Genomic DNA, 288,358 nt, shown 5'->3' with positions numbered 1-288,358 from the left:
AACAAGTAAAATCACAGACCAATAGCCAATATTTACAATGATACAAAATTCTTAACAAAATTCTAGCAAACTGAATTCAGCAACATATTTTAATCTTTTTCACCATGATCAAGTGGGATTGATTCCTTGAATGAAAATAAGGTTCAATGTAAGAAAATCTACCAATGTAGTCTACCACATTGACATAATAAAGAGGAAATAAATATAATCATTAAAAGGACATGATACAAGGAAAGGATTTTTAAAAAGTCAACACTGATGACATAAGAATTATAAAAGTAGGAATAGAAGAGAACTATTTCAACATCATAAAGGCTACGTATGACAAACCTTTATGTAATATCATACTCCATGGTGAAAGTTGAAGTGTAAGACAAGGATTCCCTCTCTCACCACTTATATTCAACATAGTATTTGAGCAATTAGGCAATAAAGGGAAATAAAAGGCATCCAAATTGGAAAGTATGAAGGAAAGTAATCTCTCTTCATATATTATGCAAATAGACCAAATGGCGAAGGACTGGCAGAATGACTGGTTGCTATGACATGCATTGACCACCAGGGTGCAGATACTCAATACAGGAGCTGCCACCAGCCCATAGGCCTCAGGCCAGCCAAGGTGGGTGCCATCAGGCCCCGCGACCCCCGATTGCCCTGCTGGTCGCTCCATTGATAGGCCTGATCACCAGTCAGGCATGGATTTCATGCACCAGGCCTCTAGTAAAAATATAAATGACAACAAAAAAGTACCTATCAATAATAACCTTAAATGTAAGTGCTCCAACCAAAAGACATAGGGTAGATTAATGGATAAGAAAACATGACCCATATATATGCTCTCTATAAGGACCCACCTCAGAACAAGGACTCACACAGGATGAAAGTGAAGAGATAGAAAAAATATTTTCCAAACAAATCAAATTGGGGGAAAAAAAGATGGGGAGCAATATCCATATCTGACAAAATAGACTTCAAAATAAAGGCCATAAAAAGAGACAATGAAGGCCACTTCCTAATACTAAAAGGAATGATTCAACAAGAGGATATAACCCTGGAAAACATATAAGCACCCATTATAGTAGCAGCCAATTTATGAAAAAAAAAAGAAGAGAAAACTTGTGAAGGATTTAAAAGGAGAGTGTCAACAGCAATACAATCATAGTAGGGGACTTTAATTCTCCACTGACAACACTAGATAGATCTTCTAGACCAGTGGTTCTCAACCTTTGGGTCACGACCACTTTGGGGGTCAAATGACCCTTTTACAGGGGTCGCCTAAGACCATCAGAAAACACATAACATAATTACATATTGTTTTTGTGATTAATCACTATGCTTTAATTATGTTCAATTTGTAACAATGAAAATACATCCTGCATATCAGATATTTACATTAAGATTCATAACAGTAGCAAAATTACAGTTATGAAGTAGCAAAGAAAATAATTTTATGGGGAGAAGAAAATGGCAGAGGTATAGACGGACATGTCCTGTGCCTTGTCCTGGAGCAGATAAGGGTGAGCAGCTGAAACGGGTCACATACAGCCCTAATAAGCAGAAGATATTCAGCTGAGAGACAGTTTGCGGCTGGGAAAGGCGGAGGACTCCCGGAGAAAGGGGAAAGTTGGAGACTGCGGCTGAAATCTCTCCCGGAGCACTGGCTCAGCTGCTGGAGACCATGCCATCTTGAGTGGCTGTTATTGGAAGCATATCCATCAAAAGACCAGGCATCCACAGCATCCAGATATCGGCTACTAACCCAGAAACAACGGATCCCAAGCATCGAGACTACATGAACTTAGAGGATCCCTGCTTCTCTCTATGGAAAGGTCAAATTTCCCCTAAAGGTGTGGTTTGCAATTCAGGTTGGAGAGAGGAACATGCATACGCGCAGGGGAAATCTGAGCCCCACAAAGTCCACGGCCGTTGGGGCCAGCGTGATCTGTGAGTGTGGGAGGGCTCCCGCAGGGCTGCTGGCAGAAGGGAAAGCTAAAAATAAGTCCATAGCTGGACTGGATGCAAAAAAGCAGCCTTGGATTTTGCCAGTGTGCCGGCTACTTTGCACTGGGGAAGAGAGGGTGCACGGAAGGGACTGCGCACAGAGCTGAAAGGTGGGGGGTTGTGAATTCGCGCAACTTCTCAGGCTCTTGTTCTCTCTCTTCCCCTTAAATCTTTGCGTTTGATTATTAAACCCAGTACATGGGATTGCCCAGTCAGGGTCACTCACACAGACTGCAGGGGAAAGTTGTTTTTGTGGAACCTGGGAAACAGAGTGGGAGTAACAATTAAAGAACAGGATCTAGGACAGTCGACGCTCCCAAACCAGTTTTAAGTGTGATCGGGAAAATAAACCCTAACTGCTGGACAGAGAGGACTTATAGCCTCGGAGGTCTATCCAGAAACACTGCCACCCAGGTGCTGATCCAGAACTGACTCTTCTGTAAATACAAATAAAGGCAATCTGGGAAACAAATACAGCCTGCCTTAAAATCAGGACTGTGGTTTACAACACAGAGGAACAGTGTATCGCAGGGAAATTCAGCACCCTCCTGAAAACCTGGCAGGACTAAAGCATGCCAGAAAGAAGAGTAGAGGACCTGAAGCACCTTCACTACTGTACATTTTTATTTTTAGTTCTTTTTTCACCTTTTAATTAAGAAACTATTTTTTTTTCTTTTTTCATCACCTGATTTTACCTCTTTAATTACTACATTTTTATTTTAAACCAGTATTATTACTACTACCACTTTACCATTTTTTAAAGTGTCATTTTATTTTCTCTTTATTTTATTTTCATCGTTCTTTTAGCATCATTTTTCTCTACCTCAACTTTACTGTTATGCCAAAACTCTTTTCCTCACTTTTCCCCTTTGTTGTCCTGTTACTCTTACCCTATTCCTGATTTAGATTTTCCCTATTCCTTTTTCACCCCCTGTCTAAATTTCACCCTACTTATATATCTAATTTCCAATCCCCTGCTCTAAATCCATATATACCTCTCTCTTATCTTTCTTCACTATCCAAATTTTTTTCTTCTCTCTGTTGTTTAGTTTTGTTTGCTTGATTGTTGAGTATATTGGGTTTTTTTATGCTTGTTTGTGAGATTGTTTTGCTTTTGCTTTTTCTTTTCCTGTTGGTATTTTTTTCTCCGGTTATTTTTTTGCTTATGTTTTTCCTTGCCTCCCTTGATATTAGTGGTTGTTTTTAGTTTGCATTCATCTCCAGGGATCTGTTGCTGGAATTGGTTGGGATGAGTGGTGGTTCTATTGGAGTTTTATCTCTATATAAATACTCTCTTCCCCTCTTCTATTTCATTCTCTGTCTTTTCTCTCTTACTTTTTTTTCTCCCTTTTCCCAATTCCATTTTTGCACTCCTTTTTTTCCCTTTTCTCTTTTACCTTTTCCTCTTCTTTCTTCCTTATCCCTTAATTCTCTTTGCTCAGTGACCACCTTTATTAGGGGTTATTAATATTGTAAATACATTTGTGTTCAGTTCCTTGTATGTTGTGCCTTGTTGTGTTGTATTTTGTGTCTTTAATTCAACACAACACAGAGAGAACTACATAACCAAACATCTGGAGAAGAGGGATCATGGTGAAACAAAGAAGCAGCCCACATATGAAAGAAAAACAGGCATCACCAGAAAAGGAAGTAAACGAAATGGAGGCAATGGAGGCAAGCAACCTGCCAGAGAAAGAATTCAGAGAAATGGCCATACGGTGGATGAAAGAATGGAAGACAAATTCAACAATATGTGTAATAATCAAGAGGAAATGAATGAAAACCAAGAAGAATTGAAAAATGACATCACTGCTATAAGGAACTCAATAGAAAGCATCAAAAGTAGACTAGAAGAAGCAGAGTACCGCATCAGTGAGCTAGAAGACAAGGTAGAAAAAAATACCCAAGCAGAGTAGCTTCTAGAAAAAATAAATAAAAAAAGGAAGAGAGCCTAAGAGAACCCTGGGACAACACAAAACGAAAGAACATCCGAATAATAAGGGTGCCAGAGGGAGGGGAAACTGAGCAAGGAGTAGAAAACCTGTTTGAAAAAATAATGACAGAAAACTTCCCTGACATAGGGAAGAAAAAACTCACAAATCCATGAAGCTCACAGAGTCTGAAACAAAATGAACCCCAAAAGACCGACTCCTAGGCACATTATAATTAAATTGGCAAACACCAATGACAAAGCAAGAATCTTAAAAGCAGCCAGAGACAGAAAGTTAACTACAAAGGACCCTCCATCAGACTAGTGACTGATTTCTCACCAGAAACACATCAGGCAAGAAGGGAATGGAATGAAATATACAAAGTCATGCAAATGAAGGGTCTGAATCCAAGAATACTGTACCCAGCAAGGCTATCAATCAAAATTGAGAGTCAAATCAGGAGCTTCACAGACATAAAAGGTCTACGGGAGTTTATTACCACCAAACCAGCAATGCAAGAAATGCTAAAGGGTCTGCTGTAAAAAGAAAAAATAGGAAACAAAGAAGTAACACAGGGGTAAAGAACAAAAAGGTGACAAACAAGTGTCTATCAATAATAACTTTAAATGTAAATGGATTAAATGCCCCGATCAAAAGACATAGGGTAACTGAGTGGATAAGAAAACATGACCCATATATCTGCTGTCTACAGGAAACCCACCTCAGAAAAAAAAGATGAACACAGACTGAGGGTAAAGGGATGGAAAAGGTTTCTCAGGTGAATGGAAATGAAAATAAAACCAAAAGCTGGGGTAGCAATACTTATATCTGACAAATTAGATCTCAAAGTGAAGGACATAAAAAGAGATAAGGAAGGCCACTTCATAATACTAAAGGGAGCAATCCAACAAGAAGAAATAGCTCTGGTAAACACATACACACCCAATATAGGAGCACCCAAAAATGTAAGAAAACTTCTGGAGGAGATCAAGGGAGAGATTGATCATAGTAGGGGACTTTAACACCCCACTATCACCATTGGACAAATCCTCTAAACAAAAAATCAGCAAAGAAATATCAATCCTAAATGACTCACTAGATCAGATGGAATTAATTGACATCTTCAAAACATTTCACCCAAAGCCACAGAATATACATTCTTCTCAAGTGCTCATTAGTCATTTGCAAAGATAGACCATATATTGGGTAACAGGCAAAGTCTCCTCAAATTCAAGAAGATTGAAATAATATCAAGCATCTTCTCAGACCACACTGGCATAAAACTAGAAATCAACTACAACAAAAACAATCCAAAAAAAATCAACACATGGAGAATAAATAGCACGCTATTAAACAAGGACTGGGTTACCTGAGAGATCAAAGAAGAAATAGAAAACATCATGGCAACAAATGACAATGAAAACACAACAATCCAAAATGTATGGGACACAGCGAAAGCAGTCTTCAGAGGGAAGTTCGTAGCTCTACAAGCCTACTGCAAGAAACAAGAAACAATGAGAATAAATTACTTAACCCCACAACTAAAAGATTTAGAAAGAGAGCAAGAAGAATATCCCAGTGTAAGCAGAAGGAAGAAAATAATAAAGATCAGAGCGGAGATAAAAGACAAAAAAAAAAAAAAACAATACAAAAGATCAACAAAACCAAGAGCTGGTTCTTTGAAAGAATAAACAAGATTGATACACTTCTATCCAGGCTACCAAGAAACAAAAAGAGAGAACCCAAATAAACAAAATCATAACTGAAAGAGGAGAAATAACTACAGACCTCACAGAAATACAAAGGATTGTTAGAAAATACTATGAACAACTCTACTCCAACAAACTAGACAACCTGGAGAAAATGGACATATTCCTAGAAAAATACAACATTCCAAAACTCAATCAGGAAGAATCTAAAAATCTCAACAGGCCAATTACTATGGAAGAAATTGAAGCAGTCATCAAAAAGCTCCCAGCAAGCAAAAGCCCAGGGCCAGACGGCTTCACAGAGGAGTTTTACCAAATATTCAAGAAAGAAATAAGTTATCCTCCTCACACTATTCAAAAAAATTCAAGAGGAAGAAACACTTCCATGCTCGTTCTATGAAGCCAGCATCACCCTAATACCAAAACCAGATAAAGACAACACAATGAAAGAGAATTGCAGGCCAATATCCCTCATGAACATAGATGCCAAAATCCTCAACAAAAATCTTAGCAAATCGTGTCCAGCAATACATAAGAAAGATTATACACCATGACCAAGTAGGTTTTATCCCAGGGATGCAAGGAAGGTATAATCTCCGCAAATCAATAAACGTAATACATCACATAAACAAATTGAGAGAAAAAAAACCACAGTCATATCAATTGATGCAGAAAAAGCATTTGACAAAATTCAACACCCTTTCTTGATAAAAACTCTCAGCAAGGTAAGAATAGAAAAATCACATCCCAACATAATAAAAGCCATATATGACAAACCGAAAGCCAACATCATAATCAATGGACAAAAACTAAAACCATTCCACCTAAGAACAGGAATGAGACAGGGATGCCCCTCTCACCACTTCTGTTCAACATAGTAATGGAAGTACTAGCATTTGCGATCAGACAAGAAGAAGAAATAAAAGGTATCCAAATTGGAAAAGAAGTAAGACTGTCATTTTAGCAGATGACATGATACTGTACATAGAGAACTCTAAAGACTCCATCAAAAATTTATTAGACTTAATAAATGAATTGGCAATGTAGCAGGATACAAAATTAATACCAAGAAATCTATGGCATTTCTATACACCAATAGTGAACTTATAGAAAGTGAGATTAAAAAAGCAATACCATTTACCATCGCACCAAAAAAATTAAGATACCAAGGAATAAACTTAACTAAGGAGGTAAAAAACCTATGTGCGAAAATACGGGGCACTGAAAATAGAGATAGAGAAAAACATAAACAGAAGGAAGAACATACCATCTTCATGGATTGGTAGAATCAACATCATCAGAATGTCCATACTACCCAAGGCAATCTATACATTCAATGCAATCCCCATTAAATTACCAATGGCATATTTCACAAACTAGAGCAAATGTTCCAAAAATTCAACTGGAATAAAAAAAGACCTCGAATAGCTGCAGCAATCCTGAGAAAGAAGAACAAAGTAGGTGGGATCTCAATACCAGATAATAACTTGTATTACAAAGTCACCATTCTTAAACAGCTTGGTACTGGCACAAGAACAGACATCTAGATCAATGGAATAGATTAGAGAACCCAGAAATCGACCCAAACTACTATGCCCAATTAATATTGGACAAAGGAGGCAAGAGAATACAATGGAGTCAAGACGGTGTTGGGGAAATTGGACAGATACATGCAAAAAGATGAAACTAGACCACCAACTTACATCATAGACAAAAATAAACTTAAAATGGATAAAAGACTTAAACGTAAGATGGGAAACCATAAAAATACTAGAGGAATCCACAGGCAGCAAAATCGCAAACATATGCTGAAGGAATTTCGTCTCTAATAATGCTCCTAGGGCAATGGAAACTAAAGAGAAAATAAACAAATGGAACTACATCAAAATAAAAAGCTTTTGCAAGGCACAGGAAACCATCAACAAAACAACAAGAAGAATCAATGGAATAGAATATAGAGCCCAGAAATTGACCCGAACCAATATGCAAAATTAATATTTGATAAAGGAGGCAAGAACATACAATGAAGTCAAGATAGTCTCCTCAATAAATGGTGTTGGGAAAATTGGACAGATACAGGCAAAACAATGAAACTAGACGACCAACTTACACCATGCACAAAAATAAACTCAAAATAGATAAAGGACTTAAATGTACGAAGGGAAACCATAAAAATACTAGAAGAATCCAAAGGCAACAAAATCTCAGACATATGCTGCAACAATTTCTTCACTGATACAGCTCCTAGGGCATTGGAAACTAAAGAGAAAATAAACTAATGGGACTACATCAAAATAAAAAGCTTTTGCACAGCAAAGAAAACCATCAATAAAACTACAAGAAAGCCCACCATATTGGAGAACATATTTGTCAATGTTATCTCCGATAAGGGTTTAATCTTCAACATTTACAGGGAACTCCTACAAATTAACAAAAGGAAGATAAACAATTCAATCAAAATGGACAAATGATCAAAATAGACACCTTCCAAAAGAGTACATTCAGAAAGCCAAGAGACATATGAAAACATGCTCAAAGTCACTAATCATCAGAGAAATGCAAATCAAAACAGTAATGATGTACCATCTCACACCTGTCAGAATGGCTATCATCAACAAATCAAAAAATGACAAGTGCTGTAGAGGATGTGGAGAAGAAGGAACTCTCGTGCACTACTGGTGAGAATGCAGACTGGTGCAGCCACTATGGAAGACAGTATGGAGTTTCCTCAAAAAACTAAAAGTGGAACTCCCATTTGACCCCATGATGCCACTTCTAGGCATATATCCCAAGAAAACAGAAACAACAATCAGAAAGGATATATGCACCCATATGTTCTTAGCAGTGCAATTCACCATAGCTAAGATCTGGAAACAGCCTAAGTGCCCATAAGTAGAAAAATGGATTAGAAAACTGTGGTACATCTACACGATGGAATACTATGCTGGTGTAAAAAAGAAGGAACTCTTACCATTTGCAACAGCATGGATGGAACTGGAGAATATTATGCTAAGTGAAATAAGCCGGTCAATGAAGGAAAAATACCACATGATCTCACTCATTTATGGATAATTAAGACCATTATAAACTTATGAACAAAAATAGATATGGAGGCAGAGCAGCCTCGAACAGATTGTCAAACTACAGTGGGAAGACCGGGGAGGGTTGTGGGGCAGAAGGGGTTGGAGTAAGAGATCAACCGAAGGACTTGAATATAAGTATAACCAATGGACATAAGACAGTGGGGGGTACAGGAGGCCAGGGGATTGTTAAGGGCAGGAAAAAAGGAGACATATGTAATACTCTTTGTAATACTTTAAGCGATAAAACAACTTAAAAAAATAAAAAAAGAAAAGCAGAGAAATAAAAGAAACAACAAGAAGACCCACTGCATGGGAGAAGATATTTGGCAATGATATCACGGATAAGTGTTTAATCTCCAACATTTACAGAGAACTCATGAAACTTAACAATAGGAAGATAAACAATCCAATCAAAAAATGGACAACAGACCTAAAGAGACACTTTTCGAAAGAGGACATACAAAAGGCCAAAGACATATGAAAACATGCTCAAAGTCGCTAATTATATGAGAGATGCAAATCAAAACGACAATGTGGTACCATCTCACACCTGTCAGAATGGCTATCATCAACAAATCAACAAACAACAAGTGCTGGAGAGGATGTGGAGAAAAAGGAACTCTCGTGCACTGCTGGTGGGAATGCAGACTGGTGAGCCACTGTGGAGAGCAGTATGGAGCTTCCACAAAAAACTAAAAATGGAACTCCCATTTGACCCCGTGATCCCACTTCTAGGAATATATCCCAAGAAGCCAGAAACACCAATCAGAAAGGATATATGCACTCCTATCTTCATAGCAGCACATTTTACTATAGCTAAGATTTGGAAACAGTGTAAGTGCCCATCAACAGATGAGTGGATCAAAAAACTGTGGTCGATTTACAGAATGGAATACTATGCTGCGGCAAAAAAGAAGGAACTCTTGCCTTTTGTAACAGAATGGATGGAACTGGAGAGCAGTGTGCTAAGTGAAATAAGCCAGTCAGAGAAAGATAAATACCTCATGATTTCACTCATTTGTGGAATATAGAGAACAACAGAGACTGATGAACAGGGACAGATCCAAAGACTGAGAAACAGCGATCAGGCTATTAATCCCCAGAGGGAAAGTAGGCAAGGGAGGGGGCAAGACTTGTATGCATGCATATAAGCCAGACCAATGGACACGGACAACAGGGGGATGAGAGCATGAGTGGGGGGAGGGGGAGGAGAAAAGGGGTTTAATGGGGGGGACGAAGACACATTTGTAATACCTTAAGTAATAAAGAATTTTTTTAAAAATGAAATCAACTACAATAAAAACAATCAAAAAAATTCAAACACTTGGAAGCTGAATAGCATGCTATTAAATAATGATTGGGTTGCCAAAGAGATCAAAGAGAAGTTAAAAACATCCTTGAAACAAATGACAATCCATTGTTGTGAAAACACAACAATCCAAAATCTATGGGACACAGTGAAAGCAGTTCTGAGAGGGAAGTTTATAGCTCTACAGGCCTACCTCAAAATAAACAAGGAAAAATGTTAATAAATTATCTAACTCTACAACATAAAGAATTAGAGAGTAGCAAGGAAAGCCCAGAGTGAACAGAAGGAAAGAGATAATAGAGACCAAAACAAAAATAAATGACTTAGAGACCAAATATATATGGCCAATGAAACCAAGAGCTGGTTCTTTGAAAGAATAAACAAAATTGATGAAAATCTAGGCGGCTCACCAAGGAACAAAGAGATAGGACCTAGATAAACAAAATCAGAAATGAAAGAGGCAAAATAACAACAGACCCCACAGAAATACAAAGGATTGTTAAAAAAATACTATGAAAAACTAGACAACCTAGAGGAAATGGACATATTTCTAGAAAAATAAGACCTTCCAAAACTCAACCAAGAAGAATCAAAAAATCTCAACAGGCTGATAACTAAGGAGGAAATTGACCTGTACTCAGAAAACTATAGAACATTGAAAAAATAGATAAAGACATAAATAGATAGAAGAACACACTTTGTTCATGGATTGGTAGAATCAACACCATTAAAATGTCCATACTATTCAAAGCAATCTATAGATTCAATGCAATCCCCATTAAAATACCAACAGCATATTTTGCAACCTAGAGAAAACAACAATTCATATAGAATTAAGAAAACTCCAAATAGCCACAGCGATCCTGAGAAAGAAGAGCAAAGTGGGTGGGATCTCAATACCAGATATCAAGCTACATTACAAAGCCACTGTTCTCAGAGCTGCCCAGTACTGGCAGAAGAACAGACATATAGAACAATGGAATAGAATAGAGAACCCAGAATTCTACCCAAGCCAGTATGCTCAATTAATATTTGACAAAAGATGCAAGAGCATACAATGGAATCAATACAGTCTCTTCAATAAATGGTGTTGGGAAAATTGAACTGATACATGTAAAAAAATGAAACTAGACCACCAACGTACACCGTACCCAAAAATAAACTGAAAATGGATAAAGGACTGAAATGTAAGATGGGAAACCATAAAAATCTTAGAGGAATCTACAGGCAGCAAGATCTCAGACATATGCCGTGATTTTTGATAAAAACCATCAGCAAAGTGGGAATAGAGGAATCATAGCTCAACATAATAAAAGCAGTGTCTTCACCAATACAGATCCTAGGGCAATGGAAACTAATAAGGGAATAAACAAATGGGACTACATCAATATAAAAACCTTCTGCACATCAAATGAAACCATCAACAAAACAATAAAAATGCCCACTGCATGGGAGAATATAGTTGCCAATGTTATTTCAGATAAGGGTTTAATCTCCAAAGTTTACAGGAAGTCATGCAACTTAACAAAAGGAAGATAAACAATCCAATCAAAAAATGGGGAACGGACCTAAATACAGTCAATCCTTGGGTTATGTAGGTCTCGACTTACCGTTTTGTGGTTAGTCTTCATCTCCCATTTATTTATAAAAAAATGTTTCGTCATTTCGATGTATGTACATATGTGCTTTATGTTTTTTATTATTTATTTACCACAAGTAAAGGTCAGGATTTGCCGGGCTGAGGTAACCCTCCCACCCAAATACATGAATTTTTGTGCACTAGGCCTCTAGTCCTATATAATATAAGCCTAATATACAAATTGTTTCCTCGACTAGAGTTTGGCTGGGAGTTTGACAGCTTAACCAGTCTCTATGACATGCACTGACCACCAATGGGCAGACGCTCAGACCAGTAACTTAGCTTGCTGCAGGCGCTGGTGGGTTGGACTGGAAAGTGAGGTGTGAGGAGAGAGCTGTCAGGAAGCTCCCAGGGTTTGGCCGCTGGATGCATGAGGATGGCAGTGGGAGCCAGGAGGGATGGAGTGGGAGGGGAGGCTGCTACACTTGATTCAAGAGCCCTCTGCAGCCTGTGGCATTCTCAGTGCACGATTTATAATATTCAGAGATGCTTATTTTTATTTGTTAAGTTTCACTAACTACTCCAGGAGAGTGGGTAGCACCATTACAGGGGGCAGGCCAGGCATACCTGCCCAAAGCCAAGGTGCAGCTTCGGGCCCCTGGAATGCAACAGAGAGAGGGGTGGGGCTGTCAGAGAAACTGAGTCCAAAACTTGAAGTGGAGGCATCAAGGGGTGGAGGGTGATAGTTGTGCAGGGGTCTAGAAAAGCTAATGGGTGGGGGCAGCTGAGGAGCTCAATGCCTCTCTCATGGGACAAGCACCACATCTCTCCCTCCTCCTCCCGGTGACTTGTCACCCCAGCTCTTCTCCAAAGCTTGGGCTTGCCCCACACAGCTCTCCACCACTGCACACCCCACACTGCTTTGCCTGCCCCACGCCACTCTACACAACCCCCCTCAATTCCCACACAGCCTTTGGAGAGCTCCACTCCCAGAGGAGAAAGTGGGAGGCTGTAGACAGGAGGTCACATGAGGAGGGGTCAGAGCAGGGCCCACCAAGTTAGATGGAGGGGAAGGAGAGAAACCCCACAGGACTGGGGGCAGAGACAGGCGGGGAAGGAGGGCCATGTGGAAGCTTTGCCCTTGGTTGAAGTAGAAATCCTGACCCCATTTTACAGACCCTAGCAGAGTGTGTGTGTGGGGAGGGTCAAAGACAAAAGAGGGTTTGAGGGGACTGGATGGAGAGCAGCAACATTTGATTAATGGCCTATTTATTATTTTTGTTAATATATTTTTTTTGATTTCAGAGAGGAAGGCAGAGAGAGAGAGAGAGAGAGAGAGAGAGAGAGAGAGAGAGAGAGAGAGAGAAACATCAATGATGAGAGAGAATCGATCTGCCTCCCACACACCACCTCCTGGGGATTAAGCCTGCAACCCAGGAATGTGCTCTTGACTGGAATCAAACCCAGGACCCTTCAGTCCACAGGATGTGGTTCTATTCACTGAGGCAAACCATCTAGGGAAACTCATGGCCTATTTAAAACCACTGAAGTAGGCTGAGGAGGAGTCTTACCATGATGGTGTTACCTGATAATGAGGGTGTCTCTCCTTATGTTGGAGTAATTGGAACTGCAGCTAAGTTAAGACACATTCATGGAGCCTGCAAAGGGTTTACACACACACAATTCAATTTACTTCATGTGGCAGCTGATGATGGTGAGCAGAGCCTTGGAAAGACATGCGGTCTCCAAGACCAGGGGCAGGAGAAAGTGCATGCGGGGCATTCCGCACCTTGAGTTACTATCTATTCCTATATAATAAAGATGTAATATGCAAATTAACCCTCACACCCTCACAAGACCAGGCCAGCAGGGGGGATAGTGAGGGACAACCAAACAACTGAACAAGCAGTCGCATGGTGTGACCAGGTCGGCAGGGGGGTTAGTGAGGGATGACCAAATAAATAAACAGCAGGCTGCGTTGGGCGACAAGGCCAGTGGGGGAGGAGGCATCAGTGGTGACCAGGCTGGCAGGGGGCACAGTTGGGGGCAACCAGGCCAGCATGGGGGCAGTTGGGGGTGGCCAGGCCGGCAGTAGGAGGCATTTAGGGGCAACCAGGCAGGCAGGCATATGAGCGATTAGGAGCCAGAGGTCCAAGATTGTGAAAGGGATCCCAGATTGGAGAGGGTGCAGGCTGGGCTGAGGGGACCCCCCCTCCCTTGCATGAATTTTGTGCACTGGGATTCCAGTCTTATCTAATAATAGAGAAACATGGTAATTAACAGTAACTTCGCTACCCTTCCCATTGGCTAATCAGCAAGATATGCAAATTAACTGCCAACCAATATGGCAGCCGGCAGCCTGACAGCTGAAGCAAACAGGAGGCTTGCTTCAGTGAAGGAGGAAGCCAACGTTCCCCGCCTGCTGCTGCCAGCCTCTGAGCTTGCACTCTAAGAAACAATGTTGCAATTATAGAAGCTAAAAAATCCCCAGAAACCTGATTTCAGGTGTCAGAGCTGGAGCGAGCAGGACCGCAAAAGTGTTACAATTATAGAACCCAAACAAACCCAGATAAATGCTTTCAGCAGCCAAGGTCTCAGAGCTGGAGCCAAGCCTCCGAGCTAAAGCCGGCTCTCAGCTCCAGTGACAGCCATAGCAGGTAAATAAATCCCAGAATTAAAAAAAGAAAAGAAAAAAAGGAGAGGTTTGGAGCTTCAGTCACCTGCCAGTCTGAAAATGGCCCTCAGCCCCTCACCCAGACTGGCCAGGCACCCCATTGGGGACCCCCACCCTGAACGGGGTGTGACCAGCTGAAAACAGCCATCATCTGCTCATCCAGGCTGACCAGGCACCCAAGCAGGACCCTCACCCTGATCCAGGACACCCTTCAGGACAAACCAGCTGGCCCCCACCCATGTACCAGGCCTCTATCCTATATAGTAAAAGGGTAATATGCCTCCCAGCACCAGGATCAGCGGAGCCACGAGGCCTCCTGGCACCGGGATCAGCGTGACAGGGGGCAGCGCCCAAACCCCCTGATTGCTGTGTGGCTCTGTGTGTGACAGGAGGCGGGACCACAACCTCCCTATCCGCCCTGCTCTGTTTGTGACAGGGGAAGGCGCCCCAACCTCCTGATCAACCCTGCTCTGTGCCTGATTGGGGGAGCTCCCCAAACCCCTGATCGCCCTGCAGCTCTGTGTGTGACAGGGTGCGGCACCCCAACCCTCTGATCGGCCCTGCTCTGTGTGTGACAGGGTGTGGCGCCCCAACCTCCTGATCGGTCCTGCCCTGAGTGTAACAGAGTGTGGCGCCCCAACTCCCCTATCAGCCCTACTCTGTGTGTGACAGAAGAGAGCTCTCCAAACCCCTGATCGACCCTGCTCTGTGCGTGACAGGTTACGGAGCCCCAACCCCCTGATGGGCCTGCTCTGTGCGTGACAGGGGGGAGCTCCCCAACCCCATGACTGGCCCTGCTCTGTGCATGACAGGGGGTGGCGCCGCAACCTCCCCATTGACCCTGCCTTGAGTGTGACAGGAGGCGGTGCCCCAACCCCCCAATCATACCTACCCTGAGCGTGACTGAGGGTGGCATTGCAACCTCCTGATTCGCCCTGCTCTGTGCATGACAGGGGACAGCAACCCAACTCCCTAATCAGCCCTGCTCTGAGCCTGACCAGGGGCTGCACCTAGGGATTGGGCCTGCCCTCTGCCACCTGGGAGCAGGCCTAAGCCAGCAGGTTGTTATCTCCCGAGGGGTCCCAGATTGCGAGAGGGCACAGGCCGGGCTGAGGGACCCCCCTCCCCCCCAAGTGCACAAATTTTTGTGCACAGGGCCTCTAGTATATATATAAAGCCTAATATGCTAAGTGTCGGACTGTGCAGTTGGCCGACTAGTCACTATGACATGTGCTGACCACCAGGGGGCAGATGCTTGGACCACTAGGTTAATTTGCAGCTTGAGTCCCGCCAATTAGGACTGGGTGAGATTAGGCCAGACAGGCCCTGGAGCCCTCCCTTGGTCTCTCTCCAGCTACTGGCCCCAATCAGAAGTGGGTGAGAGAGCCCTGATCAGCCCCAATCATTGGACAGGCAGAGGGACCCCAACCATGCATGGATTCATGCAGTGTTGAGTAAGCGTGGTGAAAGTGGACATCCTTTTCTTATTCCTCTTGTTAAGGGAAACACTTTTAGTTTTTGTCCATTCAGTATTATGTTGTGTGTAGTTTTGTTATATATGGCCTATATTATGTTGAGATATGATCTCTCTATTTCCACTCTTTTGAGAGTTTTTATCAAAAAAGAGTGCTTGATTTTATCAAATCCTTTTTCTGCATCTATTGATATGATCATGTGGTATTTATTTTTCAATTTATTTATGTGATGTATCACACTTATTGATTTGCAAATATTGTGCCAGCCTTATAACCTTGGAATAAATCCCACTTTATCATGGTATATGATCTCTAATAATAAAAGCATAATGTGCTAATTGGACTGGACAGCTGAACAACCTTCCTCGCATCCTTCTAGATGGCCTTCTGGACGAAGCCAGGACTGTGAGGCCTAGGCAAGCCAAGGCAGCTGCAAGGGCCAAGCCCCTTGCACAAATTTTGTGCTTGGGTCTCTAGCCTTTTCAAAATATTGTTGGATCTGATATGCTAATATTTTGCTGAGGATTTATTTTTTATTTATTTCATTTATTAATACTTATTGTTGAGATTATTACAGATGCCCATCTTTTTTCCCCCCATAGTTTACCTCCACCCAGTTCCCACCCTACTCCAGGCCCTCGCCATCCTATTGTCTGTGTCCATAGGTAATGCATATAAGATCTTTGTCTAATCTCTTCCCACCATCCCTCCAAATCCCCTTGCCTATAAGAATTGTCAGTCTGTCCCATTTCCATGCCTCTAATTCTATGCCATTCACCAGTTTAATTTGTTCAGCAGATTTTTTATTCATTTGATTTTTAGATTCAATTGTTGATAGATGTATCTTTGTTGTCACTTTGATGCTCATATTTTTTATCTTTACCCTTTCCTTCTTCTTCCTCTTCTTTTTTTTTTTAAATACATTTTATTGATTTTTTACAGAGAGGAAGGGAGAGAGATAGAGAGTTAGAAACATCGATGAGAGAGAAACATCGATCAGCTGCCTCCTGCCCACAACCCAGGCACATGCCCTTGACCGGAATCGAACCTGGGACCCTCCAGTCCGCAGGCCGACGCTATCCACTGAGCCAAACCGGTTTTGGCTTCTTCCTCTTCTTAAAGAATACCCTTCAGCATTTCATATAATACTAGTTTGGTGGTGATAAACTCTTTTAGCTTATTCTTGACTGAAGCTCTTTATCTGACCTTCAATTCGAAATGATAGCTTTGCTGGGTAAACTTGGTCATAGGTTCTTGCTATTCATCACTTTAAATATTTCTTGCTTCTCCCTCTGGCCTGCATAGTTTCTGTTGAGAAATCAGCTGAGTCATATGGGCACCCCTTGTAGGTAATTAACTTGCTGCTTTTAAGATTATCTCTTAATCTATAGCCTTGGCATTTTAATTATCATGTATCTTGATGTGGTCTTCTTTGGATTCCTCTTCTTTTGGGTTCTCTGAGCTTCCTGGACTTGAAAGTCTGCTTCTTTCACCAGGTAGGGGAAGTTTTCTGCCATTATTTCTTCAAATAAGTTTTCAATATCTTGCTCTCCCTTTCATCTTCTGGCACCCCCATAATTTGGATATTGGTGCACTTAAAGTTGTCCCAGAGGCTCCTTACTCTATCTTCATATTTTTTAATTCTTTTTTCTACAGCCACTTGGCCTGGAGGTCAAACCCTCCCTGGTATTAGCTACAACAATCAAGGCTTAACTACAAGACTGCGCACAAAGACCACTAGGGGGTGCACCAAGAAAGCATAACAAAATGCGGAGACAAAGAAACAGGACAAAATTGTCAATGGAAGCTATAGAGTTCAGAACCACACTTTTAAGGTCTCTCAAGAACTGTTTAGAAGCCGCCGATAAACTTAATGAGATCTACAAGAAAACTAATGAGACCCTCGTTGTTATGATGGGGAACCAACTAGAAATTAAGCATACATGGACTGAAATAACGAATATTATACAGACTCCCGACAGCAGACCAGAGGAGCGCAAGAATCAAGTCAATGATTTGAAATGCGAGGAAGCAAAATACACCCAACCGGAGGGGCGGAATGAAAAAAGAATCCAAAAATGCGAGGATAGTGTAAGGAGCCTCTGGGACAGCTTCAAGCGTACCAACATCAGAATTATAGGGGTGCCAGAAGATGAGAGAGACCAAGATATTGAAAACCTATTTGAAGAAATAATGACAGAAAACTACCCCCACCTGGTGAAAGAAATGGACTTACAGGTCCAAGAAGCGTGGAGAACCCCAAACAAAAGGAATCCAAAGAGGACCAAGACACATCATAATTAAAATGCCAAGAGCAAAAGACAAAGAGATAATCTTAAAAGCAGCAAGAGAAAGAAACTCAGTTACCTACAAGGGAATACCCATACGACTGTCAGCTCATTTCTCAACAGAAACTTTGCAGGCCAGAAGGGAGTGGCAAGAAATATTCAAAGTGATGAATACCAAGAACCTACAACCAAGATTACTTTATCCAGCAAAGCTATCATTCAGAACTGAAGGTCAGATAAAGAGCTTCACAGATAAGGAAAAGCTAAAGGAGTTCATCACCACCAAACCAGGATTATATGAAATGCTGAAAGGTATCCTTTAAGAAGAGGAAGAGGAAGAAAAAGGTAAAGATACAAATTATGAACAACAAATATGCATCTATCAACAAGTGAATCTAAGAATCAAGTGAATAAATATTCTGATGAACAGAATGAACTGGTGATTATAATAGAATCAGGGACATAGAAAGGGAATGGACTGACCATTCTTGGGAGGGAAAGGGGTGTGGGAGATGCGGGAAGAGACTGGACAGAAATCGTGCACCTATAGATGAGGACAGTGGGTGGGGAGTGAGGGAGGAGGGTGGGGCGGGAACTGGGAGGAGGGGAGTTATGGGGGAAAAAAGCGGAACAAATGTAATAATCTGAACAATAAAGATTTAATAAATAAATAAATAAATAAATAAATAATTCTTTTTTTTTTTTTTTTTTTTTGCTCTTCTGGTTGGGTGTTTTTTGTTTCCTCATGTTTCAAATCATTGATTTGATTCTTCGGATTCACTAGTCTACTGTTGAATACCTGTATATTATTTTTTATTTCAGTGTATGGTCCTTTTCAATTTTCTTGGCATTCTCCCTAAGATCCCTGTAAGTATCACCAAGTTCTGCTGGGATCCAACCCCAGCAGGTCCAGGGGTTCTCAAAGGCGTAGACGAAGTCGGCGAAGAAGGAAGGACACAGAGACAGTGTTCAGTTGATCAGCAGCCTAGCCAGGATCTCCAGCCAGGATCTACAGCCAACTTCTGGTCTGGATCTCCAGAGAGGTTCTGCTGTTTATTGTCTTGTTACATCCGTATTTATACCAGTTGATTTTAATCCTGTCAATTTCTATTACAAAGGTTAGGGTGTTTCTTATCTCCATTCCAGGGAGTAAAGATTATGTAGCTTAAGCATGATTGTTTGTAGTTAAAGTGATTAACTACCCGCCCGGCACTTAGTTGAGGAGTTTCATCCCCTCCCTAACTTCAGGGAAAAATCCCTACCTGGGGAAACAACCTGTCTTGGAGAGGTGACCTTGGTTAAAACACACAGCGCTAAGGGGAGCAAACATATTAAGAACAGTATGCTATGTACGCCAGGTCCCTTGAAACATATGCTGTGCAGATGTTTCTATCCTGTAGCGACTGTGTCAAGCAGCAAGGATGGACCGGCTTCCGGCAAATTCCCCCTTTCTTGTTTTTCAAATGATAGCACATGCAAATCACTGGCCACCTCTCAGATTGGGCCATTTAAAACTCGGAAGAAGACTGGCAAGCAATGACAGTGAGCATAACTATAAACATAGTGGATGGAGTGCACAAGGAGCCCCATTCCTGTAGAAGGTTGCCGGCCTCTTCAGTCAAGGGATTTCAGCTGTCTTCAAGTTGTTGTTTTGATTGTCTTTGTTGGTCTGGCTAGCGGGCGGCGTCACTGGCGACGGGCTTCCCGAAGCATCAGCGAGTTGAAGGGCTGCATCAAAGCGTCCATCAGGGCCGTGGTTGATGGTGGTGTCGGTGTCCGAGGAGGAGTAAGCTGTGCCCTCTGGGTCAGCTGATATGGAAGATGGAGGGCAATAGAGAGAAAAAGAAGAGAAAGCAAAAGAACTACAAGGCATGGAAGTGTTTAGAAAAAAGAGGGAGAAGACAGGGAAGAAGGCAGCATCCTGACACAGCCCTTTCCTTCAGCTGACCCTTTCCCCGTGGTCCAAGGTAGAAATGGGAAACAAGTCCTGTTGCAGTGAGAGGGCAGCTGCTGTCAGCCAGTCTCTGTCTTTACCTGGGTCCCGATCTGAGCTGGGTGTGGGAAGCAGGAAGCAGCCATGGCGACAGGAGACCTTCCTCAGAAGGGGCGAGTGTTCAAGCCCCTGAACCATTGGGGGGGTGAGGATCTGTGCCCCACCTCTGTTGAACCCCAAGTTCTCTCCTACTGGCCCTCCGAACTGTGCCTGTCTTAGGTTGCCTCACCCCATGGGGTCTTACCCGTCTTTGACTACCAGCCATCTCTGGGCCAAGTAAGGTGATGTGAGGTTCAGTTCTGTCTCCTTGGTAGCCTATGTCCCTCTGGCCTCCATGCCCAGCAACTGCCTTGGGATCCCCTTGCCTGCTGGTGGGGCCCCGACATTGATCACATATCTTGGGGAACCCGGGTTTCTTCTCCAGGGAGGGCCCAGCTCACGCTATTGGGTGAGAGACAGATCCACGGTACCAGCCACCATGAGGCTTCAACCTCAGCATGAACAGAGAGCTCAGGCAATAGCTATGGGCAATTGGATTATAAGAAGAGGGTCCCTCTTGGCACAAGGGTAAGAGAGGCCAATACAGGACAAAGGAGAGTCCAGGAACAGGGCTTTCTCAGCCCAGGATGTCAGGCTCTTGGCACAAGGCAACTCCATGTATGGGACATATACCAAACACCCCTAGTCACGGCGTAAAAGAGAGGTGCCCTTCCTGGAACAGTAGGGTAGGGCGATTCTAGAAAAGGCTGTGTTCAGGAAAGAAGGAGAAAGGCCAAAGAACCATCAAACAAGTAGTTAGATTTTAAAAGAAGGAAAAAAGGAAAGGAGATGTGGGGCAAAGCTGGGACATGTGGAAAGACAAAAAGGAGGCACATGTGATCCTCCCAACAGACAGATTGTTCCAGCTCAGGGCTGCACATCTGCTGCAGACGGGCACTGGTCAGGTGTGCTATGGTGAGGCAGAGATGGAGGGCGGTGAGACATAAGGTTGGACTAGACGGTCTGGAATCCACACAGGTGAGTCTGCGTCCTGTGGAAATATATAAGCATATCCTCTCCCCCAGGTTAAAAGTACATCAGGTCCCTTCCAGGTTCCTGTAAGCAAGTCTCTCCATTTGACGAGGGCTTTAGGTTTAGTTAAATCAGGGTTCCAATGCCTGTACATCGGGGAATTTCCCTCAGAATCTACATTTAGTATATTAATTACAAATAGAGTATGTTGTAGAACATGATGAGGAGAGGAATATTTAAACTCATTTTCTTGTAATATTTTGTAACAGGAGTAAATCAAACACCGCTGGGGCTATATAATAGAACTCCCATTTGAGATAAGATATCTCTTCCCCATAATGTAAACGGGATAGTCGTAATTACATAGGGACAGAATGTTCCTGAATGTTGATCTTCATCAGCCCAAGTTAAAATCTGAGAACTCTTTTTTACATTAGATGCCTTGCCTAGGCCTACTAGGGAAGTGGAGGTGGTGTGCGTGGGCCATGAAGAGGGCCAATCCTTCCCTGCTATGCAGGACACATCTGCTCCTGTATCCAATAGACCTTCAATTGGTTTTCCCTGAATTTGTAAAATTTTTGTAGATCTAGTAGCATGGATTTCTTGTATCCAAAATGCTGCATCACTAGATCCAAAGCCTCTGGCCCCTCTAGCTTTCTGGGTAACAGCTGTCCCTATTTTATGTATTGGTAACAGGAGTAATTGGGCAATTCTCTGGTTGGGCTGAATCTGTATAGCTGTGGTGGGTGGGGAAAGTAAAATCTGTATTTCTCCTGTGTAGTCTGCATCAACAACTCCTGGGATGACTAAGATCCCCTGTAACGAGGTGGAGCTCCGTCCTAATAATAAACCTACAGTTCCCTCACGCAGCGGCCCAGACACTCCTGTAGGAATGGCTGCTACTGGTGAGTCTGGGGTTAGTATTGCATGGGTGGTTGAGTGCAGGTCCAATCCTGCACTGCCTGGGGTTGCCCTGAAGAGGTCACTGACTGATCGAAATTTGCAGAGGGGTTGAAGGTTGATGCCCCTTTTATTGCAGGGGCCTGGGGCTGGCCCCTTCTCAAGTTTCCCAATTGAGGTGATGGGATATAACCTCCTTGGGAGCTATTTGTAGAGTTTAAAGGCCGACCATTTTTTTTTTAAATATATTTTATTGATTTTTTTACAGAGAGGAAGGGAGAGAGATAGAGAGTTAGAAACATCGATGAGAGAGAAACATCGATCAGCTGCCTCCTGCACATCTCCCACTGGGGATGTGCTCGCAACCCAGGTACATGCCCTCGACCGGAATCGAACCTGGGACCTTTCAGTCCGCAGGCCGACGCTCTATCCACTGAGCCAAACCGGTTTCGGCTGGCCAACCATTTTTATGGTATTTTGATCTACATTCCTTTGCCCAATGGAATCCTTTCTGACATCGGGGACAAACGGTTTTTGGAGGGTTAATATTATTCCCAAATGTATTTCCAGGCTGTCGAGGAGCTTGCCATCTGGCCTGAGTATTATTATTTTTATTTGGGCATTCTCTGCTAAAGTGCCCAGATAAGCCACAAGAGTAGCAGTTCATATTTCTTTTATTACCTGTAGTATTGCTGGCTTGTCCTATACCCTGTACATATTGAGGGTATGTCTCCCCTTTGAGAGCTGCAGCTATAGCTACACCCTGTATAAATGCTGGACTTACATCAGCACACTGTTTTATAAAATCATTTATAGTTCCTGTTCTGCGAATCGGCCTTAATAAAGCCTGACAGGTATTATTAGCATTTTCAAAAGCCAGTTGTTTGATTAGGATATCGGCTGCCTCTTTGTTATTGATTACTCTCTTGACTGCCTGTATGAGGTGAGAAAGGAAATCCTGATATGGTTCCTCGACCTTCTGTTTAACCTCTGTAAGGGTGGTTGTTTTTCCTGCTGTATAAGGTAGGGATTTCCAGGCATTTCCTGCACAACTGGTTACTTTGGTAAGTGCCCCTGTGGGCATATTCATTCGCTCCTGAGCCATGTTAAAATCACCTTCTCCTAATATCATGTCTAGGGTTATTCTTTTTCTTTTTGCTAGTGGCTACAGCTTTCTTAGAAAGATCATCATGTTCAGTTTTCCATAATAAGTAATCGCCTCCTGAGAGACAGGCTTTACAAACCTGTGACCAATCATAAGGAGTCATCCATTTACTGGCTAGGGTTTCTACCAAGGTTTGTGTGTAAGGAGCTAGAGGTCCATATTCAGAGCAGGCCAATTTTAATTCTTTAAGTACTATGTAAGGTATAGGCTCCCAGGTGGGGTTTCCGTCCCCACCAGACTCATTCTCATATGCAACTGGGAAGCAGAGTGAGAATTCAAGATCCCCATTAGCTTCAGCTTCTCTTATCGCCCTTTGAAATTTAGACATGGAGCTCCTAGGAGCCACAGTCTTCCTTTCTAATTTGGGGAGCCTGTTTTGAATGGGAGGGCCTCTCTCCTCTCTACTGACTGGAAAGGACCAATGGTCATGTTTATGATATTTATTCTCCTCCCGATCAGTAGGCATAGCTAAATTGCTTTTAGATTGAGCTGAAGACAATGATGATGTGTCCTCTCTGGGTGGAGCCGAGGGACTATTTAAAATTTGAGAAAGTTCAACCGTTTTTGCCTCTGGTGCCAAGGTGTCACAGATTGAATTCCAGAGGGAAAAGACATTTGGCAGGACTTTCTCAGATCCATGGTAGCTGTAATAGTTCTTTAATTGCTTTCCTGCTTTAGTCCAAGTTTCTAAATTAACAGTTCCATCCTCAGGAAGCCATTGACATACGTCTTCTATAAAACTTTCTGTCTGACTGGGAGTAACCTTAACTCCTCTGCTAGCAAGCATATGCATTAAAAGATTAATAAAGAGTCTTTTTTCTTTAGACTCAGTATGACCCATCCTGTCAATCTAAGTTCTGTACTAACTACCCACTTACCCTACTTATCCTCTGGGGGGTGGGGGGTCTGCAGCACCCTAAGGTGCAGTCCTATCCGTCCCAAGTATAGGGGGAATTACCTAAGGGTTCCTGTTCGGGCGCCAGATGCCGAGGTCCATCCCCAGCAGGTCCAGGGGTTCCCAAAGGCATAGACGGAGTCGGCGAAGACGGAGTCGGCGAACACGGAAGGACACAGCGACGGTGTTCAGTTGATCAGCAGCCTAGCCATGATCTCCAGCCAGGATCTCCAGCCAGGATCTCCAGCCAACTTCTGGTCTGGATCTCCAGAGAGGTTCTGCTGTTTATTGTCTTGTTACATCCGTATTTATACCAGTTGATTTTAATCCTGTCAATTTCTATTACAAAGGTTAGGGTGTTTCTTATCTCCATTCCAGGGAGTAAAGATTATGTAGCTTAAGCATGATTGTTTGTAGTTAAAGTGATTAACTACCCGCCCGGCACTTAGTTAAGGAGTTTCATCCCCTCCCTAACTTCAGGGAAAAATCCCTACCTGGGGAAACAACCTGTCTTGGAGAGGTGACCTTGGTTAAAACACACAGCGCTAAGGGGAGCAAACATATTAAGAACAGTATGCTATGTACGCCAGGTCCCTTGAAACATATGCTGTGCAGATGTTTCTATCCTGTAGCGACTGTGTCAAGCAGCAAGGATGGACCGGCTTCCGGCAAATTCCCCCTTTCTTGTTTTTCAAATGATAGCACATGCAAATCACTGGCCACCTCTCAGATTGGGCCATTTAAAACTCGGAAGAAGACTGGCAAGCAATGACAGTGAGCATAACTATAAACATAGTGGATGGAGTGCACAAGGAGCCCCATTCCTGTAGAAGGTTGCCGGCCTCTTCAGTCAAGGGATTTCAGCTGTCTTCAAGTTGTTGTTTTGATTGTCTTTGTTGGTCTGGCTAGCGGGCGGCGTCACTGGCGACGGGCTTCCCGAAGCATCAGTGAGTTGAAGGGCTGCATCAAAGCGTCCATCAGGGCCGTGGTTGATGGTGGTGTCGGTGTCCGAGGAGGAGTAAGCTGTGCCCTCTGGGTCAGCTGATATGGAAGATGGAGGGCAATAGAGAGAAAAAGAAGAGAAAGCAAAAGAACTACAAGGCATGGAAGTGTTTAGAAAAAAGAGGGAGAAGACAGGGAAGAAGGCAGCATCCTGACACAGCCCTTTCCTTCAGCTGACCCTTTCCCCGTGGTCCAAGGTAGAAATGGGAAACAAGTCCTGTTGCAGTGAGAGGGCAGCTGCTGTCAGCCAGTCTCTGTCTTTACCTGGGTCCCGATCTGAGCTGGGTGTGGGAAGCAGGAAGCAGCCATGGCGACAGGAGACCTTCCTCAGAAGGGGCGAGTGTTCAAGCCCCTGAACCATTGGGGGGGTGAGGATCTGTGCCCCACCTCTGTTGAACCCCAAGTTCTCTCCTACTGGCCCTCCGAACTGTGCCTGTCTTAGGTTGCCTCACCCCTTGGTGTCTTACCCGTCTTTGACTACCAGCCATCTCTGGGCCAAGTAAGGTGATGTGAGGTTCAGTTCTGTCTCCTTGGTAGCCTATGTCCCTCTGGCCTCCATGCCCAGCAACTGCCTTGGGATCCCCTTGCCTGCTGGTGGGGCCCCGACATTGATCACATATCTTGGGGAACCCGGGTTACTTCTCCAGGGAGGGCCCAGCTCACGCTATTGGGTGAGAGACAGATCCACGGTACCAGCCACCATGAGGCTTCAACCTCAGCATGAACAGAGAGCTCAGGCAATAGCTATGGGCAATTGGATTATAAGAAGAGGGTCCCTCTTGGCACAAGGGTAAGAGAGGCCAATACAGGACAAAGGAGAGTCCAGGAACAGGGCTTTCTCAGCCCAGGATGTCAGGCTCTTGGCACAAGGCAACTCCATGTATGGGACATATACCAAACACCCCTAGTCACGGCGTAAAAGAGAGGTGCCCTTCCTGGAACAGTAGGGTAGGGCGATTCTAGAAAAGGCTGTGTTCAGGAAAGAAGGAGAAAGGCCAAAGAACCATCAAACAAGTAGTTAGATTTTAAAAGAAGGAAAAAAGGAAAGGAGATGTGGGGCAAAGCTGGGACATGTGGAAAGACAAAAAGGAGGCACATGTGATCCTCCCAACAGACAGATTGTTCCAGCTCAGGGCTGCACATCTGCTGCAGACGGGCACTGGTCAGGTGTGCTATGGTGAGGCAGAGATGGAGGGCGGTGAGACATAAGGTTGGACTAGACGGTCTGGAATCCACACAGGTGAGTCTGCGTCCTGTGGAAATATATAAGCATATCCTCTCCCCCAGGTTAAAAGTACATCAGGTCCCTTCCAGGTTCCTGTAAGCAAGTCTCTCCATTTGACGAGGGCTTTAGGTTTAGTTAAATCAGGGTTCCAATGCCTGTACATCGGGGAATTTCCCTCAGAATCTACATTTAGTATATTAATTACAAATAGAGTATGTTGTAGAACATGATGAGGAGAGGAATATTTAAACTCATTTTCTTGTAATATTTTGTAACAGGAGTAAATCAAACACCGCTGGGGCTATATAATAGAACTCCCATTTGAGATAAGATATCTCTTCCCCATAATGTAAACGGGATAGTCGTAATTACATAGGGACAGAATGTTCCTGAATGTTGATCTTCATCAGCCCAAGTTAAAATCTGAGAACTCTTTTTTACATTAGATGCCTTGCCTAGGCCTACTAGGGAAGTGGAGGTGGTGTGCGTGGGCCATGAAGAGGGCCAATCCTTCCCTGCTATGCAGGACACATCTGCTCCTGTATCCAATAGACCTTCAATTGGTTTTCCCTGAATTTGTAAAATTTTTGTAGATCTAGTAGCATGGATTTCTTGTATCCAAAATGCTGCATCACTAGATCCAAAGCCTCTGGCCCCTCTAGCTTTCTGGGTAACAGCTGTCCCTATTTTATGTATTGGTAACAGGAGTAATTGGGCAATTCTCTGGTTGGGCTGAATCTGTATAGCTGTGGTGGGTGGGGAAAGTAAAATCTGTATTTCTCCTGTGTAGTCTGCATCAACAACTCCTGGGATGACTAAGATCCCCTGTAACGAGGTGGAGCTCCGTCCTAATAATAAACCTACAGTTCCCTCACGCAGCGGCCCAGACACTCCTGTAGGAATGGCTGCTACTGGTGAGTCTGGGGTTAGTATTGCATGGGTGGTTGAGTGCAGGTCCAATCCTGCACTGCCTGGGGTTGCCCTGAAGAGGTCACTGACTGATCGAAATTTGCAGAGGGGTTGAAGGTTGATGCCCCTTTTATTGCAGGGGCCTGGGGCTGGCCCCTTCTCAAGTTTCCCAATTGAGGTGATGGGATATAACCTCCTTGGGAGCTATTTGTAGAGTTTAAAGGCCGACCATTTTTTTTTTAAATATATTTTATTGATTTTTTTACAGAGAGGAAGGGAGAGAGATAGAGAGTTAGAAACATCGATGAGAGAGAAACATCGATCAGCTGCCTCCTGCACATCTCCCACTGGGGATGTGCTCGCAACCCAGGTACATGCCCTCGACCGGAATCGAACCTGGGACCTTTCAGTCCGCAGGCCGACGCTCTATCCACTGAGCCAAACCGGTTTCGGCTGGCCAACCATTTTTATGGTATTTTGATCTACATTCCTTTGCCCAATGGAATCCTTTCTGACATCGGGGACAAACGGTTTTTGGAGGGTTAATATTATTCCCAAATGTATTTCCAGGCTGTCGAGGAGCTTGCCATCTGGCCTGAGTATTATTATTTTTATTTGGGCATTCTCTGCTAAAGTGCCCAGATAAGCCACAAGAGTAGCAGTTCATATTTCTTTTATTACCTGTAGTATTGCTGGCTTGTCCTATACCCTGTACATATTGAGGGTATGTCTCCCCTTTGAGAGCTGCAGCTATAGCTACACCCTGTATAAATGCTGGACTTACATCAGCACACTGTTTTATAAAATCATTTATAGTTCCTGTTCTGCGAATCGGCCTTAATAAAGCCTGACAGGTATTATTAGCATTTTCAAAAGCCAGTTGTTTGATTAGGATATCGGCTGCCTCTTTGTTATTGATTACTCTCTTGACTGCCTGTATGAGGTGAGAAAGGAAATCCTGATATGGTTCCTCGACCTTCTGTTTAACCTCTGTAAGGGTGGTTGTTTTTCCTGCTGTATAAGGTAGGGATTTCCAGGCATTTCCTGCACAACTGGTTACTTTGGTAAGTGCCCCTGTGGGCATATTCATTCGCTCCTGAGCCATGTTAAAATCACCTTCTCCTAATATCATGTCTAGGGTTATTCTTTTTCTTTTTGCTAGTGGCTACAGCTTTCTTAGAAAGATCTTCATGTTCAGTTTTCCATAATAAGTAATCGCCTCCTGAGAGACAGGCTTTACAAACCTGTGACCAATCATAAGGAGTCATCCATTTACTGGCTAGGGTTTCTACCAAGGTTTGTGTGTAAGGAGCTAGAGGTCCATATTCAGAGCAGGCCAATTTTAATTCTTTAAGTACTATGTAAGGTATAGGCTCCCAGGTGGGGTTTCCGTCCCCACCAGACTCATTCTCATATGCAACTGGGAAGCAGAGTGAGAATTCAAGATCCCCATTAGCTTCAGCTTCTCTTATCGCCCTTTGAAATTTAGACATGGAGCTCCTAGGAGCCACAGTCTTCCTTTCTAATTTGGGGAGCCTGTTTTGAATGGGAGGGCCTCTCTCCTCTCTACTGACTGGAAAGGACCAATGGTCATGTTTATGATATTTATTCTCCTCCCGATCAGTAGGCATAGCTAAATTGCTTTTAGATTGAGCTGAAGACAATGATGATGTGTCCTCTCTGGGTGGAGCCGAGGGACTATTTAAAATTTGAGAAAGTTCAACCGTTTTTGCCTCTGGTGCCAAGGTGTCACAGATTGAATTCCAGAGGGAAAAGACATTTGGCAGGACTTTCTCAGATCCATGGTAGCTGTAATAGTTCTTTAATTGCTTTCCTGCTTTAGTCCAAGTTTCTAAATTAACAGTTCCATCCTCAGGAAGCCATTGACATACGTCTTCTATAAAACTTTCTGTCTGACTGGGAGTAACCTTAACTCCTCTGCTAGCAAGCATATGCATTAAAAGATTAATAAAGAGTCTTTTTTCTTTAGACTCAGTATGACCCATCCTGTCAATCTAAGTTCTGTACTAACTACCCACTTACCCTACTTATCCTCTGGGGGGTGGGGGGTCTGCAGCACCCTAAGGTGCAGTCCTATCCGTCCCAAGTATAGGGGGAATTACCTAAGGGTTCCTGTTCGGGCGCCAGATGCCGAGGTCCATCCCCAGCAGGTCCAGGGGTTCCCAAAGGCATAGACGGAGTCGGCGAAGACGGAGTCGGCGAACACGGAAGGACACAGCGACGGTGTTCAGTTGATCAGCAGCCTAGCCATGATCTCCAGCCAGGATCTCCAGCCAGGATCTCCAGCCAACTTCTGGTCTGGATCTCCAGAGAGGTTCTGCTGTTTATTGTCTTGTTACATCCGTATTTATACCAGTTGATTTTAATCCTGTCAATTTCTATTACAAAGGTTAGGGTGTTTCTTATCTCCATTCCAGGGAGTAAAGATTATGTAGCTTAAGCATGATTGTTTGTAGTTAAAGTGATTAACTACCCGCCCGGCACTTAGTTAAGGAGTTTCATCCCCTCCCTAACTTCAGGGAAAAATCCCTACCTGGGGAAACAACCTGTCTTGGAGAGGTGACCTTGGTTAAAACACACAGCGCTAAGGGGAGCAAACATATTAAGAACAGTATGCTATGTACGCCAGGTCCCTTGAAACATATGCTGTGCAGATGTTTCTATCCTGTAGCGACTGTGTCAAGCAGCAAGGATGGACCGGCTTCCGGCAAATTCCCCCTTTCTTGTTTTTCAAATGATAGCACATGCAAATCACTGGCCACCTCTCAGATTGGGCCATTTAAAACTCGGAAGAAGACTGGCAAGCAATGACAGTGAGCATAACTATAAACATAGTGGATGGAGTGCACAAGGAGCCCCATTCCTGTAGAAGGTTGCCGGCCTCTTCAGTCAAGGGATTTCAGCTGTCTTCAAGTTGTTGTTTTGATTGTCTTTGTTGGTCTGGCTAGCGGGCGGCGTCACTGGCGACGGGCTTCCCGAAGCATCAGCGAGTTGAAGGGCTGCATCAAAGCGTCCATCAGGGCCGTGGTTGATGGTGGTGTCGGTGTCCGAGGAGGAGTAAGCTGTGCCCTCTGGGTCAGCTGATATGGAAGATGGAGGGCAATAGAGAGAAAAAGAAGAGAAAGCAAAAGAACTACAAGGCATGGAAGTGTTTAGAAAAAAGAGGGAGAAGACAGGGAAGAAGGCAGCATCCTGACACAGCCCTTTCCTTCAGCTGACCCTTTCCCCGTGGTCCAAGGTAGAAATGGGAAACAAGTCCTGTTGCAGTGAGAGGGCAGCTGCTGTCAGCCAGTCTCTGTCTTTACCTGGGTCCCGATCTGAGCTGGGTGTGGGAAGCAGGAAGCAGCCATGGCGACAGGAGACCTTCCTCAGAAGGGGCGAGTGTTCAAGCCCCTGAACCATTGGGGGGGTGAGGATCTGTGCCCCACCTCTGTTGAACCCCAAGTTCTCTCCTACTGGCCCTCCGAACTGTGCCTGTCTTAGGTTGCCTCACCCCTTGGTGTCTTACCCGTCTTTGACTACCAGCCATCTCTGGGCCAAGTAAGGTGATGTGAGGTTCAGTTCTGTCTCCTTGGTAGCCTATGTCCCTCTGGCCTCCATGCCCAGCAACTGCCTTGGGATCCCCTTGCCTGCTGGTGGGGCCCCGACATTGATCACATATCTTGGGGAACCCGGGTTACTTCTCCAGGGAGGGCCCAGCTCACGCTATTGGGTGAGAGACAGATCCACGGTACCAGCCACCATGAGGCTTCAACCTCAGCATGAACAGAGAGCTCAGGCAATAGCTATGGGCAATTGGATTATAAGAAGAGGGTCCCTCTTGGCACAAGGGTAAGAGAGGCCAATACAGGACAAAGGAGAGTCCAGGAACAGGGCTTTCTCAGCCCAGGATGTCAGGCTCTTGGCACAAGGCAACTCCATGTATGGGACATATACCAAACACCCCTAGTCACGGCGTAAAAGAGAGGTGCCCTTCCTGGAACAGTAGGGTAGGGCGATTCTAGAAAAGGCTGTGTTCAGGAAAGAAGGAGAAAGGCCAAAGAACCATCAAACAAGTAGTTAGATTTTAAAAGAAGGAAAAAAGGAAAGGAGATGTGGGGCAAAGCTGGGACATGTGGAAAGACAAAAAGGAGGCACATGTGATCCTCCCAACAGACAGATTGTTCCAGCTCAGGGCTGCACATCTGCTGCAGACGGGCACTGGTCAGGTGTGCTATGGTGAGGCAGAGATGGAGGGCGGTGAGACATAAGGTTGGACTAGACGGTCTGGAATCCACACAGGTGAGTCTGCGTCCTGTGGAAATATATAAGCATATCCTCTCCCCCAGGTTAAAAGTACATCAGGTCCCTTCCAGGTTCCTGTAAGCAAGTCTCTCCATTTGACGAGGGCTTTAGGTTTAGTTAAATCAGGGTTCCAATGCCTGTACATCGGGGAATTTCCCTCAGAATCTACATTTAGTATATTAATTACAAATAGAGTATGTTGTAGAACATGATGAGGAGAGGAATATTTAAACTCATTTTCTTGTAATATTTTGTAACAGGAGTAAATCAAACACCGCTGGGGCTATATAATAGAACTCCCATTTGAGATAAGATATCTCTTCCCCATAATGTAAACGGGATAGTCGTAATTACATAGGGACAGAATGTTCCTGAATGTTGATCTTCATCAGCCCAAGTTAAAATCTGAGAACTCTTTTTTACATTAGATGCCTTGCCTAGGCCTACTAGGGAAGTGGAGGTGGTGTGCGTGGGCCATGAAGAGGGCCAATCCTTCCCTGCTATGCAGGACACATCTGCTCCTGTATCCAATAGACCTTCAATTGGTTTTCCCTGAATTTGTAAAATTTTTGTAGATCTAGTAGCATGGATTTCTTGTATCCAAAATGCTGCATCACTAGATCCAAAGCCTCTGGCCCCTCTAGCTTTCTGGGTAACAGCTGTCCCTATTTTATGTATTGGTAACAGGAGTAATTGGGCAATTCTCTGGTTGGGCTGAATCTGTATAGCTGTGGTGGGTGGGGAAAGTAAAATCTGTATTTCTCCTGTGTAGTCTGCATCAACAACTCCTGGGATGACTAAGATCCCCTGTAACGAGGTGGAGCTCCGTCCTAATAATAAACCTACAGTTCCCTCACGCAGCGGCCCAGACACTCCTGTAGGAATGGCTGCTACTGGTGAGTCTGGGGTTAGTATTGCATGGGTGGTTGAGTGCAGGTCCAATCCTGCACTGCCTGGGGTTGCCCTGAAGAGGTCACTGACTGATCGAAATTTGCAGAGGGGTTGAAGGTTGATGCCCCTTTTATTGCAGGGGCCTGGGGCTGGCCCCTTCTCAAGTTTCCCAATTGAGGTGATGGGATATAACCTCCTTGGGAGCTATTTGTAGAGTTTAAAGGCCGACCATTTTTTTTTTAAATATATTTTATTGATTTTTTTACAGAGAGGAAGGGAGAGAGATAGAGAGTTAGAAACATCGATGAGAGAGAAACATCGATCAGCTGCCTCCTGCACATCTCCCACTGGGGATGTGCTCGCAACCCAGGTACATGCCCTCGACCGGAATCGAACCTGGGACCTTTCAGTCCGCAGGCCGACGCTCTATCCACTGAGCCAAACCGGTTTCGGCTGGCCAACCATTTTTATGGTATTTTGATCTACATTCCTTTGCCCAATGGAATCCTTTCTGACATCGGGGACAAACGGTTTTTGGAGGGTTAATATTATTCCCAAATGTATTTCCAGGCTGTCGAGGAGCTTGCCATCTGGCCTGAGTATTATTATTTTTATTTGGGCATTCTCTGCTAAAGTGCCCAGATAAGCCACAAGAGTAGCAGTTCATATTTCTTTTATTACCTGTAGTATTGCTGGCTTGTCCTATACCCTGTACATATTGAGGGTATGTCTCCCCTTTGAGAGCTGCAGCTATAGCTACACCCTGTATAAATGCTGGACTTACATCAGCACACTGTTTTATAAAATCATTTATAGTTCCTGTTCTGCGAATCGGCCTTAATAAAGCCTGACAGGTATTATTAGCATTTTCAAAAGCCAGTTGTTTGATTAGGATATCGGCTGCCTCTTTGTTATTGATTACTCTCTTGACTGCCTGTATGAGGTGAGAAAGGAAATCCTGATATGGTTCCTCGACCTTCTGTTTAACCTCTGTAAGGGTGGTTGTTTTTCCTGCTGTATAAGGTAGGGATTTCCAGGCATTTCCTGCACAACTGGTTACTTTGGTAAGTGCCCCTGTGGGCATATTCATTCGCTCCTGAGCCATGTTAAAATCACCTTCTCCTAATATCATGTCTAGGGTTATTCTTTTTCTTTTTGCTAGTGGCTACAGCTTTCTTAGAAAGATCTTCATGTTCAGTTTTCCATAATAAGTAATCGCCTCCTGAGAGACAGGCTTTACAAACCTGTGACCAATCATAAGGAGTCATCCATTTACTGGCTAGGGTTTCTACCAAGGTTTGTGTGTAAGGAGCTAGAGGTCCATATTCAGAGCAGGCCAATTTTAATTCTTTAAGTACTATGTAAGGTATAGGCTCCCAGGTGGGGTTTCCGTCCCCACCAGACTCATTCTCATATGCAACTGGGAAGCAGAGTGAGAATTCAAGATCCCCATTAGCTTCAGCTTCTCTTATCGCCCTTTGAAATTTAGACATGGAGCTCCTAGGAGCCACAGTCTTCCTTTCTAATTTGGGGAGCCTGTTTTGAATGGGAGGGCCTCTCTCCTCTCTACTGACTGGAAAGGACCAATGGTCATGTTTATGATATTTATTCTCCTCCCGATCAGTAGGCATAGCTAAATTGCTTTTAGATTGAGCTGAAGACAATGATGATGTGTCCTCTCTGGGTGGAGCCGAGGGACTATTTAAAATTTGAGAAAGTTCAACCGTTTTTGCCTCTGGTGCCAAGGTGTCACAGATTGAATTCCAGAGGGAAAAGACATTTGGCAGGACTTTCTCAGATCCATGGTAGCTGTAATAGTTCTTTAATTGCTTTCCTGCTTTAGTCCAAGTTTCTAAATTAACAGTTCCATCCTCAGGAAGCCATTGACATACGTCTTCTATAAAACTTTCTGTCTGACTGGGAGTAACCTTAACTCCTCTGCTAGCAAGCATATGCATTAAAAGATTAATAAAGAGTCTTTTTTCTTTAGACTCAGTATGACCCATCCTGTCAATCTAAGTTCTGTACTAACTACCCACTTACCCTACTTATCCTCTGGGGGGTGGGGGGTCTGCAGCACCCTAAGGTGCAGTCCTATCCGTCCCAAGTATAGGGGGAATTACCTAAGGGTTCCTGTTCGGGCGCCAGATGCCGAGGTCCATCCCCAGCAGGTCCAGGGGTTCCCAAAGGCATAGACGGAGTCGGCGAAGACGGAGTCGGCGAACACGGAAGGACACAGCGACGGTGTTCAGTTGATCAGCAGCCTAGCCATGATCTCCAGCCAGGATCTCCAGCCAGGATCTCCAGCCAACTTCTGGTCTGGATCTCCAGAGAGGTTCTGCTGTTTATTGTCTTGTTACATCCGTATTTATACCAGTTGATTTTAATCCTGTCAATTTCTATTACAAAGGTTAGGGTGTTTCTTATCTCCATTCCAGGGAGTAAAGATTATGTAGCTTAAGCATGATTGTTTGTAGTTAAAGTGATTAACTACCCGCCCGGCACTTAGTTAAGGAGTTTCATCCCCTCCCTAACTTCAGGGAAAAATCCCTACCTGGGGAAACAACCTGTCTTGGAGAGGTGACCTTGGTTAAAACACACAGCGCTAAGGGGAGCAAACATATTAAGAACAGTATGCTATGTACGCCAGGTCCCTTGAAACATATGCTGTGCAGATGTTTCTATCCTGTAGCGACTGTGTCAAGCAGCAAGGATGGACCGGCTTCCGGCAAATTCCCCCTTTCTTGTTTTTCAAATGATAGCACATGCAAATCACTGGCCACCTCTCAGATTGGGCCATTTAAAACTCGGAAGAAGACTGGCAAGCAATGACAGTGAGCATAACTATAAACATAGTGGATGGAGTGCACAAGGAGCCCCATTCCTGTAGAAGGTTGCCGGCCTCTTCAGTCAAGGGATTTCAGCTGTCTTCAAGTTGTTGTTTTGATTGTCTTTGTTGGTCTGGCTAGCGGGCGGCGTCACTGGCGACGGGCTTCCCGAAGCATCAGCGAGTTGAAGGGCTGCATCAAAGCGTCCATCAGGGCCGTGGTTGATGGTGGTGTCGGTGTCCGAGGAGGAGTAAGCTGTGCCCTCTGGGTCAGCTGATATGGAAGATGGAGGGCAATAGAGAGAAAAAGAAGAGAAAGCAAAAGAACTACAAGGCATGGAAGTGTTTAGAAAAAAGAGGGAGAAGACAGGGAAGAAGGCAGCATCCTGACACAGCCCTTTCCTTCAGCTGACCCTTTCCCCGTGGTCCAAGGTAGAAATGGGAAACAAGTCCTGTTGCAGTGAGAGGGCAGCTGCTGTCAGCCAGTCTCTGTCTTTACCTGGGTCCCGATCTGAGCTGGGTGTGGGAAGCAGGAAGCAGCCATGGCGACAGGAGACCTTCCTCAGAAGGGGCGAGTGTTCAAGCCCCTGAACCATTGGGGGGGTGAGGATCTGTGCCCCACCTCTGTTGAACCCCAAGTTCTCTCCTACTGGCCCTCCGAACTGTGCCTGTCTTAGGTTGCCTCACCCCTTGGTGTCTTACCCGTCTTTGACTACCAGCCATCTCTGGGCCAAGTAAGGTGATGTGAGGTTCAGTTCTGTCTCCTTGGTAGCCTATGTCCCTCTGGCCTCCATGCCCAGCAACTGCCTTGGGATCCCCTTGCCTGCTGGTGGGGCCCCGACATTGATCACATATCTTGGGGAACCCGGGTTACTTCTCCAGGGAGGGCCCAGCTCACGCTATTGGGTGAGAGACAGATCCACGGTACCAGCCACCATGAGGCTTCAACCTCAGCATGAACAGAGAGCTCAGGCAATAGCTATGGGCAATTGGATTATAAGAAGAGGGTCCCTCTTGGCACAAGGGTAAGAGAGGCCAATACAGGACAAAGGAGAGTCCAGGAACAGGGCTTTCTCAGCCCAGGATGTCAGGCTCTTGGCACAAGGCAACTCCATGTATGGGACATATACCAAACACCCCTAGTCACGGCGTAAAAGAGAGGTGCCCTTCCTGGAACAGTAGGGTAGGGCGATTCTAGAAAAGGCTGTGTTCAGGAAAGAAGGAGAAAGGCCAAAGAACCATCAAACAAGTAGTTAGATTTTAAAAGAAGGAAAAAAGGAAAGGAGATGTGGGGCAAAGCTGGGACATGTGGAAAGACAAAAAGGAGGCACATGTGATCCTCCCAACAGACAGATTGTTCCAGCTCAGGGCTGCACATCTGCTGCAGACGGGCACTGGTCAGGTGTGCTATGGTGAGGCAGAGATGGAGGGCGGTGAGACATAAGGTTGGACTAGACGGTCTGGAATCCACACAGGTGAGTCTGCGTCCTGTGGAAATATATAAGCATATCCTCTCCCCCAGGTTAAAAGTACATCAGGTCCCTTCCAGGTTCCTGTAAGCAAGTCTCTCCATTTGACGAGGGCTTTAGGTTTAGTTAAATCAGGGTTCCAATGCCTGTACATCGGGGAATTTCCCTCAGAATCTACATTTAGTATATTAATTACAAATAGAGTATGTTGTAGAACATGATGAGGAGAGGAATATTTAAACTCATTTTCTTGTAATATTTTGTAACAGGAGTAAATCAAACACCGCTGGGGCTATATAATAGAACTCCCATTTGAGATAAGATATCTCTTCCCCATAATGTAAACGGGATAGTCGTAATTACATAGGGACAGAATGTTCCTGAATGTTGATCTTCATCAGCCCAAGTTAAAATCTGAGAACTCTTTTTTACATTAGATGCCTTGCCTAGGCCTACTAGGGAAGTGGAGGTGGTGTGCGTGGGCCATGAAGAGGGCCAATCCTTCCCTGCTATGCAGGACACATCTGCTCCTGTATCCAATAGACCTTCAATTGGTTTTCCCTGAATTTGTAAAATTTTTGTAGATCTAGTAGCATGGATTTCTTGTATCCAAAATGCTGCATCACTAGATCCAAAGCCTCTGGCCCCTCTAGCTTTCTGGGTAACAGCTGTCCCTATTTTATGTATTGGTAACAGGAGTAATTGGGCAATTCTCTGGTTGGGCTGAATCTGTATAGCTGTGGTGGGTGGGGAAAGTAAAATCTGTATTTCTCCTGTGTAGTCTGCATCAACAACTCCTGGGATGACTAAGATCCCCTGTAACGAGGTGGAGCTCCGTCCTAATAATAAACCTACAGTTCCCTCACGCAGCGGCCCAGACACTCCTGTAGGAATGGCTGCTACTGGTGAGTCTGGGGTTAGTATTGCATGGGTGGTTGAGTGCAGGTCCAATCCTGCACTGCCTGGGGTTGCCCTGAAGAGGTCACTGACTGATCGAAATTTGCAGAGGGGTTGAAGGTTGATGCCCCTTTTATTGCAGGGGCCTGGGGCTGGCCCCTTCTCAAGTTTCCCAATTGAGGTGATGGGATATAACCTCCTTGGGAGCTATTTGTAGAGTTTAAAGGCCGACCATTTTTTTTTTAAATATATTTTATTGATTTTTTTACAGAGAGGAAGGGAGAGAGATAGAGAGTTAGAAACATCGATGAGAGAGAAACATCGATCAGCTGCCTCCTGCACATCTCCCACTGGGGATGTGCTCGCAACCCAGGTACATGCCCTCGACCGGAATCGAACCTGGGACCTTTCAGTCCGCAGGCCGACGCTCTATCCACTGAGCCAAACCGGTTTCGGCTGGCCAACCATTTTTATGGTATTTTGATCTACATTCCTTTGCCCAATGGAATCCTTTCTGACATCGGGGACAAACGGTTTTTGGAGGGTTAATATTATTCCCAAATGTATTTCCAGGCTGTCGAGGAGCTTGCCATCTGGCCTGAGTATTATTATTTTTATTTGGGCATTCTCTGCTAAAGTGCCCAGATAAGCCACAAGAGTAGCAGTTCATATTTCTTTTATTACCTGTAGTATTGCTGGCTTGTCCTATACCCTGTACATATTGAGGGTATGTCTCCCCTTTGAGAGCTGCAGCTATAGCTACACCCTGTATAAATGCTGGACTTACATCAGCACACTGTTTTATAAAATCATTTATAGTTCCTGTTCTGCGAATCGGCCTTAATAAAGCCTGACAGGTATTATTAGCATTTTCAAAAGCCAGTTGTTTGATTAGGATATCGGCTGCCTCTTTGTTATTGATTACTCTCTTGACTGCCTGTATGAGGTGAGAAAGGAAATCCTGATATGGTTCCTCGACCTTCTGTTTAACCTCTGTAAGGGTGGTTGTTTTTCCTGCTGTATAAGGTAGGGATTTCCAGGCATTTCCTGCACAACTGGTTACTTTGGTAAGTGCCCCTGTGGGCATATTCATTCGCTCCTGAGCCATGTTAAAATCACCTTCTCCTAATATCATGTCTAGGGTTATTCTTTTTCTTTTTGCTAGTGGCTACAGCTTTCTTAGAAAGATCTTCATGTTCAGTTTTCCATAATAAGTAATCGCCTCCTGAGAGACAGGCTTTACAAACCTGTGACCAATCATAAGGAGTCATCCATTTACTGGCTAGGGTTTCTACCAAGGTTTGTGTGTAAGGAGCTAGAGGTCCATATTCAGAGCAGGCCAATTTTAATTCTTTAAGTACTATGTAAGGTATAGGCTCCCAGGTGGGGTTTCCGTCCCCACCAGACTCATTCTCATATGCAACTGGGAAGCAGAGTGAGAATTCAAGATCCCCATTAGCTTCAGCTTCTCTTATCGCCCTTTGAAATTTAGACATGGAGCTCCTAGGAGCCACAGTCTTCCTTTCTAATTTGGGGAGCCTGTTTTGAATGGGAGGGCCTCTCTCCTCTCTACTGACTGGAAAGGACCAATGGTCATGTTTATGATATTTATTCTCCTCCCGATCAGTAGGCATAGCTAAATTGCTTTTAGATTGAGCTGAAGACAATGATGATGTGTCCTCTCTGGGTGGAGCCGAGGGACTATTTAAAATTTGAGAAAGTTCAACCGTTTTTGCCTCTGGTGCCAAGGTGTCACAGATTGAATTCCAGAGGGAAAAGACATTTGGCAGGACTTTCTCAGATCCATGGTAGCTGTAATAGTTCTTTAATTGCTTTCCTGCTTTAGTCCAAGTTTCTAAATTAACAGTTCCATCCTCAGGAAGCCATTGACATACGTCTTCTATAAAACTTTCTGTCTGACTGGGAGTAACCTTAACTCCTCTGCTAGCAAGCATATGCATTAAAAGATTAATAAAGAGTCTTTTTTCTTTAGACTCAGTATGACCCATCCTGTCAATCTAAGTTCTGTACTAACTACCCACTTACCCTACTTATCCTCTGGGGGGTGGGGGGTCTGCAGCACCCTAAGGTGCAGTCCTATCCGTCCCAAGTATAGGGGGAATTACCTAAGGGTTCCTGTTCGGGCGCCAGATGCCGAGGTCCATCCCCAGCAGGTCCAGGGGTTCCCAAAGGCATAGACGGAGTCGGCGAAGACGGAGTCGGCGAACACGGAAGGACACAGCGACGGTGTTCAGTTGATCAGCAGCCTAGCCATGATCTCCAGCCAGGATCTCCAGCCAGGATCTCCAGCCAACTTCTGGTCTGGATCTCCAGAGAGGTTCTGCTGTTTATTGTCTTGTTACATCCGTATTTATACCAGTTGATTTTAATCCTGTCAATTTCTATTACAAAGGTTAGGGTGTTTCTTATCTCCATTCCAGGGAGTAAAGATTATGTAGCTTAAGCATGATTGTTTGTAGTTAAAGTGATTAACTACCCGCCCGGCACTTAGTTAAGGAGTTTCATCCCCTCCCTAACTTCAGGGAAAAATCCCTACCTGGGGAAACAACCTGTCTTGGAGAGGTGACCTTGGTTAAAACACACAGCGCTAAGGGGAGCAAACATATTAAGAACAGTATGCTATGTACGCCAGGTCCCTTGAAACATATGCTGTGCAGATGTTTCTATCCTGTAGCGACTGTGTCAAGCAGCAAGGATGGACCGGCTTCTGGCAAAGTTCCTCAGAGGTTTCTAGAAGATTCTTGAGTCATCTTATAACTGTGGTTTTGAACTCTATATCTAGTAGTTTGTTTTCTTCCATTTCTTTCATGTGTGACATGTTTCCTTGTCTCCGCATTTTGGCTGCTTTCCTGTGTTTGTTTCTATGTATTAGGTTGCTGCTAAGTCTCCTTGAGTTAGTAGAGTGGCCTTGTGTAGTAGGTGTCCTATAGGGCCCAGTGGCTCAGCCTACCCAATCACCTGATATGGACATCCTTTGTAGGCTGTGCGCACAGTTTTGTTGCAGTTAAGCCTTAATTGCTGTTGGTGTTATTTAGAGGAATTGACCTCCAGGCCAATTGGCTGTAGGGACCAGCTGTGACTAGAGTGGGAGAGCTGGTGTGCAGGAGACACCCTTATGGAGCAGGACTTGCTTTAGTGGGACTTTGGTGCTCACTGAGTCTGCCCCTTGAGTGTATCTCTTATGGATGTGAAACGTTGTAATCTGGTATGGTCTCACACTGACTACTGGGTACACTGGTTCTTGGGTCTCCAGGGCGGTGCAAAGACAGCCTCTGCCTGGAGCCATCCAGCAGGAGCTACAGAGACATATGCAGATTCCTCCTCTTTGAGTCAGGTTTGGAAGTGTCCAGAGGAGGCCCAGCTGTGAAGCAAGGCAGGATGGTTCTGATGCCAGTTTTGATGCCTTTTATTTATAAGTTTGGGACTCCCTGACCCAGCTGCAGCTTGTTTGACAGGTTTTAGCCTGAGAAAGAACAGGCCATTCATATGCAAAAGCTGCTGCACAGAGCTTGGGTGGTGTTATAAATTGGGTGGGGTGGGGTCTTAGGTATTCACCTTGGTGGAGCAAAGAGAAATGGCTGCCAGTCAGCTCTGCACCAGGGAGGTCTCAGCTTGGGAACAATGACCACTGAGAGCTCCTCCATCTGGAAGAAAGCCACCTCTGAGTTCCTGCCCTGCTGCTAAACAGTCCCATTTCTCTCCGTATATGTCTGGGACCACGACAGCCTCATCCAGCAGAGGAGCTCAGAGCTTATAAATTCAGTTTGTGGTGTCAGCCTTTTAAGAGGAGCAGCTAGGTCTCCAGCAACCTGTATGTTACTCAGCCCCAATCCACACTGGTTTTTACAGCCCATATTTCTTACTTCCTGTAGGGACCTCTTTCCCCAGCTCTGGAACCCTGAGCTGGGTGTCTGATATGGGGCTGGGACCTCTTGCTCCTTCAGGTGGCCTCTGCAGAGGCAATCTCCCTCCTGATTAACAAAGTGGCACACCTAGGTGCCAGACCAGCCCGTTCCATGCCTCTGAACCTCCTATCAGTCTCAATGCACTTTCTTCTTTACCTCTCTAGTTGTAGTATTTCCACTCAGCCAGTTTTCTCATGGTCTGGAGGATGGTTGTTCTGTATTTTAGCTGTAATTTTGATTTGGTTGTGGGAGGCAGCAAGTACAGGCATTTACCTAACCTGCCATCTTGATTCTCCTCTTGCTGAGGATATTAGCATCCGTGTTCATTAGGGATATTGTCCTATAATTCTCTTTTTTTGTAGTTTCTGGTTTTGGAATTGATATAATGCTGGCTTTGTAAAACGAGCTTAGAAGTGTTCCTTCTTCTTGAATTTTTTTTGAATAGTTTGAGGAGGATATGTGTTTGTTCTTTGCACATTTGGGAAAATTCTTCTGTAAATCCATCTGGCCTAGGACTTTTGTTTGCTGGAAGTGTTTTTATTATTATTACTGCTTCTATTTCATCAATAGTTATTGGCCTACTCAGCTTTTCTGGCTCTTCTTGATTGAATTTTATAAGACTGTATGTTTCTAGGGATTTGTCCATTTTGTTGGCATATAATTGTTCGTAGTATTTGTTTACCATTCATTGTATATCTGTGGTGTCTGTTATTATACCACCACTTTCAGTTCTGATTTTATTTATTTGGATCCTCTCTCTTTGATTCTTGATGAGTTTGACTAAGGATTTTCATCAACTTTGTTTATCTTGTAAAAAAAAAAAAAAAAAAAACACCAACCACCCAGCTCTTATATTCATTAATCTTTTGTACTGTTTTTTTTTTTTTTTTATTCTCTACATAATTTAGTTCCATTCTGGTCTTTATTATTTCCTTCCTTCTACTTCCACTGGGCTTTTCTTTTTCAAATATATTTTATTGATATTTTACAGAGAGGAAGAGAGAGGGATAGAGAGTTAGAAACATTGTTGAGAGAGAAACATCAGTCAGCTGCCTCCTGCACACCTCAAACTGGGGATGTGCCTGCAACCAAAGTACATGCCCTTGACAGGATTCAAACCTGGAACCCTTCAGTCTGCAGGCCGGCACTCTATCCACTGAGCCAAACCGGTCAGGGCACTGGGTTTTCTTGCTGTTCTCTTTCTAATTATGTATTGCGGGTTAAAGAGTTTATTAGTGTTTTTTCTTGTTTCTTGAGGTAGGCCTATAGCATCTATCTTTTTGTGTTTTTTAGTTTTCATGTTGTGATTAATGTCAAGTTTCATAGCATTACGGTCAGAGAAGATGCTTGATATGCTTCAATCTTCTTAAATTTATTGAGGCTTATTTTGTGTCCTAACATGTGTCTGACCTATAAAATATTTCAAGTGCACTTGAAAATAATGTATATTGTACTGCTTTGGGTGAAATTTTCTGAAGATATCAATTAAATCCATCTGATCTGGTGTGTCATTTAAAGCCACCATATCCTTACTGATTTTCTGATTGGAATATCTATCCATTGATATCTATGAGGTGTTTAAATCCCCTACTGTGACTGTATTGCTGGTAACCTCCTGCCTTATGTTCATCAAGATTTGCTTTACATATTTTAGTGCTCCTATGTTTGGTACATAAATATTTACAAGGATTATATCCTCTTGTTGGATTGTTATTGTTATCATTTTATAGTGTTTTAGTTGTATTAACTATAACTTTTGCTTTAAAATATATTTTATCAGATATAAGTTTTGCCACCCAGCAATTTTTTCTATTTGTGTGAAATATCTTAATTTTTTTTTTTTTGCTTTTAGTGTATGTATCTTTTGTAGACAACATATGTATACTTTTCCTCTTCTTATCTATTCAGCTGTCTTATGTCTTATGTTTGAAACTTTTAAGCTATTTACATTTAAAGTAAATACTATGTTTCATGTATATTGCCATTTTAGTCTTTTAACTATGTTCCTTTGTTTTTCTTCTTTACCTCTTCCTCTTCCCTTTCTCCCCTCCTTCTTAATGCAGCCCCTTTAACATTTCTTGTAATACTTAGTGGTAATAAACTCCTTTTGATTTTCCTTGCCTGGGAAGCTCTTTTTCCTTTAATCCTATCTAATAAAAGAGAAACATGCAAATTAACCATCACTCCATTCCACCCACAAGCCACGCCTAGCAGCCAATCAAGAGCAAGTATGCAAATTAACCCAACCAAGATGGTGGCAGCCATGGAGCTGGAATGAGCAGGAGGCTTGGGTTACCCCTGGTGATGGAGGAAGCCAAACTTCTGGCCTGCCCTGACAGTCCCTGGCCTCCCTCAAGGCTACAAAGTTTCAATTATAGAAGATAAATAAATCCCAGATACCTGCTTCCAGCCGGCAAGAAGGGGCTAGGAGCTTGGGTCACTGGGGCCATGGCCATCCTGCAAACAGCCATCAGGCCCTCACCCAGGCTGGCCAGGCACCCCAGTGAGGACGCCCACCCTGAAGGGGATGTGGCCAGCTTTAAAAAAGCCTTCAGCCCCTCACCCAGGCTGGCCACACTCCCCCAGCAGGGATCCTCACTCCATGAGGGCATGACCGGCCTGCAAACCACCACAGGCCACTTACCTAGGCTGCCCCATGCACGAAGAAAACCCCTACCCTGATCCAGGGCACCCTTCAGGGCAAACCAGAAGGCCCCCACCCATGCACCAGGGCTCTAGCTAATCTAATAAAAGAGAAACATGCAAATTGACTGTATCTCTGCTACACCCACAAGCCACGCCCATCAGCCAATCAGGAGCAAATATGCAAATTAACCCGACTCAGATGGCAGCGGCCACGGAGCTGGGGCAAGCAGGTGACTTGGGTTGGCCCCGGCAATGGAGGAAGCCAAGCTTCCAGCCTGCCCTGCCGGCCCTGAGCTCTGCTCAAGCCTACAAAGTTTCCATTCTAGAAGATAAATAAATCCCAGATACCTGCTTCCAGCCATGGCCGTGGCCAGCCTGGAAACAGCCATCAGTCCCTCACCCAGGCTGGCCAAACCCCCATGGGGTGAAGGTCCCCACTGGGGGGCTTGACTAGCCTGCAAACAGCCATCAGCCCCTCACCCAGGCTGCCCAGGCATCCCAGTGGGGACCCCCACCCTGAAGGGGGTGTGGCTAGCCTAAAAACGGCTCTCAGCCCCTGACCCAGGCTGGCAGGCATCCCATAGGGACCCCCACCCTGACCTAGGACACCCTTTAGAGCAAACCAGACAACCCCTACCCATGCACCAGGCCTCTATCCTATATAATAAAGGGGTAATATGCAAATTGACCCTAACAGCAGAATGACTGGGAATGACTGGTCACTATGACACACACTGACCACCAGGAGGCAGATGCTCAATGCAGGAGCTGTCCCCTGGTGGTCAGTGCACTCCCACAGGGGGAGCTCTGTTCAGCCACAAGCCAGGCTGATGGCTGCCAGTACAGCGGTGGTGGTGGGAGCCTCTCCCACCTCTTCAACAGCGCTAAGGATGTCCAACTGCAGTTTAGGCCTGCTCCCCACTGGCAAATGGACATCCCCTTAGGGCTCCCGGGTTGCCAGCGGGATGTCTGACTGCCAGCTTAGGCCTGATCCTCTGGGGATTGGGCCTAAGCCAGCAGGTGGACATCCCCCAAGGGGTTCCAGACTACAAGAGGGCACAGGCCAGGCTGAGGGACCTCCCCCCACAAGGTCACAAATTTTTGTCACCGGGCCTCTAGTCTATACTAATAAAAGGGTACTATGCTAATTAGACTGGGAGACCTTCCAGGAGACCTCTGGACATTCTCCCGGACAAAGCCATGGTGGCAAGGCTGAGGTAGAGGTGGTTAGAGGCCAAGAGGGGAGGGCATTTGTGGGTGATCAGGCTGGTGGGGGGCAGGGATATTGGGAGTAACAGACCAGCAGGGGGACCAGTTGTGGCAAGCAGGCCATCAGTGGGGGTCAGTTGGAGGTGATCAGGACAGTGCGGGGGGAGGGGGAATGCAGTTTGGAGTGAGCAGACCAGCAGGGGCACAGTTGGGGGCAAGCATGCTAGTGGGGAGGGAAGTTGGGGACAAGCAGGCCCGCAGAGGGGGAAGTTGAGAGTGAGCAGGCTGGCAGGGCAGGAAGTTGGGGGCAAGCACACTGGCACAGAGGGTAGTTGGGGGTAACTAGGCTGGCAGAGGGGGCAGTTGGGGGCAATCAGGCAGGCAGGCAGGTGAGCAGTTAGGGGTCAGCAGTCCTGGATTGTGAGAAGGATGTCCGACTGCCATTTTAGGCCCAATCCCTTCGAGCGGTCCCAGATTGGAGAGGGTGCAGCCTGGGATGAGGAACACCCCCTACTCATTGCACGAATTTCGTGCACCAGGCCACTAGTTTTAAATAATTGCATTTCTTGATAATGTAGCCTTGTTTGTAGGTCCTTTATCTTCATCTCTTTGACTATTTCATGCCAATCCCATCTGACCTGGTGTTTCAGCTGATAGTCCTACGAGACCCTCCTTTTAGGTAACTATCTTTATCTTGGAGCTTTTAAGATATTCTATTTGTCCTTAACCTTTGCAGTTTTAATTACTATATGTCTTGGTGTGGGCTTCTTTAGTTCCTCTTGTTTGGGACTGTGCTTCATGACTGTGCTGTTTTTCTTCACCAGGCTAGTATAGTTTTTGTTCATTATTTCTGAAAATAGGTTCTCATTCCCTTACTCAATCCCTTCTCTTTCTGGTTCCCCTGTGATGCAGATGTTGGTACATTCTATATTGTCCCTAAGTTCCCTTGAATTATCCTCTTCCTCCTTCTCTCTCTCTCTCTCTCTCTCTCTCTCTCTCTCTCTCTCTCTCTCTCCCTCCCTCCCTCCCTCCCTCCCTCCCTCCCTCCCTCCCTCCCTCCCTTCCTCTCTGTGTTAATCCTCACCTAATAGTATTCTTCCCATTGCTTTTCAGAGCATGGAAAAGAGAGAGATCAATGTCAGACATATCAACTGATTGCTCCTGCATGCATTCTAAACAGGGGCAGGGACAAACCCTCAACCGAGGCCCATGTCCTCAACCAGGAACATGGTGTGCAGGTTGATGCTCTAACCAATGAGATAACCAGCCTGGGCTAATTATCATTTTTTCTGTTCATCTGATTGTGTTTTTTTATACCCCATCTTCCAAATTGGTGAATCAAACCTATGCTTCATTTAACCTACCATTTATTCCTTTCAGTGTATTCCTCATTTCAAATATCATACTAGTATTCTTTTTTTTTAATGAGCAGTTAAAAGTGAGGTATTTTTAAATGTATTTTCAGGAGAGAGAAATGTCAGTGTGAAAGAAAAATAATTGATTTCCTTCAAATGTACCGACTGGAGATTGAACCCACTTTTAGTTTATGAGACAATATTCCAACTAATTTAGCCACTGGCCAGGTTCAGATATTGTATCCTTTATTTCTGACTGGTTATTTCTTATGGTTTCTATATTCTCTTTCATGTGGTTGTAGTTTTCATTAAGTACCTTGTAGTTCTAAGTTCTTTGAGCATCCTTATAACCTTTTCCTGAACTGTCAGATAAGTTGTTTGCCTCAATATTACTTAGCTCTTTGATTACATGGATCACTACCAAATAAATGCCCCTTGAATAAATCAGATAAAGATTTGAAGTAAAATAAAGACCACCCATTTATTTTCTGTGATAAAGGACTTTTATGGGCGGGCCTGTTTTTCCCCCAACACAGTCTTTCCTTGCAGAGCCCACAAAATTGGTAACTGTAAATTCTTTTTGAGTAGTAGCTGATTTATCAAAGCCAGTTCTCAAATTACATGTAAGATTTTTATGGGAAGAAAAACTGTTCCTGGATCTGAAAGTGTTAAATATGTTGAAATATAAGGAACTTGAAATGTAGATTTTGTAGGAAAGATGAGGGAAATAAATGTGAAAAAGTGTTGCCACATCAACTGTAAAAATTCCCAATCAGAATTTTTACTTTTTTGGAATGAAATAGTTATAAAATGAAAAATGTATTTTTACTACTAGAAATTAGTTAACACAGACTGCATGCTTTGCTTGTAATTTTTAAGTTTGATTTTGAAATTCACTTAATTATTTTATGTTAATTATGTAGTTATTATTTACCCAAAATAAACATTGTTTACATTTTTTAGGTCTTTCGTGTAATTGATTTTTATTGTGTAAAAGACCTTTCATAGGAAAGATATTTGCTCTACAGTTACTTGAAAATAACCACAATGTTTCTTAATTTCTGCATTAGTTTATGAAATTACTCTATGGTAAAAGCACCCTCTTGTTTTATATTTGCCTTTTAATAACTTTGGCCATTTTTCCAAGTGCATTATATCTGTATAACTTTTCTTCTGCCTTTTAATATTGACTCTACTAGAACATGCTTTCAGTATCTGATGCCTCTGATTGCAGAATGAGTATTGAACTTGGGTGGAGCAGCAGAGCCTAATCCCAGGTCCCTGCCACAGCCCACTTGGGCGGAGCCAAGACTGACAGGCAGAGCTGCGGGGACTCTGGGGCCCATCACAGGAGGAGATATATAGGTCAGAGCCTCCCCACTAGTTCAGTTCCGGCTTTGAATCTGGAATTACTTGGACTAGCAGATCTGTGAAATAAAGGTTAAACTTTCCTCCCTCAGAGTGTTAACTGATTGTTCTCCCATGATTTCTGCCACATTTTTGCTGTACAGAAGCTTTTTGCTCTTAGGTAGTCTCATTTGTCTCTTTTTCCTTTGTTTCTCTTTCCTTGGAGACAAATAAGAAAATATATTGCTTCAAGAGATGTCTGAAATTTTACTACTTGTAATCTTTTAAGATTTTTATTATTTTACAACTTATATTTGTCTTTAATCCATTTTGAGTTTATTCTTGTGATTGGCTTAAGATGGTGGTCTAGTTTCATTTTTTTTTTTTTTTGCATGTATCTGTCCAGTTTTCCCAATATTTACTGAAGAGACTGTCTTTACTCCCTTCTATGCTCTTGCCCCCTTTGTCAAATATTTATTGGCTATAAAGGCGTGGATTGAATTCTGGGCTCTCTATTCTATTCCACTGATCTATGCCTGTTTTTGTGCCAATACCAGTTTGTTGAGACACAACAATGGCTATATATGACAAATCCACAACTAACATCATACTCAACAGTGAAAAGCCGGAAGCTTTTCCTCTAAAATCAGAAGGATGTTTACTCTTGTAACTTTTATGCAACACAGGATGAAAGACCCAGCCAAAACAATTAGGAAATAAATAACCCACCTATCCAAATCAGAAAGAAGTAAAAGTGTCTCTATTTGCAAATGACATGGTATCATATATAGAAATCCCTAAGTACCCTACTACTGTTGGAACCAATAAGAAAAATCTGTAAACAATGAAAAACCAATATATAAAATTCAATGCACTAACAAGGAAAAATCAGAAAGAAAAATTAAGAGAACTATCATTTACAACAGTATCTACACCAATAAAAGAGAAACATGCAAATTGGTGTTACTAAGCTACACCTACCAGCCAATCAAGGAGAGTATGCAAATTAACCCAACAAAGATGCCAGCAGCCATGGAGCAGGAGGCTTGAGTTGCCCCCGGTGATGGAGGAAGCCAAGCTTCCCCCCTACCCTGGCCACGCTCAAGGGAGGAAACAACACGCAGCCGCGGCCAGGAGCCTGAGAGATCAACACAGAGGGGTGCCTGCTCCAATCCTCAGCAGTGTGGCTGGGGGCAGGCCCCCAGCGTACACACAAACACACACACACACACACACACACACACACACACACAGAGGGCCTGCTCCGAGCCTCTGCTGCCAGACTGTGGCTTAGGCTCACTCCCTGTCAGTAGGACATCCACTAGGGCTCCCGGACTATAAGAAGGGGCAGGCTGGGCTGTGGGTCTCCCGACCCTCAGTGCAAGAATTTCGTGCACTGGGCCTCTAGTAAAAATAAGAAAATACTTAGGAGTATATTTAACAAAGATAAAACATCTATACATTGAAAACTGTAAGACACTGATAAAAGAAACTATAGACACAAATACATGGAAAATATTCCATGCTCAACTGGAAGAATGCTGGTAAGATGTTCATATTACCCAAAGAGATCTAAAAAGTCAATGTAACACTTATCAAAATTACAAAGTCATTTTTTTTCATAGCAATAGAAAAAAAATCCTAAAATTTGTATAAAATCACAAAACAACAAAAATCTGAATAGCTAAAATGATGTTAAGAACATAATTGGAAGCATCACACTTCTGATTTCAAAATATGTTACAAAGATATAGTAATCAATAGTATGGTATTGGCATAAAAATATACATAGATCAATGAAACAAAATGGAGATCCTAGAAATAAATCCACGCTTATATGGTCAATTAAGTTATGACAAAGCAGCCAACAATGTACAATAAGGAAAGAAGTCTCTTCAACAAATTTTATCGGGAAAGTTGGGTAGGCACATGCAAAAGAATAAAAATTGGACCGCTATCTTACACCCTATACAGAAATCAACTCCAAATGGAATACAGACTTGAATGTAAGACCTGAAACAGTAAAATTCCTAGAACAAAACATAAGCAAGCTCCTTAACAGATTTGGCAATTATTATTTTTTTTTTGGGGGGGGGGGGGGTTAAGACCAAAAGCAAAGCTAACAAAGCCAAAACAGATAAGTGGGACTACATCAAAGTAAGCTTCTGCACAGCAAAGAAAATCATCAACAAAATAAAAAGGCAAACTAGATAGGATGGGAGGAAGTATTCACAATTCATCTACTATTATATGATAAGAGGTTAATATCCAAAGTATATATTCTGTCCCTTTCATACAACTCAACAGCAAAACACATTAAAAACAATTAATCCAGGCACTAGGAGCTACAGCTGGCATGGACCCTGCAGGGCTGGATGGCGGTGGCGGTGGCGGCAGCCATGGTGAGGAGGACAGACCCCACTCCCAGTGGCCATTCAGGACCTTTACCTGACGGGCCCATCACTCGGGATCCAGCTGCCATTTTGCTCAAGACAGGAAGGCGTCCCAGGACTGCAGGTACTTCAGCGAGGATTCTGCTTCCATGGAGACTGCTGCAGCTATCAGCACCCGCAGCCCCCGGGCCACTTGCAGTGGGGGCCGCCGCCATTCCTAGCCGCTTGTCACCCAGCCAGGACTCCCGCTGGGGCTGACCCGCAGGGGCTCCGAGCCCACCTACTTGCCCACAGTGGCTGTGAGTTGGGGAGGGGCTGAGGCCGAGGCTGAGGCCATCTGGGACACGGAGCCTGGCCTCGAGGGGCTGGCCAGCCGGAATGAGGAGCTTGGTGGCTGACATCACCTGATGGAGATCACGGCTACTCCCAGAAGTCTCGGCCTAAGTCAGACCCTGCCCAGGGGCTCTGGCCCCACTTCAGAGCACGGACCTTGCGAGGGAGCAAGACAGCCGCGATGTCGTGTGTGGCATCTGCATGGACAAGGTGTGGGACAAGCCGGAGGGCAAGCGGATCTTCGGCATCCTGCCCAACTGCACACAAGCCCACTGCCTGGGCTGCCTGAGCACCTGGCGGATGAGCCGCCAGCACTTCCCGCTGAATGTCATCAAGGCCTGTCCCCAGTGCCGTGTCTATTCCAGCTACATCATCCCCCACAAATTCTGGGTGAGTGAGGGGGGCAGAGAAGGTGCAAATCATCAGGAACTTCAAGGCTCGGACCAGCCAGATCCGATGCTGGTACTTTGCGCGGGGGAATGACCGCTGCCCCTTCAAGTCTGACTGCATTTACCTGCACCAGCTCCCGGACACGGCCCCATCCTCGGCTTCTCCCTGCCCATCCTCGGCTTCTCCCTGGCCCAGATTGCACATAGCCGGCCTCCGGGAGTGAGATGGTGCTGGGCTCCGCAGTGCTGCTGGAGGACGGATGTTCCTGGATTATAACCTGGCCGCGGCCTTCTTGGGGTTAGAACTCCTGCTGGATGGCACCAGTTCTTAACGACAGGCTCCTGCAGCCAGGACCAACGTGTGAGGGGTGGGGTTGAGGGGCAGGGTGAGTTAGGGGGAAGGTCTTTCCCCTTTTGGGGTTTCTAACACGTCTGTGACAAATGTAAAACTTGTATGTTACCTATGACGTTAACGGAGCCCACTAAGTGGGATGGAATTAGCCCCCTCTCCACCTCCATGAACATGAGAAGGGTGGAGGGCTCTGGGTAAAGGGGAGGGTTCTCACTGCCTTATTAGGGACTTGGATTTTAACTTTGCCCTTTTGTAGAAGGATTCTGACAGAAAACCAATAAAATGCACCTAAGCCAAAACAAACAAAAAACAATTAATTCAAAAAATAGGCAGAATTGAAGACGTTTTTCCAATGAAAACATACAAATCGCTAACAGGTACATGAAAATGTGTTCAAAATCACTCATCAGGGAAATGCAAAATCAAAACCACAATGAGCTATAACCTCACACATTTAGGTTGGCTATCATAAAGAAGACAAATGTTGGTGATAATATGGAGAAAAGGGGAACCCTTGTGCACTCTTGGTAAGAATGTAAATTGGTCCAACCACTATGAAAAACAATATGGAGGTCCCTCAAAATATTTAAAATAGAACTACCATATGATCAGCAATTCCACCTCTGGGTATTATCAAAAGAAAATGAGAACAGAATACTGAAGACTCTGCACTCCAATGTTAGCAGATATAATGCAGCATTAATCACAATAGCCAAGATATAGAAACAACCTAAGTGCCTAGTGTCTATAAGGGATGAATGGAGAAAAATATGTGTGGGTGTGTGTAAGAGACTACTATGAACAATTATAGGCCAACAATTGAACATCCTGGATAAATTCCTAGAAACACAGCCATGAGAAGACATGGAAATCCTCGCATATGCAACAACACGGATGATTCGTATGCTAAGTGAATAAATTACAGAGACAAATGCTAAATCTCTATATGTGGAATCTTAAAAAGAACTCATATAAACAGAGACTAAAGTAAGGGTTTACCAGAGGCTGAGTAGTGGGCAAAAAGAGATGTTGGCCAAAAAGCATATACTCCCTGTTAGGGAATGAGTAAGATTGGGAAATCTATTATGTGTTATAGTAACTATAGTTATAATGCTATGTTGTATAATTGAATATTGATGAGAGTAGGTCTTAAATGTTCTCACCACAAATATTTGATAATTATATGACATGATGCAGGTGTCATTGAATTCCATGGTGGCAAACATTCTGCAGTAGTGTGCCAAATGAACACATTATATACCTTACCTTAAACTCACAATCTTCTGTCAATTTTATCTCAATAAAGCTGGAAGAAAAATAATGTTATCTAAGAGCTGTTGCAAGAGATGTCAAATTCTTGGTGGCAACATGAGTAAATGTTTTGCTTATGCTAATTGTGACAAAAAAAATAGTGCTTAAATTCTTTCAATTACTTTCCAAAATATTTTTCAATAGCCCTGGCTGGTGTGGCTCACTTGGTTGGAGTGCACCAAAAGGTCACAGGTTTGATTTCTTGTCAGGGCACATACCCAGGTTGCAGATTTGATCCCTGGTCAGGCACGTAGGGGAGGCAACCAAACTGATGTCTCTCTCTGTCCCCGTCTCTAAAATTAAAAAAACTAAGAAATGAAAAACATATTGTCAAGGATTAAAAATACTTCAAAGATAAATTTCTTAAAACCTAAAGAATAACACTAAAAAGCCTTATCATTTTGTTGTAGAACTCAAGGGCTAGACAAGTATTAATGGCAAAAACAATTCAGCTTAGCTTGTATTTGTAAAGGAAGATGATCCACTCCAGGATTTTCATGGAAGGACTGACCAGATAAATCCTTCCTGTGTTAGGCTGGATTTGGGTGAAGTGCATTTTCTAAAGGCCATTCTGGAAGAGCTTCTAGGGGCTGAGCCATTCCCAGTCCTGGGATGTATTCCATAGAAGCAGCTCCAGCACAGCCCAGGCTAGAGGCAGCGATGCTGGTCTAGACACCTGGGTCCTGGCTGCACAACTGGATGGTCACAAGACCTTGGTCAAGTCTCTAACCTCTGTGTCCCACGTTCCCTAATCTATAAAATGCAGGCAGTCACACTTCATATGGCTGATATGAGCATTAAGTGAGTTAATACAGGTACAAGTTTAAAGAATACCTGACACACAGTAAGTGCTCAGTAACTGTTACCTTTTCTTCTCAGGGTTTGGGTTCATTCTCAAGACAAAGATGTCAGAAATAAAGCCCAGTGTACTACGCTGTTTCTGGCACCTAGAATGAAAAACCTTTGTCTTTATTTTGAGGGACAAATCAGAAGGATGGTGCTGGGGAAGATGGCCTCTGGTTTGACAGGCAATAGCCCAACTCTGGAGAGCAAGGAACACAGAAGAAACGACCAAAATGCAGTCCGGAAATTTGACCAATAACATGATTTTCAAAGAAATATCTAACACAAAGATGAGGAAAAAAACACGTAACAGCTCATTCTAGTGTAATGAAAGGTCTAAGTATGAGGAATTCTGATTATTTTTAATTTTATACACTAGAGTACCAAATTAAATGATGAAAAAGAAACCACCCTGTATTAAACAAACATTTTTTATTGAGAATTGTATTTATTACATTGTGTTACATGAGAAAAAAGCTGGGCAACACAGGTGGTTACCAGAAGTCATCTGGTTCTTCATGAGACAGCCCTGTGAAACTAAATTAGAGAAAGACAAAAATTTTAAAAATTTGTTAAATTCTTGTCAGTTCATTAGGGGACCTTTCTATTGTTCTCATTCCTTTCCTAATCAGTAGCCATATCATAACTTCAAAATGTAAAAGATTCTTTTGGCAGTCAGTAATTTTGATTAATTCAATAGTTTCTTAGAGGCAGACCTCAACATATGAACAATGCTCTTGGGCTAACAAAGTCAGCAATGTGATGAATGATTTGCATAAGAACACAATGTTGGGGAAAGCATACCTTTAATCTTTATCACTAGGGAGCAGCTTGTCCACTTGTGAGTCTTCTCTGACACTCTTTATTGAGCTCTGAAAAGAGGAGAAAGAATAATTTTGAAATTAGAGGTGTATTAATGTATTAATTTTATTAAACAACTAGGGGCCCGGTGCATGAAATTCGTGCACCGGGTGTGTGTGTGGGGGTAGTGTCCCTCAGCCCAGCCTGCCCCCTCTCACATACTGGGAGCCCTCAGGCGTTGACCCCCATCACCCTCCAATCGCAGGATCGGCCCCTTGCCCAGGCCTGACGCCTCTGACAGAGGCGTCAGGCCTGGGCAGGGGACCCACATTTCCCCCCATCACTGGTTCTGCCCCCAGCCCAGGCCTGATGCCTCTGGCCCAGGCGTCAGGCCTGGGCAGGGGACCCCCAGACCCCTCCGATTGCTGGCTCTGCCCCTTGCCCAGGCCTGATGCCTCGGCCAGAGGTGTAGACTCCCATCACCCTCCGATCGCCTGATCAGCCCCTTGCCCAGGCCTGACGCCTCCGCCAGAGGTGTCAGGCTTGGACAAGGGACCCCCATCTCCCCACGATCACTGGCTCTGACCCCCGCCCAGGCCTGAGGCCTCTGGCCCAGGAATCATGCCTGGGCAGGGGACCCCCATCTCCCTCTGATCGCTTGCTCCACCCCTCGCCCAAGCCTGACACCTCTGACCCAGGCTTCAGGCCTGGGCAAGGGGACCATCATATCCCCCCAATCCCCGGCTCCGCCCCCCACCCAGGCCTGATGCCTCTGGCCGAGGCGTCCGGCCTGGGCACCGGGGACCTGCATCGGCAGCAGCGCCGTGATCCCCCGCTCTACCCCTGCCCAGGCCTAACACCTCTGGCCGAAGCATTAGGCCTGGGCAGGGGACCCCCAGCTCCCAGTGGTTGCAGGCTCTGCCCCTGCCCAGGCCTAACGCCCCTGGCCTAGCCGTCCGGCCCGGGCAGCGGGGACCCGCAGTGGCAGCGGGGGGCGCCGCCATCGCGCGGGCTCCGCCCCTGCCCCTGCAGGACGCCTCTGGCTGAGGCATCCGGCTCGGGTAGCAGGGACCCGCAGCTGCAGCGGCCCCGCGATCATGGGCTCCGCTTTAGGCACAGGCAAGGGACCCCTAGCTCTCGGGACTGCCAGTTTCGACCGTGCCCAGCTCCCATCGCTGGCTCCACCCCTACTTCCTGCTATCACTGGCCAGGGTGGCAAAGGCGCCTGATTTTCAGATCATGGCTGGGGGGCAGGGCAAAGGTGGCCCCAGGGCCGCCTTTGAACTGCCCCCCACCTCTTAGCTACCCCCTGGGTTTCCCATCACTGTCAGTGGCAGGGAGCTTCTTCCTGCTTTCCCTTTCGCCTCCCTGCATGTGCCTACATATGCAAATTAGCCGCCATCTTGTTGGCAGTTAACTGCCATCTCAGTTGGCAGTTAATTTGCATATAGCCCTGATTACCCAATGAAAAGGGTAGTGCCGTACGCCAATTACCATTTTTCTCTTTTATTAGTGTAGATTTTGATTTCTCTGAAACTCTTAAAAAAATGATTTTGAAAATATCAGAAGATCACAGACATTCCAGAAAACTGGGATCTTAACCCAGCCAAAGGAATGACATTTCAATTTTTCAATTTTATTTATTATTTTGTTAGCTTTTGTTTTTCTTTTTTGTTCCCCCCCCCTTTTTTTTGTTTGTTGCTTTTATTCTTTCTTCTTTCTTTGTTCTCCTTTTTTTGTTGTTTGTTCCTTTATTTCCTACTTCTGTACACATTATTTTTTCAACCACGTGAGCAAAAGACATGTGAGCGGTGCACTCTTGTCCAGGGAGCATTAGCCCCGTGAGCAGCCTGCGTCGAGCCAAAGAGAGGCAGCCTCATGTGGCCTGCCCCTATCCAAGGAGCAGCAGCTGTGTGAGCAGCCCGCTTCCCCAGCCGAAGAGCAGCAACCACATGAGCAGTCTGACCTGTCCGAGGAGCAGCAGCTGAACAAGCATCTTGCCCTTGTCCAAGCAGCAGCAGCCGCACAAGCAGCCTGCCCAATCCAAGGAACAGCAGCTGTGTGCCCATCCGAGGAGCAGCAGTTCTGCAAGTGGCCTGGCCCCATTCGAGGAGCAGCGGCAGCCGAACCCGGTCCAAGAAACAGCAACCACATGAGCAGACCGGCCACATCTGGTGAGTGGCAGCTCTACACAGCATGCACCGGAGGAGCAGAGCCACAACAGCCTGCACCTGTCTGATGAGCAGCAGCCGATACTAGGAGCAGTAGCCCCACAAGCAGCCCACCACAGAGGAACAACAGCAGCATGCAGCCAGCCCCCAATCAAGGTTCAGCAGCCACGTGAGCAGTCCGCCCCAGGTCAAGGAGTAGCAGCTGCGTGCGTAGCCAGCCCCAACCAAGGAACAGCAGCTTCGTGATCAGCACATCCTCTGTCTCAGGAACAGATTGTGTGTGTGAAGCCTCCCCCCACCAGCCAGAGGAGCCACCACAACTGTGAACAGCACCCACCAGAGGAGCTGCTGCCAACTGAGGAGCAGCTGCTACAATAACCGCCAGAGGAGCAACCACAGCCCGAGGAGCCACTGCCACCCAAGGAGCAGTCGCTGAATGACTCAACATCTAGATATGTCGGTGAGATCAAACATGGGTACACAAAGAAACCCCCGAAAGAAAGAGAAGGAGGACTCGCCAGAAAAGCAGCTAAGTGAAACCGAGGCATGCATGACAGAAAAAGAATTCAGATTAAGGGTCCTAGAGTGCATAAACCGGATGAAGGAAAAACTCAACAACTTATGCAAGAAGCAAGAAGAAACAGATAAAAAAATCAATAAATTATGTAAGAACCAAGAAGAAATGAAGAGTGATATAGCTGCAATAAAAAACACCATTGAAAGTTTCAACAGTAGACTAGGAGAAGCGGAGGACCAAATTAGCGAATTAGAAGACAGGGAAGCAAAACTCCCAAACTGAATTGCAATTGGCGAAAAAAAATTAAAAGACAGGAGGAGAGCCTAAGGGAGCTATGGAACAACATGAAACGAAACAACATGCGAATAATAGGGGTGCCAGAACAACAGAAAGAGGAACAAGACTTAGAAAACCTATTGGAAGAACTAATATCAGAAAACTTCCCTGAGGTGGGGAAGAAAAAAGAGTCACACAAGCACAGAGAGTCCCAAACAAGGTGACCTTAAAAGACCCACATCAACACACATCATAATTACCATGGCAAATGTTCAGGACAAAGAGAGAATCTTAAAGGCTGCAAGAGAGAGACGGAAAATTACATACAAGGGATCTCCCATTAGATTATCATATGATTTCTCAACTAAACACATCAGGCCAGAAAAGAATGGACGGAAATTTACACAGTGATGCAAAGCAAAGCAATGAATCCAAGAATACACTATCCAGCAAGACTATCATTCAAAATTGAAGGGGAAATAAGAAGCTTCACAGACAAAATAAGGCTAAGGGAGTTTATCAATACCAAGCCAGCAATGCAAGAAATGCTAAAGGGATCAGTGTAAAAAGAAGAAATAAAAAGCTCAGAAAGAAAACACACAGAAAAAATAGAAATGGCTACAAACAAGTACCTTTCAATAATAACTTCAAAGGTAAATGGACTAAATGCTCCAACCAAAAGACATCGAGTGGCTGAATGGATAAAAAAAACAACAAAACAAACAAACAAAAAAAAAACATGACCCATACATTTGCTGTCCACAAGAGACTGACCTCAGAATCAGGGACTCACACAGACTGAAAGTGAAGGGATGGAAAAATATCTTTCAGGCAATTGGAAATGAAAATATAGCTGGGGTAGCAATACTTATATCTGACAAAATAGACCTCAAAGTGAAGGCCATAATAAGAGATAAGGGAGGCCACTTCATAATACTAAAGGATTGAATATACAGAGGATTTAACCCTGATAAACATATATGCACTCAATACAGAAGCACCCAAATACATAAAAAAAAAAAACTCCTGGAAGATATCAAGGGAGAGACTGACAACAATACAATCATAGTAGGGGACTTTAATACACCACTGACATCACTGGATAAATCCTCTAGACAAAAATAAATAAATAAATAAATAAATAAAATGGTAAAGAAACAGCAATCCTAAATGACTCACTAGATCAGATGGACTTAATTGACATCTTCAGAACATTTCACCCCAAAGCCACGGAATATACGTTCTTCTCAAGTGCTCATCGGACATATTCAAAAACAGACCACATACTGGGTCACAAACAAAGTCTCCCCAAATTCAAGAAGATTGAAATCATACCAAGCATTTCCTCAGACCACAAGGGCATAATACTAGAAATAAACTAGAATAAAAACAACTCAACATTTTCAAACACTTAGAAATAAAAACACTTAGGAGCTGAATAGCATGTTATTAAATATTGATTGGGTTACCAATGAGATCAAAGAAGAAATTAAAAACATCCTGGAAACTACTGACAATGAAAACACCACAATCCAAAACCTATGGCACACAATGAAAGCAGTCCTGAGAGGGAACTTTATAGCTCTACAGGTCTATCTCAACAAACAAGAAAAAATGGTAGTAAATCATCTAAAACTACCTCTCAAAGAATAAGAAAGAGAGCAACAAGGAAAGCCCAGAAGGAGCAAAAGGAAGGAGATAATAAAGATTAGAGCAGAAATACATGACATAGAGACAAAAAAAAAAACAATACAGAAAATCAATGAAACCAAGAGCTTGTTCTTTGAAAGGATAAACAAGATTGTTGAACCTCTAGTCAGGCTCACCAAGAAATAAAGAGAGAGGACCCAAATAAACAAAATCAGAAATGATAATGGCGAAATAACAACAGACCCCAGAGAAATACAAATGATTGTTAAAAAATACTATGGACAACTCCACTCCAACAAACTAGACAACCTGGAGGAAAAGGACATATTCCTAGAAACATACAACATTCCAAAACTCAATCAGGAAGAATCTAAACATCTCAACAGGCCAATAACTATGGAAGAAATTGAAGAGTCATCAAAAAGCTTCCAGCTAACAAAAGCCCAGGACCACACGGCTTCACAGGGGAGTTTTACCAAACATTCAAGGAAGAACTAAAACCTATCCTCCTCAGACTACTACAAAAAATTAAAGAGGAAGGAACACTTCCAAGCTCATTTTATGAAGCCAGCATCACCCTAATTCCAAAACCAGGTAAAGACAACACAATGAAAGAGAATTACAGGCCAATATCCCTCATGAACATAGATGCCAAAATCCTCAACAAAATCTTGGCAAATCAGATCCAGCAGTACACAAGAGAGATCATACACCATGAACAAGTAGGATTTATCCCAGGGATGCAAGGATGGTACAATATCCGCAAATCAATAAACATGATATACCACATAAACAAATTGAAAGAAAAAAAACACACAGTCATATCAACTGATACAGAAAAAGCATTTGACAAAATTCAACACCCATTTTTGATAAAACCTCTCAGCAAGGTAGGAATAGAAGGATCATACCTCAACATAATAGAAGCCATATATGACAAACCCACAGCCAACAGCATACTCAATGGGCAAAAACTAAAACCATTTCCCCTAAGAACAGGAACAAGACCGGGATGCCCACTCTCACCACTCCTGTTTGACAGTGTACTGGAAGTATTAGCCACTGCAATTAGACAAGAAGAAGAAGAAATAAAAGGCATCCAAATTGGAAAAGAAGAAGTAAAACTGTCTTTATTTGCAGATGATATGATATTATACATAAAAAAACCTAAATACTCCATCAAAAAACTATTAGACTTAATAAATGAATCTGGCAATGTAGCAGGATACAAAATTACTGCCAAGAAGTCTATGGCATTTCTATGCACCAATAGTGAACTTATCGAAAGAGAGACTTAAAAAGCAATCCCATTTACCATCGCACCAAAAAATACTAAGCTACCTAGAAATAAACTTAACTAAAGAGGTAAAAGACCTCTATTCAGAAAATATTCATGTTCTTGGATTGGTAGAATCAACATCATTAAAATGTCCATAATACCCAAAGAAATGTATAAATTCAAGGCACTTTCCATTAAAATACCAATGGCATATTTCACAGACCTAAAACGAACTCTCAAAAAATTCATCTGGAATAAAAAAAGACCCCAAATAGCTGCAGCGATCCTGAGAAAGAACAATGTAGGTGGGATCTCAATACCAGGTATCAAGTTGTATTACAAAGCCACTGTTCTCAAAACTGCCTGGTACTGGCACAAGAACAGACATATAGATCAATGGAATAGGACAGACAGCCCAGAAACGGGCCCGAACCAATATTCTCAATTAATATTTGACAAAGGAGGCAAGAACATACAATGGAGTCCAGATAGTCCCTTCAATAAATGGTGTTGGGACAATTGGGCAGATACATGCAAGAAAATGAAACTAGACCGCCAACTTACACCACACACAAAAATAAACTCAACATGGATAAAGGACTTAAATATACGACCAGAAACCATTAGAATATTAGAAGAATCCAAAGGCAACAAAATCTCAGACATATGCCAAAGCAATTTCTTCACCGATACAGTTCCTATGGCATTGGAAACTAAACAGAAAATAAACAAATGGGACTACATCAAAATAAAAAGCTTCTGCACAGCAAAGAAACTATCAACAAAACAACAAGAAAACCCACTGCATGGGAGAACATATTTGCCAATGTTATCACCGATAAGTTTTTAATCTCCAACTAGGGAACTCATACAACTTAATAAAAGGGAGATAATCCAATCAAAAAATTGGCAAAGGACCTAAATAGACACCTTTCAAAAGAGGACATTCAGAAAGCGAAGAGACATATGAAAACATGCTCAAAGTCACTGAAATCATCCGAGTGATGCCAATCAAAACAACAATGAGGTACCATCTCACACCTGTCAGAATGGCTATCATCAACAAATCCACAAAACACAAGTGCTGGAGTGGATGTGGAGAAAAAGGAACACTCGTGCACTGCTGGTGAGAATGCAGACTGGGGCAGCCACTATGGAAGACAGTATGGAGTTTCTCAAAAAACTACAAATGGAACTCCCATTTGACCCTGTGATCCCACTTCTAGGAATATATCCCAAGAAACCAGAAACACCAATCAGAAAGGATATATGCACTCCTATGTTCATAGCAGCACAATTCACCATAGGTAAGATCTGGAAACAGCCTAAGTGCCCATCAGTAGATGAATGGGTTAAAAAACTGTGGTACATCTACACGATGGAATACTATGCTGCTGTAAAAAAGAAGGAACTCTTACCATTTGCAACAGAATGGATGGAACTGTAGAGCATTATGCTAAGTGAAATAAGCCGGTCAATGAAAGGAAAATACCACATGATCTCACTCATTTATGGATAATAAAGACCATTATAAACTTATGATCAAAAATAGATACAGAGGCAGAGTTGCCTCAAACAAACTGTCAAACTACAGCGGGAAAGCCGGGGAGGGCTGGGTGGCTGGAGAGGGGTGACAAGAGATCAACTGAAGGATTTGTATGCATGCATATAAGCATAACCAATGGACATAAGACACTGGGGGTAAGCGAGGCCAGGGGATTGTCAAGGGCGGGAAAAAACATATGTAATACTCTTTATAATACTTTAAGCAATAAAACAATAAAAAATACTAAAATAAAAAATAAAATAAAATAAAATATCAGAGAGGAATGGAGAGGGAGAGATAGAAACATCAACAATGAGAATCATTGATTGGCTGCCTCCTGTACGTCCCTCACTGGGGATCGAGCCAGCAACCTGGGTTATGTGTCCAGACCAGGAATCAAACTGTGACCTTCTGACTCATAGGTCAACACTCAATCACTGACCATGCTGGTTGGGCTGAAAACTTTTTGAAATATACAGTAGGTCCTCGGGTTATATCGCGACATAACGCGATTTTCCCCGTTAAGTCGGAACCCACCTATAGAATCACCTACATCACTCACATGGAGCACATACACAGCAGTAATGAAGTGAAAGAGTAAAAAAAAAAAAAAAATTAAAGCAAGATAACAATTCCTGACCTTTACTTGTGGCAGATAATAAAAAACAAAGCACATATGTACATATGTCGAAATGACGGAACTTTTTTTTATTAACACTGTAAATGGGAGATAGTGATGTAACCGCAAAACAACATACATCGAGTTCAACGTAACCCGAGGACTGCCTAAATATAATTTGAGTCCAAAACGTTGACTTTTAGATGTGAAATTTAGCAAGCACTCTAACTGTCCTGTGCGCATTCTCAATAGCCATAGTATTCTAGACTTATGTAATATATTAGAGGCCCAGTGCATGAAATTCGTGCACTCAGGGGGTCCCTCAGCCCGGCCAGAACCCTCTCACATTCTGGGAGCCCTCGGGGGATGTCCCACTGATCCCTTCGCGATGCTACAGAGGTGGGAGAGGCTCCCACCACCACCGCTGCGCTCGCCAGCCATGAGCCCTATGGGAGCGCACTGATCACCAGGATGCAGCTTCTGTATTGAGCATCTGTCCCTGGTGGTCAGTGCCCATCATAATGACTGGTCATTCTGCGGTTCAACCATTTGCATATTAGGATTTTATTATATAGAATTCATGTCTCAGATAGTACCAATCCATTTGTTTTTCATTGATAGCACTTTCATTCTTGTTCTGAAAATAATGAGATAGCTCCAATTTTACAAACCTTACCAATCAAGATCTGTTCACTCTTTGGCCCAAGCAAAGGAGATAACATTTTGTCAGAAGTGTAATATACATACGACTTGAGGCTCCATTTGAATTTTGGATTTCCTCTGCTGTTACCTTTTGTCTCCAACTCCTGTCCCAAGGTTTTCTAACAAACCACAGAAGCCCTCACATCCTCACATACAGACCACTGGTCCATAGCATCAGTACCTTATCCACCTTCTTCAGGTCTTGGTCCTTTTGGGTGATATGCATGTATTTCTTTAAAGCATATTCACCACAAACAGATTTGTCTTTCATTTCCTGAGCACTCACTTCTAATTCTTTCTCCATTTCTGTCTTGAAAGACTCTTCAATAATCTGCTGTAAATAGATGACCAGCAAAATAGGAGATACACATATACATTTTAAAAACACATAGTACTATAACTCTGTTTCTTTATGTGACATGTGCATGACAGAAAACTGTTTCATTCGTTGCTACTATCAAAGTGGCACAAATATATCATGTAATGAAGAATAGGAATTACTGTGCCTAAAGTGTCTGTGTTCCAGATCAAATGAGCCAGGAATTCAAGGAACATGATACAGAAGATTAATCTACGTAAGGTCCAGCAGGCATGAGAAGTAGCAGGGTAATCCATCTGCCTGGGACCAGAATCAGGACATAGAAAGTCAAAGACAATGAGGAGGGAGGAGGGCAGGGCAGCCTGAGGAAGCCACCAGATTGGCAGCCACCTCCCCCAGTTTCTTCTGGTCCTAGCCAGCTGACCTTGAAACCCCTTACACAGGGAAGTTCTACAGCAAAGCAGAGTCCATCTCCTTTCCGAGTGTGTTTTCAGGAACATGAGAATGCATGCTCACAGACTTGCAAAGCTCCCTTTTCCTATGAGACTCCTATTATGCCCATGTACAGCCCTTTTCAGTGGGCTTAAGCACAGGAGAGGATTGGGATGCCTGCAGCAAGCTTTTTAAAAGTTACCTACTAGCATGGAGAACTGAGCTATGCTTATTATACCTTTTCTCGATCCAGTTTTTCTAGTTTTCTCCGTTCTCTTTCCAAAGCTTTCTGTTCATTCTGCCTTCTTTCTTCTCTCAGCTTCTGTTCTTTCAGCAGGTTCCATATTCTTTCTTCTTCACTCTCTTCTCTAACTTCTTTCTCATCTGCACCTAAAGAGACAGAAAATAAAGAGCAGAGGCCCAGGGAGACAGCTCAACTCTCAGTTGATTGTGTTGGCCTGCTGATCCATCTTCATGGTCTCGCAGCCTCCAGCCCCACACCTGGCACAGCATCTGCCTTTTACTTTACTTAGATGAAAACAAGTCACCCTTGCCATGAACAACTTCAACTGTCCTCCTGCCACAACACATTTCCTTATCTTCCTCACCCCTTCTTCTGTACTCTGCCCTTCGCAAGCCTTGCATTTCTGCCTCTATCCTCAGTTGTAACTCTCTATTTAGGATTCTAACTTAAACATTAGTCTGTATTTATACAGCAGTTGTATAACTCTTCCCCTAATTCCCACAAAAGCAATCGAGCCTCTCCCGCCCAGAACAGTACAAAATTAGTACAAAACCAGCACCCCGCCCCTGAACCCCCCTAGTCATCTTACCAACATTTCCCACTTGCCCTGGAGTTTTAGCTATTACCTCTGCCCTGATCATTCTCACATCTTTTTCTCTAGCACAGATCTCTCCCCGAGTCTCATCCGCATTTCTGGCCAGTTCCCTACCATCAACACTTGGAAATCCCACAGCATCAGCTTCAGACCTGAAGTTATCATTCCTGTCCCTTTTTATCATGCCTTTCTACACTACATTCACTCATCCACCAGGGCTTACAGGCTCTAACTCCCCCAGATACTGCAATAAGACTACCTCTCACCTTTTACCTGGACAGCTGAGCTGAAATAACCTAATCAATGTGCTCACCCTGACATCAGTCTCTCTGCCTTCAAGCAACCACCATCAGCAGCACCCTTCATTTCCTGAAAAGAAGACCTGGATTTCTGTTGCTGTCTCTGCTCTGGTGGTGTCCACACCTTCTTTCCGGACTGACCTGAAATAGTACACTACTTCTGCACTGGGAACACTGCACCTCCAGCAGCAGACTCATGCTACCTGGGTATATTTGTGCCTCCCTTGCTCTGTGCTTTGCTTTCAATCTCTCCCTAACCTAATACTCACTTCCTCCCACCTCTCCCACACAACCCCACCACTGAGCAAGTGCCCAGGACCCTGAAAAAAGAGATAAACGAACAGAAGAATATACCATGTTCATGGACTGGTAGAATTAATATCATTAAAATGTGCCTACTATCCAAAGCAATCCTTAGATTCAATGCAATCACTATTAAAATGCCAAGTGCATATTTCACAGATCTAGAAATATGCAAAAAATTTATATTTGCATATAAATTTGAATGTTCTGAACATTCAAATGAGATACAGAACACTGAAAAAGACCCCAAAATAGCCACAACATTCGTTTTTGTTTTTGTGTTTTTTTTTCTTCGGTATAGCAAAGGCGGAGATTTGTTAAAGAACAAGTACAGACTCCAAAGTAGGGAGGGGGAAAGAGTACCACAGAACAGACTCCCACATAGGGAGGGGGGTAGGGTCCCCTAGCCTCAACATTCTTGAGAAACAGGAACAAATGAGACTACATTGAACTAAAAAAACTTCTGCAAAGCAAAAAAAAATCAGCATCAAAATGAAAAGGGAATCCACTGTATTGGAGCACATATTTGCCAATAATACATATGGTAAGGGGTTAATTTCCAAAACACATAAAGTACTCCGATAATCCACCAAAAGAAAAACAACCCCATTAAATGTGGACAGAAAATCTAAATAGATACTTCTCCAAAGACAACATACAAATGGCAAGAGACATGAAGATAGGCTCAATGTCACTAATTATTAGAGAGATGCAAATTAAAATGACAATGAGGTGCCACTGCAAACCAGCCAGAATAGCAACCATTAATAAGTCATACAATAAGTGCTGGTGAGGTTGTGGATAAGAAGGAACCTTAGCACACTTCTGGCTAAGGAATACAAGATACAGCCACTAAGAAAAACAGTATTCCTAAAGTGACACCTCTCCACCACCACATTTACACAGTATTTTGTACCTGCCTTCTCACAACCACATGAATCTGTTTGTTCTACATCTATTGTTCCAGGCTTTATTTGTCTATTCCCTGTAGCTCAAAGCAAAAGTCCTCACCTGTCACAGGTTTAACTCAATGTCAATCCCACAGATGGCTATGCTTGCCTTTCTCCTCTGGCTCTGGAAGAGCCTAAACTTTTGTAGGCTACACTTTCCCCCCAGCAATGCTAAGAGACAAATTCATAGGTTCACCAAAGGATTTTGAAGGTTTTTGCTAACAGGACAGAAACAACACAGTCATTTCGGACTCATACTCCTGGTCATGAAATTCAAATACCAGAGGAGGCAGTTGATCATTTTCACAGGCAGAAATGCAATCTTCTTCTTGCTTGCAGACCTAAATGCCATCACTTTATCACATGGAATAGCAATCTCAAAATAGAAATGCTGTTTGGTTGCTGACTTTAAACAATAAAGAAGAAAAAAGGACTATATCTTTGCTGTAAATTGCATAACAACATTTCGTTCAACAGACCACATATATGACAGTGGTCCCATCTTCTCTCTATATAAAAGTCCAAGCAACGGTTAAGACTGGCCGGTAGCTATGATGTGCACTGACCACCAGAGGGCAGATGCTCAAGGCAGAATCTGCTCCCTGGTGGTCAGTGTGCTCCCATAGCCAAGCTCCCATGACCAGACAACTTCCCATGGTTGCTCCCGCGACCCCACCCCTGCCAGTAGGCCCCGATCAGGAGTGGACAAGATGGCCCTGTTCACCAGCCAGGCCAAGGGACCCCCCAAAATCATGCACCAGGCCTCTGGTAAGATTATAATGGAGCTGAAAAATCACTACTGTCTAAGTGGTGTGGCTATCACCACATGGTAATGTAATACAATGCATTACTCCCGTGTCTATGGAGATGCTAATGTAAACCAACCCACTGTGCTGCCAGTCATATAAAAGTACAGCACATACAACTACGTCTAGTACCTAATACTTAATAAATATAATAAAGGACCATGTCACTGGTTTATGTATTTACTACACTACCCTTTTAATCACTGTTTTATAGTGGTTTTTTTTTTTCTAATGATAAAGAAAAGTGTGCTGTGAAACAGCATCCCATGTTATATGGGCAGCAACTTCATATACCTCATGTTTATTACATCTCTCGATGGCGTCATTTTCTCCTGTGCTTGATTTAATCTTTGTTTGTACAGTAACATGCTGTATGTGCTTGCACCGGAGGGGCAATAGGCTACCTGGATGTACAGGAGGCTGTACCACCTAGATTTACAAAAGTGCACTCTGATGTTCACACAACAATGAATTCCCGAAGGACACATTTCTTAGAATATATACCTGCTATTAAATGGTGCATGACTGTACTTTGTAGCTACCTAATTAGTATTTCCACTGGACATCTCAAAGATATCAAGTTTTGGATTTTTTCACTTCCCTTTGTATCCAAACGAAGAGGGGAAATGATGATTATAAGAGAATTTTTCAATGATCAATGTAAACATTACTTAAGAATAATTTTAAAAGCCATTGTTATAATTTTCATTCTATCTCTGAGATAGAACACCTATGAACTCAGTTGGTTTCCTTTATTGTATTATTTTTATTTCCTACTCACCCAGGTCTCTGCGAAACAACCTATCACAGCCACTCTTGGGTGGCCACTGCCCCTACTCAGTATCTATCCCATCAGAGGTCTTGGTGATGGCTAGCTGACTGCTGACTTTCCCACTAGGAGCTCCATGAAGAAAGGGCTTGGGTTGTCCCACTGCAGTATGCCCAGCACCCAGCACACAGGAGGTGTTTGTTTTTCTTTTTTCACAATTAAATCAATGAGGTGATATTGGGTGATAGAGTTTTCATATATGAAGTGAAGGTTCTCAATGAAGTCTCGCTGAATGAGTGCTTTACAGGATGGTGTACCCTGGAATCAGTGAGAACAATCCTTTCAAAGTCTTCTTTCCTTTGGCAATTCCTCATCTCCCTGAGTATGCTGACTTGAACCAAGAAACTACTTACAAGAGGCGTTGAACATGATAGTCCCATCCAAACACTGGAAAAACAAGAGGTGGTTTTACTTAAGAAATCTCCTTTCAAGCTTGAGGCTTAAACTCTTTAGTTCAAGGAGAAAAAGATCTGGCTGGAGTATGAGACAAAGCTCTAATCTCCCCCTAGAGCTTTCCTCCCTGATTCCACACAGGGGAGGGAAGTGTGTAAATTAGAGACAGTAAGAAGAAAGAGAAAGTGGGCCAGACAAGTTTGATGACGAGTTTTCCTCCAATGTCATCAGCTCTTCTGAAAACTGAAATATAAAGGTTCTTCTGTCCTTATTTTTTTTTAAAGACATGAAGGAAACAAAGAATTATTAACATACTACAATCACATTGAAGATGTATATGGGTATTAACCGCCATTTCAATTTTATACTATGATTTCCCAAAATGGAATAGTTTCTGAAGAACTGTCTTAAGCAAAAAGGTAACTGCTTTGTCAGACTATGGACAAATAAGAAAAATACAATCTTCCAAAACTCAATCAGGAAAAATCAGAAAACCTGAATAAGCCAGTAAGTACTGATGGAATTGAAGCAGTAATTAGATAACTTCCAGCAAACAGAAGTCCTGGTCCAGATGGCTTCATAGGGAAGTTTTATCAAACATTCAAAGAAAAACTAATACCTAATCTCCTCAACTATTCCAAATATCCAAGGGAAAGGAACACTTTCTATGAGGACAGCATTACCCTAATCCCAAATCCAGATAAAGCCACTACAAAGAAAGAGAATTATCCCCGATGAATACAGACCCTAAAATCTTCAACATAATTTTAGCAAATGAGATCCAGCAATACATTAAAAAGACCATACATCATGACCAAATGGCATTTATTCTAGGAATGCAAGGCTGGTACAATATCCACAAATCAATAAATGTGATATATCACATTAACAGACTGCAACACTCAAAAATCACATGATCATTTCAATCAATGCAGAAAAAGCATGACAAAATCCAACACCCTTTTTTGATAAAAACTTTCAGTAAAGTAGAAATAGATCATATCTCAACATATTAAAAAGCCATATATTACAAACCTACAGCCAATATCATACTCAATGGCTAAAAACTAAAACCATTTTCCCTAAGAATAGGAAGACAGGGATGCAACATAACAGGATATAAAATTAACACCCAGTAAACTATGGCATTTTTATATACCAATATTGAACGCTCAGAAAGAGAAATAAAAGAACAATCCCAATTAGCACTGCAACAACAACAAAAAATTGAGACTTATGAATAAACTTAACCAAAGTGGTAAAATACCTATACTCAGAAAACCATAGCACATTGAAAAAAGAGGTAGAAGAAGATATAAACTAGAGGAAGAATATACCATGTTCATAGATTGGCAGAAATAAATACCATCAAAATGTCCATACTACCCAAAGCAATCTTTAGGTTCAATGCACACCTATTAAAATACCAATGGCATATTTCACAGACTTAGAAAAATACTCTAAAAATTATACCAATAAAGACCTCAAAAGCTGCAGCAAGCTTGAGAAAGAGAAAAGTTGGAGGAATAACAATACTAGATATCAAGTTATACTAGAAAGCCACTGTAATCAAAATAGCCTGGTACTGGTACAAGTATCGCATACAGAGCAATGGAACAGAACTAAGAACCCAGAAATTGACCCACACCACTATACTAAACTAGTATTTGACAAAGGAGGCAAGAGCATACAATGGAGCAGAGGCAGTCTCTTCAAGAAATGGTGTTGGGATAATTAGACAGATATATGCAAAAACATGAAATAAGACCAACTTATACCATACACAAAATAAACTCAAAATGGATAAAAGACTTAAATTTAAGTTGGGAAACCATAAAAATCCTAGAAGAAATCACGGGCACCAAAATCTCAGCCATCTTACACAGCAACATGTTTATGGATACAATGCCTAGGGCAAAGGAAACTAAGAAGGAAATAGACAAATGGGGCTACATCAAAATAAAAAGCAGCTGCACAGCAAAAGAAACCATCAAGAAAATAACAAGAGCCCTGACTGGTTTGGCTCAGTGGATAGAGCGTTGACATGTGGACTGAAGGGTCCTAGGTTCGATTCTGGTCAAGGGCATGTACCTTGGTTACAGGCACATCCCCAGTGGGGGGTGTGCAGGAGGCAGCTGATTGGTGTTTCTCTCTCATCGATGTTTCTAACTCTCTATCCCTCTCCCTTCCTCTCTGTAAAAAATCAATAAAAGTATTTTTTTAAAAAGAAAATAACAAGAGAGTCTACTGCATGGGAGAACATATTTGCCAATGATACATCCAATAAGGAGTTAGTTTCCAAAATATATAGAGAACTCATACAATTTAACAAAAACAAGGTAAACAGTCCAATTAAAAAATGGGCAAAGGACATAAATAGACACTTCTCCAAAGAGGACATACAGAAAGCCAAGAGACATATGAAAAAATCCTCAAAGTAACTAATCATCTGGGAAATGCAAATCAAAACAACAATAAGGTACCAGCTCACACCTGTCAGAGTGGCTATCATCAAGAAATCAAATGACAGCTGTTGGCGAGGATGTGGAGAAAAGTACACTGCTGGTGGGAATGCAGACTGGTGTAGCTACTGTGGAAAACAGTATAGTTTCCTCAAAAAATTCAAAATGGAACTCCCATTTGACCCAGTGATCCCACTTCTAGAAATATATTCTAAGAAACCCAATGCACTCATTAGAAAGAATAAATGCACCCCTATGTTCATAGCAGCACAATTTACAGTAGCTGAGATTTGGAATGAGCCTTAAGTGCTCATCAGCAGATGAGTAGATAAAAAAAACTATAGTACACTTACACAATGGAATACTGTGTGGCAGTAAAAAAGAAAGAACTCTTACCATTTGCAACAGCATGGATGGACCTGGAGAACATTATGCTAAGTGAAGTAAGCCAGTCAAAGAAAGATAAGTATCACATGATCTCCCTCATGTGTAGAATCTAATGAACAAAATAAACTGATGAACAAAAATAGACCCAGAGACATAAAAGCATGGAACAGACTGTGAAACCTCAGAGGGAAGTCAGGGGAGGGGAGGTGGGTAGGAAGAGCTCAATCATTGAACTTGTATGCATATATGCATAATGAGTGAACACAAATAATGGGATGGTGAGGGCCTGTGTGTGTGGGGTGGGGGTGGGGGGGGGCGGGCGTGTGCCAGGAGCAGGCTGGAAGAGGTCAATGGGGGAAAGAAGGGGACTTCTGTAATAGTTTCAACAATAAAGATTTTTTTTAAAAAAAGCCACTGTTGGGGAAGATTAATGAGAAGCAACTCCTTTAATTTTCTCCTCTTTACATGTTCAAATTTATTTCAGAAATGTATTAACAATGGCAATACTCAACTCTAAGACTTTGAATAATTTATGCTTATAAAGGTCCTCCCTCAATAAATGAAATAACTCACTAGGAACAGGCTGGCATTTAGTAGCTATCATACTATCTGTAGTTACAACCAAGGAAAACTTACTTGGGTAATGAGAGGAGATAGGTCTGGCAGGAGGAGCACCCAAGGCAGTTCCCAAGAGAGGCATGTCACCAGCAGGATGGAGGCCATTCACTTCAAACTGTATCGGCATGTCTGCTGCATCTATAATAGGTACAAATGAGTGTCCCAGGAGTCCTTAACAACAGCAAAAGAAGGCAGGGCAGTATGGGGGTAACTTTGGCTGCGCTCAAGTCTCAGCCAAAGCAACCAAGCCAGATCTTTTCCTACAGAATTAATCCTAAGACTTTCAGCATACCACTTGACAATCTATTTGCTTCTCAAAGTGTTATTACACTTAAAAGAATTAGATTTGTTTCCAAAACTAGATTTATAACCCAACAGGAAAGTGACAGAATTCACCTGACTTGCTGATCATTATATGAACTCCATTTAGATAGTAAAGCCTTAACAAAATTGTTAAAAAGTTAGTTGCAAAGAATTTACCAATTTTACTAAGCTCTTTCATTTAACTGTTCAAAGTAGAGTACTTTCAGATTTGACAATGAAGCTCACAATGCAAAACTACAGATTATATACAAATATAAAGATTTCCTAGGCTAGAGAGAACCTTAGAGCTGACTGACTTCTATATCCTAATTTTATACTTAAGCAGTATGCTCCCAGAGAACAATCTAAGGCAGAGCCAGAGCCAGGCCTCCAGTTTTCAGATAAGGAAGCTAATATACTTCCACCTCCACTCATTCACTAAGAATGAGGTTTCTACATCTGATGCAGTCATCAGAATCTGTATAACTTAAATAACTTAGCATCTTCATATTCCATAAAAAGAAAAAAAAATTAAGAATCAGGTATTTTAATCTGAGGCAATCCCAAACTTGGTAAATTAAGTTAAGGGTTCACTTGTGAGCTTAGCTCCAACTTTGAAATTATTGGTTATCTTGAAAATTAAAAAAAAGTAACACTCAAATAGACCCATCAAAATCTGTGATATAAAAAAGGTAATACATCTGTATCCATGTTTTTATCACAAAATACAAATGTTGTAATTTATAAAGGCCTTTGATTTAACAATGGATATATTTCACCAAGACTTAGCTTTCTACATTTTCAACTGTTAAAAACTGGTACTTACATTTAAACTTACGTTCAAAAGATGATCCAAATTCCTCATTATCCTCAAAAGATAGTTCATCCACATTTGAAAATTTATGTCTGTCTTGAACTTCAGTTTGTCTTTGATAAAGACTGGGTTGAAAGAATAAAATTCATGAGTGTGAAGTTGTAATAAGGTAAAACCAAGAGCACAGGGCTATGAAAAGCCTTTGTGACCTGGAAAAGGCTCTAGGGCGGTGGTTCTCAACCTTCCTAATGCCGCGACCCTTTAATACAGTTCCTCATGTTGTGGTGACCCCCAACCATAAAATTATTTTCGTTGCTACTTCATAACTGTAATTTTGCTACTGTTGAGAATCGTCATGTAAATATCTGATATGCAGGATGTATTTTCATTGTTACAAATTGAACATAATTAAAGCATAGTGATTAATCACAAAAACAATATGTAATTATATATATGTTTGCCGATGGTCTTAGGCGACCCCTGTGAAAGGGTCATTTGACCCCCAAGGGGTCTCGACCCACAGGTTGAGAACCGCTGCTCTAGAGAATGAACTGTGCTCTGTGAAAATGAAAGCTGTCCTGCACTGGGCACGCTCCATGCAACTGGCATCATTCCAAGTAATCAAGACATTAGCTTGGGCACTCTGCAGAACCACCTTACACTGTGAGGCAGGTATTATATTGCTGACAAGAAATAATGTGGCACTCTCAATGCTTTTGTATTTTCAAGAACCACAAAACGTTTTTGAAAAGAACAAATTCTGCACAGCATCAGTATGAGTCAGCTGAAGATGCAAAACTACAAGCCCCATGTGCATCCAAGTGCCCTAACTCCCACATGGGTGTGCTGTTTCTCCTCTTGGCTTTATCATGAGAAAGCAATATAAATAAATGCACATTACACGCATTAGGACCACGATGGACACATGTGGCAGTTTTCAACTCTGTACACTGGGAGTGAATCAAAATATGCAGACAGATGTCCAGCCTGGAGCCCAGAACTAAGGAGTCAGAGTGCCGTCCATATGGATCAAGCACAGACAGGAGTCTCCTATGCGCCTCAATCCCAGCCTGGGTGACCCGCCACCCAACTTCTACATACGCCATTCTACTTCAGCAATCAGACCCTACAACCCACTACCAATTCAGTATTTATCTCAATAGACAAATTAGACTTTTGTTTGGACTAAATGCCCAAATATTTTTTAACTGACTTATTTTTTTTGAAGGACTTTAAAATTAAAATGTGTGAAACTACTTCAAGTTTAAAAATAAACTGAATTTGCTTCTGTAGATTTTGTATGTTGCTTTTTTATTTCTATAAACCAAGTCTATTCATAGAACTATGAAAATGCTTACTGCTACCATAGTGCACTGTGTACACATCAGGTTTAGCAAACAAGGAAAAATTAATTATTTGCTAAAAGGAATTTTCCCCAAATAATTCAGATGATTCTTGAAGATTACACATCATCTTACAATCTGATTCTACACTCCACATGGTCTTGAGCGTCACTTTAAAACAACGCAAAGTCAGGGCCATTCAGCTAACCAGACTTGGCTGGGCCAATCAGAATGTGGAACTTACTTGGCTTTCTGCTCCAGAAGGCTTGAGAGTGAATGGATGGAAAGGCTGTGCCTAGATTCAGTTGCTGAAGGCGGGAGCATTCTTTCAGGACAAGGACTGGGAAAAGCAAAGGACTGGGATTGGTCCAGACCTAAAGGGCAAAAGGTATCAGGACAAGAATATTACAAATTACACAGTGAAAACAGCAACATGTTTCCTAAGGAGTTTAATTTGAAAAGAAATTCTATTATCCTTGCAAATAGTTGACTATGATGTATAACTGACCCACATTATTAAGGATTCAGCATTAATAATAAAACTAATCAGCAGTAAGGGAAAAGCCATTGATTACCATTCTCTGAACACGTCTGCATGTCAAGCAAAATGCTGAACTTGCTCTAAGCCGTTGCCTCCCACAATGTTATGTCACAGGGGAGAAGTCTCTGGTAAGCAGGCAACCATAGGTGCAGTGAGGATGAAGCTACTCAGGCTAAAGATTTCCCAGGTACAGCAAGCATAGACTTCTCCTCCTTCTTGCTCTCTACAGCTCACTCACTCGTACTCAGATAAAAGGACCATGAAAGTCCTGAAACCCTTTCTGCAGAAGCTTACCTAAATGAGTGGAGGCAGACTCTTAGATGCTAGTGGGCTTCTAGCAACAGAATACCGAAGAAAGCTTTTTCTAAGCAATCAATCTCTTGCTCTAGCTCTTTCATTCTTGCCTTGGTGTGATTACAAACTAAAGATCAGAAATGTGGGAGCAAACAACTGTGCTTGTATTTGGATGATTTATGATCCTTGGTGTAACTGTCTCTCCCATCAGCTTTTCCTGTTTGAGATGATTTTTTTCAAGAAATCCCTGCTTGTTTCACCAGTAGGAGACACCATAAATCTGCTGGCAGAATGATGAAACAGAGATGGCTTTGGCTGGGGGCTAAATGAAAATAATGTGACCAATGAGCAGGAAAAAAAATTCAAATATGCTTGATATTTTTTTTTAAATGAAGAGAGAGGTATTAATAAGAACAAATATGCACACTAAACAATTTCTGAAGCCAATTCTTATTTATTAGCATTTTTTTTGAGAGCTTTATGTACCAGTTATAACTTCACAGACCTTGTTTTTAGGCCTTTTTTTTAGTCCTCATTTAAAGATGTATTTTCCATTGAAGAGTGAAAGGGAAGAGTAGAGGAATAGGGAGAGAGAAGAGAAACACTGATGTGAGAGACACCTCAACTTGGCCTCCCACATGCACCCCCAACCAAAGATGGTGAGAAAACCCACAACTGAGGTATATGTGGTTGACAGGAATGGAACCCACCATCTTTTGGTCTGCAAGCCATCGCTCTAACCACTGAACAAAATTAGCCAGAGCTAGGCCTTCCTTCTTAATGCATGATATTATTTCACAACCCACGATCCACAATCATATTCATAAATTTGGTAACAAAGCCTAAGCAGACCTGAATTCACTGTTGATAAACTTTACCTGAACTGATGCAAATCCATTCATTACCTTTATTTATTCTACCCAGCATGGATAGTCACATATTTGACTGCAAACATGGTTCACTAAAGGATGCTGCCCCAGAACTCCCAGGGCTGTGGCAAAACCACTATAGGGCCCAATCTATCTATGCTAATATAAGTTTATGTGGTTGTTAAGCCCTCACGCCGCAATGCCCTCATGCCCATCACATCCATCATCAGGAGGCTGCGTGCACAGGTGGGCGCAGACTTGATGCTGTGTGCACGGAGGTGGGGCCTGGCAGCTAGCTCCACATGGCGTGGCCTGGGGTGCCGCAGTCTTTTTGCATCAAGGGTTCAGGAATTTGGAGAAGGGGCTGACACATAAATGGATACACTGGACAAGAAGTATAAATTTGGAAGGCATGGGGGAAAGCCAGGCGGAAACCAGCTCTCTAGTGGAGTGGCTTGCCGAATTTCTGGACCCATGGCTTTTTATTTACACATTTTGCCCTTTAGCAAAATAAACACACATATCAAAGGTCAGGTTTGATAAACAGGAAAAAATTATCAGGTTAGAGGAACTGCTTTTGGCCTTTCCTCTAGCAGCAGGTAATAATTTGCAGATTTTCAGCCCTGCTGAATATCGAAGCCCATCAGCCTTCTGGTGAACTTCTCGCATTTATTATGACCTGCTGGTCTTAGCTTCTAGCACTGGGGGTCCCGAGGCTTTACATGCCTGCAGGCAGGGACCCTACTCCAGCCTACCTCTTTGGGGCAATTCATCCAGGAGCCTACATCTTTGGGGCGATCTATCGTGGGGCTCCAGAACTGAGAGGGCACAGGCCAGGCTGGGGGGCCCCTTCCGCCTGACTGCAGGAATTTTGTGCACCAGGCCTCTAGTCGATAATAAAAGCATAATGTGCTAATTAGACCGGACAGCCGAATGACCTTCCAGACATCCTTCTGGACAACCTTCCAGACAAAGCCACAGCTGCGAGGTCTGAGGCGAGCCACCGAAGGTGAGTGCACAAATTTCATGCATCAGGCCTCTAGTTTTCAGATAAGGGTATGAGGACCTGCAGCCACAACAAGACTAACAACTCTGCTCCTCCCACATTACACCTGGGGAGCTAAGGCTAGGTCATACAGGTAGGGAGGTGTACAGATGCTGGGACTCCCTAAGCAAAACCTGAACATGCATAGCCAGTCTTGTGGCCGCTACTCTCCAGCAATGCCTCCAGGGCAATGCATGCGTTTGAAAAGGTTCCATCCTCAAACTATTCATCTTTCGAGATCACTGTGATTTCAGCTGTGGGCAGTTTAGCAAATAGGCTTGAGAGAAAATAAGGAACAGGGAAGGAGTCAAGAGATAAAAATGAAACTAGTGTGGAAGATGGGAAAAGGAACTGAGGAGGAGTGAGTACAAATAGGAACTGAGGAAGGCTCCAGGCCAGGAAATGTGGAAACCAGTTCAACTGCTAACACACAGAAACTTTCTTTTTGAGCTTTGTATCTCAGCTTCAGTACACCTGTTATGAAGAAGAGGCAGGCAGTATGCATCCTCAGGGCAAACATGCAGTAACATGATAGCAGTAATCCTTCTGAGTATCTGATGTGTTGCAGGCACTCAACTGAGAGCCATCTCATTTTGCCTTCTTCACCATGGCAAAGTAGATATTCATATCCCCATTGCAAATGAGGAAACTGAGGTCCAACTGTAGCTGGAGAAATCACTGGGTCAAATTTTTCCGACTTTAGTGGTAGTGGGTGGCTCTTGCAGTATCTTTAGAAAAAGACTTTTCTAAGACTCCCATGGGAGAATGAATGTATTTTATTGGTGTGTAATTATATTTTCTGGTCTGCAGGGTTCAATGTCCCTTAGCCTAGTCCTGAAAAGAGTGCAGACGGGGCTCCAGCAGAATCAAAGAGTAGGGCCAGTATCCAGAGTGTCCATTCCATGGTGGAGCAGGGCATGATTTAGTGTCAGGCTACATTTAGTACATCAGTACACTGTGTGAAGTCTACATGGCTGTGGGTCACAGGGTGAGTAGAGGGAGGTAAGAACACCATAAGCTGGGAATCTGAGGTGAGCAGCGAGAGAGAGGGGCTTCTTTGTTCAGGAGCTTAAAAATTAAATATTCCTGTACTTGCGGTGGCATGCCTATTTCTGGCTACTGACTTATTCCCTGGTGTGACTGACTAACAGATAAGCAACATCCCACGTCATGCAGACCTCACTGGGCATGGGTCCATTGTCTAGTGCCTTCCCACAGTGATCTTTAGGTAATAAACTTGGAGACTATTAACTGCAATTCCCTGGCAAAGCTGTATAAATGGCATGTCTCTATTACCTAATCTTCCTTTTACTCCTTCCCTGTTAATAACCAGGTTATTATAATGGTTATCACAAAGAAGTTAAATGTGTCCATCCAAGGTTAATCAGTAACTTCAAAATTGAGGTGCAAAAACATAAACATTGTATATAATCAATGTGATATATACTAACCTCTATCTAAAGCAACTGAATGACAGGTCCACCAGTCACTCTGACATGTACTGATACCAGGGGGCAGACACTCAATGCAGGAGCTGCCCCCTGGTGGTGAGTGCGCTCCCACAGGGGGAGTGCTGCTCTGCTGACTGACCTGTTCCTGGAGGCCCACCAGCCAGCAGCAGTAGCCACTCACTCCCTCAGTAGTCCTGCAGGTCCAATCTCTAGAGAACAGGCCAGGCACCAACAGACCAGTACCACTAGCACAGGGCCACTAGCCTCCTGAAAGTTGGCCTCAGGCACCGCAGCTGCTTCCCCTCCCTAGACACTCTGCAAGGAAGAAATCTTGACAATCCCTGCGAACGTCAGGGACAGATCTGGATCCTGGGCAGGCAAGGGCATCCCACCACCTGCCCAAAGGGCAGATTGCGTTCTCCCCCCACCGACCCCTCCATCCCATACCCTTTGGGACAGGCGCCAGATGCAGGCAAGTGCCACTGCAGCAGACGAGCTTCTCCTGATCAGGACTGACTGGGCGTGAGCCTGTGGCAGGTGCAGCAGGATCAGGATGAGCGAGAGTGGTAGGCAGTAGCAGCAGGTGGCGCTGGACTGCCAGTTTCAGCACAATCCCCACAGGCCACACTGAGGGACCCCACCCATGTACAAATTCATGCACCAGGCCTCTAGTGTGACATAAGTCACCCTGCTTCTCACATATTTTACTCATCTCTCAAGGAACACGTAAAAACCCTGAAGGGTCAGATTGATCTTATTATCAAGGTAACAAATATAAAAGAAAAACCAAGGTCCATGAATTTGGGAACCTCTGTGCCATTACACCTTTCTTATTTGGGGTACAAGGCTCTTCCAAGCCAAAGGAACCTATAAAAGCAAGTCACGTTAGCTGATGACTGACTGGTTGGTATTCCTGAAATGGACAGAGTTTTTACTTCTAAGATGACATATTTCTATGGCTTTTCCCCTACTATGAGAATTACTGAAACTTCAGTAGTGATCATTACATTTCCATATATACTGGAAGTTTTACACATACACATTTGTAAGTTAAAAATCTCTCTAACCTGTCTCAATCTGCTTCAGTTGCAATTTTAAATCAGCCACCTGCATAGTTAACCTCCTTACAGAAGCATCATAATTTAATATCCGGGCCTTCAGCTTTGCAGAATGCTCAGTCTGAAAAGATTTAAAGAAGGGAAGAAATCAATGTAAAAGAAATCCCAGTTCACTTCAAAAGGAACAAGTCTTTTATAGGGCTTATTCTCTTTTCCATTTTGCCCATTCTGAGCAGCTTCATGCCTGTGGTCCACAGGTCCCTAGAAAACAATAGAGCACACAAACAAGTTTGCCACCTCCATTTGCACTCATCTCTAAGAACAGTTCTATAAGGTATGAGGCAGACACCAGAGTGTCAACAATTCTAAGTCACAGGGCAAGAATCAAGAGACATTACTAGAGGGCACAACCGAGACTGGGACAATTTCTGTTTATGAGTGCGCTTTCCTTGGGATTTTATTACTGTTATAAATATAGTTATATCATCACCCAAGAATTTCTCAGGTGAGAAGGTTACCTTAGAATAGTGGGGGGATAATTTTTGATGTTAAAACCAATCTGATTTACACTGGTGTGACACACACCAAGCTTACATGTGTACACAGTGGATCAGACTAACACCCGACCAAATAAAGATCAGTACTCACTTCACTTTGCAGCTGTCTCTGCAGAGCCTCCTTGTGAGTTTCAAACTTCTTATGCCCTAACACGAAAGCAGCTCCTGCTTCCTTCAACTGTTTCTGCAAATTTACCAGTTCAGGAGGTGGTTGAGCTATAACGAAGAAGGTAAAAAAGCCTGGTGATTATCAACAGTAAGTTTTCCCATCTCACTTAGCAAAAGCAGCTAAAGATATTTTAAATTGTTCTTTCTTTTCTTTGTACACATGTAGTTAATACCATATTAATTCTATGGAATGGACTAAGAGCACAAATTTCAGAAGAGTTTAATGCATGCAGAGGCAAAGTTCACTACTCTTTTCTAATGCAAATGAAAGAAATTCTTTCAAATCCTTTAACTAACCTGAAAGCCCACCTCTTTCCTCTATCACACACAGGAGGCATAAAAGGAGTTCTCCATCAAAACCTGTTAAGTACCCCTAGGTCTAATCTGATCTGTGCACCAGTCAGCAACACTCAGGGTTCAAGCAGACATCAGATGGAGTTCCACCATTTCAGTCACTGAAGAACCACTAAAGGGTGATTCATGTAGGTTAGCCACTAAGGGTGGTATAGTTCTCTGGGCTAGTAATCGGGCCATGCTGTTAACTCCGTGGGCCCAAAGTAGGAGTGGGGAAACTTTCTTCTGCCAAGGGCCATTGGGATATTTATTTGTAGTTAGTTATTTATTTTTAAATATATTTTATTGATTTTTTACAGAGGGGAAGGGAGAGAGATAGAGAGCCAGAAACATCGATGAGAGAGAAACATCGATCAGCTGCCTCCTGCACATCCCCCACTGGGGATGTGCCCGCAACCCAGGCACATGCCCTTGACCGGAATCGAACCTGGGACCCTTCAGTCTGCAGGCCGACGCTCCATCCACTGAGCCAAACCGGTTTTGACATGGATATTTATAACATCATTTGCAGGTCATACAAAATTATCAACTTAATTAGCCTCCTATATTTGGTCAAACATTTAATTAACTCACCCCTAATGCCTTGGCAGGGCCAGATCAAAAGATTTTATGGGTCTTCTATAGCCTGTGGGCAGGACAGTCTCCACACTTGGCCTAAACCATCAGGGAGGGAAGAATTCCCAGAATTGGGAGAGAAAGATCTGGCACAGGCACAGAGCAATGGTGAGAGGTCATCCTGTAAGCACTGGATCTTGCCTTGCTGAGAGGCACAGGGCCAGCCCACAGCCAATATATACAGTGGGGGTGAGGATGCAATGGTGGAGAGGGAATAATAACCTCAACCTCACTCTCATTCCTCCTTCTCAATGGCCAAATCTGAGCAGCAGAAAGTGAGGGGAGATTTGTACAACCCAGAAGGCAGATTTGTAGTTTAAAGATACTTCTTAGTGACACTAATAATATACTATAGTAATAGCAAGCAAAAAAGGAAGTAACTTCAAATTGAGAATCTTAATTTTATAAAAATTTTCCTGATTGAAGCCTTCCTTACAGATACAAAGCATAGTGTCATAATATTAAGCTAATATGAATTACAAAGACATGCAAATCAGGAAAAAGACATACGGTTAAAAAGATGCAAGTTTTCATTTCTGCTCTCTTCCAGTTGTTGTTTAAGTAATTTATTTTGAGCCTGAAGCTCTAATTTCTCTTCTTTTAGAAGCAAATAGCCACTCATCTCTTTCATCTCTTCATTCAGCAGGTGGTTTTGCTTGGTTATTGCCAAGAACTGGGCCTTGAGAGATTCGAGTTCAAGCTGGAATTGAAAAAAAAAACTTGCATTTGAACAGTTACTGCAGTACTTCTTATGCAAAAACTGGCAGGCTGCTATAAACTGGGTGTCATAGTAAGTAAGGTCACTGGACAGAGGACTCATTCTCTGCAGTAAGAAGAACCTGATTCCAACATGGAAGCTCATCTTTGCCCTAGAAGGGGCGGGGGAAGTTCATCCAACCTTATACTTATGCAGAAGAACCCTGGCCTACAAAGCAAGTGCTTCAGATTAAGTTTGTTGCCCATTTTCCAGATACAACTAAGGTCCCAATAGCAATCACAGACTGCAGCAATGTTTATAAAAATGAAAAGCTGAGCTATCACAAACATGCTGTGGTGCTTTCCTTTTTTTATACATTTCATGTTTACATACAAAAGTCTACAATGTTCTCAAATAAATAGATCATTACAGCTGCAAAAATACATTTTATGTGCAGGATATATCCAGGTACATCAAGTTCCAGCTCTGTCCTTCAGAGAGCACACGTGATGAACAGCAAGAAAATAAATGGCATGTGAAAAACACATCTCATTCTGTTTTATCCTGTAAGATCCCAATGTAATGACAGGAATGTTCACCTTCTGCTGATGGGAAGGAAGGAGAGGCTAAGGCAGAAACTAAAAGCACTGGCCACCTGCTATGGGCTAGGCACATAGGTCAGCTCACCACGGAACCTCAACCACCCCAATGATTAAGGAACTTGTTCCAGGCAACAAGCAGGAAGGACTAAAAGGAAGAACTACTAAATTAACTTAAGTTGGGCCTTCTTAGTCATAAAATAAACAGTCTAAACACATCAAGCTAAATAATGTATGGCTGAAACTAAAATTTCATCTACTGCCTTGAAGTTTTATCGACTTCAAAAAACAATAGGCTTAGCAATTACCTCAAGTTCTTTCACACGAGTTGCAGAATGATTGCATTCTTCTTCCTGTTTTGAATTGGTAGCCATGGACTGCTCTTGCACAAGAATAGGTTTTACTGAAAGAGAAAGCCAACCAATTAAAGATGTTTTTCTAGTGAATAAAAACTCATTTAAGAATTTATGTACAATGTCAGACCTAATGACGATTATTTCATCATCTAAAATAGCAGGTGTCATAGTCAAAAATCAGTAGGGAAAGTAAGAAATAAGTCCTATTACCCAACAGGTGATGGGAAGTCTTAATGGTCACATATATTGTGAACTTTCTTCCACTACACATACCAACCAGTTGCACCAGCTGCTCAGAGCCCTCATACACAAAGATCTGAATTTCCTTAAATACAAAGATTTGTCTTATGATTTTAATGTCTATTTCATCATTTCCACTTCATTCAATATGAGTCTATGCAGATATATCATTAAAAAAAAATTAGCTGACTACATGATGGTACTAATTCCTAAGAAGTATTAGTCTAGTTTTCACAAGATAGTCACAGAGGAGCAGCCACACACTGGGTGACCTTATGGGTCCTTATCAAGTACCCAGCTCTGGTTCCTTTGAAATTTCTACTTAAGTTCACTTCTTTTCATAGACAAGTTTCTACAAATATACTGAGACATAAAATATCAAGAGATTGAAAAATTATTCAACTTTCCTACTCCTGGGTTAGTTATAAAACAGTTTAGGAAGTTATATGTCAGGTAAAAATATCATGAGGCATAAACATATGTTACAAGTAAAAGAAATAAGGAAAGAGGTCACAGGGAATGGAGAAGTTAAAATTTTCCATAAGTAAAAAATGAAGTCTCTCATGCTTAAAACCACAATGAGATATCACCTCCCACCTGTTAGAACAGCTATCATCAATAAATGGATAAATAACAAGTGCTGGCCAAGATGTGGAAAAAAGAGAACCCTCATACACTGTTGGTGGGAATGCAGATTGGTGCAGCCACTATGGAAAAACAGTGTGAAGTCACTCTCCCCACCCCCACCCCCCCCAAAAAAATAATAATAAGAGCGGCCATATGTTCTAATAATTCTACTTCTCAGTATATGTAAAAAACAACAACATGCCAATTTGAAAAGACATACATGTGCACCCACATGTTCACTGCAGCATTACTAGTAACAGACAAGATTTGGAAGCAACCTAGACTACCATCAATAAATGAATGTGTGGATACAGAAGATGTGATATATTACTCAGCCACTGAAATGAATAATATCTTGCCACCTGTGACAACATGGATGAATCTAAAGGATATTATGATGAAATAAGTTACAGAGAAAAACAAATACCTTATGATTTAACTTACATGTGGAATCTTAAGAAATAAAAATAAACAAAACAAAACAGACAGGCCCATAAATATTGATAACAAGCAAGTGGTGGTCAAAGGGGAGGGAGGAAAGTAGATGGGGGAAGAAAAACCTCCTGAATACCCTACCTCTCTCAGGTTAAGGTCATTTTTGATACGTAAAATTAAAAGAACAAAATAATGATTAATTTTGTAGTAAAAGTAAAATGTAAGCTACACACACACATATAAATTTAGAACAGGCCCAATTTAGGAAGCTAATAACCTATACCAGAAATTTACAAATGCAGCTTTCTTCTCCACAAGAATCACCTTTATTCTTCCTGTCCTCTTCACCCAGTCTGTTAGATCTATCAATGTAGTCATCCTTTAGCTCAAGTTGATACCTGAGAATTAGAATGACCAAAATGATTTTCTTGTCACTTTCCTGAACAGATTCCTATCAATGTATGGGTTTCTGTGGCACCCAGGCACCTAAGGGCATGAACATGGCCATGCATAACTTCAAGGACTATCAGTACCAAAGCCCAGAGATCCAAATTCTGAATATAAAACCTGCTACAATCCTTTAATTTGGTCCCCAAAACTCGTTATTGTGAGGTTATTGAGAACAATTATTCCATGGTGGTCTGGATTGGCACACAAAAGTAAATTAAGTTCAATTTACACTGGTACAACTGACTCTAAATCCCAAGAACAAGAAGTCAGTCACATCCACCTGCCTTGCCTTGCACCCCATCCCCACCCCAAAGAACTTTTGCCCTCAAGGGCTGGGCATAGGGTTCGGGGCCAACTTCGACCACCCTCATATCTGGGTTAGCAATACCAAAAGCACACTTTCAAGTTTTACTTATCTCCACCAACTGCCACTAGCAGACGTTTCAGTTGAGATAGATGGTGAGTATCCTGTGAATTCCCACCCTTGCTCAAGTCATAGAGGATACCCAAACCAGACAACATCAAACAGTACATGATCTGCGAAGCAGTGGGAAAATTAACATACACATTTACTCATTCATTTAGTCCTAAGGGTTTAACAACTACAGACATGTCAGCATTTGCTATTATACTCGAGAAGCTGACATACTATATGTATGTCATCATTTCAAAATCTATACATGGAAAGGTACTATATTTTAATTAGAATTCTTTTAAAGAATAAGCTCAGTACTATGTAATGTAAGTACTATGTAATGTAATCTCATGACAAATTACGGGCAAGGCAGTAAAAAGAGACCACTTATTAAGACATACCAAAAGTTAGTTGAGTCATCTCTTCACCACAAATTCATTTACTCAATGAATATTATATGAACACCTGTGTGCTAGACACTACACTGAGCACTGTAGAGAAAAGTTACCATATGGGCTTGATGTCTGCACTGAGTAGTTAATCACTGCAACACATTAAAACTCAGATTATAGGGAAGTCATAGTAACCATAGTTATCATATTTTCCTTTTCCTGTATAATTTTTTTGCTCCATTGTTAATTTCCATTTATTTCTTTTGATTCTGGCTTTGCAGAATCTTGAAGGAATACAGGGCACATGTTACCTGATAAGCACTAAAACCACTAGGCAGAATAATTTATAAATTGATAGATACCTCCATCGTAGTGGCAAGTATGAGGCGGGAGAGGAAAAGAGAACTAAAAGGGATTATAATTCCAGCCCTGGTCAGCCTGATTCAGATGGTTGAAGCACTGTCCAGTGCATTGGAAGGTCATGGGATCAATTCCTGATCAGGGCACATACAGGAGGCAACAGATCAATATTTCTCTCTCATGCTGATTTTTACCTGTCTCTCTCCTTTCCTCCCTAAAATTATTTTTTTTTTTTAAAAAAGTGAATTTTTAAAAAGTTGATCAACCTGTGGGTCGCGACCCCTTTGGTGGTTGAACGACCCTTTCACAGGGGTCGCCTAAGACCATCCTGCATAACAGCTATTTACATTACGATTCATAACAGTAGCAACATTACAGTTATGCAGTAGCAACGAACATAATTTTATGGTTGGGTCACAACATGAGAAACCGTATTTAAAAGGTCAGAAGGTTGAGAATAACTGCCTTAGATCAACCACTTTTATAGTTTATCTACAATGTGAGCTGAGCAACTCACAATGTGCCATAAAATGAAAGCAAATCACAGACCCTCAATACATGTTAGAAAAGCTATGAGTAAGAAAGAGCAGAGGATGCTATTCCCTATACTGTTATCTTAAATATTCATGGGAAAGGCTTGACTGTCAATAAAAAACGTATTTTTTTAAACACTATCACCATAAAATGTTAAGTCTTATCTACTTCACTAGTATTGCTGTGTTTCCATCAACTTATTCCAAATCTATTACTTGTTTAAGAACACCAAACAATTTCTTTAGAATTTCATTCTTGAGCTTTTGGTCACAGGTCTCCTCCATGCTCTTTATATTCAGGATCCTGTCTCCTAAGTGCATCAGCCACACTTTTATGATTTTCTTCTGTAGCCTCTGATATTAGCAAAAATATAAAAAGCAAAAAAATAAAACTGTAATTGCTGAAGTAAAGACTTTAGGAGAAAAAAATAACATAATTTTAGCTCCACAAGCTAAAACTGTTATGTGACTGTCACTGCTGGGAAGTAACTGGAAAGAGCTGGAGTTCTCCATCTATTTTATGAACTGACCAAGTTATGTGGGATCTGAAGTAGCAGATGGAGCAGCATGGTGCACCAGGCTGCAGGGAGTGTGCAAGTTTCAAGACCAAAGTGCTTTTCATAGAAGATGATGAACACTTAAAAAATGATTGCAGGTAATAAATGGCCATAATAAATTCAGAGAAAAGCTACATACCAAACTTAAGTTAGTGTACTTTTGCTTTAGTACTTATTTCTTCAGTAAGATTATTTCTGTGAGGTTTAACTGATCAGCCCATAGGTATGAAAGACAAAAGATTTGTTTCTGATATTTAATAATCTAGTGATTGAATACTGAAGAGTGCTGAACAATAGAAAAAGATAGATAGGTCAATCAGAACTTCCAAATACTGAAGAATGGAATGGTCTTCCCTTGGATCGAGCCAGGTAAGTGCTAGGGAATGCTGACCATTCCAAGCAAAGGATAAAAGCTCTATGTGTTAGCACCCTCTGCTGACTAACATGTAAAGCAAAGGAGCAGTAAACTATACTTATTAGCTTACTAGATGCCTGGTGCACAAATTCATGAATGGCAGGGGTCCCTCCACCTGGCTGATCACGGTGGTCTCACACAGTCCTGATCTTCTCACCCAGTCCCAATTGGGGCTGGGGTGGGATCACAGGAGGGCTCCAGGGCAAGTCTGGTCCTGTCTTGCCTGGTCCTGATGGGCCCCACCCCAGCAGCAAGCAACTTACTGGTTGGAACATCTGCCCCCGGGTGGTCAGTGCAAGTCGTAGCGACCAGTCAGTTGACCACTCGGTCAGACACTTAGCATATCATGCCTTTATATATATAGGTTGTAACTCACAGCACAGAATGTTCAGCATGAACTTTCCCCTGCCCCTGGTCTTGGAGACCGCATGTTCTTCTAAGGCTCTGCTCACCAAATTCAGCTGCCACATGAAGTAAATTGCATTGTGTGCGTGGAAACCCTTTGTAGGCTCCATTGCTGTGTCTTTACTTCGTTGCAGTTCCAATTACTCCAACATAAAGACAGACACCCTCATTATCAGGTAACACCATCATGGTAAGACCCCTGCTCAGCCTACTGCAGTGGTTTTTAAATAGGCCATGGGTCGCCCCAGATGGTTTGGTAGAGTAGGTACAGCCGCAGCCTGCGAACTAAAGGGTCCTAGGTTTGATTCCGGTCAAAGACACATTCCTGGATTGCGGGCTTAATCCCCAGTATGGAGCACATGCAGGAGGCGATGGATTCTCTCTCATCATTGATGTTTCTCTCTCTCTCTCTCTCACTCTGCCTTCCTCTCTGAAATCAATAAAAATAGTAAGTAGGCCATTAATCAAACGTTGCTGCTCTCCATCCAGTCCCCTCAAGCCCTCTTTTGCTTTGACCCTCCCCACACACACACTCTGCTGCGGTCTGTAAAATGGGGTCAGGATTTCTACTTCAACCAAGGGCAAAGCTTCCACATGGCCCTCCTTCCCCGACTGTCTTTGCCCCCAGTCCTGTGGGGTTTCTCCCTCCTTCCCCTCCATCTAACTTGGTGGGCCCTGCTCTGCCCCCTCCTCATGTGACCTCCTGTCTGCAGCCTCCCACTTTCTCCTCTGGGGGCAGAGCTCTCCAAAGGCTGTGTGGGAATGGAGCGGGCTGTGCAGAGTGGGGTGGGGCAGACAAGGCAGTACAGGGTGTGCAGTGGTGGAGAGCTCTGTGGGCCAAGTCCAACCTTTGGAGAAGAGCTGGGGTGACAGGTCACCGGGAGGAGGAGGGAGGGATGTAGACCTTGTCCCGTGGGAGAGGCACTGGGTTCCTTGGCTGTCCCCACACAACAGCTTTTCTAGGCCCCTGCACAGCTATCATCCTCCACCTCTTGCTGCCTCCGCCTCAAGTTTTGGACTCAGTTTCTTTGACTCAGCCCCACCCCCCTCTCAGCTGCGTTCCAGGAGCCTGAGGCTGCACCTTGGCTTTGGGCAGCTATGCCTGGCCTGCCCCCTATAATGGTGTTACCCACTCTCCTGGAGTAGTTAGTGAAACTTAAATAAATATAAGCAGCTCTGAAGATTATAAATTGAGCACTGAGAAGGCCACAGGCTGCGGAGGGCTGCATAGTCCAGGCTCTCAGCATAGAAGCCTCCCCAGCCACCCGGTCCCTGCTGGCTCCCGCCCCCACCTGCCTCTGCCCAGGGCTCAAGACAAACCCCAGGAACTTCCTGACAGCTCTCACCTCACATCTCACTTTCCAGTCCAGCCCACCAGTGCCCACAGCAAGCTAACCTACTGGTCCGAGCGTCTGCCCCCTGGTGGTCAGTGCACGTCATAGTGACTGATCGACTGATCCAGTGGTCAAACTCACAGTGGAACTCCAGTAGAGGGAATAATTTGCATATTAGGCTTTTATTACGTAAGATATCAGCGATTTTCAACCTTATTTATCTCTGACACACATAAACTACTAAAATTCTGCAGCATGCCAAAAATATATTTGCCCATTTAAAAAAAACACAACAGGTATATTTTTGAATCGTTCACAATGAACCGCTATTTTGTGTTGACTGTTGTCTTTTTTTTTTATTTGAAAATCTAAGGAAAAAGAGGTTAACGCCCTTGACTACAGTCAGGTATGTCATGTTTTATATATTCTTGCAGCACACCAGTTGAAAATCGATGGCTTATTTGTCACTTTCCTTTTCTGTCATGATCAATTTACCACTTCAGTACTGCTTAGAACAGAGTAATGTAGCAGAGATGAAAAATAAAATGAATTAAAGCCTATATAAATGATCTAACCACATTAATGAAGACCAGGGCAAATCCACTAAGGAAGTAAGAGTCAACTAACAGTAGAACCTAATGGAAATGAAACCTGTTTCATAAACTAGACTGGTGAGCTTGCCATTAATGGCAGGTACAATGTGAAGAATGAAATAGTGGTGAGCACTTAGTACACACACATCCATCACCCAGTACAAATCAAGTCAGAGCCACTGCATTGAGTTACTACATGCACATGGAACCGTTAGATCTCAATGACTAAACATAAGTGTGTGACTGAACATAATTTGTTAACAGTTGTTAGCTTCTTCAAAGTACTGGTCTGGTTTTACTGTAGCCTGATGATGGTGTCTCACTGCTTTTCATCCCAATAACTAATATTTCAAAAGCAAAATCCTAGTCTTTGTTTCTCTCAACTTATGCCTTTTAAAACTAGCCGAATGCACCTTTACATCCAAGAACTCTACTTGGCAATTAGCATTAGAATAATTAGTAGTATTTGTTTTAAACTCACAGACTCTGAATAGTCAAAATGAAAACATTACTTACAAATCAAAAGCTTCAATTCTTTGCTTCAGTTCTGCTTCTCTGCCTTTTAGGAAATCGATATCTTTCAGTAGAAGCTGTATTTGAGCATAACTTTCTTTTGTTTCCATCTGTAGAGGAAAGCATTAATTGTAGCAAGCAAGCTGAGGAAAATAAGACTGATTTGAACTAATGGACTGCTTCCTACATTCCAGAGAACAAAGTACAGACAATTAGAGGAACAATTTCACTTTTAAAACATTCCATCTCAAGGTATGCATTTTGCCTATTCTAGTTACACAAGAATTTACCTCCTAGTCCAGGGGTGGGCAAACTTTTGGACGCGAGGGCCACAATGGGTTCTTAAACTGGTCCGGAGGGCCGGAACAAAAGCATGGATGGAGTGTGTGTGTGAACTAATATAAATTCAAAGTAAACATCATTACATAAAAGGGTACGGTCTTTTTTTCTTTTAGTTTTATTCATTTCAAACGGGCCGGATCCGGCCCGCGGGCCGTAGTTTGCCCATGGCTTCCCTAGCCCAATGACTGTTACGCTATATTACCCTAATATCCCTTGTGCAGAATATCCTGACACTTCCTTAACATTTTTGTAAGTTCTCCAGAAAAAAAAAAACAAAAAACAAAATGGGGGAACTTAACAAAGTAGAATCCCCATGGTTCAATAGTCGTCTGAAAGTTTCAATTCATGGGCGGTTCTGACTCAGAATGAACAAGCTGGAATGAAACTGTGAAAAATAGATCACACTTACATTTGCGTGTTCACTGAGCAAGGATTTACTGAATATCATGTCAAAAAGCACAGTGAGCTGGATATGAAAAGATGAACAGCTACAGTCCCCATCTTTTAAAAAATTCACAATTTACTGAGGGAGAGAGAAATAATACTACAATGTGATAATTTCACAACCAGAGTCCAGTCTCCACGGCAGGAATGACGCCTAAATGAGTCTATCAATGGGATTCAGGGAAGGCGTCACCAGGAAGCATCATTGAAGCTAAAGTTTGAAGGACAGGACAGTTTTATCAGGGAGAGAAGGGGGTGAACAGTTGGGTGGCAGAGTAAAAGTATGGTGCCTTTTATGAGGATGCCAAGCTTCTCCAGTGCCTTCAGAGAATCTGACTGAATGGAGACAGGCTGTCAACTGGTTGATCTGATCTAGTCACTCACTCATTTTAAGGTTCAAAGTGTTAGTCTGAACACAACCCATCATCTCAAAGACCAGTGCTTCCATTTATTTTTATAGCTAAAATTAACCCAATTCCCAGAAATGCCAGAAAAAATTGGAGAGGGGGTGTGGTCACCATTAATAACTGGGTTTTACTGAGAAGCTCCAAGAAAGGTTGACACTGGAAGGAAGCCTTTTAACTTCAACCATCTCCTGGTATCAGTAGTCCTGGCTGAGGAAACCATGACCCCAACCTAGTTAGGTCTGACAACCCTTGGGAAAGGAACTGTTTTTCCAAAAGAAACAATCCAATCTCTTTTGCTGGCATGCACTCCCCACCATTCCTCAACCTCTTCATGTCCTGTCCAGTCATTTTCTGGGTGACAAGATCAAATGGCCACATGGATGACACTTATAAGCCCCAGACCCTTCTACTGCAGGGACCTTTGCCTTTGCTCAGATGGAAGCACATTGCATTTGGTTTCCAACTTCACCTAGAACCCCAACCTGCAACTCTGTCCTGTTGGTCCACCCTTATTCTTCCATCTGTCTGTATCCCCAGACTTACTCCTTGATGTCTGAGACTGCCACGTAGCTCTCCCTTCTCTCCTGGATTATTAGTCATCCACACTCTGCTCTGGTTCCGCTCACCATCATGCTGAACCCCAATGTCTTCAACTAAACAGGCTGCCTTTCTCAAATGAAATAAATTCAGCTCTATAAAGCTACACTCCTCAACTACGACCATTTTTCTGCCCTCAATGACCTTCCAAATCCTCCCAAGAGCTGCAACAGAACAATCACCTACAACAAGCATGTCAAACTCATGGCCCACAGGCCGCACATGGCCCACAATGAATATGTTTGTGGCTCAGCGAATATAACAGTATGTAGCGTATTAATAAAAATTTCGTAACCTGATTTTTACAATAACCTGATTTACATAATTATTAATTACTAACTACATTTGCTAATGACTGATTATAATTGTGTTGCATTCATTTCCCTTGTGCGCCTTACGCACAGGCGTGCCATTTCTCTCCATTAATACTAGCAGACAATATTTTAGCACCCGATGACCACATCATTAGTCTTGTACTGACTTGTTTGGTATGTGCAACAGGAAATACTTTGCTTTTGGAGAATGAGAAAAGTAGGTTTATTTGCATTGTGCTTATTAATCTGTCCAGTTATTCAGTGTCTGGGAAGTTAATGTTCAATGCAAAATACTAATTTTTATTAAAACGTTCTATTATTTTTTGTTAACGATTACTCATTTATTTTAGCCCTTTGTATCCAGCATGTCTTTATCGAAATAAACCTTTCTATGAAAATTGAAGCTTTTGTTTTGCAGCCCACATAAACTTGGTTCGTGTTAGTGTTTGAAATTCTTGACCTACATGCACTTGGTCTGGTCTACTTCAATTCCAGGTTGCCCACTTCAGCAGTACCCTCAAAACAGCTCGAGAATCCTGTCAGCTTCAGAGAGCTGCTCTGCTCCTTCTGCAACCCCCCGCCACCCAGTGGCCATTCCATACCTCTGGTCCTCTCCTTATCACTTAATTCTCACATCTGCTGCAATTTTAGTGAGGTTGTCTCACGCCCCTGACTCGGACATTCACTTCCACTCTTCCTTCCAGTAATCTCGAAAAAAGAAGTCTTAGTATCCTTTTCAAAGCTGATTCTTCCAGGTGTATTCTTGACCGCAGTCCCTACTAGTCCTCTAGGCCAGTGATGGCGAACCTATGACACGCGTACCATTTTGGGTGACACGCATCGAAAGAGACAAAAAATTGCGTATTCATATATTTGTCTCTCGCAATGGCCAGAGCTGGGCATCACTCGAGTAATATTATTACTCATGTTACTCATGATCAATTACACAATTCTAAAACCAGATGTAAGCATGTACATCAGTGTTGCGTAGCAAAGATACATTGTGAAAACATCCAAGATACACTGTTCCAATATTGGCATTAATATGAAAAGGTTAAGAATTGCACTATAAAGAGATTAATCTTTACTCAAGACACTTTATTTTTACTCGAGTGACAAAATGCCCAATTCTGGAAACGGCCTCATTATTGTCAACATGTGCCTCGGGTAAGCTTCCTGTGCGTTCGGGTGCATTCAGCAAACGGACGCACTTGATCGCCATGTTCATTAGGAGACAGGAATGGGAGGGTTAGAAGAAAAAGATATAAGGGGAGAAAAATGGCGGAGGTATAAACGGACGTGTCCTGTGCCTTGTCCTGGAGCAGATAAGGGTGAGCAGCTGAAACGGGTAACATACAGCCCGAATAGGCAGAGGATATTCAGCTGAGAGACAGTCTGCAGCTGGGAAAGACAGAGAACTCCAAGAAAAAAAAGGACGGTTGGAGACTGCGGCTGAAACGTCTCCCTGTGTGCCGGCTCAGCAGCGGAGACTGTGCCATCTTGAGTGGCTGTTACAGACAACCAGAGATCAGCTACTAACATGGAAACAAGGGATCTCAAGCAGCGTGACTGCGTGAACTCAGACGAGCACTGCTTCTTCTCACAGAAAGGTTAGACTTCCCCTAAAGGTGCGGTTTGCAATTCAGGTTGGAGAGAGAACCGCGCGGGGTGAAATCTGCGCCCCACAGAGTCCGTGGCCCTTGGGACCAGCGTGACCCTCAAGTGGGGAAGGGGCCCCACAGGGCTGCTGGCAGAAGGGAACGATAAAAATAAGCACATAGCTGGACTGGATGCAAAAAAGCAGCCTCGGATTCTGCCAGTCTGCCGGGTGCTTGGTGCCAGGGGCGAGTGGGTGCGTGGAGACTGTGCGCAGACCTGGAAGGTGGAGGCTTGCAAATTCGCACAACTTCTCAGGCTCTGATGGTCTCACTATGAGAGAAGAGTTGATGAAGTTAGAATAAGTGCCAATGAGTACATCAGGAAACCAAATATGTAAAGTTGTTATAAAAACATTCAGTGTCCTAAACATTGATATCTCTAAAATTGTGTCAGTCACGACAGACGGGGCACCAAAGATGGTGGGAAAAAAGTGGGATTCCTGAAATTGTTTATGGAAGCTATTAGACATCCACTTGCACCTTTTCATTGCATTATCCATCAGGAGGTGTTGTGTGCCAAATCGGGATTCTCTGAATTGAATGATTTAATGTCAGTTGTAACAAAAATTGTGAATTTTATAGCTTCTCGACCCCTTCACAAGCGAGAATTTTCTGTACTTTTACAGGAAGTTGATTCAACCTACAGTGGACTACTGATGTTCAATCGTGTGAGATGGCTAAGTCAAGGAAAACTACTTGAGCGATTTGTGGAGTGCTTTCAAGAAATTATGGTATTTATTGAGAATAAGGATCTGGCAAACTTTCCTCAGATCAATGATCATAAGTGGGTCAGCAATTTGATGTTTTTTACAGATCTCTCTGTTCATATGAATGAACTGAACTTAAAATTACAAGGTTTTGGCAAAAATATTGACGTTATGTTTGGATACATCAAATCTTTTGAAAGTAAACTTAAAATTTTCAAGCGAGATATTGAAACTAAAACTCGTATTTTCCTCAGATGAAAAAGTATTTCGAGAAGGCTACTACAAGTGTAATGGAGTCTATACTTATGTACCAGAATATAGTAAACACGTTCTTTGAACAGTTCAGCGAAAGATTCAACCAATTTAGAAGCCTAGAACAGACCATTAAAATAATTAAGTATCTGGATGTAGTTTACAGTACTTTGGAATTGAATAATTTCCAATGGATGCAAATTGATGATTTAGAGATGCAACTTGCAGATTTTCAAGGTAGCATTTGGACTCGTGTTTGTCGACTTAAGGTCGAAACTTGAAAATCTGGAACGAAATCGTCTGAAACATGAAGAGTGCAACTATGAAGAAGAAATTTTGAGTGCTTGGAACAGAGTTCCTGACACTTTTAGCAATATAAAAAATCTAGCGATGGCTTTGCTAACAATTTTTTCATCAACATATTTTTGTGAGACTTTGTTCTCAGCATTAAATAATATTAAAATGAACAAAAGGAACCGGCTAACATGATGTTAGTGGCGCTTGCTTGGCTTTGAAGTGCACCAAGTATGAACCTGCAATCGAAGAATTAGCAGACAAACTTCAGCACCAAAAAAGTCACTAATTTCTAGTTTTCGTACCATTTGATTATCATTGTTTGTTTGTTTTTTAATTTTTTATTTATTTATTTATTTATTTATTTATTTTATTTATTTTAATTTATTGCTTAAAGTATTCCAAAGGGTATTACATATGTCTCCATTTTATTCCCCCGCCCTAGACAGTCCCCTAGCCTCCCCTATCCCCCAATGTCTTATGTCCACTGGTTATGCTTATATGCATGCATACAAGTCCTTTAGTTGATCTCTTACCCCCCTACCTCCTGCCCCCCAACCCTCCCCGGCCTTCCCGCTGCAGTTTGACAATCTGTTTGAGGCAGGCCTGCCTCTGTATCTATTATTGTTCAAAAGTTTATAATGGTCTCTATTATCCATGAATGAGTGAGATCATGTGGTATTTTTCCTTCATTGACTGGCTTATTTCACTTAGCATAATGCTCTCCAGTTCCATCCATGACGTTGCAAATGGTAATGATTATCATTGTTTTTATTATTATTTTTTCTTAAATGTACATTGTTTTTCTGTTTTTGTTCATTTTATACATATTTTTGGTTGATTTTTCTTTGTTAAATGGCATTTAAATATATAAAATAAATATCAAAAATATAAATCTTTTTTTATTATGGTTGCAAATATCAAAAAAATATATGAATATTTCTATATGTGACATGGCACCAGAGTTAAGTTAGGGTTTTTCAAAATTTTTGACACGCCAAGCTCAAAACGTTCACCATCACTGCTCTAGGTCCTCAAGTGTTCCAGCAAATGTCTCATCTCACCCCTGGACTTTTAGCAAATCTACAAGCAGCTGCAGGAAGGAGCCATCCAGTAAATGATTTTAAAATATTGCCTTCTGGTGCTTTTGAATTCTCTCAAGGAACATCTTTTCCCAAGAAGGCTTCCGATCTTGCTTGACAAGCTCTCCAACATCATTCCCAAACCACTAACTCCTCAGACTTTCCTTTCTCTTCCATTTTAATTTGTACTACTTCAGTATTTTTAAAATGCTTCAACTGCAAATTGACTACAAATCATTGTAAATAATAATACTAAACAATCAGTAACAAATTCTCCATGTTTAAGTTCAATATTCATTAATTATACAGGGTATCCCCCCCAAAATGTATACACACTCTAACAGCCGATAGCTCAATTGTGAAAATGTTGTTTAATATACACTGCCTTTATAATTATTCAAGGTGTGTTTATATATTTTTGGGACACCCTATATTTATAGTTTAATTCATCTTTGGTCTCATTAACTGTTCCTGTAAAACTCATTCAAAAGGCAAAAAGAAACAACAGCAAGTGGAAAGAAAAATAATAACATGCACAAGAGTACATATCATATTAACTATATAATAAAAGCCATATATTCAAATTGTCCCCTTCACCGGGAGTTCAAGCAGGGGCGGGGCTGGCCAACCACCTGCAGCCTGTCCCCTGAGACCAGCCCCACCTGGCAGCAGGTGGCCAGGGAAAGGGAGGCCCCACCAGCAGGTAGCTACTAGGGAACCTACACATGCACTGGGCCTCTAGTTTATTAAAGATTCTAGATATTTTCCTATATACCTAAGATTAAGAATGAAAAGATAAGCAAAAATATCACTTTTGTTAACAGCAACAAGATAAACTTACCCTTTCATGCATTTCTGCCTGAAGCTGCTGTTCTAGTTCTCTCTTATATTCATTTAACTTTATTTCTAAAGTTCCTAATGTTGGATGCTGAGGGTAAGCACCTGGAAACTGATCATCAATATGTTGAAGCTTCTCAGCTATTAAAAAAACACAAACAGGGCAGAGGACTCAGGGTAGGTGAGCAAGAAGTCTGTTCAAAAGCAAAGAGTACAGGGATACGGACAGGGGGCATCTGCAATTTACTCTGAACCAATTCAAAAAATTGAGATAGATTACTGGATGTACAGAAAGTGATCAAGCAAACATAATACAAACTTACTGGTGAACTGTAAAACTTTCAACTTTTTTGAATGCTGGAAAATTTCCATCATAAAAGTCAGGGGAAAAGAAAGCAAAAGGTAGGTCAGAAAAAAATGGCATCTTTTTCCAGTCTCCAAGTGCCAAAGAGTTCTTTTATGGTCTTTGGTGAAAGCTGAGTCACATGTTCAAAACACTGATCTTAAAATGAATCAGAGATTCTTAGTTTTAAGTCTTCCATTTTACAGAGGACACAGGTGCCCACACAGTGTAGGTGACTCCCAGAGGGCTTAGCAACTACACAATGGCATAACTGGGACAAAAGCCAGGTCTGCTATTTCTCTCATTCCAGTGCTCTCTGCAGCAGACCCGAAGCCCTCAAACCAAATGTGGATTAGAATCAAACATTAACAGAGTGCAAAACCCACACGAGAGTGCAATCTCAATCATGTAAACACCAGTGCCCACTAAAAAGTATGCACAGGAAAAAAAGACTGGCAGAATCAGATTAAGATATTTGAATTTATTGTCTAACAAGTTATTGCTTTTAATGAGTAAGGAGGAGCCAGGATTAATCACAGCATTTTAGCCACCTGTTTCCCTTCTGAGCATACGCCTAAAGGCAGGATGGTACTGTATGTAGAAAGGCTGTCCCATGGAAAAGGATCTGGATCATGGACCAGAAAACTTGGACTCCAGTATCACTTTTCCTTCATCTGGTGACCTTGGTTTCCTCAACAATAACATGAAGTGACGGGCCACTGACTTCTCTAGTTTTCCGCAATGCAAATAGTCTAGGATCTTCTCACGTTAATGGCTATACGATAAAGTTAGATGAGTCACAGGGAAGAGCCTCCCAGTTGAGGGGTTGACCCAACAAACAAGAACATGGGCCTTTGCATCCACCTGGTGATCACAGAGGGAGGGGCAGCACTGAAGGTAGGACTGTGCTGACACAATGGGAAATGAGCACTCCACCTGCACACAGTTTAGGAACACACACAACATAGGAAAGCAGATCTTTTTCTTCATTCAAAAAGAAAATAGAAACCTGGAATCAGGAAAAAAGCCTGAAATTACCAAGAGAGTCTTTGCTAGGCAAAATTGCACTTGTCTGAGGGTCCATGTCACAAGTCTCTTTAGCCTGATGATATTCTGCCATTTCTTTTAAAAACTCCACGAGAAAACCTAAAAAACACAATGTACATAGTTTTGTCTCACAACTTTCATTCAACCATTACTCAGTCACTTTATAAATTTTGGACTTATAACATTATCCTGTTGTACGTTATATATCTCTTAAGAATAATTTCTGAAGGAAGTCCTTCCCAAGCATGATACAAAAATCTAGAAGTGATAAAGAGAAATATTTAATAACATAAAAATTAAGAACTTATATATGGCATGAAATAAAGTCAAAAGACAAATGACACACTGGAAGAAAATATTTGCTATAATGAGGAGAAAGCACACTAACTTTCATAATATTAAAGAGATCTAATAAATCAGTAAGACAATTTAATGTCGATAAACAAAATCCTAAGAAAATGCAAGTTAATACTAAAACAAAGGGGTCCTATTTTCCCAATAAGACTGCTAAGATTAAAACTCTGATCATACGTGAAGTGCTGGCAAGAAAGCGGGGAAGTCGGCAGGTTCAATCACTCAGGAGGGAAATTTGTTAGTGTTTGTGTATTCAAAAAGACATGTGTTCTTTAACCTAGTCTTTTCACCTCTAGGAATTCACACAGCTACACTTCCACAGGGAAACAAAGAGTGTACACTGCACACCGCTTCTAATGGCAAAACCCAAACAATAAAACAACAAAATCTCAATCAACAGGTGCTTAATTAACTATGCTCTTCATGATTAATTCATTTAAATATATAATACTAGAGGCCCGGTGCACAAAATTCATGCACGGGGTAGGGGGAAAGAGTGGGGTAAGGGAGTGGTGAGGGAGGATCCCTCAGCCTGGCCTGCACCCTCTCCAAATCAGGACCCCTCGGGGAATGTCCAACTGCCAGGAATGGGTCTAAACCGGCAGTCCAATATCCATCTCCCAATCTGGAACCGCTGGCTCCTATCCGCTCACCTGCCTGCCTGATTGCCCCAACTGCTCTCCCCTGCTGGCCTGATTGCCCCTAATTGCCTCTGCCTCAGCCCTCACCAACATGGCTTTGTCCAGAAGGATGTCTGGAAGACATCCAGTCTGATTAGCGTATTACCCTTATATTAGTACTAGAGGCCCGGTGCACAAAAATTAGTGCACTCGGGGGGGGTGGGGGGGAAGAGGGGATGCCTCAGCCCGGCCTGTGCCCTCTCGCAGTCTGGGACCCCTCGGGAAATAACAACCTGCTGGATTAGGCCTGCTCCCGGGTGGCAGAGGGCATGCCCAATCCCTAGGTGCAGTCCCTGGTCCGGCTCAGAGCAGGGCCGATTGGGGGGTTGGGGCACCACCCCACGTCACACTCAAGGCAGGTCTGATGGGGAAGTTGCGGCGCCACCCCCTGTCACGCACAGAGCCGGGACAATCAGGGGGTTTGGGCGCTGCCCCCTGTCACGCACAGAGCAGGGCCCTAATCTGTGTGTGACAGGGTAGAGCCATAACCTCCCCATTGGCCCTGCCCTGAGTGTGACAGTGGCAGCGCCCCAACCCCCTGATGGGCCCTGCACTGTGTGTGACAGGGTGCGGCGCCCCAACCCCCACATGGGCCCTGCTCTGTGTGTGACGGGGTGGAGCCGCAACCTCCCCATCAGCCCTGCCCTGAGTGTGACAGGGGGCAGCACCCCAACCCCCCAATCGGCCCTACCCTGAGCGTTACTGAGGGTGGCATCACAACCCCCTGATCGGCCCTGCTCTGTGTATGATGGGGGGAGCTCCCCAACCCCCCAATCGGCCCTGCTCTGTGCATGACAGGGGGGAGCTACCTAACCCCCTGATGGGCCCTGCTCTGTGTGTGACAGGGTACGGAGCCCCAACCCCCCTGATGGGCCCTGCTCTGAGCGTGACAGGGGGCAGTGCCCCAAGCCCCCAATCGGCCCTACCCTGAGCGTGACTAGAGGTGGCATCGCAACCTTCTGATCTGCCCTGCTCTGTGCATGACAGGGGGCGGCACCCCAACTCCCCTGTCTGCCCTGCTCTGAGCCCGACCAGGAGCTGCGGTGCAGGCATCTAGGGATTGGGCCTGCCCTCTGCCACCCGGGAGTGGGCCTAAGCCAGCAGGTCGTAATCTCCCGAGGGGTCCCAGACTGTGAGAGGACACAAGTGGGGCTGAGGGACACCCCCCACCCCCGCCAGTGCACAAATTTTTGTGCATCCGGCCTCTAGTAACTATGTAATTGACTAATGCTCAGGCAAACTTAAATACAGCATATTTAAGTTTCAAGTTTTTCAAATACTAACACTGTTCAAGATTTCTTAAAACTTCTGAATAAGAAACTTTTGGACAACTACAGCTAATAGAAAGAGAATTAAAACATAGGGACAACATAAAGAGTGCACCCTAATGTTAATTATGGATTTTAGGTGACAATGATGCCACCATGTAGGCTCATTGACTGTATAAATGTTGATCATGGGGAAGGCTGTGCATGAAGGAGGAGGAGACATACAGAAACTCTCCGTTCTGTTCAATTTTGCTATGAAGCTGCTCTAAAATATTAAGTCAATTTAAAAAATATATGGAAAGTTTGCTATATCTGCCTTTAAGATAAAATGTAACTAATATGTTCAAAGGCAATGGTGTAGGAATACAGTTAAAATAATTAAGAAGTGGTAAACATATGTTTTAATACTTGAGGATTAAAACAGGTTTCAAAAAAATTAATGTATTCTTTATTTCTCTTATCTAAAGAGCACATTTTAGAGATCTAGATTTACTGCCCTGTGTTGCCATCTTGAAATCCTGTGACCTTAAGCAAATTACCCACTTCTGCAGACTCTGGTTTCTCATGTGGGACACAGGTATACCTGCCTATTAAGAGGGTGCTCCTGCCCTGGCTGGCTTGGCTCAGTGAATAGAGCGTTGGCCTGGGGACTGACGGGTCCGGGTTCGATTCCAGTCAAGGGCACATGCCCAAGTTGTGGGCTCAATCCACAGTAGGGGGGCATGCGGGAAGCAGACAATCAATGATTCTCTCTCATCATTGATATTTCTCTCTCTCTCTCCCTCTCCCTTCCTCTCTGAAATCAATAAAATATGTTTTAAAAAGAAGAGGGCACTCCCTTCCACTGAAATGGTGGAGGACTTCCACTCAATACAGGGTGCATCAATTCGTGAATGACCTGCTTTCTCAGTTGTGTCTAGCTCAATGACAAAAAAGAAAAAAAACAAAACAAAAAAAAACAAATGGGAACAAACTTTCAGGTTTGCTGCACTAGGAATACACAGATTTGCCACACAAATTAGAATCGTTTTATTAGAATCGTTTTATTTAGGCCTGCTCCCGGGTGGCAGAGGGCAGGCCCAATCCCTAGGTGCAGTCCCTGGTCCGGCTCAGAGCAGGGCTGATTTGGGAGTTGGGGCGCCGCCCCCTGTCATGCACAAAGCAGGGTGGATTGGGAGGTTGTGATGCCACCCTCAGTCATGCTCAGGGTAGGGCCGATTGGGGGGTTGGGGCACCGCCCCCCGTCACACTCAAGGCAGGTCTGATGGGGGAGTTGTTTTAGATCCATGGCCAAAAGTTAGTACTACTCTGCTGCACACTTTGTCTTACTCTATGAGACAAGCAGCCCATGGATTCTGGCCAGAGGAGCTGTTTTCACCTGCTTCCAAGTGAATTGCTGCTTAGTCAGAACACATGAAGACTCTAACTATCTTCCCTATGAGTCCATTTCAGCAGTCTTTGATTCAGATAGCATGTATAAGAGAAAATTCTGTTGCTTCCTCAACTCTCTGTGGATTGATGAAGAATATGAAAATAATATTGGAAGAAATATTGGGTGCTGGTTTCGATTCTGGTCAAGGGCACATGTCCAGGTTGCAGGACACCACCTCCAGCTGAGGGTGTGCAGGAGGCAGCTGATCAATGATTCTCTCTCATCATTCATTTTTCTATCTCTCTCTCCCTCTCCCTTCCTCTCTGAAATCAATAAAAATATATTTTTAAAAATGCACTTCCATATATATTATTTACATCTCAAGGCACTGTGAAATACAGTAATTTTCCCACATTTTATAAATATGAAAACGTAGGTTCAAAGTGGGTAATTTTCTTCAAGGTTATAATGTGTTAAGTTTTCCTTTGAGTTTTAAGAAAACCTCTAAATTAACTGAACTACTGAATATTGTCCTAATCTACTTTGCATATAATCTGGAAACATATTAACTGAGCAGAGCTCAAGACTATGTTGCCTATATCCACGCAACGTATTCATATCAATACTATACAAGCAGGAAACAAATAGAGTTGCTATACCTCTATCTTCTACCCTACACCTGAAAAGAACAAGAGTATATAACTACAAGTTCAGAACAGTACTTACACATCAAAAATCCTATAGTACAAAAGACATTTATACTGAGAAGAATACACATGCTCTGCCAAAGAGCCTTAAAAAAATGCTTTGCCCTAACCCAGTGGTCAGCAAACTCATTAGTCAACAGAGCCAAATATCAACAGTACAACGATTGAAGTTTCTTTTGAGAGCCAAACTTTTTAAACTTAAACTATATAGGTAGGTACATTGTTATTAACGTAACTAGGGGCCCGGTGCATGAAATTCGTGCTCTGGGTGTGTGTGTGGGGGGAGAGTGTCCCTCAGCCCAGCCAGCTCCCTCTCACATACTGGGAGCCCTCAGGCGTTGACCCCCATCACCCTCCGATCGCCTGATCGGCCCCTTGCCCAGGCCTGACGCCTCTGCCAGAGGTGTCAGGCTTGGACAGGGGACCCCTATTGCCCCCCGATCACTGGCTCTGGCCCCCGCCCAGGCCTGAGGCCTCTGGCCCAGGAATCATGCCTGGACAGGGGACCCCCATCTCCCTCTGATCGCTTGCTCCACCCCCCGCCCAGGCCTGACGCCTCAGCCAGAGGAGTTGACCCTCATCACCCTCTGATCACAAATCACCGGATCGGCCCCTTGACCAGGCCTGAGGCCTCCGGCAGAGGTGTCAGGCCTGGGAAGGGGAACCCCAGCTCCCCACGGTTGCAGGCTCCGCCCCTGCCCAGGCCTAACGCCTCTGGCCTAGGCGTCCGTCCCGGGCAGCGGGGACCTGCAGTGGCAGCGGGGGGCGCCGTGATCGTGGGCTTCGCATTAGGCCCAGGCAAGGGACCCCTAGCTCCCGGGACTACCAGCTTTGACCGTGCCCAGCTCCCATTGCTGGCTCCACCCCTACTTCCTGCTATCACTGGCCAGGGCGGCAAAGGCGCCTGATTCTCCGATCATGGCTGGGGGGCAGGCCAAAGGCGGCCCCAGGGCCGCCTTTGCCCTGCCCCCCAGTTCTTAGCTCCCCCCTGGGTTTCCGACCACTGTCAGTGGCAGGGGGCTTCTTCCTGCTTTCCCTTTCGCCTCCCTGAATTGTGCATACATATGCAAGTTAGCCGCCATCTTGTTGGCAGTTAACCGCCAATCTTTCTTGGCAGTTAATTTGCATATGGCCCTGATTAGCCAATAAAAACGGTATCGCCGTATGCCAATTACCATTGTTCTCTTTTATTAGTGTAGATTAGGATACTCCTAAGGCTTAGGAAGAGCCACACTCAAGGGGCCAAAGAGACGCATGTGGCTCGCGAGCCACAGTTTGGCCACCACGGCCCTAACCGGTTTGGCTCAGTGGATAGAGCATCAGCCTGAGAACTGAAAGGTCCCAGGTTCGATTCTGGTCAAGGGCATGTACCTGGGTAGGGGGTGTGCGGAAGGCAGCTGGTCGATGTTTCTCTCTTATCGATGTTTCTGACTCTCTACCCTTCTTCCTTCCTCTCTTTAAAAAATCAATAAAATGTATTTTTTAAAAAATGCTTATGGCCTTTTATTTTCCAGGACTAAAGGCCTGATGCAAGAAATTAGTGCATAGGTAGGGTCCCTAGGCCTGGCTGGCAATCACGGCTGATCAGGTTCCCTGCTTTCCTGCTCCCTCATGCACCACCACCACGCGGTTCCCCTCTCCCCTGTTCCTGCTTCCCCCTTTCCTTGCTCCCTCAGTACCCCGCCAACACCAGCTCGCTGCCTGCAATTTTCTGTGCGACCCCCCGATGGTCAGCGCACATCATAGTGAGCAATCGAATTCCCGGTCTCCCGGGCTAACCTCCAAGGAAACACTTTGCATATTAGCCTTTTCTATATAGATAAAGTCATACAAGAATGTAAGAATGCCACGTAACCTAGGCAAAAATGAGAAATGCAACTGAAGGATGCACAGACCTGGTTATAACCTATTCAGCATTTATATTTCAGATATACTTCTGAAATATATGTAGTAATGAAAACACATTTAAACCAATTCTATTCCTGATGTTACTTTACATGTAAAGTGTATTAGTAAATTATTCTCTGCCAAGATTAAACATTCACCAGGGACTGCTACATAAATTACACATACATCCAATCATGGGACACTTAAATGGAGGGTTTCAAGGAACTTTTCGGGTCACAGGAAAATGCTCACTATACAACAGTGAACTAAGAATACACACACACAACACTGTGCCAATAATAGCTGAATCAGAAAAGACTCTCTTCCTCTATGTTTTTATGGGTTTTTCAGATAGGTATAAAGTGTTCTGTTTTGTTTTTTAAGTTACGAAAACAATGGGGGGAGAAGGAAAAACTCAGTATTTCCCCTGATAAGTGTAAAATACACGTCTAACTGTATATAGTAATGAAAACACATTTGAGGTAACCCTACTCCTTGCTGTTAATTCATACTAATACGTATGTGCTGCCCAAGTGAAACCTTCAGAGCTTTCATTATATTTTAAAGAAAAAAGCTGTCATTCTCCAGACTATTGTACTGTAAGCAGCACACAATGCTTATTATATTGTCTCAATATCCTTCATCCAAACATGACTATTACAAAACCACGTATTAATTCAAGAACCTACAAACCAGTTTCACAAAACTTGCCTTGTTGCTAAAATGTTTTCATTTTATACAGCTACTCGCTCCTACCTGAATGTCAGTCAATAAATCTATTTGAATATGAAGACCGGGCAAACTCTCAACCGTTTGAGAATGCTCTCCAGGATAACGAGTTCTACAAAACATAAAAGCGTCACTCCCCAATACCACCTGCATATCATATTATTTTTAAAACCAAGACCCAGTGGGTTTAAATGCGGACTCCCTGTCACCGCTTCCACTTGTAAAAGTTACAGAACAGATATGCCTCAAGCCGACACCTTGAGGGAGTCCAGGATACCTCGGCGCTTGAAGGTCTGGGACAGCTTTGTGCGTAGTTCGTCTTGACTCAACACGTCATATTTGGGGGGCACGGTGAGCTGGAAGAGAAGATGCCAACGGTTACCAGGCAGGCAGCGGGCACGGGAATTTCTGAAGACGGAACAGTGGCTGACCTTCGGGAAAGCGGGAAAGCACGAAAGCCCAGCGGGGACGGCGCTTGCACGACAACAAGCAAGAAGGTTCGCCTCCTCACCCGCGCACCGGGTTGGTGCTTTAACGGAAACAAACAAGATGCTACATCTCCTCACGTGTGCTCCCGGTACTTTTTCCTCACCTGTCCTCAGAGCCCAACCGCGGGCCAGGAATCAAGAGGAACGGGTATACCTCAAGGCTCTCCCGCCCACTCGAACTAGGAAATGGCGGATAAACACATTTCCTCCCCTCGGCTTGCCACGGGTGAGCGGGTTGTGTACCGGGCGCGACTCTCACCAGCGGCTGGAGAGTAGAGATACGGAGCGAGGCTGTGAAACCCGCGGCCCTGGAAGTGGAGGCACCTCGCGGCGGGTGGGGGCCTCACAGCCGATCCCGCCCTCTCCCCGAGACCCAGCCAGCCCAGCACGGGAATCCGGGAATCCGGGAATCCGGGAACCCAGAGCTTTACAGCCAAGTCAATGCCAACAACCGCCGGAAGCTCCGCCCACTTCTCGCGAGAGCTTGGCCTCTGAGTTCCGCGAGGACCCCTGGGCTAGAGCTGGGATTGGAGGAGAAGCCATGTGCTCTGCACCACATCCGGGGCCTGCGGGATCTGGGTAGTTAACCCTGTGTCTTCCTCCTGTTGCGGCCTAGGGCGCTGGACCCAACCTGGCTATCCCCTGGCCAGCTGGTCCCATCACAGCCCAGGCATTGCACCCAGCGAGCTCCGCCAGCTCGGGCTTTGCTTATTTTGCCTTTCATTAAGTCACGCAGTAACCGCGGCACTGTTTCCTTTTGGGACCCGAATACCCTTTGTAGGGGGCTCCGTCTTGTGCACCGCCGGGTGATTTAGCAGCATCCCTGGCCTCTCTGCCCACTAAATGCAGCGCCTCTTACCAGTTCTGACCTTACTGAATGTCTCAGACATTGCCTGATGTTCTTGGAGAGGCAAAAGTCACTGGTTGAAAATCAGTGAGCTAAACTTTAAGTATCTACCTTTTTATCGTTTTTTGGTTTTTGGTTTTCTTTGTACCTCTCCCAAGGAGTAAGGACATATTTTCCATTGATTTTAGAGACTGGAAGGAAGGGGGGGTGGCGGGGGGGGGTCAGAAAAACACCAATGTGAAAGAGACATCTATAGGTTGCCTCCTGCAGCACCCCCATTCCACTCCACTGTGGGCTTGGACTTGCAACCCAGGTATGTGCCCTTGGCCAGGAATCCAATAGGTGACTCTGCTGCTCAGGTTGATGCTCTAACCACCGAGCAACACAGGCCATGGCAAGTACCCACTCTTGTGCATACCAAGGAAGATAAAGGTAAGCTGGCTTACCAAGATGCTGTGGGTGAAAGGGGCCACATGGTAACCTGACAAGCTCAGGGAAGGCCTGTATGATGGTCTTGCAAACTCAAAGACCTGAAGTAACCACAAAGGACGATCGGAAATTAAACTTTAACCAAAAGCAGTAATAGTGGGTAGTTACATTCTAGGACAGTATCTTCACTGAGCCTATCTGTCTTTTTGCATCTATAATAACACTAGAGGCCTGGTGCATGAATTTGTGCACATTGAAAGGAAATTAATTAGAAGAAATATTTTAATATCCCTGTTCACCCTTTCTCAATAATAGAAGTGTCAACCAAATTCATGATCGACAATGACAGATTGAAATGCATGTGATTGCTGCCAATGAGAGCTTTATATGTATCACCCATGTGCGAGTCAACTTAGCCTTTTATAGATATAAAACAAACTTGTTAATTAGAGCTGCTTTCTGATTTAGCTAAACTTTTTCCAGCCCAGTGAAGCACTCCAACTTCTTTTTCAGGTAATTGTCAGCAACACAGCAGTAAATATCAACACGAAGAAGCACATTATTATTGTAGATCACGCAGGGAGAACAAAGGGTAAAATATTTAATTTGCAGCAGTGTTTGACTATATTTTGTGCAGTGAAAAAACCTGAAGTCATTTTTAAGGTCCACCATTTCTTTTCTTTATTTCTTTTTGAGTGGGGGAAGGGGGGGGTGGAGGGGAGGGGGCACCATTTCTCAATTCTTTTCAGTTGGGTCGAGTTTCTAAACTTTCTAAATCTTCATTTTCTGTTTAATGAAAAGAAAATAGGATTCTACCAAGTCTCCAATCTACCTACTCCACGACTTGTGTCAGGATCAAATGAGATGAGGCACAGGAAAATACTTCACAGACATTTGGTTAACTGTGAATGTTTCTACCTGGCTATAAAGCAACTTGTGTTCCTGGGCTGAAGAAACTTCTAGGAGGCTAGTTGCTAGGAAGAGGAAGCTGGGCATTGCGACATAACGTATTACCCTGACGGCAGGACACTTAGCATATTAGTCTTTTATATAGATAGACTAGTAGCCCGGTGCACAAAAATTTGTGCACTCGGGGGTGAGGGTGAGGGGTGGGGTCAGACCCCTCAGCCCGACCTGCGCCTTCTGTCATGTTCCTGGACCCCAGCCACTCCTGGCCTAGGCACAGGCCTACAGGCTTGGGGCGGCCTGGCTCCCGAGGCCCCATTGTATCAAGAGAACAAAGTCGGCATTAGTTACTGCTCTCACTGAACCCAGTACACTGCATCTGTGCGTACAACTGCCTTGTTCATGTGCCTGCTTCGCCCTACTGAATTACTAACATCTTGAGGACATTGCTCTGTCTTATCCTGCTTCAACTTCAGTGCCTGGCCTGGTGCCAGGGACCTGAGAGGGTTTGCTGAGTGAGTGAGTGAGTGAGTGAATAATGGGTGAGTGAATGAGTGAATGAATGAGCGAGTAAGTGAATGAGCAAGCAGCTACGAGGCGGGAACTTCTGCCGCATTGCCATGACAATGCGGCAGAAGTTCCCGCCCCGCTCCCAGCTGCCTGCTGCAAACCCCGGGAAGTTCCCGCCCTGCTCCCAGCGGCCGCAAACCCCTCTCCCAGCTGCATAGTTCATGCAGGGCAAAGGCGGCCCAGGTTCTCCACCTTTGCCCTGCCACCCGGCTCTTGCCTGCTGCCTGGGTTTCCGATCACTGTCAGCGTCAGGCAGCTTCCTCTGTCCTTCCCCTTTCGCCTCCCATCATTGTGCCTATGTATGCAAATTAACCGCCATCTTTGTTGGCAGTTAATTTGCATATCACCCTGATTAGCCAATGGGAAGCATAGCGGAGGTACGGTTAATTACCCTTTTGTCTTTTATTAGCTAGGATACCCTTGAAATATCTGGGTAACTTGTAACTTCCCTTTTTCTGGGCCCCTTGTGGCACAACCTAATGTGCTTGGGCTCCCGGACAGTTACCACTAATTCCTTCATTGTTCTCATGTTAATTGTTGACTGTTGGCTATCCTACACCCTTCTAAGTATGTGTCTATCATTTTATTTTTTATCCAGTCCCACAGGTTCTCTCCCTCACCCCCAAGACCCCTTTGGTTTCTCCCGCCTCTCTAATCTATCACCAATGAATTTCTTGTAACCTACCTATGTCTCCTCCTTTGGTTGTAATGTATAAAAATAGACGAAAACCCGCCACTCTCCAGAGCGCTTTCCCAATCCATTGAGGTACTGCTTCCAGGCACTTGTCGACAGTTTGCTCAAATAAACACAAAATTCTTTACAGGTTTGAATGTTTCTTATGTTAACACAGTAATAAAACCATAGCCAGAGAATGGTATAAGAACTAAGATGCACTGAAGCCTTTCGGGTGTTGTTCAGTGGTTAGAGAATTGCAGCATACCCAAGGGTCCTGGGTTCAATTCCCAGTCAGAGGTACCTACTTTGGTTGCAGTTTGCTCCTCTACTCCCCTAATCCCCAGATTGGGATAATGTGGGAGGCAACCAGTTGGTGTCTCTCTCTCTGCCCTCACTCCCTCCTTTCTACTCTCAGAATCTTTCTCAGCACCAGGTCCTGGGAGTCACTACCAGTTGATTAGAACTGGCTCAGGAAAGGAAACCCATTTGCCATTCCTAGTCCACTCCCTTTTCCATTATGCAGCATATCCTCTTTACAGATGAGATGAAAAACAAAATAAAACAGTTTAAACATCCCCAGTTCCTTCACTAGCTTTTGTGCAGAATATTCCCTAGGCTAGATCCCACCCTTCTCCCAACACACAGTTCAGTTATTGATTCTTTTAAAATGTGATTCCCAGAACTGAGTATGGTCCCCAGGATGATATTATTTGTGAAGAGGACATTGTCTTCTCTTAATGCAACTTAGAATTGCATTAGCTTTTTGGGACCACTGTTTCAGACTGCTGCCTCTTGTTGAGCTTGCAATAAACGAAAATGTGTTTTTGTAGATGCACTGGTCTTAAACTAGGTTATCCTGTTGTGCAGGTTTTTTTTTTTTTAAAGCCCTAGTACGAGACTTTATTTTGCATCCTATTAAATTCTACTTTGTTAATTTCCCACCTAATTCTGCTAGTAGGGGAGATATTTTTGAATCTTGACTTTTGCCATATAATAAATTTGTGGTCTTTAGCATGTTATCTTTATTTTTATCTGTTTGTTTATATTTTTACTAGTGGCCCGGTGCATGAAATTCATGCACGGGGGACAGTGTGTTCCTCAGCCTGGCCTGCACCCTCTCCAATTTGGGACCCCTCGAAGGATGTCCTACTGCCAGTTTACAGCAGTCACACATCCCTCTCGCAATCTGGGACTGCTGGCTCCTAACCGCTCACCTGCCTGCCTGCCTGCCTCGTTGCCTCTAATCACTCTGCCTGCCGGCCTGCTCGACCCCAACTGACCTCCCCTCGCCCCCCGCTGCTGGCCTGCTTGCACCCACATGACCCCCATGAGCCTGATCACCACAAACTTCCCCCCCTGCTGGCCTGCTTGTCCCTCCTTCCCTTCCCACTGGCCTGCTCATCCCCAACTGTCCCCTGCTGGCCTGCTCACTCCAAACTGCCCCCCACCCCCGCTATCCTGATCACCTCCAACTGACCCCCACTGACGGCCTGCTTGCCCCCACATGGCCCCCCTGCTGATCTGCTTACCCCCAACAGCCCCGCCCCCCACCAGCCTGATCACCCACAACTGCCCTCCCCTCTTGGCCTCTAACCGCCTCTACCTTGGCCCCACCACCATGGCTTTGTCCAGAAGAACATCTGGAAGGTCTCCTGGAAGGTCTCCCAGTCTAATTAGCATATTGCTCTTTTCTTAGTATAGATATATTTGTCTGTAAATATGATTATGATTGCAGATATGAGTAGGATCAGGTAAGGTTTTATAGAATGGGCCTTTTATTACAGATGGTTTGCCAGGTATGCATTTTTTCTAAAGAAGTAAAAATTACTTTAGAAAATGTTTCAGGAAGACTTTGAGAATTTACAGTATCTGCTTTTCTTCCAAGAAAGTTGTCACTTTTATGCCAGAGTGAGAATTATTTGTATGCTTTGTATGTCAGCATTGGGCCACTGTGAGTGGGGGTTCACTTAGCTTGACTTGAGAGTAATTGTCTTGCTCACTGGCTGGGAGGGAGGGTGTGTGGCAGAGGAGATAAATACTGGGTTCTGGATTACTCATAGATTGCTGATTTCCTGATTGATTGTGCAAGCCCCTCCTTTTATTCATGTCCACCTTCTGTTGACAGACATTTACCCTGGGAGAGAAATTAGATGAAACTCTCTTTCTTGTCATTGTAAAAAGCATTTGATTTCCTAAGGTGTGATAAGGCCACCCAGCCATCCTCAGTCAAGGTACACATTTTCATGGAGGATGTTCCCACTCTTGAATAAAGTAAAACAATTATTTTTTCTTTTAATTTAAACTTTCTTCTATAACTGTTTTCTTGCTACTTAAAAGCTAGTTGTTGTTTTTTTTAAAACTGCTTTCAAAGCTTTTCAAGCTGTATATGTCCTTGGAATGAATTTATAAATAAGAATTGAGCCCGGCCAGTGTGACTCAGTGGGTTAACATCAACCTATGAACCAGGAAGTCACAGTTTGTTTCCAGGTCAGGCCACATGTCTAGGTTTTGGCCTGATCCCTTATACGGGGTGTGTAGGAGGCAGCCGACCAACGATTCTCTCTCATCATTGATGTTTTTATCTCCCTCCCTCTCCCTTCCTCTCTCAATCAGTAAGAATATATTTTAAAGAGAAAGAGAGAGAGAGAGAGAGAGAGAGAGAGAGAGAGGAGTATATATGTTTATAAATAAAAAAATGTATTTGATGCTCTTAGAAAGTCTTATTTTCTTTCATTAAAACTGTGCAGTATAGGGAACTCCATAGATTCTCTTAATTTGAAGAAAGTTAGAGGGAAAGGTACTAATTCAGAGTTCCATGGGAAAATGTGTCACTTATATCCTGGGGAAGGCATCACTGGATGTGGAGGATGGGCCGTATTTCCAAGTGAGGTCCTAGGTCCTGCTTGCAACTCCCAGCCAGGTTAGAATGTGCCTTCTTTAATCAGGACAAAATAATCACAGTGAGCAGAACATGATTAATGTTTTTTATAATTAACTAGAGGTCTGGTGCACGAAATTTGGGCACTCAGGGGTGAGGGGTCCCTCAGCCTGGCCTGCACCCGCTCACAGTCCGGGAGCCCTTGGGGAGTGGACCTAAACCATCAGTCAGACATCCTTAGCACTGCCATGGAGTCAGGAGAGGCTCCCGCCACTGCCACTGCACTTGCCAGCCATGAGCCCGGCTTCTGGCCAAGCAGTGCTCCCTCTGTGGGAGTGCACTGACCCCCAGAGAGCAGCTCCTGCATTGAGCATTTGCTCCCTGGGGTCAGTGCATGTCATAGCAACTTGTTGTTCCACCTTTTCGTTGATTTGCATATTAACCTATCATTATATAGGATAGCTAGTCTTGAATGTTCTATTTCTGCCCCTAACAAAGTCACCCTAGCTACTCGAGACAGATGCTATCTTCCCCACAGGAGCCAGTCAGGGCTCCCCTACCTTTAGGCAACAGGCCCTGTCCCTTGTAATGAGGATTGCTTTATGTAAGGACCTTAACAACTTCAGCCGGTTCTCAAAAAGGTGGTGATAATTGTTCAAACACAGACTTCAGCTCTCAGGCCTGAGACCACCCCTTTCCTCCATGCCCTCAAAGGTCCTCAACTGAGCTAGTCAATCCCACCCTGCCTTTCATGCCAGCATTACCTCTGCCCTAATCTCAGGGTCATCTTATACTGTCTAAATTACAGTCCCCTCCTTGCAGCTGCATTCTGCAAACATTGAGCACTTATTATATCCTGGTCTCAGTGTTAGGGAATCAGGCTGGAAAAAAACACAACCCTGTTCTTTTCCATACTCTTTCTCCATATTGCTGTAAGTAGCTCCACGTTGATGCAGCATTGTGCTCAGACCAACCTTTCTGACAAAGTTTTACAATCCATGTGCCATAGTAAATGAACTCCCTCTATCCTCACTTTCTTTTACCTTTTTGCTGACACTTCTTTAAATATTTTTTCCTCATGCCTGCAAGGCTTTTTTTAAGCTTTGACATGTGTGTTAGTTATCTACTGCTGCTGTAAAAAATTATCACAAATTTAGTGGCCTGAAACAATGCAAATGTGTTACAGTTATTAGCACAGAAGTCTGATGTGGGGCTCACCAGGCTGCAATCCAGGTATCAGGAGGCTGCATTCTCTTCTGGAGGCTCTTGGGGAGACTTTCTTTCCAGCTTCTGGAGACCACCCATATTCTGTGACTGGTGACCGCTTCCTTCATCATTAAAAGCCAGGAATATTGCATCTTGTGACTCTACTGAAGTCACATCTCCCCCTGATTTCCTCTCATACCTCCCTCCGCAACTTTGAAAGCCCCTTATACTTGAACTAGAGGCCCAGTGCACAAAAATTTGTGCACTGGGGGGTGGGGGGTGGTCCCTCAGCCTGGCTTGTGCCCTCTCACAGTCTGGGACCCCTTGGGAGATAATGACCTGCAGGCTTAGGCCTGCCCCTGGGTGGCAGAGGGCTGGCCCAATCCCTAGGTGCAGCCCCTGGTCGGGCTCAGAGCAAGGCTGATTGGGGAGTTGGGGCACCGCACCCTGTCATGCACAGAGCAGGGTGGATTGTGAGGTTGCGATACCACCCTCAGTCATGCTCAGGGTATGTCCGATTGGGGGATTGGGGCACCGCCCCCTGTCACACTCAAGGCAGCGTCGATGGGGAGGTTGTGGAGCCACCCCATGTCACACACAGAGCAGGGCCCATCAGGGGGGTTGGGGCTCCATACCCTGTCACGCACAGAGCAGGGCCCATCAGGGGGTTGGGGAGCTCCCCTCTGTCACGCACAGAGCAGGGCCCATCAGGGGTTTGGAAAGCTTCCCCCTGTAATGCACAGAAAAGGCCCATGAGGGGTTTGAGGAGCTCCCCCCTGTCACTCACAGAGTAGGGCAGATAGGGGAGTTGTGGCACCGCCCTCTGTCACACACAGAGCAGGGCGGATTAGGGGGTTGGGGCACCACATCCTGTCACACTCATGGCAGAGTCAATGGGGAAGTTATGGCTCTACCCCATCACACACAGAGAAGGGGGGTTGGAGTGCTGCATCCCACACAGAGGGGCTCCATATGGGGCTCCATACCCTGTCATGCACAGAGCAGGGCCCATCAGGGGGTTGGGGAGCTCCCCCCTGTCACACACAGAGCAGGGCCAATCAGGGGGTTGGGGAGCTCCCCCCTATCAGGCACAGAGCAGGGTTGATCAGGGGGTTGGGGCGCCTTCCACTGTCATGAACAGAGCAGGGCAGATAGGGAGGTTGTGGCCACGCCTCCTGTCACACAAAGAGCTGCGGGGCGATCAGGGGGTTTGGGCGCTCTGCCCTGTCACACTGATCCCAGTGCTGGGAGGCATATTACCCTTTTGCTATATAGGATAGAGGCCTGGTGCCCGGGTGGGGGCCGGCTGGTTTGCCCTGAAGGCTGTCCTGGATCAGGATGGGGATCCCCACTGGGGTGCCAGGCCAGCCTGGGTGAAGGGATGATGGCTGTTTGCAGCTGGTCACACACCCTTCAGGGTGGGGGTCCCCACTGGGGTTCCTGGCCAGTCTGGGTGAGGGGCTGAGGGTTGTGTTCAGGCTGGCGGGTGACTGAAGCTCCCAACAGCTCCTTTTTTTTTTTATATTGGGCCAGCTTTTGCTCTGATGTAGCATACTATTCCACTATGTAGATATACCAGGGCTTTTTAACCCACTCATCTGCTGACCAGCACTTAGGCTGTTTCCAAACCTTAGCTATTGGAAATTGTGCTGCAGTGAACATAGAGGTGCATGCATCCTTTCAGATTGGTAATTCTAGGTTCCTGGGATATATTCCTAGAAGTGGGATCACTGGGTCAAATGGGAGTTCCGTTTTTAGTTTTTTGAGGAAACTCCATACTCTTCTCCATAGTGGCTGCACCAGTCTGCATTCCCACCACCAGTGAAGGAGGGTTCCTTTTTCTCGCCATCCTCACCAGCACTCGCCCTTTGTTGATGATAGCCATTCTGACAGCTGTTAGGTGGTATCTCATTGTCCTTTTGATTTGTATCTCTCAGATGATTAGTGACTCTGAGCATGTTTTCATGTGTCCCTTGGCCTTCCTTTTGTCCTCTCTGGAAAAGTATCTATTTAGGTCCGTTGCCCATTTTTGTGATTGGGTTGTTTATCTTCCTTTTGTTAAGTAGTATGTGTTCCCTGTAAATGTTGTAGATGAAACCCTTATCAGAGAGAACATTGGCAAATATGTTCTCCCATGCAGTGGGCTTTGTTGTTGCCTTGTTGATGGTTTCTTTTGCTATGAAGAAGCTTTTTATTTTGATGTCTTCCCATTTGTTCATTTTAACTTTATTTTCCATTGCCCCAGGAGCTGTGTCTGTGAAGATATTGCTTCCGCATGTATCTGAGACTCTGCTGCCTATGGATTCCTCTACTATTTTTATGGTTTCCAGCTCTATGTTCAAGTTATTTATCCATTTTGAGCTTATTTTTATGCATGGTGTCAGTTGGTGGCCTAGTTTCATTTTTGCATTTGTCTGACCAAATTTCCTGGCACCATTTATTGAAGACACTGTCTTATCCCCATTGTATGTTTTTGCTTCCTTTGTCAAATATTAATTGAGCTTGGTTGTTTGAATTGGTTTCTGGGTTCTCTATTCAATTCCATTGGCCTATATGTCTATTCTTGTGCCAGTGTCAGGCAGTTTTGAACACAGTAGCTTTGTAATACAGCTTGATATCTGGTATTGAGATCCCTCCTACTTTGGTCTTCTTACTCAAGATTGCTGCCACTATTCGTGATCTTTTTTGTTATTCCAGATGGATTTTTGGAGAGTTCATTCTAGGTCTGTGAAATATGCTGTTGGTATTTGAATGCGGAGTGCATTGAATGTATAGATTGCTTTGGGTAGTATAGCCATTTTAATGATGTTGTTTCTACCAATCCATGAACAAGGTATGTTCTTCCATCTGTTTATGTCTTCCTCTATCTCTTTTTTTCAACATCTTCTAGTTTTCTCAGTGGAGGTCTTTTACGTCCTTAGGTAAGAGTATTCCCAGTTATCTTAATTTTTTTGGTGGGATGATGAATGGGATTCTTTTTTTAATCTCCTTTTCTGTAAGTTCATTATTGGTGTATAAAAATGCCATATATTTCTTGGCATTAATTTTGTAGTCTGCTACATTGCCGAATTCATTTATTAAGTTAACTAAATTTTTGAAGGACTGTTTGTGGTTTTCTATGTACAGTATCATGTCATCTTCAAATAATGACAATTTACTTCCACTTTTCCAATTTGGGAACCATTTCTTTCCTTTTCTTGTGTGATCACTGTGACCAGGACTTCCAGTACTGTTTTGAACAGGAGTGGTGAAAGTGGGTTTCCCTCTCTTGTTCCTGTTCTAGAGGGAAATGGTTTTAGTTTTTGCCCATTGAGTATGATGTTGGCTGTAGGTTTGTCATATAAGGCTTTTATTATGTGGATGATTCTTCTATTCCTACTTTGCTGAGTGTTTTTATCAGAAAAGGCTGTTGCACTTGGTCAAATGCTTTTTCTGCACCGGATGATATGATTGTGTGGTTTTTCTCTCTCAATTTGTTTATGTGATGTTTCATGTGCATTGATTTGTGGATATTGTACCATCCTTGAATCCCTGGAATAAATCCACTTGGTCATGGTGTATGATCTTTCTAATGTAATGTTGTATCCGGTTTGTAGAATTTAGTTGAGGATTGCAGCATCAATGTTCATCTGGAATATTGGCCTGTAAGTCCCTTTCTTTGTGGTGTCTTTTTCTGGTTTGGGGATTATGGTAATGCTGGCTTCATGAAAAGAGCTTGGAAGTATGCCGTCCTCTTGAATTATTTGAAATAGTGTGAGAAAGATTGGTTTTAGTTCTTCTTTGAATGTTTGGAAAAACTCCCTTGTGAAGCCATCTGGTCCAGGGATTTTGTTTTTTGGAAGCTTTTTGATTACTGTTTCAATTTTATCAGTAGTTATCGGCCTGTTCAGTTTTTTTGCTTCTTTCTGATTGAGTATTGGAAGCTTGTATTTGTCTAGAAATGTGTCCATTTTGTCCAGGTTTTCCAATTGTTGGAGTAGAGTTCTTATAGTTTTTACAATCCTTTGTATATCTGCCGGGTTATTTGTTACTTCAACTCTTCCATTTCTGATTTTGTTTATTTGGGTCCCCTTTCTTAGTTTCTTGGTGAGCCTCCCTAGAGGTTCATCAATTTTTTTTTCTTTTTTTCAAAGAACCAGCTCTTGCTTTCATGATCTTTTGTATTATTTTTTTGGTCTCTATGGCTTTTATTTCTGCTCTGATCTTTATTATCTCTTTCTTTTTTGGTAATATGGGCTTTTATTGTTGCACTCTTTCTAATTATTTAAGTTGAAGATTACTTAATTTATTACCATTTTTTTTCCTGTTTTCTAAGCTAGGCCTGTAGAGTTGTGACCTTCCCTCGCAGGACTGCTTTCATTGTGTCCCATAGATTTTAGGATTGTGTGTTTTCATTGTCATTTGTTTCCAGGATGCTTTTCATTTCTTCTCTGATCTCTTTGGTAACCCAACTATAGTTTAATAGCATGCTATTTAGCCTCCAAGTGTTTGATTTTTTTCATTGTTTTTATTGCACTTGATTTCTAGTTTTATGCCATTGTGACCTGAGAAGATGCTTATTACGTTTTCTATCCTCCTGAATTTGAAGAGACTTTACCTGTGTCCTAATATGTGGCCTATCTTTGAAAATGTCCCGTGTGCACTGGAGAAGAATGTATATTTGGTAGCTTTGGGATGAAATGTTCTGGAGATGTCAAGTCCATCTGAACTGGAGAGTCATTTAGGATTGCTGTTTGTTTGGAGGTTTTTTGTGTAGAGGATTTGTCCAGTGGTGTCAGTGAGGTATTGAAGTACCCTACTTTGATACTATTGCTATCTATCTATCCCTTGATACCTTCCAGAAGTTGTTTTTTGTATTTGGTCACTCCTGTACTGGGTGCATATATGTTTACCAGAGTTATATCCTCTTGTTGATTTGCTCCTTTTAGTATTGTGTAGTGGCCTTCCTTATCCCTTGCTATGACCTTCATTAGAGTTCTATTTTGTTCAGATATAAGCATTGCCACCCCAGCTTTTTTCTCATTTCCATTTGTTGAAAATTTATTTTTCCCTCTTTCACTATCTGTGTGAATCCTTTGCTCAGAGGTGAGTCTCTTGCAGACTGCAAAATATGGGTTTTGTTTCCTTATCCATTCAGCTGCCTTATGTCTTGATTGGAGCACTGAATCCATTTACCTTTAATGTTATTATTGTAAGTACTTGTTTGTCATATTTATTCTTAATGTGTGTGCTTCTTCTTGCCTTTCTGTTTCTTCTTTTTACTTCCATCCCTCTAGCATTTCTTGCATTGCTGACTTGGTGGTAATAAACACTCATAGCCCTTTTTTGTCTGTAAATTTCCTTATTAGTTCTTCAATTTTGAATTATAGCCTTGCTGGGTGTGGATTCAGCCCCTTGTTTTACATCACTTTGTATATTTCATTCCATTCCCTTCAGGCCTGGTGTGTTTCTGTTGAGAAATCTGTTGATATTCTAATGGGAGATGCCTTGTAGGTAACTTTCTGTCTCTGTCTGTCAACCTTTATGATTCTTACTTTTGCATTGATGTTTAATTATGATGTGGCTTGGTGTTGGTCTTTTTGGGTTCATCTCATTTGTGACTCTGTGTGGTTCTTGAACTTGCATAGTTATTTTCTGGCCTGTAAAAGGGAAGTTTTCTGTCGTTATTTCTTCCAACATGTTTTCCCCTCCCCCATCTGACTGGAAGAACTGGCTGGGTCTATAGACCAAGACTGAGCACAGACCTGCTGAGAACTTGGATTGCGGTTAGTGATTGTCACCTAAATGGACACTCCCGCTGTCTGCCCATGACCCTGATCATGTCCACCGCTGCCACACATAGAGTGGCATGTTCCCATTCTCCGGTGACTTCTCTAGGCACACTCCCATCAGGCTGGCCCAGGTGTTGGACATGGGAGCCTTACACCAGGAACCAGGGCCTTGTTCTTGTGTCACCGTCCCATGACCCACTCAGAGATAGGAGTGCAGGCGACTGATTCAGGCCTCAGATACTGAACATGGAGAAGGAAGTCAATTGATGGCCCCTTCCAAGGTCTCTTGTCTGGAGAGAGAAGTAATGAGACTTGGAAAGTGGAATGCTTCTGTAATTTCCTAAATTCTGCCAAACATGAGGAATTACTTTTACTCATCATCATGACTCAGAACCCAGCTTCAGGTTCAATGGCCAGCTCCCAGAGAAGTGTAAATGAGCAACATGGTTGTGACCAAAAAAAGGATGGAGAGGTCCCAGGGCAAGCCATGAGGCCAAAGAGCTTCACACTAAAGGAACTCTCCCAGAGACATGTGCCCACGTAGGCAGCAGGAAGGATGGGACCTTGGAAGCTTATCCAAATGTAGAAAGCAATGTGACAGTTGACCAGGGCATGGAAAAGACTCTCACTCTGTGTGGAAAGTTGTATGAGCAGAAGACCCGCAAGCCATGTTTAAACTACTCAGGAAATAGTTTGCAAAGGCGCATGTCAGTTTTTAATTCTCAAACAGTTAAAATCACAGGGTGCTAAGTAGTGATTTTACTACTTTATTTATTTACATGTATGTTATGTTTATAACAGAGTTTTTTTAATGTTGTGACATAACTCTGTAATAGCCATTGAAAAATAACAACTTTTCCTATGGTTATTAGGATTGCTGGGCAGGGTATTAGCTGGAGGTACCATTCTGTGTGGGTTGCTCTACAGTGCAAAGCAAGACTAGTCTGTGATTTACTCATTTTCCAGTTCAGTTGTTTTGTTTGTTTGTCTCCTCAATCGAGTGAGGTTTCATGCCTCAGAGATACTCCAAGGAAGACCATGAAATTCTCATGAGGTGTCCCAGCTGATCACCCAGAATAATAGTGGATGTACCCTTAGGCACTCAGTAAATTTTTTGGAGTAAATCAAGGATTGAAGAGTGAGGAGAGGTGTCTGGCTTTGGCAGATGAGGATCAGCTGACCGATGGACATCCCTGAGAAGATGTCCACTCTGTGCCAGTGTGTCCTGCCAGCCTTCACATAGGGCATAGAGGGATTTTCTGTCAAGTATGGAGACAGACCTTCTGTGACCATGAGGCTTATGGAACCGTCCCCAGGGGAACAATCAGCAGTGGAACGGGCTGTACAGCCTATAGCATCTGGTTTTCCTCTCAGCCACAATAGTCTTCCTCTGGCTTAGAGTTGGAGATTTAGGGTCAGTGGATGACAGGGATGCAGTAGCAGGAACCATTCTCTCCTTCTCTGGTCAGAAGCATAATTCTTACCATCTGATGAGGCAGAAGTGCAATCTTCACCAGAAGCATCCCTCTGCAGGCCTGAATGCCATGGTTGGGCCCTCCCTTTCCCTCTAGCCCTCTCCTCTTCTTTGTGTCCAGGATCGGTGTGTGCCATTCTCCCCACCTTGCCATGCACTCTCTATTGGAATGACCCAGTGCCTTTGGGGTTGGGATCTGGGAATGTCACTGGCACCTCATCTACACCAGGCCACCCCTGCACCCCAACCCCTCCCGCCACCACCGCGGTCTGCATAATCTGGTAGATTATGTCTCTGATATTTAAGGGATGCAGATCTCAGATTCAGCAAGACTGGCCAATGCTCTGCTGCCATTTCCCTTTTGTCCCCCATTCTGGGTTCCTCATGGGATTCTCTGGGCCATTTTCTGCCCTGTCGCTCTAGCCCAGAGTGAGTGCTCTTCGTCATGCACCTCCCCTGTGCCTCTAGAAGCGCTGCTGTTGGCATTAAACGGCTAGACCCAGGCATGTCTTGGATGTGAGGCATGTTCTCCTTGGGGAGCAAGAAAGAGGGGCAATCCCTTGTTTAGGTCTAGATGTCATTGGGTCTGAAGTGAAACCAGGTATTGTTGGGCACAGGCAGGTCAGGTAGTGCCAGCAGAGACTTGTGAGTTTGAAAAAGGCACAGAGGACAAAATACGTGAGGGTAGGAAGACGTCTGACTGCAGAGGGAAAGAAGCCAGGTGGAAGGCTGTCTGCTCGAAGGCTGGGTTAAGAGAGCGGACGATGGGAAAGCCCATGCATGGGGAATGGTCCCCAGGGCCTCTGAAGGCCCACAGAGGCAGGGCTTGCTGTGGAACCCAGGAAGGGCATCCGCCTTCCTCTCTGGTGCCTCTTTGGATCCAGAAAGGCAGCTGGGATGTTGATTTTCCTTCTGTACACTGTAGCTTGTCATGTTCTCCAAAACAGCTCAGAAGAATTGGGAGAACTCCTGATTTCTGTTGTCAGTAGGTGTCCCCAGAATCAGGTTCCTGATTGGCTGACTGACATTCCAGGGATGCATAAAGAGGGTCCCAGACTTGGAGCACATTCTAAGGACTCCCTTCCTTCAAAAAAAAGGTCACAAGGGCAGATGACCTGGGATCGCACTAGGAATTTTGTGACTGGAGAAGGAGGTTGCACAGGACGGCCCTACTCATGGGCTGAGAGGCTACTGTGTCCTGTACATAAGTGAGGGCCATGATGAGAGCAGGTGGCAAGTGACCAGGATGTGGTGAAAACATCCCCCAAATTCATGTGTGGGTGCTGGGAGTCGGCGGGGCCAGTCCAATACTGGGCATGAAGTTCTCCTGCCCCCAGTGCCACAGCACATGTCCAGGGAATGCAGGATCTGCATTTGGGGGGTGGATAGAGGAGTGTTTGTTGCTCTTGAAGAAGGCATGTTCGCTCAGGCTTCGTTTCTAGGTCATTCTAAGTGGTCCCTCCTGCCTCCTTGTATCTCCTGGACACTGGGATCTCATAGTGGCTGCCTGAGTTTGGGCTCCTACAATTTTCCAATTTCTGCCTGGTGCTTGTAATGTTTGTGTTAAAGAGAAAATCTCAGCCCCCAGGTGGCACCACTCAGGCTTTCAGCCCATGATACCAAGTCTAGACTCAACTGCTGACCTCATTACAGTTTGAACCTCTTCCACAAACCTCATCAGCCAGTCTGGAATTTTCTGGTCAACACCACTGTTGTAGTCTGTCACGTGGACCCTCTGCCTGGAATATGAGAGTTGTTTGGGCATCACAGTGCAGGGGGGACAGAAGGGCCTACAGAAATGCTGTGCCTCTCTGTCTCTCTGTTAGTGGGTCAACGCACACAAGGTGCATCCGCAGGGACTGGAACAAGTGGTTTCCAGTGAGCATCACGGAGGTACAACTTGTCTGGGGCCGTCACGGGTAACTAGTCCAGGCCCTGGACTCAAACACTCCTCCCCACTGGCCTGTGGCCGCTCCATGGTAGGGCTTCCCTGTGCACAAGTCAGGCCCTCAGTATTCAAAGGGACATCAGCCTGCCAGGGAGCCAGAGCCCTGGCCTCACAAGTCTATGCCTGTCATTCCACTGGATCAAGCCCCTTCTCGAATTCAAGTTCCTGTGGCCTATAAACACATTTACATTCTTTTCAGCAAAATACTAAGCTGGCATAAACCTCTGCTTTGTTCCGTGTCCCGTCCTAAGAATAGAACATCCTTTTGTGGAGGATGGTCTAATGTTCGAAGACTTTCCCCTCATGATCCTCCTTCCCATCAATCAAGGAGGTGGTAAAGCAACTCTCAGCCAGTGACAGGCCCCTGGTCTGAAGAGTGGACAACCCCAAGCCAGCTCCCAGAGAGCATTTAAGTGGACACAGGTGAAGGTCACACCGGGGAGATGGGGGTATGGAGGGCCACCCTGAGGGGCAATACAACCAAGTGAAAGGGAGATGTCCTAGTGTGCTGTTGGATCCCACAGTCAATGGACAGTTAGCTGCTCAGCATGGAACAGGCTCCCTGCCCACCTGCCACCTCATTCTGGCCCTAGGCTGTCTCAGTTTGCTCACTGAGTCGCCTGCCAGAGGACCACCTAGGGAGAAGGCCACACATCCAGGCCCAGGGGCAGGGCTCCATTTGCCTGTATGTCTCCCTAAATGTGAGGAAGTCAGTCCTGGTTTTTCTCCTTCTACTGCCTCTCATTCAGTGCCAGCCACTCATGTGCTTGCTGCTCTCTGCTGGGTGTCAGCAGCTTCCTAGCTTGTCACATACAGCACCTGGCCCTTCGTTCTCTTTTTATTGCTGTTCCTTTCTTTTTCTTCTACCTTCCACTCTTTTACCTTGGGCCCATCAGTGTAGGAGCTCATTTTCCCATTTCTTAAGTACATTTCTTATTGATTTCAGAGAGGAAGGGAGAGGGAGAGATGGATAAAACATCAATAATGAGACAAAATCATTGGTTGGCTTTCTCCTGCACATCCACCTGGGGATCCAGATGTAAACTCTGGCCCCTGCGCCAACTGAGAATTGAACTATGTCCTCTTGGTTCATAGGCCTACTGAGCCACACTGGCCAGGCACACTCTGCTTCTTCTAGTGGGAAGAGAAAATGCTGAAGTCTCTGTAACAGTCGGTGAGCTCCCCACTCCCCCCAAAAAGAGGATTAGAGAACATTGGTCAGAAAATGTGTATCTCTTACAGCAAACACTCTCTTTCTCTTCCTCTCTCTCTCCTATTCTGTCTCCCGCTCCCTGTCCCTCTGACATGCACCTTGTCTTGCCATCCCCACCTTCACAGGAAATAGTGTCCATAATGGGAATCAGAACCTCTGGAAATTGAGGAAAAGTACACAAATGGGCAGGTTCTGAGGGAGGAAGGGCATAGGCAAAACATCCCATGGTCTGGGTGTTAATTCCTCCACACATAGAGATCGTGCCCATTACCTTGTGGGGAGATTCACCTGTGGGGCCAACTTATGTAAAGCTCTTGTCATCATGTCCTCCTCTGGAATTGCCCACTGTTATTAGCATTGATGGTATTTATTAACCACCAGATGCAAGATAAGGAAGAAAATAAAAGTCAGTGCACCCTGGCCAGTGTGTCTGGGCATTGTCTTGTGCACCAGAAAGTTCACCGATTTGATTTCTGGCCAGGGCACATGTCCAGATTGCAGGTTCAGTCCCCAGGCATCCAACATTGTTTCTCTCTAACATGAATGCATGCTTCTGTGTCTGTCTCTCTCCATTCACCTCTCTCTAAAGAATTAATTTTAAAAACCCACCATATTAAGACACAACAAAAGAAAACTCATTGCTGCATGTTGCCTCTAAAACCAAGTGTCCTGCACTTGACGCTTTATTTGTTCTGGAGACCACAATGATAAATCTAGAAAAATTCTTTATTGGAATCTGGATTTTTCCATCAAAATATTCATAAAAGCATAATATTAAGGCAATGAGGCTTAGAAAGCTTAGATAGAGACCACATCTGTGAAGATGTGCACAGAAGGGGCCTGGATAGGAGGTGACTGCTGGTGCACAGGCATCTTGTACATGAAGGCACTATGGGCAGGGTCTCTAGGCCATCAGAAAGCAAGCGGGGAGAGTAAGGCACACATAGTAGGTTCCTTACTACTAGAATGTACCCTAGAGTCCACCAATCTGCACAGCTGTCAGGCAGGCTGGATACAGGGCAGCTGGAGCACACGAATGTCAAAAGGAAGATTCTGAATAAAGAAGAGCCAAAGCCTGGCCTGCTTGTCTCAGTGGATGAGTTTCGACCTGTGAACCAGGAGGTCAGGGTTCAATTCCCAGGCCGGGACATGCCCATGTTGTGGGCTTTTAGCCCAGTAGATGTCTTGTAGAAGGCAGGCAATCAATGATTCTCTCTCACCATTGATGGTTCTAACTCTTTCTCCCTCTCCCTTCCCCTGTGAAATCAATAAAAATATATATCTAAAAGTATGTACATAGCTTAGGGTTTTGATACCCTGAATATCCATTTAGAAATACAAGAAGGAGTCTTTTGTCATGGTCAGGATTTTTATGCTGTTCCTTCTTCCCCTTTAATCTTCCTTTGTATTCCACTTCCCCATGGGATTGTATATAAAGTGATCTATTTCATGCTGGGACGTTTTGTATTGTTTGTCTTGTTGTATTTCTCTGTACCATAATACGTTATCAGTACAAACCTACATTGGAAAAATTAGGCTGAGTAAATTTGGCATCCAAATGGCTTTATTAAGTATTTCACCAATCCAGGAGCATACCAGCTGGCATTGGAAAATGGGCTCACTGAGCCATACCATCCATGGTTTGTGCCACCCCACAACGCGCAATCTGACAGGCTAGATTTTAAAATCCTTAAAAAGTTGAGGTCCCAGCTTCCTAAATTTTCAAATAATTTCACATACACTATTTTAATAAAAAGAATGTTAAAAACCACACATTATTGGGGTAATTTTTAAAATTGAAGTTGGAAGGCTTGTTGATAACTATACACTCAACAGTCCAAGAGGTGAGTTTCTAAAAACCTTTCCCATTCATGATGTTTGTTTATATTCACTAATAAAAATACTGAGGATTCGAGATAACTCATAGTTTGACTGATCATACCCTTTGTGGTACATTAAATATCAAATAGTTGCAGAGAAAGTGCATTAATAGTTCTCCAATAAAATACATATCACAATCTAGGGGCACTTTTGTTCACTCCGTTTAGAAGTATAGTCAGGAAAGCTAACTGGTTCCGTTTAAGTGGTAATCTCTGTTTCAATCTTAGTATAACCACTTCAGAAAGTGCTGATGTCATTTAAGTAAGCAAAAGGATGCCTACATTTAGACTTCATCAAACTTTTATATCATTCCGTATTCAATTTTTCTCTATTTCTACTATTCCTTTCAAGGTTGAGGACATACAAAATGTCACAGGAAGGAGGTCAAGAATTGTTTTGCAGCCTTGGTGGAGTTCCCCAATCCTTTTTTCCATTTAGGTTTTCCAAGGAGAATATGCAAATTGTTTACCCTCCCTAACTGGAAACAGGGCAGCATGCCATGAAGAAGTAACACACTGCTTCATTTATTTTTTTTATCATTATTTTTCAGATTATTACAGTTCCTCTTTTTCCCACATAGCTCCCTTCCACCCAGTTCCCACCTCACCTTCTGCCCTTACCCCCACACTGTCCTCATCCATAGGTGTACGATTTTTGTCCAGTCTCCTCCCACACTCCCCACACCCCCCACATCCCTTTCCCCCTCAAGAATTGTCAGTCCACCCCCTCTCTATGCCCAATTCTATTATATTCACCAGTTTACTCTGATCAGATTTTTTACTCACTTGATTTTTAGATTCACTTGTTGATAGATATGTATTTGTTGTTCATAATTTTTATCTTTACCTTTCCTTCTTCCCCTTCTTAAAGAATACCTTTCAGCATTTCATATAAAAAATATGTAACGCTTCATGAATTTGCATGTCATCCTTGCGCGGGGCCAGGCTAATCTGCTCAGTATCATTCCAGTTTTAGTACATGTGCTGCCGAAGCAAGCACAGTTCTCTTTCTTTTTTGGTAACTATATGTATTATTTGGAAACAGTAAGATCTCAGTATGTATTTAAAAGAATGAATGAATGCACTCTTTCATAATCCTATAGTCTTCTTCTTCTTCTTTTTTTTAAGTTTATAATAGTCTTTATTACCCATGAGTGAGTGAGATCATGTGGTGTTTTTCCTTCATTGACTGGCTTATTTCACTTAGCATAGTGCTCTCCAGTTCCATCCATGCCATTGCAAATGGTAAGAGTTCCTTCTTTTTTACAGCAGCATAGTATTCCATCATGGAGATGTACCACAGTTCTCTAATCCATTCATCTAGTGATGGACACCTAGGCTGTATCCAGATCTTAGCTATGGTGAATTGTGCTGCTATGAACATAGTGGTGCATATATCCTTTCTGATTGGTGTTTCTGGTTTCTTGGGATATATTCCTAGAGTGAGACCATAGCGTCAAATGGGAGTTCCATTTTTAATTTTTTGAGGAAGCTCCATACTGTCTTCCATAGTGGCTGCACCAGTCTGCATTCCCACCAGCAGTGCATGAGTGTTCCTTTTTCTCCACCTCCTCTCCAGCACTTGTCGTTTGTGGATTTGTTCATGATAGCCATTTTGACAGGTGTGAGATGGTACCTCATTGTTGTTTTGATTTGCATCTCTTGGATGATTAGTGACTTTGAGCATGTTTTCATATGTCTCTTGGTTTTCTGAATGTCCTCTTTTGAAAGGTGTGTAGGCCCTTGGCCCATTTTTTGATCGGATCGTTTATCTTCCTTTTGTTAAGTTGTATGAGTTCTCTATAAATTTGGGGGATTAGTCCCTTGTCAGATATAACATTGGCAAATATGTTTTCCCATGCAGTGTGCTTTCTTGTTGTTTTGTTGATGGTTTCTTTTGCTGTGCAGAAGCTTTTTATTTTGATCTAGTCCCAATTGTTTATTTTCCCTTTAGTTTCCAATGCCCTAGGAGCTGTATCAGTGAAGAAATTGCTTCCGCATATGTCTGAGATTTTGTTGCCTTTGGATTTTTCTAGTATTTTTAGGGTTTCCTGTCTTACATTTAAGTCCTTTATCCATTTTGAGTTTATTTTTGTGTATGGTGTAAATTGGTGGTCTTGTTTAATTTTCTTGCATGTATCTGTCTAATTTTCCAAAAACCATTTATCTTGACTCCATTGTATGTTCTTGCCTCCTTTGTCAAATATTAATTGAGCATATTGGTTTGGGCCAATTTCTCGGCTCTCTATTCCATTCTATTGATCTATATGTCTGTTCTTGTGGGAATACCAGGCAGGTTTGAGAACAGTGGCTTTGTAATACATCTTGATATCTGGTATTGAGATTCCACCTACTTTGTTCTTTCTCAGGGTCGCTACAGCTATTCAGGGTCCTTTTTTATTCAAGATGAATTTTTGGAGAGGTCTGTGAAATATGCCGTTGGTATTTTAATGGGAAGTGCATTGAATTTATAGATTGCTTTGGGTAGTATGGACATTTTAATGATCTTGATTCTATCAATCCAAGAACATGGTATGTTCTTCCATCTGTTTATGGCTTCCTCTATCTCTTTTTTCAACGTCCTGTAGTTTCCTGAGTAGACATCTTTTACGTCCTTAGTTAAGTTTATTCCAAGGTAGCTTAATTTTTTTGGTGTGATGGTAAATGGGAGTGTTTTTTTAGTCTCTCTTTCTGTAAGTTCACTATTGGTGTATAGAAATCCCATTGATTTCTTGATGTTAATTTTGTATCCTGCTACATTGCCGAATTCATTTATTAAGTCTAATAGTTTTTTGATGGAGTCTTTAGGGTTTTGTATGTCTAATACCATGTCATCTGCAAATAAGGAGAATTTTACTTCTTCTTTTCCAATTTGTTCCAAGAACAATATTTCTTGTTCTTGTCTAATTTCAATGGTTAATACTTCCAGTACTATATCAAACAGAAGTGGTGAGAGTGGGCATCCCTGTCTTGTTCCTGTTCTTAGGGCGAATGGTGTTAGTTTTTCTCCATTGAGTATGATGCTGGCTGTGGGTTTTTCATATATGGCTTTTATTATGTTAAGGTATGATCCTTCTAATCCACCTCGCTGAGAGTTTTTATCAAAAATGGGTATTGGATTATGTCTAATGTTTTTTTTCTGCATCAATTGATAAGACTATGTGGTTTTTTTCTTTCAATTTGTTTATATGATATATCACATTTACTAATTTTCAGATATTGTACCATCCTTGCATCCCTGGGAATAATCCAACTTGGTCATGGTGTATGATCTTTCTCATATACTGCTGGATCTGGTTTGCTAAGATTTTGTTAAGGATTTTGGCATCTATGTTCATGAGGAATATTGGCCTGAAATTCTCTTTCATTGTGTTGTCTTTACCTGGTTTTGGTATTAGGGTGATGCTGGCTTCATAGAATGATCTTGTAAGTGTTCCTTCCTCTTGGATTTTTTGTAGTAGTCTGAGCAGGATAGGTTTTAGGTCTTCCTTGTATGTTTGGTAAAACTCCCCTGTGAAGCCGTCTGGTCCTGGGCTTTTGTTTGCTGGAAGCTTTTTGATGACTGCTTCAATTTCTTCCATAGTTATTGGCCTCTTGAGATGTTTTGATTCTTCCTGATTGAGTTTTGGAATGTTGTATTTTTCTAGGAATATGTCCATTTCATCCGGGTTGTCTAGTTTGTTGGAGTAGAGCTGTCCATAGTATTTTTTAAGAATCATTTATATTTCTGTGGGGAGTGTTGTTATTTTGCCTCTATCATTTCTGATTTTGTTTATTTGGGTCCTCTGTCTTTGCTTCTTGGTGAGCCTGGCTAGAGGTTCATCAATCTTGTTTATCCTTTCAAAAAACCAGCTCTTGGTTTCATTGATTTTATATATTGTTTTTTGATCTCTATATCATTAATTTCTGCTCTAATCTTTATTATCTCCTTCCTTCTGCTTGTTCTGGGCTTTTCTTGTGCTGTCTTTCTAGTTCTTTGAGTTGTAGGGTTAGATGGTTTACTACCATTTTTTCTTGTTTCTTGACATAGGCCTGTAGAGCTATAAACTTCCCTCTCAAGATTGCTTTCATTGTGTCCCATAGGTTTTGGACTGTTGTGTTTTCATTGTCATTAGTTTCTAGGATGATTTTCATTTCTTCTTTGATCTCATTGGTAATCCAATCAATATTTAATAGCATGCTATTCAGCTTACAAGTGTTTGAGTATTTTGGGTTGTTTTTATTGTAGTTTATTTCTAATATTATGCCATCGTGATCTGAGAAGATGCTTGGTATGATCTCAATCTTTTCAAATTTGGGGAGACTTTGTTTGTGACCCGATATGTGGTCTATTTTTGAATATGTCCCATGAGCCCTTGAGATGAATATATTTTCCTTGGCTTTGTGGTGAAGTGTTCTGAAGATGTCAATTCAGTCCATCGGGTTCAGTGAGTCATGTAATATTGCTGTGTCTTTGCTGATTGTTTGTATAGAGAATTTATCCAGTGATGCCAGTGGTGTATTAAAGTCCCCTACTATGATTGTATTGTTGTCGATCTCTCCTTTGATATCTTCCAGGATTTTTTTTTTTATGTATTTGTGTGCTCCTGCATTGGGTACATATATGTTTATCAGGGTTATATATTTTTGTTGTATTGATCCCTTTAGTATTATGAAGTGGCCTTCCTTATCTCTTGTTATGGCCTCAGTTTGAGGTCTATTTTGTCTGATATAAGTATTGCTACCTCAGCTTTTTTTTCATTTCCATTTGCCTGAAAGATATATTTTCATCCCTTCACTTTCAGACTGTGAGTCCCTTCTTCTGAGGTGGGTCTCTTGTAGACAGCAAATGTATGTGTCATGTTTTGTTTATCCATTCAGCCACTCGATGTCTTTGGTTGGAGAATTTAGTCCATTTACGTTTAAAGTTATTATTGAAAGATACTTGTTGTAGCCATTTCTTTTTTGTGTGTGGCTATTTTCTTTCTGAGCTTTTTATTTCTTCTTTTTACACCAGTTCCTTTAGCATTTCTTGCATTGCTGGCTTGGTGGTGATAAACTCCCTTAGCATTTTTTTTTTGTCTGTGAAGCTTCTTATTTCCTCTTAAATTTGAATGATAGCCTTGCTGGATAGAGTATTCTTGGATTCAGTCCTTTACTTTGCATGACCTTGCAAATATCTGTCCATTCTTTTCTTGCCTGATGTGTTTCTCTTGAGAAATCATTTGATGATCTAATGGGAGATCCCTTGAATGTAACTTTCCGTCTCTCTCTCTTGCAGCCTTTAAGATTTTCTCTTTGTCCTGAACATTTGCCATGGTAATTATGATTTGTCTTGATGTGGTTCTTTTTGGGTTCACCTTGTTTGGGACACTCTGTGTTTGAGTGATTTTTTTCTTCCCCACCTCTCGGAAGTTTTCTGATATTATTTCTTTCAATAGGTTTCCTAACCCTTGTTCCTCTGCTGTAGTTCTGGCACCCCTATTATTCATATGTTGTTTCATTTCATGTTGTCCAATAGTTCCCTTAGGCTCTCCTCCTCTCTTTTATTTTTTTCTCCAATTGCTGTTCAGTTTGGGTGTGTTTTGTTTCCCTGTCTTCTAATTTGCTAATTCGGTCCTCCACTTCTCCTAGTCTACTGTTGAAACTTTCAATGCTGTTTTTTCTTGCAGCTATATCACTCTTCATTTCTTCATGTTTATTACATACTTTACTGATTTTTGTCATCTGTTTCTTCTTGCTTCTTGCATAAGTTGTTGATTTTTTCCTCCATCTGATTTATGCACTCTAGGACAATTATTCTGACTTCTTTTTCTGTCATGTTTCATGCCTTTGTATCACTTAGCTGCTTTTCTGGTGAGTCCTCCTTTTCTTTTCTTTGGGGTTTTCTTTGTCTACCAATGTTTATCATACCACCATATCTAGATGTTGAGTCTTTCAGTGGCTGCTCCTTGGGTGGCAGTGGCTCCTTGGGCTGCGGTTGCTCCTTGGGCAGTTGTGGTAGCAGTTGCTCCTCAGTTGGTAGCAGCTCCTCTGGTGGGTGCTGTTCACAGTTGCGCTGGCTCCTCTGGGCTTTTTCGGGGAGACTTCACACACAGCTGCTGTTCCTCAGACAGAGGGTGTGGAGATCAGGATTGCTGCTGTTCCTTGGATGGGGGCGGGCTACACAAGCAGCTGCTACTTCTTCGAATTGTTACTTTTAATCCCACACTGCTTCATTTTGTATGCAGTTCACTTCAAAGAATTATGCACTTATGGTCAAAGGCACATTGGGAAATTTAGGGGCAAGACTTCAACTCACAATCCAAATACATTGGTTTTATGTGTTTGTAGTAAAATAAGACAAGGATTCCCTTTTTGTGGAAAACTTTATTCTGAAGTTGTTGTTTTTTAATTTTATTGTTTAAGGTATTACAGATAGTAGTACATATGTCACTCTTTTTATTCTTTGTCCCCAATGACCTCCCCTAGGTCTCCCCAACCCTCGCCCTAGTGTATTGCCTCTGTTGGTTGTGCTTATATTCTGAAAATTTTAACAATACAATATGTTCAGTTTAAACATTTAAGTATACTGTAATTTAAATCAGCACTTATGAAACAACCTTGAGTAATTCAAACTTTGCATCCTATCCACAAATTTCATAAAGGGACCTACTATTCTTGCTTCTTCCCCAAACCCACCATTTGCTTTTACCCATTCTTAACTAACAGAAGACCTATTTTTTAAAAATTAAATATCACCCGTACCTTAGCATTATTTTTAATTTAACTGTTTTTCCCCCTGACTCCCCCAGAAAGGGCCCAATAAGTTGAGAAATTGTACTGAATAATTCACGAATTCTGTTATCTCTGACAACAGTATGCTCGGGACCTCTTACAGAGGTGTCCCATCTGCTGTTGTAATAATTGCCTTGCCCCTCATCATAACCACCTAGTGTGCGGCTATAATAATCATCACAGCAACTGGTTCACTGTAAGTCAGAGGGGGCATTTGTGTTGGTGGTGCTCCACATGAGCCTCCTAAAAAGTCAGTGACCAAACAATGATACTTGAGCCTCTTTATGAATAATTTTATGTCAGTATGACATGACCCTAGTAAAGTCTTAAATATTTAGAAAAGCTATCCTTTATCTGCCTGTGCTGAAAAGGTGTCAGTGATGCTGAGATATTTATTTATTTAAAATACAGCTGAAGAATAATGTTTTAACTTAAATAATTAATTATGAATGAATATGAAGGCACATTCTCTGGAAATGGGCTGAAATTCAGACCTTCGTATTATTTCTATGCTTCTCGCTGTCAGATGCTCCTTCTGATGAAAAAATGTTAAAATATGCCCCCTGGCTGCTGTGTCTAAGTGGGTTGAGAATCTGGCTTGGCATGGCAGGATCCCGGATTTGATTCCAGGTCAAGGACATGTCCCTGGGTTCTAGTTAACCATGATATTTCTCTCTCTCTCTCTCTCTCTCTCTCTCTCTCTCTCTCTCTCTCTCTCATCTTTCTCACTCCCACCTCCCCTTCCATGCTTTCTGTTGAAAAAGGACAACACTAGAAAAAGGTCCTCTACTTGGATTAGCAACAACAAAACACACAGATACATTATGCTGCCTACATATAATAAAACCCACATTGAAAAAATTCTCCATCCACCTAAAAGTGACTGAAAATCCCAGTGCACCAATGTCTAAGGGAAAAAGGGATTGAGAGGCTTCAGGGCCATAGCACAGGTTTAGAGATGGTAGAAGGCTTGAAAGAGGCTGCTTACCCAGCTTCTAGCCTGAGTGGGTCCTTATGGTACCAAGCCCCAGTTTTAGTTTTCAGAGTGGTGTTGTTTCTCTTATAAAAGGGAGATCTGCTTCTGCAATAACATGGAGGCCCCCAGCTTCCCCTACTCTTCTCCTGTTCCTATGCTCCTTGCTCATCCCTCCCGCAGGCATGATGGTCATCTTTCATATTCACTGTGCCAGGCCCTTCCCTGCCCCAGACTGAGGATCAAAGTATGTAGCAACAGGAACTGACATTGACCAACTAGAAGCACACCCTGCCGAGAGCTTCAGAGCTACAGCCCCACTGGGACTGAGAAAACACCATGCCCTGGGATGTCTTGGAGGCTTGGGCCCAGTGGCCTTCTCTCACCACCACAGGCAAGTGGCTGTGATGTTTGTTCTCTGGGCCCTCTGCTTGTGCTTAAGCTCGGCAGGTATTGGGAAGTGGAGCAGCAGTGGCAGGAATCACTCCCACCTCCGCCGCAGTGCTAGTAATGTTTGGCAAGCAGGATTAGGCCGAAGCCGTCAGTCGGACATCCCCTGAAGGCTCCTGGACTGCAAGAGGGTACAGGACTGGGTGAGGGACTCCTAGTGTACAAAGTTCATGCACTTGGCCTCTAGTATTAGAAATAAACTACAATAAAATGTAACAACATCAAATACTTGGAGGCTAAATAGTCTGTTATTAAATAACTAGAGGCCCAGTGTATGAATTGCTGCATGGAAGCAGTCCGGTCGGCCTCCCCAGATGGGGGCCCATCAGGGCCAGGCTGGCAGGGATTAGTGGCCACTGGCATTTAGCCAGAAGGCCATGCCTCCAATCTGTGTGTTAGGGGAATATAGGGGTGGTGTTAACCAGGTGGAGGAGCCATGGGTGGTTTTCTTTTCAGTCCCGCCCTGAAATGGTTATTGGGGACAGATGGGAGGTCAGGCTGGCCAAGGCTATGGCCAATCAGGGCCTAGATAAGCCTGGTTGGCTGCTGCAATGCAAGTCTTAGCCACTGTTCATTCTGGTCATTCTTCCACTCCAGTCACAGGGATTTTGTGTATAAAGATAGATGACTGGGTTACCAAAGAGATCAAAGAAGAAATCAAAATCATCCTGGAAACAAATGACAATGAAAACATAAAAATCCAAAATGTATGGGACATACTGAAAACAGACTTAGAGGGAACTTCATAGCATTACAGGCCTAACTCAAAGAACAAGAAAAACAGTTAATAAATTATCTAACTCTACAACTTAAAGAGTTGGAGAGAGAGAGCAACAAGAAAATCCCAAAGTGAGCAGCAGGAAAGAAAATGAAGATCATAGCAGAAATAAGTGTCATAGAGACCAAAAAAGCTACAAAAGATCAATAAGACCATGAACTGGTTCTTTGAAAGGATAAACCAGATTGATGTACCTCTAGGTCGGTGCACCAAGAAGCAAAGAGAGAGGACCGAAATTTAAAAAATCAGAAATGAAAGAGGAAAAATAGAAAAAGACCCCACAGATATAAAAAGGATTGTAAATAAATACTATGAACAATTCTACTCCAATAAACTGATCAACCTTGAAAAAGTAGACATATTTCTAGAAAAATACAACTTTCCTAAACTCAATCAGGAAGAATAAAACATCTGACTATGCCAATAACTACTAAGGATATTGAAGTAGTCAAAAAACAACAACAACAACAAAACCAATAACAACCTTGCAGCAAACAGAAGCCTGGGCCAGATGGCTTCACAGGGGATTTTTACCAAGTGTTTCAACAATAAAATAAAACTAAGACCTTCTTCCTCAGACTATTCTATAAAATTCAAAGGAATGAGCATTTCCAAATACTTTCTATGAAGCCAGCATTACTCTAATTCTCAAAACCAGATAAAGACAATACAAAGAAAGAAAAATGCAGGCCAATATATCTCTGATGAACATAGGTGTTAAAATTCTCAACAAAACTCTAGCAAATTGGATACAATATTACTTCAGAATGAGCATACACCATGACAAAGTGGATATATTCTGGGGAAGTAGGGATGATACAACATCCAGAAATCAATAAACATGATGTATCACATAAATAAATTGAGAAATATTCATAGGAATTGATGCAGAAAAAGCATTTGATAGAATTCAACACCCAATCCTATATAATAAGACAGAAACATGCAAATTAACCATCCCTCTGCTATGCTCAAGCCACACCTACACGCCACACCCACAAGCCAATCAGGAGTGAGTTTACAAATTAACCCAACTAAGATGATGGTGGCCACGGAGCTAGAGTAAGCAGGAGGCTTGGGTTGCTCCCGGCGATGGAGGAAGCCAAGCTTCCCGCCTGCTCTGGCAAGCGCTTGGCTCCACTCAAGACTAGAAAGTTTCAATTATAGAAGATAAATAAATTCTGATACCTGCTTCCAGCCAGCCTCTGCTCAAGGCAGGGCTGGGAGCCTGGGTTGCCAGAGGCAACGCAGGTTTCCAGCCAGACCTGGGCTGTGCTCAAGGCTACAAAGTTTTAATTATAGAAGATAAATAAATGCCAGAAAAACAGAAAAAGCGAAAAGAGAAAGGCTGGGAGCGTAGGTTGCCCAGGGACCTGGCAGGCCTGAAAATGGCCATCAGCCCCTCACCCAGGCTGGCCAGGCACCCCAGCGGGACTCTCCCACCCTGAAGGGGCTGTGAGCAGCCTGAAAACGGCCCTGAGCCCCTCACCCAGGCTGGCCACACAACCATGTGGTGAGGGTCCCTACTGCGGGGCTTGGTCAGCCTGCAAATAGCCATCAGCACCTCACCCATGGTGGCCAGGCACCTCAGTAGGGACCCCCCCAACCCTGGAGAGGATGTGGCCAGCATGAAAAAAGCCCTCAGCCCCTCACCCAGGTGGGCCAGGCACCCCCACGGGTTGAGGATCCCCACTGGAGGGCTTCGACAGACTGCAAAATGCCATCAGCCCTTTACCCAGGCTGGCCAGGCACCCCAGCGGGACCCCCACCCTGATCCGGACACACTTCAGGGCAAAACGACCGGCCCCCACCCGTGCACCAGGCCTCTGTCCTCCTATATAATAAAAGGGTAATATGAAAATTGACCCTAACAGCAAAACGACTGGGAATTTCTGGTCAATATGATGCACACTAACCACCAGTGGATAGAAACTTAATGCAGGAGCTGCCCCCTGGTGGTCAGTACCCTCCCACAGGTGGAGCTCTGCTCAGCCACAAGCCAGGCTGATGACTGCCAGCACAGCAGTGGTGGTGGGAGCCTCTCCCGCCTCCTCAGCACCGCTAAGGATATCCCACTGCAGCTTTTGCCTGCACCCTCTGGCAAGTGGATATCCCCAAGGGCTCCCGGGCTGCCAGAGGGAGATCTGACTGCCAGCTTAGGCCTGATCCCTCAGGCATTAGGCCTAAGCCAGCAGGTGGACATCGTCCAAGGGTCCCAGACTGCAAGAAGGCACAGGCCAGGCTGAGTGACTACCCCCCCCCCCCCCCGCCCCACCGAGTGCACAAATTTTTCTACACTGGGACTGTACTTTTGATAAAAACTCTCAGCAAAGTGGGAATAGAGGGATCATACCCACTATATGACAAACCTACAGACAACATCATACTCAATGGGCAAAAAATATTAAGAAGAGGAACAAGACGGGGATGCCCACTCTCACCATTTCTGTTTGACAGAGTACTAGTAGTGCTAGCCAATGCAATCAGACAAGAAGAAGTCAAACAAGGCATGCCCACTGGAAAAGAAGAAGTAAAACTGTCATTATTCACAGATGGCATGGTACTGTCCATAGAAATACCTAAAGGATCCATCAAAAAATTAGGAGATTTAATAAATGAATTTGGCAATGCAGCAGGATACAAAATTAGCACCCAGAATTCTATGGCTTTTTGATATACCAATAATGAACTTACAGAAAGAAAAACTAAAACAACAACAACAAAAAATCCCATTTGCATTTGCAACAAAAAGTTAACATACCTAGGAATAAACTTAACTAAGGAGGTAAAAGACCTGTTCTTAGAAAACTACAGGAAATTTAAAAGAGATAGATGAAGACAAAAGCATATAGAAGAACACACCACATTCATGGATTGGTAGAATCAACATCATTAAACGTTCATACTACCCAGAGCAATCTATAGTTTTAATGTATTCCCCATTAAAATACCAATGGCATATCTCACAGACCTAGAACACAGTCTCCAAAAATTCCTATGAAATTAAAAATGACCCCAAATAGTCACAGCAATCTTGACAAAGAAGAACAAAGTTGGATGGATCACAATACCAGATATCAAGCTATATTACAAAGCCACCATTCTGAAAACTGCCTGTTACTGGCACTAAAACAGACATATAGACCAATGGAACAGAACAGAGAACCCAGAACTCAATCCAAGCAGTTATGCTCAATTAATATTTGACAAAGGAGGCAAAATCATGCAATGGAGTCATACTGTCTCTTCAGTAATTAATGTTGGACAAATAGCATAGATACATGCAAACAAAAAATGAATCTAGACCACCAACTTACACCATACACAAAAATAAACTGAAAGTGGATAAAGGACTTAAAGGTAAGTGGGTAATCATGAAAATCTTAGAAGAATCCATAGGCAGCAAAATAGCAGGCATCTGTCTCAGCAATATCTTTACTGATACAGCTCCTAGGGCAAAAGAAAATGCGGAGCAAAGAAATAAATGGGACGACGTTAAATTAAAATGCTTCTGCAGAGAAGAAGCAGTCAAAAAATACAACAACAACAACAACAACAACAACAAAACAAGGAAGTCCACTGCCTGGGAGAAGATATTTGCCAATGTTATATCCGATAAGGACCTATTCTCCAAAATTCATACTGAACTCATTCATTTAAACAAAAGGGAAGATTAATATTCCAATCAAAAAATGGGCATAGGACTTAGACACTTTTCGAAAGTGGACATACAGAAAGCCAAGAGACATATGAAAACATGCTCCAAATCACTAATCATTCAAGAGATGCAAATCAAAAGGACAATGAGATACCATCTCACACTGTTTAGAATGGCTATCATCAACAATTCAACAAACAACAAGTGCTGGCGAGGATGGGGTGTAAAAGGAATCCTCTTGCATTACTGGTGGGAATGCAGACTGGTGTAGCAACTATGCAGAATACTATGGAGTTTCCTCAAAAAATTGAAAAAACGGAGCTCCCATTTGATCAGGAATCCCACTACTAGGAACATATCTCAAGAAATGACAAACACCACTCAGAAAGGGCATATGCACCCACATATTCAGAAGAAAAGACAGTGAGAATGAAAGAAATGAGATGCAGATAGCAAAGCAATCACCTGCAGGCCCAGAGAATGAGCCCTTTTCTTGGCTTTGTTCTCCTAAGCCTTGGATCTGCAAGAATAGAGGCTACAGTCCCCTATAGCCATAGGCCTTGCCCTTGGCTCCAGCTTGGACCTCAGAGACCTTCCAGGTTGGGGTGCCCTCTCTTGTTGAGTGTTTCCTTCCACGCCCTGCGTGGAGTAGGGTTCGGTATCTGAAAGAGGAGCCGCACCGCAAATGAGAGAAAAAGACACGAGATAATTTTGCAAAATTGGGGGACCAGGCGGCAAGTCCCAAAGGACTTCTTCTTTGCTCAGGCCTCACCAAGCTTTTATTGATCTGGGATGCACCCATAGCATAGCCCTTAGGCAGGTGACCCCCTAGTAACAGGCAGAATAGCCCATCAGCAAGGATTTACATAATAATAAATGGGGGAGTAGTTTCAGCTACCACTGTCTGGACAAACAGAGGTGGCGCCTAGCTCCCACCTTTGGGAGGGCTTCAAAGGCACCCAGCCTTCGGGGGTTTCCGGGAGTTCTCTGTCTATGCTTATCAGATAGTGAAGGCAATAAACAGTTTCCCACACTCTCTTGCCCAGGTCCTATGAACCTGTTTATTATTACATTTTTATTTCTCACCCCCGGATATGTTTACTGCTGAGAGAGAGACAGAGAGAGAGAGAGAGAGAGAGAGAGAGAGAGAGAGAGAGAGAGAGAGAGAGAAAGAGAAAGAGAGAAAGAAGAAGAAGAAGAAGAAGAAGAAGAAGAAGAAGAAGAAGAAGAAGAAGAAGAAGAAGAAGAAGAAGAAGAAGAGGAGGAGGAAGAGAAGAGATCCCTTTCTTCCCTTAATCACCCTGACCAGGAATCCAACACAAAACCGAGGTGAATTCCCTTACCTGCCAGACTAGCAACCTCTGGTGTTTGGGATCAGGCTCCAGCTCATGGAGACACCAGCCAGGACTGTGACTGTCCATTCTACCAGGGGCAAATGTGTACCAGTCTGTAAGTGACACAGAAAGCAAATTCTCCATGTGCAAACTCTGGCGCTTGCATCAATGTGAAAAGCAGGTGGTGACAGCCAGGAAAAGGCCAGAGGATTATATATACTTCAGAAGAGGGGGCAAGGAGGAGTTTGCATGGAGATTGGTGGCCAGCAGTGGTGCTGGAGAAGGGAGGGGCGGAGCAGAATGGGGTCAAGTGCAGTCTCCCTCACTGATTGAAGTTCATGTGCAAAGAGCATCTTGTGCATGGCCAGCGCACCCAGCATAGCTAGTGCATCCTCCTTTCCATGAGATGGCCCCAAACCCCCTGTGTAGGAGAATTACCCTGTGAAACCAAGACTATGCCTGAAGGATCCAGATAAGGGACCTGGGCACATGCAGTGAGCTCCAAACACTGCCACCTGCTTGTTGGCAGCTGCACAGTTCAGGACCAGTGCCATCTGGAGGTGGGGGGTTCGGGGGAGGGGGGCGGGTCCTGCTGGGTCAGTACACTGCGGATCTCGCCAGCACTTTGTGTCAGAAGTGTACCCGCAAGGGCCCTTCGGGTGAACACAGGAGCTTGTGTGTACAGGTGCAGGGTGGGGCGTGGGAGGGACCACGCAGGCCAGGGCAGGATGGGTGGCGAGGTAACCTCCATGTTAAGCGTGAGGCTGTGCAGAAACCAAGGCCCTAGGAGGCGAGGGCCCAGGTGCTGCTGGGGCGGGGCAGCTACTGGACGTGGACCTTCTCTCCCAGGTGGTGGAAGCTGAGGCTGGGGACAAAATGAGTGCAGCAGAGGAGGCGGTGTCCCAGGTAGAAGCAGAGGCGAAGCCTGAGGAGCAGTGAGCAGAGCCAGGGCCCAGTGGGACAAGCACCTGGCCCACACTGGAGGTGCTGGCGGCCCTTCAGGTCCAGCTGAGCACTGAGAGCGCCCGAGCCAGCAGGGCCTACGTTCAGGTGAAGCGCAAGACCTCTTGGCGTAGAAAGCCCATTCTTGAGTGCAGAAGGGCCATCATCCAGTGCATCCCCAACTTCTGGGCCCAAGCTGTATCCTTGCCTGAGCCCTTCCAGCTTCACTGCTGACAAAGACCACAGGAAGTAAGTGGAGGAGGAGCCAGGAGAAGGTGAAAGGGAGGAGGACAGAGGAAAGGGCCTCCCCTCCCCAGTGGCACAGCACTGGGCAAAGCGATGGCCGGCTTCTAGGTGTCAGGTCAGGAAGTATGGGCACAACGTACCACACTACAATCAGATAGTGGAAGGGCACCTTTTCTGGGCAGTGGAAAGATCCTTGGAGGTAGTGTTTTGTGTTTCTCCCTTTTTGACCAAAAAGCTCAGTGTAAACACTCAGCTCGTTTTAGCCAGGTTTAAGGCGAATGCTTCCAGTGTCCACTCTCAACACATCAGATGCCCATAGGAATTCCAGGCAGGCTTCCTCCCTCTTCCACAGACACACACACAGGTATACACAAAGGACCAGAGGTATACACACACACAAACACACACACCCGTTTATTGCAACTCGTGTGCAATAAAAGGCTTATTTCCAACCCGGAATGAAGCCTTTGTGACCCACATGGACCTCTAGAAGTTGTGTGCTGCCACTGTTTCTGGAGACCATACATTTCGTGTAGGCGATCCCAAGGGACAAGGCCAGAGTCCATGCAGACACCCTAAGCCAGTGGTTCTCAACATTCCTAATGCCACGACCCTTTAATGCAGTTCCTCATGTTGTGGTGACCCCCAACCATAAATTTATTTTCGTTGCTACTTCATCACTGTAATGTTGCTACTGTTATGAATCATAATGTAAATATCTGATAGACAGGATGTATTTTCATTGTTCGCGACCCACAGGTTGAGAACCGCTGCCCTAAGCACTGCGTCATCTGCACAGGCACACAGAGGACAGGGAGGTCTCAGAACATGTCTGGAAATGAACCCTCCGATTGTTAGGGCAGGTTCATGCTCAGGTGAACATGAACCCACAGGTACCATTGTTGTGAGCATGTGTGAAGAAAGGTAGGCGGTGAGGAGGTTGGAACAGGGGCAATGTCTGCCATCCACGGCCAACTCTCGTATGCCCCCAGGATGGCTCCGTGGCTTTTAGCTGCCCATTTTGTTTCACAGCCTCTGAGAGCTCCTTGACCAAAAGCAGATCCGGAACCACCCGCAGATATCAGCCATCATCACTGAGGAAGATGAAGACCTGCTGAACTACTTGATCAATGTGGAGGTCAGACTGGGAGGCAGAGTGGAGCTTGGGATGAGGGCTTTGGCACCCAGTGGGACGTGTCCGAGCAGAAAGAAAGGGAGGGGAGGTGGGTGATTCCTGCAGGCAGGCTCACTCCAGAAGCTGGCAGACAAGACACTTTACTAGTTGCATCTCTTGGCAGGTGAAGGAAGTGAGCCTTCCCAAATACCGCTGCAGGTTGATGTTTTTCTTCTGGAGCAACCCCTACTTCCTGAATGACCTGATCATTAAGCAATATGATGTCAGCCTTGCAGGTGAGTGACAGTTCCCAGGATGGGCCTTTGGAAGAGCAGGAAAATGGTGGGTGGGTGTGGACATTGGACCGATGGGAATCCAGCCTTCTGGCAGGGTACAGGGCCTCTAGTTCCACTCCAATCCTCTGGTTCTGGGATTATGAACATGGAGCCCCCAGCCGCTGGCAAGATACAAGGAGCGTCAGCTTCTTCAACTGGTTGTCTGAACATACCCTGCCTGGGTCAGGCAAGATTGCTGAGGTGATTGATACTGCTCTGGCCACTGTCAGAAAATGTGATGGTGGAAGCCCCACGTGCATGAAAAGCAGACTAGCAGACTGGTCTGGTCCCCCTCTGCCCTGTGTTCCTTCCCAGATCATCAGCGAGGACCTCTGGCCCAATCCTCTGCAGTACTACCCTGCAGACGCAGGACCCAGAGGAGGGAGCTGCAGAGGGGACCTGTTGGAGAGGAGGAGCCCTCCTGCTGGGCATTAAAAGGTGAGTAGTTGCCCCTGTGAATCTCCTTAGAAAAGTGAATATGGAAAACCAGGCCTGGGTAAATTGGAGGTACCCCAGTGCGCCAGGAATGTGTGTGAGAGCAGCAAAGGGAAACTGGGAGTCCTGGTGCCCACAGAATGTAAGCAGATGGGGGTGCTGTAAGCACCATGGCTTTCAGGATGACTGGCCTCGGGCCCTGGGCAACAAACATGGTTCTTCATCATGTTTCTGCAATCCTGTTGTCGGTGCTTTCGTCACTCACTTAGGCCTCTTGCCACTCCAGCGGAGTCCTACCCTCCCATGCCTTACCAGTTTTCAGTGCCTCTAATTCACATTTTTTCAGTTTTTATACCCACCGCTCAGTTCCGCTGAGCTGAGCCCACAATGCTGGCAATGGCAGGAGGATCTGGACGAGACTTTTGAAGTCCTGGGGTAGGAAAGTTAAACAGGCCCGGAAAAGGCACAGTGTACTGACTGTGGACATGTGCTTCAGAGGGGCCCCACACACCTTCAGGCACATGCCAGTGTCTGTGAGTGTGGGTTGTGTGTTTAGAAGGGGACACTCCAGATTCAGAGGAGAGGGAGCAGAACATCAAATATGGCCCCGAAGGACAGAAACGATGCAGTGTGTGGGCACACACCAAGGTTGGCTGAGGGATTCTGTCCATTCCCTTTACACAGGAGGAAAAGAGGAGAAAAGGATCGCCTGCGGAAGAGTCAGAGAGCATATGCCACCTAACATGAGTGTCACTGAAAGAACCATAAAGAAGCTTGCAAGGTGTTGCTGACTCTGCGTTGTTGGTAGCAGGGAAATGTAAAAGTATTGGGCAAAGACCTCACAAGGGGCTGTGGGAGCAGCATCTCCAGCATTTCAGCCTGCCTGGAAAGAGGCAGGGCTACAGAAGAGGAGACAGCCGGCCTCTTCTTTCAGGGTGTTATCTGGGAGGAGGAAGGAAGAATGGCTGACTTCTGATGACAAGTATTATAATTTGGCCAGGGGACAGGGACCTTGTACACTACAGGAGTGCAGGGGGCAGACTTTAGATCCTGACCCTTAGGTTCTCAACTCCCTTGGCTTGGGTGGTCACTCACATAGACATGCCATGGTCAGACAGAAGACAGCTGGCCTTTTCAAGATGGAGGCACTGCTCAACAGAAGCCATTGGCCTGTCCTGTGAACGTGAAAGTTTACAGGTAGAGCCACCCTCCCTGTGTGAGGCAGGCTTGTGAGGAAGTGAGCAGGGGTGTGGGGCAGAGGAGAGGAGTTACAGGCCAGGGAGGGTGCTAAGGCCTGGGGTGTATGGAGGCAGGTGCGCACTGCAGCACCCTGCATGGGTTGCACTTGGGAAAGGGAAAAGGTCAAAACTCTGCCAGTAGACCAAAGCCTTCCTTGTACACAGACAACCGCATAAGCCAATCAGAACATTCTAGAGGGGGGAACCTCAACACAACAAAGTTTATTTTCCTGTCAAGCAAGAATGAAACGGGAAACCCATTCCCAAAGGAGGCAATCACATGAACAAAACTTGCCTTTTGTTAAAGTGGGGGACTGGCATGCCTTTCTCCATTCCAGCTTTCACACTCAGCTTTTTTGGGGGAGGATTTTCATGTGTGAAAGTGGGTGGGCTTCCTCAGGAACCTTGGGCTGCAGGGGCCAGGTTCATACACCAGTGCTGAGACTGGGGGGTGGAGTTGCGCAGGGTGACGCCCACTGCCCTGCCCTTGATTGGAGGGGACTTTTCAGGAGCCCATCCAGAGACTGCAGGCTGGGCCTGGCCAGGTGCCTTCTGTACCACATGCTCACATGACCAGCGCCTGTGCATGGGCCCAGTGTGCACCCACTCAGCACACCAGGGCCTGGATGCATGCACCAGTGAGCGAGCGCTTTACCTGGAATCAGCAGGCTCTGCACCACCTGCTCCTTCATAGCACCAGTCTCAGAGCCAGGGGGCATCCAGAGTCAGGCTGTGTTGGGAGACTGAGGGGCTCCTGGGGGCAGCGCGCTTCCTCTCAGTTCCACTTGGGGGCCTACAGCTGCAGGGCGCCTGAGGACTCACAGTGCACCCCAGGGCCTTTGCACCAGGAAGGACAGGGCAAGCAGGATGGCCCAGAAGGCTTTTAGCTTCACCTCGGTGCAGGAAAGTGGTGATACCCAGGACACAAGGACACAGGAGGTTTGGAGGAAAGCTATAGGGCTGGAGAGGGAGGATTTCATGCAGGTGAGGGAGGCTGTGATCCTGGAGCTGAGGTTGGATGCAGGCAAGAAGTTTGGCTAGATCTTGAGTGGGGGGCAGGGGAGGACAGGGTGGCTGCAGAGCACTGTGTGCAGAGAGAGGAGAGTGAGGTGCAGCAGGGAACCCAGAGTGAGGAGCAAAGGGAAGACAAGAAGGGCCTGGGGGAGGAGTTGCAGGCACAGGCTCAGTTTGTCCCATGGTCAGAGGGCCTTCTGCAGGTGGTGCCATGGCAGGCAATGTGGGCAGGGGAGGAGGTTTTCCCACATCTGCAGGTGGGGAGGCAGGAGGAGGTGGTGAGTAAAGAGCTGAGGCTGGAGGCACAGGCTCCAGGTGACCTGCAAGGGAGTGACCACCAGGAGGAGGGGCGGATGGAGGAGCAATTTATTGCAGGGCAGCAGTTTGTCCTGCAGGGGGAGGGGAAGTGCACCATGGAGGCAGTGGAACAGGTGGGAGAGGTGGAGCCTCAGTCCAAGGCCAAAGCAAAGCCAGAAGAAGAGGAGCCAGTGCATCAGGAGCAGGCCCAGTCAGGGCCCGGGGCCAAGTCACCTGGTCCCCTCTGGAGGTGCTCCTGGCCGTCCAATTGGAGATGGAGCCCGTGAATGAGCAAGCCAGCAGGGCCTTCTCTTGGCTCAGGTGCAGGACTCGGCAGAGGCTCAAGCCCTATTTCAAACAGAGAAGCCTCAATATCCGGCGCATCCCTGGGTTCTGGCTCACAGCTGTATCCTTGAGGGTAGAGGAGCAGGATCACAAGGAGCATGGGACAGTGCAGGAGAACGGTGTAAGCGGGGATGGTTCCCATAGAAAAGAACATTGAGGACAAGCTAGGGGCAGTGCGCCCCGGTCTGGCCCAGGATCCTGGAGACACCCTCTGTCTTGTACAGGAACCATAGAAGCATTACCAGGGTGTCCAGGGGCAGAGCTCCAAGGCAGAGGCACGCATACACCAGGGGCTGATGCCCACAAACAGGGCTATGTTGCACGGGCTGTTCTGGGACTAACTAATACTGCCTTACAGGCCATCTCTATGTCCAGTTCCTCAGTCAGAAGCAGGAATGTGTGATGTGTAGCCTGTCAAGCCCTCAGCACAACACAGTCTGGTGGGCATCAGGGTCTGTCAGGAAACAGAGTGGTGCTGTGCCCCTTTCTGCCGTTAAAGTGGAAGGAGTGGCCTTAAGGGAAGGAGAGGCCAGGCCAGTCTGCTCTTTCTATCTGGTCCATGCCCAGCTCCCAGGGTGCAGGTTGCTTGACCCAAAGCTGTTTGTCCACTACCCAGACTTATTGGCAATGATCAGGGAGGAAGCCCCTATGACAGAAGAATTAGACACTGAAATTAAAAATGATAAGGTACAGACAACATTTTATTGTAAAGGATTTGGCTTCTGTTATTTAAGAATGACTAAAAGCAAATGGTAGGTTTGGGGGAAGCATCAAGAATTGTAGGTACCATTATGATGTTTCAGGATTGGAGGCAAGGTTTGAATTATTCAAAGTTGTTTCATAAGTGCTGATTTAAATTACAATATACTTAAATGTTTAACTTTTACATATTGTATTGTTAAAATATTCAGAATGTATTATTTTGTTTACTGGGGTCCTGTTGGTGAGCCTAGCTAGAGGTTAATCAATGTGGCTTATTCTTTCAAAGAAATAGCTCATGTCTTTATTAATCTTTTGTGCGGTTTTTGGACTCTATGCCATTTATTTCTGCTGTTATCTTCATTATTTTCTTCCTGCTGCTCAGTTTGGGCTTTGCTTGTTGCTCTCTCTAACTTTTTAAGTTGTGCGGGTTAGATAATTTGTTAACTGTTTTTCTTGTTCTTTGAGTTAGGCCTGTAATGCTATGAAGTTCCCTCTAAGGACTATTTTCAGTGTGTCCAATAGGTTTTGGATTTTTATTTTTAATTGTCATTTATTTCCAGGATGATTTTAATTTCTTCTTTAATCTCTTTGGTAGTCCAATAATCTATCTTTGTACATAAAAGCCCAGTGACCGGAATGGCAGAATGACCAGAATGGGGGGTGGCTAAGACTTGCATTGCATCAGCCAACCAACCTTATCTGGGCCCTAATCGGCCATATCCCTGACCAGCCTTGCCTCCCATCTGCCCCCAATGACCCATTCAGGGCATGACTGATAAGCAAACCACTCACAGCCTTTCCCCTGGTCAGCCACACCCCCTATATGCGCCTACGCCCAGATTGGAGGCATGGCCTTCTGGTTAACCACCAATGGCCACTAACCGCTGCAGGCCTGGCCCCATGTGCCCCCATCTCAGGATGCCGACCAGACTGCTTCCTTGCAGGAATTCATATCCGGGGCCTCCATTTATTTAATAAAAGACTATTTAGCCTCCAAGTATTTGAATTCTGTTATATCTTATTGTAGCTTATTAGTAATATTAGAGGCCCAGTGAACGAACTTTGTACACTTGGCAGAGTCCCTCACGCTCTGGCAGCCTGGGAGACCTCAGGGGATGTCAGAATGATGGCTTAGGCTTAATCCCAGTTGCCAAACATTCTTAGCACCTCTGTGGAGGTGGGAAAGATTCCTGCCACTGCTGCTCCACTTGCCAGTTGTCAGCAGAGGATCCAGCTGAGTGGTGCTGCCGTTGTGGGAGTTCACTGACCATCAAGGGCAGCTCTTGCATTGAGAGTTTACCCCCTGGTTGTCAGAGCACATCATAGCAATTGGTCTTATCTCTTTTTTATGACCTTTACTTTGAGATTTCTTTTTTCTTTCTTTTCTAAATTGCTTTATTCCTTAAAGTATTACAAAGGGTATTACATATGTTTCCTTTTTCTTCCCCGCCCTGACAATCCCCTGGCCTCCCCTACCCCCCAGTGTCTTATGTCAATTGGTTATGCTTATATGCATGCATACAAGTCTTTCGGGTGATCTCTTACCCTCCCCGACTGCCCCCAAACCCTCCCCGGCCTTCCTGCTGTAGTTTGACAGTCTGTTCAAAGCTGCTATGCCTCTATCTATTTTTATTCATAAGTTTATAATGGTCTTTATTATCCATAAATGAGTGAGACCATGTGATATTTTTCCTTCATTGACTGGCTTATTTCACTTAGCATAATGCCCTCCAGTTCCATCCATGCTGCTGCAAATGGCAAGAATTCCATCTTTTTTACAACAGCATAGCATTCCATCGTGTAGATGTACCACCGTTTTCTAATCCATTCATCTGCTGATGGGCACTTAGGCTGTTTCCAGATCTTAGCTATGGTGAATTGTGATGCTATGAACATAGGGGTGCTTATATCCTTTCTGGGCTCAGAGGTGTGGCAAAGTTTCCTGCCCCGATCCATGGTTTTTACCTTACCAGAGGAACTCTGCCCTTCCTGGCTGCAAACTGTCTGACCACCTGAGTGTACATTGCCACTTCCGGGTGGGTGTTATTAGTTTCAGCTGCTCACTCCAATTGCTCCCGGACAAGCCCTGGGACGCGTCTGCCTATTCCATCACCATCTTGGCTTCTTGAGATTTATTTTTTCAAATATAATTATGGCTCCCCTAGATTTTTCCCCTCCTTGCCTGAAAAGTATTTTCTCTCCTTCCACTTTCAGTCCATGTGAGGCCCTTATTCTGAGGTGGGTCTCTCATAGACAGCATACATATGGGTCTTTTTTTATTATAATTTTGGCCATTATATATCTTTTGAATGGAGTGTTTAGTCTGTTTAGGTTTAAGGTTATTTTGATAGGTACTGATATTTTGCAACTTTTTTCTTTATGCCTGTGTTTCTTCTGTCTCTTCTATTCCTTCTTTTTACAACAGTCCCTTTAGCATTTCTTGCATTGATGGTTTAGTAGTGAAACACTCCCTTAGATTTTTTTTTTTCTATGAGGACACTGAATTCCCCTATAGTTTTGAATGATTGCCTTGCTGGATAAGTATTCTTGGATTTTGTCCCTTGTTTTGCATCACTTTGTGTATTTCCTTTCATTCCCTCTGGTCTGATGTGTTTCTGTTAAAAATCATTTGATAACCTAACAGGAGAGCCTTTGTAGGTGACTCTCTGTCTCTCTCTTACAGCCTTTAAGATTCTGTTTGTGTTGTTACTGTTTGCCATTATAATTACAATGTGTCTTGGTATAGGTCTTATTGGGTTCATCTTGTTTGGGACTGTCTGTGCTTGTGTGACTTTTTCTTCCCAAGATCAGAAAGTTTTTGTGATTATTTCTTCTAATAGGTTCCCTAATCCTTGTTCCTCATCTTGTCCTTCTGACACCCTTATTATACACATGTTACTTTGTTTCATGTTGTCCCCAATCTCCGTTAGGATATCCACCTGCTTTCTATTTTTTCTCTCCAATTGCTGTTCAGATTGTGTTGTTCCAGGTGTGTTACTCTGCCGTGTCTCCTAAATCACTGGTTCAATCCTTTGCTACTTCTAGTCTACTATTGAAACCTTCCATCATATTTTTTTATTGCAGCTATTATCAATTTTTTTTCATTTTTCCTTGATTCTTATGTAAGTTGTGGATTTCCCATGCATCTGGTGTATGAACTTTATGACCCTTATTCTGAATTCCTTTTCGAACATATTGTATGTCTCCATTTAATTGAGTTCCTCTTCTGGCAATTCCTCCTTTTCTGTCCTTTGGGGGTTGTTTGTTTGTCTCCCCATTTTAGCTATCATTGCAGAATCCAGGTGCTTGAGTGCGATGGGCCAATGGCCACAGAGTGCATCGGCAATTCAATTGTACACTCTAAGACTCACAGGAGGCAGTGGCAGTGGTGCGGGGTTGGAGTCCCGGTGCCCGTGGATCTGCTGCTGCCTTAAAAAGGTCTTTGGCCAGTGTGGCTCTCAGGTGATATGTGAGGCCCATCTGGGTGGAGGTGAGGCTGAGTTCCTAGTCATAGCAACTCTCCCCTTCAAGATGGCTTGTTTTCTTAGAACCATATTTAACATCAAACAGTGTACTAACCAAAAAATACTAAAGATTGTGCAAGGAGCCGATTAAAAATAGAATGGAGAAACAAATCAGAACTATGTATACAGAGTTGCATTCATACTCGACATTGTTTTCTGTCATTTTAACTGAAGAAATAGTAAAAGTAAGAAATCTGAGAAGTGGTAGAGGAGCAATAAAGTACCTAATCATTTTTAATGAATGATTGTTTGTTTTAAAATATAGGTTATTTAAGCCGGGTGCACTGGAAAAAATGAAATAGATGTGTCAAAACATAAATGAAGTAACAGATACATCCTAAAAAGTAATCCACAGTGCACAGTCAGTATTACTCAATGGTAGAGGATAGAATCGTGAACCAACATGTCTCATCATCTATACATGGTCAGGACCCATGCCCAGGTTGCAGGCTGGTTTGCCAGAATGAGACATTTAAGGAAGCCACTGATCAAAATATTTCTCTTTCATCTATGTTTCCATCTCTCTATCCCTCTCTCCAGATAACCAAGAATAAGCCTATTAAAAAACAAGAATGAAATGTATGTGTTTTCCCCTGGAATGTGAGACATTTTAGTTCTTATTACTAGAGGTCTTTGGAGGACTTTTAATAACCAACACATATGGTTCTGTGTTGAATACTACAATGGAATATTGTTAATAATGAAGTGTTTCATAAACTTACCATGAGAAAGACTCTATCATTTTTGAAAGAAATTCTTGGTCTGGGAGAAGAATTTGAGGTAGGTCTTGATTTTGGTTGCAATAATAATTAGTTTCAAACAGTTGCTCATTTGTTCAGGTTAAATGTTATGTAGTGTTGATATTATGTGTACTCATTTTATTCTGTGGGTGGAAAAACAACTAAAGTAGACTACACCAAGAAACGATCTTTTCAAAGTGGGGGTGGGCAGAGGGCACCAGTTCCATCAAGAAATAGAGGTGATGTGAGAAGTCTGGAAGTGGAAGAGGAGGAAGTAAGAGAAGCAAAAGGACCCTCAGGTGGAAAACAGGTAATGTTTCAAAATCTAGGGATGGTAGGAGATCTGACTTAGGTAAAAACATAATGCAATATGCAAATGAGGTATCATAGACTTGTGTACCTGAAGCCTATGTGATATATTAACTCCTATAAATTCAATAAAGAGTGCATAAACTGTCGGTAACTCAAATGTTTTTAAAAAATTAAAAATAGGTATGAGCATGAAACCATTATTTATGTGAAAACAGTAACATTGAATGAAGAGATACACCTCAATTTCATTCATATCATTCAAAGCAAAAGAAATGATACCATTCATTAGATTGAGAATGTATACTGATGATCAATATGATTTGTAATTGCTAAAGAGGTATAGCACTTATAATAATGAATGCAATATATAATGTGTGAAACACTCCTAATGACCTTACACGGATAGGATTTAAACCTCAAGCTAAATTCAGTCTATTTTAGCATTACTGTTTGCCTCTAGTCACTTCAACTGTTCTCTGAAGAACTCAGTTCTATTGATCTCATGTTAGAATGTTACACTTTGGGAACAGGAAGCATGTAGGTTTAAAGTGAAGATTCATACTTATTGAACTACTAAGAATTTGTTCTGAAAGTACCCTTCTTTCGTCTGAATAAAGGACATCAGTTCACCTTGGAAAATTCCCACTGAAATAAAAGTTAGTCTAACTACATAAACTTCAAGGACACACACTTCATTATTTAGAATTGGATTTGAAATACTAGTTTTGAGTATAGGAACGTGCAACCCTGTACTGTGTAAAATAATAATCTCTATTATTAATTTGATAAGACGATCTTGTACCTACGTTTGATGTAGAAAAATTTCCATTTGGAAATTACATAAGAGAAATGTCTATGGTATTAAATAGATTCACCAAGGGGTCTCTGACCCAGAAAAAGGCTACAAACCAATGATTCAGCAAGTTTATTGGTGTTTCTTTCTTTCTTTCTTTCTTTTATATGAGGTATGTGAAACATGAATAAAAATGTTGATGAGCTATTTTCAGGGAGTTGTCTTTTAATTTAACTATTTACTTATTTGACTGACTATGAAAGGAAAATATATTCATTTCAATATATCTGTAGCAGGAAAAGTTGGTTTCATATTAACCAGTTTTCCCAATTTCAAAGACTTAGTGTCCATTTGTGATAATTAGGTGTGTGACATTTCACGGGAAATTTTCTAAAGTGTTATTGCAGAGTTTGTGCAAGATGAAGGTGAATGTTCCCATTTTTCCCATGTGGGTGAGAAGAGTTTGCCAGTTCATATTTGGCCACATATGAGGATGCTCATAGTTCTTCTTTCCCATGACAAATTACAGAATTGGAAGATAAGCTTCTTTTCAATTTGAAAATGAAAATAGTGATTGTTAATTATGTATTATTCAACATGTTTTCTTTAAATACTATTAAAATAGAGTGTAGTATTCTGATCAAAGAATTATTTTATAAATGAACTGTAGGAATTATATGATAACATTCGTGAAATAACACTTTTTTGTAATGCATCATGTTTTGACTTTTTATATTTTAATTTTTAACTATGACGTTACACGTTTTAAAAGCTTTTATTGAGATGAAATTAATTTGAAGACTAGTTGAGACTGTTTTCTTGTATCTTTTAAATAACTTCTTTCACTTAGTGTATCTGTATTCTCTGCATTCAAATTCTGGTGTGTGTGTGTATGTGTGTTTTGTTTTCTTTTATTGGCACATATATATAATGCTGCTTCAGTTCTTTCTCAGTTATCCAAACTGATTTTCAATAACTCTGAGCACTGTGCTGAAGACATGTAAAGATAGAATTTTATCATTTTGGGCTAACCAGCATGCTTATGACCATCATCCTGTTTAGTAAAGATTTATACACAATAACCAGACTTGACCATTTAACAAATGTTGACCCTACTCAAGTAGAATGATGTTATTTATAACACAGAGGATGGCAGACATACAATTAATCTTCACAGCAGTGGCTCCGGGGTGGATTCCCTTCCACTGCAAAGAACTCCATCTTCAAGAAGTTGGGATCCTCCACCTACAAGACCTGCCCATTCTGTTCCAAAGCAAAGCACTACTGGGATGGGAAGTCAAGGTAAATGGTACAGCCTTTCATGGATTAGAGTAATGAGCTGTTTTAAAAGGAATGCTGTACTTTAATTTCAGGAAGCCATGTGGAAAGTGAGTGGTGGATGGGCATCTGTACTGAACACTATCTTATTGTTTCATTGTTAGGAAATAATTCTTCATCTTCTGATTAGTGAGGTAATAAGTAGATAACACCAGAGTGAGGAATGCATTCCTTTTAATCCATGTTGATACAGTGTCCCTCTTTTTTATATTTACTTTTTTAATATTTTAAGACAAATGGTTTTAGTGTCATGTTACATTCAATAAATGTTAATATTTCCAGAAAAACTATTTTAAATGTAATAATTTTACATGCAATAAGCATTAATATCCCAAGAAAAACTATTTTAAATATAATAATACTGGAGACCCAGTGTACAAATTCGTGCATGCGTGGTGTCTGGCCTGCACACCCCAATTGCCGGGTTGGTCAGGGGGAGGGGATGCAAGTGTTTGGCTGGCTGGCCCCACCCCAATTGAGTGCGGGATCAGATGGGGGAAGATGAAGGCAAGTGGAAAGGGCTGTGGGAAGCTTACTAGCTGGTGGGTCCTCGATCATTGCAGGGGGTGGGGGGGGCAGACAGAACAGTGTGGGGCTGGTTGGAGGGTGCAGCTGGGGACAACAGCTACACAGTCCCACCCCATGGTTGATCTCCTGGTCAAACTCCTGTTTGAAGGGACAATTTGTATATTAGCCTTTTATAATACAGTGTTACATGCAATAAAATTAATATGTTAAGAAAAATAATTTAAATATTATATTACCAAAACAGTGCAAACCTATTTTATCACAAAAGTTGTAGGAATTATTAAATATCTGAAAATAATAGGATTCCTTCTATGGTATTCTAAAACGTATTTTTTTTTTTACTCTGTCTCTATTTCATTCATCTGTTTCTTTTTTTATTTTTTGAAATATTTGTTATTGATTTCAGTGAGAAAGGGAGAGGGAGAGAGAGATAGCAACATCAATGATGAGTGAGAACCATTGATCCTCTGCCATCTGCAAGCCTCACACTGGGGACCAAGCCCACAACCCAGGCATGTGTCTTTGGCCGGAATCAAACTTGGGACCCTTCAGTCTGGAGACCAATAATCTATCCACAGTGCCTAACCAGCTAGGGCTATTTTTTTCTTTATTGATTAAGGTATTACATATGTGTCATTATCCCCCATTTGTCCCCCCTACCTCCTACTCATCTCATCACCCCCACTGGTGTCTGTGTCCATTAGGCTTATATGCATGCCTATAAGTCCTTTGGTTGATCTCTCCCCCTAACCCCATCTTCCCCTATCTTCCCTGCAGCAACCTTTTGCAGAAAAGATTCAGAATCAGGAAAAGTGGATGAACTCAAATGAATACACTAGACAACAATTACAAATTTAGAAGGCATGGGGAGCCAGGTGAAGATATTTCTCTCTAGTAAAGAGGCACTCTGAAACCCAGGACCCATCAGCTTTTATTTACTTGAATACACATTTGCCCTTTAGCAAAACACACAGGCATATCGATGGTAAAGTTTGGTAAACAATAAAAGTATTATCATGGTAGGAGGTTGCTTTCAGCCATTCTTCGAACAGCAGGGTAACAAAATGCTGATTTTCAGCCATGCTGAATATCAAAGTCCATTCTCCTTCTGTGGGACTTCTCGCATTGATATGTTCACTACTGTTGGTCTTTGCTCCAACATTTCCCCCTTTTTTGCTTTCTTAATTAATTTAGAAAGGTGTATGCCATTAGCTGGGCTCAGATCTTTTAGGACTTCATTCTGCATCTTCATACTGGAAGCAAACATAGAAGAACAAGAAAGAAAAACACTAGTGGTTATTCTAAAAAGGAAATTTAGGGAGGTTCGACGACAAGGATTGAGTTCTTTCATGTCCTTCTAAATATTATTGTCAGGTATTTAAGGATTCGTTCATAGTAGGTTTCGTTTGGGGCCATTAGATTTTTATGGATCCCTTTCCCAGTCACAGTTAGCTTGTGACATGACAGCAATGATGTTCGAGTTCTGGATGGTGGACAAATGGTGAGAAATGACAATGCAGGTCTGACCTTTCTTGGCTTTGTCATGGGCAACCTGTACCAATGCACAGCTGATGAGTGCTAGCATGGCAAGCCGTCTTCACCATCCCCCATCTCTGGATGTTTCTCCTCTGACTCTTCAGCATTTTGCTTGGGGCGACTGCTATCTGTCGTTGCAGTAGTCTGGTCAGTTCCTCTCTCAGATTCATGTTGCAGGAATTGGAGGATTTTTCTGGAAATACTCAAGTATATCCTCAACCAAAGGTTAATAAAGGGACCCTTCTATAAACCAGACTCGGTATCTTTCCATTTAAGCAGAACATTTTCCTTTAGCTTACTCTTTCACTAGTGTCTTTCCATGGATGTCTTGCCATCAGCATTACAAGGGAAAAATTTAAAGTAATTAAGGCTTTGTGTAGTCTACTTATAGGAGATTTCACTATTCCCCCAATTTCGTTTTTCAAGTTGGGATTTAGAGGCCCTTGTAGCAGATATAACATGCAAGGGGGACATTTCTTGATAATCTGTTTTGTCTGCTGCACAATATTTTGGCAGACTAATGTAAAAGTTGATGAGATTCCCCTGACCTGTTTCCTTAAAATAACTAATTGATATGCGTATTCATTTCCTTTTGTTAAAGGACCAGGACTTGTTCAAATAGTATAGAGAGGCCTCGGTCACAGCCATTTAAATTGAGTAGTTGCAGTTCTGTTTACCAGGCTGGCAGCATAGGCAGATCAGAGATAATATGAAGAGGCTTTTGGAAATCCTGCAAGTCAGCCTTGATCGTTTCTAATTTGATTCTTTGCACAGAAGTATGACTGGTCTGAATGACTTGGTCTGATTCACTGCATTATAAGCAGCTTTACCATGAGATGGACTATCAGTAAAAACAGTGACTGCTCCAGGAATATATTTTGGCCTATTACAACTAAGTTCCCCTGAATATTCTTTTATTTTCATTTGCTAATTTAAATCAGTCTAACATAAGGCTTATTTCCTAACTTCCTGTGTCATTGGGTGGGGACAGTAAATGACACTAATAGGGTTTCTGCTAGCAGTCTTTGAGTATATTGAAATAAGCTTTCTTTAAGGAGGCAAAATGCAAATTGTTTACTTTTCTTTTTGAGGCCTAATACATTTATTTTTAATTACAGTTTTCTAGATATTTGAAGGGAATCTCCTTCTGTTTTTTCTTCCAGAGTAATTTCTAGGCCACAATTAGGGAGTTTCTTTTAAAAGCTTTTTTTCTTTCTGTTAAATAGAGCTACAAACTTGGTTCCTTTTCAGAAATACCTATCAGAGAGAGGTATGCTGGCCAATAGCGCAATGCATACAGACTAAGTAAAAGTAACTCTTTTTTTTATGTTTTCTTATTAATGGTGCGATTTAATGTTTGAATACTAACTTTTGGTTTCCCTTGTAAATAGTCGCAGAAGAGATTTTTAAATTTCTCCTTTTTATTAAGCTTAAAATTTACTTTTGAACAGCATTCTTTTGGCTATTGCTCATTTGCATAGGTACAGAAATTTTACTCTGGACTGTGTTAGAACCAATTGCTAATAAAATATCTGCTTCTCATATAACTGAGTTTATATAAGACCTTGATTATATTGTAAAAAGCTAATTTATTAAGTGACTAAAGCATGCATCTTTATTGAGGAAGCAAAGTAAGTAAACTTATACGTTTGACCTATGAAGTCCAGATGTTGCACTACCCACTGGCCTATCTAAAGATCAGGCTGTCAGGGCACCCATCTTAAAATTCTGCTGCTGAATAATCCGATGTTGCTAAAGAAGTATTCAGCAACTTTGTCCTGCCCTCCCTTAGAGGGTGACACTTTTATAACATTTAAAATACGTGTATTTTAAGAGAACACAATTATTAATTTTTATTTGATGAAGCTTCAAGTGATTTCAAGTATATTAGATCGGCATAATTTGGTTTGAAAATATTTCTTTTCCTAAAATATTTCTTTTAAGAAGAGTAAACCCTTGAATTATTCCAGGGCACTTGAAAAGTTTCAAAGCTATCTCTTGGTTAAAGTCTTGAAATTTAACATGGAAAGACTATCACAAATATGTGTAACCCAAATATTACATTATACATTTGTTGTAATTATTCTAAAATAGATCAATTAAATTTAAACTCGTTTTTATATTAAAAATTTGGTTCAGACCAGAGAATTATTCCTCTTTTTTAATCAATCCAATTACATTTTATACCCTAGGATGAAATTTTACCACACATAGTACACATAATTACTACAATATATGTTGTGCTACTAAATTTTTCCAGATAAATCACAAGAATTATTTTTCTTGATAATGAATTTCTAAAGTTTATGCATTGTATCATTACAAGCATTTAATTTCTCCCAATTTAATTTGAACTTTTATCTCTTGGAAGCCTTAAATTTTAGGTGGTAAGTTAAATACTTAGCATTTCTTAGATTAGTAATACCTTCACATTTTTAAGGATATGTTTCCAATAAAATTAACAAAGACTTATTTAATTAATAGATTCAAATCTGTCCTTTATTTTTTCATTCGAGTCAAACTCAAATTAATATTTCAGTATTTTGTTCTTTCAAAACAGAGATTTAATAAGTTTTATTCCTTAATGTAAATAACACAGATTTTTAAGTTACCAAAACTTTACAAATGTATGTTTAAACATATGAGGTTGCTAAAGAAGTAGGGGGAGAAGGGAAGAAGGCCTGTAGGCATTTGAATTTTAAAACCACCACATTTTTCCTTCAGAGATAAGATATAAGGTTGCTCTGCCAGGTTCTCTGCTTTTACAGGGAGAATATCCACTGGCCCTTTCCTCCAACAGAGAGTGCAGTCAGCCTCTCCTCAGTGACTGCACCGTCACCATCAATATATTTATTTATAATTATTACTGGAAAGCGTTGCCACAAAGCCTTCATTTTAGGTATATCTATCTATTTAACTTTTAACAATTTTGAGATTCCAAAGCCAGTTATCACCATCTAAGGTGCTTTACTTTGGCAAATTTTGCAGCAGAGAAAACTTACTGGCTTTCATTGGCTTTAATGTTAACCTTGGAATATGGTCCATTATTATTTCAGAACTGCCCCTTATTATGGAAACACTAATCTTATTGCCTAAAAGCAGCCTGTCTATTTTCCTTGTGTCATTTCACCATCTTAATAAGAAAAACAGTCTTGGGTTTGTACTATAGCATCTGTGAAGAGATGGGGGTCAGTCCAAGAGGCCACACAAAATCGGGTGGGGTGCGACTTCTCTTAAGCTAGCGTTTTTCTCTTCACTGGTACAGAAATCCTAGAGATATCCCTTAAATTGTGAGGAATGTCTCATCTATCCAAATTTCAAATAACGATCTGGGAAATAAAATGAGACTTTTAATAACACTCTCGAGAGTGGGCATACATTTTACAGGATCACCAAAAGACTAGTAATTAATGGGTTGGGAGGTGTTTTAGATATTAATAATGGCCTGTCCATCTACTCTTTCTTTTCTTATTAAATTAAATTGAAGGCATGCTTAATAGACTAACAATAAACAACCAAGACAGATTGATAATAATCAACAGACAAGTGCCCGTAACATAGAGACAAGGCTTAATAAATCAGAGTAGTTTTCATAAATCTTATCCTATTCTGCTCTTCATGGCACTGGCTGTCCTCTAAAGTTATTTTAGCTAAAATCTTCCTGTCCCAAGGTGTCATATGGTAATTTTCAGACAAAGCATTAAAGGGTCCTTTTGTAAAATGACTGTTAGCCCCGTTTTCTCTAGCTGCTGAGCCTTTCCACACTAGAGGTGGAGGACCCAGGGCTTAGGTATTACAGACTTTTGATCCCCAATACGAATTAGGCATAATGCAGTGCAGACAAGAGCCCACATAGTTCAAGATGACCATGTTACTTTTTTTTCCTTGAGCCTGATTTAAGAGAGTACCTTTTGATATTTTAATTTCCTTAACCTTGAGCGTACAAGCTATATGTTTACAATTTTTTTTTTTTGCCATATACTCAAACTTTCCTCATTGTAGCCTGGCAGAAATGAAAGATTTTCCACCCACTTTATGTCACAATTTCCAAAGCTGGCATGGGCTTTGTGCACAGAGAATTTTCCCCACCTTTTCAGTGCACTTCCCAGCTTTCTGGTGAAATGTCTTCATTTTTCACTCTAGTGCAATTTCTTCTCCAGATGCCCCACATTGGGTGCCAGAATGTTGTAACCTTTTGCAGCAAGGATTCAGGATCAGGTAAAGGAGCTGCACACAAATGAATACACTATACAACAAATATAAATTTAGAAGAAATGGGGGAGCCAGGCAGAGACCTTTCTTTCTAGTGGAGAAGCTCTCTGAAACCCAGCACCCATCAGCTTTTATTGACTTGGCTTTAGGTTTCTCATATATGCCCTTAAGCAAAGCAAACAGGCATATCAGCAGTCAAGTTTGCTAAACATTAAAAGGGTTATCAGGTTAGGAGATTACCTTCAGCCATTTTGCCAACAGCAGGGTAATATAATGCTGATGTTCAGCCCTGCTGAATATCAAAGTTCATTAGCCCTCTATGGGAGATATATATACATATACGTATACGTATACGTATGCATATGCATATGTATATACACAGAGATATATGTATGTAGGTATATGTGTGTGTGTGTGTATATATATATATATATATATATATATACTAGAGGCTCAGTGCACAAAAATTTGTTCACTGGTGGGGGGGTGTCCCTCAGCCCCACTTGTGCCCTCTCACAATCTGGGACCCCTCGGGAGATAATGACCTTCTGGCTTAGGCCTGCTCCGGTGTGGCAGAGGGCAGGCCCAATCTCTAGGTGCAACCCCTGGTCGGGCTTAGAGCAGGGCCGATTGGGAGTTGGGGCGCCGCCCACTGTCATGCACAGAGCAGGGCGGATCCGGAGGTTGGGATGCCACCCCCAGCCATGCTCAGGGTAAGGCCGATTGGGGGGTTGGGGTGCCACCCCCTGTTACACTCAAGGCAGGAACGATGGGGAGGTTGCAGCACCACCTGCTGTCATGAACAGGGCAGGGCCCATCAAGGGGGTTGGGGTTCTGTACCCTGTCACACACAGAGCAGGGCCAATCAGGGTGTTTGGGAGCTCCCCCCTGTCACGCACAGAGTAGGGCCTATAGAGGAGTTGGGGTACTGCCCCCTGTCACACACAGAGCAGGGCAGATCAGGGGGTTGGGGTGCCTACCCCTGTCACACTTAGGGCAGGGCCGAGGAGGTGGTTGTGGCTCCACCCTGTCACACACAGAGCAGGGCCCATGGCGGGGTTGGGGTGCCTCACCCTGTCACACACAGAGCCACAGGGTGATCAGGGGGTTTGGGCACTGCCCCCTGTCATGCTGCTCCAGGGGCCAGGAGGCCTCGCGGCTCCGCTGATCAGAGTGCTGGGAGGCGTCGCAGCTCCGCTTGACACAGGAGCAGTGAGACCTCGCTGCTCCTCTGATCCCATTGCTGGGAGGCCTCACGGCTCCCCTTGACAAGGGGCAGTTAGGCCTCACTGCTCCACTGATCCCGGTGCTGGCAGGCTCCACTGATTCCGGTGCCAGGAGGCCTCCTGGCTCCACTGATCCCGGGTTCAGGAGGCCCCACGGCTCAGCTCTTCCCGGTGTTGGGAGGCATATTACCCTCTTACTATGCAGGATAGAGGCCTGGGGCACAGGTGGGGGCCGGCTGGATTGCCCTGAATGGTGTCCTGGATCAGGGTGGGGTTCCCGCTTGGGTGCCTGGCGGGCCTGGATGAGGGGATGATAGCTGTTTGCAGCTGGTCACACCCCCTTCAGGGTCAGGTTCCCCACTGGGGTTCCTGCCCAGTCTGGATGAGGGGCTGAGGGCCGTTTTCAGGCTGGCGGGTGACTGAAGCTCCCAACCTCTCCTTTTTTTCTTTTTTTTATTTTGGGATTTGTTTACCTTCTATGGCTGTCACTGGAACTGAGAGCCAACTTCAGTTCTGAGGCTTGGCTACAGCGCTGAGGCCTCGGCTGCTGAAAGCAGTTATCTGGATTTGTTTGGGTTCTATTATAGAAACTCTGTTGCAACTCCAGCTCTGCCGGCTGGCTGAAAGCATGGGGTTTGTTTAGTGTCTATAATTGCAACATAGCTGCTTAGAGTGCAAGCTCACAGCCCAGCAGTGACAGGTGGGGAAACTTGGCTTCTTCCTTCACTGGAGCAAGCTAGCCTCCTGTTCCCTTCAGCTGCCTGGCTACCGGCCACCATCTTGGTTGACAGTTAATTTGAATATTGCCCTGATGAGCCAATGGGAAGCATGCCAGAGGTACCGTTAATTACCATGTTTGTCTGTTATTGGAAAGGAGATATATATATATATATATATATATATATATATATATATATATTAACTACTGTTGGTCTTTGCCTTACTCTGAGGTTTGACAGTCTGATCGATGATTCTTTGTGTCTGGATGTCTTGTTGCTCATCAGTTAATTTTCATTATATTCCACAAGTGAGTGAGAAAATGTGATATTTATCTTTCTGTGACTGGCTTATTTTGCTTAGCATAATGTTCTCCAAGTCCATCTGTGCTGTTGCAAATTATAAGAGTACAATCTTTGTTACAGCAGTAGAGTTTTCCATTGCATAGGTGTTCCACAGTTTTTTAATCCGTTCATCTGCTAATGGGCACTGAGGCTGTTTCCAAATCTTAGCAATTGTAAATTGGGCTGGTATGAACATACAGTTGCATATATCTGTCCTGATTAATGTTACTCATTTCTTGGGATATATATATATACCTAGAAGAGAGGGTACTTAATCAAATGGGAGCTCCATTTTCAATTTTTTGAGAAAAATCTATACTGTTTTCCACAATGGTTGCAGCAGTCGGCATTCCCACTAGCAGTGCACAAAGTTTGCTTTTTCTCTGCATCCTCTTCAGCACTTGTAGTTTTTTATTTTTTATTTTTTTCTGACAGCTATTCTGACAGGTGTAGATTGGTACTTCTCTCGTTTTGATTTGCATCTCTTGGACTGTTAGTGCCTTTGAGCATTTTTTCCTATGTCTCTTGGCCTTATGTAGGTCCCCTTTCAAAAAGTGTCCATTTAAGTCCTTTGCCCATGTTTTCATTGGATTGTTTATCTTCCTATTGTTAATTTGTGTGAGTTCCCTGTAAACTTTGAAATTCCACACTTATCTGAGGTACCATTGGCAAATATGTTCTCCTATGCAGTGGGCTTTCTTGTTGTTTTGTTCAGGATTTAGATTGCTGTGCAGAAGATTTTTATTTTGATGTAGTCCATTTGATTATTTTCCCCTTTGTGTGCATTGCCATCGGAACTGTGTCAGTAAAGATATGCTAAGACATATGTCTGATATTTTGCTGCCTATGCAGTCTGCTAAGTTTTTTTTTTTTTTTTTTTTATTGATTCCCAACTAACGTTCAAGTCCTTTATCCACTTTGAGTTTATTTTTGTGTATGGTGTAAGTTGGTGGTCTAGTTTCATTTTCTTGCATGTTTCTGTCTGATTTTCATCATTTATTGAAGACTCTGTCTTGAATCCATTGTATGCTCTTGCCTCCTTTGTAAATTAATAATAGAGCATAATGACTTCGGTCCACTTCTTGGTTCTCTGTTCTGTTTCAGTGGTGTATATGTCTTTACTAGTGCCTGTAGCAGGCAGTTTTGAGAATGGTGGCTTTATAATGTAGCTTAATATCTGGTATTGTTAGCCTTCCATATTTTTTTTTTTTGTTCCCTGGATTGCTGAGGCTATTTATACTCCATAGGAATTCTTGGAGAGTTTGTTCTTTGTGAATTATTCTGTTGGTATATTAATGGAGATTACATTGAATCTCTAAATAGCTTTGGGTAGTATGGACATGTTAATGATGTTAGTTCTCCCAACGGATCAACACAGTTTATTAGTCCATTGGTTGATATCTTTATCTCCTTTTCAATGTTCCTTTGTTTTCCAAGTGCTGTTCTTTTACTTCCTTCATTGAGATTTTTCCTTAATTCTTTTACTGCAATGGTAAGTGGGATTCTTTTCTTAGTTTCCCTTTTTGTGAGTTCATTCTTGGTGTATAAAAAGACATATATTTTTGGGTGTTAATTTTGTATCCTGATACATGACCAAATTCATTTATCCTGTGCTTTTCCGGTTGGGATGATTTTTATTTCTTCATGAACACTATGGTAGCACTTCCTGTCCTATGTCAAACAGGAATGGTCAAAATTGGCATCACTGTCTTGTTCCTGTTCTTTTACAGGAAATGGTTTTAGTTTTTGCCCATTCAGTATGATGATGGCTGTGGGTTTCTCATATGTGGCCTTTATCATGTTGAGGTATGCTACCTCTATTACCACGTTGCTGAGAGTTTTTATCACAATTGGGTGTTGGGTTTTTTCCAATTCTTTTTCTGCGTCTATCGATATGATCATGTGATCTTTATCTCTCAGTTTGTTTATGAGTTGTATCATGTTTATTGATTTGCGAATATCATACCAGCCTTGCATCCCTGGAATATATCCCACTTGATCATGGCATTTGGTCCTTTTAATATAATTCTGGATGCGATTTGCTAATACTTGGTTGAGGATTTTAGTATCTGTCATCATTAGCTATATCGGCATGTAATTCTCTTTCTTTGTAGTGTCTTTACCTTGTTTTGGAATTAGAATAATGCTGCCCTCATATAAAGAATTTGGAAGTATTCTTTCCTCTTTGATTTTCTGAAATAATTTTAGGAGTATAGATTGTAGTTTTCTGAATGGTTGGTAGAATTCCCCTGTGAAGCTGTCTGGACCTGAGCTTTTGTTGATTGGAAGTTCTTTGATTACTGCTTCTATTTCAGCAGTTGTTATGAGCCTATTCAGGTTTCTTAATTCTTTCTGAATCACTTTTGGTAGATGTCATTTTTTACTGACTTCATCTATTTCATCCACATTGTCCAGCATTTTGGCAAGTAGCTGTTTATAGTATTTTCTTACAATCCTTTGAATTTCTGTGGTGCCAGTGCTTACTCCTCCACTATGGTTTCTGATTTTACTTATTGGAATCATGTCTGTTTGTTTCTTAATGAGTCTGGCAAATGGTTTATCAATTTTGTTTATCCGTTCATGGAACGAGCTTTTGGTTTCATTGAATTTTTTGTCTATGTTATTTTTTCTGCTGTAATCTTTATTTTTTCCATCCTTCTACTTACTCTGGGCTCTGGTTGTTGGTCTCTTTCTAATTCTTAAGTTATAGGGATAAATAGTTTATTGCTGATTTTTGTTATTTTCTGAGATATGTCTATAGTGCTATGAACTTCCCTCTCAGGACTGCTTTTGCTATTTCCCAGAGATTCTGTGTTGTTATTTGTTCATTTTCCTTTTTTTCCAAAAAGTCTTTGATATTTTCTTGATCTCATTGTAACAAATTCATTGTTTAATAACATGCTATTTAGCCTCTAAGTGCTTTAATGTTTTTGGGTGTTTTTACTGTAGTTGATTTCTCATTTCATTCCACTGTGATCCAAGAAGATGCTTGATAGGATTTAAATCTCCTTGAACGTGTAGGGACTTGTTATGTGTCCTATCATGAGGTCTATCTTTGGGAATTATCCATGTGCACTTGAGAAGAATGTATATTCTGCTCTGTTGGGGTGAAACGTTCCAAAATGTCTATTAAATCCATCTGATGCAGTGTGTTCTTTAGAGTCTCTGTATCATTATTTTGTCACATGGAAGACCTCTCCAGTGAAGTCAGAGGAGTGATAAAAGTCTACTACTATGACTGTCCTGTTTTAGGCTTACTGTAGGTGATTGTAGACAAAAGTATGTACCCCTTTCACCTCATCTCTATTTCATCCCCTCACAGGACAGGCTAGACTCAGCCTTTCTCAGCTGTGCAGGAGTGTGTGCGCACACACACACACACACACACACACACACACACACACACAGACAGCAGCTCCTTCAAAAGCATCCGGCTTCCCTCTCTTCCATCACGGAAGGGTTTTTAAGTCACAATGGTGATCATTATAATGCAGTGCTGGTTGACTGACACTTTTAATCTTTCTAAAATGAAAATAGCTCTTCACCACTAGTCCAGGAGAGGCAATTGTGATAGAGAAACTTGTAAAAACTACAGGAAGATATTTTACGATAACTAGCATTATCACTTTTAGTGGCCATGTGGACTGCTTTACGAGGTTCATAAATAGGAATTGCTGATTTCCCAGGAGAGTGGGGCCCGGGAACTTTCAGTCTCTCTTCCTTATGCAGGCTTACTGTCACCTAGGAACATGGTGAACATTGTGAGGCAATGGGTGAGGCAATGAAATAAATGAATGTTACATTCACATTTAATTTTACAAGAATAGGGTTGCATTATGTAATCAGTCAGGTGGCCTGCATTTTGCTTTTCATATAACAGACCTCTTCTTTTTAGTGCATCAAGCTCTGCAATGCTGACAAGCAACCGGATCATCATGAACATAAGGGTGGACAAACTTCAAATAGATTCCCTTTGAATTTCGCCTTCCACGATGCATCCATTGCCCTCTGTGTCACTCTATCAACCTCCCCTGTGCCCCAGTGTCTCTTGCATTCTCAAATTGGCCAAGCACTTTACTCTCTCAGAAATTGTGCAGTCTGTCCTCAAGCCCTGAACAGGATCCTTCCAAGCCCCTGATGGCCCCTCCTTGTACAACCCTCAGGCAGGAGTCTCCTGCCTCTGTAACTTTCCATACCAGCCCCTTTGTTTTCATGGCAAAATTAGTTACAAACAGCCATTTGTAGACAATGGTCTTGTTGGGTTTAGCTGTGTGTGTGTGTGTGTGTGTGTGTGTGTGTGTGTCTGTGTGTGTGTGTTTTATTTTCATCCTAAACTCTGTGAGGAGAGACTGTGTGTAGCTCAGAGCATGATATTAGCAGCCACCCCAGAACAAATAGTTGCCAAATGCATTAGGAGAGAGGTGCGAGGGCTAGGCTGAATCTCTAGTTCCCAGGCGAAATAGGGGAGTTGTTTCTGTTTCTGTTTTTTATCTGCTCTGCTCTAGGTGACAATCCCAGATCCACTGGGGCTAAGAGCAGTGACCTCATTTGTCCTCATTCCTCCATCTATGTAGCTGGAAACCTTAAACTCTGCTAGTTCATAGGCATGGGGAACGTCTGGAGGAATGGCAGGGTAGGGACACACAGGAAGCCAGCCTAACCACCCTGCTGTTACGCTCCGCCCCCACGACCTCCCCATAGCCTATGGTGAAGAGATGCAGTGTCACCTGCATGACAGGGACACAGTGTCCTCTGCCCACTCTCCCTCTCAGATAAGGTCTCACAGTTTGCAGAGTCTGAATATTCCCCAAGTCTGAGTGAGGAAAAGCAAGGCATCACAATGTCTCTGAGGCTGCCTGTCACTACTAGAGCCAAGTTAAGCAGACACAGGGTTGAACCACACAATGAGTGTTTACCCAAGGATGCGGTCAGTATGGGGAGAGCAGTTGCTCACCCTGGAAATTCAGCTCTCAGCCTCTTGGGAGAGAAGATAGCTACCTGTAGCTGCCAGCTGCAAGTGTCACATGCAAAGGGGAGGGGAGGGCCTGCTGTCTTCCATTCAGGAGTTCAAAGGCTGACCACAAGATGGCTAATCTTCCAAGACTTTAGGAACAGCTCAGCCCCATCCTGGGATGAGATTGGAATGGTCAGCCTTCCTGAGAAAGACCCCAGGAGGGGGTCAGGATGTGGGCACACCTGCCAAATCAAAGCCTGTCCTGTGCCTGGTCTCTTCCCAAAATGCAATTCCTCTCTGAGTAATGGGCCATGGAGGCAGCCTATGTTTTCAGTAGAGCCTGTTTCATCCTCCAGTGTCCCAGGGCCTCGTATTTATAGTTTGTAAGTAATGATTAAACAACTGCGGCTCTATTCTTATTACAAGCCCTTCCTCACTATGAGAAGCTGATTTCCAAGGACGACCAGGAGGTGCCTCAGGCCAGCTTGGATGACAGGGCTGGGCCTCAGCTTTGCTCTTCCCCTCTCCCTCTCTCCTCACAAGCCTGACTTTTGTCTCCTAAAGAGACTATGGAAAAGCAGGCAGCAAAACCTGCCAGACTGAGCATGCCAGGCCCCCTGTGTGCCCTGGAGGCGCCACCTGAGAGGAGAAACCTGGGTTAAGGTTCAGCTAAGGGGCAGCTCTGCCAGAGCCTGAGCACCAGGCTGTGGCTGGTGCCTCCCCACCTCTCCTCAGCTTTGTTGGCCTGCTCCTCCTCAGGAGCCTCCTGCCCACTTGTTCTGCTTTCAGGCCCAGTTGTGACTTTGCCAAAGGGATTTGTTGGTGAGAGGAGAACCCCTTCCTGAGGGGGGAGGAAGGCAGGGAGGCTGCCATCACCTGAAGGCTTAGGGGAGGTGAGCAGAGCAAAGGCTGGATTCCAGGCTTGTCAAAGAGCTCTGGTGACCCAAACCCCAGGGGTAGACTGAGGAGGGCACCTGTGGAGAGAGACAATGTAATTGCATCTGGCCAGCTCTCCTCTGTCCCGGGGGTTACTAAAATGTCCCCATCCAGACAGTAGGGACAGTGGGCTAGCCCAGGGCAGGGCGCTCTTTTCTAGACAGGGGGCTGCGGTGGGGTGGGAGTGGGGCGCCAAGCCTGGCCCAGGGAACAAGGTAGGTAAGTGGCAGCCACAACCACAGAGGGAAAGGGGTCCCCAGAAACACAGACCAGGGGTGGCGAGTGGGAGGTTAGCTGGGATCGCGGCCTCCTGTTTCTCCCTCCACTTCCGCGAGAGCCCCCACCCTCATGCCTGGAAGCACAAGGTTCCCACTAACAGCCACCCTCCCTCGGCCACCCCTTGCAGCCTGGTGGGTGTGGCACAGGTGCCCCTTTCTCCACCTTCCCTTGGCCTGTTAAAACACGCCCCCCCCGCCCCCCTCCTGCTCCGGATCTTGGTTCGCTCTGGATCTCATGATCTCGCGAGATTCGCCCCCAAAGCAACCTGGGCGCAGTCCCAGGAAGCTTGCCAGGCGCAGGCCCCCACCTCTTCCTTCCTGCCAACCTCCCTGCTGTGCAGGAGTCCACGTGGTGAGGAGCTTGGCCTGTGGAAAAGGTAAGCAAACACTCTGGATTCTTGCTGTCTCCAGGGGTGGACTTGCTGTCTCTTGGGGTGAACTTGCTCTAGTCACTGGCAACCAGCAGCCCCTCCCCCGCAGGCTCTTTCTATCTGAAAATGAGTTCCCACCTGGTTGGAGTGAAGGCCTGAGGTCCAAACCCCGCCCGCTGTGCCAGAGTGGGAGCTCGCTGAGGGGACTTAGACGCAACAATTCATGGAACTCCAGCGTAGGCCTTTATTCTGTGACCTCAGCTGGCCGAGTTTGCAGTTGACCAAGGGCGTCCCCACAGCCCTCGGCGCCAACTCCCCCGGGATCTGGCTCCTCAAGTCTGTGGGCTCTCAGGCCAGCCCAGCCCTGCTCAGGGCGTGGGGGACAGAGGGGGCGCAGAAAAGTGGCTGCTGGACAGTGGGCAGTGTCCAGGAGGGAGAGGTCGCTTTCCACAGAGCACCAGGCCTGTCACTCGTCATTGTACTCTGGTTCAGCTGGTGAGAAAGCAGTGGTCGGGTGGGATTTAAGAGGTGATTCCCACTGAGAGTGGCAGAGCCCTCTCCTGGTGTGAGTGTGTGTGTGCCTGAGTGTGCGTGAGTGTGAGTGTGTGAATTCTCACCTGATGATATGTTCCTGGGTTCCTTTTATTTCTTTCTTTTTACTGATGAAGGTATTACATATGTGTTCTTATCCCCCACTGCCCCCACACCCCCACCCCCACCCCGCAAGCATGCCCTCACTCTCACCTCCTGGTGTCTGCAACCATTGGCTAGGCTTATAGGCATGCATACAAGTCCTTTGGTTGAACTCTCCCCCTTAGCCCCACCCTCCCCTACCTTCCCTCTGAGGGTGATGGTCTGATCCATGCTTCTCTCTCTCTTGATCTGTTTTTTTTTTTTTAATTAAATTTTTATTAGAATATCTAAATTGAGGGCTGAGGCTTTTTAAATTGTTTTGTTAGCTATATTTCTTTTTTTTTATTGCTTAAAGTAATACAAAGGTTATTACATATGTGTCCATTTTTCCCTGCCCCGCCCTAGACAGTCCCCTAGCCTCCCCTATCCCCCAGTGTCTTATGTCCATTGGTTATGCTTATTTGCATTCATACAAGTCCTTTGGTTGACCTCCTACACCCTACCTCCTGTCCCCCACCCCTCCCCAGCCTTCCCGCTGCAGATTGACAATCTGTTTGAGGCAGCTCTGCTTCTATTATTATTCAAAAGTTTATAATGGTCTCTATTATCCATGAATGAGTGAGATCATGTGGTATTTATCGTTCATTGACGGGCTTATTTCACTTAGCATAATGCTCTCCAGTTCCATCCATGCCTTTGCAAATGGTAAGAGTTCCTTCCTTTTTAGAGCAGCATAGTATTCCATCCTGTAGATGTACCACAGTTTTCTAATCCATTCATCTACTGATGGGCACTTAGGCTGTTTCCAGATCTTAGCTATGGTGAATTGTGCTGCTATGAACATAGGGGTGCATATATCCTTTCTGATTGGTGTTTCTGGTTTCTTGGGATATATTCCTAAAAGAGGGATCACAGGGTCAAATGGGAGTTCCATTTTCAGTTTTTTGAGGAAACTCCATACTGTCTTCCATAGTGGCTGCACCAGTCTGCATTCCCACCAGCAGTGCACAAGTGTTCCTTTTTCTCCATATCCTCTCCAGCACCTGTTGTTTGTTGATTTGTTGATGATAGCCAGTCTGACAGGTGTGAGATGGTACCTCATTGTTGTTTTGATTTGCATCTCTCGGATGATTAGTGACTTTGAGCATGTTTTCATATGTCTCTTGGCTTTCTGAATGTCCTCTTTTGAAAGATGTCTATTTAGGTCCTTCACCCATTTTTTGATTGGATTGTTTATCTTCCTTTTGTTAAGTTGTATGAGTTCCCTATAAATTTTGGAGATTAGGACCTTATCAGATATGACATTGGCAAATATGTTTTCCCACACAGTGGGTTTTCTCGTTGTTTTGTTGATGGTTTCTTTTGCTGTGCAGAAGCTTTTTATTTTTATGTAGTCCCATTTGTACATTTTCTCTTTAGTTTCAAGTGCCCTAGGAGCTGTATCAGTGAAGAAATTGCTTCGGCATATGTCTGAAATTTTGTTGCCTTTGGATTCCTCTAGAATTTTTATGGTTTCCTGTCTTACATTTAAGTCCTTTATCCATTTTGAGTTTATTTTTGGTATTGTGTAAGTTGGTGATCTACTTCATTTTCTTGCATATATCAGTCAAATTTTCCCAACACCATTTATTGAAGAGACTATCTTGGCTCCATTGTATGTTCTTGCCTCCTCTGTCAAATATTAATTGAGCATATTGGTTCGGGCCGATTTCTGGGCTCTCTATTCTATTCCATTGATCTATATGCCTGTTCTTGTGCCAGTACCAGGCAGTTTTGGGAACAGTGGCTTTGTAATACATCTTGATATCTGGTATTGTGATCCCACCTACTTTGTTCTTTTTCAGGATTGCTGTAGCTATTTGGGGTCCTTTTTTTATTCCAGATGAATTTTTGGAGAGTTCGTTCTAGATCTATGAAGTATGCCGTTGGTATTTTAATGGCAAGTGCGTAGAATTTATAGATTGCTTTGGGTAGTATGGACATTTTAATGATGCTGATTCTACCAATCAATGAACACGGTATGTTCTTCCATCTGTTTATGTCTTCCTCTATATCTTTTTTCAAAGTCCTGTAGTTTTCTGAGTAGAGGTCTTTTACCTCTTTAGTTAAGTTTATTCCTAGGTAGCTTAATTTTTTTGGTGCGATGGTAACCGGGATTTTTTTTATAATCTCTCTTTCTGAAAGTTCACTATTGGTGTACTGAACTGCCTTAGATTTCTTGGGGTTAATTTTGTATCCTGCTACATTGCCAAATTCATGTATTAAGTCTAATAGCTTTTTGATGGAGTCTCTAGGGTTTTGTATGTATAATATCATGTAGTCTGCAAATAAGGACACTTTTACTTCCTCTTTTCCAATTTGGGTGCCTTTTATTTCTTCTTCTTGCCTAATTGCAATGGCTAACACTTCCAGTACTATGTTGAACAGGAGTGGTGAGAGTGGGCATCCCTGTCTTGTTCCTGTTCTTAGGGGAAATGGTGTTAGTTTTTGTCCATTGCGTATTATGTTGGCAGTGGGCCTGTCATATATGGCTTTTATTAGGTTGAGGTATGATCCTTCTACTCCCGCCTTACTGAGAGTTTTTAATCAAAAATGTGTGTTGAATTTTGTCAAATGCTCTTTCTGCATCTATTGATATGACCATTTGGTTTTTTTTTCTTTCAATTTGTTTATGTGATGTATCACGTTTATTGATTTGTGCATATTGTACCATCCTTGCATCCCTGCGATAAATCCTACTTTGTCATGGTGTATGATCTTTCTGATGTACTACTGGATCTGATTTGCTAGATTTTGTTGAGGATTTTCGCATCTATGTTCATGAGGGATTTTGGCTTGTAATTCTCTTTCATTGTGTTGTGTTTACCTGGTTTTGGTATTAGGGTGATGCTGGCTTCATAGTATGAGCTTGGAAGTATTCCTTCCTCTTGAATTTTTTGTAGTAGTTCGAGAAGGATAGGTTTTAGTTCTTCCTTGAATGTTTGGTAAAACTCCCCTGTGAAGCCGTCCAGTCCTGGGATTTTGTTTGCTGGAAGCTTTTTGATGACTGCTTCAATTTCTGCCATAGTTATTGGCCTGTTGAGATTTTTAGATTCTTCCTGATTGAGTTTGGAATGTTGTATTTTTCTAGGAATTTTTCCATTTCCTCCAGGTAGTCTAGTTTGTTGGAGTGGAGCTGTCCATAGTATTTTTTAACAATCATTTGTATTTCTGTGGGGTCTGTTGTTATTTCTCCTCTATCGTTTCTGATTTCGTTTATTTGGGTACTCTCTCTTTGCTTCTTGGTGAGTGTGGCTAGAGGTTTTTCAATCTTGTTTATCCTTTCAAAGAACCAGCTCTTGGTTTCATTGATTTTCTGTATTGTTTTTTTGGTCTCTATGTCATTTATTTCTGCTCTAATCTTTATTATCTCCTTCCTTCTGCTCACTCTGGACTTTTCTTGTCACTCTCTTTCTAATTCTTTGAGTTGTAGAGTTATATGACTTACTACCATTTTTTCTTTTTTTTTGAGATAGGCCTGTAGAGCTATAAACTTCCCTCTCAGGACTGCTTTCATTGTGTCCCATAGGTTTTGGATTGTTGTGTTTTCATTGTCATTAGTTTCCAGGATGTTTTTAATTTCTTCTTTGATCTCATTGGTAATCCAATCAATATTTAATAGCATGCTATTCAGCTTCCAGTGTTTGAGTATGTTGGGTTGTTTTTATAGTAGTTTATTTCTAATATTATGCCATCGTGGTCTGCGAAGATGCTTTTTATGATTTCAGTCATCTTGAATTTGGGGATACTTTGCTTGTGACCCAATATATGGTCTATTTTTGAATATGACTTATGAGCACATGAGTAGAATGTATATTCCCTGGCTTTGGGGTGAAGTGTTCTGAAGATGTCAATTAAGTCCATCTGATCTAGTGAGTCATTTAGGATTGCTGTATCTTTGCTGATTGTTTGTCTAGAGGACTTATCCAGTGCTGTCAGTGGTCTATTAAAGTCCCCTACTATGATTGTATTGTTGTCGATCTCTCCTTTGATATCGTCTAGGAGTTTTTTTATGAATTTGGGTGTCCCTGCATTGGGTGCATATATGTTTACCAGGGTTATATCCTCTTGTTGTATTGATCCCTTTAGTATTATGAAGTGGACTTTCTTATCTTTTGTTATGGCCTTCACTTTGAGGTCGATTTTGTCCAATATAAGTATTGGTACCCCAGTTTTCTTTTCCTTTGCATTTGCCTGAAAGATATTTTTCCATCCTTTCACTTTCAGTCTGTGTGAGTCCCTTCTAATGAGGTGGGTTTCTTGTAGACAGCAGATGTATGGCTCATGTTTTTTTTTTTTTTACCCATTCCGCCACTTGATGTCTTTTGGTTGGAGCATTTAGTCCGTTTACGTTTAAAGTTATTATTGAAAGGTACTTGTTTGTAGCCATTTCTTTTTTTTGTGTAGCTGTTTTCTTTCTGAGTTTTTTTATTTCTTATTTTTATATCAGTCCCTTTAGCATTCCTTTCAATGCTGGCTTGGTGGTGATAAACTCCCTTAGCCATTTTTTTTCTGTGAAGCTTTTTATTTCCCCTTCAAGTTTGAATGATAGCCTTGCTGGATAGAGTATTTTTGGATTCAGTCCTTTGCTTTGCATCACTTTGTAAATTTCCGTCCATTCTTTTCTGGCCTGATGTGTTTCTGTTGAGAAATCATTTGATAATCTAATGGGAGATCCCTTGTAAGTCATTTTCCGTCTCTCTCTTGCAGCCTGTAAAATTCTCTCTTTGTCCTGAACATTTTCCATGGTAATTATGATGTGTCTTGCTGTGGGTCTTTTCGGGTTCACCTTGTTTGGGACTCTCTGGGCTTGTGTGACTTTTTTCTTCCCCACCTCAGGGAAGTTTTCTGATATTATTTCTTCAAATAGGTTTTCTAATCCTTGTTCTTCTTCCTGTTGTTCTGGTACCCCTATTATTCTTATGTTGTTTCGTTTCATGTTGTCCCAAATCTCCCTTAGGCTATTCTCCTGTCTTTTAATTTTTTTCTCCAATTGCAGTACATTTTGGGTGTGTTTTGCTTCCTTGTCTTCTAATTCACTAATTAGGTCCTCCGCTTCTCCTAATCTACTGTTGATACTTTCAATGGTGTTTTTTATTGCAGCTATATCACTCATCATGTCTTCTTGGGTCTTACTTAAGTTGTTGATTTTTTCATCTGTTTCTTATCGTTATTTCCATATGTTATTGATTTTTTCACCTGTTTCTTCTTGCTTCTTGCATGGGTAGTTGACTTTTCCATCTGTTTCTTCTTGCTTCTTGTAGAAGTTGTTGATTTTTTCCTCCATCCAGTTTATGCACTCTAGGACCCTTATTCTGAATTCTTTTTCTGTCATGTTGCATGCCTCTGTATTAGCTGCTTTTCTGGAGAGTCCTCCTTCTCTTTCTTTTGGGGGTTTCTTTCTCTACCCATGTTTGATCTCACTGACATATCTAGACATTGAGTCGTTCAGTGGCTGCTCCCTGGGTGGCAGTGACTCCTTGGTCTGTGGTTGTTCTTCGGGTGGTTGCAGTAGCAGCTGCTCCTCAGTTGGCAGCAGCTCCTCTGGTGGGTGCTGTTCACAGCTGTGGTGGCTCTTGTGGCTGGTGGGGGGAGGCTTCACGTACAGCTCCTGTTCCTCAGCAGAGGAGGTGGTGCTCAGGAGGCTGCTGTTGCTTGGATCTGCAGCGTTGATTTAAAGGCACAAAATACAACTCAACAAGGGACCACATACCAGGCACTAAACACAAATATATTCACAATATTAATAACCCCAAATAAAGGTGACCACCCAAATTAAGAGAATTAGGGGATAAGGAAGAAGGAAGAGAAAAAGATAAAATAGAAAAAAGAAAAGAAAAGTAGGGACCAAAAAAAGGAGTGCAAAAATGAAATTGGGAAAAAGGAGGGTGGAAAATAAAAGCGAGAAAAGAAAAGAAAAAAAAAAAGAGCGAAAAGAGAGAATGAAGTGGAAGGGGGAAGAGAATTTTTATATGCGGAAACTACCCCTATAGAACCGCCACTAATCCCAACAAATTCCAGCAACAGCTCCCTGGAGATGGATGCAAACTAGAAACAATAATATAACGATGAAAATAGAATGGAGGACACTAAACCAAAAATAAAAAAAAAAAAAGTCCCTTTAAAAAATGGTAAAATGGTAGCAGTAATAATACTGGTTAAAAATAAGAAGGTCGTAATTAAAAGGGTAAAATCAGGTGATGGAAAAAGAAGGAAAAAAAAGAAAAGAAAAAAAAGAAAAAAATAGAAAAAATGTAAGAAAAAAAATTGTTTTCTTAGTTAAAAGGTGAAAAAAGAAAAAAAAAATATTGCAGTAGTGAAGGTCCTTAGGTTCTTCTATTCTTCAGTCTGGCTCGCCTTTAGTCCTGCCAGGTATTCAGGAGAGTGTTGAGTTTCCCTGCGATACACTGTTCCTCTGTGTTGTAAACCACAGTCCTTATTTTAAAGCAGGTCGTATTTGTTTCCCAGACTGCCTTATTTTGTGTTTAGCAAAGAGTCAGTTTGTGGCTCAGCCTCAGGGTGGCAGTGTTCTGGGGTTGTCCTCTGAGGCTATACGGCTTCTTATCGCATTTAAAACTGATTTGGAGAGGTCAACTATACAGAGCTGGTTCCCTAATAGTTACCCGCTCTGTGTTGTTGCTGGGATTGAAAATCCCTCTATAGGCCAGACCCTGTCAACTCCCAGGAATTGATCAGATTATTTTAATCCTTGATCTCATTCAGGGTGGCATCTGGGTGTGGCTGTGCTTCTTGCCTGGGGACTGGGGGGAGGAGTCTCACTCTCCGGAGAGAATGGATGCCCCAGTCCTGTGCTCAGGGGTGTCTCAGCGCTAAATTCGCTGCCACCTCTCCCGGCCCCCCTTCTCTCCTCCGTCTCTCCGCAGATTCCACTCCTCCGCACCCTCTCCCTCTCTTCAGCACAGGTGTGTGTCTGTATCCAAAATATCTTATGAACAGGATTCAGTGAAAACAAACAAACGCCGGCCACGGAAACGGGAAATGCTTGGTTTCTGTAAGCTCTTCTCTTACCGGCACTGTATGGTCTGGTCAGCTCTTCAGGCTGCCCCCTTTAGGCTCAGTCCTCTGTGATCACAGAACCCAGCTCTCAAATCCCCCGATGGCACCAGGAATCCCGCGGATCTCCTTTCCCCAGTCAGGGGCTATGCCTGTCCCAAGGGACACGGCTGTCTGCCACGCAGTCTCGATCCGACCCTCTGGGCTCAGAGGTCTGGCAAACTTTCCTGCCCAAATCCCTGGTTTTTTTTACCTTTCCAGGGGAGTTCTGCCCTTCCCAGCTGCAAACGGTCTCACCAGCTGAGCAATTTCGCCAATTAGGGTGGGTGTTATTAGTTTCAGCTGCTCACTCCATTTGCTCCGGGACACGACCTGGGACGCGTCTGCCTATATCGCCGCCATCTTCAGAATCCTGGATCTGTTTTTGTTCATCAGTTTATGTTGTTCATTATAATTCACAGATGAGTGAGGTCATGTGATATTTATCTTTCTCAGACTGACTGACTGGCTTTGCTTAGCATAATGCTCTCCAGCTCCATCTATGCTGTTGCACATTGTCAGTGTTTCTTCCTTTTTGCGGCAGCATACTATGCCAGTGTGTAGATGTACCACGGCTTTTTAACCCACTCATCTGCTGACCAGCACTTAGGCTGTTTCCAAATCTTAGCTATTGTAAATTGTGCTGCAGTGAAATAGAGGTGCATGTATCCTTTCTGATTGGTAATTCTAGGTTCCTGGGGTATATTCCTAGAAGTGGGATCACTGGGTCAAATGGGAGTCCGTTTTTAGTTTTTTGAGGAAACTCCATACTGTTTTCCATAGTGGCTGCACCAGTCTGCATTACCACCAGCAGTGAAGGAGGGTTCCTTTTTCTCTCCATCCTCACCAGCACTAGCCCTTTGTTGATTTGTTGATGATAAGCCATTCTGACAGCTGTGGGGTGGTATCTCATTGTCCTTTTCATTTGCATCTCTCAGATGATTAGTGACTCTGAGCATGTGTCTCTTGGCCTTCCTTTAGTCCTCTCTGGAAAAGTATCTTTTTAGTTCCATTGCCCATTTCTGTGATTGCGTTGTTTATCTTCCTTTTGTTAAATTGTATGCGTTCCCTGTAAATGTTGGAGATGAAACCCTTATCAGAGAGAACATTGGCAAATATGTTCTCCCATGCAGTGGGCTTTGTTGTCTTGTTGATGGTTTATTTTGCTATGAAGATGCTTTTTATTTTGATGCCATCCCATTTGTTTATTTTAACTTTATTTTCCATTGTCCCAGGAGCTGGTTCGGTGAAGATATTGCTTCAGCATATGTCTGAGACTCTGCTGCCTGTGGTTTCTTCTAATATTTTTAGTTTCCTGTCTTATCTTTAAGTCCTTTATCCATTTTGAGTTTGTTTTTTGTGTATGGTGCCAGTTGGTGGCCTAGTTTCATTTTCTGCACGTATCTGACCAAATTTCCCAGCACCATTTATTGAAGAGACTGTTTTGTCTCCATTGTATGTTTTTGCTTCCTTTATCAATATTAATTGAGCTAGTGGTTTCGATTGATTTCTTCGTTCTCTATTCTATTCCATTGGTCTATACGTCTATTCTTGTGCCAGTGTCAGGCAGTTTTGAGAACAGTGGCTTTGTAAAACAGCTTGATATCTGGTTCTGAGATCCCTCCTACTTTGTTCTTCTTTCTCAGGATCGCTGCAGCTATTTGAGGTTTGTTTGTTTCTTAAATATATTTTATTGGTTTTTAATAGAGAGTAAAGGAGAGGGATAGAGAGTTAGAAACATTGATGAGACAGAAACATGGATCAGCTGCCTCCTGCACACCCTCTACTGGGGATGTTCCCCCAACCAAGGTATATGCCCTTGATCAGAATTGAACCTGGCACTTTTCAGTCTGGAGGCCGACGCTCTATCCACTGAGCCAAACCTGTTCAGGTTCAGGGTCATTTTATTTTTATTACAGATGGATTTTTGGAGAGTTCATTCTAGGTCTGTGAAATATGCTGTTGGTATTTTAACGTGGAGTGTATTGAATCGATAGTTCGTTTTGGGTAGTACAGCAATTTTCATGATGTTGATTCTACCAAGCATTAACATGGCATGTTCTTTAATCAGTTTTGTCTTCCTCTATCTCTTTTTCAACGTCTTGCAGTTTCTGAGTAGAGGTCTTTTACCTTTGTAACGAAGTTTATTCATAGGTATCTTAATTATTTTGGTGGGATGATAAATGGGATTGTTTTTCAAACTCTCTTTGTGTAAGTTCACTATTGGTGTATAAAATACCATACATTTCTTGGTGTTAACTTTTTACTCTGTTACGTTGCCGAATTCATTTATTAAGTTTACTAATTTTTTGAAGGAGTTTTTGGGGTTTTCTATGTGCAGTATCATGTCATCTGCAAATCATGACAATTTATTTGTTATTTTCCAATTTGGGAGCCATTTATTTCCTTTTCTTGTGTGATCACTGTGGCTAGCATTTCCAGTACCATTTTGTAGAGAAGTGGTGTAAGCGAGCATCCCTGTCTTGTTCCTGTTCTTGAGGGAAATGGATTTAGTTTTTGCCCATTGAGTATGATGTTGGCTGTAGGCTTTTAATATAAGGCTTTTATATGGGGAGGGATGATCCTTCTATTCCCACTTTGCTGAGTGTTTTTATCAGAAAAGGCTGTTGCACTTGGTCAAATGCCTTTTCTGCACCAAATGATATGATTGTGTTTTTTTTTTTGTCTCTCATTTTTTTTTATGTGATGTATCATGCTTATTGATTTGAGGATATTGTACCAGCCTTGCATCCCTGGGATAAATCCCACTTGTTCTTGGTGTATGATCTTTCTAATGTAATGCTGGATCCAGTTTGCTAGAATTTAGTTGAGGATTGCATCATCACTGTTCAACTGGAATATTGGCTTGTAAGTCTCTTTCTTTGTGTTGTCTTTTCCTGGTTTTCGAATTAGGGTAATGCTGGCTTCATAAAAAGAGCTTGGAAGCGTGCCTTCCTCCTGAATTTTTCGAAAGAGTGTGAGAAGAATTGGTTTTATTTCTTCTTTGAATGTTTGGTAAAACTCCCCTGTGAAGCCATCTGGTCCAGGGCTTTTGTTTTCTGAAAGCTTTTTGATTACTGTTTCAATTTTCTCACTAGTTTTTGGCTTGTTCACGTTGTTTGCTTTTTCCTGATTTTGTATTGGAAACTTGTATTTTTCTAGGAATATGTCTATTTTGTCCAGATTGATGAGGGATGTTTAATGAACCAAAGACTCAGAGGTAAGACGGCCATAGAGGATGATTGATGCCAGACAGAGGGCTACAGCTCGCTTATGCATGTAGCAAACTCTGCACTCTCACCATTGCTTTTATTGAGGTTTGGTACAAGGTTAGTGAATCAGCAGTTAATCAATTAAATCTTGTTTTGTTCTATATTATTACAATAGCTTATTGAGGACAACTTGCAGCTGTGCCCTCCCTTTCTGTTCTACACCCATGACTATTTAATCCTAGCCTTTCTCATGGAGGAAAATGTTCCTGGAACTCAAGATTGTGTGCAGTGTTGACCCAGCGTGACTCGCTTGAAAGTCACGCTGTGCTCCTGATAGAACATTCACTTCTTCTTGGCAGGACTTCAGATCCTTGTTTACAAATGTCCTGCTACAAACCCCCCTTTTTTTTTCTTGCTTCATTTGATGGAGCATCAGTGAAAACAGAGCTGTTTTTCTCCTAATTAGTTGCAATTAGTTGCTTGGTTTTCCCGAGTCCTTGGAAGACTAAATATAAAATGATACAGAGATAGAGTATCAATAATAGTATTCCAGCAGGAGCTCCTAAAGTAGCTTGTAAATGGGGTATAGGATTTAATTGTTGCAATTCCTTAACCATATTTTTAACACTTTTTTCCCAGTTAATTTATGCAATTTCTTTTGAAATATTTTTTGTATATGAGATTGTAAATTTAGAATTTCTTTTGTTAGATTTTTATGATTGAACATATGTTTTTTAACCTTTTCCCATGGAAACAGACTTTCATTCTAAGGTACAGGAGTAATGCAAATTGATGAATAATTCTAGTTATATTTCATATGAATTTTCTCTGCAGACTTACAATTTGATCATCTATCATTAATAAAAATGGTAATCGAACACAGGCTTGTGCAAAGGCAGTTTTGTTAGCATAAAATTGTAAGGTGTATATCCCAGAGTTATTTTTATAGATTTGCTTATTTTATGCAAATATATGCTTTCAAAGAGTGTAAGGCAGACCCCAGTTTCCATAAGTCAGATTCAGCAGGATGTCCTTCTTGATGAGGTGTTGGGGGAGCAAATCCTCCATCATGCCATACGATGCTTACATTCGCTTGCGTGGATATGGACTTGTTCTCTCCTCTATGCCATCGTAGATCAGCTCCATTGGCTTTGGAAGGGGCAGAACCTGAAGGGCTCCAATCAGTGATGCTTCCATAGGAAGTATTAGATAAAACCCAAACTGTCTCTCCTCTACAGGATTCCCAATGGACTCAATCAGACAAGTGTGTAAACATAGGAACATGACATGGTGGAAGTAATGGAGGTGTACTGTTGTTATCCCAACTAACATTTTTAAACCCATGGGCACTCAGAAGAATCAAATGCCTGTTTTTTGTTGCGGTAATAGTGTTTTCAAAATGTTCAGCAGGGCTTGTGCCTGTATTGTTGAACAATGGTCTCCTTGACCTAAGCATATTGGCACTCGCTGAGTTCCAGTGGTATGATTTTCTATGACTCTACCTTCCTCTTCTGGTTTTAATGGACCTCGATCATCATAAGGTCCGGGTAACCAATTTGAGTCATTAACATAAATTCGAACCTTTGAATCCAACCAAGAATCACCTCTATTCGGTGGGGGATTAGGACTGTAAGCCCAGTATATATGATTCTTAGCATTTACCTGAGTGGTTATTAGTGCAAGTATAGCAAGGAACAAAGTCGATGGCGTCACTTCTTTACCATGATGCCAAACCAGTTGTTCTCCCTCTTTCGGAAGATTCTTCACCTGACCCCAGGTTGGTACAGATGAATGTTGCGTTGAACTTAGAGCTTTGCGGGTAGGAGACCCCATCAAGGTCATCTCTGAGAAATCCTTAGTCAGGGCACTTAAGTAGAACTTCCTTTTGGTTCCCATGTCTCCGCTGAAGACGCCTCTCAGGAACCCAGAACTTTTCTTTACCTGTGGAAATATAAGCATATCCTCGCCCCCATCGTAGGACCCATGCAGGATCCCATGACTGAGAGGACTCATTATGATAAAACACAGGTTGATTGAATTCTTGTGAAACATCCTTTACCCAGTGTCGCTGAGCAGCAGTACTGTCAGTCTCATCTTGATTTAAAAAAATTAAAGTAAATAGAGCTGTTAATAGTCTTCATGTAGGGGATTCTCCCTGTTTTTGTTTTTTGATCATTTCCTTTAAGGTGTGATTTTGTCTTTCAATAATAGCTGGTCCTGTATTGTTACAAGGGATGCCAGTGACGTGAGTGATATGATGAAATTGAAAAAAAATGTTTGACATTTTGTAGATAGATATGCAGAACCATTATCAGTGTTAATATTTTGAAGTATTTCCATTACTGCAAAAGCTTTTAGTAAGTGAGTAATTACTGCATATTGAGAATCAGTGACAATATTTACAGCTTGAGGAAAATGTTGTAGTAATAAAACAATGGCAAATAGTTCTGTGCATTGTACTGAAGTGTATGGAGACTGAATTACCTTTGTTAGCTGTTGAAAATGAAAACCAGCTATTCCTAGCTTGTTTGCATTGGTATAAACAGTGGGGCCTTGAATTGGTTCATTAGCTATAATATGATGAGGCCATATTCATTCAGTTTTCTTAAGAAATTGTCACCTTTTATTTGTAGGATAATGTTTATGTATTTTCTCTAAAAAATGAGCACAAGCAGTTTGCTAGTTATCACATATTCGAAACAATTTTTGAATTTTTTTGACAGTAAAAGGTACTATAATTTCTTCTGGATCTAAACCACATAATGGTCTTAATCTTAATCTCCCCTTGTAAATAATTTGGCAAATTGTTTGAATATAAGTCTGTTTTATTTTGCTGTGATTTATGAGGCAAGAAAATCTATTCAATAACATTACTATCTTGAAGAAGTAACCCTGTATGAGAATGCTCAGTGTGGAAACTAATAATTTAAAATTGTCTATGGAGAGAAGTCTATTTAATTGTGTTTGTTGTATATGCTGTTCTATCCAAGTTAATTATTTTTCTGCATCAGGGATTAAAACATGTGGGCTATTTAATTCAGGTGGCCCCTTTAGGATTTGAAATAAATTAGTCAATTGATAAGTAGGTATATCAAGACTGGGTCTCAACTAATTAATGTCTCCTAATAACTTTTGAAAATCGTTTAGAGTCTCTAAACTGCCTCTTCTAATTTGAACCTTCTGTGGAATAATGGAGACATCTGTTAATTTTTGCCCAAGATATTTCCATGGCTCCTGCCATTGTTTCTTTTCTGGGGCTACTTCTAATCTATAGTCTTAGAATTTTTCAAGGAGGTATTGGTAAATCTCCTGTAATTGTGATTGAATTTCAGAAGCTATTAAAATATCATGTATATAATGATAAATTAGAGTATTAGGAAATCTTTTTTTGACTATTTCTAAAGGCTGATGCACATATGCCTTTCATATAGTAGGACTGTTGAACATTTCTTGTGGTAAGACTTTCTATTGATACCGTTGAGTGGGTTGAGCTTGATTTAAAGCCGGGACAGTAAATGCAGATTTCTCATAGTCTTGAGGTTGTAAAGAAATAGTGAAGAAATAATCTTCATGACTCTTCCTGAGAGAGAGCCTTTCTAATTGCAATTGTTAATCTTTTTTTAAAAAATATATTTTATTGATTTTTTACAGAGAGGGAGGGAGAGGGATAGAGTGCTAGAAACATTGATGAGAGAGAAACATCGATCAGCTGCCTCCTGCACATCTACTGGGGATGTGCCCGCAACCCTGGTACATGCCCTTGACCGGAATCGAACTTGGGACCTTTCAGTCCGCAGGCCGACGCTCTATCCACTGAGCCAAACCGGTTTCAGCTGCTATTGTTAATCTTGACAGAAAGTCAGTGTAAGGCTCCCCTGCTTGTTGAGTAATTTTAGTAAAAGCAGAAGATGCCTTTCCAGGTGTATCCACTCTCTGCCAAGCTCTTAAACAACATAATTTATCTGAGTGATATGCAAATCTGAAAAAGGTGCCTGTGCTTGCAATCGCCCATCCTGTCCAGACCCAGTTAATTCCTGAAATGTTTGTCCTGGAGGCTGTTTTGCTGCATTTTCTCTAGCCATAACGTCAGCTTCCTCTCTCCACCATGTTTTAAATTGTAAATATATTCCTGGATCCAGTACAGTTTAGGTCAAAGCTTCCAAATCGAGGGGAATTAGCAAAAATTCTGAGGCATAACTAGTAAGTAATCCCGTCACAAACGGGGAATGCATGCCATAAGAATTAATTGCCTCTTTTAAGCTTTTGAGAGGTTTAAACTCATGAGGACTGAGGACTATGAGCCACATTAGCATAACCATTTGGATATTGGGGATATTATTGCAGATCCTGTGGCATTGGCTGCCGCTGTATCAGAAATGCAAGGAAATCATTATCTCTTCTCTCCATGTGGGAGAAACAATCTCATCTCCAGGTTCTGAATCAAATAATATTTTGTTTATTTCAGTAGGCAAGGGCAGCTGGAATTGCCTATGTGCCCCTGTGGAATAATGTGGTGGGTCTGGAAGAGGAGCCGAGGGAGTTACTCCGGGCTCCTCTGACAGTGGCTGTTGAACTGGAAAAGCATTTTTGATTAATTCCTGTAACTTATTAGTGGGTTTAACATGAGGCGGTGGGATACCACATATTAAAGCCTTCGTATGAGTCAGCAAATCTTTTAAGAACTCTTGTTTGTCATCCCTTGTTTTGATTTTCTTTTTTAATCTCGTTTGTTCGCTACCACTTGAATCAGTGCTACTAGTTTCACTTTCTGACAAATCCTGGATGTCCTCTTTATCAGTCTCTTCTATATCTTCATATCCCTTCAACTTCCGTTCAAAATCTTTCCTTTTTTGGTCCGTATTATTTCCAGGAGGCAAAGAAGGCATGTCTTTATCAGTTTCACAAGCAGAGTAAGAACGAGAGCTAGTAACTTTAATTGGAGTAGCCTTATAATCTGCTTTTGACTGCAAAGATTTAAGAGCCATAGTAATCAAAGTACACAAGGACCAAACTTCCTGTCCTATAGGATCTCCATTCTGATGAGCGTGATGTAGCGCATGAACCTTTAGATTTAACTGATTTCTGCCTGTCAGCTCAAACCAATAACAATGCCTTTTTATTTCTCTAGCTAATTTCCTAAAAGTGTCTTGAGACACACTAACCCCAGTGCTTTTAAGCACTGAACGCAGCAGAGTCATATATTGACTCTCTGCCGTTGGGGAGTTCCCCAATGCGCTGCCTGGCTTGCCGAAAGTTTTGCGTATACCATTGCAGACTTTTTGCCTTTCAGTCCTGTGCGTTCCCAGTACTTACCTTAAGGTCCCTATTTGGGCGCCAAGAGTTGAGGGATGTTTACTGAACCAAAGACGCAGAGGTAAGATGAGCACTCAGGATGATTGACGCCAGACAGAGGGCTACAGCTCGCTCAGGCATGCAGCAAACCTTGCACTCTCACCATCGTTTTTATTGGGGTTTGGTACAAGGTCATGTGTCAGCAGTGAATCAATTAAATCTTGTTTTGTGCCCTGACTGGTTTGGCTCAGTGGATAGAGCTTCAGCCTGCGGACCCAAGAGTCCCAGGTTAGATTCCGGTCAAGGGCATGTGCCCTGGTTGCGGGCACATCCCCAATAGGGAATGTGCAGGAGGCAGCTAATCGATGTTTCTCTCTCATCGATCTATCTCTCTCCCTTCCTCTCTGTAAAAAATCAATAAAAAATAAAATAAAAAAATAAATCTTGTTTTGTTCTATATTACTAGAGGCACGGTGCACGAAATTCGTGCACTTAGCGGGGGAAGTCCTCAGCCTGGCCTGTGCCCTCTCGCAGTCCAGGAGCCCTGAGTGGATGTCCAACTGATGGGTTAGGCCCACTCCCCATGTGAGAGGCTCCTGCCACCACCGCTGCACTTGGCAGCAATGAGCCGGGCTCAGGGCTTCTGGCTGAGTGGCATTCCCCCTGTGGAAGCGCACTGACCACCAGGGGAAGCTCCTGAATTGGGTTTCTGCCCCCTGGTGGTCAGTGAATAGCATAGCAATCGGTCGTTCTGCTTCTTGTCTATTTGCATATTAGCCTTTTATTATATAGGATTACTATAGCATATTGAAGACAACTTGCAGCTGTGCCCTCCCTTTCTGTTTTACACCTACAACTATTTAATCTGAGCCTTTCTCAGGGACGTAAATGTTCTTGGAACTCAAGATTGTGTGTAATGTTGACCCAGCGTGACTCGCTTGCAGTTCTCGCTGTGCTCCTGATAGAACATTCGCTTCTTCTTGGCAGGACATCAGATCCTTGTTTACAAATGTCCAGCTACACAGGTTGTCCAGTTTGTTGGAGTAGAGTTGTTTGTTGTAATTTTTTACAATCCTTTGTATATCTGTGGGGTCATTTGTTACTTCACCTCTTTCATTTATAATTTTGTTTATTTGGGTCATCTCTTTTTGTTTTTGTTGAGCCTGGCTAGCAGTTCATGATTGTTGGTATCCTTTCAAAGAACCAGCTCCTGGTTTCATTGATATTTTATATTTTTTTGGTCTCTTTGTTGTTCCTTTCTGCTCTGATCTTTATTATCTACTACCTTCTGAGTACTTTGGGCATTTCTTGTTGCTTTCTTTCTAATTGATTAAGTTGCAAGGTTAGATACTTCATTACCATTTTTTTTTTGTTTTTGGAGGTAGGCCTGTAGAGCTATGAACTTGCCTCTCAGGGCTGCTTTCATTGTATCCCATAGATTTTAGGATTGTGTGTTTTAATTGTCACTTGTTTCCAGGATGCTTTTCATTTCTTCTTTGATCTCTTTGATAACCCAACCATTGTTTAATAGCATGCTATTTAGCCTCCAAGTGTTTGATTTTTTCATTGTTTTTATTGCAGTGGATTTCTAGTTTTATGCCATTGTGACCTGAGAAGATGCTTATTATGATTTCTATGCTCTTGAATTTGAAGAGATGTTGCGTGTCCTAATCTGTAGTCTGTGTTTGAAAAGATCCCATGTGCACTGGAGAAGAATGTATATCCAGTAGCTTTGGGATGAAATGTTCTGAAGGTGTCAAGTCCATCTGAACTGGAGAGTCATTTAGGATTGCTGTTTCTTTGGAGTTTTTTTTGTTTAGAGGATTTATCCAGTGGTGTCAATGGGGTATTAAAATCCCCAACTATGACTATATTGCTATCTGTCCCTTAATACCTTCCAGAAGTGTGTATTTTATGTATTTGGGTGCTTCTGTATTGGGTGCATATATGTTTATCAGAGTTATATCTTCTTGTTGAATTTCCCCCTTTAGTATTATGTAGTGGCCTTCCTTGTCTCTTGTTATGGCCTTCACTTTGAGTTCTATTTTGTCAGATATAAGTATTGCCATCCCAGCTTCTTTCTCATTTCCATTTACCTGAAACACTTTTATTTTCCATCCCTTCACTATCAGTCTGTGTGAATCCTTAGCTCTGAGGTGGGTCTCTTACAGACTCCAAATATATGGATCATGTTTTCTTATCCATTCACCTACCTTATGTCTTTTGATTGAAGCATTTAATCCCTTTGCATTTAATGTTGTTATTGATATGTACTTGTTTGTCATCATTTTTATTCTTATATATTTGTTTCATCTTGCCTTTGTTTCTTCTTTTTACAGCAGTCCTTTTAGCATTTCTTGCATTGCTGGCTTGGTGTTAATAAACTCTCTTAGCCCTTTTTTGTCTGTGAATGTCCAGATTCCATCTTCAATTTTGAATGGTAGACTTGCTGGGTATGTATTCAGTCCCTTGTTTCACATCACTTTGTATATTTTATTCCATCCCCTTCTGGCCTGGTGTGTTTCTGTTGAGAAATCAGTTGATATTCTAATGGGAGATCCCTTGTAGGTAACTTTCTCTGTCTCTCTCTAATGGCCTTTATGATTCTTAGTTTGGCATTGATGTTTAATTATGATGGGTCTTAGTGTTGGTCTTTTTGGGTTCATCTTGTTTGGGACCCTGTGTGGTTCTTGCACTTGCATAGTTATTTTCTGGCCAATATCCGTGAAGTTTTTGTCATTATCTCTTCCAACATGTTTTCTATTCCTTGCTTCACTTCTTCTCCTTCTGATATGCCTATGATGCAGATGTTGTTTTGTTGGGTGTTGTCACAAAGCTCCCATAGGCACTCCTCTTGCATTTTAAACTTTCTTCATCTGACACGTTAGTTGCCTCCATTTCATTTAACTCCTTTTCCGTAGTTTTCACTTTATTCATTCCTTTGGGGATTGCTTTTCTGTCTCCCTATGTTTTGTTGTAATATTGGTATTGTATCTGCGAGCTAGATTCAACTGCTTTGCTACGCAGGTTCTTTTGGGGGTGTTTCTAATGGTGTGATCTCTCAGGTCTTCTGGGATAGGTCATCTAGTGGAGCTCCCTACTTGAGCTATTTGGGTTCTCTTGAGGTAGTTGGGTCTTGACTGTTAGTGTCTTATTTGTGGATGAAGTGTTATCACGGGTTAGCAATGTGACTGACCCCAGCATTGTTTTGCAAGGTGTTTTGGATGTGATTATTGTTCCGGCTCTGGTGGAAAAGGTTTTCTGAGGTCTCACTGGTATGTGCTCACTGTTTGTTCCCAAAGACCATTGCCTGGGATTAAGGAGTCTTGGGGCCTGCGGCTCAGGAACTGTGACTTTAGCTGGTGTGGTGTGACCGTCGCTGGATTAGCATTACTCTGAAACTCACTATGAGGTCCCAGGCCTATGAGTGTGCGGAGGCGGGTATCTCGTAGTTTGTGGTTGAGGCAGTGGGATTCTGGCCAGTGTGATTTCCCTCTGAATCACAAAGGGGTTTAGGATCCAGCAGCAGACTGTCCAGAGGTAGGTAACCCGGGGTGTGTGGGGGGGAGGGGTGGTGCCCTGCATCCTACTGAGGGAGCCATGCACCCTCAGTTGGAAAGGCATATGCCCAGTGATAGCACCAGGAGCTGTCTGCAAGTGGTGTGTGCTTGTGGGGCCTACACACTGGATCAGAGTGATTGTGCTGTGCCTCTGGCCCGTGTAGGGAGAAGTCCCATTTTCTGCTTTGGGGGATGAGCATCCATAATTGGAATTGGATGCCCAGTGCCTGCTTACAAAGGTACCCAAGTATCGTCTACTGGGGCAGTGGGCTCAGGGGGCCCTTGTGCTGGAGCAGCGCTACTGTGGGGACTGGATGCCAGCATGTTGTGCCTTGCAGCAGGCTCAGGGGACTTGCGTGCTGGATCAGTGCAATGCAGTGACCAGAGGTCTGCAGATGGAAAGGAGGAAGTCCGACTATCTTCTGCTGGGCCATTCAGCACTTGGTTGGATACTAGTGTGCTCAGTGGCAGGTCACAGAGGCCCTGAGAGTTACCTGCTGGTGCAGTGGCCTCAGGGGGCCTGCGTGCTAAAACCATGCGACCATGGTGTATGTTGTTTGGCAGTCGGGATGGGGGAAGTCCACATTTCTACTGCTGGGGCTGTGCAGCCTTGTTTGGATATGAGCACGCCCAGCTGGGGCTCGAAGTGGCATCAGGAGCTGCCGTTAGGGGCAGCAGTCTCAGTAGCCCTGTGTGCTGAAAAGACGCAACTGCGGTGTCCAGAAGTCAGCTATAGGAAGGGGTATATCCCAGTTTTTGCTGCCTTGTGGTCTTGGTTGAAATTGTGCGTGCCCAGCAGGGGCTCACAGAGTCACCCAGGAAATGTCTGTTGGGGTGGTTGGGCTCAGGAGGCCTGGACACTGGAAAGGTGCAACTGTGGTGTCCAGAGTTCTGCAGCTGTTGGGTGGGAAGACTCAGTTTTTGCTGCGGTGTCCGTGGTTGGATATGCACGTCCAGTGGCGGCTAACAGGGGCAACTGAGGTACATTTGTCAGTGCGGCGCACTGACGCAAACTGAAAGGCCCTGGCTCTGAAGCCGCACGACTGAGGTGTCTGTGGGCAGGTATCCAGGGAGAGGGAATTTAGAATTTCTACTGCTGGAGCAGTGCGCCCTTGTTTGGCTAAGAGTGTGCCCAGCAGGTGCTCTCAGCAGCACCCAGAAGAGGCCTGTGGAGGGTGGGCTCAGAAGGCCTGCGCTCAGGCAAAGCGCAACTGTGGTGTCCAGATATCTGCTGCTGGGGTGGGGCGATGTCTCACATACTGTTCTGGGAGGCCAGTACCTTTGGAGGTGGAGGTCCTAGGGTCTACTGGTCTTTGGGTGGGGCAGCAGGATTTGGGCTGGCATGGCTGCCAGGTTGCGGGCAGTGTTTAAGGCCTGTGTTGGCAGTGGTGTTTATGAGTTCCTACAAGAGGCTGCTCCTCACTTCCAGATGGTGTGGAATGTCCACGGAGGTGGTAGGTGCTCCCTGTCCAGGAGAACTGGTTCTGCCAGGCTCTGATACTCCTGCCATATTTAACTGTCCCTGACTCACACACAGACACACGCACACACACACACACACACACACACACACACACACACACATCCACACACTCTCCTTTCCCCTTTCACTCACATCACCTTTTCCCCTCTGTCCTGCCAGCCGCCACCTTCTCAAGTAATCTGGGTTTCTTTTCTTTTCATCCATTTGACAGAGAGAGAGGAGTGGGGGAGAGACAGGAGAGAAATACTGTTGACTCCTGTACGTGCCCCGACCCTGTGCCCTTCCACTAGTAGGACGATGCCCAACCAGCGAGGGCACATCTCCAGTTTTCAGATTCCTCCACGGTGTTCTAAAAGATTTTCCCAGGAGCCCATGGCTTCCTACGTACATGCGTTAACATGGTGTTTCCTTATTTGGGGACCATTTGGTTCTTACTCTGACCTGGGTTGACACAGGTGACTGAGACCATGGACCACCAGGGCAACCAAGTACTGGCGGGCGTGAGGCCATTCTGAGCTGAGCCAGCATGGAAGGAAGACATCTTCAGGTGTGCTGGTTACGGGAGCCTCCTTGAGTGTCTAGAGAAGCCCTGCACCTCTTCCATTCTCATCATTAGGGAAAGAGGTGGGATCTGCATCCTCAGGCTCCTCCTGGGGGAGCAGAAACAGGAGCAGCCGTTGTATTATCAGGTCATGTCCTCCAAAACTCATTTGTTCTCCTGTGTTTTCATGGGGTAAAAGAGAGCGAGCGTGAGACAAGAAGCTGTAGTGTGTTAGGGACCCCTTGTTCAGCAACTCTGCTCGGAGCAGGGCTGGCATGAGAGCCCACAGACTGACTTAACTGGTGTTTGGTGACAGGTAAGTTTTGGTCTCTTCCCCTGAGCTTGCACCACTGAGGGTAAGGGATGGTTCTTGAAACAAAGTAACAGTAGTGCACCACCTGTCCCCTGGCTACAGCCCAAGGAGGTCAGGGAGGCCTGGGAGCTACAGAATGGGGATGGAGAGACCTCGCCCTCATGCATTGGGAGTATCAGGCCTCACACAGATGCTGCTGGTACTAAGGTCACCTGGTGGTAACCCCTCGTGTTACTAGTGTCTCAGCCACATTGAGAGTGGCTATTTAAGGACATACTGGTCACAGGACCCTGAGAGGAGAGATCAAGGCCATGACTCCAGAGTAGTTTGGGCTCGGAGAATTGTCAGCCCTGGGCTGCCGGAAGGTGCCCTCCTTAGTATGATCCACCTGTGCAGAGGATGAGGCGGCGGGGCATAGCGGAGCTCAGGCCAAGAGGGAGACACCCTGGAGCTATGCCTCCTGTGGCCCCAGCGCTGAGCTGGGTCCCCCACCCCTTTCTTTCCCTCTACCTCAGCTGTTGGAGGGGCCTCCATGCACAACTGCTACCCAGATCTTGTGGGTGGCACCCCATCAGTAAATTTACATACTCTCAGGTCATTCCTAGTGCTCCCTGAGAATATCAAACCATCACCTACCCTATCCTCCTGAAGACCTGACTGGGTCCCTACACCATGGCTGAGCACAGACCTGCTGAGCACCTGGATTGTGGCAGGTGATTGTCACCTAAATGGGTACTCCTGCTCTCTGCCCATGACCCTGATTGTGTCCACCGCTGCCACACAGAGAGTGGCATGTTTCCATTCACTGGTGACTTCTCTAGGCATACTCCCATCAGGCTGGCCCAGGTGATGGCCATGGGAGCCGTACATCAGGAACCAGGGCCTTGTTCTTTTGTCACCGTCCCATGACTCACTCAGAGATACGAGTGCAGGCGACTGATTCAGGCCTCAGTTACTGCACATGGAGAAGGTAGTCAGTTGATGGCCCCGGCCAAGGTCCCTTGTCTGGAGAGAGAAGTAATGAGACTTGGAAAGTGAAATGCTTCCATAATTTCTTAAATTCTGCCAAACATGAGGAATTACTTTTACTCATCATCGTGACTCAGAACCCAGCTTCTGGTTCACAACGGCCAGCTCCCAGAGAAGTGTAAATGAGCAACATGGTTGTGACCAAAAAAAAGGATGGAGAGGTCCCAGGGTAAGCCATGAGGCCAAAGAGCTTCACACTAAAGGAACTCTCCCAGAGACATGTGCCCACGTAGGCAGCAGGAAGGAATGGGACCTTGGAAGCTTATCCAAACCTAGAAAGAATGTGACAGTTGACCAGGGCATGGAAAAAACTCTCACTCTGTGTGGAAAGTTGTATGAGCAGAAGACCCGCAAGCCATGTTTAAACTACTCAGGAAATAGTTTGCAAAGCGCATGTCAGTTTTTAATTCTCAAATATTTAAAATCACAGGGTGCTAAGTAGTGATTTTAAAACTTTATTTATTTGCATGTATGGTATGTTTCTAACAGAGTTTTTAATGTTGTTATAAAAATTTGTAATGGCCATTGAAAAATGACAACTTTTCCTATGGTTATTAGGATTGCTGGGCAGGTTATACCTGGAGGTACCATTCTGTGAGGCATGCTCTACAGGGCAAAGCAAGACCAGCCTGTGATTTACACATTTTCCCGCCCAGTTGTTTTGTTTTTTCATTTCTCTACTCAGACAAGTGAGGGTTCGTGCCTCAGAGATTCTCTGAGGAAGACCGTGACATTCTCATGAAGTGTCCCTGCAGGTCACCCGGAATAGCAGTGAATGCACCTTAGGCACTCAGTGACTGTTCTTGAGTAAATCATGTATTGAAGAGAGAGAGGAGAGGAGTCTGTCTTTGGCGGGCGAGGATCGGCCGACCCGTGGACATCCCTGAGAACATGTCCACTCTGTGCCAGTGCCTCCTGCCAGCCCTCCTACAGCGTCCTTGGCATTCAATGGCTAGACCCAGGCATGTCCTGGACGTGAGGCATGCTCTCCTTGGGGAGCAAGAAAGAGAGGCAATCCTTTGTTTAGGTCTAGATGTCATTGGGTCTGAAGTGAAACCAGGTATTGTTGGGCACAGGCAGGTCAGGTAGTGCCAGCAGAGACTTGTGAGTTTGAAAAAGGCACAGAGGACAAAATAGGTCAGTGTAGGAAGAGGTCTGACTGCAGAGGGAAAGAAGCCAGCTGGAAGGGTATCTGCTCAAAGGCTGGGTGAAGAGATTGGACGATGGGAAGGCCCATGCATGAGGACTGGTCCCCAGGGCCTCTGAAGGCCCACAGAGGCAGGGCTTGCTGTGGAACCCAGGAAGGGCATCGTCCTGCCTCTTTGGTGCCTCTTTGGATCCAGAAAGGCAGCTGGGATGTTGATTTTCCTTCTATACACTGTAGCTTGTCATGTTCTCCAAAACAGCTCAGAAGAATTGGGGAGAACTCCTGATTTCTGTTGTCAGTGGGTGTCCCCAGCATCAGGTTCCTGATGGGCTGACTGACATTCCAGGGATGCATAAAGAGGGTCCCAGACTTGGAGCACATTCTAAGGACCCCCTTTCTTAAAAAGAGGTCACAAGGGCAGATGACCTGGGATCACAGTAGCAATTTTTTGACTGGAGAAGGCGGTTGCACAGGATGGCCCTTCTCATGGGCTCAGAGGCTACTGTGTCCTGTACATAAGTGAGTGCCATGATGAGAGCAGGTGGCAGGTGACCAGGATGTGGTGAAAACATCCCCCAAATTCATGTGTGGGTGCTGGGAGTCGGCGGAGCCTGTCCAATACTGGGCATGAAGTTCTCCTGCCCCCAGTGCCACAGCACATGCCCTGGGAAAGCAGGCTCCGTATGGGGGGGGTGGTGGATAGAGGAGTATTTCTTGCTCATGAAGAAGGCATGTTCGCTCACACTTTGTTTCTAGGTCATTCTAAGTGGTCCCTCCTGCCTCCTTGTATCTCCTGGACACTGGAATCTCATAGAAGCTGCCTGAGCTTGGGCTCCTCCAATTTCCCAGTTTCTGCCTGGTGCATGTAATGTTTGTGTTAAAGAGAAAATCTCACCCCAGGTGGCACCACTCCGGCTTTAAGCCCATGATACCAAGTCTAGACTCAACTGCTGACCTCATTACAGTTTGAACCACTTCCAGAAACCTCATCAGCCAGTCTGGAATTTTCAGGTCAACACCACTGTGGTAATCTGTCACGTGGTCCCTCTGCCTGGAATATGAAAGTTGTTTGGGCATCACAATGCAGGGGGTACAGAAGAGCCTACAGAAAAGTTGCTCCTCTCTGCCTCTGTCTCTCTCTCTCTTGCCTCCCCCCCGCCCCCCCCCCCCCCCCGCCCTCTGGCTCTCTCTCTGTCTGTGTCTCCCTGGATTTCAAAAGATCCAATGTGTGACTCAGTACAGCATGGGGATATCCCAAACTATGGCAGATCCTTACATGCCAAGTACAGCTTCAAATCTTCTGAAGGGGAAGGTGTATCAGTGCACTGTGCTTAATCCTGAGAGAGGACATTTTCCCTCACAATCTGAGTGAGAGTTGTAGGCCTGGGCCCAGAAGGAGCTTTCTGAAGCCAAATTTGCATGGATTGTTCCCTGGGGTTGAGAAAACATTAGTTATTTATACAGACTTTGGCAGTCATGTTTAGGGCCCCGGCCCCTGGAACTTGGCTGGGAATAACCTGTTGCCTGTGAAAGGTTGGGATGTAGAATAGGATTCCTGAGCTAAAATGAATGCCCTTTGTAGTAGCTCCTTGGTAAGGATACACAGGTATTTTGGCCCACATTTATTTTTTACTGTGCCTCCAAGATTCCAAAGAGCCCACGACTCTCAGCCCTCAATGGCTTTCAGAATTGTATAAGTCACATCCCAGGTTCAGCTGCCACACCCCTCCTCTGGCCTTACCACAACCCACATTTTCACATTTAATTTTCTCAAGCCAGGTTGCTGAGCTGATCTGGTTCTTCTGAGAGGAAATGCCCTTTACCTCCACAGAGGAAGGGTGACAGAATCTCCTGCCTATACGCCCCGTCAGCTTGGGTTTAAGGGATCCACCCAGTTTCCTACTTCACCACTAGCCTTTTAAGTTCTCAAGTTGATGCAGTCAGTGTCTTTGAGTTTCCCCAATGTTCACCTTGTCCTGGGTAATTCCCTTTGTCCCATTCCAAACGTGCAGCCCCTCCCTTCTCCTGATCAATCCCTAGATGTGATTTTGGCCTGACCTCCTCTCGGGAAGGCTTGCTCCTCAAAATCTGGAAGACCAGCTGTCCCTCTGTTCCCCTTTGAATGGGTACGGGATTTGCAATTGTAGGTAACATCAAGTCTCAGGGGCTGTTTGGTACTCAATACAGTTGCATTGAAATTCTTTCGCTCTTCAGATGATACACTGTCTCCCTAAAGGTGTGTTAACGGGAACATTAGGGAATTTTGATGTGGCACCAACACCCACATCAAGTCTACTTCCAGGCTGGTTTCCTTTTCTTTTCCTTTCATGAATGGACCTAGGGTTCAGTTGGAGGTGTGGAGAGTGCAAAACCCCATCAGGATTAAATGCCTGGAGATCCAGGGCTAAGGTTTTGCTCTCAGGTGGAAGTAGCCATTTCAGCTAGGACCTCAGAAGGAAGGTGTGGTCAGACGGGGCATAATGGCTTCTGAGGAGGCAGAGGAGGAAACAGAATCTAGAGCGTGAGAGTCGATGTCCAGCTCTGAGCACAGGGCTCCCTGCACCATGCTGCTCTGGTGAGTCAGGAGCCTAAGGCGGTCCCCAACGACCTGTAGGCCAAGAACCCAGAGATTTGTCCTTTCTTCCATACAAATGAGCAGACTTTGCCTTTGCCTCTGGATGCAGGTTTGCCTTATTCTAAAATATTTTGATTTCTGTTTTGGCATTTGCCATTCATAGAGGTTCAAAGGGTAAGTTTTTGCTGTGTCTGAAAGTCAAGTATTGCTAAGGAACCTATTGTAGGCCAAAGTGGCAAAATCCTTTTTGTAGTTTTTAGCGGCTGGGCTGTCTGTGTGAAAACAGGTCTTAATGAAAGTCTTTCATAACAGCCAATTGATGTTTAGAAAGAGAGGAAGGGAGTGGGCGGAGAGAGAGAGAGAAACATTGATGTGAGAAACATCCATCAGCTGGCTCCTGCCCACCCCCTACGGGGGTTAGGAATGGAGCCCTCAAGAGACCTTTGGCGGGCACGGGAGGAGGCTCAAGGCACTGAGCAACACTGACCAGGGCTTGCAGCCTCTCATTGAGAGGAGCCTTAGTGGTGACATGTGAGCCATCTGTTGTCATGGATAAAGTGGTCATTCTAATATTCAGAGAAGGGACACACAGTAAAATGTACATGTTGGAATTAATCGTTATTTTTCTCACCTCCAGCTCCCCCTTGCTTCAGGAAACGTTTGTGCTGCTTTTATATTCCTCATTTAAAAGCCTCAATGGTACCCATTGTGTGGGTGTTCCTTAATCTTCCACATCTATTTTATTTCCTGGAAATTAGCAAGAGGCAGTCCTGGGCCACGGGCTGCTCCCCACTCCAGGTGTTTCCAGTCCTTCAGTGATCCTCAGAAACTTTTTTTCTGTAAAGGGTGGAATCCTCTCTATGGTGTCCCAGCACTCACTGCACAGCAGAATTCCAGCTAGCCAGTGGGTAGAAGTGGGAGGTGTCCAGTTGTCATCTCACCCCTCCTTGGTGCCTGGTTCTTGTCCTGCCAGTGGCAGAGGAGAGGCAGGGCTGAGTGGCTTTGAGATTCTAAGCAGAAAACGGGGTTGGGGTAATTTGGGGGGCGCTCCAGTTGTTGCTGGAGGAGTGCCTTTGGCCCTCAGCTGGTCCCTCTGAAGGGAGAAGGGCCGGGTTTGCTCATGCTCAGCCTGACAAGATGCCTTGCTCCTGACTGTCTCCCATGATCTCTTTCATAGCAGCTTCATGGGGATGAGCCTCCCAGCTCCACCCAGACTCCTGGAACTGGCATGTCAGAGCCTGCTGCGGGATGAAGCCTCAGCCATCGCTGCTCTGGAGTGGCTTCCTATGGAGCTCTTCCCACCTCTGTTCATGGCAGCCTTCGCTGGGAAGCACAGCAGAGTCCTGAAGGCCATGGTGCAGGCTTGGCCCTTCCCCTGCCTCCCTCTGGGGGCCCTGATGAACCATCGGCAGCCTTACCAGGATATCTTGCAGGCTGTGCTCGAGGGACTCGATGTCCTGCCTGCCCAGGACACTCGACACAGGTATGGGGGATTCAGTTGCCTGGTAGCACCCTGGGGATCTGAGCAGTTACAGCTGGGATCCGGGAGTGTGCAGGGCCAAAGGGAGAACTGAGGCAGGCCTTGGAGCCACTGCTGGGGTCATTGTGGGAACAGGCTTCGGATATATACGGCTGGTGAAAATGCCGAGGGTGACCGAAGGGACACGAGCCCACTCCTTCCTGGTGGCACCTAAATGTACCAGGAATGGGGACCATGAAGGATCCCAGTAGCACCAGGAGCAGGTGATTCTGGGACATTGAGTCAAAAGTCCAGTCAGGTGTCTGGCCCAGCTGCCCAGATTCCTAGACTCATGGTCTTATTCCTTGTTATCATAATGCACCCCAGCATAACTCCTATTTTCTCCACAGGAGATGGAAACTGCAGGTGCTTAATTTACAGAAGAGAGTTCATCAGGAGTTCTGGATTGTGTGGGCCGGAACCAGAGCCCATCTGTGCTCACTGCTGGAGCCTGAGGCCCCGCAGCCCATGAGGAAGAGGGGGAAAGTGCGCAGCTTAACGGCCAGGCCAAGTCCACCCTTGGCCCCTGTGGAGCTGTTAGTAGACCTTTGCCTCAAGAAAGGTGTCCTTGATGAGTCCCTCAGCTACCTGATTAAGAAAATCAGCGAAAGGAGAGGTTTGCTGCACCTTTGCTGTAAGAAGCTGAAGGTTTTTGCGATGTCGAAGCAAAACACTAACATCCTGGATATGGTGCAGCTGGACTCTGTCCAGGATTTGGAGGTAAACTGTACCTGGAAGCTGTCCACCCTGAGGAAGTTCGCTCCTTACCTGGGCCAGATGGGCAATCTGCGCCGGTTCCGTCTCTCCCATGTCTTCACGTCTTCTCACACCACCTTGGAGGAGGAGGAGCAGTGTGTTAGCCTGGTCACCTCTCAGTTCCTCAGCCTGCCCCACCTCCAGGAGCTCAATTTGGATGATGTCTCCATCCTCAGAGGCCGCCTGGACGAGATCCTCAGGTGAGGGGTGGCGAGCTTTCCCTGACGACCAGATCGAGTCCCTTTCCATTTCAGTGCACAGTGATGGGCTCTCCTGTGTGCAGTCCCTCAGCAGTGCTAGAGTGCCTGAGCCACTAGATGGTCCACACAGTCAGTGTCTTGTTCACCGCTCTGTCACCTTGCATGTTGTCACATAACCCCCCAGACAAAGGTAGGACATATGCACTAGGACAGAGGCTACTAAAGGGACTCCTTGCTAGGAATTGGCGTAATGGAGGCTTCAGGCCAGGGGATGGTAGCTTTGGGCATCCTTGTAAGTGGTGTGGAAGGGAAGATGATGCAATAGAACCAAGTGAGGATTGCAATGACAAGGGGAAAGCCAATCAGAGGTGAGGTTTCAGGGGTTAAGTTCCGCACTTAGAGATTTGGCCATGGCAGCCTTTCACTCCAAAGCTGCCTCATTCACCTGTCTGCCAAGGGTTGCCATAGGCTCTTGCAAACAGAATGCGTGGTAAATGCAGGGTTCCTGAGGGAGTCATTACGAAATTGGATAGGTGGTTTGTAAACAGTGCAGTGATCTAAGTTCCTGGAGGGTGTCAGCTCTCGTTTGATGTTGCCTGACTGTGCCCAGGTTAGCCCTTTCTGCACAACTGCCAGAGGCCTCATTGGGCTAAGAGATGATGGTGACAGGGGTCTAGGCTGTGGCTGGAAGGAAGCCCGAGTTGCAGGCATTTCAGGACATGTCTCCAATACTAAAATGCACTGGTTGCCTCCTGCTTCAGACCCTGGGTCAGGCTCCTTTCTGAGCTCCTCCCATCTTTACCTCCCACCTTTATGTTCAGAACACCTGTGTGTTTGGGCTGGGCTGTATGATGTGCTCCACTTGACGGATGAGTAAATGGAGTGTGTGAGGTTTCATCCAGTTGAATCCATCACGGAGCAGATAACAGATGGGGAAAGATTCCACTCAAATTTGCTCTGACTTGAATGTCACTTTTCACTGTGCAACATCCTGGGTTTGATCATCATCCGGAACACTCTAGGCTTTGGTGACATGGGCCTCTTTACCCTGAAGGCCTGCATCATCCTCACCTGCCTCTGCCCACCAGGTCCATCCCCCACATGTAACTGTTCTATGTCTCCCCAGGTGCCTGAGGACCCCCTTGGCGACCCTGTCCATCACTAACTGCCTGCTTTTCGAAAGAGACTTGAGACATCTATCCCAGCAACTGAACGTCAGCCAGCTGAAAGGCCTGAGTTTCAGTGGGCTCAACCTGACCAATATCAGTTCTGGGTCACTCCGATTTCTTTTAGAGAGAGCCTCCCCCACTCTCCAGGACCTGGACTTGGATAAGTGTGGGATCATGGATGCCCAGTTCCTGGACATCCTGCCAGCCCTGAGCCACTGCTCCCAGCTCACAACCCTAAGTTTCTGTGAAAACCCCATCTCCATGATCGTCCTGGAGGACCTGCTTCGCCACATTGTTGGGCTGAGCAAGCTGAATTGCGTGATTTATGCGGCCCCCCTGGAGAGTTACGAGGAAAGGAGCGGCACCATCAACCTGGGCCGACTTGCCCAGATGCATGCCGTGCTGAAGCATATGCTGCAGGAGTTGGGGCGGCCCAGCATGGTCTGGCTCTGCGCTTACCCCTGTCCTCACTGTGGCTGTAGTACTTTCCTTGACCCAACTCCCATTCTGTGATCCTGTTGCTTGAGTGTCCAGCTGGGTGTACATCTCATAGGCTTTACTCTGGGCCCTTGGGCACTGAAACCCGGACATAAGTATACCGTACAGGAACACAGCAGCCAGTTTCAGACAAATACTCAGGGTGGGGGGAAATGCTGACAGGGGACTCAATGGTTTCTTTGGGGAGATTTGTCCTAAGGAGTTAGAAATATCCACCTGAATCTCTCAGGGGGAGAGACTGAGGTTTGGGTGGTAGATGCGGGGATTACCTTTGCTTGAATGGTTGTGAATAAATGTCAGTAATAAAGAGAACTGGATGTTAACCATCTGGTGTCCTCCATGACATGTTAACCCAACTCTCCCACCTGCAGTTACTGGCCAAGTAAGAAGGCATGAGCATCGTGATGTGCAGACACTAGGCTGGTTGAGGTTGGTCCCAGGAGATCACATCACCATTTATACTTTCTGGTTTGGTGGTTCTTTCTGGTGCACCGGTACCTACTCACTCACCTCTGTGACTGTTCAGTGGGTCAGCGCACACAAGGTGCGTCCACAGGGATTGGAAAAAGTGGCTTCCAGTGAGCACCACTGTGGTACAACTACTCTGGGGCCATCACAGGTAACTAGTCCAGTCCCTGGACTAAAACTCCTCCCCACTGGGAGCCTCCATCGCTGGCCTGTGGCCGCTCCATGGTAGGGCTTCCCTGTGCACCAGTCAGGCCCCTAGTACTGAAAGGGATATCAGCCTGCCAGGGACCCAGACCACTGGCCTCACAAGTTCAGGCCTGTCATTCCCCTGGATACATCCCCTTCTTGAATTCAAGTTCCTGTGGCCTGTAAACACATTTACATTCTTTTCAGCAAAATACTAAGCTGGCATAAACCCCTGCTTTGTTCTGTGTCCTGTCCTAAGAATACGACATCCTTTTGTAGAGGATGGTCTAATGTTCGAAGACTTTCCCCTCATGATCCTCCTTCCCATCAATCAAGGAGGTGGTAAAGCATCTCTGAGCCAGTGACAGACCCCGGTTCTAAAGAGTGGACAACCTCAAGCCAGTTCCCGGAGAGCACTTAAGTGGACACAGGTGAAGGTCACACCGGGGAGATGGGGGTATGGAGGGCCACCCTGAGGGGCAATACAACCAAGTGAAAGGGAAATGTCCTAGTGTGCTGTTGGATCCCACAGTCAATGGACAGTTAGCTGCTCAGCATGGAACAGGCTCCCTGCCCACCTGCCACCTCATTCTGGCCCTAGGCTGTCTCAGTTTGCTCACTGAGTGGCCTGCCAGAGGACCACCTAGGGAGAAGGCCACACATCCAGGCCCGGGGCACGGCTCCATTTGCCTGTATGTCTCCCTAAATGTGAGGAAGTCAGTCCTGGTTTTTCTCCTTCTACTGCCTCTCATTCAGTGCCAGCCACTCATGTGCTTGCTGCTCTCTGCTGGGTGTCAGCAGCTTCCTAGCTTGTCACATACAGCACCTGGCCCTTCGTTCTCTTTTTATTGCCGTTCCTTTCTTTTTCTTCTACCTTCCACTCTTCTAGCTTGGGCCCATCAGCATATAAGCACATTTTTCTGTTTGTTAGTACAATTCTTATTGTTTTCAGAGAGGAAGGGAGAGGGAGAGATGGATAAAACATCAATAATGAGACAAAATCATTGGTTGGCTTTCTCCTGCACATCCACCTGGAGATCCAGGCGTAAACTCCAGCCCCTGCTCCAACTGAGAATTGAACTAAGTCCTCTTGGTTCATAGGCCTACTGAGCCACACTGGCCAGGCACAATCTGCTTCTTTTAGTAGGAAGAGAAAATGCCAAAGTCTCTGTAACCGTCGGTGAGCTCCCCACCCCCCATAAAAGGGGATAAGAGAACATGGGTCAGAAAATGTATATCTCTTACAGCAAACGCTCTCTTTCTCTTCCTCTCTATTATTCTCTCCCCCTCTCCCTCTCCCTGTCCCTCTGTCTGACATGCATCTTTTCTTCCCATCCCCACCTTGACAGGGAGTAGTGTCCATGATGGGAATCAGAACCTCTGGCATTTGAGGAAAATCATAAAAATTGGCAGGTTCTGAGGGAGGAAGGGCAAAGGCAAAGCATCCTGTGGTCAGGGTGTTAATTCCTCCACACATAGAGATCATGCCCATTGCCTTGTGGGGAGATTCACCTGTGGGGCCAACTTATGTAAAGCTCTTGTCAGCATGTCCTCCTCTGGAATTGCCCACTGTTATTAGCATTGATGGTATTTATTAACCACCAGATGCAAGATAAGGAAGAAAATAAAAGTCAGTGCACCCTGGCCAGTGTGTCTGGGCATTGTCCTGTGCACCAGAAAGTTTAGCCATTTGATTTCTGACCAGGGCACATGTCCAGGTTGCAGGTTAAGTCCCCAGGCATCCAACATTGTTTCTCTCTAACATGAATGCATGCTTCTGTGCCTGTCTCTCTCCATTCACCTCTCTCTAAAGAATCAATTTTAAAAACCCACCATATTAAGACACAACAAAAGAAAACTCATTGCTGCATGTTGCCTCTAAAACCAAGTGTCCTGCACTTGACGCTTTATTTGTTCTCGAGACCACAACTGAGAAATCCAGAAAAATTCTATATTGGAATCTGGACTTTTCCATCAAAATATTCAGAAAAGCATAGTATCAATGCAATGATGCTTAGATACCTTAGATAAAGACTGCATCTATGAAGATGGGCAGAGAAGAGACCTGGATAGGAGGTGACTGCTGATGCACAGAGATCATGTACATGAAGGCCCTATGGGCAGAGTCTCTAGGGCATTAGAAAACAAGCATGGAGAGTAAGGCACACATAGTAGGTTCCTTACTACTAGAATGTACCCCAGAGTCCACCAATCTGCACAGCAGTCAGGTAGGCTGGATACAGGGCAGCTTGAGCACACGAATGTCAAAGGGAAGACTCTGAATAAAGAAGAGCCAAAACCTGGCCTGCTTGGCTCAGTGGATGAGTTTTGACACGTGAACCAGGAGGTCAGTATTCAATTCCCAGACTGGGACATGTCCCCGTTTTGGGCTCTTAGCCCAGTAGGTGTCTTATAGGAAGCAGCCAATCAAGGATTCTCTCTCACCATTGATGGTTCTAACTCTTTCTCCCTTTCCCTTCCTCTGTGAAATCAATGACAATAAATATGTCTAAAAGTATGTACATAGCTTAAGGTTTTGATACCCAGAATATCTGTTTAGAAATACAAGAAGTAGCCTTTTGTCATGGTCAGGATTTTTATGCTGTTCCTTCTTCCCCTTTAATCTTCCTTTCTAGTCCACTTCCCCATGGGATTGTATATAAAGTGATCTATTTCATGATGTGAAGTTTTGTATTGTTTGTCTAGTATTTCTCTACACCATAGTACGTTATCAGTACAAACCTACAGTGGTAAAATTAAGCTGAGTAAATTTGGCATCCAAATGGCTTTATTAGGTATTTCACCAATCCAGCAGCATTCCAGCTGGCAATGAAAAAGGGGCTCACTGAGCCATACCGACCAGGGTTTGTCCCACTACCATCCCCAAGTCTAACAAGATAGACATTAAAGTCCTTCAACAGTTGAGGTTCCAGCTTCCACAATTAATTTCCCATTCAGTATTCCAGTAAAAATAACTAAGAAACAAAACATTTTGGGGGAGATTTTTAAAATTGAAGTTGGAAAGCTTGTTGATAACTATACACTCAACAGTCCAACAGGTGAGTTTTTAAAAATTTTCCCAGTTGGGACATTTGTTGACATTCACTCATAAAAATACTGAGGCTTCAAGATAACTCGATGTGTGGAGAGCATATATTAAATGTCAAAAAGTTGAAGAGGAAGTGCATGAGCAGTTCTATAGAAAAATACATATCTCAATCGACAGGCACTTTTGTTTATTTAATTCAGAGGTATATTCAGGAAAGCTTGTTAAGTGGCAAATTCTGTTTCAGTCTTGTTATTCCCACTTCAGAAAGGTGCTGATGGCATTTCAATAAGCCAAAGGATGCTTACATTTAGATTTGTTCAAACATTTATATTATTCCATATGTAATTTTTCTTCCTACATATACTATTCCTTTAAAGATTGAGGACATACAAAATGCCACAGGAAGGAGGTGAACAATTGCTTTACAGCCTTGTTGGAGGTGCCTCAATTCTTTTTTCCAGTTAGGTTTTCCAAGAATACGTCATTTGATTACCTCCCCCGGACAACTGGAAACAGGGCAGCATGCCATGAAGAAGTAACACAACGCTTCATTTTGTATGCAGTTCACTTCAAAGACTTCATGCACTTGTGGCCAAAGACACCTTGGGAAATTTAGGGCCTAGAATTCACCTCACCATCCAAACACATTGCTTTTATGTGTTTGTAGTAAAATGAGACAAGAAATCCCATTTAGTGGAAAACTTTATTCTGAATATTTTAACAATACAGATATTCAATTTAAACATTAAAGTATATAGTTATTAAAATCAACACTTATAAAACAACCTTGAAGAATTCAAACTTTGCATTCTATGCAGAAATTTCACAAAGGGATCTAAAATTCTTGTTTCTTCCCCAAACCCACCATTTGCTTCTATTCATTCTTAAATAACAGAAGGCAATTTCTTTTCAAATAAATGCCTTCCATAACATAGCATTATTTTTAAGTTCAATTTCTATTTCATCTGTCACAGGGACTTCCCTCTTGGCAGCCCTTGAGAATCTCAATAAGCTGAGCTACTGCACTGCATGATTCACACTCTCTTGCATAGATGGTGAATCCTATGATCCCCACCAGCATCACACTCACGGCCTCTTAAAGAGATGTCCCATCGGCTGTTGCAGTAATTGTTATGCACACCCCCCCCCATCATACCCATCTCCTGTGAGGCTGTAATAATCATCCCAGTGACTCCTTCCACCATAAGTCAGAGGAGGCCCTTGGGTTGGTGGTGCACCACCTGTGCATCCTGTAATGTCAGTGACCAAATAACAATACTTAAACATCTTAACAAATAATTTTATGTCAGTATGACATGAACCTAGTAAAGTCTTAAATAGTTGGCAAACCTATGCTTTTATACATCTGCGCTAAAAATATGTCAGTAAAGCTGAGGTAGACAAGGGAGCTTACAATTATTTAAAATACAGCTGAAGAATAATGTTTTGACTGAAATAATTGACTATGAATATATATGAAGGCACATTTTCTGAAAACGGGCTGGAATTCTGACCTTCCTATTATGCTTCATGCTGTCAAAAGCTCTTTCTGATTAAAAAATTATACAATACACCCCTGGCTGGTGTGCCTAAGTGGGTCGCGCACCGGTCTTGGCATTGCAGGATCCCTGGTTTGATTCCAGTTAAGGGCATGAGCCTGGTTTGCAGGGTCCATCCCTGGCCCTGGTTGGGGATTATGCATGGGGAAACCAATCAAAGTATCTCTCTCACATTGATGTAGCTCTCTCTCAGCCCCACTCCCTCCGTCCACTCTCCCAAGATCAGCAGAGATATATCCTCAGGTGAGAAACAACAAAAAAGAAAATGTTGCACTTCATTTCTTTAATAAGGAAAATAAATGAGTATGATCCTTCACTCCTGAAAGATTTGGACTGTTCCAAATGAGCTACTAAGAAAAGAATACAAGACTTCCAAGATAATACAAAACACATACTGCATATAGTACTCCCTGGGGCAAATAAAAGTAAAATTCCAGTTAAACACAAGATGGCCTGTTAATTCCAATCCTGTCACTTACACGCAGTATATCTGGACACATACCACAGCTGTCATATGAACCTCTGTAAAAATAGGAAAAGGCAAATGGACAGAAGGCTTCAAGAGTCATTTCTCCAAACACGATACACAAACAGCTAACAAGCTCATGGAAAGAGGATCAAAATAATGGATAGTTAGGGAAATGCCAACCAAAACCTACGTGAGATACCACTTTATTCCTAAGTAGGTCCCAATGTTTGAAGAGGAAAATACCAGGGCTTGTTGGGAATTTAGAGCCACTGGAATCCTGTACACAAGGAACAGAAAGGGGACAAGGCGTGGCTGCTGTGGAAAATAATGGAAACTCCTACAACAAACATTTAACACTGAATTGCAATATGACTCCGAAATTCCACTCTAAATTTTGCACCCACAATAACTGGAGACTTCTATGAAATACTAGTCCAAAATGCTCACATCAGTCCTCTGGTGGAAAGGACCCCAACGGTTGAAGTGGTAAACGAGCTGTGTGCACTCACTAGAGCTGCAAGGGAATATTTAACCAGCCATAAAAGTGGCGTTGAACTGATTACTGCCATATGGATGACCCTTGGACACATTTATGGTAATGGACACAAGCCAGGCACAAAATGTCCTATCCTGTATCATTCTGATACTATGATCTGTGGAAAACAGGTGAATCAATACAGACAGAACCCTGGTTGGTTTTTCATAGAAGCTGGACTGAGGAAGAGAATGGTAGCGACTGCTTTACCTGGAGAGCTTTTATGTATGAGTGATAAAGATGTTTTGGACATACTCAGATACAGTTGTGACATAAGACTCTGAATATACTACATGCTACTTAGTTGGTCAATGGTAAATATTTAGTGTTATGATAGATGAAATTCACCTCAACAACAGACAGTGTATAGTATAGTTTAGGTGTCTTACGCTTTATTGCCCATTACCTATAACTAGTAGTGCAATCATCATCTCTTGGAGATATATGGTAATTTCTCCTGGAAGGGATTGTCTCTTTGCAAGGAATGCCTGCATAACTTCCTCTCCCACGTGACAGCGTTCCTGTAAATGACAAATACTTATGTGAGGATATCACATTGGAGAGCAATGTTTTATGGGAAAACAATAATTCAAAACAACACTTTATTTCCTCTTTCCACAACAATGTTTAAATTTACTCTTAGACTCTATTTAGGCTCATGCTTGTATGTGCTGTGATATGTTACTCTGGAATGTATTATCTTCTGACATCTTGTCCTCCCTGTACATCTTCCTTAATTTCTTAAATGACCATTGGTGAAAAAAACCTTTCCAATTCTGAACAAAGTGCAAGGAATTCCATGATGTCCACATACATATTTATCAGTGCCTACCTATAGCTTGACAAGCCTCTATCGACTTTTCTCCTTCTCTACTTTGCTCTGTTGCTCACAATCTCTTTTCGACATTACTAAAAACTTCCTAATTTTCCCGTTACACTCACTTCTTCATGCACGTTCCCCTAAGAACTAATAGTTATTTCGGTATGCAAGTATTGAATTATTAGCATTTAGGTTAAAACACTTTCATTGCTCCTGGATGCCCACAATATAGAGGCAAGTTATGTCCATTTACTTTCAAAATTGACTGTCTCACTTACCTTAGAACTTTTATGCTACGCTTTCAACTACATTTTGGACTCAGGAAAAGCCACATGTGCTAGTTGTGCACTTGCATCTATTCTAATACTGGCAAGATATCACCTGTGCATAGTAATATTTTATTGGGCCAGTACATGCCAAATTCATTACACATACAATTTTCTAATTTATCACCAATTTAGCATGGCTCTCTCCTACTGCTGACTACTTTAAATGTATAAACTTAGTTTTGGTAATGATGGCAATATAAATTTTACTGCCTTTAGCTGTACTACGAGCATTTAACAGCTCATGTGAAGAGCCCCAGATCTCCTTCAAAATATGAGAAATATTACATTTCCCATAAATATTACCATGTTTCAGTACTAATTCTTATCCAAAATGTCCACAAATGACACTTTAATTTATGCGCTCACTAGCACATCCACAATTTAAATGGATAGGCTGTTTGTGTATATTCAACTGCAGAGGCATATTGTTCTTAACTACACTGATTCCCTCAATGGTTTCAACTTTCCAACATAATTAATAGTGAGAGACTCTATGTTACACTTTAAGACATCTTTGTACTGATATGAATGAGTCACGTTTGCCTTATTTTTTCACAACTATGTGCACTCTGTGATTTAGCAACTGGCAATGCCTGACTCTTTCAAGTGTGCCTTTCCACCCTCATTTTTTATTAAAAACAGACCTTATGAACCCACACATATCACTTTTCAGCCTGTTGACAAAATACTTATATTGTATTTATTAAGATGCGTTAATTTGGTTGTCATATTTCCTCAACAAGCATATGATTCTTGGAATCACAAAATATATCTTTATGGATATACCAGTGGCCCGGTGCATGAAATTAGTTCACAGGAGGGTGTGTCCCTCAACCTGGCCTGCACTGTCTCTAATCTGGGACCCCTTGGGGGATGTCTGACTGCCAGTTTATGAATTGAGCCAATCCAGAAGTCACATATCCCTCTTGAAATCCAGCACCACTGCCTCCTAACAGCTCGCCTGCCTGCCTGCCTGCCTGCCTGCCTGATCTCCACTAACCACTCTGCCTACTGGCCTGCTCACCCTCAACTGTCCTCCCACCTCCCAACCACGCTGCCCTTCTTGCCCCCAGCTATCAAACATGGAGAGACTGATGGATACCAAGGCATCCTCCTAAAGGGCCAACACACAAATTTCCCTGTGCTCTGGCAAAGGGAGGTTGAAGTGCACTGGAGCTGTGAGGGAAGAAGCCAGGACTAGGGACTCAGCGGATACAGCTCAGAAGATAGATACCCATGACTCCTGGGAGGAGTCATTCCCTCATGCAGAGGAGGACATCTTTCCCACACAGACATTTGCCTGTCTCGGAATAGGACAGTTGACACACCCGATTGTAAAAAACTTTGCTCTGAGGCAACTTAAGAGATTAAGAATGACAATTGGTCTCCAGTAGAAGCCACTGCCCCACCATGTTGAAAAAAATCTGTTGCCTGAGGATGACTGCCTACAGGGGCAATTCAAGTCAGAAGCCTATAAGTGTGTAGCCAGAGGTGGTCTCCTGAGGCTTTGAGTCTTTGCCTGACCTAATTAGTCAGAAACAGCCTGTAACACTGTCCTGCATGACAGGCTGAGAGGTGTAGAGCAGCGGTTCTCAACCTGTGGGTCGAGACCCCTTTGGCGGTCGGACGACACTTTCACGGGGGTTGCCTAAGACCAATCTGCATATCAGATATTTACATTACGATTCATACCAGTAGCAACATTACAGTTACGAAGTAGCAACGAAAATAATTTAATGATTGGGTCACAACATGAGGAAGGGTATTTAAAGGGCCAGAAGATTAAGAACCACTGATAGAGGATCTACATAACTCATCATCACAAACTCAAACAGAAAGCCAAAAGTAGCAAACAAACAAAAAACACCAAAATGAAAGAACTAGAGAATTCTCAGAAGAGAAAAATGAAGTAGAGATAAGAAATTTATCTGAATCAGAGTTCAGAGCAATCATGGTAAAAATGCTCAATAGCATGAAAAAAAATATAGTAGCTATGAAAAAAGAAAAGTTCTAGATAAAAAATATGACATAACACTAGTAAAGAACACACTGGAAGAAATACACATCATATTTGGGAAGCTGAGGATCAAATCAGTGAATTGTTAGTCAGAGAGAAAATATCACTCAATTAGGAAAACCAGAAAAAAAAAACAATTAATAAACAAGAGGACAGGTTAAAGGAACCGTGAGACTACCGGAAATGTAACAATATTAGAGTAGTGGGTGTGTCCAAAGAGGCAGAAAGGGAGAAAGGCATAGAGAAGGTGTTTGAAGAAACAATGGCAGAACACTTCCCTAACTTCTTAAAGGAAAATGTCACACAAGTGCAGGAACCACAGAGAACCACAAACAAGAAGAACTCAAACAGGCCCATTCCAGATGCATAATAATTAAAGTGCCAAAAATTAAAGAAAAAGAGATAATTGTCAAGGCAGCAAGAGAAAAGAAATGTGTTTCCTACAATAAAGTTCCAATGAGGGCTGACACCTGGTTTCTCATCAGAAACTCTACAGGCCAGAAGGGAATGACATGAAGTACTTAAGGTAATGGAATCAAGGATCTGAGACCAAGATTACTATATCCAATAAGGCCGTCATTCAAAATAGATGTTTAAAGAAAGAGCTTCCCAGACAAAGAATGGCTCAAGAATACAACACCACAAAGCCAGAATTACAAGAAATCCTAAAGGGACTGCTGTAATGATAAGAAGAAATGAGAGGGAAACCTAGGCATACAGAATTAAAATGGCAATAAATCAGTATCTATCAATAATAACCCTTAAAGTAAATGGACTAAATGCTCCAAACAAAAGGCGTTGGGTTGCAGAATGGATTCAAAAATATGACTGAACGATATGTTGTCATCAAGAGACCCACCTCAAAACAAAAGACTCACACAGAATGAGAGTGAATTTTGCATGCAAATGGAAAAGAAAAGAAAAGATAGACTAGAAATAAACATATTGACAAAACAGACTTTAACATGAAGGCCATCACAGGGGACAACAATCCTAAACAACTCACTAGATCAGACAGACTTAATCGACATCTTCAGAACAGTTCACCCCAAAGATACAGAATATACATTCTACTTAAATGTTCATGGGAGATTTTCAAAGATAGACCACTTGAGACTCAAGCAAAGTCTCTTCAAATTAAACAAGATGGAAGTCATATCAAGCATCTTCTCTGATTACAAAGGCATACTACTATATAATAAAGAGGTAATATGCAAATTATTCCTCACGCCCTGACAAGATGGCTGCCTATGACCTGGCTGTCAGGGGGTTTAGTGAGGGACAACCAAATGACTGAACAAGCAGGCTACATGGGGAGACCAGACTGGTGGGGGGGTTAATGAGCCATTACCAAACGACTGGACAGCAGGCTACATGGGGCGACCAGGCCAGTTGCGTCTTGGTGAGGGAAAACCAAACAACTGAACAGCAAGTTGTGTCGGGCAACCAGGCCTGCGGGTATATGAGGGGCAACCAGGCAGACAAGTGGGACGGTAGAATGAAACCAGCCCAGTAGGGGAGCAGTTGAATGTGCCAAGGCCAGCGGGTGATGGGGCAGTAAAAGGTGACCAAACTGGCAGGGAGAGAGTTAGGGTTGACCATACTGGCAGGGGCTTAGTTAGGGGTGTCCAGTCTGGCAGGCACTTAGTTGGGGGCGATTATGCCAGTAGTGTGTGTGTGTGTGTGGGGGGGGCAGTGAAAGGTGACTAGGCTGGTTAAGGGACAGTTGTCAGCGACCAGGCTAGTAGGTAGGGGGCAGTTGGAGGTGACCTGGTCGACCACAGGGCAGTTAGGGGAGACCAGGCCAGCTGGTAGGGCAGTTAGGGGTGATTAGAATAGCAAGTAGAGGCAGTGAGGGTCAATCAGGCTGTAGGGGCGGGGGTGGGGGGGCAGTTAGAGGTGACCAGGCAGGCAGACAGGCACTTCAGCAGTTAGGAGCCAGCAGTCCCGGATTGTAGAGGGTATAAGCTGGTCTGAAGGAACACCACCACCCCTCATGGAAGAATTTTGTGCACCGGGATTCTAATATTAGATATAACCTACAATAAAAATTAACAAAAATTCAAATACTTGCAGGCTAAATAATACGTTATTAAACAATGTTTGTGTTATCAAAAACATCAAAAAAGAAATGAAAAACATCCTGGAAAGAAATGACAATGAAAACACAACAATTCAAATTCAATGGTATATACTGAAAGCAGTTCTGAGAGAGAAGTTCATAGCATTACAGACACAAAAAAACAAATACAAAAAATAACTGGTAATAAATTATCTAACTCTACAACTTAAAGAATTAGAAAGAGAGCAACAAGAAAAGCCCAGACTGAGCAGAAGGAAGGAAATGGTAAAAATCACAGCAGAATTAAATAACATAGAAACCAAAAACAAAAAAAACAAACAAACAAAAAAATCACTACAAAATATCAATAAAATCAACAGCTGGTTCTTTGAAAGGATAAATAAGATTGATGAACTTCTTCCAGGCTTACCAGGAAGCACAGAGGACCCAAATCAACAATCAGAAATGAAAGAGGCAAAATAACAACTGACCCCAAAGAAATAAAAAGGGTTGTAAAAATACTATTCCAACAAACTGGTCACCTAGAACAAGTGGATGTATTCCTAGAAAAGTACAACCTTCTGAAACTCAATCAAGAAGAATAAAAAAGTCTGAATAGATGGATAAACAGAAGGTAATTGAAGCAGTCATTGAAAAACTTCCAGCAACCAAAGCCTTGGGCCAGACAGCTTCACAGGAGGTTTTACAAAGCATTCAAACTAAAACATATCCTCCTCACACTTTTCAAAAAACTTCAAGAGGAAGGAACAATTCCAAGCAATTTCTAGAAGCCAGCATTACCCTAATCCCAAAGCACATGTAGATACTGCAAAGAAAGAGAATTACAAGCCAATGTATCTCTGATGAACATAGATTCTAAAATCCTCAACAAAATCCTAGCAAATCAGAACCAGCATTACATCAGAAAGATCATACACCATGAGCACATGGATTTATTCTGGGCATGAAATGATGGTGCAACATCCTCAAATCAATACACATTATACATCAAATTGAGAGAGAAAAATAAAAAAAAAATCGAGAGATAAAAATAAGATAACCATATAAATTGATGAAGAAAAAGAATTTGACAAAACCCAACACACTTTTTGGTAAAAAGTCTCAGCAAACTGGGACTGGAGGGATCATATCTCAATATAATACAAGCCTTATATGACAAACATACAGCCAACACCATACTCAACAGGCCAAAAAAAAACCAAGTCACCCAAGAACAGGAACAAGACAGGGATACCCACTGTCACCACTCCTGTTTGAGTGAGTACTGGAAGTGCTACCATATCAATCAGGCTGCTTGTGGCATGACCAAATTGAGGGATGACCAAAGGACTGGTTCGGGGACGGGCCGGCCAGACTGCACCCATGCACAAATTTGAGCACTAGGCCTCTGGTAGAGGATAACTGCCCAATAAATGGGGATTTTGTCTTATTCATAGTCATTATGCAGCATAGTGTGTAGGCTACTAAATATCACTTGAAAGAAGACACTTAGGAATATTGTGTACACAAACTACAATTTCTACTGCTTAGCACTTGAGAAACAACATCAACCATTCTTCAAAAATCAAATAAATGGACTTCTGAACTCAAGAAAAATCATGAGATGGAACTGGAGAGCATTATGCTAAGTGAAATAAGCCCATCAATGAAGGAAAAATACCACATGATCTCACTCATTCATGGATAATAGAGACCATTATAAACTTTTGAACAATAATAGAGACAGAGGCAGAGCTGCCTCAAACAGATTGTCAAACTGCAGCTTGAAAGCCGGGGAGGGTTGGGGGCAGGAGGGAGGGAGGTAAGAGATCAACCGAAGGACTTGTATGCATGCATATAAGCATAACGAATAGACATAAGACACTGGAGATTAGGGGAGGTCAGGGGATTGTCAAAGGCAGGTCGGTGCGGGGGGGAAGGACACATATGTAATACTCTTTGTAATACTTTAAGCAATAAAAAAATTAAAAAAAGAATCATTGGGAAAAAGAAAGAAAGATCAAGTAATTTGCTCTATCAAAAAAAAAAGACAGAAAAATCATGATACAAATCCAAATCTTGGCTGTCGACAAATCCTAAAAGATAAATGCAAAGTAAAAGGATCAATATGTATTGAACTCCTTCAGTGTTCCATAAAACAAGTTCTTCATTTAATAAATGAATTAGGTAATGTAGCAGAATACAAAATTAACACCCAGAAATCTATGGCTTTTTGATACACCAATAAAGAATTCACAGAAAAAGAAACAAACAAACAAAAACAACAATCCCATTTACAATTGCAACAAAAAAATGAAGATACCTAGGAATAAACTTAACTAAATAAGTAAAAGATCTGTACACTGAAAACTATAGGACATTGAAAAAAGAGGTAGAGGAAGACATAAACAAATGAAGAATATACCAAGTTCATGTAATAGTAGATTAAATCTCATTAAAATGGCCACGCTACCCAAAGCATTCTACAGATTTACTGTAATCCCAATTAAAATACCAATGACATATTTCTCAGACCTAGAAGAAAGTCTCCAGAAATTCGTATTCAATAAAAAATAAAAAGACCCGCAATAGTCCCAGTAATCTTAAGAAAGAAGAACAATGTTGGCCGTTCACAATTGCGATGTCAAGTTATATTTCAAAGCCACTGTTCTCAAGCTCGCTGGAACTGGCACAAGAATAGACGTGTACTAGTAGACCAATGGAACACACCTGAGATCATAGAAATAGACCTGAGCCTTTATGCCCAATTAATATTTGACAAAGGAGGCAAGAGCATACAATGGAGTCAAGACTGTCTTTTCAATACAGGAGGTTGGAGAAATTGGATAGATACATGCAAAATAATGAAACGAGACCACCGCCTCACACCATAGAGGAAAATAAACACAAAATGGACAAAGGACTTAATTGTAAGAGGGAAAACATAAAAATCTTGGAAGAATCCATAGGCAGAAAAATATGAGACATATTTCAAGAAGCTCTTTACCAATATAACTCCTAGGGTAATAGAAAATATGGAGAAAAGAAACAAATGGGACGACATCAAAATAAAAATCTTCTGCAGAGAAAAAGAAACCATCAGCAACACACAAACACAAAAAACACACACACACAAAAACCAAAAATAAAAAACCCAAACAAACCAAAACAAGAAAGCCCATGGCTTGGGAGAACATATTTTCCTATGTTATATCCAATAAGGGCCTAATCTCCAAAATTTATAGGGAACTCAGCCATCTAAAAAAAAAAGCAAGATAAACAATGCAATCAAAAAATGGACTTAAATAGATACTTTTGAAAAGTGCACATAAGAAGGCCAAGAGACATAAGAAAACATGCTAAAAATCCTTATTCTTCCTAGAGATGCAAATCAAAATAACAATGAGATACCATCTCACACTGGTAAGAATGGCTATCATCAACAAATCAACAAACGACAAGGGCTGAGGAAGATGTGGAGTAAAAGGAACCCATGTGCACTGCTCGTGGGAATGCAGTCTGGCAAAGCCACTGTGGAGAACAGTACGGAGTTTCCTCAAAAAATTAAAAAGCGACTGCCATTTGATCCAGTACTCCCACTACTAGGAGTCTTTCCCAAGAAATTAGAAACACCAATCAGAAAGCATATATGCACCCATATGTTCATAGCAGCACAATTTAGAATAGCTAAGATTCGGAAACAGACTATGTGCCCATCAGCTGATAAATGGATTAAAAATGGTGGGGTACATCTACACAACAGAATACTACACTGCTGTAAAAAGGAAAGAACTCTTCCCTTTCCAAAAAGCATGGAAGGACATGGACAGCATTATGGTAAGTGGAATAATCAGGCAGAGAAAGAAAAAATATTGCATTACCTCACTCATTTGTGGAATATAATGAACAACAGAAACTGATCAACAGAAATAGATCCAGAGACACAGAAGTATGGGACTGACTGTCAAAATTCAGAGGGAAGGCAGGAGGCTAGGGGAGGTAAGAAATCAACCAAAGGACTTGTATGCAGGCAAATAACCATAACCAAGGGACACAGACACTAGGGAGGCGAGGGCATGTGATGAGGGTGGGAGTGGCCAGGGAGAGCACAATGTGGGGAGAAGGAGACATATATAATGCTATATGTAATACTTGAAACAATAAAGAATATAAAAAGATGAGTTCCTAGAAATATACCTTTAACTATAGTACTTGGCTAACATACTAAAATTCCTCAATCTCCCAATAACTTCATGATGGTTGATCTTTTAGCCAAATCAATGTAACTTGAGTAAACATAGCTCAGGTCATTGTAATTGCTCCACATAAACTGTTTGGATGTCTGGACCTATTTTTTGGAAACAAATCTGAAGTCACATATTCCACCAAGATGCCTGGCACTGATGGGCAGCGACACAAACTAAACAGCCACTGGACACAGTTCCCACCTTAAGGAATCACTTGAGTTTTCTGGTTCCAAAAAGTTTTCCACATATTTATACACCATGGCCTACTTCCTGACATTTGAGATTCAACAAACATCCCTTGATCCCCTTAATTTTATGAATAGAAACACTATCTCCTACCAATACCACTTCTAAAAATAATTACCCCCTATATTTTTCCTCTTATCTTTTTTGTGCATGATTGTACTTATTTACATTTCCTTGCATGTTTGTTATTTTTACCATAGAAAATGAGTGTCCAATAAGTAGGGATTTTGTCTTATTCAGAATCATTGTGTAGGCTACAAAACATCACTTGAAAGAAGACACTTAGAAATAATATCTACACAAACTACATTTCTTCTGCTTAGAAACTAGGGAAACAACATCAACCATTGTTCATAAATCAAATAAATGGACTTCTGAACTCAAGACAAATCATGAGGCAAATCCCACTCTTGGCTGTTGACAAACCCTAAAAGATAAAGGTAAAGTAAAAGGGTCAATATGTACCGACCCCCTTCAATGTATCATAAAACAGGCTCTCCAAATAAAGGACAGGGACATAAGTGAGTTATGTACTAAAAGTCATTGAAGATCAACAACTTAATATATGGTATAACGAGTATACACACAAATTAACTTAAATATAAGATCAAAAGTGTAGCCAAAGCACAAACTTGATTATTGACATAGAAATCTGCATATGTTACCTTGTCCCAGGGAAAAGTGATTCTTAATAAATCCAAAAGAACGTAGCTTAAAGTAATGGTATAATATGTTGGAAATATCTCAAAATATAACAGAACCAAAGAAAATATGTACCCCAAACTATCGTAAGTGTTACCCTCCACGTCCTGCATGGTTCAGGGTTCGGGTCTGGAAGAGGAGCCACACAACAAATGAAAAAGAAAAGACACGAGATAATTTGGGAATATTTGGGGACCAGGCGAGCGAGTCCAACTCAAGAGGAAGGACTTCCACTGTGCTCAGGCCTCACCAAACTTTTTATAGTGAGAGGTAAACAAGGTAGTGGTTACCAAAATTACACTTTTCATGTGAGTTTCACTTGTTCACACCTTGGTTATACTTTTTTCACTTCCTCAGCCCATTAGATTCCCAGATAAGATCTAGGGAGTGTTATAAGGTCAAGCCTAATTATGCTAAGAGGACTGTGCCCTCTAAGCTAGGACTTGCTTGTGACTTTGCCAGCAGGTCAGTCCAAGGCTTAACCCTATATCAGTTTCCCACACCAAACGATGCCCAAATGGTGTGACTTTCAGGGTAATATTAAGGAATACTTGTGCAACGAGCACTGACAACTTTGAAGGATATGGGACACACTTACATTGGCTAGACTTTAAGATTAAAAAGAAATAAGACTATTTCCCTCACTAGTACATTAAAGACTCATTGAAAGGAACTCTTATCCACTACTTTAAAATAAATCAGGATATATATATTTTACAAAAATCAGTCTTGTTGCATGATTCAAAAATAATTAACCAGAGAAAAGTTAGTTAGGGGCGGGAAGGTCAATTAGTTATGGCACACCCAATGTCCTAACTCACATCAGTTCCTGTCTTGAAGAACTAAATACCTAGCCCGCCTGCTGTGACTCTGTGATGGTTGACCATCCAATTGTGAGCCTGGAGGTCACTGTCCTATTCCTGGTCAAAGAACAAGCCCAAGCCTCTTGCTCAATCCCCAGTGGGGGACAAGGAGATGGCAGCCGTTCAGTGATTCTCTCTCATCATTCATGTTTTTTTTTCTCTCTCCCTCTCCCTTGCTCTATGAAATCAATACAAATACTTTTTTAAAAAGGTATACCAACTTGAGGGTAAAGGGACTACACATACCATATTTTCAAGACCCTTTTTAATGCTATGGAAATGTTAGCATCAATTGTAATAGCTTCTTACCAACAGTGACCTGATTTCTGCTGATATTATATGTCTGGGGTGCACAGGCTGTTCTAAATTACAAAGTGCTTTGAAGGCTTAAAGCCCGATTCCATTTGTATGCATATCCTAAGTAACAAAGCTTAATGTACTATTTTGCTACACAAAACGGACATTTCAACATCCTTCCAACCCCACAGTCCAGCACTTTTGTGAAAAAATAAAAGAAAAGAAAAGGATAGTGATGGCTAAATAATCATGGCTCATATGGCATTATCAAACTTTAAAAACAAGAAGATGGAAACCTGGAAATACTATTACTTGAACCACAGTGCTAGAATTTTATTAAAAGACTAAACATATGTCTGTGTGTATATCATCTCTTAGCACCCATCCATTCACTGTCTTGCATACATCATCTCTTCACCCATTATCTGTCCTGGGTGCCAACCACCATGCATCACCCACCTGCCATCCTCTATCATGCCTCGTCTACCTCTCCCTCGTCAGTTGTTAAGATTAGTAATCCTGAGCCACTTTGTGGGTGCTGTGAGTTTCCCTTTTCACCCGGGCATCACAGTCCTCCATTTTAGACCGTCTACTTTTCCCCTCCCAGGGGCTGTAGAAAGGGTTAAAGAGAATAAAACAGGGGAGAGAAAACCTTATTTTGCTTAGCAGATATCTTGCAGAAGCTTGCAGCCTTGAGCACAGCATAGCCCAGATAACCAGAAGACACCTGGCATGGGAGGACCCAAGGACAGACCAGACCCTCATGTCAGCAGAGCGGCTTGCAGCCAGCAAAATAAATAAAAACTCTCTCTCTCTGCTCTCATGACTGATGACTTTCTCTGTCTCAACCCACCAGCACCCAGGTGTCCAGAATAAAATCTCTTTTGATACATCTTGTACCCCCAGACGTTCTACCTCACACAGGAACAGCACTCATGGACAAGATGAGGGTGTGCCTTTCAGCAGAGGATCCCCTACCAACAGCCATGTCCTGGCAGAATCCCTGTCTGGAACAGAGGACATCCGCTTCCCAGTACCTTCGGAGCTTAAGCACAAGCAGAGGGCCCACAGGAGGAATATCACAGCCACCTGCATGTGGTGGTGAGAGGAGGCCACTGGGCCCAAGCCTCCAAGACATCCCAGGGCATGGTGTTTTCCCAGTCTCAGGGGGGCTGTTGCTCTGAAGCTCCTGGCAGGGTGGTGCTGCAATGTCAGTTCCTGTTGCTACATACTTTGACCCTCAGTCTGGGGCAGGGAAGGGCCTGGCATGGTGAATATGAAAGATGACCATCATGCCTGCGGGAGGGATGAGCAAGGAGCAGAGGAACAGTAGAAAGCTGGGGGCCTCCTTGTTATTGCAGAAGCAGTGAGCAGATCTCCCTTTATTAAAGTCAACACCACCACTCTGAAAACTAAAACTGGGGCTCTGTACCATAAGGACCTCCTCAGGCAGGAAGCTGGGTCTCCAGCCCCTTTCAAGCCACTTCTCAGCTCTACACCTGTGTTGTGGCCCTGCAGCCTCTCAATCTCTTTTCCCCTGAGACATTGGTGCATTGGGATTTTCTGTCACTTTTAGGTGCCTGGAGAATTTTTCAATGGTGGTTTTATTATATTTAAGCAGCATGATGTATCTGTGTGTTTTGTTTTTGCTAATCCACATTACAGGAACTTTTCCACTGTTGACCTATTTCAACATGAGGGGGGAAGGGGAGGGGCAGTGGGAGGGGAAGGGGAGGGGGAGAGGGAGAGGGAAAATGGGAGGAGGAGGGAGGAGGGGGAGAGGGAAAGGGCAAGGGAGAGGGAGAGGGCAAGGGAGAAGGAGAGGGAGAGGAAGGGGGGAGGAAATGAGAGGGAGAGGGAAGGAACCATCCATTGGTTAACTACAAGCCAGGAATATTCCCTTGACCTGGAATGAAATCTGGGATCCCGCAGTGCCAAGGCTGGTGCTCAACCGACTTAGGCACAGCAGCCAAGAGATAATTTAACACTTTTAATCAGAAGGAGCATTGGACAGCGTGAACCATAGAAATAATATGAAGGTCAGAATTTCAGCCCATTTCCAGAGAATGTGCCTTCATATTCATTCATAATCTATTATTTAAGTTAAAACATTATTCTTCAGCTGTATTTTAAATAAATGTAAGCTCCCTTGTCTACCTCAGCCTCATTGATACCTTTTTAGCTCAGGCAGATAAAAGCATAGGTGTTCAAAATAGTTAAGACTTTACTAGTGTCATGTCATACTGACATAAAATTATACATAAAGAGGTTCAAGTATTGTTATTTGGTCCCTGACTTTACAGAAGGCTCAGTTGGAGAACCACCAGCACGAGGGCCCCCTCTGACTTATGGTGGTCCAGTCCCTTTGATGATTATTACAGCCACACAGGAGATGGGTATGATGGGGGCACGGCAATTACTGCAACAGCCGATGGGACACCCCTGTGAGAGGTCCTGAGTGTGGTGCTGGCGGTGATCACAGGATACACCATGTACGCAACGGAGAGTGAATCATGCAGTATAGTAGCTCACCTGATTGGGCACTCAGGGAGTCAGAGGGGAAGCCCCTGTGACAGAAGAATTAGACACTGAAATTAAAAATGATCAGGTACAGACAACATTTTATTGTAAAGAATTTGGCTTCTGTTATTTAAGAATGACAAAAAGCAAATGGTAGGTTTGAGGGAGGCATCAAGAATTGTAGGTACCCTTATGAAATTTCAGGATTAGAGGCAAGGTTTGAATTATTCAAGGTTGTTTCATAAGTGCTGATTTAAATTACAATATACTTAAATATTTAACTTTTACATATTGTATTGTTAAAATATTCAGAATATAAGCACAAGCAAAAGACCAACAGAGGGAAGACACTGGGAGTGGGCGACAAGAACAAGAGACTAGGGATAGAGGAAGCCCGGGGGAGGTCAGTAGAAAAAAAGAAAGAGACACATATATTACCTTTGTAAAACCTTAAACACTAACATTACCAAAAATTTTCAGAAGAAAGTGTTCTACAACATGGGACTTCTTGTCTGATTTTACTACAAACACATAAAAGCAATCTGTTTGGATGGTGAGTTATATTCATGGCCCTAAATTTCCCAGGGTGTCTATGACCATATGTGCATGAAGTCTTTGAAGTGAACTGCATACAAAATGAAGCAGTGTGTTATTTCGTCATGGCATGCTGCCCTGTTTTACAGTTAGGGAGGGTAAACAAATGAGGTATTCTCCTTGGAAAACCTAAATGGATAAACGGATTGAAGAACCTCTGACAAGGCTGCAAAACAAGGATTCCTCCAGCTCTGTGGCCCACACTTTGCACCCTAAGATACTGATAAGGAGCAGGCCGATCCCACTGGCCCCAGGAGGAAGAGGAGACCTTGGGAAATAGGAGATGGTGGTGAGCAGCAACAGGGCAATGTGGCGTGGCAGCACAGCAGCCTAGGCCTCAGCATGAGGAAGATTCACAGACACCTGTGGAAAGGAGTATAGGAAGAACATGTCATGCCAGCCCCTGTTGAGAGGTAGGTGGCAAGGCCTGAAGGTGCTGTGAGCATCCTAGAGGGAGAGTTCAGAGGAGTGGCTCAAGGAATCTGCTTTGACTCTGAGTTACAGTGGACATGCACACTCCCTCCTCCTGCCTAAGCCCCCCTGCCTGAGCTGGAATTGCACTGGCCTTGTTGTACTGGTAGTTCCTGTCTCAGGCACATACCCTAGGGGCCTGGTGTTACAGGCTGTTTCCCTCCCAGCATTCAGGTGTCCCCGTGAGCGAGAAGTAATGGCCCAGGAACCTGGCAGCACACCAGGGGAGAGCCCAGGCAGCCCCTCCTCACCCGTCCTGTCTGCTCACTGGGGGCCATCGTCCTCTCATAATACTTCAGGGGATTGAGCCACAGGTCCTTGCTGATGATCTGGTAGAGCAAACAGAGCTTCGTCAGGAGAGCACAGGGACCCAAACAGAAACGCAAGCAGCAGGCAGACACAGGAAGCTGTATGCTGGCACGGCCAGTGACATCCCACCTCAGCAATCCTGCCAGACGCTGCTACACTGTGGTCAGAGAACCAGTGGAAGAAGCTGGCGCTGCTGTCCTGGAGCCTGTGGCTGTAGACTTCTCGTTCACAATGCTGGTACCACTGAATGGGAGTGGCACGGGACAACCTGTATCCTGCAGGAGATGGGTATGTGAAGCTGGGCACATCGCCTTCCAGACCTGCCCACCACCAGCTGCAGCCCATGCAGGAAGCCTCCTCTTACCTGTGAGGGTGATGAGATACTCCTTCACAATCACATGGTTGCAGAAGTAGGGGTTGCTGCGGAAGTACAGGCTAATTGTGCAGCAACCCCAGGGATGCCTGACTTCCCTCACCTGCAGAAGGAAAGTGGATCCAGGGAGTGAAATCGCAGCCCTGTGCTCCCGCATGTAGCTGTTTTCAGGGACAGGCTATTTCCCCACCTGCTCTCCACCATTCCGTGGAGCCGGTGTACTTACCTTCAAATCGATCATATGGCCGAGCATATTTTCATCTTGGACGCTGATCATGGCCGACAACTCTGGGTGGTTGACAAACTGCTTTGGGTCAAGGAGCCTGCACACTGGTAGCTGGGCATGGACCAGCTAGAAAGAGCAGCCTGGCCTGGCCTCTCCTTCCCTTAAGGCCACTCCTTCCACATAAACGGCAGAAAGGGGCACAGCACCACTCTGTTTCCTGACAGACCCTGATGCCCACCGGACTGCTTTGTGCTGGGGGCTTGACAGGTTACACATCACACATTCCTGCTTCTGACTGAGGAACTGGACATAGAGACGGCCTGTAAGGCAGCATTAGTTAGTCCCAGAACAGCCCGTGCAACACAGCCCTGTCTGTGGGCATCAGCCCCTGGTGTATGCGTGCCTCTGCCTTGGAGCTCTGCCCCTGGACACCCTGGTAATGCTTCTATGGTGCCTGTAAGAGACAGAGGGTGTCTCCAGGATCCTGGGCCAGACCGGGGCGCACTGCCCCTAGCTTGTCCTCAATGTTCTTTTCTAGGGGAACCATCCCCGCTTACACCATTCCCCTGCACTGTCCCATGCTCCTTGTGATCCTGCTCCTCTACCCTCAAGGATACAGCTGTGAGCCAGAACCCAGGGATGCGCCGGATATTGAGGCTTCTCGGTTTGAAATAGAGCTTGAGCCTCTGCCGAGTCCTGCACCTGAGCCGAGAGAAGGCCCTGCTGGCTTGCTCATTCATGGGCTCCATCTCCAATTGGACGGCCAGGAGCACCTCCAGAGGGGACCAGGTGACTTGGCCCCGGGCCCTGACTGGGCCTGCTCCTGCTGCACTGGCTCCTCTTCTTCTGGCTTTGCTTTGGCCTTGGACTGAGGCTCCACCTCTCCCACCTGTTCCACTGCCTCCATGGTGCACTTCCCCTCCACCTGCAGGACAAACTGCTGCCCTGCAATTAATTGCTCCTCCATCCACCCATCCTCCTGGTGGTCACTCCCTTGCGGGTCACCTGGAGCGTGTGCCTCCAACCTCAGCTCTTCACTCACCACCTCCTCCTGCCTCCCCACCTGCAGATCTGGGAAAACCTACTTCCCTGCCCACATGGCCTGCCATGGCACTACCTGCAGAAGGCCCTCTGTCCACAGGACAAACTGAGCCTGTGCCTGCAACTCCTCCCCCAGGCCTTCCTTGTCTTCCCCTTGCTCCTCACTCTGGGTTCCCTGCTGCACCTCCCTCTCCTCTCCCTGCACACACTGCTCTGCAGCCACCCAGTCCTCCCCTGCACCCCACTCAAGATCTAGCCAAACTTCTTACCTGCATCCAACCTCAGCTCCAGGATCACAGCCTCCCTCACCTGCATGAAATCCTCCCTCTCCAGCCCTATAGCTTTCCTCCAAACCTCCTGTGCCCTTGTGTCCTGGGTATCACCACTTTCCTGCACCGAGGTGAAGCTAAAAGCCTCTGGGCCATCCTGCTTGCCCTGTCCTTCCTGGTGCAATGGCCCTGGGGTGCACTGTGAGTCCTCAGGCGCCCTGAAGCTGAAGGCCTCCTAGTGGAACTGAGAGGAAGCGCGCTGCCCCCAGGAGCCCCTCAGTCTCCCAACACAGCCTGACTCTGGATGCCCCCTGGCTCTGAGAATGGTGCTGTGAAGGAGCAGGTGGTGCAGAGCCTGCTATGTCCATGCAAGGTGCTCGCTCACTGGTGCATGCATCCAGGCCCTGGTGTGCTGAGTGGGTGCACACTGGGCTCATGCACAGGCGCTGGTCATGTGAGCATGTGGTACAGAAGGCAACTGGCCAGGCCCAGCCTGCAGTCTCTGGATGGGCTCCTGAAAAGTCTCCTTCAATCAAGGGCAGGGCAGTGGGCGTCACCCTGCGCAACTCCGCCCCTTAGTCACAGCCCTGGTGTATGAACCTGGCCCCTGCAGCCCCAGGTTCCTGAGGAAGCCCACCCACTTTCACACACCAAAATCCTCCCCAAAACCTGAGTGTGAAGACTGGAATGGAGAAAGGCACGCCAGGCCCCCACTTCAACAAAAGGCAAGTTTTGTTCATGTGATTGCCTCCTTTGGGAATGGGTTTCCCATTTCATTCTTGCTTGACAGGAAAATAAACTTTGTTGTGTTGAAGTTCCCCCCTCTAGAATGTTCGGATTGGCTTATGCGGTTGTCTGTGTACAAGGAAGGCTTTGGTCTACTGGCAGAGTTTTGACCTTTTCCCTTTCCCAAGTGCAACCCATGCAGGGTGCTGCAGTGCGCACCTGCCTCCATACACCCCAGGCCTTAGCACCCTCCCTGGCGTGTAACTCCTCTCCTCTGCCCCACACCCCACATCACTTCCATGCAAGTCTGCCCCACACAGGGAGGGTGGCTCTACCTGTAAACTTTCACGTTCACAGGACAGGCCCATGGCTTCTGTTGAGCAGTGCCTCCATCTTGAAAAGGCCAGCTGTCTTCTGTCTGACCATGGCATGTCTATGTGAGTGACCGCCCAAGCCAAGGGAGTTGAGAGCCTAAGAGACAGGATCTAAAGTCGCCCCCTGCACTCCTGCCCAAATTATAATACTTGTCATCAGAAGTCAGCCATTCTTCCTTCCTCCTCCCAGACAACACCCTGAAAGAAGGGAACAATATCAGAAGGCCTTCCGAGGCCTGGTGTCTCCTCTTCTGTAGCCCTGCCACTTTCCAGGCAGGCTGAAATGCTGGAGATGCTGCTCCCACAGCCCCTTGTGAGGTCTTTGCCCAATACTTTTACATTTCCCTGCTACCAACAACGCAGAGTCAGCAACACCTTGCAAGCTTCTTTATGGTTCTTTCAGTGACACTCATGTTAGGTGGCATATGCTCTCTGACTCTTCCGCAGGCGATCCTTTTCTCCTCTTTTCCTCCTGTGTAAAGGGAATGGACAGAATCCCTCAGCCAACCTTGGTGTGTGCCCAAACACCACATCGTTTCGGTCCTTCGGGGCCATATTTGATGTTCTGCTCCATCTCCTCTGAATCTGGAGTGTCCCCTTCTATACACACACACCCACACTCACAGACACTGGCATGTGCCTGAAGGTGTGTGGGGCCCCTCTGAAGCACATGTCCACAGTCAGTACACCGTGCCTTTTCCTGGCCTGTTTAACTTTCCTACCCCAGGACTTCAATAGTCTCGTCCAGATCCTGCTGCCATTGCCAACATTGTGGGCTCAGCTCAGCGGAACTGAGCGGTGGGTATAAAACAAAGAAACGTGAATTAGAGGCACTGAAAACGGGTAAGGCATGGGAAGGTAGGACTCCACTGGAGTGGCAAGAGGCCTAAGTGGGTGGTGAAAGCACCTACAACAGGATTGCAGAAACATGATGAAGAACCATGTTCGTTGCCCAGGGCCCGAGGCCAGTCATCCTGAAAGCCATGGTGCTTACAGCACCCCCATCTGCTTACATTCTGTGGGCACCAGGACTCCCAGTTTCCCTTTGCTGCTCTCACACACATTCCTGGCGCACTAGGGTACCTCCAATTTACCCAGGCCTGGTTTTCCATATTCACTTTTCTAAGGAGATTCACAGGGGCAACTACTCACCTTTTAATGCCCAGCAGGGGGGCTCCTCCTCTCCAACAGGTCCCCTCGGCAGCTCCCTCCTCTGGGTCCTGAGTCTGCGGGGTAGAACTGCAAAGGATTGGGCCACAGGTCCTCGCTGATGATCTGGGAAGGAACACAGGGAAGAGGGGGACCAGAAGAGTCTGCTACTCTGCTTTTCAAACACGTGGGGCTTCCACCATTACATTTTCTGACAGTGGCCAGAGCAGTATCAATCACCTCAGCAATCTTGCCTGACCCGGGCAGGGTATGTTCAGACAACCAGTTGAAGAAGCTGACGCTGCTTGTATCTCGCCGGCGGCTGGGGGCTCCACGTTCATAATCCCAGAACCAGAGGACTGGAGTGGATTTGGAGGCCCTGTACCCTGCAGGAAGGAAGTTGGAAGGCTGGATTCCCATCGGTCCAATGTCAACACCCACCCACCATTTTCCTGCTCTTCCAAAGGCCCATCCTGGGAACTGTCACTCACCTGCAAGGCTGACATCATATTGCTTAACGATCAGGTCATTCAGGAAGTAGGGGTTGCTCCGGAAGTAAAACATCAACTTGCAGCGGTATTTGGGAAGGCTCACTTCCTTCACCTGCCAAGAGATGCAACTAGTAAAGTGTCTTGTCTGCCAGCTTCTGGAGTGAGCCTGCCTGCAGGAATCACCCACCTCCCCTCCCTTTCTTTCTGCTGGGACATGTCCCACTGGGTGCCAAAGCCCTCATCCCACGCTCCACTCTGCCTCCCAGTCTGACCTCCACATTGATCAAGTAGTTCAGCAGGTCTTCATCTTCCTCAGTGATGATGGCTGATATCTGCGGGTGGTTCCGGATCTGCTTTTGGTCAAGGAGCTCTCAGAGGCTGTGAAATGAAATGGGCAGCTAAAAGACACGGAGCCATCCTAGGGGCATACAAGAGTTGGCCGTGGATGGCAGACATTGCCCCTGTTCCAACCTCCTCACCAACTACACTTTCTTCACACATGCTCACAATAATGGTACCTGTGGGTTCATGTTCACCTGAGCATGAACCTGCCCTAACAATCGTGGGTTCATTTCCAGACATGTTCTGAGCCCTCCCTGTCCTCCGTGTGCCTGTGCAGATGACGCAGTGCTTAGGGCAGCGGTTCTCAACCTGTGGGTCACGAACAATGAAAATACATCCTGTCTATCAGATATTTACATTATGATTCATAACAGTAGCAACATTACAGTGATGAAGTAGCAACGAAAATAATTTTATGGTTGGGGGTCACCACAACATGAGGAACTGTATTAAAGGGTCGTGGCATTAGGAAGGTTGAGAACCCCTGGCTTAGGGTGTCTGCATGTACCCTGGCCTTGTCCCTTGGGATCGCCTACACGAAATGTATGGTCTCCAGAAACAGTGGCAGCACACATCTTCTAGAGGTCCATGTGGGTCACAAAGGCTGCATTCCGGGTTGGAAATAAGCCTTTATTTGCACACGAGTTGCAATAAAAGGGTGTGTGTGTGTGTGTGTGTGTGTGTGTGTGTGTGTACCTCTGGTCCTTTGTGTATACCTGTGTTTGTGTGTCTGTGGAAGGAGGGAGGAAGCCTGCCTGGAATTCCTATGGGCATCTGATGTGTTGAGAGAGGACACTGGAAGCATTCGCCTTAAACCTGGCTAAAACGAGCTGAGTGTTTACACTGAGCTTTTTGGTCAAAAAGGGAGAAACACAAAACACTACCTCCAAGGATCTTTCCACTGCCCAGAAAAGGTGCCCTTCCACTATCTGATTGTGGTGTGGTACGTTGTGCCCATACTTCCTGACCTGACACCTAGAAGCCGGCCATCGCTTTGCCCAGTGCTGTGCCACTGGGGAGGGGAGGCCCTTTCCTCTGTCCTCCTCCGCTTCACCTTCTCCTGGCTCCTCCTCCATTTACTCCCTGTGGTCTTTGTCAGCAGTGAAGCCAGAAGGGCTCAGGCAAGGATACAGCTTGGGCCCAGAAGTTGGGGATGCACTGGATGATGGCCCTTCTGCACTCAAGAATGGGCTTTCTACGCCGAGAAGTCTTGCGCTTCACCCTAAGGTAGGCTCTGCTGGCTCGGGCGCTCTCAATGCTCAGCTGGACCTGAAGGGCCGCCAGCACCTCCAGTGTGGGCCAGGTGCTTGTCCCACTGGGCCCTGGCTCTGCTCGCTGCTCCTCAGGCTTCGCCTCTGCTTCTACTTGGGACTCTGCCTCCTCTGCTGCACTCATTTTGTCCCCAGCCTCAGCTTCCACCACCTGGGAGAGAAGGTCCATGTCCAGTAGCTGCTCCGCCCCAGCAGCACCTGGGCCCTCGCCTCCTAGGACCTCGGTTTCTGCACAGCATCACGCTTAACTTGGAGGTCACCTCGCCACCACTCCTGCCCTGGGTTGCGTGGTCCCTCCCACGCCCCGCCCTGCACCTGTACACACAAGCTCCTGTGTTCACCCGAAGGGCCCTTGCGGGTACACTTCTGACACAAAGTGCTGGCGAGATCAGCAGTCTACTGACCCAGCAGGACCCGCCCCCTCCCCCCCACCCCCCACCTCCAGATGGCACTGGTCCTGAACTGGGCAGATGCCAACAAGCAGGTGGCAGTGCTTGGAGCTCACTTCATGTCCCCAGGTCCCTTATCTGGATCCTTTAGGCATAGTCTTGGTTTCATAGGGTGCGTCTCCTACACAGGGGGTTTGGGGCCTCCTCGTGGAAAGGAGGATGCACCAGCTATGCTGGGTGCACTGGCCATGCACAAGATGCTCTTTGCACATGAACTTCAATCAGTGAGCAAGACTGCACTTGGCCCCATTCTGCTCCGCCCCTCCCTTCGCCAGCACCAATGCAGGCCACCAACCTCCATGCAAACTCCTCCTTGCACCCCCCTTCTGAAGTATAAATAATCCTCTGTCCTTTTCCTGACTGTTACCACCTGCTCTTCGCATTGATGCAAGCGCCAGAGTTTGCACATGGCGAATTTGCTTTCTGTGTCACTTACAGACTGGTACACATTTGCCCCTGGTAGAATGGACAGTCACAGTCCTGGCTGGTGTCTCCATGAGCTGGAGCCTGGTCCCAAACACCAGAGGTGGCTAGTCTGGCAGGTCAGGGAATTCACCTCGGTTTTGTGTTGGATTCCTGGTCAGGGTGATTAAGGGAAGCAAGGGATATCTCTCTCTCTCTCTCTCTCTCTCTCTCTCTCTCTCTCTCTCTCTCTCTCTCTCTCACCAGTAAACATATCCTGGGATGAGAAATAAAAATGTAATAATAAACAGGTTCATAGGATCTAGGTAAGAGGGCACTTCAACATGGAAGGTCTCTGAGGTCCAAGTTGGAGCCAAGGGGAAGGCTTATGGCTATAGGGGGCTGTAGCCTCCATTCTTGCAGATCCAAGGCTTAGGAGAACAAAGCCAAGAAAAGGGCTCATTCTCTGGGCCTGCAGGTCATTGCTTTGCTATCTGCATCACATTTCTTTCATTCTCACTGGCTTTTCTTCTGAATATGTGGGTGCCTATGCTCTTTCTGATTGGTGTTTGTCATTTCTTGAGATATGTTCCTAGTAGTGGGATTGCTGTTCAAATGGGAGCTCCATTTTTTCAATTTTTTGAGGAAACTCCATAGTATTCTGCATAGTTGCTACACCAGTCTGCATTCCCACAAGTAATGCAAGAGGATTCCTTTTACACCCCATCCTTGCCAGCACTTGTTGTGTGTTGAACTGTTGATGATAGCCATTCTGACCAGTGTGAGATGGTATCTCATTGTCCTTTTGACTTGAATCTCTTGAATGATTAGTGATTTGGAGCATGTTTTCATATGTCTCTTGGTTTTCTGTATGTTCACTTTCAAAAAGTATCTAAATCCTATGCCCACATTTTGAGTGGAATATTAATCTTCCTTTTGTTTGAATGAGATCATTATGAATTTTGGAGAATAGGTCCTTATTGGATATAACGTTGGTAAATATATTCTCCCAGGCAGTGGACTTCCTTGTTTTGTTGTTGTTGTTGTATTTTTTGGCTGCTTCTTCTCTACAGAAGCATTTTAATTTGACGTCGTCCCATTTGTTTCTTTTCTCCTCAGTTTCCATTGCCCTAGGAGCTGTATCAGTAAAGGTACTGCTGAGACAGATGCCTGCTATTTTTCTGCCTATGGATTCTTCTAAGATTTTCAAGGTTACCCACTTACCTTTAAGTCCTTTATCCATTTTCAGTTTATTTTTGTGTATGGTGTAAGTTGGTGGTCTAGATTCATTTTTTTTACATGTATCTGTGCTATTTGTCCAACATCAATTATTGAAGAGACAGTATGACTCCATTGTATGATTTTGCCTCCTTTGTCAAATATTAATTGAGCATAACTGCTTGGATTGACTTCTGGGTTCTCTATTCCATTCCATTGGTCTATATGTCTGTTTTAGTGCCAGTAACAGGCAGTTTTGAGAATGGTGGCTTTGTAATATAGCTTGATATCTGGTATTGTGATCCATCCAAGTTTGTTCTTATTTGTCAAGATTGCTGTGACTATTTGGGGTCTTTTGTAATTTCATAGGAATTTTTGGAGACTTTGTTCTAGGTCTGTGAGACATGCCATTGGTATTTTAATGGGGAGTACATTAAAACTGTAGGTTGCTCTAGGTAGTATGAACGTTTAATGATGTTGATTCTACCAATCCATGAATGTGGTGTGTTCTTCTATTTGCTTTTGTCTTCATCTATCTCTTTTAAATTTCCTGTAGTTTTCCAAGAACAGGTCTTTTACCTCCTTAGTTAAGTTTATTCCTAGGTATGTTAACTTTTTGTTGCAAATGTAAATGAGATTTTTTGTTTTGTTTTGTTTTGGTTTCTTTAGTTTTTATTTCTGTAAGTTCATTATTGGTGTATCAAAAAGCCATAGAATTCTGGGTGTTAATTTAGTATCCTGCTGCATTGCCAAATTCATTTATTAAATCTCCTAGTTTTTTGATGGATTCTTTATGTATTTCTATGGACAGTACCATGCCATCTGTGAATAATGACAGTTTTACTTCTTCTTTTCCAGTGGGCATGCCTTGTTTGACTTCTTCTTGTCTGATTGCATTGCCTAGCACTACCAGTACTCTGTCGAACAGAAGTGAGAGTGGGCATCCCCGTCTTATATCTCTTCTTAATGTTTTTTGCCCATTGAGTATGTTGTTGTCTGTAGGTTTGTCATATAGAGGGTATGATCCCTCTGTTCCCAGTTTGCTGAGAATTTTTATCAAAAGTAGAGGCCCAGTGCAGAAAAATTTGTGCACTTGGTGGGGAGGGAGGGGGGGAGTCGTTCAGCCTGGCCTGAGGCCTATGCCTTCTTGCAGTCTGGGATCCTTGTAGGATGTCCACCTTCTGGCTAAGGCCTAATGCCTGAGGGATCAGGCCTAAGCTGGCAGTCAGATCTCCCTCTGGCAGCCCAGGAGTCCCGTGCTGGCAGTCGTCAGCCTGGCTTGTGGCTGAGCAGAGCTCCGCCTGTGGGAGGGTACTGACCACCAGGGGGAAGCTCCCGCATTAAGTGTCCACTGGTGGTTAGTGTGCATCATATTGACCAGTAATTCCCAGTCGTTTTGCTGTTAGGGTCAATTTTCATATTACCCTTTTATTATATAGGAGGACAGAGGCCTGGTGCACGGGTGGGGGCCGGCAGTTTTGCCCTGAAGTGTGTCCGGATCAGGGTGGGGGTCCCGCTGGGGTGCCTGTCCAACCTGGGTAAGGGGCTGATGGCATTTTGCAGTCTGTCGAAGCCCTCCAGTGGGGATCCTCAACCCGTGGGGGTGCCTGCCCCGCCTGGGTGAGGATCTGAGGGCTGTTTTCAGGCTGGCCACATCCTCTTCAGGGTTGGGGGGTCCCTACTGTGGTGCCTGGCCACTGTGGGTGAGGTGCTGATGGCTATTTGCAGGCTGGCCGAGCCCCGCAGTAGGGACCGTCACCACATGGGTGTGTAGCCAGCCTGGGTGAGGGGCTCAGAACCATTTTCAGGCTGCTCACAGCCCCTTCAGGGTGGGAGAGTCCCGCTGGGGTTCCCGGCGAGCATGGGTGAGGGGCTGATGGCCATTTCCAGGCCTGCCATGTCCCTGGGCAACCTACGCTCCCAGCCTCTCCTTTTTCTCTTTTTTCTGTTTTTCTGGGATTTAGCTATCTTCTATAATTGAAACTTATAGCCTTGAGCAGAGCCCAGGTCTGGCTGGAAACCTGCATTGTCCCTGGCAACCCAGGCTCCTAGCCCGTCCTTGAGTAGAGGTTGGCTGGAAGCAGGTATCAGAATTTATTTATCTTCTATAATTGAAACTTTCTAGCATTGAGTGAAGCCAAGCGCTTGCCAGAGCAGGCGGGAAGCTTGGCTTCCTCCATCGCCGGGAGCAACCCAAGCCTCCTGCTTACTCCAGCTCCATGGCCACCATCATCTTAGTTGGGTTAATTTGTAAACACACTCCTGATTGGCTTGTGGGTGTGGCGTGTAGGTGTGGCTTGAGCATAGCAGAGGGATGATTAATTTGCATGTTTCTGTCTTATTATATAGGATTGGGTGTTGGATTCTATCAAATGCTTTTTCTGCATCAATTCCTATGAATATCTCTCAATTTGTTTACGTGATGCATCATGTTTATTGATTTCTGGATGTTGTATTATCCTACTTCCCCAGAACGTATCCACTTTGTCATGGTGTATGCTCATTCCAAAGTAATGTTAACCATGATGTCTCTCTCTCTCTCTCCCTCTCTCTCTCCCTCTCTCTCTCTCTCTCTCTCTCTCCTCACTCCTACCTCCCCTTCCATGCTTTCTGTTGAAAAAAAAAACAATAGAAAAAGGTCCTCTACTTGGATTAGCAACAACAAAACACACAGATACATTATGCTGCCTACATATTATAAAACCAACATTGAAAAAATTCTGCAGCCACTGTGACTGAAAATTTTAAATTCATAAGCTCAGGTACAATAACATTTGCTATTTACTTGTAGAATTTTTCGGAGAATTTTCTGGGTTTTGAAGTAATGCTTTTAAAGAATATAAAACGATGTTCAAGGTTAACTATACTATAAATTATTTTACTGTAAGTGGAAGGTTACAAATTGTTTTAAGTGGGAGAAGGGGTGGAAGTATTTCTGAAGGTAAGATTTAGTCAAGAATTTCCTCAATATAGTTATTTTGATAAGATCCAGAATGCCTCTTTTTTGTCTGTTTTGATGTTGTCTTATAGCTCCAACTAAATGTACTTACCTGTGCAAAAGATTTATTAAAGCATAGAAAAAGTGAATGAAAAAAAAATGACTGAAAATCCCAGTGCACCAAAAGAGACTGAAAATGATACTAAGAAATGGATGATATTTAATTTTTAAAAAGTAGGTCTTCTGTTATTTAAGAATGGGTAAAATCAAATGGTGGGTTTGGGGAAGAAGCAAGACTAGAAGGTCCCTTTATGAAGTTGCAATAAAAAAACACCATTGAAAGTTTCAACAGTAGACTAGGAGAAATGGAGGACCGAATTAGCAAATTAGAAGACAGGGAAACAAAACACACCCAAACTGAACAGCAACTGGAGAAAAAAAATTAAAAGAGAGAAGGAGAGCCTAAGGGAACTATTGGACAACATGAAATGAAACAACATACGAATAATAGGGGTGCCAGGACTATAGCAAGAGGAACAAGGGTTAGAAAACCTACTGGAAGAAATAATATCAGAAAACTTCCCTGAGGTGGGGAAGAAAAAAAACACTCAAGCACGGAGAGTCCCAAACAAGGTGAACCCGAAAAGAAACACATCAAGACACATCATAATTACCATGGCAAAAGTTCAGGACAAAGAGAATATCTTAAAGGCTGCAAGAGAGAGACTGAAAGTTACATTCAAGGGATCTCCCATTAGATTATCAAATGATTACTCAAGAGAAACATCAGGCAAAAAAAAAAAAAAAAGGACGATATTTGCAAGTGATGCAATGTAAAGGACTGAATTCAAGAATACTCTATCCAGCAAGGCTATCATTCAAAGTTGAAGGGGAAATAAGAAGCTTCACAGACAAAAAAAGGCTAAGGGAGTTTATCACCACCAAGCCAGTATGCAAGAAATGCGAAAGGAACTGGTGCAAAAAGAAGAAATAAAAAGCTCAGAAAGAAAACAGCCACACACAAAAAGAAATGGCTACAACAAGTATCTTTCAATAATAAATTTAAACGTAAATGGACCAAATGCTCCAACCAAAAGACATCGAGTGGCTGAATGGATAAACCAAACATGACACATACATTTGCTGTCTATGAGAGACCCACCTCAGAAGAAGGGACTCACACAGTCTGAAAGTGAAGGGATGAAAATATATCTTTCAGGTAAATGGAAACAAAAAAAAGCTAGGGTAGCTATACTCATATCAGACAAAATAGACCTCAAAGTGAGGCCATAACAAGAGATAAGGAAGGCCACTTCATAATACTAAAGGGATCAATAAAACAAGAAGATATAACCCTGATAAACATATATGAACCCAATGCAGGAGCACACAGATACATTAAAAAAAACAAAAACACACACACACACACACAAAAAAAAAACCTCCTGGAAGATATCAAAGGAGAGATCGACAACAATACAATCATAGTAGGGGACTTTAATACACCACCTCCATCACTGATTAAATCCTCTAGAAAAAAAATCAGCAAAGAAACAGCAATATTAAATGACTCACTGGACCCGATGGATTGAATTGATATCTTGAGAACACTGCACCACAAAGCCAAAGAATATACATTCTTCTCAAGGGCTCATGGGATATATTCAAAAATAGACCACATATCAGGACACAAACAAAGTCTCCCCAAATTCGAGAAGATTGAAATCATACCAAGCATCTTCTCAGATCACGATGGCATAATATTAGAAATAAACGACAATAAAAACAACCCAAAATACTTAAACACTTGGAAGCTGAATAGCATGTTATTAAATATTGATTGGTTTACCAATGAGATCAAAGAAGAAATTAAAAACATCCTGGAAACTAATGACAATGAAAACACAACAATCCAAAACCTATGGGACACAATGAAAGCAATCTTGAGAGGGAAGTTTATAACTCTACAGGTCTATCTCAAAATACAAGAAAAAATGGTAGTAAATCATCTAACTCTACAACTCAAAGAACTAGAAAGAGAACAACAAGAAAACCCCAGAGTGAGCAGAAGGAAGGAGATAATAAAGATTAGATCAGAAAAAAATGACATAGAGATCAAAAAATATATATATAAAATCAATGAAACCAAGAGCTGGTTCTTTGAAAGGATGAACAAGATTGATGAACCTCTAGCCAGGCTCACCAAGAAGCAAAGACAGAGGACCCAAATAAACAAAATCAGAAATGATAGAGGCGAAATAACAACAGACCCCACAGAAATATAAATGATTGTTAAAAAATACTATGGACAACTCAACTCCAACAAATTAGACAACCCGGAGGAAATGGTCATATTCCTAGAAAAATACAACATTCCAAAACTCAATCAGGAAGGATCAAAACATCTCAAAAGGCCAATAACTATGCAAGAAATTGAAGCAGTCATCAAAAAACTACCAACAAACTAAAGCCCGGGCCAGACGGCTTCACAGGGGAGTTTTACCAAACATTCAAGGAAGAACTAAACCTATCCTGCTCAGACTACTAAAAAAAATCCAAGAGGAAGGAACACTTCCAAGATCATTCTATAAAGCCAGCATCACCCAAATACCAAAACCAGGTAAAGACAACACAATGAAAGAGAATTACAGGCCAATATTCCTCATGAACAAAGATGCCAAAATCCTCAACAAAATCTTAGCAAATCGGATCCAGCAGTATATCAGAAAGATCATACACCATGACCAAGCTGGATTTTTCCCAGGGATGCAAGGATGGTACAATATCCGAAAATCAATAAATGTGATAAATCATATAAACAAATTGAAAGAAAAAACCACATAGTCATATCAATTGATGCAGAAAAAACATTAGCCATAATCCAATACCCATTTTTGATAAAAACTCTCAGCAAGGTGGGAGTAGAAGGATCATACGTCAACATAATAAAAGCCATATATGACAAACCCACAGCCAACATCATACTCAATGGACAAAAACTAACACCATTTCCCCTAAGAACAGGAACAAGACAGGGATGCCCACTCTCACCACTTCTGTTCGATATAGTACTGGAAGTATTAGCCATTGAAATTAGACAAGAAGAAGAAATAAAAGACACCCAAATTGGAAAAGAAGAAGTAAAACTCTCCTTATTTGCAGATGACATGATATTAGAGATAAAACACTCTAAAGACTCCATCAAAAAACTATTAGACTTAATAAATGAATTCGGCAATGTAGCAGGATACAAAATTAAGGTCAAGAAATGGATGGCATTTCTATACACCAATGGTGAACTTACAGAAAGAGAGACTAAAAAAATAATCCCATTTACCATCGCACCAAAAAAATTAAGCTACCTTGTAATAAACTTAACTAAGGAGGTAAAAGACCTCTACTCAGAAAACTACAGTGTGTTGAAAAATGAGATAGAGGAAGACATAAACAGATGGAAGAACAGACCATGTTCTTGGACTGGTAGAATCAAAATCATTAAAATGTCCACACTACCCAAAGTAATCTATAAATTCAACGCACTTCCCATTAAATACCAACGGCATATTTCACAGACCTAGAACGAACTCTCCAAAAATTCATCTGGAATAAAAAGGTCCCCGAATAGCTGTAGCGATCCTGAGAAAGAACAAAGTAGGTGGGATCTCACTACCAGATATCAAGCTGTATTACAAAGCCACTGTTCTCAAACCTGCCTGGTATTCCCACAAGAACAGACATATAGATCAATGGAATGGAATAGAGAGCCCAGAAAACGGCCGGAACCAATATGCTCAATTAATATGTGGCAAAGGAGGCAAGAACATACAATGGAGTCAAGATAAATGGTGTTGGGAAAATGGGACAGATACATGCAAGAAAATGAAACTAGACCAACAATTTACACCATACACAAAAATAAACTCAAAATGGATAAAGGACTTAAATGTAAGACAGGAAACCATAAAAATACTGGAAGAATCTAAAGTCAACAAAATCTCAGACATATGCCGAAGCAATTTCTTCTCTGATACAGCTCCTAGGGTATTGGAAACTAAAGAGAAAATAAACACATGGGACTACATCAAAATAAAAAGCTTCTGCACAGCAAAAAACCATCAACAAAACAACAAGAAAACCCACTGTGTGGGAAAACATATTTGCCAATGTCATATCTGATAAGGGCCTAATCTCCAAATTTATAGGGAACTCATACGACTTAACAAAAGGAACATAAGAAATCCAATCAAAAAATGGGCAAAGGACCTAAATAGACACCTTTCAAAAGAGGACATTCAGAAAGCCAAGAGACATATGAAAACATACTCAAAGTTACTAATCATCTGAGAGATGGAAATCAAAACAACAATGAGGTCCCATCTCACACCTGTCAAAATGGCTATCATCAACAAATCCACAAACGACAAGTGCTGGAGAGGATGTGGAGAAAAATGAACACTTGTGCACTGCTGGTGGGAATGCAGACTGGTGCAGCCACTATGGAAGACAGTATGGAACTTCCTCAAAAAACTAAAAATGGAACTCCCATTTGACCCTGTGATCCCTCTTCTTGGAATATATCCCAAGAAACCAGAAACACCTATCAGAAAGGATATATGCACCCATATGTTCATAGCAGCACAATTCACCATAGCTAAGATCTGGAAACAGCCTAAGTGCCCATCAGTAAATGAATGGATTAGAGAACTGTGGTACATCTACATGATGGAATACCATGCTGCTGTAAAAAAGAAGGAACTCTTACCATTTGCAAAGGCATGGATGGAACTGGAGAGCATTATGCTAAGTGAAATAAGCCAGTCAGTGAAGGAAAAATACCACTCATTCATGGATAATAGAGACCATTATAAACTTTTGAACAATAATAGATACAGAGGCAGAGCAGCCTCAAACAGATTGTCAAACTGTAGCAGGAAGGCCGGGAAGGAGTGGGGTGCAGGAGGGAGGGGGGTAAGAGATCAACCAAAGGACTTGTATGCTGCATATAAGCATAACCAATGGACATAAGACACTGGGGGGTAGGGAAGGCCAGGGGATTGTCAAGGTCGGGGGGAAAAAAGGGACACATTTGCAATACCCTTTGTAAGACTGTGAGCAATAAAATAAAATATAAATAAAATAAAATAAAGAAAAAAAAGACAATTATAAACTTAAAATAAGAAGACTATCGGCTCATGAAAGAGTGCATTCATTCATTCTTTTAAAAACATACTGAGATCTTAATGTTTCCAAATGATACATATAGTTATTAAAAAAGAAAGAGAACTGTGCTTGCTTCGGCAGAACATATACTAAAATTGGAACAATACAGAGAAGATTAGGATGGCCCCTGCGCAAGGATGACATCAAAATTCATGGAGCGTTCCATATTTTTTTATAATTAATGCTGAAAGGTATTCTTTAAGAAGAGGAAGAAGAAGGAAAGGTAAAGATAAAAATTATGAACAACAGATACATATCAACAAGTGAATCTAAAAATCAAGTGAATAAAAATTCTGATCAGAGTAAACTGGTGAATATAATAGAATTGGGCATAGAGAGGGGGTGGACTGAAAATTTTTGCAAGGGAAAGGGATGTGGGGGGGTGTGGGGGGCATGGGAGGAGACTGGACAAAAATCGTACACCTATGGATGAGGACAGTGTCAGGGTAAGGGCAGAAGGTGGGGTGGGAACTGGGTAGAGGGGAGCTATGGGGGGAAAAGTGGAACAACTGTAATAATCTGAACAATAATGATAAAAGAAATAAATGAAGCAGTGTGTTACTTCTTCATGGCATACTGCCCTGTTTCCAGTTAGGAAGGGTAAACAATTTACATATTTTCTTTGGACAACCTAAATGGAAAAAGGATTGGGGAACCTCCACCAAGGCTGCAAAACAATTCTTGACCTCCTTCCTGTGACATTTTGTATGTCCTCAACCTTGAAAGGAATAGTAGAAATAGAGAAAAATTGAATACGGAATGATATAAAAGTTTGAAGAAGTATAAATGCAGGCATCCTTTTGCTTATTTAAATGACATCAGCACTTTCTGAAGTGGTTATACTAAGATTGAAATAGAGATTACCACTTAAATGGAACCAGTTAGCTTTCCGGACTATGCTTCTGGATGGAGTAAACAAAAGCGCCCCTAGATTGTGATATGTATTTTATTGGTGAACTATTCATGCACTTTCTCTGCAACTATTTGACATTTAATGCACCACAAAGGGTATGATCACTCAAACTCTGAGTTATCTTGAATCCTCAGTATTTTTATTAGTGAATATAAACAAACATCATGAATGGGAAAGGTTTTTAAAAACTCACCTCTTGGACTGTTGAGTGTATAGTTATCAACAAGCCTTCCAACTTCAATTTTAAATATTACCCCAATAATGTGTGTTTTTTTAACATTCTTTTTATTGAAATAGTGTATGTGAAATTAGTTGAAAATTTTGGAAGCTGGGACCTCAACTTTTTAAGGATTTTAAAATCTAGCCTGTCAGATTGCGCGTTGTGTGGTGGAACAAACCATGGATGGTATGGCTCAGTGAGCCCATTTTTCATTGCCAGCTGGTATGCTCCTGGATTGGTGAAATACTTAATAAAGCCATTTGGATGCCCAATTTACTCAGCCTAATTTTTCCACTGTAGGTTTGTATTGATAACGTATTATGGTACAGAGAAATACAACAAGACAAACAATACAAAACGTCCCAGCATGAAATAGATCACTTTATATACAATCCCATGGGGAAGTGGACTAGAAAGGAACATTAAAGGGGAAGAAGGAACAGCATAAAAATCCTGACTATGACGCCGAAACCGGTTTGGCTCAGTGCATAGAGCGTCGGCCTGAGGACTGAGGGGTCCCGAGTTTGATTCCGGTCAAGGGCATGTGCGTTGGTTGCGGGCATATCCCTAGTGGGAAATGTGCAGGAAGCAGCTGATCGATGTTCCTCTCTCATCGATGTTTCTGACTCTCTATCTCTCTCCCTCCCTCTCTGTAAAAAGTCGATGAAATATATTAAAAAAAAAAAAGACTGCTAAAAAAAAAAAAAGAAATCCTGACCATGACAAAAGGCTCCTTCTTGTATTTCTAAACGGATATTCAGGGTATCAAAACCCTAAGCTATGTACATACTTTTAGATATATATTTTTTTATTGATTTCACAGAGGAAGGGAAAGGGAGAAAGAGTTAGAACCATCAATGGTGAGAGAGAATCATTGATTGGCTGCCTCCTACAAGACATCTACTGGTCTAAAAGCCCACAAAATCGGCATGTCACGACCTGGGAATTGAACCCTGACCTCCTGGTTCACAGGTCGAAACTCATCCACTGAGACAAGCAGGCCAGGCTTTGGCTCTTCTTTATTGAGAGTCTTCCCTTTGACATTCGTGTGCTCCAGCTGCCCTGTATCCAGCCTGCCTGACTGCTGGGCAGATTGTTGGACTCTGGGGTACATTCTAGTAGTAAGGAACCTACTGTGTGTGCCTTGCTCTCCCCGTTTGCTTTCTGATGGCATAGAGACCCTGCCCATAGGGCCTTCATGTACAAGATGCCTGTGCACCAGCAGTCACCTCCTATCCAGGCCCCTTCTGTGCCCATCTTCACAGATGTAGTCTCTATCTAAGCTTTCTAAGCCTCATTGCCTTAATACTATGCTTTTCTGAATATTTTGGTTGAAAAGTCCAGATTCCAATATAGAATTGTGCTAGGTTTCTCATTGTGGTCTCGAGAACAAATAAAGCGTCAAGTGCAGGACACTTGGTTTTAGAGGCAACATGCAGCAATGAGTTTTCTTTTGTTGTGTTTTAATATGGTGGGTTTTTAAAATTAATTCTTTAGAGAGAGGTGAATGGAGAGAGACAGACACAGAAGCATGCATTCCTGTGAGAGAGTAACAATATTGGATGCCTGGGTCTGAACCTGCAACCTGGACATGTGCCCTGGCCAGAAATCAAATCGGTGAACTTTCTGGTGCACAGGACAATGCCCAGACACACTGGCCAGGGTGCACTGACTTTTATTTTCTTCCTTATCTTGCATCTGGTGGTTAATAAATACCATCAATGCTAATACCAGTGGGCAATTCCAGAGGAGGACATGCTGACAGGAGCTTTACATAAGTTGGCCCCACAGGTGAATCTCCACACAAGGTAATGGGCACGATCTCTTTGTGCAGAGGAATTAACACCCAGACCACAGGATGTTTTGCCTATGTCCTTCCTCCCTCAGAACCTGCCCATTTGTATACTTTTCCCCAAATTCCAAAGGTTCTGATTCCCATTATGGACACTATTTCCTGTGAAGGTGGGGATGGGAAAACAAGGTGCATGTCAGACAGAGGGACAGGGAGAGGGAGACGTAATAGGAGAGAGAGAGGATGAGAAAGAGAGCGTTTGCAGTAAGAGATATACCTTTTCTGAGCCTTGTTCTCTTATCCTCTTTTTTGGGGGGGTGGGGAGCTCACTGACTGTTACAGAGACTTTAGCATTTTCTCTTCCCACTAGAAGAAGCAGAGTGTGATGGCCAGTGTGGCTCAGTAGGCCTATGAACCAAGAGGATATAATTCAATTCTCAGTTGGAGCAGGGGCCGGAGTTCACAACTGGATCCCCAGGTGGATGTGCAGGAGAAAGCCAACCAATGATTTTGTCTCATTATTGATGTTTTATCCATCTCTCCCTCTCCCTTCCTCTCTGAAATCAATAAGAAATGTACTTAAAAATGGGAAAATGAGCTCCCTCGTTGATGGGCCCAAGTTAGAAGAGTGGAAGGTAGAAGAAAAAGAAAGGAATAGCAATAAAAAGTGAATGAAGGGCCAGGTGCTGTGTGTGACAAGCTAGGAAGCTGCTGACACCCAGCAGAGAGCAGCAAGCACATGAGTGGCTGGCACTGGACCAGATGGCTTCACAGGGGAGTTTTTCGAAACATTCAAAGAAGAACTAAAACCAATCTTTCTAACACTATTTCAAAAAATTCAAGAGGACAGCATACTTCCAAGATCTTTTCATGAAGCCAGCATTACCATAATCCCAAAACCAGAAAAAGACAACACAAAGAAAGTGACTTACAGTCCAATATTCCAGATGAACATTGATGCTTCAATCCTCACCTAAATTCTAGCAAACCGGATAGAGCATTACATTAGAAAGATCATACACCATGACCAAGTGAGATTTATTCCAGGTATGCAAGTATGTACAATATCTGCAAATCAATGAACATGAAACATCACATAAACAAATTAAGAGAGAAAAACCACACAATCATATCAACTGGTGCAGAAAAAGCATTTGACCAACTGCAACAGCCTTTTCTGATAAAAACAGTCAGCAAAGTAGGAATAGAAGGATCATCCTTCCACATAATAAAAGCCTTATATGGCAAACCTACAGCCAACATCATACTCAATGGGCAAAAACTAAAACCATTTCCCTCTAGAACAGGAACAAGAAAGGGACACCCACTTTCACCACTCCTGTTCAACACAGTACTGGAAGTCCTAGTCACAGTGATCACACAAGAAAAGTAAATAAATGGTTCCCAAATTGGAAAAGTAGAAGTAAATTGTCATTATTTGCAATTGACATGATACTGTTCATAGAAAAACCCAAACACTCCTTCAAAAGTTTAGTAAACTTAATAAATGAACTCGGCGATGTAGCAGAGTACAAAATTAACGCCAAGAAATATATGGCATTTTTTATACACCAATAGTGGCATTTTAATACACCTACAGAAAAGGAGATTGAAAAAAGTATCACATTTACCATCCCACCAAAAAAATTAAGAAAGCTAGGAATAAACTTAGCTAAGGAGGTAAAAGACCTCCACTCAGAAAACTAGAAGATGTTGAAAAAAGAGGTAGAGGAAGACATAAAGAGATGGAAGAACATACCTTGTTCATGGATTGGTAGAAATGACATCATTAAAGTGGCTATACTATCCAAAGCAATCTATAGATTCAATGCACTCCGCATTAAAATACCAACAGCATATTTCGCGGACCTAGAACCAACCCTCCAAAAATCCATCTGGAATTAAAAAAAGACCACGAATAGTGGCAGCAATCTTGAGAAAGGAGAACAACGTAGGAGGGATCTCAATACCAGATATCAAGCTGTATTACAAAGCTACTGTGCTCAAAACTGCCTGACACTGGCACAAGAATAGACATATAGGCCATTGGAATTGAATAGAGAACCCAGAAATCAATTCAAACCACCAAGCTCAATAAATACTTGACAAAGGAGGCAAAAACATACAATGGAGATAAGACAGTGTCTTCAATAAATGGTGCTGGGATATTTGGTCAGACAAATGCAAAAATGAAACTAGGCCACCAACTGAAACCATGCATAAATATAAGCTCAAAATGGATAAATAACTTGAACATAAAGCTGGAAACCATAAAAATAATAGAGGTATCCATAGGCAGCAGAGTCTCAGATATATACGGAAGCAATCTCTTCACAGACACAGCTCCTGGGGCAATGGAAAATAAACTTAAAATAAACAAATGGGATGACATCAAAATCAAAAGCTTCTTCATAGCAAAAGAAACCATCAACAAGACAACAACAAAGCCCACTACATGGGAGAACATATTTGCCAATGTTCTCTCTGATAAGGGTTTCATCTACAACATTTACAGGGAACTCATACAACTTAACAAAAGGAAGATAAACAAACCAATCACAAAAATGGGCAACGGACCTAAATAGATATTTTTTACAAAGAGGACAAAAGGAAGGCCAAGAGACACATGAAAAAATGCTCAGAGTCACTAATCATCTGAGACGCAAATCAAAAGGACAATGAGGTACCACCTCACAGCTGTCAGAATGGCTATCATCAACAAATTAACAAAGGGCATGTGCTGGTGAGGATGGGGAGAAAAAGGAACCCACCTTCACTGCTGGTGGGAATGCAGACTGGTGCAGCCACTATGGAGAACAGTATGGAGTTTCCTCTAGAAACTAAAAATGGAACTTCCATTTGACCCAGTGATCCCACTTCTAGGAATATATCCCAGGAACCTAGAATTACCAATCTGAAAGGATACATGTACCTCTATGTTCACTGCAGCACAATTTACAATAGCTAAGATTTGGAAACAGCCTAAGTGCTCGTCAGCAGATGAGTGGGTTAAAAAGCCGTGGTACATCTACACACTGGCATAGTACACTGCTGCAAAAAAGGAAGGGGCACTGACCATTTGCATCAGCATGTATGGAGCTGCAGAGCATTATGCTAAGCAAAGCCAGTCAGTCAGTCTGAGAAAGAGAAATATCACATGACCTCACTCATCTGTGGATTATAATGAACAACATAAACCGATGAACAAAACCAGATCCAGAGACAGAGAAGCATGGATCAGACCATCACCCTCAGAGGGAAGGTAGGGGAGGGTGGGGTTAAGGGGGAGAGATCAACCAAAGGGCTTGTATGCATGCCTATAAGCCTAGCCAATGGACTCAAACACCAAGGGTGGTGGTGAGCGTGAGGACATGCTTGCGGGGTGGGGGTGGGGGTGTGGGAGCAGTGGGGGATAAGAACACATATGTAATACCTTAATTAGTAATAAGAATGAAAAGGAACCCAGGAACATATCATCAGGTGAGAATTCACACACACTCACGCACACTCAGGCACCCGCACACTCACACCAGGAGAGGGCTCTGCCGCTCTCAGTGGGAATCACCTCTTATGTCCCAGCCTGACCAGCGCTTTCTCACCAGCTGAACCAGAGGACAATGATGAGTGACGGCCCTGGTGCTCTGCGGAAAGCGCCCTCTCCACTGTCCAGCAGCCACTTTTCGGCCCCCTCTCTGTCTCCCACGCCCTGAGCAGGGCTGGGCTGGCCTGAGAGCCCACAGACTTGAGGAGCCAGATCCCGGGGGAGTTGGCGCCGGGGCCTGTGGGGGCCCCCTTGGTCAACTGCAAACTCGGCCAGCTGAGGTCACACAATAAAGGCCGACGCCAGAGTTCCATGAATTGTTGCGTGTAAGTCCCCTCAGCGAGCTCCCACTCTGGCGCAGCAAGCGGAAGGCCTCACGCCAGCGAGCCAGGTTTGGACCTCAGGCCTTCAGGACAACCAGGTGGGAACTCATTTTCAGATAGAAAAAGCCGGAGCGGGAGGGGCTGCGGGTTGCCAGTGACTAGAGCAGTTCACCCCCGCAACAGAAAGTTCACCCCTGGAGACAGCAAGAACCCAGGGTGTGCGATTACCTTTTCAACAGGCCACGCTCCTCACAGCGTGGTCTCCAGCTAAGTTGGGAGGCTGGAGGGAAGGAAGCAGTGGCGGCGCTGCCTGGCAAGCTTCCTGGGGCTGCGCCCTGGTTCCTTTGGGGGCGAAATCTCGCGAGATCACGAGATCAGGAGCAACCCAAGATCAGGGAGCTGGAGGGGGGTCATGTCTTAACAGGCCCAGAGAAGGTGGGGACAGGGGCGCCTGTGCCACACCCACCAGGTTGCAAGGGGTGGCAGAGGGTGGGTGGCTGTCAGGGAAACCCTGTGCTTCCAGGCATGAGGGTGGGGGCGGTCCCGATGTGGAGGGAGAAACAGGAGGCCACGAACCCCAGCTAACCTCCCACTCAACACCCTGTCTGTGTTTCTGGGGACCCCTTTCCCTCTGTGGTTGTGGTTGCCACTTACCTACCTTGTTCCCTGGCCAGGCTTGGCGCCCCACTCCCACCCCACCGCAGCCCTCTGTCTAGAAAAGAGCGCCCTGCCCTGGGCTAGCCCACTGTCCCTACTGTCTGGATGGGGACATTTTAGTAACCCCCGGGGCAGAGGAGAGCTGGCCAGATGCAATTACATTGTCTCTCTCCACAGGTGCCCTCCTCAGTCTACCCCTGGGGTTTGGGTCATCAGAGCTCTTTGACAAGCCTGGAATCCAGCCTTTGCTCTGCTCACCTCCCCTAAGCCTTCAGGTGATGGCAGCCTCCCTGCCTTCCTCCCCCCTCAGGAAGGGGTTCTCCTCTCACCAACAAATCCCTTTGGCAAAGTCACACCTGGGCCTGAAAGCAGAAGAGTGGGCAGGAGGCTCCTGAGGAGGAGCAGGCCAACAAAGCTGAGGAGAGGTGGGGAGGCACCAGCCACAGCCTGGTGCTCAGGCACTGGCAGAGCTGCCCCTTAGCTGAACCTTTACCCAGGGCTCTCCTCTCAGGTGGCGCCTCCAGGGCGCACAGGGGGCCTGGCATGCTCAGTCTGGCAGGTTTTGCTGCCTGCTTTTCCATAGTCTCTTTAGGAGACAAAAGTCAGGCTTGTGAGGAGAGAGGGAGAGGGGAAGAGCAAAGCTGAGGCCCAGCCCTGTCATCCAAGCTGGCCTGAGGCATCTCCTGGGCGTCCTTGGAAATCAGCTTCTCTTAGTGAGGAAGGGCTTGTAATAAGAATAGAGCCGCAGTTGTTTAATCATTACTTACAAACTATAAATACGAGGCCCTGGGACACTGGAGGATGAAACAGGCTCTACTGAAAACATAGGCTGCCTCCATGGCCCATTACTCAGAAAAGAACTGCATTTTGGGAAGAGACCAGGCACAGGACAGGCTTTGATTTGGCAGCTGTGCCCGCACCCTGACCCCCTCCTGGGGTCTTCCTCAGGAAGGCTGACCATTCCAATCTCATCCCAGGAAGGGGCTGAGCTGTTGCTAAGGTCATAGAAGATTAGCCTTGTGGTCAGCCTTTGAGCTCCTGAAGGTCCAGACAGCAGGCCCTCCCCTCCCCTTTGCATGTCACACTTGCAGCTGGCAGCTACAGGTAGCTATCTTGTCCCCAAGAGGCTGAGAGCTGAATTTCCAGGGTGAGCGACTCCTCGCCCCATACTGACCGCATCCTTGGAGTAAACAGTCATTGTGTGGTTCAACGCTGTCTCTGCTTAACTTGGCTCAAGTAGTCACAGGCAGCCTCAGACACATTGTGCTGCCTTTCTCTTCCACACTCAGACTTGGGGAATATTCAGACTCTGCAAACTGTGAGACCTTATCTGAGAGGGAGAGTGGGCTGAGGACACTGTGTCCCTGTCATGCAGGTGATCCTGCATCTCTTCACCATAGGCTGTGGAGAGGTCAGGGGGGTGGAGCGTAACAGCAGGGTGGTAAGGCTGGCTTCTAGTGTGTTCCTACCCTTCCATTCCTCCAGACGTTCCCAATGCCTATGAACTAGCAGAGTTTAAGACTTCCAACTACATAGATGGAGGAATGAGGACAAATGAGGCCACTGCACTCAGCCTCAGTGGATTTGGGTTTGTCACCTAGAGCAGAGCAGATAAAAAGCAGAAACAGAAACAACTCCACTATTTCACCTGGGAACTAGAGATTCAGCATAGCCCTCCCCCCTCTCTCCTTGATGCATTTGGCAACTATTTTTTTCCTGAGTGGCTGCTTATCCCATGCTCAGAGCTACACACAGTCTCTCCTCACAGAGTTTAGGATGACAATAGAAAACACACACACACACACACACACACACACACACACACACACACAGCAAAACCCAACAAGACCATTATCTACAAATGGCTCTTTGTAACTAATTCTGTCAAGAGAACAAAGGGGCTGGTATGGAAAGTTACAGAGGCAGGAGACTCCTGCCTGAGGGTTGTACAAGGAGGGGCCATCAGGGGCTTGGAAGGATCCTGTTCAGGGCATGAGGACAGACTGCACAATTTCTGAGAGAGTAAAGTGCTTGGCCAATTTGAGAATGCAAGAGACACTGGGGCACAGTGACAGAGAGGGCAATGGATGTATCCAGGGAAGGTGAAATTCAAAGGGAATCTATTTGAAGTTTGTCCACCCTTATGTTCATGATGATCCGGTTGTTTGTCAGCATTGCAGAGGTTGATGCACTAAAAAGACATGGTCCGTTATATCAAAAGCAAAATGCAGGCCACCCGACTGATTGCATAATGCAACCCTATTCTTGTAAAGTTAAATGTGAATATAACATTCATTTATTCCATTGCTTCACCCATTGCCTCACAATGTTCACCATGTTCCTAGGTGACAGTAAGCCTGCATAAGGAACAGGGACTAACAGTTCTTGGGCCCTACTCTCCTGGGAAATCAGCAAATCATATTTATGAATATCTTAAAGCAGTCCACATGTCCACTAAAAATGATAATGCTAGTCATTGTAAAATATCTTCCTGTATTTTTTACAGGGTTCTTTATTACAATTTCCTCTCCTGGACTGGTGGTGAAGATGTATTTTCATTTTAGAAACATGAAAAATGTCAGTCAACCAGCACTGCATAATAATGATCACGATCATGACTTAAAAACCCTTCCGTAGTGGAAGAGAGGGAAGCTGGATGCTTTTGAAGGAGCTGCTGTGTGTTTGTGTGTGTGTGTGTGTGTGTGTGTGTGTGTGTGTGTGTGTGAGAGAGAGTGTGTGTGCATACACACACTCCTGCACAGCTGAGAGAGGCTGAGTCTAGCCTGTCCTGTGAGGGGATGAAATAGAGGTGAGGTGGAAGGGGTACATACTTTTGTCTACAATCACCTACAGTAAGCCTAAGTATGAAGGAAGCTGCATTCTCAAACTAAGCATCATACAGCCCTTACAGACTAAGGAAAACTTAGCCTTTTGATGTTGTAGTCTGACTCATGCCATGACAGTTTGAACTTTAATGCTGTCAGTTGTTTTCAGGTGAAGACACTAAGACGAAGGAGATTAAACAGGGGTCCAAAGCAGGGAGGGCAAATCAGGAAGGCATTGGGGGCTGACTTGTGCTTCCAGGACACCCACTGTACAATAGGCTCCTGATTTCCTAACAGGCACATGCAATGGCCTCTGCACTCCCAGTACACTGCAGGATTAGCCGATGTGAAAGATCTCGGAGAGAATTCAGGGTGGCCAGAGTGCATTCGCCACAGTGTGTGTCCCGATTTCTGTGAACCACACCTTTTGAAAATTCTTTTGGCGTAAATATCCAGGAGCCCAGAGGGAAAGGCAGGAACCTCCATCCCTGGGCGGCATCCCTTCACCCAGATTCGGGCCTCCAAGAGACTGGACTCGAAGAGGGTACAGCCCTCCCCATGAGAGTAACTTCTGGGTTAGAGGTTGGTTGTTTGGAGAGGAACACTCAGCTGAAGGCCAGCTGCTCAATGACAGATGGAGCTCGCACAGCTCCAGGTTCATCTGAGTCATCCCCCTCTGTTTTCCCCCTCTTCTCCAGGTCCTGGGCCCAGCCAGCCTGGACCCAGTCTCTTCCCTGTCCAGCTGTGGCTCAGGAGGTATGCTGGGCGAGCTGAACTGCAGCTGCTGGAATTTATAACCCTGCCTCCTGGGACCAACAATGTCTGGGAACCCCTCCCACACTCCTGATTGATGGTGTCACAGGGGAGGAGGGCAAACTAGCCAATAGACATCTGCTGAAGCCCTCTTGTTTACCATGTTTCATTCCAATCAGGCAAAGGCAACAATCTTCTGAAGAAGGTCTCTCTCTCTGAATTTTTGGGCAGGAGCGGGTAGGGGTTGCCCAAAGTTTCTCTCTGACACTTTGGCTTCTAAATAAAGAGCTGAAAATCAATATCCCAAAAGGCATCTATAGGGTGGAATAATCTTGGCTTCCTTTATTTCTTAACTATTGGCTAAGAGGGTTCAGACTGGTGTCAGTCAGGTAGGTAGATATATATATCAAACAAACAAACCAACAAACAAAAAACAAAGAGACTTCTAGGGGACTTTAAAAGAGAGCCTGAAAACACGACAGTCATAGTAGCAGACTTTTATCACTCCTCTGACTTCACTGGATAGGTCTTCCATGTGACAAAATAATGATACAGAGACTCTAAAGAACACACTGCATCAGATGGATTTAATTTACATTTTAGGACATTTCACCCCAACAGAGCAGAATATACATTCTTCTCAAGTGCACATGGATCATTCCCAAAGATAGACCACATGGTAGGACACATAACAAGTCCCTACAAGTTCAAGAAGTTTTAAGTCATATCAAGCATCTTCTTGGATCACAGTGGAGTGAAATGAGAAATCAAATAGAGTAAAAACACCCAAAAACATTTAAACACTTAGAGACTAAATAGAAGGCTAATAAACAATGAACTTGTTACAGTGAGATCAAGAAAATATCATAGATTATTTGGAAAAATAGGAAAATGAACAAATAACAACACAGAATCTCAGGGAAACAGCAAAAGCAGTTCTGAGAGGGAAGTTCATAGCACTATAGACATATCTCAGAAAAATAACAAAATCAGCAATAAACTATTTATCCCTACAACTGAAGAATTAGAAAGAGACCAACAACCAGAGCCCAGAGTAAGTAGAAGGAAGGAAAAAATAAAGATTACAGCAGAAAAAATAAGAGAGACAAAAAATTCAATGAAACCAAAAGCTGGTTCCATGAACGGATAAACAAAATTGATAAACCATTAGCCAGACTCATTAAGAAACAAACACATATGATTCCAATAAGTAAAATCAGAAACAAGAGTGGAGGAGTAAGCACTGGCACCACAGAAATTCAAAGGATTGTAAGAAAATACTATAAATAGCTATATGCCAAAATGCTGGACAATGTGGATGAAATAGATGAAGTCAGTAAAAAATGCAATCTACCAAATGTGATTCAGTAAGAATTAAGAAACCTGAATAGGCTCATAACAACTAATGAAATGGAAGCAGTAATCAAAACGCTTGCAACCAATAAAAGCTCCGGCCTGGACACCTTCACAGGGTAGTTCTACCTAACATTCAGAAAACTACAATCTATACTCCTCAAATTATTTCAGAAAATCAGAGGAAAGAATACTTCCAAACTCTTTGTATGAGGCCAGCATTATTCTAATTCCCAAACAAAGTAAAAACACTACAAAGAAAGAGAATTACAGGCCGATATAGCTGATGATGACAGATACGAAAGTCCTTAACCAAGTATTAGCAAATAGCATCTAGCATTATATTAAAAGGACCAAATGCCATTATCAAGTGGGATATACACCAGGGATGCAAGGCTGGTATTATATTCACAAATCAATAAACGTGATACAACTCATAAACAAACTGAGAGACAAAAATCTCGTGATCATATCGATAGACACAGGAAAAGAACTGGAAAAAACCCAACACCCAATTGTGATAAAAACTCTCAGCAACTTGGTAATAGATGGAGTATACCTCAACATGATAAAGGTATGAGAAACCCACAGCCAACATCATACTGAATGGGCAAAAACTAAAACCATTTCCTCTAAAAGAACAGGAACAAGACAGTGATGCCAATTTTGACCATTCCTGTTTGACATAGTACAGGAAGTGCTCCCATAGTGTTCAGACATGAAGAAATAAAAGTCATCCCAACCGGAAAAGCACATAATTAGTGAATTTGGTCATGTATCAGTATACAAAATTAACACTCAAAAATATGTCTTTTGATACACCAAGAATGAACTCATAAAAAGAGAAACTAAGAAAAGTATCCCACTTACCATTGCAGTAAAAGAATTAAGGAAAAAACTCAATGAAGGAAGTAAAAGAACTGTACTTGGAAAATGACAGAACATTGAAAAGGAGATAAAGATATCAACAATGGACTAATATACCTTGTTGATGGGTTGGTAGAATTAACATCATTAAGATGTCCTTACTACCCAAAGCAATTTATAGATTCAATGTAATCTCCATTAATACATCAACAGAATAATTCACAGACAAAGAACAAACTCTCCAAGAATTCCTATGGAGTAAAAATAGCCTCAGCCATCCAGGGAACAAGAAAAAAATATGGAAGGCTCACAATACCAGATATTAAGCTATATTATAAAGCCACCATTCTCAAAACTGCCTGCTACTGCCACTAGAAAAGACATATACACCACTGAAATAGAACAGAGAACCCAGAAGTGGACCCAAGTCATTACGCTCTATTATTAATTTACAAAGGAGGCAAGAGCATACAATGGAGTCAAGACAGTCTCTTCAATATATGATGAAAATCAGACAGAAACAAGGAAGAAAATGAAACTAGACCACCAACATACACCTTACACAAAAATAAACTCAAAGTGGAGAAAGGACTTGAACGTTAGTTGGGAATCTATATAAAAAAATCTTAGAAGATTGCATAGGCAGCAAAATATTACACATATGTCTTAGCATATCTTTACTGACACAGCTCCGAAGGCAACGCACACAAAGGGGAAAATAAACAAATGGTCTATATCAAAATAAAAACCTTCTGCATGGCAAACTAAATCCTGAACAAAACAACAAGAAAGCCCACTGCATAGTAGAACACATTTGCCAGTGGTATCTCTGATAAGTGTTGAATTCCAATGTTTACAGGGAACACACACAAATTAACAGTAGGAAGATAAACAATCCAATCAAAACACGGGCAATAGACTTAAATGGACAATTTTTGAAAGGGGACTTACATAAGGCCAAGAGACATAGGAAAAAATGCTCAAAGGCACTAACAGTCCAAGAGATGCAAATCAAAATGAGAGAAGTACCAATCCACACCTGTCAGAATAGCTGTTATAAAAAAAATAAAAAAACCACAAGTGCTGGAGAGGATGCAGAGAAAAAGGAACCCTTGTGCACTGCTGGTGGGAATGCAGACTGCTGCAACCATTGTGGAAAACCATATAGAGTTTCTCAAAAAATTAAAAATGGAGCTCCCATTTGATTCAGTACTCTCTCTTTTAGGCATATATATCTCAAGAAATGAGTAACATTAATCAGGACAGATATATGCAACTGTATGTTCATACCCGCCCAATTTACAATAGCTAAGATTTGGAAACAGTCTAAGTGCCCATTAGCAGATGCACGGATTAAAAACTGTGGAACATCTATACAATGGAAAACTCAACTGCTGTAACAAAGAATGAACTCTTATAATTTGCAACTCCCAAGGGGTACCAGACTGTGAGAGGGCACAAGTGGGGCTGAGGGACACCCCCGCACCAGTGAACAAATTTTTGTGCACTGGGCCTCTAGTACATATATTTATGTGTGTGTGTGTGTGTGTGTGTGTGTGTGTGTGTGTGTGTGTGTGTGAAGGTATATATACACAAATATACAGAAATACGTATATGTATATATATGTATGTATATGTATATGTATATGTATATGTATATGTACATGTATCTCCCTTAGAGGGCCAATGAACTTTGATATTCAGCAGGGCTGAAAAATCAGCATTATATTACCCTGCTGTTGGCAAAATGGCTGAAGGTAATCTCCTAACCTGATAACCCTGTTTGCTTTGCTAAAGGGCATATATGAGAAACCTAAATCCAAGTGAATAAAAGCTGATGGGTGCTGGGGTTCAGAGAGCTTCTCTGCTAGAGAGAAAGGTCTCTCCCTGGCCCCCCTATGTCTTCTAAACTTATATTTGTTGTCTAGTGTATTCATTTGTGTTCAGCTCCTTTTCCTGATCCTGAATCCTTGCTGCAAAAGGTTGCAGCATTCTGGCGCCCAATGGGGGGCATCTGGAGAAGAAATTTCACCAGAGTGAAAAATGAAGACATTTCACCAGAAAGCTGAGAAGTGCACTGAAAAGGTGGGGAAAATTCTCTGTGCACAAAGCCCATGCCAGCTTTGGAAATTGTGAAACATAAAGTGGGCGGAAAATCTTTCATTTCTGCCAGGCTATAATGAGGGAAAGTTTGATTATAAAGCAAAATAAATAAATAAATAAATAAATAAATAATTGTAAACATTTACTTGTATGCTCAAGGATAAAGAAATTAAAATATCAAAAGGTACTCTCTGAAATCAGGCTCAAGAAAAAAAAGTAACATTGCCATCTTGAACTATGTGTGCTCTTGTTCGCACTGCATTATGCCTAATTCGTATTGGGGATCAAAAGTCTGTAATACCTAAGCCCTGGGTCCTCCACTCTAGTGTGGAAAGGCACAGCAGCTAGAGAAAACGGGGTTAACAGTCATTTTACAAAAGGACTCTTTAATGCTTTGTCTGAAAATTACCATATGACACCTTGGGACAGGCAGATTTTAGCTAAAATAACTTTAGAGGACAGCCAATGCCATGAAGAGCAGAATACGATAATATCTATGAAAACTACTGTGATTCATTAAGCCTTGTCTCTATGTTATGGGCACTTGTCTGTTGATTATTATCAATCTGTCTTGGTTGTTTATTGTTAGTCTATTAAGCATGCCTTCAATTTAATTTAATAAGAAAAGAAACAGTAGATGGACAGGCCATTACTAAACATCTAAAACACCTCCCAACCCATTAATTACTAGTCTCTTGGTGATCCTGTAACATGTATGCCCACTCTCGAGAGTGTTATTAAAAGTCTCCTTTTATTTCCCAGACCGTCATTTGAAATTTGGATTTATGAGACATTCCTCACAACTTAAGGGATATCTCTGGGATTTCTGTACCCGTGAAGAGAAAAACACTAGCTTAAGAGAAGTCGCACACCACCCGATTTTGGGTGACCTCTTGGACTGACCCCCATTTCCTCACAGATGTTATAGTACAAACACAAGACTGTTTTTCTTAATAAGATGGTGAAATGACACAAGGAAAATATACAGGCTGTGTTTAGGCAATAAGATTAGTGTTTCCATAATAAGGGGCAGTTCTTAAATAATAATGGACCATATTCCAAGGTTCACGTTAAAGCCAATGAAAGCCAGTAAGTTTTCTCTGCTGCAAAATTTGCCAAAGTAAAGCGCCTTAGATGGTGATAACTGGCTTTGGAAGCTCAAAATTGTTAAAAGTTAAATAGATAGATATACCTAAAATGAAGGCTTTGTGGCAAAGCTTTTCAGTAATAATTATAAATAAATATATTGATGGTGAGGGTGTAGTCACTGAGGAGAGGGCTGACTGCACTCTCTGTTGGAGGAAAGGGCCAGTAGATCTTCTCCCTTTAAAAGAGGATAACCTGGAAAAGCAATCTTAGATGTTATCTCTGAAGGAAAAATGTGGTGGTTTTAAAATTCAAATGGCTACAGGCCTTCTTCCCTTCTCCCCCTACTTCTTTGGCAACCTCATATCTCTAAACATATTTTTTAAATTTTTGGTAACTTAAAAATTTGGAGTTGGTTACATTAAGGAATGAAACTTACTAAATCTCTAAATGTTTTGAAATAACAAAATACTGAAATATTAATTTGAGTGTGCCAAAATGAAAAAAATAAAGCACAAAATGAATCTATTAATTAAATAAGTCTTTGTTAATTTTATTGGAAATATATCCTTAAAACTGTGACGGTATTACTAATCTAAGAAATGCTAAGTATTTAACTTGCCACCTAAAATTTAAGGCTTCCAAGAGTTAAAAGTTCAAATTCAATTGGCAGAAATTATATGCTTGTAATGATAAAATGCATAAAGTTTAGAAATTCATTATCAAGAAAAATAATTCTTGTGATTTCTCTGGAAAAAATTAGTAGTAATAAAGATATTGTAGTCCTTATGTGTACTATGTGTGGTAAAATTTCAAACTAATATATAATATTTTATTGGACTGATTAAAAAAGAGGATTAATTCTATGGTCTGAAATTAATTTTTAATATAAAAACCAGTTTAAATTTTATTGATTTATTTTAGAATAATTGCAACAAATGTATAATGTAATCTTTGGGTTACACATATTTGTGATAGTCTTTCCATGTTAAATTTCAAGACTTTAACCAAGAGATAGCTTTGAAAGTTTTCAAGTGCCCTGGAATAATTCAAGGGTTTACTCTCTTCTTAAAAGAAATATTTTAGGAAAAGAAATATCTTTAAACCAATTTACGCCAAACTAATATACTTGAAATCACTTGCAGCTTCATCAAATAAAAATTAATAACTGTGTTCTCTTTACATACACATATTTTAAATGTTATAAAAGTTTCAACCTCTAAGGGAGGGCAGGAAAAAGTTGCTGAATACTTCTTAAGAAACATGGGACTATTCAGCAGCAGAATTTTAAGATGGGAGCCCTGACAGCCTGATCTTTAGATAGGCCAGGGGGCAGTGCAACATCTGTAGTTCATAGGTCAAATGTATAAGTTTACTTACTTTGCTTTCTCAATAAGGGTGCATACTTTAGTCACTTAACAAATTAGCTTTTTACAATATAATCATGTTCTCATATAAACTCAGTTATATGAGAAGCAGATATTTTATTAGCAATTGGTTCTAACAGAGTCCAGAGTGTACCTATGTAAATGAGCACCAGCCAAAAGAATGCTGTTTAAAAGTAAATTTTAAGCTTAAGAAAAAGGAGACATTTTTAAGTCTCTTCTGCTACTATTTACAAGGTAAACAAAAAGTTATTCAAATATTAAATCTCACCATTAATAAGACACCATAAAAAAAGAGACTTACTTTTACTTAATCTGTATGCATTGCAGTATTGGCCAGCATACCTCTCTTTTAGAGGTATTTCTTAAAAGGAACTAAGTTTGTAGCTCTATTTAAAAGAAATAAAAAAGCTTTTAAAAGAAACTCCCAAATTGTGGCCTAGAAATTACTCTGGAAGAAAAAACAGGAGGAGATTCCCTTGAAATATCTAGAAAACTGCAATTAAAAATAAATGTATTAGGCCTCAAAAAGAAAAGTAAACAATTTCCATTTTGCCTCCCTAAACAAAGCTTATGTCAATACTAGAGGCCCAGTGCACAAAAATTTGTGCACTCGGTGGGGAGGGGGATCCCTCAGCCTTGCCTGTGCCCTCTGGCAGTCTGGGACCCTTGGGGAGATAAGTACCTGCTGGGTTAGGCCTGCTCCCGGGTGGCAGAGGGCAGGCCCAATCCCTAGGTGCAGCCCCTGGTCGGGATCAGAGCAGGGCTAATTGGGGAGTTGGGGCACCGCCCCATCATGCACAGAGCAGGGCAGATTGGGAGGTTGTGATGCCACCCTCAGTCATGCTCAGGGTAGGGCCAATTGGGGTGTCGGGGCACCGTCCCCTGTCACACTCAAGGCTGGGTAGATGGGGAGGTTGCGGCGCCACCCCCTGTCACGCACAGAGCAGGGCCAATCAGGGGGTTGGGTCGCTGACCCCGTCACACACAGAGCAGGGCCAATCAGGGGGTTGGGGCACCACCACTCTCACACTCAGGGCAGGGCTGATGGGGAGGTTATGGCTCTACCCCATCACACACAGAGCAGGACCCGTGGGGGGGGGGGGTGGGACTGGGGAGCTCCCCCCTATCAGGCACAGAGCAGGGCTGCTCAGGGACTTGGGGCCCCGCCCCCTGTCACACACAGAGCCGCAGAGCGATCGGGGGTTTGGGCGCTGCCCCCTGTCATGCTGATCCCGGTGCCGGGAGGCATATTACCCTTTTACTATATAGGGTAGAGGCCTGGTGCATGGGTGGGGCTGGCTGGTTTGCCCTGAAGGGTGTCCTGGATCAGGGAGGGGGTCCCCACTGGGATGCCTGGCCAGTCTGGGTGAGGGGCTGAGGGCTGTTTTCAGGCTGGGAGTGACTGAAATTCCCAACCGCTCCTTCTTTCTTTTCTTTTCTTTTTTTATTCTGGGCCAGCTTTACCTTGAGGCTTGGCTCCAGCTCTTAGGCCTCCGCGGCTGAAAGTAGGTTCTGGCCTTTGCTTACAATGTTGCGAATCTGCTGGTTGAAGTCCAGCGGTATTTGTTACAATGTTTCTTAAACTGCCTGCTCCGAGGCCTGCAGCCGCAGGCGGGAAAGTTGGTTTCCTCCAACGATCCTCCCTCACTGAGGCAAGCAAGCTGCATGTTAGTTTCAAGCTGCCTGGCTGCCTGCCGCCATCTTGGCTGACAGTTAATTTGCATATCTCGATGATTAGCCAATGAAAAGGGTAGCAGTCGTATGCCAATTACCATGTTTCTCTTTTATTAGTGTAGATACTCAAAGACTGATAGCAGAAATCCTATTAGTGTCATTTACTGTCCCCAGTGAGAAAGGAAGTTAGGAAATAAGTCTTATTTTAGACTGATTTAAATTAGCAAATGAAAATCAAAGAATATTCAGGGGAACTTAGTTGAAATAGGCAGAAACCTATTCCTAGAGCAGTCACTGTTTTTACTGATAGTTCATCTCATGGTAAAGCTGCTTATAATGCAAAGAATTCAGACCAAGTCATTCAGACCAGTCATACTTCTGTGCAAAGAATCGAATTAGAGAGTTGAGTCCCATCCTTTGGTTTTAGAGCGGGAGCTAACTCCCGCGGTCCTTGGCTGCTGCTTGCCAGTTCTCCGGAGCTGGGGACAGAAGGCAAGGAAATGCTGCAGGGGAGGCGGAGTCCCCGTGACCCATTCTGCTGTGGCCCCGGGGGGTGCAGCTGGGCTCCTGAGCCTTGTGCATCCTGAGTGACTCAGGCGCGGCCTGGCCAGTGGCGCTGCTGGTCTCCCCATGTCCCTGACCCTGTGCCCGACCGCCCAGGGCTGCTTGGCCTGGGAGCTGGGCTCTGCACCGCCCCTCCCCGCGCTGCTCCCCCCCGCCCCCCACCCCCCCCCGCCCAGGCCTCCTTCCCAGCTGAGCGCAGTGTCCCTGCTGCCACAGCTCTGGGCGGGCCTGCCCCACGGCCAGCGCTGCTGAGGCCCCAGCTCAGCCCGCGGGTCTTGCCTACCCTGAGGCCCTGGACGTGGCCCTTCTGCCCAGACCTGGCTCAGGTGCCTCCTGTGCCTTCGGGTCCCCACCGAACCGCCTCGTGTGCTCTTGGAAGGTCCGTGTTCCCAGGATGCGAGGCCGCAGTCTCCATGGGAGCACATCAGTTCAACGCAGGGCTGTTATAGGGCGCCGGGAAGCGCACACAGAGTTGGGGCTGCAAAGAACTAAATATACTAATCAGCACAAAGTGGTCATTGTTCTGTGCAGGCGATTCTTTAATTACTGATTCTGTGGCTTCCTCTCAGAGTTAATATGTTGGTTAACCCGTTGACTAGAACATAGGAAGGTCGGCTGGATTTTATGGGTGTTTGGTGTAAGTTTTATAAGGCACTGTGGGGTGCACAGTCCTCTGCCAGGGGCTGTACCCACGTGAACGCCGGGTAGTAGACAAAGAGGACATGAGAAGACAGAGGCATATAGGAGAGTCTTTTTAAAAAAATATTTTCATTTTTTTTACGTAGAGGAAGGGAGAGGGATAGTTAGAAACATCATGAGAGAGAAACATTGATCAGCTGCCTCCTGCACAACCCCTACTGGGGATGTGGCTGCAACCAAGGTACATGCCCTTGACTGGGACCCTTCAGTCTGCAGGCTGTTCTCTATCCCCTGAGCAAAACCGGTTAGGGCAGGAGAGTCTCTTTTGCAGGCCATGTAGCCATTGCTAACAAGGAACCATCAGACAAAACAGTTCTTCAAAGTAGCTTCACACAGTGGCTGCGCCAAGCAGCCCTTGCTAATACAGTAGCAAACAGGAACCATACCAAGCAGCCACCCACTGGCTGGTTAGTAACACATTTATACTAACTTAGACACAAAGGCTTCCTGCCAAATAGTGACATCAGTATTTGGGTTATAGTAAGGTACTCCTGCCCAGTGTGTACAGTACAATCTCTGTGTCCTTGCTTAGATTGGCCTTGAACATCCTGATTAGGATTCTCCTGCTCAGATTGGCCTTGAACATCTGGCGTACTCTGATTAGGCTCCCACAGGCACTATCTCAGTCATGGCCCAAGTTTAAGTGTTCTCAAAACTGACTTATCAGGAGGAAAAAGTGTCATGAATGTGACATAACCGTTCTCTCAGGAATAACACTTAATTCACAGAAAACGTAACTGCAACACTAGAGGAGCTGCATGGGAACCACAGGCTCAGATATTTCAGCCAAGAAAGCTGCTGGTGCCAAAAAGACCTCAGAGGAGAAACCAAGTCAAATTAAACTGTTTGTGATGTGAAAGCCATTTCCAACACTGTTTTTAAAGGTTGTCTAGTGCTGACATGAATGTTTGTTTTGATTCCTGTATTTGAGGATTGCAGCTTAACCTCTATGCCACAAAACCGTTTTCCATATAAGAGTTGTCCATCCACCTTCTACAGTGGCCGAATTTGACTGGCTTTCAGTTACTGTTCGTAGAAATGTTCTGGAGGTAGTGGGTGAGGGCTGTTTCCACCCACAGCTCGCCCACTTCTTTGTAGTAATGAGCTGAACTGTAGTAGATTGTGTTCTTTCAAAGCCAGAACTGTTAAGTTTGCAAACAAGCATGACTGTTCCATTGCCAGTAATTTTATTCATGCCTTGGTCTTTTGGGTTTGCACCAGAAATTGGAATTGCTTGCAATTATATGGTTAGGTAGATTGAGGCTCAAAATTAATGATGACATTTAATAGTTTCTTAAAGCACCAAGTGGTTCAACTTTTGATGAATTAGAAATGATATGTTGTTTTTGTTTGTTTCATTTCAATATGCCAGTGATCTGTTAGGTGTGCTTTTTAAATGTTGTTCCAGCATTTGAACAGAAATGCCCTTAAATGTTGAGAGCCATTTACTATAAAGTGAAAGTTGTCTAAATCCTTAAATGTGAAATGTGGAGAAATTAGTGAGTAGTAGTAGGAAATGTAGGATCAATATTGTCAGACATAAGTGCTTATCTCTCAGCCCAGTGATTTCCTACAGTTGATTTTGTCAGCAACTAACATGTAGCTGTAATGTTAATTATGTTCTGATAGTGTAAGGTAACTATGAAATGGTAACTAATTACCTGAAAGAATCAGATCTGGAATGCCCTTTGATGTTATGATTACTTGTACACCTACAATGTGATAGGATTGTATGACACTCATTTAAGGATTAATGGCTCTTCTGTAAACTTCTGATAATTTTCTTCTCGTTTTGATTCCAACAGCTGTCCAGAATGTGTTTGAATTCACACAGAAATAATATTGATATCTGAAAGCCATGTTGAACTTCTCTGAAGAAAGGGAAACAATGATTGCAGCTGGGGATTTGCAGGAATTTGTTCCTTTTGGTCGAGACCACTGCAGACACCACCCTAATTCTTTGAACCTTCAGCTTCGGCAGCTGCACCCAGCCTCTGAGTTGTGGTCCTCTGATGGTGCTGCTGGCTTGGTGGGATCCCTGCAGGAGGTTCCAATCCACGAAAAACAGAAGGTTTTATCAAGGTTCTCAGTTTGCTTTTGAAATGTAGAGAGATTCGATCTACCTGTAATTTAAGGCTACCCGGATGCAACTGAGAAATGAGTATGATGCTACTTCTAGGGTATAGGTTAAGATTTGGTCATTTTTGTCAAAGCTAAAAATAATGACCTTAATTGTATTATAGTGTCATGGCTGTTTAGACATATAACTCAGGGATTTATAATGAGAGTCACTATGATTATGGTCCATTTAAATCTCTTTTTCTTCACTTAGTATGTGGGACCAGATTTCATGTTATTTGATGGTTAGATAGTAGAGTTAGCAATGGTCCCTGCTGCCAAAAACTTACATGTTTCTAGAGGAGAAAAGAAATGCCACATAAGTAGATACAGTACTAGTTTTTAAATAGGGGAATGAGATACTTCCCCTGTGCATGTTAAACAGTCAGTCTTTCTAATCTTAATTCCATTTCTGTATCCCTTTTGGGATACCAAAATTTCCAGGAGCGGAAGTCTGTAGTTAGGAATCCAAACCTTTCTCTGCCCTGTTCATTTTGATGGTTGGCACAAGGGCAGGAAGGTGAATGCATATGCAGTTGTGAAGCAGGGAAGTCTGCATGGTGGGTAAGCTCCCCCAGTGTCCCATGTGCACTTCACTGCCATCTCTGCTTCACCCCGCATATGCTTAATATGTCTTTAGTCTCCCAAGAATGTTGGTTTAATTTTTTGATATATAGGTAAGGTCTAGTTTTTGTTTATTTATGTTTTTGGCAGCATAAAATGGTAATGTAATAATAAAATACTTAATATAGAGAATTCTTAAGGTAAATTCCCATTTTTGAAATCCTGTAAGATACAGTATGACACATACACCCACACCCCCTCCTCTGTTAATCAGTGGCACCAAACCTAAGAGTTGGGCTTGGACTGAGTCTTACTCCACAGACAGAGTAGGAGACTTGTATCTGGATTGCTGTTCAATTTTAATTAATAAATCTTGCTCCATAATGTTGCAAAAGAAATAAAAACCGCGTAAACATGTCTTACATATGTAAATTTTTAAGGAAAGCTGCCAGTTAAGGAGAGGTGGAAATGAAATTGGAGAAGTGGATGATGACGAGGAACTCTATGTGGCTGGAAATATGGTGATCTGGAGCAAAGGAAGTAAAAGCCAGGCATTGGCTCTTTACAAGGCCTTTAGAGTTGATAGTCCTGTTCAACAGGTGAGTTGATTGGAATTTTAGTATTTGATTGATTATTGAGTAATTTTTTTTTTAAAAAACAAAGCTTTTATCCTAAAATTTAACAGAAATAATAAAAACAATATATAATGATCCAAGTAGCTAGATATATGTTTTAACATATAGTGAAGATAATGGTAGGGAAATAAACATTTCATTTATTTTCTATATCATCATTTTTTTGCACTGTTCTTTATCCATTTAATGGTAATATTTAAACACTTGAGTAATTCAATTAGTTATTGCCAAAAAAATTTATAAGACTTAAATTTAAGGCTATAAGAATATATTAGCACATGATTATATTTGGTTGCAAAGTGTTAAATAAATAAAAATCAAGTTCATAGTAAAAATACTCAGAGAGTAAGGGAAAGGAAGAAAAAATATAATTTGCTGTCATTGCACATGCTTGGGTTGCACTCAGGGGGAAGACTCAGTGAGCACCAAAGCCCCATTGAAGCAAGTCTTGCCCCAGAGGGGTGTGTCCAGCACAGAAGTTCTCCCTCTGCAGACACAGCTGATTCTCACAGCCGATTGGCCTGGAGGTCAATTCCTCCCAGTGATAACTACAACAATCAAGGCTTAACTACAACAAGACTGTGCACAAAGACCACAAGGGGGTGCACGAAGAGTGTCCTCCTCAGGTAATTGGGGAGGCTGAACCATTGGGCCCTAGTGGACACTCAGGACAGAAAACCACTTTATCAACACAGGGAAGCATAAAAAATGAGGAGACAAAGAAGAAGGACACAAATGATAGAAATGGAGGAAAGCAAACTATTGGATATAGAGTTCAAAAACCACACTTTTAAGGTTTTTCAAGAATTTTCTAGAAACTGCCAATAAACTTAATGAGGTCTACAAGAAATCAAATGAGACCCTCGAGGTTGCGATAAAGGACCGACTAGAAATTAGGCATACACTGACTGTAATAAAGAATATTATACAGACTCCCAACAGCAGACTAGAGGATTGCAAGAATCAGGGCAAAGATTTGAAATACAAAGAAGCAAAAAACACCCAACCAGAAAAGAAAATGAAAAAAGAATCCAAAAATACGAAGATAGTGTAAGGAGCCTCTGGGATAGCTTCAAGCGTACCAACATCCGAATTATAGGGGTGCCAGAAGAAGAGAGAGAGCAAGATATTGAAAACCTATTTGAAGAAATAATGACAGAAAACTTCCTCTACCTGATGAAAGAAATAGACTTGCAAGTCCAGGAAGCGCAGAGAATCCCAAACAAAAGGAATCCAAAGAGGACCACACCAACACACATCATAATTAAAATGCCAAGAGCAAAAGACAAAGAGAGAATCTTAAAAGCGGCAAGAGAAAGAAAGTCAGTTACCTACAAGGGAGTGCCCATACGACTGTCAGCTGATTTCTCAACAGAAACTTTGCAGTCCAGAAGGGAGTGGCAAGAAATTTTCAAAGTGATGAATGCCAAGAACCTACAACCAAGATTACTTTATCCAGCAAAGCTATCATAAAGAATTGAAGGTCAGATAAAGAGCTTCACAGATAAGGAAAAGCTAAAGGAGTTCATCACCACCAAACCAGTATTCTACGAAATGCTGAAAGGTATCCTTTAAGAAGAGGAAGAAGAAGAAAAAGGTAAAGATACAAATTTTGAACACCAAATACACATCTATCAACAAGTGAATCTGAAAATAAAGTGAATAATCTGATGAACAGAATGAACTGATGATTATAATAGAATCAGGGGCATAGAAAGTGAGTGGACTGGCTATTCTTGGGGGGCAAAGGGGTGAGGGGGATGTGGGAAGAGACTGGACAAAAATCGCGCACCTATGGATGAGGACAGTGGATGGGGAGTGAGGGAGGAGGGTGGGGTGGGAACTGGGTGGAGGGGAGTTATGGGGGGAAAAAAGAGGAACAAATGTAATAATCTGAACAATAAAGATGTAATTAATTTTTAAAAAAAAAGAAAAAAAAAGAACAGTAGTAAAAAAAAAAAAGAGTCATGGAGTGGGGGAAAAGGTGGGGCCTATTCTAGGTTAAAAGAGACTAAAGGACATCACCAAATGCAATATTTTTTGCACCATTTTGAGTGAACTTTGATTGAGTCCTGGTTCTAGAAAATTATCTTAAAAAAACATTTTGGGGAAAATTTGAAAATGTTGCAAATGGTCTGAATATTAGGTGATGTTAGAAAAATTTTTTCTTAGGCAAGATGATGGTTTTGTGGTGTATAGGAGAGAATATTTATTTTGGGGAAATGCATGATGAAGTCATGATGTGGGGGATTTTCAGGTAGTCAGCACCCCCCACTCAAATCCCTCACATCCACATAAGCAGATATGGCATAATGGTAACCACAGTTAGATTTATTTGTTTATTTTTAAAACATTTTTTATTGATTTTAGGGAGGAAGGGAGAGGGAGAGAGAGAGGAACACCAATAACATCAATGGTAAGAAGAGAATCATTGATTGGCTGCCTCCTGCATGCCCACTACTAGGGATTGAGCCCGCAACCTGGGTATGTGCCCTTTACTGGAATTAAATGCAGGACCAGTCCGCAGGCCGATGCTCTATCCACTGAGCCAAACAGGCTAGACCTTAACAAGTCTTAGATTTAGATGAAACAGGTGTTCACTGTATTATTTCAACTTTTCTTACTGAATATTTTTAGAATAAAAAGTTTTGGGGTGAGGGAGAATATATTTATAGCAGTTTAATTAATTATTGGGCTATTGACAAGAGATTTCAAGACTTTTTGACTAATGTTAAATTCCTTAGTGGTAAGCACTGCAATATTGGTACCTGGACATTGCTTTTTTTGAGTTTTCCCCCATTAACTGTTTCCTGATGAACATTGTAACCTTCTAACAATATACTGGGAATGGTAAACTGAATTATTCCTAAACTTAAAAAAAAAATGAATCGAATTAGAAACGATCAAGGCTGACTTGCAGGATTTTCAAAAGCCTCTTAATATTATCTCTTATCTGCCTATGCTGCCAGCCTGGTAAACAGAACTGCAACTACTCAATTTAAATGGCTCAGTGACTGATGCCTATCTATACTCTTTGAACAAGTCCTGGTCCTTTAACAAAAGGAAATGAATATGCCTATCAGTTAGTTATTTTATTAAACAGGCCAGGGGAATCTCATCAACTTTTACACTAGTCTGCCAAAATATTGTACAGCAGGCAAAACAGATTATCAAGAAATGTCCCCCTTGCATATTATATCTGCTACAAGGGCCTCTAAATACCAACATGAAAAACGAAAGTGGGGGAATTGTGAAGAAATCTCCTGTAAATACAGTACACCAAGCCTTAATTACTTTGAATTTTTCCCTTGTAATGCTGATGGCAAGACACCCATGGAAAGACACTAGTGAAAGAATAAGCTAAAGGAAAATGCTCTAGTTAAATGGAAAGATACCGAGTCTGGTTTATAGAAGGGTCCCTTTATAAACCTTTGGTCGAGGATATACTTGTGTTATTTCCAGAAAACTCCTCCAATTCCTGCAACATGAATCTGAGAGAGGAACTGACCAGACTACACCAACCACAGATATCAGTGGCCCCAAGCAAAACGCTGAGGAGTCAGAGGAGAAACATCCAGATGGGGGATGGGGAAGACGGCTTGCCATGCTAGCTACTCATCAGCTGTGCATTGGTGCAGGTTCCCCATAACAAAGCCAAAAAAGGTCAGACCTGCATTGTCATTTCTCACCATTTGTCCACCATCCAGTACTTGAACATCATTGCTGTCATGTCACAAGCTAACAGTGACTGGGAAAATGATCCATAAAAAACTAATGGCCCCCAAAGAATCCTACTATGAATGAATTCCTTAAATACCTGACAATAATATTTAAAAGGACATGAAAGAACTCAATCCTTGTCATCAAATCTCCCTACATTTCCTTTTTAGAATAACCAGTATTGTCTTTCTTTCTTGTTCTTCTATGTTTGCTTCCAGTCTGAAGATGCAGAATGAAAAGTCTTAAAAGGATGTGAGCCCAGCAAATGGCATACACCTTTCTAAATTAATTAAGAAAGCAAAAAGGGGCAAATGTTGGAGCAAAGACCAACAGTAGTTAACATATCAATGTGAGAAGTCCACAGAAGGCAAATGGACTTTGACATTCAGCATGGCTGAAAATCAGCATTTTGTTACCCTGCTGTTGACAAAATGGCTGAAAGCAACCTCCTACCATGATAATACTTTTATTGTTTACCAAACTTTACCATTGATATGCCTGTTTGTTTTGCTCAAGGGCAAATGTGTATTCAAGTAAATGAAAGCTGATGGGTCCTGGGTTTCAGAGAGCCTCTCCAATAGAGAGAAATGTCTTTACCTGTATCCCCCATGGCTTCTAAATTTGTAATTGTTGTCTAGGTGTATTCATTTGAGTTCATCCACTTTTCCAGATCCTGAATCTTTGCTGCAAAATGTTGCTGCAGGGAAGGTAGGGGAAGGTGAGGTTAGGGGGAGAGATCAACCAAAGGACTTATAGACATGCATATAAGCCTGACTAATGGGCACAGACACCAGTGGGGGTGATGACATGAGTAGGAGGCAGGGGGGACCAATGGGGGATAAGGACACATATGTAATACTTTAATCCATAAAGAAAAATTATCCCTAGCTGGTTAGGAACTATGGATACATTATTGGCCTCCAGACTGAAGTGTCTCAGGTTTGATTCCGGCCAAAGACACATGTCTGGGTTGTGGGCTTGGTCCCAGTTTGAAGCATGCAGCGCGCAGGGGATCAATGATTCTCACTCATCATTGATGTTGCTATCTCTCTCTCTCCCTCACCCTTTCTCACTGAAATCAGTAAAAAATATTTCAAAAAATAAAAGAATAAACAGATGAATAAAACAGAGCCAGAGTAAAAAAAAATATGTTTTAGAATATAATAGAAGGAATCCTATTATTTTCAGATATTTAGTAATTTCTACAACTTTTGTGATAAAACAGGTTTGCACTGTTTTGGTAATATATATTTAATTTTTTTTCTTAACATATTAATTTTTATTGCATGTAACACTATATCATAAAAGCCTAATATGCAAATTGTCCCTTCAAACAGGAGTTTGACCAGGAGATCAACCATGGAGTGGGACGGTGTAGCTATTTGTCCCCAGCTGCACCCTTTAGCCAGTCCCACACTGTTCTGTCCAACACCCCACCCCCCTTCAATGATCCAGGACCCGCCGGCCAGTAAGCTTCCCACAGCCCCTTCCACTGACCTTCATCTTCCCCCATCTGACCCCCCGCTCGATCGGGGTGGGGCCAGCCAGCCAAACACCTGCATTGCCTCCCCATGGCCAACCCGGCGATTGGGGTGTGCATGCCGGACACCTCCCATGCAAGAATTTGTACACTGGGTCTCCAGTATTATTATATTTAAAATTGTTAATCTTGGAATGGTAATGCTTATGACATGTAAAATTATTACATTTAAAATAGTTTTTCTGGAAATATTAACATTTATTGAATGTAACATTATGACACTAAAACCATTTTTCTTAAAATATTAAAAAAAGTAAATATAAAAAAGAGTGACACTGTATCACATGGATTAAAAGGAATGCATTACTCACTCTGGTGTTATCTACTTCTTACCTCACTAATCAGAAGATGAAGAATTATTTCCTAACAATGAAACAATAAGGTAGTGTTCAGTATAGATGCCCATCCACTACTCACTTTCCACATGGCTTCCTGAAATTAAAGTGCAGCATTCCTTTTAAAACAGCTCATTACTCTAATACATGAGAGACTGTACCATTTACCTTGACTTCCCATCCCAGTAGTGCTTTGCCTTGGAACAGAATGGGCAGGTCTTGTTGGTGGAGGATCCCAACTTCTTGAAGATGGAGCCCTTTTCAGTAGAAGGAAACCCACCCATGGAGCCACTGCTGTGAAGATTAATTTTATGTCTGCCATCCTCTTTGTTATAAATAACATCATTCTACTTGAGTAGGGTCAACATTTGTTAAATGGTCAATTCTGGTTATTGTGTATAAATTTTTACCAAACAGGATGATGGTCATAAGCATGCTGGTTAGCCCAAAATGATAAAATTCTATCTTTACATGTCTTCAGTACAGTGCTCAGAGTTATTGAAAATCAGTTTGGATAACTGAGAAAGAACTGAAGCAGCATTATATATATGTCCCAAAAAACAAAACAACAACAACACACACACACACACACACACACACACACACACACACACACACACAGAAACACACACCGGAATTTGAATGCAGAGTATCCAGTTATGGTAAGTGAAAGAAGTTATTTTAAAGATACAAGGTAATAGTCTCAACTAGTATTTAAATTAGTTTCATCTCAATAAAAGCTTTTAAAACGTGTAACGTCATAGTTAAAAATTAAAATATAAAAAGTCAAAACATGCATTACAAAAAAGTGTTATTTAACGAATGTTATCATATAATTCCTACAGTTTATTTATAAAATAATTCTTTGATCAGAATACTATACTCTATTTTAATAGTATTTAAAGTAAACATGTTGAATAATACATAATTAAAAATCACTCTTATCAATTTTAAATAGAAAATAGGCTTATCTTCCAATTCTGTAATTTGTCATGGGAAAGAAGAACTAAGAGCATCCTCATATGTGGCCCAATATGAACTGGCAAACTCTTCTCAGTATCACCTCGGTGGGAAAAACAGGAACATCCACCTTCATTCTGCACAAACCCTGCAATAACACTTTAGGAAATTTCCCGTGAAATGTCACACACCTAATTATCACAAATGGACACTAAATCTTTGAAATTGGGAAAACTGGTTAATATGAAACCAACTTTTCCTGCTACATACATATTGAAATGAATATACCTTCCTTTCATAGTCAGTAAAATAAGTAAATAGATAAATTAATTACAAGACAACTTCCCTGAAAATAGCTCATCAACATTTTTATTCATGTTTCATATTCCTCATATACAAGAAAGAAAGAAAGAAAGAAAGAAAGAAAGAAAGAAAGACCAATAAACTTGGTGAATCATTGGTTTTTAGCCTTTTCCTGAGTCAGAGACCACTTCGTGAATCTATTTAATACTATAGACATTTCCCTTATGTAGTTTCCAAATGGAAAGTTCTCTACACCAAATATAGGTACAAGATCTTCTTATCAAAATAATAATAGAGATTATTTTACACAGTACAGGGTTGCACATTCCTATACTCAAAGCTAGTATTTCAAATCCAATTCTAAATGAAGTGTGTGTCTTTGAAGTTTATATAGTTAGAGTAACTTTTATTTCAATGGGAATTTTCTAAGGTGAACTGATGTGCTTTTTTTGAGACGAAAGAAGTGTACTTTCAGAACAGATTCTTAGTAGTTCAGTAAGTATGAATCTTCCTTTTAAACCTACATAGCTTCTTGTTCCCAAAGTGTAACATACTAACATTATATCAATAGAATTGAGTTCTTCGGAGAAATATTGAAGTGACTAGAGGCAAACAGTAATGCTAAAATAGACTGAATTTAGCTTGAGGTTTAAATCCTATCCCTATAAGGTGATTAGGAGTGTTTCACACATTACATATTTCATTCATTATTATAAGTGCTATACCTCTTTAGCAATTACAAATCATATTGATCATCAGTATACATTCTCAATCTAATGAATGGTATCATTTCTTTTGCTTTGAAAGATATGAATGAAATTGAGGTGTATCTCTTCATTCAATGGTACTGTTTTCATATAAATAATGGTTTCATGCTCATATCTTTATTCTTTAATTTTTTAAAAACATTTGAGTTACTGACCATTTCTGCACTTTTTATTGAACTTATAGGAGTCAATATGATCACATAGGCTTCAGCTACAGAAGTCTATGATACCTCATTTTCATATTGTAATATATGTTTCCCTAAGTCAGATCTCCTACCATCCCTAGATTTTGAAATATTACCTAAGTGTTTTCCACCTGAGGGATGTCCTTTTCCTCCTCTTACTTCCTCCTCTTCCACTTCTCAGACTTCTTACATCACCTCTATTTCTTTATGGAAGTGGTGCCCTCTGCCCACCCCCACTTTGAAAAGATGGTTTCTTGGTGTAGTCTACTTCAATTGTTTTTCCATCCACAGACTAAAATGAGTACACATAATATGAACATTACATAACATTTAACCTGAACAAGTGAACAACTGTTAGAAACCTACTAATTATTGCAACTAAAATCAAGATCTACCTCAAATTCTTCTCCCAAACCAAGCATTTCCTTCAAAAATGATAGAGTCCTTTTCCATGGTAAGTATGAAACACTTCATTATTACCAATATTCCATTGAGGTATTCAACACAGAACCATATATGTTGGTTAATAAAAGTCCTCCAAAGACCTCTAGTAATAAGCACTAAAATGTCTCACATTCCAGGGGAAAACAGATACATTCCATTCTTGTCTTTTAATAGGCTTATTCTTGGTTTTCTGGAGAGAGAGAAAGGGAAAGGGATAGAGAGTTGGAAACATAGATAAAAGAGAAATATTTTGATCAGCGGCTTCCTTAAATGTGTCAAACTGGTGAATCAGCCAGCACCCTGGGAATTTTTCCTGACCAGGAAAAGATGATGAGACATCTTAGTTCACAATTCTATCCTCAACCATTGAGCAATACTTGCTGGGCAATGTGGATTACTTTTTAGAATGTGTCAGTTACTTCATTTTTGTTTTGACAACATCTATTTCATTTTTTCCAGTGCACCCGGCTTACATAAACTATTTTTTAAAACAAACAATCATTCATTCAAAATGATTAGGTACTTTATTCCTCCTCTACCCCCTCTCAGTTTTCTTACTTTTATTATTTATTCAGTTAAAATGACAGAAAAAAATGTCCAGTATGACTGAAAATCTGTATTTACATAGTTCTGATTTTTTCTCCATTGTATTTTTAATTGGCTTCTTGCACAATCTTTAGTATTTTTATGTTATATACTGTTTGTTAAATATGGTTCTAAGAAAACAAGCCATCTTGAAGGGGAGAGCTGCTATGACTAGGAACCCAGCCTCACCTCCACCCAGATGGGCCTCCGACATCACCTGTGATCCTAGAGCCACTCTGGCCAAAGACCTTTTACGGCAGCAGCAGGCCCACGGACACCGGGACTTCAGCCCCCCACCAACGCCACTGCCTCCTGTGAGACTTGGAGTGCACAACTGAATTGCCAATCCACTCTGTGGCCATTGGCCCCTCGCACCCTGGCACCAAAGGTTCTGCAATGATAACTAAAATGGGGAGACAAACAAACCACCCCCAAAGGAGAGAAAAGGAGGAATTGCCGAGAAGGGAAATGCAACTAAATGGAGGCATACAATATGTTCTAAAAGGAATTCAGAATAAGGGTCATACAGTTTATACATCAGATGCATGGGAAATCCACAACTTACATAAGAATCAAGGAAAATGAAAAAATTGATAATAGCTACAATAAAATATACGATGGAAGGTTTCAATAGTAGACTAGAATTAGCAAAGGATTAAATCAGCGATTTAGGAGACAAGGCAGAGTAACAACCCTGAACAACACAATCTGAACAGCAATTGGAGAGAAAAAATAAAAAGCAGGTGGATATCTTAAGGGAGACTGGGGACAACATGAAACAAAGTAACAAGTGTATAATGTGTCAGAGGGACAAGATGAGGAACAAGGATTAGGAAACCTATTAGAAGAAATAATCACAAAACCTTCCTGATCTTGGGAAGAAAAAGTCACACAAGCACAGACAGTCCCAAACAAGATGAACCCAGTAAGACCTATACCAAGACACATTGTAATTATAATGGCAAACAATAACGACACAAACGGAACCTTAAAGGCTGCAAGAGAGAGAGAGAGAGAGTCACCTACAAACGCTCTCCTGTTAGATTATCAAATGATTTTTAACAGAAACACATCAGGCCAGAAGGGAATGAAAGGAAATATACAAAGTGATGCAAAACAAGGGACTGAATCCAAGAATACTTATCCAGCAAGGCTATCATTCAAAACTATAGAGGAATTCAGTTTCTTCACAGAAAAAAAAAAATCTAAGGGAATGTTTCACTACGAAACCATCAATGCAAGAAATGCTAAACAGAAAGTTGTAAAAAGAAGGAATAGAATAAACAGAAGAAAAACAGGCATAAAGAAAAAAGTGGCAACAAATCAGTACCTATCAAAATAACCTTAAACCTAAATGAAATAAACACTCCATTCAAAAGATATAGGATGGCTAAAATTATAATAAAACAAGACCCATATGTATGCAGTCCATGATAAACCCACGTCATAATAAGGGACTCACACGGACTGAAAGTGGAAGGAGAGAAAATATTTTTCAGGCAAACGGGGGGGGAAACTAGGGGATCAATAATTATATTTGAAAAAATAAATCTCGAGAAGCCAAGATTGTGGCGGAATAAGCAGAAGCGTCCCAGGGCTTGTCCTGGAGCAAATGGAGTGAGCAGCTGAAACTAGTAACACCCACTCCGAATTGGCGAAGTACACTCAGGTGGTGAGACAGTTTGCAGCAGGGAAGGGTCTGGCCTATAGCGGGGCTTTCAGTCCCAGCAATGACAACAAAAACAACAACAACAACAACAACAAAAAGCACAGACATTTCTGAAACCTGGGATCTTAAGCCAACCTAAGGAATGACATTTCAATTTTTCATTTTTATATTATTATTATTATTATTATTATTATTATTATTTGTTAGCTTTTTTCTTGCATTTTTCTTTGTTCTCCTTTTTTTTTTTGTTTATTCCTTTATTTCCTACTTCTTTTCACATTATTTTTTCAACCACGGGAGCAGCAGTCACGTGAGTGGCACGCACTTGTCCAGGAAACATCAGCCCTATGAGCAGCCTGCCTTGAGCCTAAGGGCAGCAGCCTCATGTGACCTGCCACGTCCACAGAGCAGCAGCTGTGTGAGCGGCCTGCTTCCCCTTCTGAGGAGCAGCAACCATGTGAGCAGTCTGACTTGTCCAAGGAAGAGCAGCCACTGGAGCAATCTTCCTACATCTGAGGAAAAGCAGCCCTGTGAAGCCCGCCCCCATCCGAGGAGCAGCAGCTGCGCACACCCTGCAGTAGTCTGAGGAGCAGCAGCTGCACAAGCATCTTGGAATCGTCCAAGCAGCAGCAGCCACACGAGCACTCTGCCCAATCCAAGGAACAGAGGCTGTATGGGCAGCCCACCCCCATTGAAAAGCAACAGTTCTGTGAGTGGCCATGCCCCCCTTCGAGGAGCAGCAGTCCTACACAGCATGCACCGGTCCGAGGAGCAGAGCCACAACAGCCTGCACCTGTCTGACGAGCAGCAGACGGGTGAGTGGCGCATCCCCATCAGAGGAGGAGCAGCCACGCGTGCAGCTCACGCCCATCCAAAGATCAGCAGCCTTGCAAGCAGCCCATTCCTGTCTGAGGAGCAAAAGACTTGCAATCAACCTGTCCAAGTCCTAGGAGCAGTAGCCCAACAAGCAGCACACCACATCAGAGGAAAAACAGCAGCGTGCATCCAGCCCCCATCAAAGGATCAGCAGCCATGTGAGCAGTCCGCCCCAGTTCAAGGAGTAGCAGCTGCATGTGTAGCCCACCCCCATCCAAAGAACAGATACCTCGTGATCAGCACATCGTTCGTCTGAGGAACGGCAGCTGCGTGTGAAGCTTCCCCACACCAGGCAGAGGAACCACCACAGCTGTGAACAGCACCCACCAGAGGAGCGGCTGCCAACTGAGGAGCAGCTGCTACCACAACTGCTTGAGGAGCAACCACAACTCGAGGAGCCACTGCCACCCAAGGAGCAGCTCCTGAATGACTCAACATCTAGATATGTCGGTGAGATCAAACATGGGTAGACAAAGAAACCCCCAAAGGAAAGAAAAGGAGGACTCACCAGAAAAGCAGCTAACTGAAACAGAGGCATGCAGCTTGACAGACAAAGAATTCAGATTAAGGGTGCTAGAATCCATAAACCAGATGGAGGAAAAAATAAACAACTTATGCAAGAACATAGAAGAAACAGAAGAAAAAAACCATCAACTTATATAAGAATCAAAAATAAACGAATGAAAAAAATCAATAAATTATGGAAGAACCAAGAAGAAATGAAGAGTGTTATAGCTGTAATAAAAAACACCATTGAAAGTTTCTATAGTAGACTAGGAGAAGCAGAGGACTGAATTAGCGACTTAGAAGACAGGGAGGCAAAACACACCCAAACTGAACTGCAATTGGAGAAAAAAAATTCAAAGACAGGAGGAGAGCTTAAGGGAACAATGGAACAACATGAAACGAAACAACATGCGAATAATAGGGGTTCCTGAACAACAGAAAGAGGAACAAGGGTTAAAAAAACTATTGGAAGAAATAATATCCGAAAACTTCCCTCAGGTGGGGAAGAAAAAAGTCACACAAGCACAGAGTTCCAAACAATGTGAACCCAAAAAGACCCACATCAAGACTCATCATAATCGCCATGGCAAATGTTCAGGACATAGAGAGAATCTTAAAGGCTACAAGAGAGAGACTGAAAGTTACATACAAGTGATCTCCCATTAGATTATCAAATGATTTCTCAACAGAAACACATCAGGCCAGAAAAGGATGGATGGAAATTAACAAAGTGATGTAAAGCAAAGGACTGAATCCAAGAATACTATATCCAGCAAGGCTATCATTCAGAATTGAAGGGGAAATAAGAAGCTTCACAGACAAAAAAAGGCTAAGGGAGTTTATCACCACCAAGCCAGCAATGCTAAAAATGCTAAAAGGACTGGTGAAAAAAAGAAGAAAGACAAAGCTAAGAAAGAAAACAGGCACAAAAAATAGAAATGGCTACAAATAAGTACCTTTCAATAATAACTTTAAATGTACATGGACTAAATGCTCCAATCAAAAGACATCAAGTGGCTGAATGGATAAAAAACAATGACCCATATATGTGCTGTCTACAAGAGACCCTCCTCAGAAGAATGGACTCACAGAGACTGAAAGTGAAGGGATGTAAAAATATCTTTCAGGCAAACGGAAATTAAAGAAAAAAAAAAAAACAGCTGTGGTAGCAATACTTATATCGGACAAAATAGACCTCAAAGTGAAGGCCATAACAAGAGATAAAGAAGACCACTTCATAATACTAAAGGGATCAATACAAGAGGCTATAACCCTGATAAACATATATCCACCCAATGCAGGAGTTCCCAAATACATAAAAAAAAGCTCCTGGAAGACATCAAGGGAGAGATCGACAACAATACAATCATAGTAAGGGACCTTAATACACCACTGACATCACTGGATAAATCCTCTAGACAAACAATTGGCAAAGAACCAGCAATCCTAAATGACTCACTAGATCAGATGGACTTAATTGACATCTTCAGAACATTTCACCGCAAATCCAGGGAATATATGTTCTTCTGAAGTGCTCATAGGACATTTTCAAAAATAGACCACGTATTGTGTCACAAAGTCTACCCAAATTCAAGAAGATTGAAAGCATCTTCTCAGACCACAATGGCATAATATTAGAAATAAACTACAATAAAAACCATCCAAAATACTCAAACACTGGAAGCTGAATAGCATGTTATTCAATATTGATTGGTTACCAATGAGATCAAAGAAGAAATGAAAAACATCCTGGAAACTAATGACAATGAAAACACAACAATCAAAAACCTATGGGACACAATGAAAGCAGTCCTGTGAGGGAAGTGTATAGCTCTACAGGCCTATCTCAAAAAACAAGAAAAATGGTAGTAAATCATCTAACTCTACAACTCAAAGAACTAGAAAGAGAGCAACATGAAAACCCTAGAGTGAGCAGAAGGAAGGAGATAATAAAGATTAGAGCAGAAAAAAATGACATAGAGACCAAAAAAATACAGAAAATCAATGAAACCAAGAGCTGGTTCTTTGAAAGGATAAACAAGATTGACAAACCTCTAGCCAGGCTCACCAAGAAGCAGAGAGAGAGGAGCCAAATAAACAAAATCAGAAATGATAGAGGCAAAATAACAACAGACCCCCACAGAAATATAAATGATTGTTAAAAAATACTATGGACAACTCAACTCCAACAAACTAGACAACCCGTAGGAAATCGACATGTTCCTAGAAAAATACAACATTCCAAAATTCAATCAGGAAGAATCAAATCATCTCAAAAGGCCAATAACTATGGAAGAAATTAGAACAGTCATCAAAAAGCTACCAGCAAACAAAAGCCGGGGTCAGACAGCTTCACAGGGGAGTTTTACCAAACACTCATCAAAGACCTAAAACCTATCCTGCTTACACTTCTACAAGAATCCAAGAGGAAGGAACACTTTCAAGATCATTCTATGAAGCCAGTATCACCCTAATACCAAAACCAGGTAAAGACAACACAATGAAAGAGACTTACAGGCCAATATCCCTCATGAACAAAGATGCCAGAATCCTCAACAAAATCTTAGCAAATCAGATCCAGCAGTATATCAGAAAGATCATACAACATGGCCAAGTAGGATTTTTCTCAAGGATGCAAGGATGGTACAATATCAGAAAATCAATAAACATGATACATCACATAAACAAACTAAGAGTAAAAATCCACATAGTCATATAAAGTGATGCAGAAAAAGCATTTGACAAAATCCAACCACCAATTTTGAGAAAAACTCTAAGCAAACAGGGCATAGAGGGATCATACTTCAACATAATAAAAGCCTTATTTGACAAACCTACAGACATCATACTCAATAGGAAAAAACAATTACTCTAAGAAGAGGAACAAGACAGGGATGCCCACTCTCACCATTTCTGTTCGACAGAGTACTGGTAGTGCTAGGCAATGTAGTCAGACAAGAAGAAGTCAAACAAGGCATGCTAAGTGGAAAAGAAGAAGTAAAACTGTCATAATTCGCAGATGGCATGGTATTGTCCATAGAAATACCTAAAGACTCCATCAAAAAAACTAGGAGATTTAACAAATGAATTTGGCAATGTAGCAGGGTACAAAATTAACACCCAGAATTCTATGGCTTTTTGATACACGGATAATGAACTCAGAAATAGAAACAAACAAACAAAAATGCCATTTAGCAGTGCAACAAAAATTTAAGAAACCTAGGAATAAACTTAACTAAGGGGGTAAAAAGCTGTTCTTGGAAAACTACAGGAAATTGAAAAAAAGTGATAGAGGAAGACTAAAGCAAATAGAAGAACATACCATATTCATGGATTGGTACAATCAACATTATTAAAAATGTTCATAGTACCCAAAGCAATGTACAGTTTTAAGGTATTCCCCATTAAAATATCAATGGCGTATCTCACAGACCTAGAAGAAAGTTTCCAAAAATTCCTATGGATTTAAAAAAAGACCCCAAAGAGTTAACCGCAATCTGGACAAAGAAGAACAAAGTTGGAGGGATAACCATACCAGATATCAAGCTATATTACAAAGCCACCATTCTCAGAACTGCCTGTTACTGGCACTAAAGCAGACATAAAAACCAATGGGACAGAACAGAGAACATAGAAGTCGACCCTAACCATTATACCCAATTAATATTTGACAAAGGTGGCAAAAGCATAGAATGGAGTTATACAGTGTCTTCAATAATTGGTGTTGGAACCTGGATGGCAATCAGGCCTAGGCGGGGTGGGACAGGTGAGGCCGCGAGGCAGGGTGGGGCCTGGCGGGGCTGGGCAAGGCAGGGTGGCTGTGCACTGGGCTAAGACTAGGCTATCACAGGCAGAGAGACTATTGCCCTTCCCACAAGGTCTGGGGCCTCTGGGCTGGGTCCCATGTAGGAACTTAGCCTGGACAGCTGCAGAGAGGAGGATGAGGCGCCGGGCACCAAGGGGTGGCCCACACCCCAGGCGAGGGTGCACTTACAAGTGACAAGGTTCATCATGGAGGCAGGTGTCAAGCTAGGGATGCAGTCCGTTCCCCTCGCAACCGCCTGTGCCATTTACTGTAAGTTCTTCTGCGAGATCAACGTGGACGCCTATGACCCCTACTTGGTCGCCATGTCTGCCCTTTATGTGGCTGGCAAAGTGGAAGAACAGCCCCTGCTAACCCGCGACATCATCAACGTGTCCAACAGGTACTTCCACCTGGGCAGCGAGCCCTTGGAGCTCGACTCCCGATTCTGGGTGATCCGGGACAGCATTGTGCAGTGCGAGCTCCTTGTGCTGCGGGTACTGCGCTTCCAAGTCTCCTTTCCGCACCCACACAGGTACCTGCTCCACTACCTGATTTCTCTCAAGAACTGGCTGAATCCTTACAGCTGGAAACGGACCCCCATCTCCGTCACTGCCTGGGCCCTGCTGCGGGACAGCTACCGCGGGGGGCTGTGCATCCGGTTCCAGACTCAGCACATAGCGGTGGCGGTGCTCCACCTGGCCCTGCAGGTCTATGGGGTCCAGGTGCCCGCCGAGGCTAAGGACGAGAAGCCATGGTGGCACGTATTTAGTGGAGACCTTACCAAGCCAATCATAGATAACATTGTGTCTGATCTCACTCGGTTTTATACCATGGACACGGAGATCCCCAAAGGCCCTGGCCCAGGCCTGCCCAAAGAGAAGCCTGGGATGCTCGGCTGCCAGGGGACAGCGCCACCACATCGCCCTGACCGTCTGTCCCCGGAGCACTGGCTGGGAGGACTGGTTTTGTGCTGCTGGAGACAGGCCAGAGAAGGCAATGATATGCTGCCACTTTGATTCTCAGGCTTTGACTCTCCCTGGCAGCCAAGGTCCAGATGGGGATGGGCGCTGCACCTCCCAAGGGCAGGAGCGTGCAGCGGGCGGCTCTGAGGACTCAGTGTCTGCTTTTTTCCTTTGAAAGGATGCAGACTACAGCCGAGGTTTGGGATCAGTGGAAGGAAAATCAAAGAATGGATGGGATTGTGCCCCAGGGGATTTTTTTAAAGGCAAGATTTAGAGAAAGCATGACTCAATTAACAGAGGAAATTTTATTTTGTTTCATTGAAGATATTACAAAGCCAAAATAAAAACATAATAATAATTGGTGTTGGACATATAGCATACATACATGCAAAAAAGTTAATCTAGACCACCAACTTACACCATACACAAGTATAAACTGGAAATGAATAAAAGACTTAAACATAAGTGGGTAACCATGAAAATCTTAGAAGAATCCATAGGCAGCAAAATAGCAGGCATCTGTCTCAGCAATACCTTTACTGATACAGCTCCTAGGGCAATGGAAACTGAGGAGAAAAGAAACAAATGGGATGAAGTCAAATTAAAACACTTCTGCAGAGAAGAAGAAGCCAACAAATACAAGAACAACAACAACAACAAAACAAGGAAGTCCACTGCCTGGGAGAAGATATTTTCCAATGTTATGTCTGATAAGGACCTATTCTCCAAAATTCATACTGAACTCATCCAATTAAACAAAAGGAAGATCAACATCCCAGTAAAAAAATGGGCACCACCAGCACGAAGGCCCCCTCTGACTTATGGTGGTCCAGTCCCTGTGATGATTATTACAGCCACACAAGAGATGGATATGATGGGGGCACGGCAATTACTCCAGCAGCTGATGGGACACTCCTGTAAGAGGTTCTGAGTGTGGTGCTGGCGGCGATCACAGGATACACCATGTACGCAAGAGAGAGTGATTCATACAGTACAGTAGCTCACCTGATTGGGCACTTGGGGAGCCAGGGGGGAAGCCCCTGTGACAGAAGAATTAGAGACTGAAATTAAAAATGATAAGGTACCGACAAAATTTTATTGTAAAGATTGTGGCTTCTGTTATTTAAGGTGACTAAAAGGAAATGGTAGGTTTGGGGGAGGCATCAAGAATTCTAGTTACCATTATGAAGTTTCAGGATTGGAGGCAAGTTTTGAATTATACCAGGTTGTTTCATAAGTGCTGATTTAAATTACAATATACTTAACTGTTTAAATTTTACATATTGTATTGTTAAAATATTCAGAATATAAGCACAACCAACAGACCAACAGAGGAAAGACACTGGGAGTGGGTGACGAGAACAAGTGACTAGGAATAGGGGAGGCCAGGGGGAGGTCAGTAGAAAAAAAGAAAGAGACATATATATTACTTTTTGTAAAAACTTAAACACTAACATTACAAAAAATTTTCAGAAGAAAGTGTTCTGCAAATGGGATTTCTTGTCTGATTTTATGACAAACACATAAAAGCAATCTGTTTGGATGGTGAGTTATATTCATGGCCCTAAATTTCCCAGGGTGTCTATGACCATATGTGCATAAAGTCTATGAAGTGAACTGTATACAAAATGAAGCAGTGTGTTATTTCGTCATGACATGCTGCCCTGTTTTCCAGTTAGGGAGGGTAAACAAATGAGGTATTCTCCTTGGAAAACCTAAATGGATAAAAGGATTGAAGAACCTCTGACAAGGCTGCAAAACAAGGATTCCTCCAGCTCTGTGGCCCACACTTTGCGCCTTAAGATACTGATAAGGAGCAGGCCGATCCCACTGGCCCCAGGAGGAAGAGGAGACCTTGGGGAAATAGAAGATGGTGGTGAGCAGCAATAGGGTAATGTGGTGTGGCAGCACAGCAGCCTAGGCCTCAGCATGAGGAAGATCCGCAGACACCTGTGGAAAGGAGTATAGGAAGAACATGTCATGCCAGCCCCTGTTGAGGGGCAGGTGGAAAGGCCTGAAGGTGCTGTGGGTGGCCTAGAGGGATAGTTCAGAGGAGGGGCTGAGGTAATCTGCTTTGACTCTGAGTGACAGTGGACATGCACACTCTCTCCGCCTGTCTAAGGCCCCTTGCCTGAGCTGGAATTGCACTGCCCTTGTACTGGTAGTTCCTGTCTCAGGCACACACCCTACAGCCCTGGTGTCACAGGCTGTTTCCCTCCCAGCATCGAGGTGTCCCTGTGAGAGAAAACTAATGGCCCAGGAACCTGGCAGCACACCAGGGAAGAGCCCAGGCAGCCCCTCCTCACCTGCCCTGTCCACTCTGGGGACCATCTTCCTCTCATAGTTCTCCAGGGGATTGAGCCACAGGTCCTTGCTGATGATCTGGTAGGGCAAACCGGAGACCATAGGGACCTGAATAGAATTGCAAGCAGCAGGTGGACACAGGAAGCTGCATGCTGGCATGGCTAGTGACATCCCACCTCAGCAATCCTGCCAGATCCTGCCACACTGTTGTCAGAGAACCAGTAGAAGAAGCTGGCGCTGTTGTCCTGGAGCCTGTGGCTGTAGGCTTCTCATTCACAATGCTGGTACCACTGAATCGGAGTGGCACTGGACACCCTGTATCCTGCAGGAGAGGGGTATGTGAAGCTGGGCACATGGCCTTCAATCCCTGCCCACCACCAGCTGCAGCCCATACAGGGAACCTCCTGTTACTTGTGAGAGTGATGAGATACTTCTTCACAATCACATGGTTGCGGAAGTAGGGGTTGCTGCAGAAGTACAGGCTAATGGTGCAGCAACCCCAGGGATGCCTGACTTCCCTCACCTGCAGAAGGAAAGTGGATCCAGGGAGTGAAATCGCTGCCCAGGGCTCCAGCCTGTAGCTGTTTTCAGGGACAGGCCACTTACCCACCTGCCCTCCACCACTCCCTGGAGCAGGTAGACTGACCTTCAAATTGATCATGTGACCAAGGATGTTTTCACCTTGGACCCTGATCATTGCCGACAACTCTGGGTGGTTGACAAACTGCTGTGGGTCAAGCAACCTGCACCTTGGGAGCTGGGCATGGACCAGCTAGAAAGAGCAGCCTGGCCTGGCCTCTCCTTCCCTTAAGGCCACTCCTTCTCCATCAAGGGCAGAAAGGGGCACAGCACCACTCTGTTTCCTGACAGACCCTGATGCCCACCAGACTGTGTTGTGCTGAGGTTTTGACAGGTTACACATCACACATTAATGCTTCTGACTGAGGAACTGGACATAGAGACGGCCTGTAAGGCAGCATTAGTTAGTCCCAGAACAGCCCGTGCAACACAGCCCTGTCTGTGGGCATCAGCCCCTGGTGTATGCGTGCCTCTGCGTTGGAGCTCTGCCCCTGGACACCCTGGTAATGCTTCTATGGTGCCTGTACAAGACAGAGGGTGTCTCCAGGATCCTGGGCCAGACCGGGGCGCACTGCCCCTAGCTTGTCCTCAATGTTCTTTTCTAGGGGAACCATCCCCGCTTACACGGTTCTCCTGCACTGTCCCATGTTCCTTGTGATCCTGCTCCTCTACCCTCAAGGATACAGCTGTGAGCCAGAACCCAGGGATGCACCGGATATTGAGGCTTCTCCGTTTGAAATAGGGCTTGAGCCTCTGCCGAGTCCTGCACCTGAGCCGAGAGAAGGCCCTGCTGGCTTGCTCGTTCATGGGCTCCATCTCCAATTGGAGAAACTGGAGCACCTCCAGAGGGGACCAGGTGAACTTGGCCCTGGGCCCTGACTGGGCCTCCTCCTGCTGCACTGGCTGCTCTTCTTCTGGCTTTGCTTTGGCCTTGGACTGAGGCTCCACCTCTCCCACCTGTTCCACTCCCTTCATGGTGCCCTCCACTCCCCCTGCAGGAAAAACTGCTCTACTGCAATTAATTGCTCCTCCATCCACCCCTCCTCCTGGTGGTCACTCCCTTGCGGGTCACCTGGATCCTGTGCCTCCAGCCTCAGCTCTTCACTCACCACCTCCTCCTGCCTCCCCACCTGCAGATCTGGGAAAACCTCCTCACCTGCCCACTTGGCCTGCCATGGCACCACCTGCAGAAGGCCCTCTGTCCACAGGATAAACTGAGCCTGTGCCTGGAACTCCTCCCCCAGGCCCTCCTTGTCTTCCCCTTGCTCCTCACTCTGGGTTCCCTGCTGCACCTCACTCTCCTCTCCCTGCACACACTGCTCTGCAGCCACCCAGTCCTCCCCTCTCCCGCACTCAAGATCAAGCCCAACATCCTGGCCTGTGTCCAACCTCAGCTCCAGGATCACAGCCTCCCCCACCTGCATGAAGTCCTCCCACTCCAGCCCCAAAGCTGCCCTCTGAACCTCCTGTGCCCTTGTGTCCTGGGTATCACCACTTTCCTGCACCGAGGTGAAGCTAAAAGCCTCCTGGATGATCCTGCTTGCCCTGTCCTTCCTGGTGCAAAGGCCCTGGGGAGCCCTGTGAATCCTCAGGCGCCCTGCAGCTGAAGGCCCCCTAGTGGAACTGAGAGGAAGCGCGCTGCCCCCAGGAGCCCCTCAGTCTCCCAACACAGCCTGACTCTGGATGCCCCCTGGCTCTGAGACTGGTGCTGTGAAGGAGCAGGTGGTGCACAGCCTGCTGAGTCCAGGCAAGGTGCTTGCTCACTGGTGCATGCAACCAGGCCCTGGTGTGCTGAGTGGGGGCACAGTGGGCTCATGCACAGGCGCTGGTCATGTGAGCATGTGGTACAGAAGGCACCTAGCCAGGCCCAGCCTGCTATTTCTGGGTGGGCTCCACAAAAGCCTCCTCTAATCACAGATGGGGCAGTGGGCGTCACCCTGCGAAGCCCTGCCACTTACTCAAAGCTCTGGTGTAGATAGTTGGTAGACTCAGAGGTATCCTATTATTAGCCTGAAAACCGAGATTTTGCAAGCTTAGAAACTTGACCTGATTGAAAAGAAGGAAGAAATGGTGGAACTTGAAAATGACTTCAGGTTTTCTCACTGTGCAGAATAAAGTCAAACATTGCTTCAGTTAAATATTTTAGCCATTGTTCTCCCCACATGAACTACAATAATAATGTGCTTTGTGTTGATATTTACTGCTGTGTTGCTGACAATTACCTGGAGGAGAAGTTAAGGTGATTCAATGGCTTGAAAAAAGTTTAGCTAAATCTGATTGCAGGTCTAATTAAGCAAGTTTATTCCATATATATATATATATATATATATATATATATATATATTTATATGGCTAAGTTGACTCATGCATGTGTGATACATATGAAGCTCTTACTGGCGCCAATTGCATGAGTGTGTTTCAATTTGTCATTGTCAATCTGCATTTGATTGACACTGCTATTATAGAGAAAGGGCAAATAGCAGTATTATGGTATTTCTTCTAATTAATTTCCTTTCAACATGCACGAATCCATGCACCTGGCCACTGGTATTCTAATAGTGGCAAGATATCATCCGTGAATGGTAATATTCTATTGGGCAGGACATGCCAAATTGGTCGCACATATCTATCCTATCTAATAAAAGAGAAATATGGTAATTGGCGTACGACCGCTACCCTTCCCATTGGCTAATCAGGGCGATATGCAAATTAACTGCCAGCCAAGTTGGAGGTTAACTGCCAACAAAGATGGCAGTTAATTTGCATACATAGGTGCAATGCTAGGAGGCGAAAGGGGAAGGAGGGAAGAAGCCGCCTGCCCTGACTGCAATTGGAAACCCAGTGGCAGCCAAGAGCCAGAGAACCGAGCTGCTTTTGCTCAGAGAAGCCAGGCTGCCTTTGCTGGCTTCTGTGATAGGAGGACCTGGCCACCTTTGCTGGCCCTGGGCCAGTAATCGGAGAAGCTGGGTGGGGCAGCGAAGAGGCAGATGTCTGCCTCTTCCCTGCCCAGCGTGGCTTCTCAGATCACTGATCACCAGTGATGGGAGAACACCCAGAGGCGGGGCCAGAGGCCAGGCTGCATAGCTGCCTGGGGACACCATTTGGACCCCAGGGGCGAAGCAGCCAGTCCCCAGCAAGAGACCCAGAAGGCGACCCAGGTGCTGGGGCTGCATCGCTGCTGGGTCAGAAATCCGGTGCCCAGGCTGAGGAGACCCAGGACCCAGAGCTGCGTTGCAGCTGGGGCACACGATCCGGTGCCCAGGCTGAGGAGACCCAGGGCCCGGGGCTGTGTAGCAGCTGGGGCACGCCATCCGGTTCGGGGGCGATGCAGCCAGGCCCGAGAAGGAGACCCAGAAGGAGACCCAGGGACCTCCCAAGAGGAGAGTCTCCATGGCCAGATGGCGTGGTGTCGGGGCAGGAATAAAGACCCGAGGTGACTCAGATGCCTGGCCACAGGGTTAGTCCAGCCAGCAGGGCCTTTCAGTTGGGACTGGGGTGGGGGTGGGGCAGGGAGGCAAGCTGGAAATAGAGAACTACAACTCACAGGAGGCTTAGCAGCCGGGCCTGGGTGCCTGGCTGTGAAATCCAATGGGCTGTAGTTTTGCAAGCCACTTTAAACTAGAGGCTTGCAAGGTTGGAAGTTCTGCGCCTGGAGCCAGGGAGAAATGGAGCTGGAGCAGAGAGAGGGGTCCATGGCAGCTGTGGGCTTTGAGGAGTTCTCAGCACCTCCTGGCTGGGAGCTGGCGCTTCCTCCGCTGAAGGTGGTCACATCCTGGAGAGCGAGCTTGAGACCGAAGTGGAGTTCCTGTCTGGGGGTCTGGGCAGCTCCAGCCTCCAGGAGCTAGAGGAAGAGGAGGAGGCAGCCTGAGGCTGGCAACAGCGGCGCCAAAGGGAACTTAATCGCAGGAAGTACCAGGCGCTGCAGGGAGATTGAGCAGGTGAAGGAGTGGGTCCTGAACAGGCTCCATCAGATATAGAGGATAACATGGAGACTCCAGCAGGAGAGGAGGTTCCTCATGAAGGTGCTGGACTCCTACGGTGACAACTACTGGGCCAGCCAGTTCACCATCTTACTGGAGGATGAGGGCAGCCAGGGCACAGATGCCCCCACCCCAGGCAACGCTGAGAAAGAGCCTCCAGAGAAAGAGGGGCTGTCCCCGCCCAGGAGGACGCCAGCGCCTGCAGAAGCCAGCAGCCTGGCCCCTGGCGAGGGGCCCAGGGGTTGGAAGAGGCGGCGAGTGCCACCGGAAGGGGGCCAGGCGTGAGTCCCGCTGTCTCTGGAGCTGGCCCCCATGCAGATAAAGGTGGAGGAAGACTTTGGCTTCAAAGCGGTCGAGGCTTTGGACTCAAGTTGGGTTTCTCAGGGGCCAGACAAGTAGCTGCCCTACCCGACCCTAGCCAGCTCCCCCTTTGACTGACCCCCCAATAAACAGACCCCATGCTCTCCTTGGCAAAAAAAAGCTTATAGAGGCATGCTTTTAGGATCAAATAGTATAAGTATAGATGTAACAGGACAATAAAAAGAGAACCTGGATATGATGATCACCTGAATGCTGCCTCTGTGTCATTCCTTCGTCGCCGACTCCATCCACACCTTTGGGAACCCCCGGACCTACTGAGGCAGGGCCCCAACATTCCTCTTCTTATAAGGACTTCAGTGAGATGGGCTAACGGTCCCACTAGAACTGCCTCAATTTAATCTAATCCCCTCTTTAAAGATCTTATCTCTATATACAGGTACATTCTGAGGTTCTGGAGATTAGGATTCTAACATACATTTTGTTGATTACCCAAATCAGCCCTTAACAACCAACATGTTTCAGAAAGGAGATTCCTACAGGGTTATTTACCAAACATTCAGAAGTATTTTTAAAAGAGCTAAGTCCCTAGCCCACTGTGCGCGCCCCTCCTGGTGAAGAGGGAAGGCCTGGGTTCCAGGCGCCGGAGGAAAACTGGTGCCAGCAGCCAGGGGAAGGGGCCCTCAAGGGGCCCCAGATTGCGAGAGGGCACAGGGCGGGCTGAGGGACCCACCCGAGTGCACAAATTTTTGTGCACCGGGCCTCTAGTATATATATATATAAAAGCATAAGCGACATTATGAGTGGTTGGTACGATGCACACCGACCACCAGGACGCAGACGCTCAACACAGGAGCTTCCCCCTGGTGGTCAAGGCTCTCCCACAGCGAGAGCATCACTCAGCCAGAAGCCGGGCTAAAGGCTGGAAAGTGCAGCTGTGACAGCAAGAGCCTCTGCTGCCTATGTGACAAGGCTACGAAGCAGTGGTGGAAGGTGGAGTGGGGCTTGGATGAGCGGGAACACAGCACCTGGCTCCAGCTTGGGCTCCTGCCCGGCTGCCTGCCGTTTCGTGCACTGCTACATCCCTCAGGAGGTGTCAGACCTAACCTGGCAGTGCCACATCTCCCAAGGGGTCCCAGATTGCGTGAGGGCGCAGGCCAGGCTGTGGGACGCCACCAGCGCTTGAATTTCGTTCACCAGGCCTCTAGTCATTTTATTATTTATCACCGATTTAGCATGGTTCTCTTCTAATGCTGAATAATTTAAAGGTATAACCTGAATTTTGGTAATGATGGCCATATAGATTTTACTGCTCTTTAGCAGTATTATTTAATGGCTTATATGAAGGGCACTAATCTCCTTCAAAATATGAGAAATATTACATCTCCCACAAACAGTACTATGTTTCAGTGCTAATTCTTTCCACTAATGTCCCTAAATGAGCCTTTCACTAATTTTCTTTGCTCACTAGCTCATCCAAAATTGAAATGGGCAGGCTGCTTGTCTATATTCAAGTGCAGAGGCATATTCTTCTTAACTACACTGATGCTATCAATACTTTCAATTTTCCAACATAAATTATAGTGAGGGTCTCAGTGTTAGATTTTAAAACATCTCTTTACTAATATGAATAAGTCACTTTTACCTTATTTCTTCACAACGATGTGCACGCTCTGATTTGGAACTTGCAATGCCTAACTCTTTGAAGTGTGCCTTCCCAACCTTGTTTTCATTAAAAACAGACCATCTGAATCCACATTGGTCACTTTTCAGCCTGTTGAAATAATGTAGACATTCCTTGGGTTATGTTGGACTCAAAGTACATAGGTTCTGGATACGTCTCCATACCCCATTTATTTATTTTTTAAAAAAGTTTGATCATTTCTACGTATGTACATATATGCTTTATGTTTTTTTTATTATTATTATTCATTTACCACAAGTAAAGGTCAGGAATTGTTATCTTTCTTTTAATTTTTTTTTTTTTTTTTTTTACTGTTTCACGCCATTACTGCTGTGTATGTGTACTCCATGTGAGTGACATACGTGCTTATGTAGGTGGGTTCTGACTTACGCAAATATTGCATTACATCCCACTTCAGGAACGTGTCAACAATGTAATGCGAGGAACTACAGTAATTGCATCCTATTGATTCAGTTGTAGTTATTTGGTCTCCACATTTCCTCAATACGTATATGATTGTTGGAAGCACAAAGTATATCTTTATATATTTATTAGAGGCCCGGTGCACAAAAATTTGTGCACTCGGGGGTGGGGGGGCCCTCAGCCTGGCCTGTGCCCTCTCACAGTCTGGGACCCCTTGGGAGATAACGACCTGCTGGCTTAGGCCTGCTCCCGGGTGGCAGAGGGCAGGCCCAATCTCTCGGTGCAGCCCCTGGTTGGGCTCAGAGCAGGGCCCACTGGGATTTGGGGCACCACCCCCTGTCATGCACAGAGCAGGGCGGATTTGGAGGTTGCGATGCCACCCTCAGTCATGCTCAGAGTAGGGCCAATTGGGGGGTTGGGGCACCGTCCCCTGTCACACTCAAGGCAGGGTCGATGGGGAGGTGGTGGCACCAACCCTTGTCACGCACAGAGCAGGGCCGATCAGAGGGTTGGGGCACTGCCCCCTGTCACGCACAGAGCAGGGCCCATCAGGGGGTTGGGGAGCATCACCCTGTCACTAAAAGAGTAGGGCCGATAGGGGAGTTGGCACAACACCCCCTGTCACACACAGAGCAGGGCGGATCAGGGGATTGGGGCGCCACTCTCTATCACCCACAGAGCAGGGCTGATCAGGGGGGTTGGGGCGCCACCACTGTCACACTCAGGGCAGGGCCGATGGGGAGGTTATGACTCTACCCCATCACACACAGAGCAGGGCCCATGGTGGGGGGTTGGGGCGCTGCCCTCTATCACCCACAGAGAAGGGCAATCAGGGGGTTTGGGCGCTGCCCCCTGTCACGCTGATCCTGGTGCAGGGAGG

At 43.6% G+C, this 288,358-nt stretch overlaps 1 protein-coding gene and 2 pseudogenes across 3 annotated transcripts; 2 read left to right on the top strand and 1 right to left on the bottom strand.

Moving 5' to 3' along the window:
- Nucleotides 1-54,448: 54,448 nt before the first annotated feature.
- LOC308512409 (centriole and centriolar satellite protein OFD1-like) lies at nt 54,449-188,532 on the bottom strand (annotated as a pseudogene). Its single transcript has 15 exons — nt 188,490-188,532; nt 98,489-98,596; nt 97,112-97,248; nt 96,324-96,486; nt 90,185-90,283; nt 86,592-86,687; nt 84,531-84,604; nt 82,857-82,951; nt 81,788-81,952; nt 74,545-74,669; nt 72,970-73,082; nt 71,859-71,972; nt 64,193-64,344; nt 63,385-63,537; nt 54,449-54,514 (listed from the first exon to the last, which is right to left on the bottom strand). The product of its transcript is annotated as a centriole and centriolar satellite protein OFD1-like (transcript).
- A 7,741-nt stretch (nt 188,533-196,273) lies between these two features.
- Nucleotides 196,274-199,240, top strand: LOC308512407 (melanoma antigen preferentially expressed in tumors-like; the record flags this gene model as incomplete). Its single annotated transcript, XM_081082170.1, has 4 exons — nt 196,274-196,566; nt 196,953-197,451; nt 198,041-198,048; nt 198,685-199,240. The coding sequence occupies 4 exons, from the start codon at nt 196,274-196,276 to the stop codon at nt 199,238-199,240; spliced, it is 1,356 nt and encodes a 451-aa protein (XP_080938296.1).
- Nucleotides 199,241-284,738: 85,498 nt separating this feature from the next.
- LOC308512450 (TCF3 fusion partner-like) lies at nt 284,739-285,491 on the top strand (annotated as a pseudogene). Its single transcript has one exon. The product of its transcript is annotated as a TCF3 fusion partner-like (transcript).
- The last annotated feature ends 2,867 nt before the right edge of the window (nt 285,492-288,358 follow it).

The sequence above is a fragment of the Myotis nattereri genome, assembly GCF_964212035.1.
Source record: "Myotis nattereri genome assembly, chromosome: Y".
In the NCBI taxonomy this organism is placed as follows: domain Eukaryota; kingdom Metazoa; phylum Chordata; class Mammalia; order Chiroptera; family Vespertilionidae; genus Myotis; species Myotis nattereri.
Note: the sequence above shows the minus strand (reverse complement) of the source record. Positions and strands in the feature narration are given on the sequence as shown.